General features: G+C 40.4%; 8 protein-coding genes and 1 non-coding gene across 15 annotated transcripts; 4 read left to right on the top strand and 5 right to left on the bottom strand.

The window, feature by feature from the left end:
* Positions 1–62630: 62630 nt before the first annotated feature.
* LOC148096920 (zinc finger BED domain-containing protein 4-like) lies at positions 62631–65761 on the bottom strand. Its single transcript, XM_087833546.1, has 3 exons — positions 65589–65761; positions 63192–64576; positions 62631–63049 (listed from the first exon to the last, which is right to left on the bottom strand). The coding sequence occupies exons 1-3, from the start codon at positions 65759–65761 to the stop codon at positions 62631–62633; spliced, it is 1977 nt and encodes a 658-aa protein (XP_087689672.1).
* Positions 65762–79274: 13513 nt separating this feature from the next.
* Positions 79275–152078, top strand: ctnnbl1 (catenin, beta like 1). Its single transcript, XM_087834123.1, has 16 exons — positions 79275–79442; positions 80372–80602; positions 82359–82465; positions 82641–82780; positions 83372–83469; positions 87431–87524; positions 95044–95135; positions 98537–98609; positions 99819–99877; positions 100125–100273; positions 111173–111354; positions 125877–125974; positions 127167–127247; positions 142116–142253; positions 142854–142926; positions 151474–152078. Exons 1-16 carry the CDS (start codon positions 79413–79415, stop codon positions 151560–151562), a joined length of 1734 nt encoding a protein of 577 aa, XP_087690249.1. The 5' UTR covers positions 79275–79412; the 3' UTR covers positions 151563–152078.
* A 4780-nt stretch (positions 152079–156858) lies between these two features.
* LOC102782703 (V-set and transmembrane domain-containing protein 2-like protein) lies at positions 156859–205562 on the top strand. The gene is made up of 4 exons (XM_006785286.2): positions 156859–157187; positions 197696–197865; positions 199659–199703; positions 203000–205562. The coding sequence occupies exons 1-4, from the start codon at positions 157070–157072 to the stop codon at positions 203465–203467; spliced, it is 801 nt and encodes a 266-aa protein (XP_006785349.2). The 5' UTR covers positions 156859–157069; the 3' UTR covers positions 203468–205562.
* A 5416-nt stretch (positions 205563–210978) lies between these two features.
* Positions 210979–219204, bottom strand: LOC148096919 (TELO2-interacting protein 1 homolog). The gene is made up of 4 exons (XM_087833542.1): positions 219195–219204; positions 219065–219120; positions 218241–218445; positions 210979–211440 (listed from the first exon to the last, which is right to left on the bottom strand). The coding sequence occupies exons 1-4, from the start codon at positions 219202–219204 to the stop codon at positions 211358–211360; spliced, it is 354 nt and encodes a 117-aa protein (XP_087689668.1). The 3' UTR covers positions 210979–211357.
* Positions 219119–220718, bottom strand: LOC148096918 (TELO2-interacting protein 1 homolog). The gene is made up of 3 exons (XM_087834027.1): positions 220311–220718; positions 220015–220174; positions 219119–219453 (listed from the first exon to the last, which is right to left on the bottom strand). The coding sequence occupies exons 1-3, from the start codon at positions 220503–220505 to the stop codon at positions 219269–219271; spliced, it is 540 nt and encodes a 179-aa protein (XP_087690153.1). The 5' UTR covers positions 220506–220718; the 3' UTR covers positions 219119–219268.
* A 9018-nt stretch (positions 220719–229736) lies between these two features.
* Positions 229737–230442, top strand: LOC102782985 (uncharacterized). Its single transcript, XR_015717046.1, has 3 exons — positions 229737–229759; positions 229985–230162; positions 230427–230442. It is a non-coding gene; the product is annotated as an uncharacterized LOC102782985 (transcript).
* A 3141-nt stretch (positions 230443–233583) lies between these two features.
* Positions 233584–237781, top strand: szrd1 (SUZ RNA binding domain containing 1). 2 transcript variants are annotated; one of them, XR_015717013.1, is made up of 5 exons: positions 233584–233695; positions 235505–235554; positions 235778–236041; positions 236749–237281; positions 237403–237781. XR_015717013.1 is itself a non-coding variant. In XM_006785291.3 (4 exons), exons 1-4 carry the CDS (start codon positions 233648–233650, stop codon positions 236858–236860), a joined length of 474 nt encoding a protein of 157 aa, XP_006785354.1. In that variant the 5' UTR covers positions 233584–233647; the 3' UTR covers positions 236861–237781. The 2 variants fall into 2 exon arrangements, 1 of the variants encoding a protein (XP_006785354.1); XM_006785291.3 differs by having other exon boundaries at positions 236749–237781.
* A 1048-nt stretch (positions 237782–238829) lies between these two features.
* atp13a2 (ATPase cation transporting 13A2) lies at positions 238830–254183 on the bottom strand. Of its 6 annotated transcripts, XM_087833396.1 has the most exons (30): positions 250623–250853; positions 250089–250176; positions 249859–249935; positions 249281–249448; positions 248537–248595; positions 248360–248426; positions 248203–248282; positions 247962–248039; positions 247814–247883; positions 247530–247664; positions 247370–247436; positions 246957–247088; positions 246028–246189; positions 245648–245758; positions 245506–245552; positions 245236–245424; positions 244933–245139; positions 244650–244754; positions 244147–244303; positions 243915–244026; positions 243676–243800; positions 243380–243558; positions 242828–242920; positions 242666–242745; positions 242368–242520; positions 242129–242225; positions 240684–240907; positions 240386–240537; positions 240042–240214; positions 238830–239111 (listed from the first exon to the last, which is right to left on the bottom strand). In XM_087833396.1, exons 3-30 carry the CDS (start codon positions 249859–249861, stop codon positions 238947–238949), a joined length of 3390 nt encoding a protein of 1129 aa, XP_087689522.1. In that variant the 5' UTR covers positions 249862–249935; positions 250089–250176; positions 250623–250853; the 3' UTR covers positions 238830–238946. The 6 variants fall into 6 exon arrangements, with proteins under 6 accessions (XP_087689522.1, XP_006785351.2, XP_035761491.2 ...); XM_006785288.3 differs by lacking the exons at positions 250089–250176; positions 250623–250853 and adding an exon at positions 254051–254183; XM_035905598.2 differs by lacking the exons at positions 250089–250176; positions 250623–250853 and adding an exon at positions 254051–254183 and having other exon boundaries at positions 248537–248590.
* A 2547-nt stretch (positions 254184–256730) lies between these two features.
* LOC102784215 (succinate dehydrogenase [ubiquinone] iron-sulfur subunit, mitochondrial-like) lies at positions 256731–259966 on the bottom strand. Its single transcript, XM_035905749.2, has 8 exons — positions 259832–259966; positions 258873–259006; positions 258678–258763; positions 258425–258561; positions 258199–258315; positions 257430–257531; positions 257202–257324; positions 256731–257120 (listed from the first exon to the last, which is right to left on the bottom strand). Exons 1-8 carry the CDS (start codon positions 259889–259891, stop codon positions 257040–257042), a joined length of 840 nt encoding a protein of 279 aa, XP_035761642.2. The 5' UTR covers positions 259892–259966; the 3' UTR covers positions 256731–257039.
* Between the last annotated feature and the right edge of the window lie 5085 nt (positions 259967–265051).

Raw genomic sequence — 265051 nt, 5'->3', positions numbered from 1 at the left:
TGGTTACAGCAGGGCTTGCCAGGATAAATCCAACTGTGATACAGCCAGATATGCACTTATAATTGTGGCAGATGCAGTATAGGTGACTATAAGCATGGTTGTCTGGAAACAGAAACAGGTAAAACTATAATTAGCAGGGTCAAATATAACTAAGCAACAATCAGAACACATCATCTACCCAAACACAGCAATATTTTACTATGACCACAAGGGGTCGCCGTAAGACCAGAAGTTGGCTAAATAGCACATATTTTCCCAGTTGCTAGTACTAAGGCAAGAATGTGGCAAGCTAACAACAGCTAAACTAAACAATAAACAACCGAAAAATCCTTTAACCGCGGGATATAGTCATTGGAGGAGATTCTGGCCACTGGTATTAACTTAGTGCTAATTAATTAAATAATTAAATAAACCTACTAACGTGATAGCAGTGTACTGAGGCATACCTTTAGCTTGAACATACACAAACAACTATAACTATTATCATACCAGTTAACCTGTCAAAGGTAATAACACTTACAGTCTCATTAACGCACACGGAATCACACAAACTGCGATACAACTGCCATGCTCTGCTGCTGCTTCGTCTCTCACTCTCCCTCTGCCTGATGCGCACATGATCACTGGTGCGCTTGATTCTTGCCTCTAGACATCCTGAGGCCGAGTCAGCAGGGAATTTGCACAGCCGCCCCCAAATTCACTAAGTGAATTTGCAGAACACAAATGTCCCTGCTGGATAATATACCCCTTCAGGTCTCTGGCATTTTGGGAAGAGTGATGAGTTTAGTCACGGGGCGAATGTATTTAACTCCTTTGATGTCAACCTCAGCTGTGCGTATCTTACCATCATCACTGGAGATTACTTTAGTTACCCGCCCTACTGGCCACAGGGCCCTTGGTAACTGTGGGTCAATCACCATGACCACTCGATCTACTGTGAGATCTGGGGTACTGATGCGCCACTTTTGACGAAGCTGAAGGTTCGGTAGGTAATTGCGAGTGAACTGAACCCAGAAATGGTCGGCAAGCACTTGGCTGTGTCTCCAGCGGCGGGGTCCCAGTAGGTCACTCTTGCTGTACACTGCTTGTGGTAGGGATGCGTCTCTCCGCCCCATAAGCAGAAGGTTAGGAGTAATGGGATCTGGGTCCGCAACGTCCGATGTTACATAACCAAGGGGTTTCGAGTTAAGAATACCCTCCACTTCTACAAGCATAGTCATCAGCACTTCTTCTGGGACAGCTTGGTCTTTCAGGACAACACGCAGGGAAGCTTTGACCGACTTGATTTCCCTCTCCCATGTGCCTCCAAAATGTGGAGCAAGTGGTGGATTGAATTTGAAATCAATACTCTGTTCAGCGAGCTGTTGCTTCAAAACTGGTTCCATGGCAGCAAAATCTTCTCTGAGTTCCCTCTCTCCTCCTCTGAAGTTGGTGCCACGATCACAGAGAATCTCAAAGGGTTTCCCTCTCCTTGCCACAAAGCGCCGAAGAGCAAGCAAGAATGAACCTGTGTTCATGCTGCACAAAAGGTCTAGATGTACGCACCTGGTGGTCAGACATTTAAAGATAATACCCCACCTTTTCTCATGCCTCCGTCCTATTTTTATGGTGTAAGGACCAAAGCAGTCGACTCCAGTGGACCAGTATGGTGGTTTAGTGATGCGTAATCGTGCAGCTGGTAGGTCTGCCATCTGGGGAGTGACTGGTTTGCTGCGCCATTTACAACATTCCACACAGCTGCGTTGATGTCTCTTGATGATCTGTCGACCGCGAAGTATCCAGTAGGTCCTCCTTATCTCTGCAAATATACGGTCGGGACCTGCATGTAACAGACGGTTATCATAGTCCTGCACTAACAGCGTTGTAACAGGGTGGTCTGGTGCAAGAACTATAGGATGGATGGTGTCCTCTTTCAGATTTTCAGCCCTCCGGAGCCGACCTCCAACTCTGATCAACCCTACAGTATGGTCTAATTCAGGTGAAAGCGACAGTAGGCGACTGTTCGGGGTGATCGGTTTACCTGACTGCAATGCAGCCAACTCTGCTGGGAAACTCTCACTTTGTGACCTTTTCAGTAGGGCAATCTCTGCCTCCCTTTGACTGGAGGCAGTCATGGGTGGAGCGGCCGCCCCGTGGAGGGCGTGATATGTGGCATGTACCAGCTCAGTCCAGGATTTGAACTGGGTCAGATCAGGTGTCAGCGGGCTGCTTGTGGAAATGTTGCCACAGAAGATGGTGTCGCGCATCTCTTCCTCCTGCATCGAGCTCACTATGGGGTGCATAGGCCAGCTAGCGGGAGGCTGATGGAGGAATGCTGGGCCATCTGTCCAGCGGTTTGGCTTAGTTAAATCCTTTAAGGATTTCCCACGTGTGATGTCATCAGCAGGATTCTCTTCAGAGGGAACATATCTCCAGCTCTCAGCTCCAACAAGCTCTTGAATCTCTGCTATTCGGGTTCCCACAAACACTTTATACTGCTGGGATTCAGACTGGATCCAGTGAAGGACAGTGGTCGAATCAGTCCACAGAGTAGTTGTCTGTAATGGCAGGGTTAACTCGGTCTGCAGAACTTTGGCTAACTGTGCTCCTGCTAGAGCAGCACAAAGTTCCAGGCGAGGTATTGAAAGCTGCCTTTTGGGTGCCACACGAGATCGGGCCATCACAAATGCCACTTTAACTTCATTGTTGTCAGCCTCTACTCTCAGGTATGCAACCGCACCATAGGCTCTCTCTGAGGCATCACAGAAGATGTGTAGGTTCATGGGGCTCCCAGCCGAGATGCCAGGAGTGTAACACCTTGGCAAGCTGAGGTTTGGCAGGTATGGCAGCTCACTTTCCCATGCTAACCACACGGACAGGAGCTCATCAGCAATCGGCTCATCCCAACCCCTCTCTTTCTTCCAGAGTGCCTGAACTAGAACCTTGGCTCGTGTTGTAAAGGGTATGATATAACCTAATGGGTCATATTGGCTTGCCAGTACTCTGTAAACATATCTCAGGGTTGGTGCAGTACGTGGAATGGCACGGTGCTTGTATCCCAATGTGTCAGAGCTGCAGCACCACAGGAGACCAAGGGAAGACTCTTCTGGATCAGTCTTGCTTGTGGTTAGCCATAAGTCACACTCAGTTGATTTGGCTTCAGTTGGTAGGTGAGAGATAACCTCAGGTGCGTTGCTAGCCCACTGCCTTATCTCAAATCCTCCGCTGGCAAGGAGGGCTCTCATTTTGTCTATCAGGCCTTTCGCCTGAGTCTGAGACTGTAGTGACTGTAAGCAGTTATCAACATAGAATGCATGGAGCACAGAGTGCAGTACTTCTTCATTGTCTTCGCTGTGATCCTTTACATGGCGCTGCAGGGCATATGTAGCACAGCATGGGCTACATGTGGTCCCGAAAGGAAGGACACGCCACTCGTACACGTCTGGGCTGCGCTCCCTCTCCCCATCTCGCCACAAGAAGCGTAGAAGTGGCTGGTCCTCAGGCAGAAGACGCACCTGATGGAACATGCCGCGAATATCTCCACTGATAGCTACAGCATACTCTCTAAATCTCAACAGCACGCCAAGCAGTGTTGACCCAAGAACCGGGCCCGGAAGCAGGTTCTTGTTAAGTGAAGCTTGCCTGTAGTTAAAGGAGCAGTTGAAGACAATTCTGGGCTTGTTGTTGTGGTACACCATGTGGTGCGGGATAAACCATGATTCCACGGAGCTGCTCACCTCATTCATGCTGATCTTTACTACATAACCAGCTTTCTCCAACTTGTGAATTTCCTCATTGTAGACAACAGCTTGATCTGGACTGTTACACAAACGTCGCTCTGTCGCTCTGAGGAGTGCCATCACAGCTGTGGGAGGTGCCCGAAGAACAGGTGCATTCTTCCTTCGCAGCAGTGGAGTAGCATAGCGAGCCACTCCGTCGACGGTGACCCGGACAGTCCCTTGCTCCAGTTGTTCTATGGCTGCTTTATCTTCGCCTGATCGCGTCACCTCCTTGTTGGTGTGGAAGGGTAGGGTGTCCAGCTGCCAGAGTCTCTGGACATGTTGATGCAGCTCATCTGAGGAGGAGGGAGTGGACAAATGCAGACAGCTTCTCTCGTCTGTTGATTGCTGCAAAAAGCTTGCTGGTCCCTGAATCGCCCACCCCAGCATTGTGCACACAGCCACTGGGCCACCAACTGGACCGGTACGCACAGGCTGGGTAGGTATTATCAGGTGAGGGTTATCGGAACCGATAAGTAGCAGGGGCTGGACTTTGTCAAAAGACTGCAGGGATAAGCCTCTCAAGTGTTTGTATCGTTGTGTCAGGAGGTCAGCTGCACGTGATTGCTCTGCCAGAGTTACTTCGGCTGCTGTAAAAGCCTGGTGAATGTCGTATTTCACTCTCCGGTTTGTCATACCTGACACCTGAAAGGACACAGTGGCTCCCTTCAGCTGTACAATTTCTTGTCGAATCGTCCTGAGGGACAGAATCTCTTCTGTTCCATCAAGGCCAAGGTGATGGACGGCAGCAGGTAGTATGATTGTTCTTTCAGAGCCATCATCCAGGACAGCATATGTGTCCAGTGTTTTCTCCCCGTTATGCAACTGCACGGGGACAACCTTTAGCATTACTCGCCCAGAATGGCTGACTTGGTCCAAGAAAACCATGTTGGAGGACGTATTTACAGTCAGGATGCTCTCTGCAGTAGCAACATCATGTAGTATGAGCAGATGTTGTTCTCCACATGTTGCACAGGGCTTCTTCAGAGTGCAGTTGACTGGGGGATGTCCTCTCCCACATTTCCAACATCGTTTTTTCTCTTTTATCCAGGTAGCTCTGGCAGTACTGGTGAGCGTGGCAAAGTCAGCACAGGCATTGAGGTAGTGCTCCTGGTTATTACAATAAGGACAGAAGGGCTTGAAACGGTCCCTCTTCTTCAGGTGTGGTACAGAGGCAGGGCTCGGAGAAAGATTAGCGGGCTTCGATCCCTGCTGACTCCCAAGCAGAATAGTTGCAGGTTTGACCCTCTGTTGTCTCCCTGATTTCCGGTCCTTGTACTCAGTATGTGCTGGTATAGCTGGGAAGGGGCTTGTGATTTGGCGAGACACCTGCAATGTCTGGGCCTTCCTTTCCAGCCACTCCGCTAGATCAGGGAGAGTGTATGTACGATCACTGCCACTTTGGATAATTCCTCGATTAAAGCAATGTTCAGCAAATGCATCTCGATAGTTAGTGGGGAGTTTGGTGAGTAGAGTGTCCACATGAGACCCACACTTCAACTCGGACGATGAGGGGCCCTCCATTGTACTGAGCATTCCCACCAGAGTTCCAACTGCGGTAGCAAAGTCGTCAAATGCTTGATAATCTCCAGCCCTGACTGGTGGGGAATTCAGAATGGCCTTCAGTTCCCCCTGCACTAGCTGCCTTGGCTGTCCGTACCTCTGTGTGAGCGCTTGCATAGCACTTGTGTATGGGGTCTGACTGTTGACATACCTCTTTGCCACTTGAAGTGCCGAGGGGAAGGTGAGATGGTCAAGCAGGATCTGATACTTGTAGTCTTCACTCAAATGCTTGTGCGGACCAAGTAAGCTGTCCAGACCCTTTTTGAGCATAAGAAAATCACTCTCTTTCCCTGAGCTGAATGCAGTCAGTTTGGGTTTAGGAATGCCAAATGATGAAGCAATCGCCATCTCCATCATACTCGGCTGATGTGAACTATCTACTGGGTGAGGTGTTGGATAATAGTGCTGACCACGGGGTCTTCTAGGATGATGCACAGGTGGATATGGCAGTGGAGCAGACTGCCAGGCCCTGGGAAGTGCATCATACTGCTGCTCTGGCGGGACATGCTCAGGCTGTAACGGTGTGATAGGGGACACTGGCTGAGGCATCATTAGAGAAGCAGGAGGTAGTGAGAAGGGCAATGCAGGCTGTGTTAGAGCAGGGAGTACAGACTGCGTTGGCGACGGCGGCGAGCAGGCTGAAGGAGCCGTGGATGCGGGGGCTGGTTCAGACATCGCTTCTGTAGCAGGTTGTGGGTTTGATGCAGCAGTGTCAACCCGCACTTGAGGAGCAGGCGCTTGTGTTGGAGCGTGCAGAACCTGGTGCTGAATGTTAGGAGCAGCTCTTGGACTGGGAGGCCGAACAGGGTAACCCAGTTCTAAATGGGGGAGGCTACTGTAGTGTGGCTGAAATGCTGCATAGTGGTATGAAGGGTGAGGCAGATGTGCACTCTGTGGATACGAAGTCAATCTGACCCTGTCCATTTCCACTTCAAGTTCTTTCATCTGCTGGCTTATCGTTTGCCAACGTGCTTCCAGCCCCTGCCATCTTTCCCCTGCACTTGCCGTACCATAATGACCAGCTGCAGGGTAGTTAGGGGAACTCTCAGGGCTGAGTGGTGCTGCGTAAGTTGATGTCAGTGGTGATGCTGGTCTTAATGTGGTACTATAAAGACGGTGAGCTGGGTAGGTGAGTTCGAAGTCCTCCAGATGTCCGGGAATGCGTCGCACCCTGCTGGGACGGGGACTCAGTGCAGGCTGGTTGTCACTGAACTCTCTGGGTGTAGCCATAGCGCAGCTTGTATAGATCCGGCTCGAAGGACCACTTGTAAAATATATTTATACTGGAAGTGCTGGGCATACAAGTCTGGCCTAAGTCTTCGGTCAGAAAGACTGCAGCAGTCCAGGAGTTTAGTTCACCGTCTTTAATGAAGCTTCACAGAACAACTGGTTACAGCAGGGCTTGCCAGGATAAATCCAACTGTGATACAGCCAGATATGCACTTATAATTGTGGCAGATGCAGTATAGGTGACTATAAGCATGGTTGTCTGGAAACAGAAACAGGTAAAACTATAATTAGCAGGGTCAAATATAACTAAGCAACAATCAGAACACATCATCTACCCAAACACAGCAATATTTTACTATGACCACAAGGGGTCGCCGTAAGACCAGAAGTTGGCTAAATAGCACATATTTTCCCAGTTGCTAGTACTAAGGCAAGAATGTGGCAAGCTAACAACAGCTAAACTAAACAATAAACAACCGAAAAATCCTTTAACCGCGGGATATAGTCATTGGAGGAGATTCTGGCCACTGGTATTAACTTAGTGCTAATTAATTAAATAATTAAATAAACCTACTAACGTGATAGCAGTGTACTGAGGCATACCTTTAGCTTGAACATACACAAACAACTATAACTATTATCATACCAGTTAACCTGTCAAAGGTAATAACACTTACAGTCTCATTAACGCACACGGAATCACACAAACTGCGATACAACTGCCATGCTCTGCTGCTGCTTCGTCTCTCACTCTCCCTCTGCCTGATGCGCGCATGATCACTGGTGCGCTTGATTCTTGCCTCTAGACATCCTGAGGCCGAGTCAGCAGGGAATTTGCACAATATTGTTTCTTTATTTCATTTATTTTTTTTCCATCACACCTTCCAATGTTTATATGGCATGCACACATATGAACACTGCAAGGTCAAAGTTCTGTTTTATGTTACGTTAATACATCTTTGTTTGAGTTACCTGGGGGTTGAAGTACTGCTGACATACCAATTGGATGAAATCACCTTCTTTATTGCCTGGGGGATGTTTCAAATTTGTTCAGTTGTTTTGTATTAGTTGGTTATATAGTAGCCATTTTTGAGTTTAGTTTGTTGAGTTGACCTCTTTTATTTGTCTGCCTGTTTAGGTTTTTGGGTTGTCAATTAATTTTTATGTTTTGGGTCAATAAAACCCCTTTTTTGAATTAAACACCTTTATGCCTTACTGCTTGGTCCCTGACACAGCAGCTCATGAATGTAGCATATTTCTTATACAACTGTATGTGTTGTCCTACAAAATGTGATTATTATACTGTACCTCCTTCTTCTATGACTAAATAAAGACCAGCTTTTCCCTCCAACTGCAAGCTATTCTTATTGAAATACCTTCCATAAATATATATAGATTATCAGTGCATGATATCTGCTTCAGGGAGACAATGAAATTTAAGGTTAAATTCCAAAAAACTGACGCTGGCACCGACTGCTCTTTCATGAAATAAGGCAAAGCTGCTGTCAGGGGAATCAAAGCGTGTGGTCAAATTGTTATCTTAATCTTGTTTTATCTGGTTGATTGTAGCCAAAGCAACATTTTCAACGTCCACTAAATCCACGGGCTTAGTGGGATTAATAAAATATAACATCAATTTGAGCTTTTTTGAACAAGAGTGTTTGAAGTAAGGAGATGATAGTGTTGCAAGTTTATGTAATACACACTGTACATTTTAAAAACTGAAATGATTATAAAAAAATTTAAATGGAGAGAGTTTGAACTAAAAATAATATTGTATTATGTAGTTTGTGAAGAGATTCATGATGAACATTAAGTTCATGTTACGTTTCTACCCATGCCACAGGTAAAATTCTTATATTTGTTTTTCTTTTTGAATCGAAAATGTAAACCAGACAGGCTCGGTTTTATCATTTTTTTGTCCTTGATACAGGCCAAAAACCCCTTCAGTATCATGCCTATTTCTCTTAATAAGGAATATGAACAACGCATGAGTACAGTCTTGACTCCCCTCTTTTTGTTTTTTTCTGAGGCTGGACTGAGCTGCATTGCTGTAACACAAACAGACCACCAGGCGGCAGCAGCGGCTTTCCCAGTTGTCTCTGTTTTTACTTTCTCCCTCATGCAGCTGTTTGTTTAATAAGAGGAAATGAAAGGTTGCCCCGTTTTAATGTCTTTAATGTTGCCTCTGAGGTTCTTTTCATCTTTTCCCCACCCTGGCTTTAGTTTAGCCCTTCCTCTCATGCAGATGTAAATAAGAGGCTGAAATTTAGGCTGCTAAACTTACTGTTGTCTTTGGCTTTGTGATCCCCCCTCCAAAAAAACAAACCCAGTAGATTTGTGGAGGTCAGAGGATATCATCAAAGACTCCTGATATAGGTGAATTTTAACATTTGACTTTAGGTTATTTTTCAGCTTCCTGCAAGACCCAGGAAGCTGAAAACTCATGGTAAGAGAGATGTGCATTTCTTATTCTGTTCGGAAACAGGCCCATCAGCCTGTAAAACTATACCTAGTGAGCTTGGATAAGAGCTTCTTTTTTCCCAGCACTACCTCCTCTGTTCCCTGTCAGTTTAATGGGCTTCTAAATGGAATAATATAGAAGATCTTGTCTGCGTTTGGGCATTTCATTTCAGGCACTTCTGGGAGATTAGAAGATGCTTTACACAGAGATACATTGTGTCTGCATGGGTGCAGCCTTTAGATGAGGAGTGTTTCAACCTAAAGGATTTCCGGCTGACGTGCGTACTGAACAGCTTGTGATCTCACCTCGGTGTCAGAGATGGAGGCAGAGGCGTTGGCAGACGGAGACGATAATCAGACTCCACACTCGCTGATTTCCAGACAAATTAAACGTCAGGGGAAAGCAGGGAGCGGGACCGCTGGGCTGCTTTGGAAAGTCGAGGCTATCATAAATTATTAATGGCTCCTCGTCACGGCCTCCCTCTTACTCATCAGCCCTCCCTTTTCAGCCACCCCCTTTCTTCATCCATCCCTCACATTTCCCCTCGTTAAAAAAAATCTTCATCTTTTTTTCTGGCTTCTTTTTTGCTTGTCACCTTATTCCATGCCTCCTTCCTTCCACCTTTTGTCAGTTCGTATCTGTCTTCCCTTACCCCTCCTCTCTGCCTTCTTCTTGACTTCACTGATTTTCATCCCTCCCATCCATCTGCTCTTCATTTCCATCTTCCCTGTTAATCTTGATCACTTTTTCCTCCTCTGAATATCCTCTTCGCATCCCCCCTTCCAGTTTACAATCTTGCTCTCCATCCTTCCCCTCTTTTCTCCTCTCCTTCCTTTTGATAACGTTTTGTGTTCTGGGAGTTTTTTTTTCTCCCTGCCATCCTCTCTTCTCTTCTAGCTTCTTCTGTCTTTTCACCTTTGACACGTGTAAAACAGACCCGCGTGATTTTGCAATATGAAATATTTTGGCACTATAACTAAAACAGAAAAGCCTCATTATACACAGCGCATACGCCTGGCGGGAGGTTTGCTCCTCTTCTCTCTCTCTCTCTCTCTTTTTTTTCAGAATGCTGAAAGATTCTCAAGAAAATGAGTTGACAATTTAGAGCTTATTTAAATTTGTTATTTTACTACACACTACATATTGCTTATCCTTGATTTATGTTGTAGTCAGTTTATTCTTAATTTTTAGCCACTAAAAAAAGCGAAAAATTTAAAGCGTGGAAACAGTAGGCGACATTGCAGAGGACACCACTTCCACTTTTTTAACGATGGCATCTTGAAGAAAATATTATTTGATGGAATACTAAATGCTCAGAAACTAATTTATATGCTTATTTGCGGTATTTAATTAAGAGTTTATTAAATCTGTTCAATCTGAATTCAGGGTTGGGGTTGCTAGGATGCGCCATGTGGATTTTTGATTGACTAATCACCCTCAAACAAAAACTTTCACCCTTAATAAACTTTATATAACCTAGGCTAGTATTCTAGGAGTATTTATACTGAACACTGCTGCACTTTACAGTTTCCATCCAGTGCAGTTACATTCTGTGCAAAGTAGGTGTAACAAGCTGAAAAGGGTGCAGGGTAGCCTAACCTACAGGCTGTGCAGGTTAGGTATATTGTGACACAAGAAATGATGCAAGTGATAACAAAAGAGACCAGGATTTGTTCCTTGTTCGTTGTTACCTGCATAGAAGAAATTTCCATGCACAGATATGTAGAAAATATCTGCTGTCAGAGACATGGTAAGTCCTGTGACCATTTTAACCTTGCACATTGTTGGAAGCCATTTGTGTTGAAATGTGCTTAGTAGTGCTGACTGTGTGTTTGTTGCCACTACTTCTTGTCCACCAGTATAAGCAGTGTGGCTAACTCAGAACCTGTTGCATACATTTCCATACATGCTGCAAAGAGGCAGGAGTCATTTTCCGTCCCATTTTGTTTTGGTTTAGGCAACCAAACCCCAGAATGGGCTTAAAAACATGATGTCATGGAGCATTTACTACATCTTAGAGAGCCTGCTTGACAGAAAGCATCGAAGGTAAATGTGTTGGGGCAAGAAACCAATAATTTGCTATACTGCCTGCAGATTTTGTCTGCTGTAACTTTGTCCTGATGGAAATTATCCCAACTTTGCTACAGTAGATTGTTAAAGGCACTAAAAAGGCTCTGCACCACACAACACTGTACTGATAGCAGCACTGTGAACCTGTAAGATTTACGAAGTGAATTCAAATTAACCCACCATCTTTATGTTGGCCACTTTATGGAAACTGAGACTTTTTTTTCTGCTAGAAAAGCAAAATTAATTACTAGTCTCCTAATTGTTCCATATTTATATTCTCAATTAGCAGGGTTGTCTGAAAAACAAGTTGATATCATGTTCAAATAATCTGCAGATGGAGTATGTCATCCATCTGCAGGTAACACAGTATTTAAACCAGGACTTCACTACTGCTCCTTTCCTGAATGCTAACTTGCTCATGTGGTAGCACTGTTTTGTTACTCACAATAAATGGGCTGGTACTGGTGCTTTTCTACTCTGATGAAACAATCTGATATCCGTCTCCACTTTGACATCTATTGGCCACTTTTGGTATTGTCACATCCCGACAAGGTTACACATTACAACAGACTATGCGGCTGCAACACGTTCTCACTCCCAAAGCGTAACATTTTAGGCTAGGTGACAAATCGTCAACATATTACGTTTTCGGCTACCCACCACGTTCCTAAATGACGATCTCGGAAAAATGAGGAAATATGAGAACCGTCAGGACTCAATCTACACATGTGCGCTCTTTTTCTTCAAATTGCTTAGAAACACGCTATTTAACGTCATTAAAGTCCTGGTTAAGGTCACAAATAAGGTTATGGTTAGGGCTAGGGATAAGGTTAGGTTTAGGGCTGGAATACAGGGCTGGAACGTCTATTACCACGGGAGCGTCATTGCACTGGATTTCAGCCATAACCCGCCGCGTACCATAAGAACGCCGAAGGTCTCCTTTTGCGTTCCACAGAAACGCAGCGGGACGTGACAAAACGTCGGCATGTTACGCCTCGGGACTATCAGTAACGATGATCAACACTTATTTTGGAGTAACCGTCTTTATTTGTAGTAAATTTGAATTTCTATTCAAAAGCTTTTCGGCTTTTTCCTTTATTCAGCTATTAGGTTGAGATGGTTCGAAGGGTAACACTTTGCTTCTGCCAATAAACTAGTGGATCATGTGGGCTTGAAACAAATGCATCATTGAGGTATCGTTTGACCTCTACAGTGCCATTAGCATAGGCACTGTACGTACTGTAGGCTTCACTAACTGTCAAAAAGTTGCCACTGTCTTTTGCTGTGGTTATTCCAGCCGCTCCGCTACTGTTGCTAACTCTTAAGCTTTCTGGGAGTTTGTAGTGTCATCAGGTATTACTGGGGTATAAAGACAACATGCTGTGGTCATGTGACAAGGATCTTTTGTAGCACACTTTGGAGGAGTGTTTCAAAACTGTTGGAGTCAAATTGTTAAATGTTGTCATTGTGTTACTTAAATTTGTAAGTCTTAGTTCAAGCAGCATGATCAAAGACATTCCTTTGTCTCTGACTCCCTCCCCAGCCTGTTGACTGGTGGGGGAGGCTGTAGTGTTTTATTATAGGCACATCCTATGTGAGGGTTCTGTTTTCTTGTTTAGTAAGCTTCCTGCTTTTATGACCCTTTGGTGAGCAGGAGGTCACACACGCATACACACACATGCTTACACGTGCACACACATACACACATAGTACCTTATCTTTTGTGACCATAGGGTTTTTTTTTACAATGGGTGGTGCTTGTGTATACTGTAACTGTTTTCAATAAAAGGCGGCAAGCGGAAGCTGGTTCTTCGAAGTGGTCTGACCGAGGGCAGACTGGCTCCTCTGAGATCCTTCCCTTGCTAGCAAGTAAAAACCGGTTAAAGCTGATTGTCTTGCTTCCTTGTCGTTAACGGGAATACGTTTCTAAACCAGCGGGGCCTGTGGAAGCGCAGACCCAACAAAAACTTTCATGCTTTTTGAACTAGTGACAAAACATCAGTATCGGGCGTCTCATCCCCAGTCAATTCTGCATTGTAGAATTCTCCTTTGCTTGGAGCTTCCTGACCAAGACCCGTCTGCTTACATGCCTTGCTCACTCTTGCCTCACTTGCTGCAAATACAACCTTCTTCACATGGCAAAGTACTGCCACCACTTATCCCATCAGGAGAAGGTGAGACAGTGAGTCAACATTGCATCTTGCCAAACCCATGCTGAAGTTGCTGTGTACCCAGGTCAGAGAATGATAACACATCTGCTTAAGTACCCGTTGATTACTTATCTGCTCTCAATACCTGAAACACACTTGTATTCTCTCTTCCTGCAATACACTTACTTACCCACGATCTGTACCTGGTAAATACTTACCTGCTAGAGTATCAGATGCATACCTATGTTTCCCTGTTCTCTCATTGCTCCATGAGTAATGAGTAAGTTCCCTGCCGTCGTGAAGCCTGAGAAGCGCAAGTTTGTAAACTTCCCTCTGCCGTTTGACAAGAGAGGGAGCAGCAAGAGGGACCGTTGATAGATGACCATTTGATAGATTCAAGTGAACAGATGGAACAGCTGCAAAGCATTGAAGTGGCCGTCCATTCTCAAATGTGTGCATCCTTGCACACAGTTCTGAGCTCGATGTTTGACTCTGTCATGTCAAAAAGAAAAAAAAAATAGAATATTCATTCAGGATTCAGTGGGGCTATAAATGGACTTGTCCAAATGTTTTTTGAAAGTACAGGCCTCCTCATTACAGCCTATAAAATATGAGAGAATTCTAGTCAAATTGCTCCAAGCTATTGCACAGCAATGAGATAATTTTTCACAGTATTGTAATGGTCTCTAACTACTTGTAATGCTCTCTGTCTTGTGCTTTCAGTCACACAGATGCAGGTTCGCACACAAGCGTGTATCTCGATCAACAACCCCTGCGAGCTGCAATAAAGGCGGTGCTGATAATTATGATAATGAATCTAGCTTCTGTCTGGCGTCTATTGTCACCTGGCAATGAGTTTGTCCCGGAGGTCACTGCTGTAATAGCTCATTAGCAACGTTGGCTATTGCTGCACGGTGATGTAGCCCACAATTGCTGGAGGTGCACTGGTCAGTGAGGCTATTTGTTTTCTGTAGTGGTTGAATTGCTGCTCGCCTGGACTGTCATTCAGTGTTGATCAGTGCAGCTTTGGTTAATCCTGTAGAAGAGTCTGATTGCAGTCTTTTTGCTATACTCACCCCCCCCCCCCCCCCCCCCAACCCACACACACACCAAATCTAATACAAAAGACACTAACAAAAGTAGTACTTTTATGAATTAGAATATGTTCCAAAATACCCATTGAAAGCTGTTAAATATATATTAAAGACCAGCCTACATGTTCTCTCACTCTTTATATATATATATATATATAAAACATATGCCCCACATGGTACTGCTTATGTCGAAACACATTACAGCTGCTGTTGCCATGCAATGTTTAGCTTTAAGCACATGGTTGGCATCTTTGTAAGTCATAATTAGATTATGTTTCTAAGCAGCCTGGAGCTGGAGGTGGGAGAACTTTAGTTGTAATGTAACCCTCCACTGTATTGATAAAATATGACATGACCCTCTCTATTGTATAGATATTTTCCATTAATGCCTTAACCACTTATGCGGCTTAGGGTTGAGGGAGCCTGTCCTGGTTGTCATAAAAGGAGAGGATGGGCACACCCAGGACAGGTCTGCAGTGTGTCAGCAGAGAGCGAGACATTTATTCAAGCTCACATTCAATTTAGAATCACCAATTAACTTGACTAGCCTGAGTATCAGGAGAGAACACCCATGTATGCACAGACAGAAATGCAAACTCTAATGTAATGCTTTACATTTAAAAGAAGAATAAAAACGTTATTTATTTCAAAAGTCTGGAAATTAATGTGTTACAGGAACACAAAGCAAAACAAAACAAAAGAAAAAAAGATAATAAGGATCTTAAAATAAATGCATCGTGGTATGAGATAATAATGTTTTTGCATCTGTTCTTGAGGTAGCAGAGTTGAAACATTTGTTAGAGAAAGTAGCACCACAGAGGGTCGGGATCCATTCATCACCTTTGGGAATGTCCAACCACCTCACATTCCCTATGATGATCATTGGTACAAGTCCAGCACTGAAACCATTCACCACAGTCATTTAAACGAACTCTTTCACAAATGGTAGAGGACTGAAACAGTGATTCAATCTGGATTCACACTGGAGCAACAATGATAAATTCCTTTAGTGAGTTATATGGATGCATTCCAGTAGTATCAGTTCAGTTTTTCTGTCCACCAGAAAAAAAACAAACCTGAAGCCAAGTTGGGTCACACTTTGGTCTGGGCGATGTGTATGTGGTCCGTCTTGCTACAATGCTGTTCAAAGCACATCAAACTATGTTCACTGTGTTCCACCTGAGTCTTAATGAACTCACCGAGCCTGTCTATATTACTGTCCGAACACCTCACATTCCCCAAGATGATCGTTTGAACAGCGCTGAAGGCCTTTCTCCACGACTGCCAGCTCCATCATCTGGTGAAGATCTATTACCAGGAGTGTAATGTGAAGAAAGATCATTAGTAGATTTGTGTAAATAATGCAGTTTCCCTGAGCTTGGGGCAGAAGGTCATGTTGGATCACTAGTTCCCAGAAGTATCCGTGAAGGAATGGTGCAGTTGCTCAGAACAATATCTTCTAACTAGCCACAAGAAATAAGGCTCACTTGTTGCACCAGGACTCTATTGAGTAGATGCAGGAGACTGAAAGGAAAGGAGGCACAGAAGTCCCTGGGACGTTGATGTCTAGCGAGCTGTCTCTCTGGAACCAAAGAAGATAGTAATGTCATTCCAAGATCTTGCTTTCTTGCTTGAGATTGAGAGTATAAGCGACATGTTATGCCATCCAACCTGCCAGTGGCTGATGATAAATGATCCCTGTCCACAGTTCTCAAGTGTGCCTGGGAGGCATCAGATTAGTCTTTTCTTGTCTGAGGGGCAGAGAAGAACATTTCTGCAATCGTGACTTCAGCGTTGGTAAAGATACTGACCAGGCACACTCATTGCTAAGGCCAACACATATCTGCTTGACTTTAAAATGATGGAAATCAAAGGCTTGAAGAGTCCATGCATATTTGGTTTTTATATAACTAGGGCTGACAGCCAGTGTGCAGCCACCACAGGTGTGCATCTCAAATAGTAGCCATTTCAAATGGGAATAGTTGGGGTCAGTCCCTGTGCACATGGAATATGCAGGGTGGAAAGCTAGTCTTAATCTTTGGGAGGTTAGTCTAATTGTTTAGCTGACAGCCTTCTCATTATGTCTACAATAAAAATAGCAGTTCATTTTCTTGCTGGATGTTTTCTTCCACATTAAGCATAATTACGGACCTGTGAGCTCAGTCTACAGCTTTTCTTATAAAAGAAAAAAAAAAAGAAACAGTGACTCTCAGCCCCATCCAGAAAGTTCCTATCCGGTCGTTAAGTCTGACGTCACTAGCCGTGTCTGAACCTAAACTCCGCTGCAGGTCCATATATCAAACGATCACTATGGCATTACTGAGAGTTGAAAAACTGTCTAAAGTCTTTCATCTTTAATAAAATGATCAGCGTTCTGCTCTACCAGGTCTAACAATTGAGTTTAACATCCAGGCATCCATGAAAACGGAATTTATGACATTTAACGGAGTTAGAAGTTAGCAGGAAGTTAGCTCGCTAGCTTCTATCTAAATACAATATAGCATGTCTTGACTGCGGGGTTTTGGAAACAAATTAAAACGTACAGCTCTGTTATCACTACCAACATAAATGAAGACAGAAAACTAAACAGCAGAGATGTTTGTAGGGTTACTGAAGTTTGGCTAGCTGGTATATAATGATGTGCTACGTGACCGCTAGCGACACAGCTATGTTAGCATAATATAAACAAGCTAACTTTTTTTCCACTCGATAAAAGTTAACGTGAGTGTTCGCGGTGGTCAGGAACAAATGTAATCGCATGGCAGGATGCTGTAAAAGGACCAAACTTCAGCCAGGAGAACAACTGAGATAATCCATCCACAATACGAGGTTAGTCATTCATATATTGCTGCATGGGCTGGGCTGTAGTTACATCCTAAGGTTTTAAAAACTGATCTTAAATAAATTATTAGCGGTAATAAAAGCCGAGGGAGGTCAACAGTGATCACTGACTGTTTTAGGAGCTTTTTGAGATTAAATAGAAGAAAATACAAAACATTAAACATGTTAACAACACAAAAGCCATATTAAACGCAGACTACTTTAGGCCCGGAAGTAGGATTTGTCATGTCATCACTTAACGACTGGATAATTTAAGAAAGTATTAGACCCTTGACAGGGTCTTAGGGTAAGACCCTAGTTGTCCATATATTTATAGACCCTAACCCTATTTGTTTTACATGAACTATCTAACAAAATATATTCAAGTTACAGTTATTTAATGATAAGGGGTTTAATTCTTCAAAAATTATGTTTGGGAAATCTTGTCCATTCCCACTCTATTACAGGCACAGCTGATTTCCTGTCATTGCAATTAAATAGCTTTTCACCAGCTAAATTGCATAACCACTGCTATAGCTGTTACACTGCCACCTTAACTTTACCAATCAGTGTTTATAAGGTACAGATACAAAAAGTTTTATATTGACCAAATTTCTATACACAAGCTTATTAATTTGAATACTGTGCCATTTAAGTTTCAGTCTGATTTTTACTCTTGGCAATTTTTACTCATTCTGTAATCTTCCGGCATACAGTGCATCCAAAAAGTATTCACAGCGCTTCACTTGTTCTACATTTTGTAAGGTTATGGCCTTATTCCAAAATGGATAAAATTCTTTTTTAACTTCAGAATTCTACACAGTATTCGAAGCCTTTCCACCTTTCTATCCTGTTTCCACTGATCGTATGTCACATGTTTGGACAGGAGTCCACCTGTGGTAAATTCAGTTGACTGGATATGATTTGGAAAGGCACACACGTGTCTATATAATGTCCCATAGTTGAGCCATGAGGTCCAAGGAATCGTCTGTAGACCTCAGAGACAGGATTGTATCGAGGCACAGATCTGGTGGAGGGGACAGAATAATTTCTGCAGCATTGAAGATGCCAATGAGAAAAGAGGCCTACATCATCCATAATTGGAATAAGTTTGAAACCACCAGGACTCTTCCTAGAGCTGGCTGCCTGGTCAATCTGAGTGATCTGGGTTAAATGGCCTTAGTCAGGGAGGTTACCATGAACCCAATGGTCACTCTGACAGAGCTCCAACATTGCTTTGTGGAGAAAGGAGAACTTTCTAGAAGGACAACAATTTCTGCTGCGCTCTACCAATCAGGCCTGTATGCTACAGTGGCCAACCTACATAACAGCCCACCTGAAGGACTTTCTAATCATGACAAACTGCCAAAAATCATATCTGAAGGAAACCAGGCAATGCTCATCACCTGGCTGGAACTGGAAGACTAGTCAGGGTCAAGGGAAAGATGAATGCAGTAATGCACAGAGACACCACTGCTCTGGACCTCGTGCTGGGGTGAAAGCTCATCTTCCAACAGGACAATGACCCTAAGCACACAGCCAAGACCACAAAAGTGGCTTCAGCACCACTTTTTGACTGTGCTTAAGTGGTGCAGCCAGATCCCAGACCTGAACCTTAGTGAACATCTCTGGAGAGATCTGAAAATGGCTGTGCACAGATATCTCACTATCCACCCTAATGGAGCTTGAGAGATTCAAAGAAACAAGACTGGAGAAACTGCAAAGCTTGTATCATCATACTCAAAAACTTGTTGCCAAACGTGCTCCAAAAAGTATTGACCAAAATCTTTGAATACTTACGTGCATGTTATATTTTTTCTCACTTTGTCATCACGGTGTGTTGTGTGTCCAATTCTGAGGTGAAGAATGAATTTAATCCATTTTGGAATAATGCTCTAACATGATAAAATGTGAGACAAAACAGCTGAATACTTTCCAGATGTACTGTATGTCTGATCTGCTAATTTTCAACAGTTTTAGACAGTGTTGTCTTTCCACAGCCAAATTGCTCATTATTGCATCTTTAATGAGAATTTGGCAGCTAGGGTTTCAGTTCTCTTTTCTAATGTACCCATATCAACACCTAATTATTTATATATCAGTGACTTATCACTCATCAATTACGTGATTGATGTAATATATTCTTGATTATGTAGCCCCATTAAAAGCCAGCTTAGCCCCAGTTACCAATCCTTTACTCTGGATCAACAATAATATTTGTCATTAGAGAAGCATGTATAGAAAGGCAGAATGGAGATGGTACAACAGAAACCTCCATATATATACTACCTTCACATGAAGAAATTGGATGCAGATGTAAGGTTTGGTGGTTTGTTTGTAAGCACAATCCAAGGTTTTTGTTGAAGACCAGTAACAGAATCCTTAATTCTGCTCAGTATGCTTTCCCTGCCATGTGCTCTGATGACTTCTACTTTTCTTTGTTGGAAAGATCAGTAGTATGTGACTTGAACAGGTCACAGTCACAGTTCAATACAAGATCCTATCAACCTGCCCAAGTGTATCATCCAGTGCTATTATCTGAGTTTAATCTCATTTCCAGGACACATCTCCTTGATAAAAATTTCTCAGATGTACACATCTTCCTGCCCAACTGACATTATATCCCTCCTAAATTTATTAAATGAGTTCTACCTGTCATCTCTCCCTGGCTTCTCTCTATTATTAATCAATCCCTTTCATCTGGGTGCATACAAGAAACAGCCAGCATTTTCACGTTACTTAAAAAAACCCTTCCTAGATCCAGCGTTGGATGCAACATGTTCCAAAGTTATGTATTACTGTAATCACATTACATTTTTCAGTAATACACGAATGCAATACATTACCGCACTAGATTAAGTAATTAACTACAGTTAGGCCAGCCTTAACTACAGGCCCAGTTATAAACTGCTGTTCATTTCAACAATTCTTGAGCAAGTTGTTGCTCATCAGCTCTGTCAGCTAGTTGATGGAAACTATCATTGATAAATTTTGATAAGTGATATTATTATGAACTTAGATCAAGATGAATATTGCATTTTAGTCCTGCTATTTTTATCTGCAGCCTTTGACATCGCTTTTTCTCAGCTTCATCTGCATGACTGGTTCCACACTATTTCTTACCATTGCTACGCTGACAATATACTGCTGTACTTTTCTGTTAAGCCAACCAACCTCAGCAGCCTCTCAGTGAAGGCTTTTACAGACATTAGTGTCTTAGTTTCCTTCATCTCAGTCCTGGCAAAACTAAGACTCTTACTGAGAACCTTAAAATAGATTTGTATAGGTTAGCTTTTCCTTTGTTTCTCCCATTATTTTTGTCCATAGTATAAAATCAAACATGTACCTGGAAATGTGTATGTTGGAATGAATGTAAGACCATATGTTTGGCAGCAAGCACACTTGTCTTTAAAACATGGTTTTATTCAAGTTTTGTAACTATGTTTTTTTATAATGTGATTTTTTTTTTATTCATAACTTTTTCCATTAGCACAACACTGAAGAAAATATATTTTTTAAAGTCCAATAATACCACAGATTCAGAATTGAATCAACATTTCATAGATTATTTTAGAAACTTCAGAAAGAAAAAAAAAAGAAAGGAGAAACTAACTCTTTGCTGCCTCATTAGCTCAGTGCAGATGGATTTCCCTGGCCGCTATATTTTCCTGCATTTTCCTGTAGACAAACTCTTGCCATGGGAGATGCTAATATAATGAATTGGTCCCAGTGGGTTCTTGCACAGACACTTGGCAGCCCACAGGTAGCACATTTCCTCTCCAATGCAGGCCTTATTTCTTAACCTGGGACCCGTATGACAAATTCATCCTCATTCTGGGACCAAGGCTTATGAAAATATATTGCTAATTTTGCCAGCGAAGAAGAGGTCATTTTGAGTTTTCTCATATTTTATTGATGGAGGACAGAAGGCAGGGAGTTCAACAAAATCTTGGACAGAGGGATATAATAATGGTGATATTACCTACATAATCCTGCCAGGTATAAAAATGATAGCTCTGGCTATAAAATGAATCACATTTCTTTTACAGTTGCTGGATTCCTGCTGAATAAATAAAATTTTAACTTAGTGACTTAGTTATATAAAGTCAGAACAGGAACATCCTCTTTTTAAAAAAAATCCTTAAAAATGTTCTTGAGACTTTAGCAAACAGATTAAACTTTTACGAACAGTAAATAATATTCAGACAGCCGTCACTAAGCTCAGCTTATTTAGCTTTAAGTTCAGAAGCCGTGACTGTGTGTGAGAGCTCACCTGTCTCAAATGAAAAAAGCACACAGCATCAGTGTGGGTCTCGACTTATCTGTGTCAGGAATGAATAATAGTTCTGAAAAATTAATGAAGTTGTTGCTATGCCACATGCAACTCTCTTCCTTTGGAAACACTCATTGATCGAACGTGTGGTTTCGCAGAAGATGCTGGACTCAACACTAAATCTGAATTAATGGGAAAAAGGACAATTTTTAGTGCCTATAAAAGACGGGGAAATTGGATTGCAGTCAGCCATTTTGCAACCAGAATATGTGTCATAGTTTAATGAGTCAGTCAGCCATTTTGGCTTCTGGAGACACGACTTAATCAGTCAATTAGAGCAGCACTTGATTAATATGGCTGGACTGGGAGCAACCTGCAGCCAAGAGAGAAAAGGGCCAGTGAATGAATAATCACCACCTGAGTGCTGGAGCACTGCTGCGTGAGTTATAATCATCAAAGATTAAAGGGGAAATAAACTCAAATTTTAAATATGGTCCTGGCTCTCAGCTTTGCATGATGATGAGCTGTAGCAATTTTTCTGAATGAGCGGCGAAGGAAAAAAAAAGTTCAAAGATGGTTATTTGGCAATTGAGCAATAATGATACCTCTGGGGGCTATAAGGAACAAAGTCATGAATAAAACAGGACTGGCTGTAATTCTTAACACTCTCCATGGCTTCCAAGAGGCCATGATTCAAGAAAATCGGACTATATGTTTCAATAATCAATATTTTATGAGCTACAGAGTCATTTTCATCTGCCTTCAGCTCCTTTTTGGTCATCTGCGAACCGGAATACATCATCGTTGAGCTGGTGCCGCGGAGGGTGCTATTAGACTATCAAAGCTGACCGATTGCTAAAGTTGCCTCAGAGGCAGCATTGCTGAAAATCCAATATGTAACAGCAGAAGTTTAGTTGGAACTTTTATGCCTTCAAAACAGTAAGTTACAGCTTGTAGAGCTGGAACTGCAATGCTTTTAAAGGCTAAAAGAATTACAGTCTGCTGTTTCATCTCTATTAACATCCTCTAGAAGAACCATAATGTTATTATTCTGCAGTCATACTGGTGCTATTTGTTCATACTCGCAGCAAGTAATACTCCGTGTTTTACTTGAAGAAAAAAGTGTGTGTATTCTGGGAATTCTTGTTAGAAAAAAAAAACTTAATTGAAGACAATTATGTGCTTTTGTATTTCTAGTATATAAAACAGCATATGGCAGGAAAAGGTAACTAAAGTAAAGCAGCCTTTTCATGTATGGCAAAGCCCCATATCACACAATATGTTTATGCTGGGTGGTGAAACTTTAGATTTCCAGTCAAAGGAGCTTGCAAAGAAAAGCGTCTGGACTTCTTTAAGTTACTTGAAGACGTTTCACCTCTTATCCGAGAGGCTTCTTCAGTTCTAAGGTCAAATGGTGGAGAGTCCCAGATATAACCCTAGTGGAAGTGTCCCCCCACAGAGGGACAAAAGGAACCCTGATGATCCTCTAATCGCCTGAGCCAAGGTGTGGAACTGGGTGTGGGTCCCAATCAGCCAGAGTTTCGGGTAAGTTCATTGTGAAACCTGGCCCCACCTTATCATGCGAATTCCTGAGGTCAGATGGCCCAGGGTGTGAGTGGGCGTTAAGGCGTCTGGGAAGGGATCTCAAAACTGGATTATAGATGGCAGAGAGTTGGTGTCGTAAACCACCGCCTCTGTTCAAAGATGGTCGCTCACAGTGGACATAGATGGCTTCTTTTACTCCTCTTTCAAACCATCTGTCCTCTCTGTCCAAAATGTGAACATTGGCATCCTCGAAAGAGTGTCCTTTATCCTTAAGATGCAGATGGACAGCTGAATCTTGTCCTGTGGAGGTCGCTCTTCTGTGTTGTGCCATGCGCTTGTGAAGTGGCTGTTTGGTCTCTCCAATGTAGAGGTCTGGGCATTCCTCGCTGCACTGTACGGCATACACCACATTGTTAAGTCTGTGTTTTGGCGTTTTGTCTTTCGGGTGAACCAGTTTTTGTCTGAGTGTGTTGCTGGGTCTGAAGTACACCGGGATGTCATGCTTGGAGAAAACCCTCCTGAGTTTCTCTGATACACCGGCTACATAGGGGATGACAATGTTGTTGCGCCTGTCCTTCTTATCCTCCCTCGCTGGTGTCTGATCTTCTTTTCTGTGCCTCTTTGCTGACTTTAAAAACGCCCATTTAGGATAACCGCACGTTTTGAGTGCTTCCTTTACATGTGTGTGTTCCTTCTTTTTCCCTTCAGGCTTAGAGGGAACATGTTCTGCCCGGTGGTGTAGGGACCTAATTACTCCAAGTTTGTGTTCCAGAGGGTGATGGGAGTCAAACAGGAGGTACTGGTCCGTGTGTGTGGGCTTCCGGTAAACTTCGATGTTGAGGTTGCCATTCTCTTCAATGTGCACAGCGCAGTCCAGGAAAGGCAAACAGTTGTCCTTTGTGTCTTCCCTGGTGAACTTGATGTTTTTATCCACAGCATTAATGTGCGCAGTGAAGGATTCCACTTCTTGTGTCTTGATTTTGACCCAGGTGTCGTCTACATATCTGTACCAGTGGCTGGGTACTCTTCCTTTGAAAGAGCCAAGAGCCTTCCTTTCCACTTCCTCCATGTAAAGGTTGGCTACAATAGGTGACACGGGGGAGCCCATGGCACAGCCATGTTTTTGTCTGTAATAGCCTTCGTTGTATTTGAAATATGTAGTGGTGAGGCAGAGGTCTAACAGTGTGCAAATCTGATCAGGTGTGAAGTTGGTCCTGTCCTCCAAAGAGCTGTCTTCTTGTAGTCGTTTTCTGACAGTCTCCACTGCCTCCGTGGTGGGTATGCAAGTGAAGAGAGAGACTACATCAAAGGACACTATGGTTTCATCTGGATTCAGGGTAAGTTTCTGGACCTTGTCAGTGAAGTCGGTGGAGTTCTTGATGTGGTGTGGGGTGTTCCCCACGAGAGGAGCAAGGATGGTCGCAAGGTGTTTTGCAATGTTATAAGTGGCTGAGTTTATGCTACTGACTATGGGTCTGAGTGGGACAGCTTCCTTGTGGATTTTTTGGAAGTCCGTAAATGCAGGGTATGGCATCCCCTGGGTAAAGGCGGTGATAAGTAAGGCGGTCAATGATTTTGTCCTTTTCCAAGTCTTGAAGGCAAGCTATAACTTTCTTTTTGTAGCTGCTTGTGGGGTCTCGCTTTAAGGCTTCGTAGGTATTGTTGTCACTGAGGAGAGTAGTGATCTTTGTATGGTAATCTGTAGTGTTTAGGACCACGGTGCATCTTCCCTTATCCGCTGGTAAAACAGTGATGTTGTGGTCTTTGCTCAGGGAAGCGACGGCCTTCTTTTCCTGTGTTGTGAGGTTGGACGGAGGGACTTTGGCACTGGAGAGGGTGGCTGAGACTTTCATCCTGATTTGCTCTGCTTCTGTCTGTGATAATTTATTAATCCGTATGGCAGATTCTGTGGCTGTGATGAGGTCCACTATGGGCAACTGTTGTGGAGAAATGGCAAAATTGAGACCTTTGGCTAATACTCTCTTTTCAGGTTCAGTGAGATTCCTGTCTGAAAAGTTCTTAACCCATTTCTCCTGACTGTCTTCAGGTGTGTTTTCTTCTATGGGTTGTGTAAGTTCAGATTCAGAATGAGGAGTGTGTGTTTTTGAAAGCAAGGTGTGAAATTTCCTGCGTTGTCTTTCTTTTCCTTTCGAGTGTTGGGCCCGCTGAGCCTTGTCCACAAACTTGTAAACCTCTTCTAAGATTGGAGAGGGTAGAAGTGTTTCCAGTTCCTGCAGAGTCTGGCTGATCTTGATCTGGAGGGCATCTATAGTGAAATGGACCTGTCTTATCCTTTCACTTAAAAGGTGATTTTGCGCTCTCTGTAGAATCAAGTCTGCTCTGTATCCCCTGACAGTGGATCCAAGGCGCAGGCTCTTGGGAACAACTCTGGTTTGTCTGCATCTTAGGTTGAAACGGAGATGGTTCCTATAATCCGCTAGTTTCCTTGATTCCCTTTCATACTCCCGCACCAGTTGAAGGGTGTTCCTCCCAAAATGTATGGCAATATGTCTGTGAAGGTTCTCAGTCATCCAGGTCATCGTAGTCAAAGGAGCTTGCAAAGAAAAGCGTCTGGACTTCTTTAAGTTACTTGAAGACGTTTCACCTCTTATCCGAGAGGCTTCTTCAGTTCTAAGGTCAAATGGTGGAGAGTCCCAGATATAACCCTAGTGGAAGTGTCCCCCCACAGAGGGACAAAAGGAACCCTGATGATCCTCTAATCGCCTGAGCCAAGGTGTGGAACTGGGTGTGGGTCCCAATCAGCCAGAGTTTCGGGTAAGTTCATTGTGAAACCTGGCCCCACCTTATCATGCGAATTCCTGAGGTCAGATGGCCCAGGGTGTGAGTGGGCGTTAAGGCGTCTGGGAAGGGATCTCAAAACTGGATTATAGATGGCAGAGAGTTGGTGTCGTAAACCACCGCCTCTGTTCAAAGATGGTCGCTCACAGTGGACATAGATGGCTTCTTTTACTCCTCTTTCAAACCATCTGTCCTCTCTGTCCAAAATGTGAACATTGGCATCCTCGAAAGAGTGTCCTTTATCCTTAAGATGCAGATGGACAGCTGAATCTTGTCCTGTGGAGGTCGCTCTTCTGTGTTGTGCCATGCGCTTGTGAAGTGGCTGTTTGGTCTCTCCAATGTAGAGGTCTGGGCATTCCTCGCTGCACTGTACGGCATACACCACATTGTTAAGTCTGTGTTTTGGCGTTTTGTCTTTCGGGTGAACCAGTTTTTGTCTGAGTGTGTTGCTGGGTCTGAAGTACACCGGGATGTCATGCTTGGAGAAAACCCTCCTGAGTTTCTCTGATACACTGGCTACATAGGGGATGACAATGTTGTTGCGCCTGTCCTTCTTATCCTCCCTCGCTGGTGTCTGATCTTCTTTTCTGTGCCTCTTTGCTGACTTTAAAAACGCCCATTTAGGATAACCGCACGTTTTGAGTGCTTCCTTTACATGTGTGTGTTCCTTCTTTTAGGTCCCTACACCACCGGGCAGAACATGTTCCCTCTAAGCCTGAAGGGAAAAAGAAGGAACACACACATGTAAAGGAAGCACTCAAAACGTGCGGTTATCCTAAATGGGCGTTTTTAAAGTCAGCAAAGAGGCACAGAAAAGAAGATCAGACACCAGCGAGGGAGGATAAGAAGGACAGGCGCAACAACATTGTCATCCCCTATGTAGCCGGTGTATCAGAGAAACTCAGGAGGGTTTTCTCCAAGCATGACATCCCGGTGTACTTCAGACCCAGCAACACACTCAGACAAAAACTGGTTCACCCGAAAGACAAAACGCCAAAACACAGACTTAACAATGTGGTGTATGCCGTACAGTGCAGCGAGGAATGCCCAGACCTCTACATTGGAGAGACCAAACAGCCACTTCACAAGCGCATGGCACAACACAGAAGAGCGACCTCCACAGGACAAGATTCAGCTGTCCATCTGCATCTTAAGGATAAAGGACACTCTTTCGAGGATGCCAATGTTCACATTTTGGACAGAGAGGACAGATGGTTTGAAAGAGGAGTAAAAGAAGCCATCTATGTCCACTGTGAGCGACCATCTTTGAACAGAGGCGGTGGTTTACGACACCAACTCTCTGCCATCTATAATCCAGTTTTGAGATCCCTTCCCAGACGCCTTAACGCCCACTCACACCCTGGGCCATCTGACCTCAGGAATTCGCATGATAAGGTGGGGCCAGGTTTCACAATGAACTTACCCGAAACTCTGGCTGATTGGGACCCACACCCAGTTCCACACCTTGGCTCAGGCGATTAGAGGATCATCAGGGTTCCTTTTGTCCCTCTGTGGGGGGACACTTCCACTAGGGTTATATCTGGGACTCTCCACCATTTGACCTTAGAACTGAAGAAGCCTCTCGGATAAGAGGTGAAACGTCTTCAAGTAACTTAAAGAAGTCCAGACGCTTTTCTTTGCAAGCTCCTTTGACTACGATGACCTGGATGACTGAGAACCTTCACAGACTTTAGATTTCCAGTTTTACTGACTTCTGGAAAGCTTTTGAATATGCACAAGTACACAGATCCATAGGTAATTGTAGCTGATTAATTGGTTTCTTTGTTTAGTTTAAATGCAAATTAGTTTCAATTAGACACCATAAACATGACTGTGGATTAACTACTATGTTACTAACAGCTGAGAGGCAGATGCTGTTTGGCTAAGTATAAAGAGAGCATGCATAATTAGCCCAGTGCACAAAGAGGTTACATCACTTCCTGCGTTCACCATGTGGAATCAGAGAGCACTCACTAATCACATGTATAAGATGTAAATTGGATAATGCTATCTGTTGCAACGACATGTGTTCACACCTAGATGTTTATCATGTATGAACAGACTGATGACGCACATTTTGGAGAAGATTCGATCATTTACATTTGACTCACAGTATTTTTTCTGAGTACCCATCCATCCATCCATTCACTTCCGCTTATCCTTCTTCAGGGTTGCGGGGAGCGCTGGAGCCTATCCCAGCTGTCTTAGGGCGAGAAGCAGGGTACATCCTGGACAGGTCGCCAGTCTGTCCAGTCAACCTATTTCCAATCAACCTATCCCCATTTATTTTCCCCACTAATTTAATGCTACATTCAAAGAGAAATAAAAAGTCAAAATTCTGTACATTTTGTGCATTTTCAGAAGCAGTCTTCATATCAGTAGGTTTGAAGAACCAAATATTGTAATTTAACTTATATTTAAGCCCTTAGTTCCCTCCAGTCCTTCGTCTTGTCATTGATGTTGTCATTCCCGTGAGTGCCGTATGCCCTAGGCATGCCGTATTTTTTTTCTGTTACATTTTCCTTTTATCAATAATTTATCACTGACCCGATGATGCCCATACAAAGAACATGGTCAGGCCTTGAAACCATATGCTCAAATCATAGCTTGTACTGGTCAGATCTAACACTTTACCTAAGAAAAACACAGATTCTTTAAGGCACTTGAGGACATGAAGAGAATTCATAAATGGCCATGAAAAACAGCACGCCCTGTTGAACATGGCAGCCACATTCCCAGAGGAAAGAGTCATGTATGCTGAACAATAATAGGCAGTGGATAATTCTACCATGAAGGAAAATAAGTGTAAAAGTGTTTTCATCACTGAGCCTTGGACCAAGTCCAACCTCATCAGGAGGGTGAATTTATTTCAGAGTCAGAAATGCATTGGCTTTAATTTCACGCTGCACGCATTTTGATACCAGCAAAAGGAGAGGGCAGAAAAGAGGGACAGAGAGAGAGAGAGAGAGAGACAAAGAAGTACAGACAGAAAATATGAAGTTTAATTTTCTGCCAAAAAGAATTAAAGTTGATACACTTACAAACAAAAGAGGGAAAATAAGATAAGGGGACAGGGGGAATGGAATAAACACTTTATATAAATTCGGAGGAGGTAATTGGAATTTTGTTTTGGAAATAATTGAATTCATTCAGAATTTAATGTTCGGCTTTGTATAACCCGTCTTCATGAATGCTGCAGTGCTTGTAAAATGTCTCCATTTTATTTCTGGATGTAGACTCAAAGGAAGACTATTAACAGAAGGAACTGGTACTTTAAGAAAAAAGAAATACTTTGTTGTGAGCCTGTATGTGTGTATTATACTTTTTAACTCTTATAATGGAGAGAAATGCTCAGTTTTAATCTCTTAGGATGTGCCATGCCTCTTGGTGCCTTACATTTGGCCACTTTTAGCATGGTGATACTTGCCAGGTAAGACTCTGCCTGCGCACTGAGCTGCTGGGTGTTTTACTTGTGGCCTTTGGTCTTTTTACATCGTGTCCAAAGCTTTTCTCCATTGTTTGCACGAGTATGACATGCAAAAGGAATTAGTGTAAAGGTGTATTGTGACTTTAATAAAAGGACTCCATCATGATTTTGTGTAGCCTGATAATATATACCAATCACTGACAGGTAAAGTGAATGACACTGACCATCTCTTCCTCATGCACCTGTTAGGTATTTTAGGGAACAAGTGAGTTAGAAGCAGGAAAAATAAAACTGAATAACTGAGATGGTGTATTAGCAAAGTCACTGTTTAACTGGTTTCTTATTTACTAATCTGCAAAGGCAGACTGTAACAAAGCAAAAATAGTTTGTTACTATACTTAAGTAGAATTTTCAGCTATCTGCACTTTATTTGAATATTTATTTTTCTGGCAACTTTTGCTATTATACATTCTAAAACAGATATCTGTCATTCCCATCCCTTGCATTTTCAAAAAGGGTTCGTTAGTTTAGGTTTAAGCCATTTCAGGGGAGTTATTTCCTCTCCCTGCATACCTTCAAACATCAAACCAATTTAAATTTAAATGGACAGAACAATAACACATAAACAACAGTGCTATTGGTGTATCCATAACCACTGCTTATCACACACAAAAAGATGCAAGACACAAAAGCATATAATTTATGTATCATTTATTGTACAAAGGCGTTAAAGTGGGTTGGAATGATCCAGAATTATGTTTCTTTGTACAGATGTAGATGAAGATGCAGTCACAGTACAGCTCCAGCATTCAGTTGGAGCTACAGAAGAGGAGCAATGTTTTTTTAAGGTAAGGTCATTTCAAATGCAACATTTCTAACAGCTCAACAAATACCAGCAAAAACACAAAGTGTTTCTGTGCAAACTGTGACACAGTGTGTCTGCTAGCTAAAGGTACAAATGTTGTATTACTCAGGGAGAGAAAATAATGTGAGATGAGAAAGAAGAGAGATTACATTAGAAGGTAAGGAGTGTGCAGTGACATTTGATGAACTGGAAATGTAAAGCTTACATCGAATGTCCTCATTTAGTTTAGTTTAGTTTTCTGCTTTTTCTGTCAGATAGAGGATCCATACATGACATGAGGTTGAAGTTAATTTTCTCAAATTGTGAGTGTCCTGAAAAAGAAACTGAAATATATTTACTTTTTGTTATTTAAAGGTTGCATGAAAACAAAGCAAAGTGCACAAGAGGTTGATTTTCAGCACTGGGGTGAAGTTTAGTATATAACAGTAATGCACTATGTTGTAAGGCAGCTGTGATGTTCATGGTTACTGGTAGGTTACATCAAAGCAGATATCATCATTTAAGTGGATAATGGAGATTAGATTAACTCTATATTTATACCATCTTTGTAATATCTAGGATGGGACCATGTGCCATAAAGTCTTTGACGAGAACTTCCTGCTCTAAGCCAGAATGCGTAATTCGTGTAATTTAACACTCAATAAGGAGCAGCGATGCTGTCCAGGTTCTGGCAAGTTATAGGAAGTTTGAGATCATTGACTGGGATCTGATAGGAGGGGAAGCAGTGATTTTGGATGTGTGCTGGTGGGTGGAAGAGGACAGTGATGGAGGAGAAATGACAATGGCTGATGGTTGCTGGGTGATTGAGCATTTACAGTCATGATAGCAGGCTTGATAGCACGTTGGGAGCTGTTCATATACTTGTTTGGGGGTTGCTTGAGCCTTCGATTGTCCAGTATGGTTCCTTTCCATTTTTTCGACTTGGTGCCAGAATGGCCATCTTTTAAATGTTTTTTCTTGATCTCTTATAAGCTTGCAGCAGTTTGCTCTAGCAGCACTGCCATATTGTGCTGTTTTGCATTTTTCACACATGCTGACAAACTTGATGATTTTTTGTAATATGCAGCCTGCGAGATAAAAGTGAACACACTTCACAGATTTTGTGCTTGACTCACGACCATCAGCTGTTCCAGTCTCATTGACGGGGTGGTATTTTTCTCTACTGTGTCCAAGATGTTTGCCAGAAGGCTACTGTCATCTTCCTGGTAGCTCCCAGACCTGATGGTGGTAAAGAGCTGCCCAAGAGATATCATTCTTAGTTCATATTGTAATTTCATTGGAGTTGGGACAGGATTTCAAAATGGTAAACAGAATGGTACGTATATGGCACTTTTCTACACTCAAAGGGCTTTCTACTACAAGCCTCATTCACCCAATGAACACATCTGTGTGTTGGGGGCAACTTGTGGTTCAGTATTGTACCTGTGGACACTTTGATATGGAGACTTGAAGAGCCAGTCAGACTACAACCTTCTCATTAGAAGATGTCTCACTTTACGTCCTGAGCCACAACAACCCAGAAAACCTTTTTAGATCTTTAGACCCCACACAGCTGAAAGTATTTACAAGGCAGTGATATGTTAAACATGGAGTTAACATAAGCGTCAGTACAGCACATGTATAAATACTTGTGTAACTGCAGCTGTGTGACCAGGTTCCCAGTGTGCATGTGCAATGCCACATTTGGTGTGATTACCATTTCATCTCTTTAGCAACATACCTAAAACTATGTTAACACAGTAGGTAACAGTAACTGTAAAGACAAATCCCATATTTTACAGTCAGAATATATTCTAATATCACAAAAATTAGAAAATTGCTTAACAAATCCAAAGATGCCACAAATGCTGTCGCTCTTATAAAGCAACTGCAGCCTTTTGCCTGGAGATGATGTCATCAGACAGTCTTCACTGGGTGTTTTGACCCTTAACTGTGACACCCACCATGTCACCAGTACATGTAATTTGTTGTGTGTGAGTGCTTTTAGAAGCTGATAGTAGCTCTTAAAAATGCACACAGCTTTTGGTATTGTTCACGTAAAGAACAAACAACAAAACGAACACCAATAAACTAACATTTAGTATTTTGAAAATAATTCCCCAGAGGACCTACTGAGTTGAGCATCCATTCAGCTATCCTTTTTTTGAAAACTTACCTAACATCCTAGTTAGTCACTGGGAAACTTTGTGTGGACCAATAGAAAATATGCTAACAATCCCCATCCCTTCGGCTCTCCCAGTCTCCAGCTGAATTGAAACTGGCCACTTGACAAACCAAAAATCCCTCAGAAAAAAGTACTTTAGGCTCTGTTAGAATTTTCTCTTTCTTAGTTTTCAGCAGTCTGCTCTCTGCTTTACAGTACCTGCCAAAAGCTGCTTCTATTTCTGGAGCAGAGAAACTGCTGCATATAAGCATATCAATACAATACAGGCACAGAGCGTCACTTCATTCACGTGATTATTGCACAGATGATAAAAAAGAAGTCTTAGACATTACATAAAAAAATCAGCTTGGTTTTTAAAAGATCCTCAAATCAGCCATTGACTCAATGTTTTGTTTTTTTCTAGACAGAGGCCTAGGGATGCTCTAAAAATGACAACTGCACGGGAAGCTTGTTGCTCAGCTGAGTCACCGCTCTGCTGCTTGTGTGTGGGAGATGTATATGCAGGACAAAGGTAAGCAGACTGCAGAGCAGGTACCTCCCATAAACACACACAACCTGGCAATGTGTCACAAAAAGTATGGCATATTTAGCAGTAGCTGATTGTCTGTACCCTGTGATAGACTGGAGACATGCCCAGGGTGTGCACTGTCTCTTGACCCATGTCAGCTGGGATAGACTTCAGTGCCCCCGCAGCACTGGGGGTAGTTGGATACGTGGTTAAGAAACTGAATGGATTCTTTCCTGATTTTCTAGGATGTAAGGATATTTATGCATTTATGCATGGTTAAATATTTCTTTGTTGTACTGATGCTTCATAGGTATGTTGGAAAGCCCGTTTATTTCCCCCTAATGGTGCCACATTTGTAAGGAAGATGCATTTGTGGGTTGAGCAGCAACGTTGAGTATGTGTGTTGCGCCAAAAAAAAACACTTGCCAGATCTTCTCTGCTGGTGCCAAACAGCTTATTCTGCTATTGACTCGTTTTTTGGAGCTCCTAGTTCCCCGTGTGCTGACACATATCACCTATAAATAATCACTGAAACACTATGTGCTATATCATATAACCTTTTTGATATTTTTTGCCTGGAGCATTGCATTTGGACCCAAAAACATTTTAGCTATAACAGCATTTGAAAATTATGAGAACAGTTGGGAAGTAATAGAACATTTGCTAAAATTTCCCTTTGGAGAGATTTGTGTCCTGTGAGGCACCAGAATTCTTTTAGACATCCTAAACCAATTAATTAGGAAATAAATGTGGTTTTAATTAAATTTGTTGGGTGTTAAAAATATTTTCCACACCTCATAGAAGCAAAAACACACTTTCTTAGAGTGGACAGGTTAATCTAGTACACACATTGGTGCGATAGTGGACTGGACGACACCTTATGTAATCTGGGCCATTTCTGCTTTATCAGTGATCAGAATGGATGATGCAGACATTCTGGCCTATTAGTATGGTACTACAGGCACTTAGGTAAAGTACCTGTAGTACAATTAATGGATTGATATCAGGGATAAGAGTCATTTAATGATCTGATAACCTTTGAAGCAGCTGTACACAGTTAACATATTAACACTATAGGTGTGTGAGGTGAAATCATTGTCCCATAAAACACAATGTGCTGCGAACATTGATTTTGACTATTGTCTGTGTCCAGCAAATCTGATAAACCTCTCTTCAGCAGTTAAATGTGCCACTGTGTTCAGAAATGAGCCATTATCCTTATCTGTATGAGGGTTGATCATCGTCACTAAGTTTAAGCAGATACTAAGAGTTAAATGAAAATGCCATAAAACCAAAATAGTGAAATAGACGGTGCTTTAGGTTTGCCACTACGCATGCATCCACATGCAAACCACATGCAGGTATTGGATACATTGTTAAAAAGAGAATGTTGGCTAAAGTAACCTTTAATCACTAATTTAAATATGATTTAATTAGACACGATCAAGATATGATCTTCTGCAAGGCTCTACTCTTCAGTGTTGGGGAGTAACGGAATGCATGTACCGCCGTTACGTATTTAAAATACAAAATATGAGTAACTGTATTCCGTTACAGTTACCGTTTAAAAAGGTGGTATTTAGAATACAGTTACTTTGTTGAAATAAATGGATTACACGGCGGTACTTCCCTGTTTCATATTGTGGCGGGTCAGGACTGTTTGGGTTTTGTTTGACAGCTACGTTCTGCTGTTCCAGGCGGCAGCGTTACGGTTGCCATGGTTACAGGGTGACGCTCTCTCTCTCTGTGTTTCCTGGGTGAGAGAGCGCCTGTTGTTGTTGTGCTAAGCTAATAGGCAGAATGCTACAGGCATAGCTCTAAAGAATGTAGCATCATAGGCAGTGTAGTCCGTGCTGCAGGGAGAATGGACTGCCATACTCGTTATGTGTCTGTGAGCGCGAGGAGGGAGAAAAAGGAAAAGTACGAGCTGTCATCGAGCAAAAACGGGAGCTGGAAGCATGTAAATATAATAATAACCACTGCAGCCAAGAAGAGTGCCTGACGAGCCCAGTTGTAAGTAAGCTATTAAGACTCGACTGTACACCGTGTTCGTGTTTTCCTCCAAAAACAATAAGTTCCATTGGAGCAGCCTTTCAACGCCTCTCTCTGTCTCTTGCTAGCAAAGTGACCCAGACAACAAAGTAAAGCTAGTTTTCGGCTACGAGCCCGACACGGAACCCACCGTATTAGTCAGAGGTCCCTTTACTACGGTTCGGAGCCGTGGACCTTCAGTAACAGTAATAAATCACAGCAATAGTACATTCACGTAGTTGTAAACAGCATGATAATATATTAAGTAATCCAAAGTATTCAGAATACGTTACTCTCATTGAGTAACGTAAAGAAATACGTTACAGAATACATTTCGGGGCATGTATTCTGTATTCTGTAATGGAATACATTTTAAAAGTAACCTTCCCAACACTGCTACTCTTCTTTACCAGTGGCCTTGGTAACCCACTGCTCATCGAGCATGTGACTCTGTTACAGAAAAGGCCTAAGTAAGTGTCATGTCTACATGTTGCTCTTTATTTGCAACTCAACATGCTGGATTCTTGAGATAAACTTAAAAACGTTTTGTATCAAGTTCTGTGATTATAATGAAATCATTCATTATTAAACTTTTAATCTAATTTAGGTAATTTGTAAGAAAATAGCAGAGCAAACGATTAGCCTGTTAACTTTGCAGCGAAGCAGAGAGGCCATCAAAGGGTGCCTGCAGCTTGTAGAGCAAGCAGCCCTTTGCTGAATGAGCACTCAGCAGTCACAAGCATGCATCCTGACACATAAAGGCAGACACTGAAACCATCACATCGTAATGTGCCTCTATCTTTACGACATGTTCATATTGAATTTGTGCTACAAACTATGTGGTGGCATGAGGACGATGATGGATGACTTACAAAAACGAGTCCGTCATGGAGATGCATGTTACATGCACAACTGAGAAAGCAATTACGGCAGATATAATTCTCACATATACACAAATGTCAACCCGCTAGTGTCGTTCCTCTTCATCCAACTTCCCCTGCCTGTCTGTGTCTCCTTCACTGCCACTTCCTTTTTCAAATATTTGAACAACTCAAGCAACACCGTGGGTATTTGATGTTTTTCATTCATTCAGCAGACTCAGAAAGACATGCAGCAGTGTATGAGAAGGATACATGGAGAGTGATTACACTTAAAGAAAGCCGTGCCCTTTATATTTGTAATGTAAGTTTCTTTGAGGGTAGACTAAATGGTTTAAAGAAATGTTTGTACACTGTGTGTAAAGCACTTTGTTCATTTGCCTTCGCACACATGAACTTGGGTGACGTCCCATTCTTAATCCATAGGGTTTAATACAATGTCAGACAATCCTTTGCAGCTATAACAGCTTCAGCTCTTCTGAGAAGGCTTTCCACAAAGGAGTATGTTTGACCATTCTTCCAGAAGCCAAACCCTGATGTTGGATGAAACGCCCTGAAATGCAGTCTCTGACCTTCCTTATCGAGCTTGTTCAACCGCGTCTTTATGGACCTAACTTAGTGCGCTGGTGGACAGTCATGGTGTAAGAGGAAGGGGCCATCCCCAAACTGTTCCCACAAAGAATTGTCTTGGTATGTTGAAGGAGTTCTTTTCACTGTAACTTAGGGACCAAGCCCAACTCCTGAAAAACCTCCCCACACCATAATCACCCCCAGCTGTTTGTAGAAGCAGTCTGCATGCCTACCTGCTTGATTTTATACAACTGAGGCCATGGAAGTGATTGGAACACCTGATTTGGATGTGGTGAGTGAATACTTTTGGCAATATAGTGAGGTTAGTGAGCACTTAAATTGCTTCACACCAGGAAAGGAATGTAAGAAGGTGTTGATTACACGAAAGGTGGCAGGCGCCATCAATTACTCAAACAATAATAATGATAATAATAATGTCGCAGCTTGCTCTTCTTCTAACAGAGAGAAGGAAAAAATCCCCCACTGCTGTGCCCCACCTTGCTACTTTTGACCAACTCCCCTCTTTTATTTTCTCAGTGCAGTATTCCTGAGTTCTAATACAGAATTAGGACACCCTCCCCCCAAAAACGATGTCTTGCATACACAAATCATCTACTGACTGGTTCTATATTCAATGAATAAAACACTAACTTGTCTTTACTGTGACATCTGTGAGATGTTAATTCATAAAGCAGCTCAATAAAAGGTCCAGGATTCAGGGAGCCTATAAACACACCAAAAAACAACCATATTTCTTTCTCCCGTCTTGGCTGTGCGCACACACACACACACACACACACACACAAACTTACACAAAAGCACACACACACACACACACACACACACACACACACACACACACACACACACACACACACACACACACACACACACAATTTGCTAAGGCAGACAGTTGTTGTTTTAACCCATGTAGGCATACACACACACAGGCTTATAGGATATTTACGCTCACACTCCTTATGAGACTTGAGATGACTGTGTTGCTATAGTAACATGAGTAGTGAGATACATGGAGCATCTTGTTTGGTCACTGCCCTTTTCAAAGAATCGTTCCCCGAGGCACTGAAATGAGAATGTAGCCTAAAGATGTGGACTATATAGGTCTGCAGCAGCTATAGAAAAGATCTGAACATGTTGAACTCTGTGTGTGTTTGTGTGTTCAAGTCTCTGGCCTCAGTGCATTAAATAAGTACTTGTTCAATGCGGCTTGGACACAATGTAACTCGTGGATTTGTAGACACAATTGACTGATTTTACTGTGCACTAAAACATCACATGCAGAAAATCATTAAATACCTGTTTTAAAAAGGGTAGTCTACAGAGGACTGAAAAGTTGCTCTATGGATACAGTGTGTGTGTAATTGTGCCCGCTCAAGACGAGACTATGGGGAAGAGACATATTGTGGCAGATTACAGGTTGCAGCTTTTGTCCCAAAAAAATATGAGCAAGTAACTGAAGTTATTTGATACAGGAGCCATTGACAAAAAAATTAATAAATGAACAATAACCCGTCAAACCATCAGAACCCTTCCAGCTCATTTTTCCTCACACTTTCAAAGGCCTGTTTGAGTGGAAAGACTTTGTTTTAGGATTTAGGTTAGACCTAGGTTCATGTTAGGGTTAGGATAAGTCTACTCTACTGAGCAATTATTCAACATGCCTATTTCACCCATTTATACTTTTTTCTGCATCTAATTGTTTTCTATCTAACGTTCTCAAAACATTAATATGGTGACGAATGCATTAGAGAGCAACTTGGGGTTCAGTATCAAGGATACATAGGTTTGCGTACTGGTGCAGCCAGGGATTGAACCACCAACCTTCCAATTATTCAATGACCTACTCTGCTTTATAAGCTGCAGCCACCCAGGCCCAAGGTTACGAGGCTTGGAGATGCTTGACTCTCAGTTTGTCATAGCAGAGCCGATATCAGTGAATTTTCCCAAAAAGGCTAAACAAGCATGTATGTATGAGCGGGCCCCTCAAGAGAGGTAGAAAATGTACAGACGGACATCCAGAAATTACTCAAATAATTAGCAAGATGTGTTCTTTAGACTGTAATTAGATGCAATTTTCATGCAATTCCTTCTTAGTCAAATCTATCTCACAGTATCAGTTGGTTAGCCTTGGTAAAAGTGCATTTTTGCATGCTGTTTTTGAGCATTTGAAAATATGTTGAAGAGATTGAGCAGCATATGAAACATCACATTTGATTGTTTATGTAGCGTTTCTGTCTCTAAAGATTCCTTGTGTTCCATTTGTAATGTGGAACTACCTCAGTGTTAAGTGGAAGCTGTTGCAGCAGCTTGTTTACACAGCACAAGTGGTGTGTCAAATAAAATAGGTACATCATTTTGGGGAAATTCATCATTTGCATCGGAGTCATGTTGCAGTGTACAATTAGTCCCCAGTTCAAAAGACACAGAGCATTATGTGACATACTCCGGTGATCTGTGAGCCACAATCAGTCACCTGTTCCAGATTAACTATCACTGTCTGAATCAGGGTGTGAATGCTTTCATTTTGCAACAACTTTCAAGCAAATGACATTAAATTACTTCTTTTCACTGAAAATCCCATAACACAATTAATGTGATACATTTACTGTGTATTTGCTGTACTTCACTATGCCCTTATAACACAGCAGTGGCATTTCAGTTCTGTCAACATGACTTTATCATTAATGGTGTGCGAGAATTGAATTTTGGAATCTGTAGACTGATTCATGATTGAGTGGTTCTGAGGCTGTAAATCAAGTCTGGCAGGATAACAAATAAATTGCATCAATATTCAATTGTTCACCTTGCAATTTAAGTCCTGTCTGAACTGTGGGATTATGTAAAGAGACAGATCATTAGGATGTGAAGGTCGTGGCAGTGCATGGTTGTAGTGAGTCATACTGTCATGCAGAAGCCAACATCCTGCAAATTAATGTTTGTATTCATCATAACCACCATCTTTCTCCTGCCTTAACAAATCTGGCCGTGTTAACCATGAGCACAGCAAGCTTTAGATATTTTAGCCTAAATTCTGTAGTTCTCGTGTGATTTGTAGTACATGCATCAGCTTTTTGCTTTATTGTCCAGTACTAGTTAACATTGTTTTGCAATAGCGATAACAGAAGCCCTTTCTTTATATCATATTCAACTTCTCTCATGTCCTGGGTCCAGAGGGGATTACTTCTAAACAAGACTGAGGTATGCTGACAAGTCTTGGTCTTCAATCTTAGAAATATGGCTCTCTATACTCTCTATACTATATTTATATCTGTCTAGGTCCTCAGTCATCTTGGTCATGATAGTCTTAAGAGCCTAAAAAGATGACGAGTGGACTTCTTTAGGTTTTTTGGAAGACGTTTCACCTGTCACCCAAAAAGTTTTGAATCAGAAAAGGTGGAGAGTCTCAGGTATTTAAACCTTACTAGGGGTTCTCCTTTAGGAGGTGGTTGTTGACCCATTATTAATCATATGCGTCATCACAGGAGCAAATGTGAGAAAAAAAAGGCATGGGTCATTACCACTAAAGGTTTTTAACCACCCATTACAGACCGGACCTACAAACCGGTTGGTTTCAGAACTGAAGAAGCCTCTTGGATGAAAGGTGAGACATCTTCAAAAAAAAAAAAAACCTAAAGAAGTTTAGCTGCCTTCTTTTCTAGCTCTTAAAATAACTATGTGTATTCGTGTTGAACAAATATAACACTCAAGAGCAGGTTATATTTAGAGTTTTGGTTTAAAATCAGCTTTAAAAAATACCACATGGATGTAAGATATTTTCTAGATGAGATTTTCCATGATCATTACGTTGAAACCAAGCACACCATTGTTTTTCTTGTGACATTACCAATAAGTTTGATGTGTCACATGGCCCTCTTCCTATTGAAAAAACAAAAGTTGTATCCAAGATGGCCGACTTCTAAATGGCCACCATGGTCACCACCCATCTTGAGGAGTTTGCCCCCTCACATATACTAAAGTGCCACAAACAGGACTTTAATATCACCAACCATTCCCATTTTATTACGGTGTATCCATATAAATGGCCCACCCTGTAGTTTGTCTTTGACTGTATATATTTTCTCTTTTCTCTTTTTCTTTGTTAAATAATTGTACCAGTCGTGAGTCGTTCTGGTGACAGACCTCATTGTTGTAGCCTTTCTAGAAGTCATAATAGCTCTGAATAAATTTTCTGTGATTACAACTGATAAAATGGCGTACACCACATGGCCAGTGGTCATGCCTGGCAGAAACACAATGGATTCAAAATTCACTGCAGTCAAACTAGAGACAAAAGGTTGCCCTGCAGAATCTTTATAACTTGTCAAATAAACACAAAGGTAACAATCTTAATAATGTTTAGCTTGGTCCTAAACTTCATTAAGCATTTTCCAGGGTGTAAATGTCTAGACAGTTCTTTTAAACGGACCGTCAGTCTGACAGGCAGAAATACAATTCAAGAGAAAATGCAAAGAAGGGTAGCAGTGAAATCACGAATTCTTCATAAGGTGTTACAGCTCAATATTAAGAAGGTGTTGTGGTGACACTGTGCACCCAGTGCATAGCTAGCAGGTTTATATGAATGCAGGCTGTGTGGGTGGTGATGCACTGTGGTCGATAGGATTCACACCGGGCCTTCAATATCACAGCATCACGCAGTCTCTTCAGCTCAAAGCTCCATCTTAACAGAGGTAATCATTTATCCTCTGTGGATCCACTGAAATGACTGTCTGTCTCCCACACACACACACACACACACACACACACACACACACACACATTAGTCAGTTCTCCCTCTCCCCTGTGACACCATCTCAGATAGAGTGATGAAATGATTTTCTCCTCCAGTGCTTTTCAATTCACATTAGGGGGAATATTGTGCACCCCCCCTTTTTAAATGGCTACAGGTAAATCAAACTATATTGGGTGCACCGAAAGCTAACCCTTGTTGCTTTATCCGTACGATCTACAAAGAGGCAGATACGTGATTGTATGTAAGTGCAATGGGAATGCAAAGCCTATATTTGAATTATTTTCTCTTGAATTTTAGAGGATGAAATATTTTAGAATATTGCTAAAACAGTGAAAGTGCATTTGCCGCATACATTTACATCATCTTAATGGATGCTGCATTTGAAGACAGCAATCAAGTCTGCTAGCAGCTATACCAATGTTCTTTTCTCGTTTCAAAGTTTGCTCGGATGGGGAGCTAGCACGGCTTCATTAGCAACAATTTATAGTGGCAACAACAAACCCACACGTACACACAAACTCAAAGAAGTCAGAGTTTCCTGTTAAAAATGCCTGCAGTGAAACCCTTGAACAAATAGCTCTCCAAACAAGAACAAAGCACTACAAAGCAAATCAACGCTTGATGCCAGCTTAATGACATCTGGGAATTAAATCACTTTCGAGAGCTGCAGTCAGGTAACTCAAAAAAAAAGAAAAAAAGAAATACAAACAAACTCTGCATTTCAAACTGACAGCACATACCAAACACATTTCTTCTCTTTCAGCTTCCACCTGCCACTGGATTGATGTCCTGACAGCTGTTTTTGTAGTCCTAAAAATAGTTGAGAATAGCTTTGTTTTGGCCCGATGATCAGCACAGAACTTTAAAAACTGCAGTCTGCAATTGACACAACATTTAATGCAGCTTTCTTGATTTCACTCACACATTTGTTTTCTAGGGATTGATCCTGAAGTAGGAGTAGTGGTTGCATGAAGCAGTGTCTTGGAATAAGTTGGGTTTTTGAATTTTGTTTTCAGCTTCACATGATAAAAGTTTGTCTTTAGTCCAGCAACTAAGTCTTCAACTCTGTAACTCTGGGTCCACATTATCCACACACTATGATATAGCCAAGATGGGAATTATAGTCTTACTAGAAATCTGCACAGGCTTCTATAAGACTTATATTTATATAATTGAACAGATTTGCTAAGAAGTCAAGCACAGCTGCAGTGCACATTTCCTGTGCGCCTGCAAGTCGCTTTGCAGCCCACCTCCACAACAGCTGCTCCTTTTGTTTTGGATCTGACTTAAAGAGTAGCAGATCTCTTGTCGCTTGTGCCTGCTCTGTTTGGTGTTGGGTCTTGCTGCGGCTTTCCCTATGTGCCGGTTTCCATGGATGCACATGGAAAGGCAGGCAGGAATGATTATTCTGTCTTATGCAGTCATGCACGTATAATATAAAATATAAGTTACTGCAGCTGGAACTAACAATCGTCCCTCAACTACAGTGGTGCTGACTGAACTGAATTCTCTAAGGCAAGTATAATGATCTCCAGGGTAAAAGTGACAACTAGTAATTGATCATCTCAGTACAATTTTCAAATATAGCTGACTAAGAATTAAAGATATGCCAATGACAAAAAGAATGAAGGCTTGTCAGTCCAACAAACTTCCTCCCCCATTGTTTCCCTAATGAGTTTTTCCTAAGCTACATAACAAGGATTTTGTTGTTGCTCAAGTCAGCCTTACAAATTACAGCATTGTGCTTGTACACATCCATGTGAGCATATATGCACTTGACTGTGGAGCATTCTGATTCTTAGTAAAAGTTTAGTGGATGTAACTTTTCTAACAACTGGTTTGTTGTGAATAGTGCTCATATTAAACTGATGTGTCTGTATACATTTACACACATTTTAACTTTAAACATGCAGGTATTATTCATTTATGTTTGGATGTATCTCCAGTTCACCTAAAGAACCTCCAAAGATTACAGCTTTCACTACCCTACACGCTTTAACTACTCTGGAACAGCTCTATGTGGGTGTCACGGTGTAGGAGGATGGAAGTGATATTGTTTGTCTGACCACAGAACAGTTTTCCACTTTGTCTCAGTCCACTTTAAATGAGCTTTAGCCCAGAGAAAACAGCAGTATTATTGGATCGTGTGCACATAGGGTTTCTTGTTTGCATGACAGAACTTTAATCTTCAATTGTAGATGTGACTGAAATAGATGCCAGAAATCACTGTCTGTGAACACGAATCACAGACAGTGATTTCTGGACGCGTTCCTGAGTCCATGCAGTGATTTCCAACACAGAATCATTCCTGTTTTTAATGCAGCGCCAAAGATCACAGGGATCCAGTACTCATTTCTCCAGATTCTCAGAATCTCCAACATTTTTGGAAATGGCTTTCTACGTTAAACGTTGCCAATAATGCAACAAATACTTTTATTTGAATGAATTTTCGAAAGCACTTGAAACTATGCATTTAACTATATTCAGCAGTTCATTTTGAAATTAAGGCATGGCGGGACCACAGATCTGTTTTGAGCCATCTTTATTCAACATTTGTCACACCACCACAACACCCATCAACCCCTGAGTCCCCGTGGGCGTGATTGCGGATGCCATGCGGGTGCATCCTCACGGCACCGCAGACCACACCCCACCACACAAACTTACATGTGTTGTTATATACAAGGTCCCTGGTTTTTCAAATGCAACGAACACAAACCCATCCTCAGGGAGGGTAGCAATATGTGGCACTGAAGATAGAATTTTATTGTTAACCTCACAGGAATATTGTAATTAGGTGAACATGAAAATTCAGGTAGCCAAAAATCTTGTCTAAACATGTAACTCTTAGGAAAGTCAACAGCAGTCAAACTTTGAGAAATATTGAAAATGGATTCAATCATGTTGCCTTGATATTTTGAGTTTTCCCAGCTTTTTCTTTTTAACAGTGCAGAACATGAGGCATTAACTCCAGCAGGAATGATACACATCAAATACAAACCATATTTAAAAATTCTGTGAATATTGTCACATCTTAATTATGAACTTTACCCCAGAAACTATAGCCGGTTTACATCTCACACAGAAAGCAGAAGATTGTCATTTAACGGGATCAAATCACAGCAAAATAATTATTTAGGTTGACATACCTCATAAAAGAAGACAACCAGCTGCCCCTGGGCCACTCTCTTTTCTCTGACCCACACTCACACAAACTCAATCACATGGGGGGGATAGGGATGATGGGAATTGTGAGTCCAGTGTAATTACCCATAGTTCTCTGTGTGACATCTGTTCATCTGATAAGCCTCGGGTTCATCGATCTCTCTTAAAAAATCAGTCAGCTCTGAGAAATTGGCGTGGATCTCTGGCATGAAATGACCGGGCTTGGCCCGTTGGCTGAGGCTTGTAAAAGTCTGTCTGTGTGTGCACAGGCTAAAGAGCTGAAGTGCAATTTAAACAGTGTTAGCTGCTACAAACTGTCACTGTGGGGTTCAGAGTTTGCTTTTTATTACAAAAAAGAGAGAGAGCAGCTTAAATATGAGCGATGCCACATTGTACCGCATCTTCAATATGATTTGAGGGTAGGAGTTAGTGCAACAGGACTGAATGAATGTCTGAATCTCTGTTTGTTTTGAATATAGGCACCCAGACAGTCCTCATCACAGGTCTTGTTCAAGGCACATCTGGCACTGCGGTTGCCTGTCTGAACATTTGCTGTGTGTACTCATCCACAAAATTTGGATTTTCTGGAAGTTATGCAAACAATTCACGTCCCTGTGAACACACAAACAGCAAAGAGAGCATTCAGAGGTGGAATCACAATTTTAGCTGATCATAACATGACTGATCTAGAAAAGTGAGAACAAGGGGAGTGCGAACACATTTTTATATATGTAAGAATTTGTTTTCACTCAAATCTAAAATACTATTTAGTCTAGTATAAACATAGCATGAAAGAGAAATAATGCATTGTATGGATATTGTGTAGCAGGAGTTTTCCCAGTATTCGCGCAGGACTTGCGTATTTAGATAAATCCTTCTGCATTTTGTTAAGCATTTCAAACCCTTTCACAATAATACATCTGATATACATCCAGAGCAGAGCTGTGAGGCATTAAAGTAGGGAGGAAGAAAAAACACTGCACAGGAAAGACAGGCAAGTTAAGAGAAAGAGAGATTGCCACCTTCAATTCTCTGCTGAGGGATAAAGAGATCGCTACCCTCCATTTCACAAGTCTGTCCCTGATGAGCTGGTTTAGTCGGTTCTGTTTAGTGATGGGCCAGCCACAATTACGGGCAATCCACTTAACTGGTGACAGCTTCCCTAAACGTGATAAATTACACTGGCGGGGCAGAAATAACATTCTAAACTTTGGTTTGATGAATTTGGTCTCGTTTGGTTCCAAAACTTTGCAAGTTAATGAGTGAAGTCCCACAGCTCCCGAGCTTTTAATTGGTGTATTTTGTTGTGAGTGGTTATTCCTAGGTGTGTTAAAGACACATCTATCTATCTATCTATCTATCTATCTATCTATCTATCTAGTAATGAAATGTTAAATTAATTAAAAGATAATTGCACAAAAATCAAAGACTAACACATTTAAATGCAAATTGATTAAATCATCCAAATAAAATTGAGTGAATTACAAAGTAAAAGATTATTAACCTCTTTAATATTTAAAAAAATGGATTTATTGAAATAAAAGAAAACAGTCAAAAGTGAGCCAAAGTACACCAATTAATAATAAATAATGGATTTTTTCTTCAATGAATCTGAAAATGCACTTTGAAAAGAGGCACGGATGTCTGAAACCACCAGAATTAAGAATACAGCGTTTGATCAGACATTTTAAAGGTCAGTCCAATTTCATCATTTGCTTTTTCTCATCCTTTAAGCTGTTTGATTTTCTTAGCCATTTAGCTGCACCTTCCAGTCTCCATTTTCCTCTCCGTGACACACGAATCAGAGAGGGCCACTCGCTAATTTACATTACTTTTTTTTCCTTTATGTCATTTTACCAAGGGCTTAAGTGTCAAAGAAAGGGACGATAACTACCAAACCTAACAACCCAAAAGGTGGGGTCCTATTATTTACCACAGATGCTATGTGATTATTCTTGGTAGAATTTAAACAAGAGGTAAATAGCTTAGTTATACTATTTTACTTTACTGTTTTGGACTAATCTGTTTTTCTACATTTATCTTCAGCTATGACCACACACCATATTTCATGTTAAGACATGACACAGCTGTCAGCATCTGTTTTCCAAAATGCTGATCTAATTCCTTACATGAGTGTGCTAAATGCTCTGCAAGACACTTTCAGATCCTGGCATCTGCCCTATGATAGGTCTGGCTGGCTGAATGGATGGATGGATAAAAGCACATTAAATAAAACAATATACTTTATGAAGACTGATCTATATGATTTATGTGGTAAAATATCTCTGTTCCTTTTTTTTATTTCTTTCTAAATGTATTTCTGTCTCTTGCGACTCACTCATTCAAACACACCGACACTTTCATTCTTCACTGTTATTCTTTCCCTCTCTTCCACCCTCCACTCTCGTGTCTCTCGTGTATATCTCCATTGTGACACACACACAGAATTGCTGACATTTCCACCCTTCTTTCTCTCTCTCTCACTCTACTCTTTACCTCTACCTCTACCTAGCCTCTCTCTACTTCCATTCCCCCCCTTTCTCATTCTAATGCATGGCTGTATATTTGGCCTTTGTCGAGACACCCTCACTCCTGGAGGATGCTCCTGGAATCAATTTGGGTGGCCTGTGCCAAGCCACTGATCAACAATTTACAGGCCATCAACTGCTGAGGCTGCTGGGAGGCTGTTTAACTGGTATATTATGTGTCTGACATGACAGAGTATTTACAGCAGGTTTAGTCCCAGCTTTAAACACAAAGAGGACTACCTCTGACATTAGCTTACATTGCTGTTTGTGCAATTCCATACTATTCACAACAGTTTTTTTAACCTGCAGTTGCTTTCCTGTTTGCTGGCACACTACCTTTTGGGACCTGAGTAGATTTAATCTATGATTAATTTTGTAACACAACTGTACTGGAGCAAAACTCTAAACCTGGACCCTGTGGCCGATCAGCTGAGGAGTTTGAATTTAATTTTTTTAAGAAAACATCAGAGAGACAGAAAAAAATAATAATCAATGCACCTACAGAGCAATGAACAAAGCACCAGCACACTTCATGCAGGGAATTTCATGCAACACATTTGACAGAGGTGAGATTGAAACCTGCATGAATAAATTTAGACCTGCAAATCCATTAGACAATCCTTGCATGCCTTTGTGATTTTTTTTTTTATTGTTCTTGTGAACTCCTAAATTGGGAGTGTACAACTTAAGAATTCTGTAGTGCTGTATCCATAGAGAATAATTAAATTCATCGGGGCTCTCGCATTCTCTCTTGACACTATTTGCGCGTGCAGAGAAAGGGAAAGTGAATGAGAGCAGAAAGAGAGAGAGCGAGCTTGAGAGACAATTGGGCAGTTCAAACGACAAACAGGCAGAAAGGAATGTAGTGGTTGCCATGCGACGGCCATATATAGTGGTGATGGCCTCGGTAATGCTACCTGGCGTTCTGTTCAGTGATTTAATCAGCTCTCCCAGCCAGCCATAAATCATCATCAGGGCGAGTTACAAAAGCTTAAAGGAGAAACACTGACAAACACCAGAATTCACAACACTGTTGCCGAAAAAATAAGCTTGTTTCTCTGACTTCTGTCCACTTCTACTCTTTTGTCCGGAACAATTACATGGTTCAGTGTATGGTCAGTGATTGTTTTAAAGATTAATGAGCAGAGCCAGGTTTGTAGCCCAATGGGGAGGACACTAAAGATGGTTGCGACATCAGTGTTGCCGAGTGAACAAAAAAAGACTTCACGATGCATTTATATTAAAATGTACCCATCAGTAAGTCTAACAGCCATGTGTGATCATTTTTACATGTCATGTTTTTTCAATAGGAGGATTTGCAATCAACAGCCAGAGCAACCTTCAGTTAACCAAGCTCATCTCTGCTGACATCTTGTGACATTCCTTTAAGGCATCTCTGAGCTCTGATGGTGTATACTTCAAACTACAAAGGCTATGAAAAAGCATTTCACTGTAGCACAAAGTTTCTGCAAATACGGGCAGTGCATTATCATCATTATAAAGTTATTTTTTATTGATATAATAATTATTTCATGTTAGGCAGATAAAAAAAAATGCACAAAATGCCAGCAGCCATACATGCCCATAAGATAACATTGACTTTACCACTTGGACAGATGATGTAGTATGTTTCAGCTGTTCCTCTCCTTATCAGTATTTTTCTCTTTCTATCAATCGTGTATAAGTTAATCTTTATAAACTCTCTGTACTTCCATTTATGAAGACATCTCTTGATTGTAGACTTTGAAAATGAAACGCCTACCTCCTCAAAAATTTTCTTGGCTTAGTTAGATGTTGTGAAGTTTCTGTTCTGAACCATGGAAATGTAAATTCATCACTTTGAATCAACTTTGGCTATTAGGTCTGTTCATTTGACATACAATAACAAGGGAATGGGCCTCACCTTGCCACGGAACTACTTGTCAGTTAATTGTTCATTAAATTTGAGGGACTATGTATAAAAATGGCTCGAATCCCTAAAAATTTAATTTAATCTCTTTGTCAAACCCCCTTGAATTAAAGCTGAAGATCTGCACTTGTTAAATTATTGATTGTTTGATTTTAAAATCCACTGTGGTGGCAAAAAACAGGCAAAACTACAAAAACTGTTACTTTATCCAGCAAATTATGGACCTAAGTAGATTTGACACTACTACTTGTACTACTCCTTGATTTTTCCATATTTAATATATTCTACAAGATGAACTGGCAAATTTAAATCCCATTAAATAACCTATGACCTATACCACACATTGGGGAAATACCAACATCAGCAAAACTTTTATTGTGTTTTATATCACCAATTAGTTGTTTCTGTGGTATTCCACTGAGTAATATTTGTAGATTTAGCACATAGGGCAGAGAGATCCTCATCTGTGTCATCTAAAGTTGCGCCCTCCAACTCCCCTTTAAATACAGGACAGATGGCTCCTGTGCAAAGAAAGCTGTCTGAAGTAAGAAGGAAGCACACACAAACACGTGCATCCACACAGACACAGCAGCAGGTAGACTTAACCATAGGTCTTATCAGGTTGCCCCAGCTGTGTTGCCAGACGCTAGCCTCTGCTCACCGTCTGTCTGCCATAGTTAAACTGGGGGTGTTTAAAATTAGATTTAACATCGATCATTTCCACGGCCTGAATAGGGCCTGGTGTCAGAGGGTGGCAGGGGCAATCCCTCACCCACCGTCTGTCTGTCTTGCCTTAACACAACATCAGTCAGTCTTGGGAGAGATGGAGAAAGGAAAACAAGTAAAGGAGGATAAAGCAGAGTTGTCCAACTGAAAAAGGGGAAAAGCAAAAAAGGAGGGAAGAATCGGTGGAACAGGTGACGAAAATAAAGATGAAAGGAAGAAGACAAGACTGTAGAATAGATTGTAGCACCTTATTTCTCTTTTATTCTTTAAGAACAGATAAGGTACATGAAGAGCAAATAGAGATTTGTTAAGTTAAGTTTGAAACAATTCTGTTAATTTATTGCATTATTACTGCTCTTCAAAAGAATAAGACTGCAGTGGTGGAGGCTGCAGGTTCCTGACAGTTGTGTCATTTACATGACTTATTTGCATGGTAATTGTATTTCATGCTACGTTTCCCTTTATGCAGTGTTACCACCAAGGTAGAGGAGGAAGCTGATCTGCATATTAACAAGCTACATGGTAAGTAATAGCAACACAATTTTGGATTATAGACTGAGTATATATTCTGTCCCTGGATGTTTTTACCATATTTTATCTGAATTACTTTCATTCTTACACTATGTGACACAATTCTTTTTATTATTTTTATTATTATTAGGACAAGATATTGAGATTAATTGTGCTTGGAATCTGCTGGAGCCATTCTTCCAGTTTTGGGGTAATAGCTTCTCATGTTCCTGTCACTCTGGACTTTACCTTCCCTATCTGCTCCAGTTATTCCTTCAGCCCCTGGTACTTCTCTGTTTTCCTATACTCTTGTTGCTGTGTGCTGGAATTCACACATATGTCACAATTATGGTCTTCTGCTCCTTTTCAGCCACCACTATGTCTGGTTGGTTGGCCACCAGGTGTTTGTCGGTCCAAACTCAAAGTCCCACAGGCCCTGTTGTTCTCAGCCACCCTTTGTTGTGTCTCCCATCGGGACTTGGGAACTTCTAGACCATATGCACAGATGTTCCTGCACACTATCCCAGGCATTTGGTTGTGCCTCTTAGAGTATGTGGTCCCAGCATTCATCTTACATCATGTGTTGGATAGTCTCCAGGGGACCTTTGCACAGTCTGCAATGTGGGTCTTATCTGCTGAGCTAGACTGTTGCCTCTATGGACCTGGTGCTTAGGGCCTGTTCTTATGCTGCCATGATTAGAACCTCTGTCCTTTAGGACGGTCTTTTGGCAGGATTTTTTTTAAGTCTGCCACTTCCTTTTTCTGTGGATGGTACATCCCATGCAGGGGCTCGGTCATCCATGAGAGTTTCTCTTTCGGTTCTGCATCACCATCTGTCTTCAGCTGCCTGAGGCATTCTTGGAGCAGCTTATCTCAGGAGGCCATCTTCCTGATGTGTTTGCAGATGGTGCCTGTTTCATCTTGGATTGTGCAACTGATGGTCACTAATTCTCACCCTCCCTCTTTCTTTTGATAAAAGAGCCTGGACTTCGGGTGACCTCTGTGCATTGCAAGACATTTTTGTGCCTTGACATCAATGGAATCTGTGTCCTCCTATCAGTCCATCATCTCAGTATATTCTACATTTAACTGTGACTTGTGGAATTGCCTTCGAGTTTCCACAGTCAGTCCGAATGAGTTCCTAATGAATGCTATCAGTCTACACTTAGCCTTGTACGGTGCCAAGCACTCCAGTATCCATTTGGAGAGCACTGAGTCGCAGGTGTTCTTGAAGTCAATCCAAGTGGTGCTCAGGTTTGTTTGCCTCATCTTAAAGTCATAAAATACTGCTCTGTCAACCAGGATCTGGTGCTTTGGCTCTTTGGTGTTATTTCCAATGCCTTTCTGAGCTTTCCTCATATGCTTACTCAGCTTGGTTATTAAGATGCTGTTCTAAAAGTCTGAAAGGACCTTCCATGTTGTGGAGGAGCAGATCATTTTAATAGTTACTAGTACTACCAACAATAGTTTGATGGTGTTGTACCCTTGTGGGAATCCATTGTGACTGGGATTGTTCTGCCTTGTGTTAGCCAGTTTGGATGACTGCCTGTTGGCAGCAGACCTCTTATTTGTGCTGCCAGACAATCATAGAATGCCTTAGCTTCTTCTGCCATGGATCATGTCATAGCCTGGTGCTGTGCAGCTCTCTTATTCTAGAGATTTTATTGTTGTATGTGTGTCTTTGTAAGATCGACTGGTTCTTGCTTGTTGTTGTCTGCTCTAATGTCCACCAGTCGCTTGGCATTGGTCTTGGACTTCTTTACCCCAGATGTTCCCCCAGTATTGCTCAGTCTCAGCTGAGCGTGGTCTGTCCTTGTGCTACTATTACCTTGTAGGTGAGAGCACACCCTGGATGGATATGTGTAGAACAGGCCATTTATTCTCTTGACCTTTGCTTCTCTGGTATCTCTTCAGCATTGTAGCTAGAGTTGTGGCCTTTGTTTGGCACTTTGTAGAGCCTCAGTATTGAAAAGCTTGTTGTATCTTATACGCAAGTGTTTCTAGGTGCTTCCATTATTTCTATATTGCTCACCACCATTACCACTGTGTTATAGCCTCTTTGATCCAACTTTGATGGTACCAGACTCCTGTTGACATTATAGCACTGAACAATTAGGTGCTTTTTGGTTAGTGGGGATGCTGGTTTTCTATTCATAGATAGTTCCCAGATGTTTTGCATATAACCTCTGTTACTAGGTCAGCTGGCACAGTAGCATGTTCCACTAATCTGCTCCTCATCAGCATGTCCTGGTTCTTCAACAGCTGATGTGGGTCTTGTTAAGCTGGACAACCTTTGAGCTGGCAAGCCTTCAATTATGTATCTTGCATTCATGTTTCTAGTAGTCAACTTCCAGATAGCCTTATTTTACCCACCCTTGGCTGACCACTAATCATCACCTTTTACCTTCTGGTGATTTTAATGTTTTTACAGTTTTATTGCCAATATTTTGGGTAACCTTCGATACATGTATTTTTTTGTGATAAATTATATAAATTATGATATTTTATTCACTCATTGGTTACCATACTTTTAAATGATTTCCATCTGATGTGAAAAGGAACAAATACCTTTTTCTTTCTTAAACAATTTTTTAAATGCTTATGATTCTTTTTTATTTACAGTTTTATACACAGTAAATTTATTTAAACTCTTTCTAAAAATTTCACATCACTAATAGATGATTTTCCTCTCAATGGAATTTTTAATTTCACATACTTAATGCTTGCAGTGCTTGTTCTTGGAACAGAAGCAAATGTGGAAATATTATATAAAATTCTACTTAACATAACATAGTGTTACTATGTACTACTATATCTATGTAGATAGATAGATAGATAGATAGATAGATAGATAGATAGATAGATAGATAGAAAGAAAGTGTCAAAGAAAGCTCAGTTTGGATTAGTCACTTCTATGCTGTGCCATACCCTTCGCCAGTCAAGCAGCACATCCTTTAATGAAATACACAATGAAGCCTTTCCAAGCATGACATTCTCTCAGTAATGCCATCCATCCACCACATCCTAGTTATGGCCTTGCAGCAGTAATGCCCACTCATTGGACTGTGCTAATACCATCAGCATCCTTGTTATGTTTGTGAGGCATGGCCTTGCCGAATGTGAGGAACATTGATTTTTATATCCCTGCTTCCAGCAAGGTTTGTAGTATCTTTAGTCTTGCACCTGGCCTTGCATCTTTATTGCATTTTTGAGTAAATGCAGTAATTAAACAGTCACTGTTTTTCTGATTGATTTGATCAACAGTGTGATAAATTCTGTCCTTTTCATAGAATAGATGCATAACTCAGTCGCAGTTCAGTTAATTCCTTAAGAGGCTTCCTCATTACTGTCTTAATGGCTGTTCAATTAGAGTTTCCATCACTATGAACTGAAAGTGAATTAGTCCAACACTGTAGACTATGAACTGTAGTTAACTATTTGTACAAAAGGGTCATTCGAGGCGTGGAAATGGGTTTTATTTCAGGGATGAACTCATACGGCTGTTACAGTAATGAGAGACTAGGTGTTTTGTCTGCATATGGACTTACAATAATACAATAATGTATATACAGTATGGAGTCCAAGGTCAGCTGAGGCTTTACATTGTCTAACATACAGGGATCTGTGTTTTATGACTAACTACATTATATGCTAATAATATTTCCATGATATTACAAATATTACTATATTGTTAGCATACCACATAGTGAACATTAAGCCTGCTATTTGACAGCACTGTCAGCATGAGCGACATGCAGAGCTGCTAGCAAGGCTTTGTTCTCTTACATAAACACTTCCAGTTCAGGTTTAAGATAATATATAATGTATATAATCCCCAGAAGTGTGTGTGTCAGAGTATACTTGTCTTGATGAGCTGACATGAGCTGTCTTTTGCCATATATGCCCTTTACTGCCAAACAAACATAGTTAATTTTTCTTTTTTTTCCCCAATAATGTCTTCTTCCGTCTTGAACCCTTTGCGATATCCATCAATCCTTAACTGTTGAGGGACACACTCATTTCACAGGTCAATTAATTTTAATCAGACTGTGTCAATTTAATCTGGGTTCAAACCGCTAGACGGACACTTTGTGAAAATCTCATTAACCTTCCCATTTCCAATCTGCTCACTTCATCAGTGGGGCACAGCAATGACTCAGACATTTTCAAACCCACGCATTTTCTGTCAGTAAACAAACTCGTGAATTTGGATAATGTCACAAGATAAAAGATGCCTAAGAGAGGAAACATGTGACCACCCCCCCGCACACTGACAACGACATTGACATTGACTTAGTGTCCTCAGGTAGGTGTTTTAATAGCAATAACGCTGGCGAGAAAATCAATGTGAACTCAAGATAAGGTTATGGTTAAATGATTGCTTTGAGGGTAAGGGCCGACTGCGGCAGCAAAAGAATGGTGATGGTTAATGCAGGATACGAGTGACGGCACTTAAACGCTTGTTAAACAAACATTGTCCCGATCAGGCCAAAAAGTTAATCTGTCAAACTGCGTTCACGCTGCTCAGACAAATGCATCGTGAACGCTGCATGCTACTGGGATATCTTTTCTTTCACCTGATTTTTTACTACGGTGTACTTTTCTGCATCATGAAGAATTTGTGCATTTTTATTTTATTTTATTTTTGCTGAAACTGAATAGAAATCTAAGAGATTAATAGGTGGCTATTAACACAAAAATAGGTTGGTTTGCATGGCTATGTTGTGTAACTTTCTGAAGCCTGTTAATTAATTCACACCAACATCATGATGAGTGTTTTCCTCTCTCTCTGTCTTGCCAGTTCTCATTCTGGCCACAACTATTTTTGGCTCTTTTCATGTTTACAAGTTAATGCAACACTCTCTATACTCCCCCAGCAACAGCTATAAATACATTGATTGCCAATATAGTCAGACAGCACATCTTAAGAATTATTTCAAGAGAGCATGAAACAGCATTTTAAGTTGTTTTTTGTGCTCAAGCAGACGAGACGGTCTAGTCAAGTATATTACATGGTGTTGTTTATTTCTTTTGGCCATTTCATCCAATTAAAATAGCATTACACGTGGATCATCACTGATAAGTAGATACCATGACGATGTCGGATCTTTGTGCTAAAATGCCGTCTAATTATTTTACCCCTGTCCCACCATGTGTTTTGATTTTAGTCAATGTGACAGATTTTTACCAACAGCTAAATCATTTTTAGTGCAGCGTAGGTTCTCTGAGATTAATGTCTCCATTAACCAGCTGTTTGTATGCTTTCTGTTGCAAATGTCCATTTTTATAATTTGCAAAATCGTGGAGAGAAAGTGTAAATGAGCTTTTGATTGCACAACACTCTCTTTAAGTAAATGAAACAATACATAATTACATTTTAAACACGTGCACGCAGTATTTTGAAATGTTATTATCCCTATTTTTGATATTGTAAATAAACAATTGTTCTCTATTTTATATAAAATCGTAAAATTGCAATCATGACTAAGCAGCTGTATGTATGCATTATGTGCAACTAATTTGATTTTACAGATGGAAAACCAACATACTTACACTGGCTACACTGTTGTTAGCTATTAACATGGTTATATTACAGCTTTTATTTAGTGCTCCATTAAAATTTACCAGACTTCAAAGCAAAACCCTGCGACACTACAGAAATACGCTGTTGTTATATGGTGAATCTTTAGGCACGACAATTATATCTTGTCAGCTGAGGTTACACACACTTCATTAAGCTTTACTCTCATTCCAACTAATGCTTAGTGGTTTTTATTTTAAAGGTTTCAGTGTGCTTGGCAGACCAAATCGAGTGCACCCAACCACTACGGCCAAGTACTCATTATTTGGACTTCAGTGTCGTGGAGAGCTGATAAGATGCAAACTCATTTGCATGAAAGGCCAAGACACCCTTCAGAAACCATAGAGCCGTGCAGGAAAGCCACTATACTCAACACTGGCCTTTCATCTCTATCTCTATCTCCTTTACTCTTCTATTCTCTTTCTTCCCTCTAACACACACTCTCAATGCCAGGCACAAAGAATAACATGCATGCACTGCAAAAAAAGAAAAAGAAAAAAGACAAGGTTGGCAAGAGATTTTATTTGGAATGAAAGCTTATCAGGTTAATTTTACAATAGCTACCATAGCTTGCAGACTTGTAGCAGTATGTTAACTCTTTCAGGACATTTGTTTTGTAAAAAAGAGAAACTGTCTCACTGAGGGGTTTTTTGTGTTTTTTTTTTTCTTTGGGGGGTTCATGATTATTCTCCAAAAAAGGTCATTTTGAAGAGTTAAAGAGCAGCTGCACAAAAATGCCCTGAAGTAAGGGTGATCATTCTTGGTACAAAATACAAGACATTACCTGGCTTGTCATTTTTATAGTGTAGGAATATGAAGACACACTCACATACACACAAACACACGCATGTATGGGTGCTCCTACTCCTGCTCTCACTTTCTCATAAAAGCACTCACTGGCCTTTTTAGTATTCTGATGGGGTTCGTGATTCTCTGTCAACATTTGACTTCACAGGCGGTGGGGATCAGACTCATACAGAGAGAGGCCAACCGCCTGTGGCTCACCACTGCAAAGGACTATTGATAGGGATTACACAGACAAAGGGACAGACTGACAAAATGCCATATAGACGGACACCTGGTCTCCTTACACTTGAAGTGAAAAGACATTTGACGTTAAATAACCTGGATTGGCAGGTACAAAATCAGAAACAGTAAGAATCAACTCCTCTTATTCTGTCATCATTTGAGCTACAGTGGCCCTTTATGGTCAAAAAACACAAGAAAGACGGATGATCAGAAAACAGACAAATAATCTTGCTAATTACAGCAAAGACCTTTTTTATGCCTTGAAGATATATATATGACAAGCAGTTTTTGCTGTGAGGGGCTTAACAGTAATTCATATATATATATATAGACCCTTTAACATTCATCTCACATCCAGTTTGCTTCTGGATATGATTCAGCTGGAGTACATTTATGGCTGACATTAAAATGCGACGGCAGTATACACAGTGAAATTGGATTTCTCTTCCCCTCGCCTAAATGCAGATTGTGTCCTTTACGTCCTTTGAAACTGACAGTAAACATCTCATCTTACTTGTTCATCCACAAGTACCCAATTTTTGACATGTATTTTACAATTCAAGCCATGTGTTGGCAGTTTGATGTGTTTTTATCTCTGTGTGTATTTTGTTTATGCACATTGCTGTTGCTTTGCATTGCCTTTCCAGGTGCATCCTGGGGCATCTGGGAAACAGAGATGGCATCCTGCACATGCGCTCTGCTTTGCTTAGAGAAATATGTAGTGGATTATGTACTGAACACGCTGGTGCAGTAATATCCTAATAGTAGTAAAGCTGCAGAGCTTGTGACTAAGTACTGAATATTTAATCTTTACTGATTTAAACTTCTAGTGCATCGTCCTTCCTCTGCATCTGCCACTGACGTGTCCTGGAGCAAGGCACATCTTATCTCTGTTGCAGTTATGCCTTCCAGGTGGACTTGAAATGATGAAACATTGTGCTTCTCTCACTCCAGAGCAAGCTCATTTCTTACTGTCATAATCACAGCTGCTAACTCAGTGCTCACGCTGACCTCTCACATCTGTTTTCATTACCCCAACCCCAGCCCCTGTTTACCTATAATAAGTAGAGAGTAATGGGTAAAAACAATAATTACCAGTGCTGGGTCAAATTCCCCATTTGCAAAAAAAAGAGGTCCCTGAAAGATTGGGGCAGTGGGTAAGTCATATAAAGCCTAACTTGTTTCTACTTTCATTTTCATCATCCTGTAGAAGGAATTTGGACAAGGGGTTTTCTTAACCAATACCTCAGTTTAAGAAACTACAACAGGTTTGATGATGAGCTGGCACTCTGTAAAATGAAATGAACTGTGTAAACTAGCAAAAGTGTAGCTTAAAAGGGTGTGCGAAAAAGTGGGATTAATCGGTTATTAAATGCTACAGTTTCACATAAATGACTCTTTTGTCCCGGCTTTACGTATACTAAACCCATGTATCTACTGTATGTTCAGAGTTTGGGTTTAAAATCAACTGGAAGTTCCATGTTTTTACAGATTCTTTTATTTAAAGCATGTTTTAAATGTAATAATTCACCTGGTGGGGACGTTTTAGATGTGCACCTTAAGCCATACCAATACTAATCTACTGCCCTCATCATCTGAATACAGTTCTCTCTGAAGAGCGAAGATTATTGCAGCTTTTGCTCTTCAATGAGATAAATTTAACACTCACGCCATCCATGACAGGTGTTATCCTTAGACACCTGGCTGGAGGATTTTGCAATGTGTTTCAACACAGAAACAGCCTTCAAAGAGTACTCCAAGTAGAGAACCGTTCAAAATGTGTGCTGCTAAGCTTGTTGTGTGCCAGACTGGTGACACAAGTTGTGATCTCTGACTGTAATTCTGGATCTAAATTAGGTTCAGCGAGGCAGAAAATCTCCTGGTAACATTGTCTCTGTGCTACATCCACTAGAAACGCAGATCCTGTTAGCCAGAAGAAAATGTTAGCTGGTCACCTGGTTGCACGATCAGCTGGGTTGTTGTTGGTAGACACATTTCCACTGGCTTGCTCTTGTGGGCTGTTTGATCTGTTGCACACAATTGTGAACATAAACGTAAAAGCGTCTTGACTCCTTTAAGTTTTAGCTACTACTACTCTGCTATGTGTCATGGTCTCCGTGCCTGCCCGGCCGGCCCCACAAGGCTACATGTGTTGTTTGGTTTTCTCTCTCTCTCTCTCCCTCTCTGCCTGGGTGGAGCTCACTGTGGGCTCCCGCCTTTGGCCCACACACCTGACAACAATCAGCTGTCATCACCTGGAGCACTATTTGAGGCTGGAACACAGATCCTCTCGTCGCTGGATGATTGTACTACAGACGTTAGTGATTCTCCCAGCTCCTGTGCTTTAGTATTCTTGTGATTCGTGAGTGACTTCCCTTTCCTCTGCTACAGACTTTCCTCCCCGGACCTGTGACCTCCCTGCCATGTGAGCGTGTGTGAGTTTGGGCAAGAAGACGTGAGCGAGTGTGAGAGAGCTTCCCCGTGATTCAGAATCAGAATACTTTATTGATTCCCTGGAGTTTGGACTTTCCCTTCACTGTATATATCGTGCACTGGTGCTGTAAATAAACTGTTTTTGGAGACGTCAAACCGCTCTGCTCTTGAGTTCCTACTACCAGTTTGTGACACTATGAGTAAAGAAGTGCACATCATCCAGTGTCTGTCATGGTCCGCGGCCTGGTGCCTGAGGAGCGAATGGGATGTGTGTGGCTGTCTCTCCACACCTGCATCCCATTCCTTTTTTTTTTTTTTTTTTTTTTTTTTTTTTTGCCTGTCCCATTTGGTTCTTTAGCCGTCAAAATTGTTGTCTGAAGACCAACAAGGATACCCAATGGATTTATTTTGCCAAATGGATCATCATGGCATTGCCGTATTGGTCCATTTGATCGACCTTTGTTTTTATTATTTATTTTATTTTATTTTCAGTTGTTACAGATGGGACAGACATGAGTGAGGGATAGGAAAGGGAGAAAGAAAGAGGAAGGAAAAGAAAAACAGAAGGGGAGAGGGACAGTGAGAAAGGGGGGGAAAAAAAATATCTCCGGGATCACCTGTTGAGAGAAAAAGAATAGAAAACAAGCAAAAAAAAAACAAAACAAAGCAACATACTATACACAACACCATCGCATTAATCTAGCTAAGTGTAAACAGCAGTAAATACTAAATATTGAATGTTGTTGTGCAGCACGCAGGACAGACAGCGCACAATGTGCTTTGAAGTAGCAGCCAAGAAAGGTGTGATTTAAGTCTACAAACAGTGAACACCTGTGTGCACACCTGTGTGGATCGGCGCGCTTGTATTCAAATGGTTTCCCCATGTAATGGTCTGCAAGAGGATGTAGAGAGCCATAGCCCCGTCCCCCAGGGTATGAAGCAGGCATGGAGGAGATCCAGGCCCCAGACATCTAGAGGCCCCAGAGTGCAAGAGCCCAAGGAGGACCACCGGAGGGGCATCCGTGCCACCTTCATGGGAAGGGCTGAGGATCCCCAGACGAGGGGTCACCCAGTAGCCACCGGGCAGAAACTAGAGGGGGCTGCACCGGCGTGCCCGCCGGCTCTGCCGGCAGCCAGCTGTGCCAGAGTGAACCGCATGAACTGCATCCCATTCCAAGCGATCATCAGGAGGACTATTTAACCCCGCACGGCCGGCTGCTCCACGTCAGTCCGTTAGTCACCATTCAGCAGTAACTTGACCCTCATGTGAAGGTGGATGTGGAATCTCTGGTTTCTTTTGAACTATGTTAATCCTTCTACTGTGTGCCCAGGTTATTGTTCAGCGTGTTTGAGCCTACACCTGCCCGTCCTCCTGCCCTCTCCCGCAGACCCTCACCCCTCCCTTTTGTGTAGCCACAGATTTGACTGTGCTAACATACAATGAGCTTTCTTCAGCACATCAATGGCCTCTGTTGCAGTATGGAATTCCTTGAGCCCATCATCAACATGATGAGCTCTCTTCATACTCTCTTCATACTCGTCCCTCCATGGTTGTCCATTTCAAACCTGTTGTTTGGCAGACACTGTCTTGGTGATCGAAATGGGAGAGGGGCCACCGTTGGATTAATCTTTGATGAATTCTTCATTCATAAAGCAAATAAATGCTTGTCTTCAAATGATGATGCCAGCTTATTATCCTCTATGGCAGCGGTGGGGAACTCCAGGCCTCAAGGTCCAGTGTCCTGCAGGTTTTAAATGTGTCCTTGATCCAACACAGCTGATTTAAATGGCTAAATTACCTGCTCTGTATGTCTTGAAATTCTCCAGCGGCCTGGTAATTAACTAATCATTTGATTCAGGTGTGCTGTACCAGGGTGATATCTAAAACTTGCAAGCTACTGGCCCTTGAGACCTGCAGTTCCCCACCCCTGCTCTATGTTTACTAAAGGTCTGCTTGCTAAGGTTATCTTAAACAGGAGGTCTACTGCAAACCTCTCTTTGACCTTGATGCTGTTTCCACATGGTCTGAAGGAACTGGGTCAACTGTTCTCCAGAATACTGGTCTTAAATGCGTTCACATTAGGTTTGTGGGCTCCCTTCAGGCACATGTCTCCAAATGTTACCCATTCTAAATCAAGGCATTGGGCTTTTTTTTTTTTTTTTCTATTGACCCATTAGAGTGACTGCACACCTGATGGACATGGATAATGTCCCTTCCAAGCTGTCACGGTCCTGGGTCTGTGACCCAGTGTTTTTTGTTTCTGTATTACTATTGAACTTTGATTTTGTCATTGTTTATCTTTTCTAGTCGTTTGGTGTTCCATGGTTGCTGTCTCACCTAGTCAGGTCCGCGTCTGTTGTGTTTCCTGTTTTACTTTGAAAGTCGGTGTCCTATGTCAATGTATTGAGTTTTGCTTCCCCTTGGTCTTGTCTGATTACTCCCAGCTGTGTTCCCGTTCTTTGTCTCATTCCCTCGTTATCCCTCTGTGTATTTAAGCCTTGCTTTTCCCTCTGTTAGTTGCTGGTTCGTCTGGTGTCTTCCCCTGTATTTCTGCCGTGTGTTCATCTATGTTCCACGTCTCAGGTTTTCATGTTTCAGGTTTCTCGTCACAGGTTTTTTTTGGGGGGGTGGGTTTTTTTTTTTGTTTTTTTTTCTTCCTTTCATTATTATTTTGTAGCTGTTTCCAGTTTAGGTTTTTGTTAGCGTAGTTCTCTGCGATGCTTTGGTTTGCATTTTGCCTTTCATTATTAATAAACTTTCTCACAGCTATGGTGTCGCCCGTGCTTGCGTTTGTGTCCAAATCTTTCTCCTGACGATTTGCCTCCCAGATCGTGACAGTACGAACCAGCCCATAGCTGCAGCCCAGTCAGCCGCCCGGCTTGCAGCCCAGTCAGCCGCCCGGCCTGCAGCCCAGTCAGCCGCTCCACCACCTCTTACACCTCACCACAATCATCTCCGCTCCCCGTAGGTAGACTTGTAGTCAAGACCGCCTAATCCGAGACCAAGACAAGACCAAGACCAGAGGGTATCGAGACCAAGACAAGACCAAGACCAAGTCGAGACGAGACCAAGACCGAGACCAAGTTGAGGCGAGACCGAGACCGGGACAAAAAAGACTAACGTTTTGCTTTTTGCGTGTGCTTTTGAGGGCTGACATGATGGTGACTGGCCCCAAAGTCATCTGACAAAACAGCGATCACCTCCAACAACTGTCTAAAGAATGGGAAATATGTAACTGGTTTCAGTTATACTTTATATATAGATAAAATTGTAACATCAAACTGAAGATTATAAACTTGAAATTGCATCATGTCCTATTGTAGTAGTACTAGTCAAATTACACTGTATGATATCAACTTCCCTAAAATGGATAATGCCTGTCAACACAAAGTGATATGCAGATGTTATTTAAAAGTCAATGGTCACATTTATTTAGTCAAACAACACCATTTTAAGTAAAATTCTGTAATCAAACAATATAAAGACATGTGCACACCTCACATGAATCAGATGCAAACTACAAATATTACATACCAATACAAATTGTGCATTAATAAGAATAAGAACAAGTGCTTAAAAGATTCTGGCATCTTGATGTCTTCAGTGGCATGAGATTACAACACTGCCAATTAAATCAAGCCTGTTGTTCAGTAGGGCAGGAACAATAGAACACAGACATTATGAACAAATAACAAATATCTTATGAACAAATATATAATGAACAAACAGCATATTTTCAGAGAGGAGGGAGAGAAAACAGTTCACATTTTAAAACAGTGATTGATTGCACTTCAAGAAAACTAAAGATTGCAACATCTTATAGCCTAGCCGTGCGCGGTGGGGTCTCATTAGAATGCCTCCTCTACTAAAAACCCTCTCAACTGGGGCAGAAGAGGCAGGGACAGAGAGGACCTTCAAGGCAACACTGTGTAGACTGGGGAAACGCTCTTTGTTTTTTGACCAAAAGGTGAGTGCATCACAGTCAGAGTCATTTATGCTGCCTAGGTACTTGCTTATTTGTGCATCAGTGCTCGAGTCCTGGTTTGTGCTGCGTTGCAACCTAAATGCCTTGTAGCGTGAAAGAAGACGTTGTTTTGGGGGTGGCGCTGAGTCACTATCTGATAATTCTGTGTCTTCTTCTGTTGGTGCTGCAGGTCTGTCTCTGTCTACCTCTGTGATCAAAAGGTCTGGAAAAGGGTGCACACACACACACACACACAAAGACAGGATTAGACAGGATGCTTCTAATGATGCTATAAAACCAAAGACAGTGATAATAAGTGGAACAACAAAAACAACAATAACAATAAATTATTATTATACAGTCACCTATTAATGACTTTTTAAGGTCATCTCTGAACCTCTTCAGTGCTGGTCCGGTTTCACCATTTTGGACATCCAAATCTACCCAGGTCAGTCCAAACTGGGGGTCGAGCATGGTGGCAAGGAAGTAGATCCGATGGCTAAACGGCTCTTCTGGATCCTTTTCGTCCATGCAAATCTGCCTGAAAATTCCAGAGAACCGTTTCTCTATGGATCTTTTCAGTGCTCTGACTATAGTTACGACCTGGGGCATTTGTACTTCCATCTTTATAAGATGATTCTTCAAGTCCAGAACAGTGGGGACCACCATGCTAATAGTCACCTGATGATCACCTTCTGTAAGGTCTGTTGCATCAGAAAAAGGCTCAAGCAAAGCACAAAGGTCTTTCAGCTGAGCCCACTCTCGGGTTGAAAACACTAAATTCTCTGTATCGCTGCACATTTCAGTGATGGCCCCGTGGTCAAGTGTGATCAGAGCCTTTAACTGTCTGTAGGTGCTATTCCAGCGGGTGTTGTTTCCTGCTGGGATGGACTTATTGGAGCCAAAGTGTGCCTCAAACAAGTCTTTGTGGTTACTACTGCTGTGCAGCAGGTTTGTAAACTTGCTGGCTTTGGCAATAGCTCTAGCTATTGCCTTTACCTCTTTCATCCCATCACTGATTACAAGTTGCAGCGAGTGGGAAAAGCAAGAAAGACGTTCACCCGTTGACCATGGATCAGAACCTTCTGCATCCTCCCACATTGTTTCATCATCGAGGTCATCACTGCTGTCACCTTCAGGGTGCTCTACTTCTGGCATCCTGACTTTAAAGGCCCGCTTCATATTGGATGCATTATCCGTCAGAATGTAGCTTATTTTATGGCCAATGCCATACTCCTCAACTATTCTGTCAAATGCTGAGGCGATTCGTTCGCCGCAGTGCTTCCCTGTGAAATGCCTACAGTCAAGCAAAAATGATTGTAAACTGTAAGAGTCCTTGTTCTTGCAGGCAACATGAGCAGTAACTCCCAGTAAAGTACGAAGCCTCCGGTCAGACCAGAGGTCTGTTGTTATTGCTACATTTGGCTGGACTTCCAGGGCTTTGATAATGTCACCCTTCACTTTAGTGACAAGGTGAGGTATCAGCTTCTCTGTCAAGGTGGTTCTAGACACAGGAGTGTATTTGCTATCCAAGACATTCAGGAAGTGTCTAAAATGTGGATTCTCAACGATAGACAGGGGGAGAGAGCATCCAACTATAAGGTCCTGGAGGATGGACTGGGTGATGGCCTGTTGCCTGGGTGAATTTGGGGAAAATAAGTGGATGCTTGAAGAAAACAATGATAATTGAGGCTGTGTGGGATTGACCGCTATCACTGATGTTGCAGATCCTGCTTTGTACTCCAAGTACCTACAAAACAGGGAAATAGGAATCTGTAAAACATCTGTTTCTATTCAACCACAAAAACTACTGTATCTTACAAGCACAGTAATTTTAAACCTATCAATGAGGGCAGACCTTTGCATACAAAATAACCTAATCTAATCCAGTGTGACACATATAGATCATTAGGCACAACTAGTAATAATGAAAATACTGGAGTGTTCAGGGTTGCAAGACCTTAAATAACAAGAACAGAAAAACAGTTGAATGGAATCTACAAAAGACAAAATATCTGTGCATTAACTTTGCATGTTTCATTAAGCCTCCTCCTGCCAGTCAGCTATCAGACACAGCTGTATTGACAAGAAATGAACTACTCAATAAAGTCTGAAGTTACACCAATACAAAATAACTGTGTCTAATAATGCTAAAATAGCCCCTACACACTGGACTGGTTTAGTAGGGCAACATAGTAGAAAACACCTAAGAAAGTCATAGTCAAAGGTCCTTAAGTTTGATTTAAGAACTTTGGGACTCAGTTTTGCGATCCGTGCTATCTGGACCAGAGCCATAGACCGCTCTGATCTGGGCTTCACTGTCGAGAACGCCGCTGTTAGCCGAGCAATGTTATAGGGACACTCTTGAAACGCCCGTCCTTACTTACGAGTCAGCAACCACATAAATATGCCCATTAAAGTCGACAAAAAACCACACCATACCAGCCCTTAAAGTGCTCACTGAAATGGTTTCGATATATTTCTGCTCAATGAATTCACCAAAATACCTAAAGTTAGTGAAAATTGTTTAAGTAGCTGATAGCCACTGCTAGCGCTAGCTACCTGTACATAGCATGTAACGTAACGTTAAGTTAAAGTTAAGTCTGCAGGGACGGTTGCAAAAAAACTGTCCCTACATAATTTATAACATTTGAAGAACACATTATAAATAACAATATTACATAAACATGACCTGGTCATCTGAGGTTGGAAAGGTAGTTAGAAGAGTTTGAAGATGGATAGATGGCTACTGGCTAGCTTACCTTTGAGGGTGTTTGCGCTCCAGGTGCCTGGTGAAGGTTGAGGTAGTCCCGGCTGTCTCGGTCAAGGAGACTTTGCAAAACCTGCACTTTGCCGAATGCTTCTTTTTTGCATTTACCAAAAACTCTTTGTGTTCTATGAACGCAAACTTTATGACAGACGAAGTCGCTGACATTTCTGTAACTTACTGACCGGGCATACTGCTCAATCTAACGGGATGCATTTGGTTGTGTTTGAAGGGCGCGAAAGGCGAAATAATAAAATGCCACAATGTGGAGGGATTTGAGCATGGCTGAGCCACTGTGTGTCGCTGTGTGACAGCTGAGCAGCGAAAGGAAATTAATTGAGGAGCCGGTGTTGTGCCAAAAAGTGATTGCCTGCCAAAAAGTGATTTCCAATGTTTCCGTGTATTTTTTATGTGTAATATCTTTATGTATGTTGGTAAATGCTCTCGCTCAATGGGAGTCGACTATTTTGATTCACTACAAAGCACTCTCTAAGCACGGCTCTTAGAGCTAAAGCTTTTGCGCATGATACATTATCGAACGTTACGCTGTGTGTCATGGATACTGTTGACTCCAAATCTCCCGACCACTATGTTGATCTGAGACAGCAAGACCGAGACAGCGAGACCAAGACAAGACCGAGACCAAAGTCCGTCGAGACCAAGACAAGACCAAGACAAAAGTACGTCGAGACCAAGACGAGACCAAGACCACGTAAAAGTGGTCTCGAGACCGGTCTCGAGACCAAGACCGGTCTCGAGACATCCAACTCTACCCGTAGGTCAGCCCTTAGCTTTGCTCTCTGTAGCTCAGTCTTCAGTTCTGTCAGCCACTCAGCCACCTCGTCAGCTACACACTCAGCCAGGGGTCTCAACGCCTTCTGGCCCTGCATCAGCTCCTGCTGGAGTCTCGACTGAGCCTATCCAACACTCTGCAGCTCCCAGGCCGTCATCTGCCTCCGCTGGGGGGTCCGAAGGGCCCTTTCAGCCGCCTGTCTCCACTGGAGGGTCTGAGGGGCCAGTCCAGCGTCTTCTGTTTTAGCTGGGGGTTCAGGAGAACCCAGCCAGCATCACGCCTCGTCAGCTGGAGGGTCTGACGAGTCTGTCCAGCATCAAGCCACGTCAGCTGGGGATTCGGGTGAGCCCGGCAAAGCATCACGCCACGTCAGCTGGGGGATTGGGAGAGCCCAACCAGCATCACGCCACGTCAGCTGGGTGTTCTGGTGAGCCCGGCCAGCATCTTCTCGTGTCTGCTGACGGCTCCAGTGAGTCTGTTCAGCCACCACCAGCAGCTTCCCCGCTGTCACCTGTAGCGTCACCACCTGCTTCGTTGCCTGCGGCTGCCATGCCGCCATTTGGTCCTGCCTCGTCTGGTCCTGCGGTTGCTACGCCGCCATCCGACCCACGTCCAGCACCTCAACATTGCCGGCCACTTTCCAGGCCACTGGCTGGACGTCATCGCCGTCGTGAACGATGTCGCCGCCGCTGGCTTCTGTGCGGCCGGTGTTCTGGGAATCCATCCTACCTGAAAAAACATCCTACCCAATGTTTCTGCGCAGACGCGGTGCATGCGCAAAACACCAATGCCGAATTAACTTCATCCGGAATACTTCTTAAGGTTATGGTTATGGTTACGGTTATGGTTAGGGGTAGGGTTAGGTTTAGTCGCAAGTCACCGTCAAATTATAATACGGGTAGGACGTTTTGTCAGAGTAGGATGGTTTCTCAGAACACCAGCCTCCCGACCTGCTCAGTCGCCGCTGCTACCTTCCACGCGGTTGGCCTGCTTAACTGACTTCTGGACTTTTGGAGCTGTCGACTTCCGGGTCGTTTTCACTTTGAGCTCCTGTGCTGCTGTCCTCCGGCACTCTGGATTATGTGTGGACTGTTGCTGGAGCATCAGCGCCATTGTAGACGCCCTTTTTGGACTCTTGTTCCCTGTTGTTGAACTTTTGCTCCTTGTTTTTCATTTGTTTCAGGTACGGGAATTTCTTCTCTATTATTGGGAGTTAAGTTTCACTCAATAAGTGTCAGTAATGCTAGGAGTACATCACCATCTAGAGCCAAGTCCATGGCCCTTCTTCCACTGTGTGTATTACCCTGGGACGTGTTTTCAAGGTGTAAGAAGAGCCGGCTTCCTGAATGCTGAATATGTCAAAGAAAGCAGACATGGCTAGTAACTTGACATCCTTTAGGATATACATTGATTAAACACATCTTTGAACATGTTCAGAGTTGGACTCTGAACAGTGAATAACAGCCTTGCAATCTCTAGCTTTATGGTTTGTAGACATGCAGCATTTGTAGCAAATGGAATGCTCTTTGAGAAAACTCTTCCCTTCCTCTCATCCAAAGTTTTCATTCTGAAACCCCTACATTTTTCCAGAGTAATTGTTTTCTTGTAAATCATACGATGCTTGTCTGGATCGATGCCAGGCATTTTGCCATCTGGAGATCTGAAGGCTTCAACCTCTGTCTTATTAGCAGAGATGGGAAACTTGGTCTTCCACTGATTATCTAAAATCCTCTCAGATTTCAAGGAGGCTGCACTGGAGCTCTGGAGGGAAAAGCTTTGGTCTGTTTTCATTACCGCATGATAGTTAACAAAGAATGAGAATGGTGGGTAATGAACAAAATAGTTTTGTTTGTATTTGGTGCCTTCAGTAACCCGTGACTCTTGAAGGTTTTGTGGGAGCTTTTCCAGAATTGAGTTGATTCCTCTTGCTGAATTGAGGATGCTCAAACCACATAGGTAGCCCTAATTTTTTGCTGCATCTACCTCAAGGAAAAGATCAGCAAGCTCTTGAAGATGTCAGTTATCTTTATTAGAGATCTTTGGGAAGTTCTCAAGACATTTGAAAAGCAAAGCTTTGATGACCTCTGGAGAACTTCCCGAAGTTCTTATCTAACCGTTGCCACAATCTGTCAAGATCAGCTGCTGGATTATTGACGTGGACTGCTCTCATTCTTAAAGCAGAAGTTATTCACCCCTCCAATCCATTTGGTAAGTAAGTCTAGTTCCTCGCTAGGTCTGAGATTTAAGCCTTTTTTTGGAGTTGCGAAAGGTTGACTTCCACGACAGAATTCTCTCACCAACTGTCAAATACCTTATAAAAATACTCTGCTGTAAGAAGATCATGATGAGCAAGAAAGACGGCAAAGTCCGAGACCTCTGTAAAAATCTGTTTAGGTCTGCCACTGATTCCATGAGGACCCCACTGTGAAATAAGAATGGGCAATAGGCTTTAAGGTTGGCGTGAATGATGGTTGCAGTGTCTTGAAATTGTTGGGGTGTGTGAGGAGAGAGAGAGAGGCTGCAACATAGGTTGGCTGGCATATGTAACACTTTTATACCAAGACTCTGAAGTATTCTTCTTTTCATCTGCTGATGAAAGAAGTGTGCATTGATGTATTCATCAGTGTGTTGTTGTGACACAGCTGGAGATAAAGGAGGGCCAGTGATGATAACATCACTTTTACCATCTTCATTGTCTGCAGCAGTTAATTCTTTATGTGCATTGCAGCAATGTAAGCTATCTTAATTTCTATGTCTATTTTATGTCTGGCAAATTCTGTTCTGCTTCTGCTTTAGCCTGCATTTCTGCTGTATTTCGGCTTGCATGTGATTTGCAAGAATGACGTGAAGACACTGACTTTGCTGATTAATCTTTACACTCTAACCTGACCTCCAGGTTTGAAGCTTCATTTGGATCTGGAGGATCTGACACGTCAGTACTTCACGAAGATGTAGTGTGCATCAAATCCACCATGACGTTCTTGATGTATGGTAAATCTTTTCATTCTACAGAACACCTAACACCACTGAACAAAGTCCAACTTTTAAGTTACAGCAGCGCAAACTGTGAATCACACTGTTATTATTCCGTTGATGATGGAGAAAATATAGAAATGTACTACTATTTGGTCCTCATGTTGCTTTCTCTATTTTACTCGACACGACACGAATTAAGGAATTGACTGGTTAGATTTGTATGTTATTTATCACCAACAATATGTATTAAATCAATAAAATTAGTTTCACTTTGATCTCCCCACAAACTAAAGTGTTTTCCACATCTATGTTATTAGGCTGTTAGTCAGTAACGTGTGGTTTTTTTTTTTTTTTTTTTGGGTTTTTTTTTTAAATCCTACAAGGGTAACAATTTTCAGCAGCATTATCCTGTTATTTACAACAGCCTTGGATGTTATTGATTTTATTGGTCATTTTCTCCTCATCTCTATCATCTGATAACATCTGTGCGTGAAGCAGACATCCCTCATAAGGATTATTCTGTGTGGAGGATGAGTGATAGGACATGCGAAAAGTCCTTTTTATAGAGCTTGAATCATAAAGCCTGGCTTAACAGAGAAAACTGATAACGTTAATGACACCTTTCAAGGACGCTTCCTTGTGGGTCACTGTCTTGTGTCTGGGAATATCCCAGTATTCCTGATATGTTGGAACAGTAAACAAATTTGCACTGAGCCAGGAGGGAACAAGAACTGTGTTGGCCAGATGAACTTGGAAATAAAGCAACTAGACTTGTTTAAGTTTCGTTAAGCCATTTCACCTCTCTTGGAGTCTTCATCAGTTCTAAAACCAAATTGTGGAGTTCCACGTATTTTAAAAAAAAAAAAAAAAAGACATGGGTCAGTATCGCTAGAGGTTTTAGGTGAAACCACTGTGAGACCTTGCCTCATCCTATCATGTGCCCTATTGACGTCAGCTGATGCAAGATGTGTGTGGGTGTTAAGGCACCTGGGAAGGGATCTCAAAACTGCATTGTAGGTGGCTGATAGTTAATGTTGCCTTTTCAGTCTGCTGTTTCCTGCCTCATTTAATGTCTTTTGTGACAAATGTTCTTTTCCAAATATAAAATCTACTGAAATCAAGTTGTGAGATTTTACACACTGCACCTTTAAGTCCATTCACTAAAAAGTTAATTGTTATGTTGCGCTTAACACATGTAAGAGTATACACTAAAAGTAAAGTAATAAATGTTTATGTTAATTCCATGTTCTTCCAAAGAATAAAAGCTGCGTTCCCTTTAGGATTTCAGTATATTTGTTTTTTACTCGCTTCTTTTTTCTGTGTAGAGCTTTCAGCTCATGCTAGTGCTGACAAGTTCGCTTGGTAGGTTCACATGTGATATTAAGTGGGTGTTTTTGGTCATTTGTGTGTTAGAATGTTTCTTGTTTCTTGCTTCTCACTTCAAAGCTTTCATTATTGTTTTTAATTAGCTAGGATTCAGGCATGAGAAGATCTCTGATACACTTAGTAATTATGCTGAGCAATAAAAACTGTGCTGCTTTTAGAAACACTGGGATTTGACTAATCTTTGCATAGTATGAACACAGTATGTGCACAGAATTGAGGTTTTTCACAACAGTTTAGATGTTTGCTAAAATATTTGACAGAAAGTCTGCTTTCTCTCCACCCACTAATTGGCAGAAATTAATCTTTGAAGCCAAAGCTTAGATGATGATGCACTGGTGTGCATTGTGAAATTTTCTGAACAGCTAATCCCACTATCAGATGTCTGCATTGTGGAAATGCGATTATACATGTGGAAACATTTGTGGGGAAACGATAAAGAAAATCTCAGTGGGCGCCACTACAACTTTCTGTGTCCACTCGTGTAATCGTGTATGCATGTGAATTTATGTGCATGCAAAATGTCATTCAAGACAAGCGAGGCTTCGGGGGACTTGGTGCCGTGTGTGCATGCTGAGGAGGCGTGATGCAGGGATTAATCCGTAGAGATTTCTGTAGTGCTGTGAATAATTCATTAAAAATCTGAGTTAATGACACATTTGATTTTCAAGCAGCACTTCTGACTTGAGCTCGAGAGTGGAGTTATGAGTGAATACGGGGATTTGAAAAAGATGTCCGTGTGTGACAAAGACCCAATTGTGTGTGTTGGAGTAATATTGGGATTTTTTTCTGTATGTCCATTATGAATTAATCCCCACTGCTTTGTATGTAGAGCGAGTGTATATGCAGATTGGACATACATTTATACAGAATGTATATACACATGTAATTTTTGCAATCCACTTATGTATACAAGGTAGTGGGGGGCAGGAGTGCAGGCATGGATAGACCTTAAATATGGCACCAGGCTATCAGAGCACATTGCTATAGAAGGACTATAACCATTCTGAAACAGAAGCTCCCTGTATTTTGTTGCTCTGTGACTTTAAATCAGTTCTTCCGTTGGTATACACAAGGGTGCACAGATTGATTAATCAAATTAATTTTCATGCCTTTAAGGAGCTGCTAATCAATCTAAAACACTTTCATCAGTATCTGTTTCATTGGAGTTTTTGTATCACATCTCGTTCTAAATTCTTTTTCACAGGCTTTTCCATCCAGCCAAGAACTGTGTGTGTGTGTGCACGCACAAAAGCCCCTCCGATTAAATACCGCTGGTTTGCTATTACCCAAAGGCGTGGGCCACCACCACAGCACACCACAGCCATCATATTCATAATGGAGATAAAATTAATTTGCTTTCCCCTCCTCTATCGCTTCCTGCCACTCTCCACCTCCTCTATCGCTTGTTCTCTCTCCCTACTCTCTCTCCTCCTACACCATTCCCTACATACATTTATCTCTATAGTGTGTGTCCTGCCATCTTCTGTGTCTCTTTGTTTCACTGCCATGTTACAGCAGGCCAGGCAGCAGCCTCCAGCCTCTATCGGTGTCAGGTTTGTGAACCGCAGAATGGAGAGAGGGGCTATTAGGTGCTTTCTGGCTCCTCTGAAAACGTTTGTAGCAAATAGGCCTGAGCTTGTTCTTGGGTTTTCTTATCAGGAAAACACCATGCTTCAGTGTGCATATCTATCCATTAGTTGTTCTTCTTTGTTGGTTAAAATGTATTAGCATAATTTTAAAAAAAGAAATTTTACTTATGCAACCCATGCAAATGAGCACCTGCTAATGAACTGCTGTTAACAGCCAAGAAAAAGCTGTATAAGAAAAAAAGGAAAATTTATCATAAACTTCTTTTTTCCAAGCGTGGGAATACTAGCCATATAGATCCTCTCAAATAGCTGTGAGAGGGACAGAATTCTGAGATTAAAGTCAGAAATGTCAAGTTTTAATCTGATGTTTTTCTCAGAATTCAGTGAAAAAAGAAATCCCCACTGTTTTTTTTCTAGTATACCTAATCCTCTTCCATAGACATGCACTTTGACTCCCACAAATAACTCTGAATTTACTGGGGTAGTCCGTTGTGAAATAATTTGCTGTTATTTGAACTCTACCCGTATAGATGATTTCCCTCACGATGCAGGGATTTTATTTTAAATAATTTAGATATGTGTGTTTTTTCTTTATATATCCCTTCCAAGATGCACTGGCATTCGCAGTACCTTTCTGAATACCTTGTCATGTGGAGTTGAGGAACGACTCACTAGGGGCAAGATCACTGAGGCAGTTAAACAACTTGGTGGCTGCGTCTCTAGGGTGGATGAGGTTTGCCTTGAGTTCCTAAAGGCTCCAGATGTAGTGCATGCTTTTACAATGTCATGTGGAGATCTGGGACGATGTCTGTGGACTGGTAGACTGGGGTGGTGGTCCCCATCTTTAAGAAGGGGGACCAGAGGATATGTAAGGATGTGTGGGAGTTTGCTCAACCTATCTAAATGGTCTTGGAGAAGACCTAGGCATAGCCAGGTTGGGGGAAGGCTTTCACTTTGGTGGCCTTAGATCCTATCCTACCTCTGGTTTTTGCAGATGATGTGGTTCTACTGGCTTCATCAGGTGGTTAAATGAGAATCAGCAGCTTCAAATCTGAGGCCATGGCTCTCAGCCACAAAAAGATTGAAGTGACCACTCAGGGTCAGAGACAAGTTGCTGCCCCAAGTGGACAGTTTAGGTGTATCGGGGTCTTGTTCACAAGGGATGAGACAGGGGAGCGTGAAATTGACAGATGGATGAGGTCGCGGCTGCAGTGATGTGGACTCTGCACTGGTTCATCGTGTTGAAGAAAGAACTGAACATAAAAGCAAGGCTATGAATTTACTGGTTGATCTACGACCCTACCCTCACATATGGTCACAAGCTCTAGGTAGTGACTGAAAAGAATGAGATTGCAGATGCAAGTGGCGGAAATGTGTTTCAAGGAGTGCCTGGGCTTTCCCTTAGAAATTGAGTGAGGATCTCAGCCATTGAAGAGAGGCCAGAGTAGAGCTGCTAACCCCGCAACCTGGCCCCAGATAAGCAGTAGAAGATGGATGGAAGAAAGAATAACATGTTGAGTATACTGTGAAGTACAACATACAAAGCTTTACCCAAAATAGAAGCAAAATTGATTTTAAAATAGATCAAAAATACTTGCCGTGGTTAAATCTGACAGCAGAAAATGCAGACACCTCCAGAAAAATGAAAAGAAAAAAGCCCAAACATTATCTAATGCAACGATATGCAGAAATCTCTCTGGTTAGGGTTATATAAAAGTATAATAGCAGTTTTTAACCCAAATAATAATAAAGCACCTTTTTACTTGTACAACAAGCAATTCTTGACATATTCTGCAGACTATAACACAATATACAACATTGTATTTTTACGGTTTCCTAACAATCAAAGGAATACGGTGCAATTTCTATTTAGTGAGACTTTTTGCTATGTTCAATTAAAATTAATTTATTATCAAATGTTCCTCCATCCAAGGAGGATAGCAAAGCTTATTTCTTGTTCATCCACAGAGAACTACTGTACATCATGACCAAACAACTTGCTAATTCTTTAGTTTTCTGGAAATCTAAGTAAGGTAAGTGCTTAATGTGCGTTGTTGGAGAATGGGGCTTTTAAGTACTCTGCTGATGTGATGCATAATTCAAATCATGTTTAAGAGGAGAGAAAATCATTTGATTGCACCACTTGACTTAGTGAGGGGGAAATGATAAGGCCAATCGGCTGTCATCATCATCTCTCGCTCTCTCTCCCTTTCTCTGTGTCTCTCTCGCTCCTTCTCTGAATGTTTTTTTTTTTTTTTTAATAGCATTGCCACTCTGAATTTTGAACACACTTATGCGTGTCTCCACAGCATGATACAATCACACTGACCTCATGTGATTTAATGTAATCAGCCTTCCCAGCTTGTGTGAAATTGTATTGTTCTGTTTCAAGGAAAATGCTGTGCGATTCTGTGTAAAGGGATCGCACAGCGTCGAACCAGAATAATTCTGTGGGGGAAACGATGAGGCAATGTCATTAGGCAGACGGTTGTGTGTGAAAAGCTTTTGGCTCCTTTAGGGATAGCAAAACGTGTTAATTATTGTGTGGAACAGAAAGTGTTTGTAATCATGCAAGCTTCAAGGAAGGCTTCATTCACAGTAAATACTCTAGTTGACATGTTTATATAAAAATATTACACTAGATACACAATATACACCTTTCTGACAATCCCATTAAATAGTTAATTAGTGCTTCAGCTGAACTCATTAGTAGATTTGCTGAAAAACAATAAATTATTTTTATTTGATTTTGGCATACAGTTTTTTTGTAACACAGTAAGAATGTTTGACAAAGAAATATTTAAAAAATACAACATAATACAATAAGGTCTAACATCTAAGATTAAAAAGACATGAACTTGTCTGTAGAGTTGTATCTTCTCTGTTGTTTAAATGTAAATTAGTTCCACCCTTCAGAAGCTTATTCAAGTAAGTCAAGTGGCAGCCATAATTTAAAACTTAAAAGCATATCTGTGTCTGAAGTTTCCAGGAGACCACGAGCTGCTGAGGAGCATTTTGAACGCAGGAAACATTCACAATGCTCTAAGTGAAATTCAATTTTATTTATATTGCACCAAATCACAGCAAAAGCCACCTCGGGATTCTTTATTATGTAAAAACCTTTCAATCGTTGAGCGAAAAGCCCAACAATCAAATGACCACCTATGACAAAACACTTAGTGACAGTAGGATGAACACGAGCTGCTGAAGAACATTTTAAACACAGGAAACATCCACAATGCTCTAAGTGAAAGTGTCAGAAATCAATTTCTTTGTGTTTGTAAGTAAGTGAGGTTTTCTATGCCTTAAATCGTGGCTATGGGTCTTAGGGCACTGTAAAAGAAAATTTAAAAAAGAAAGAAAAGTACACTATATTAACAAACGTGTTAGGAACTTGTGTGTCACTGCATTCTTAATCCAAAGAGTTTAATATGATGTTGGCCTACCCTTTGCACCCCCTTCTGGGAAGGCTTTTCATAACATTTAGGAGTGTGTTTATTGGGATTTTTGACCATTCTTCCAGAAGCACATTTGTGAGGTGAGACGCTGATCAACTAATATATATGCAGTACTGTGCATTACGGTCACTTTGACTCGACTTAGGTACCGGTGTTACAATATTTCTGTTCTATTAAACTATCTCAGTAAAGCATGACAGTTTCAATGTGACAGTGAGCCATCATGCACAATAACCTTCAACTGAAGCCAAATGGAAGTCTGCAATTAATCATTTTGTCTTATACACTGGTGGTTTTTCTACAGTGACTTGTGTGAAAAAGACCCTGTGATAAAAAAAAAAAAAAAGTTAATTTTAAGTGCCTTACACCGGAAATACTGTGTGTCTCTGCTTTGCTGGATCAAATCATATCATTTCCTGTGTCCCAGATGACTATACATTTAACTCATGGCTCAGATATCTGCTCTCTTGAACGACCTCCATAGTCACTATATTCTTCGTCTTTCACCATCCAGCTTTCGGTCATCAGAAGAACATGTGGCTCATTGTCATCGTTCACATGCATACTATACAACTGTCAGCAATATAAACATTAATAATGCACCTGGACGTTTACGTTATTGTATACTTGGTAAATAACCACAAACAGGCATTGGGATTGGGAGTATCAGTATAAATACTTTTTCATCATCTATTTTTTGTCTTTTTTTTTTAACCCAAATTCATTTGTCAAACTCATAAAAAGAGCCTTCTCCAGGTCCCTGATTCAAAGCTTTGTATTCATCTGAAACTGCCTCTCACCAGCCCTGGGATTTCCATATAAAGTCCTCTTTTCACCCTCATGCTCCTTTTTATTCTCTTTCCTCTCTTTTGCCTTTGATCAAGTGCATTTTCCCTCGTGTTTGGTGGGACGTCAAGCTTGACTGCCTGGCAGTGGCCTTCCTTTTAAATGTTGTTTCTATTGCTCTACTGTCACAGATCACTGGCCAGAGACTGGAGTGGCAAAGGAGGCATCTACACCATGCGGCACTCATACATTTCTCAATGACGCTCACTGAAAAGGTGATTTTCTGCTTGTGTGGAACAGTGGGACAGTTTGGCATATGAAGCATCTTCTGCTATGAATGCACCAAAATTGAGCCTATAAGACCAGGATTCAATTTTGTGAGGTCTGATGAGGTAACAGTCATGTGTAATTTAGTTGTATTATTAAGTGGGCTTATTTCAGCATTGGCAACAGAGCCCAAAGGATTTTGTTGGGAGGGGAAACATATTTTTGTCAAGATGTATTATCAGTGGTGGATGAAGAAGCTTATTAATAATGCGTCCATATGTACACATATTCTGCTAAACCAGAACAATGAGATAACCACAAAAATAAAAAAAAATGTAGGTTTAATGTTTTAAATGCATATTCTAGAATGTTGTATCCAACTTCAAATTAATTTTATTTATATTGCACTAAATTCCCCACCTCGGGATTCTTTATTATGTAAACCCTACAATCATTGAGAGAAACCCCCCAACAATCAAATGACCACCTATGAGCAAACACTTGGCGACAGTAGGATGGAAAAACTCCCTTTTAACAGGAAAAAACCTCTGGGAGAAACAGGCTCAGGGGGGAGGTACCCATCTGCTGCAACCACCTGGACGTGAGGGGAGGGAGGCAGGACAAAAGACACACTGTGTAGAAACAGCCAGAGATGAACAATAACTATGTAACTGAAATAAATATATAAACACATGGAGAGTAAAAAGAGATGAGTGAAGAAGTAACACTCAGCACATCATAAGAAGCCTCCAGCACCCTAGATCTATTGCGGTGTAACTAAGGGAGGGTACAGGGTTGCCTGGTCCAGCCTTAACTGTAAGCTTTATGGAAAAGGAAGGTTTTAAGCCAAATACAAAAACTAGAGAGGGTGTTTGTCTCTTGATTCCAAACTGGGAACTAGTTCCACAGAGGAGGGGCCTTAAAGCTTAAGACTCTGCCTCCCATTCTACCTTTAAATATCCTAGGAACCAAAAGTAAGCAGCCTGAGAATGAAATGTTCTATTGGTGTGAAATTGTATTATGAGGCCTTTAAGATAAGATAGGGCAAGACTCTTTAATCTTGCTGTAGCATTTAGGATCAACTGAAGCTTTCTAGTGACTTTTTAGGACACCCTGATAATAATTAATTCATTTATTGTATTGTGTTATAATACTACTTTGTGATAACATACAAGCAACGTGTTCCCGTTACTGCTTGTTTAGAGGATCTAACTTTCAAGCACTGCCATTGATTTGCAGAATTCTTTTTGGGCAGGGGGAGGGGCCCTAAAAGTAACCATACTTTTAACTTCTCCAAGTCTGATGGTATCAGACCCAAGTTTCTTCAGACCCGTGTCTGTTAACCTGAGTCAAATTTACAGCTCACGTATAAGGCAGCATATGATACTGGCGTTGCAGTAGAAGCCGACATTATCAGAGCTTGAGAACTGTTGACCACCACATGTGACTGGAGTGATTGGATGTATTAGTCATGGGCAGAAGGAGGAGGAGTATAGAGCACTAGTGAATGATTTTGTGGCATGGTCTTGGAGAAATAATCTGCTTCTGAACATGAGTAAGAAAGAGAGAGTGGGAGTGGATATTGCGGATGAATATAAGTACCTGGATGTCCAGATTAACCACAGACCTCGAAAACCCACACAGAGGCTGTATACAAGACAACAATGTCCTATGGACGCTGAGACCTTCCCGATAGAAAATGATGGAGATTTTTAATCAGCCAATTGTGGTGGTTGTGGTGTGCGCTGTTGGCTCGGTGACTGGCTGCAAACTGGACACATTTAAAAAGTGATCACTGAAAAAACTATTTTCAGTCATTCATAACCCTGATCAACTTCATCACCGCTTACAATTTCCGCTAACAGACTGATTCAGCTCCGCTGCCACAAGGACAGATACAGGAAATCTTTCATACAAGATGCAACAACATTTTATAATGCAATTCAGATATCTGACATACTGTGATCTGCTTTTTCATTTGAACATTTTATAGATATTTAAAGTGGTTTTTCCCTTTTATTACTGATTTAGAAATATTATGTATTTCTTTACCATTGCTTGGAATTTCAAAAATATGGGAAAAATAAAGTATTTCTTAATATTATTGTTGTCTATAATAGTGTTTGTCCGCTGTACTGTTAAGATAATTAAGTCATATTTGCAAGTTTGGTTAAATCACTTATGAGAAAATGAATAACATACAAAGGAATACAAATAATCCTAGTACAATTGTTCACTACAGGCACGGAGAGATATGGCAGTCCAGTCTACGGGAGAATTCCGCAACAGCAAGGATGGTGATGTAACGATGACAGTAACTTGATCAAAATCCCTGTCCAAATAATCGCTCCGACACGCTACGAAGATGGTTGAAAACCCTGCTCATGCAACGTCAACGTTTACGACAATTCGTTGCTACGGCAATGAGTGAAGACTGTTTTACGGCAGGCATGTGTATGCAGGGAGCTTGTAGTTAGCGGAATAGCTGTCTACTTAAATTGTGAGAGCGCTTTTTCAACTTTGAAATAAAATTATAAGAAAGCTGAGACTTGTATCCTGGACAAATGGACGTCGGAGAGCTCCTGAACTATCAGGTAGACGTTTCACTCCTGATAATGTGTGTGAGAGCTAACTAAGCTAGCAGTAACTTATCTCATTCATTTGGTTGTAAATAAACGCTAACAGTTTAATGAGTGTGAGCATGTAGACTTTTATTTAGCCTCCTTTGTTTGCGTCCTTGTTTAATGATCAGTAAATTAAAACTGAGTGACGCTTGCGCGAAAAGAAAGAACAACTTTGGATCTCAAGTCCGTGTTTATTAACGCTAGCAGTTAGCCCGTTTGCTAAAAGTCTGTTAGCTATCTCGCAGCAGCACATCAAGAGCGGGGAAACTCTGCGGGCTTCCCTGAGATGCATCTGTTTAAAACTAGTTATGCATAACAAAGCATTTTGAATTTTTGGCATTCTTTCGTCAATTCGATTCGGAGTTTTATTTGTTAATGTCGAAACAAATGTGTACCTGAACAGTTTTGTTTATCATACAAGGCATACGTACGAGAAATCGACTTCACCCAGTATTTGTATCAAATATGCAAATCGCCATTATATGTCCCATTTCATAAATCCGTATTTCAGTAAAATCTCGTCTTCTACTTAGGCTCACTGTTTTAGTTGCAACTTTTTTTAATGCCATCAGTTTTCTTAGATTAGTTGTTTGACATCTGCTGAAAACTCTGGCAGCTGCTTCGATTAACTTGATAAAATTATATGTGCTTCTTTTTTTAAAATTCATTTGAAAAGTCATGATTGAGTATTTCTATATTGACATTTCTATAGTTGCCAGATATGACCTAGTTAGGTGCTATAATGGTGTATTTCATTGATTGTTTTTAATCTCATTAAATGCCACCTTGCTGAAAACAAGCAACCACATAATTTTGGGCTCTCCCAACACTTTTTCATATATTCATCTTATAGAGTAAATCCCTGTACACACATTTAATGATCCCTTTTCTTGTTGCAGCCTGATAGGGGAGCAAAGCGTCCCAGGGGCGAAGAGGATGGAGGAGCAGGAGGAGATGAAGACTCCAGAGGAGGGAAGCAGCTGAAAGGGATGAGTGCTAGAGAGCTGGCCAGATACAGGGAGGTGGCAGGAGCAGAAGGAGGTGCTGAGATGAGGGAGACTGAGGAACTCATAGGGGACAAGAAGATAATCCTGGAAAAGCTGATGGACCAGGATGCAGAAGAACCTGAGGTGGGTTATTGTAATTGTTATGTTATTATTATAGAGTTGTTACTCTGATTTCTTTGGGTGATGAAAAATGAAGAAATGTGACAAAGATCATGAAAATTAAATATGTTCCTTTATTCTCGTATGTTTTGAGTTCATAGTTTGCATGGCAATCTTTAAACAGCTTTCACCATACTAGCATGCTTCATCAGGACATAAGCCATATTAACAAATTCAGATAGATTTACACAAACGCTGCTAAAACAAACACAAACATGCTATGATTAAAAATGTTTCAGCCAGATTTATACCGAGTCAGACTTATTAGATGTTATTTGTTGGTATACTTTGCATGCATTGTGTCTAAATGTAACTACCTGTGACATCTGTGTCGGTGGAGTAATTTGAAGAGATTAAGATTGACAACATTAAATAGACAAAAGTTCAGTTTCTTTAACACGTGGGAGCACATCTATTAAGTCAGACTTACTCGAGCGTGTTTGTTTCCTGTAAACAACACAAACAACAGACTTAAATGGATTGGCATTCTTCGTGAATGGTGCATTGATAATATAAAAGAGCAATTTAATTCAAATGGAATACAGTGTAAAATGACAAAGCTGACAAATTTATTTTAGGCAATCTCTGCTTTAGTCAGGAGGAAATAATTCACACTCCTTTGCTGAAGACAAATGTGAGATTTGATGGTGCTGTCACTAACCTAAATTCTCCTCTTCACTACTGCTGCATCCTGCCTTTGGGTCTGATTTAGAGATCCCTCTTTTTACATCATTTAAAGTCACGCCATTAAACGAGACTTGGCCACTGCGGTCATGTCTGTTTATTGTTCTGTGACCTGTTAAAGTTGGTTAATTAAAAAAACAAAAGTAAACGTCCATTTATAAAGTGTCTTTGTATTTTTTATTTTTGTTCCAAGCTGCTTAGTCTGCAGTACCAGCTTAGAATAATAAGCAATAAATGATATAAACTGTAAGATGATTATTGTAGTGGGCACACAAAGGTTTTTATAGCCACTTTTCACTTTCCTTTTTCATAGTTTTCTCTGATTCCCCACTGGTTTCCCTGCCCAAATTTCCCCTTCAGTTTCGTATTGTTCATTAATCTTTCTGGTTGATTTCTATCCAGGTTTCTGCTTTAAAAAAAGGAATTGCAAAATGGTTTATTCCTCAAAGCTCTTTGAGAGGTCCTCTTGCTCCACTGGGGTTAAAACTTCCCATACATCAATCCTCCAATCACAAAGTTGCCAGTCTTGCCAGTATTGCTGGTCCCATATTCAGTGACCACAGGGGGTGTGCAGTCAGTCTGCGGGGTCTAATGCTCTTGTGGCTTTGACAAACCAAACAAAACTAGATTACTATAACCAGGATCTGGTGTCCTGAATCACCCAGTTAATCTTGGATCTTTCAAGAAACTTGGAGAGAGTGAGACTTGAATTACTGAAACACCTAACATGGTGAAACAGCATAAAAATAAGTTCCAGGAAAGGTTGTTTTATTCTACATTGTTATCTGTCCAGTACTGCGGAGGTTTATAATCCATCAGAAGGTCAAACACATTCTCTTTTCACTCAAATGTATTCCTTCTGATTGAACAAAATGTTTGCACAATTTGCATCACTCACATGATTAAGGTGACCCTACAGTCTCTTTGTTGTTATTGCAGCAGTTGCTTTAATAATTTTATTTTTCCCTTTTTCTCCCCGTCTTCCCTTCTGCATCTTTTTGCTCCCTTTCCCCTGTCTCCTGTGCTAATCAAACAGGCAGAACTGGTCGATGAGAGCTCAGTGAAGAAAATGATCCTGACCTTTGAGAAGAGGTCATACAAAAACCAGGAACTAAGGATTAAGTTTCCAGACAATCCAGAAAAGTAAGCCTATTACAGACATAGTAATAAAGTCTTGTTTGACTTTATTCCAACAAACAAAACTATACGTGGACTTCAGTGGATCTAAAGAAAAAAGAGGGTCTCAGCATTTCTAAGAAACACTGTCATTATGATCAAACTTATAATGCAAAACTTCTGATTTGTGTTATTAAACTAGGTTCATGGAGTCGGAGCTTGATCTGAATGACATTATCCAGGAAATGCATGTGATTGCTACAATGCCAGATCTCTACCACCTGCTGGTGGAGCTGAACGCCGTCCACTCACTACTGGGCCTCCTCAGTCATGAAAATACTGATATCCTTTCACGTTGAGATTGATTCAGATCACCTCTCTCTATTGAATGTTTTGTTACATAACATTGGTCTTTAAACTTGTTCCCTGTATCCTAGAAGTTTACTGTTGTAAACGTAGCTAGTACAAAGAACCAAGGACAGGATAAGAACAATGAATATGAGCTAAGAGAGTAAAGATGTGTCAACTTTTTATTGAATTTGTTGCACACAAAGCTTGTTGCTTTTTTTTTTTTTTTTTTTACTATAAACTTGCTCTTACATTAAAACTGTAACAAAATACAATTTACTAAGTGAGTCATATTTCAGATTCAAAACCATATTGGAGTAAATGCATGAACCCTTAAAAAGACACAAAATAAATATTACTGCAGCCATTAAAATACCTTCAGTGAAGGCACTGGTACTCAAGATGCATCCCCCAACAACAAACCAAAAATATAGACCAAACTGGGCGATGAATTTGCATTGTGGGTAAAGTAGTCGCCTGGCTTTTAGAGGAAAAGAGAAAGCATTGACTTTACTTCTACACTATTATAGGATTGCAGAGTTAAATCGAGTATGGAGTATTGTTATTGGCCTGAGCCTGAGCCACATGTCGCCATAGCTGTGGTGGACCTGCTGCAGGAGCTGACAGATATTGACACACTGCATGAGAGCGAGGATGGTGCTGAGGTACTCATAGATGCTCTGGTGAGTACAAAAGTCTCATGAGTCTCTGATGATATTGATGAAGCAGCACTGTTTGGAGTTAGTACTTGGAGGAGAGAAATGGATTGCTTAGTCTTTGTTAATGAATCAAAAGCAAGGTTTCAGTTTAGTCTCACTTAGAAGCATTCATGATTTTTGGTTTTGTCTTCTTTGTGTGTGATTTGAAACACAAATTACATTAAATTAAAATAATTCTAATAAAAAGCGTTGTATTAAAATAACTTCAAAGGGGAACCAAATCCACAAACATTAGTTCTTAGTAAAGCTGCCAGTGTCATTTACAGGGGCACAAATGTCTGAAGTAACCTGTTGATTTATTTATTTAAAGTCTTTTAATTATCTCTCAGCGGTGAGCTGTGACAGTTAAAAAAAAACATGATGGGATTAGCAACATGACAAGAACTCAGTCAAGAGGAAAAAATGGATTTCAGTATGTAGTTTGATCAGCATAATTATAGCATAGACTCTCCCACTCTTTCTTTTTCCGTTCTGTTTTCTTTGTCACCCTCCGGCTGTGTGTGTTGGCATCACTTCACCGTCGATGATCTCTCCCTGTCTCTCCATCTCTGTATATTTAGCCCCCTCATTCCTTTTTTTTTTTCTTTTCTAGTTCAGCCTGTCGTGCTGCCGGGCTTTCATAAATATTAGAGTGTCGTGATTCTCGATAGCCCATTATGTTTTTTGACATTTAGATCGACACAGACAAAGGTCAAATTACAATAATATGCGGGTAAAGCCATGATGGAGAAAAGAAATACATGCCTGTGTTTCTTCACACCTGTCACTGTGACACTTCCCAGGGAATCAGTTGACTTTTTTTCTCTGCTACACTTGACAACTTTGGTTGGGAGTCTTGGGAGTTTTTGAGTAGTTTGATCCCAATATTTTACACATCTGCGTGGCATTTTGTACATACTGATAAATTAAGTGCAACTTCATGAGGATAGCACTGTTTCTGATGTGAACAAGATGCTAACACCAGACCTGTGTTGTTGTTGTTGTTTTTGTTGTTGTTGTTGTTTTTAAGTATCTATGTTAGCTAATTCAAGTTTATTCATTTACCTGGTATGGACTTAAAAAGTGACAGGAGAAGGAAGCAGGAGATTGACAGACGGATTGGTGCTGCGACTGCAGTGATGCGGAACGCTGTGCCAGTCTGTTGTGGTGAAGAGAGAGCTGAGTGTGAAAGCGAAGCTCTCAGTTTACTGGTTGATCTACGTCCCTACCCTCACCTATGGTCACGAGCTGTGGGTAGTGACCGAAAGAACAACATCGCGGATACAAGCGGCGGAAATGAGCTTCCTCTGAAGGGTGGCTGGCCTCTCCCTTAGAGATAGGGTGAGAAGTTCGGCCATCCGGAAGGGGTTCAGAGTAGAGCCGCTGCTCCTTCACATCGAAAGGAGCCAGCTGAGGTGGTTCAGGCATCTGACAAGGATGCCTCCTGGGCGCCTCCTGGGTGAGATGTTCCAGGCATGTCCCACTGGGAGGAGGCCCCGGGGCAGACTGAGGACACGCTGGAGAGATTATATCTCTCGGCTGGCCTGGGAACGCCTTGGTGTTCCCCCAGCCAAGCCGAAGGAGGTGGCTGGAGTGAGGGAAGTTTGGACTTCTCTGCTTGGGCTGCTGCCCCCACGACCTGGGGACCAGCCGAAAAGGATAGTTGGATGGATGGATGACCTCTGTGGATTTTTAGCACTTTCTATAGATGGTAGATTGGATTTTATAGGTGAAACCAGCACCATGGAACTTTGGTCGTGCTCTTTGAACAATTTCTGCAGTATAGTTGGTAGCATCATCCTGTTCTATTCAATGAGATCACTGCAGAACATTACTCATAATATTAAAGTACCTTCATTGGCTCAGCTCCTTCCTTTAATGCATGTTGCAAGCCCAGTAAACACAGTACCAGCAGCAGAATTTGGGGATATCACATAAGCCGGACCAGTGAAAATCCTCTTTCTATCTGTGTTTAACTGCACATTTAATCCCTGCGATATATAATTATATGAATGGAAGTGTATTTGTAACAGTACGTCTCTGTTTTTTAATATGATAAACAAATGTTGCTGTAGTAAATGAAGAAATCTGTCAGAAGAACTCTTTGGGCTCAAAATGTAAAAAATTGTGTAATTTCAGAAAAATGACAGATTAGGTTCTGGTAGCTCAGCTCAAACTGTCTTGTGATTATAAAACAGATGGTTTCTGTTAATTCACACACAATTTTCTTTCACTGTGATATATTTAAACAAAACAATTATACAGTAGATAGTGAAAAAAACAGGAACTTTTGCCATTTATTTGTTTATCTATTACTTAATTACTTTGGCATAGTATTAGTGGCCATGGTGGAGGTCTTTATCTGCACAAAAAACTTTAAAGCTAAAATTTTCCAAAGTCGTCTGAGTGGGTTGGATGGGAGTCTTTCCTGGACTGATTCTGGGACCCAGACCTCCTGATTGACATCCCTGAAAGAACCTGTTTCATTGGACCACACCTACTTGCTCTGTTTTCTGGTTCTCATGCTAACCTTCCTCTTTCCAGGCACATTAAGAGGTAGAAACGATTTTTTAGTGTGCAATGTCACCAGCAGGCACAGCTCTTTATGTAGCAAGCAACAATGAATGGTTTGCACATTTGTCAGTTGTGGCCCTCATTAAGGTTTTCAGCAGTTGTGTTATTGTGCTGTTGGTCTGTATACTAAGCCCTGGGCTTCTTGTTCTTCCTTAAGACATAATGGCGACTGCATACCACAATACCTCACAAGAACTGCCTTCCTTTGGCCTAACGCTGTCGTGTAGTTGTCAAATTCCTCAGCTCATCTCCCTACCTCTCCTTTATAGCATGTGCCACTGTAAATAATTAATGAAATGTAGTCATTTTATTGAATGGTTGGATGTATAGATGGTTTCTGTGGTGTTGCCCATGGGGCCTTTCTCTGAAATGGTCTTACAAACACAGAACAGAATATTAATGTTACTTTCTGTGTAAGTATAATATGTTGAAATACTGTTTGTGTTCTAAATAACTGACACAGTCAAGTTAAGAACACATATCTGAGGCCTCTATCTTAGTTATATTGGTGTGTGATAAGAAGAATTGTAGATGAAGCAGGATAAACATCAGAAATTGCTGACAAAAGCTGGCTTTTGTGTGTTTGTGAGCTGGCTTCTTATATGATAGTGGGTGAGATAGTGACTCGGGTAGCTGTGCAGCGCTCGCAGGATAAAGGAATTTTATAAATGCAGTCCATTTACCATGCAATGGAGCGCCCATAAACCTCACTCTTCTTTACAGCTACTTCCAAGGGAAACAGTTTCAGGGCAGCAAAGGTTGGTTGAATCCATTTGTCTGTCCTCTTTGCTGTAATGCCCTCAGCTCCTCTGTCCTTGCTGCCTGAAGGCCAGGTGGCATCCTTGGTAAGATAAATCAAAATGATCCACGGTGGTCTCCAGTGGCTCATAAATCTGTGTTGACTGTCTTCTTTCATCTATAAGAGTACATTTATCCAGCCCGCTGGCACCTTGCAAGCTTTGTGTGGTTATGAGTCTCCAATCTTGACTTGACTGATAACATTCAGACATCGTCAGAGAGGCTCCAACAGGAAGCAAGCGTCTTCTGCAAAGACAAGTCTTAAAAGTGAACCATCTCTCTGTTATCCCTGGATAGTCTATATACATCTTTTCTTTTCTTTTCTTGTTTTTGAGATGGAGACTATAATTTTGTTTTCAGACAGGGTAGACACAATCATCTGACAGACCTCCAACAAAGTGCAAGGGTGGGAGTGTTTCTAGAACATGAAAACATTGTCTTTGCTATGTTACCTTTCACCAAAACCTTTTAAAGATGAAAAATTGTTTCTCCAAAAGTCTGATAAAGTTGTATATGACCTTTGGCAAAATTGTTTTAGAACCGTGACTTGAATTTCATCTTTGTGTGTCTGTAGTTGGAGGGTCAGGTGGTTGCCCTGCTGGTGCAGAATATGGAGCGTCTGGACGAGCAGGTGAAGGAGGAGGCTGATGGAATCTATAACACCCTCGGTAAGGAGACATAATCCCAAATCTTAGCAATGAAACTCCAATTTCTAGTTGTCCTAAAGTAAACTGTCATCACACTTGGGAAGAAAAAACATAAACAAAACAAAACATAGATTTACAGTTAAACAAGGCTACATGTAATAATGTGTTTGTCAGCTAATTCTATATTTTATGCTTGAAAAAAGGTTTTGTCCACTTTGGCTAAAATGACATTGAGTAATGGTTTAAAGGACTATACACGGTGCTTTTTCAGCTGTGGAAATAACATGAATGTAACTTTGATTTCCTCAGTCAGGTAATGTCTGAAACTACAGCGCTACCACCTGAAATAGGACTGAAATATAGCTAAAGTCATGTTGTTCTCATCTGTCCAACATATATATAAAATAAATAAAGCAGTCAGTTGACGTTTTGGCATGAAGCAGTCAAACGTTCATCATGGATTGAGTGGAATAGTAGACAAGTAAAACTGCCCACACAAACCAGGTGGCAGGAATAAAAATTGGAATTGTTTATTTTTTTTAAACAGTCTGTTTCTGTCCTGTTGTTCAGTGGAGTGAATTCAAGTAATTCAAGTACTGCTCAGTAGTCTCATATGAGCTTTTTTTTATTTCTGTGTTGCTTGAATGCTTGAAGTTATCAGATTTTGGCACTTTGGTATTAACAACTACGAGGGCAATCCCAAAAGAAAGGTCTCCTGTTTTTTTAGAAATACAAACAACTGTTTATTTTCTGTAATATTTACATCATTTTAAAGGTTAAAGAATAATTTATTTTTCAACATAATCGCCTTTTCGGTGGATGCATTTTTGTAGACGCTGCGGCAGTTTTAGAAGGCCCGTGTCATACCAGCTCGCCGCCTGTCCTTCAGGAAGCGTTGAATCTGTCGCCTCTTCATCGGAGCAGAATCGTCTACGGGACAAATGTTCTTTCAACTTAGGGAACAGGTGGTAGTCACTAGACAACTTGTGAACGTTTTTGACATCCATGCACGGCTGTCCGTACACTTTCGTCAATTAGCGTTGAATTTCAACCGGTTTAATGCCTTTTGCGTTCAAAAGCGGAATAACTGCGCGAACCTCACACTTGGCGGTAGCGTTCAACGGGAGCTCCATTTTCAAGGGCTGCTAAGCCAAGATTGAGAATCCCAGCGAAGTCGTGCATGCTTGTTTCCGAGGGGAGAAAGCACCAACCACAACAGTGTGGCAAACAGCCGTACAAACAGTTTCCCCACTGCTTTGGAGATGTTACTTTTGGGATTGTACATATTTCGATGAGTCAGCAGGTTCTTATTTGTTATATTTATTATTTGTTTATAGATACATTTTTTCCACCCACCACATGTTTTATTCGTTCTGATTCTGTGGCTGTGACCCTTTGCAGAGTTGATGCTGCAGGATTCTTCTACTTTCTGATTTTATCAGAATAAAATAGAAAAAAAAAATTCTGATTATTTTCTAAAATACTAGTATTATACGGCAAACAACTCTTACTGTGCAACATGAGTATAAATATCTATAAATGTAACTGTGTGCTTTAACACTCAGAGATCCTGCCTAATAACTTTATTTGGTCTGCTCTTTAGTTGCAGTAACAACACTTACAGCTGCTTGTTGAATATCTAGGAGGGAAAAAATTTCACAAACTGACGTATTGTAGCGGTGGCATGCTGTCACAGACCCATGACCAGTGAGCTCTTTAGAATGACCCAATCTTTCACAAATGCTGTAAAGCCAGACTGAACAGCTAGGTGCTTGATTTTTTTTTTTTTTTAATGTATATATTTATTTTCTTATTATATAATCCTGAGGCAATGGGACTGAAAACACCTGAATTATGGCCCAACACCTTTGTCCATAATGCAAGTAGATATCTGGATTTTCAATAAATGGATGCACTAAAGCCTCCTCAGGCTAGCGGTCTTAAAACTAAAACTAAAGACATTCACTGTACATTTGTAGTTTGTAAGCAAATAAAATCTTAGTTCTCTCTCTCTCTCTCTCTCTCTCTCCCCCCCCCCCTTAAAATGTAGTTTTTATTATTTTTGTATTTCAGTGACCTATTTTTTTTCTACATTTAGTAACCTTAATTAATTTTTAGGGGGCATGTTATGATGAAGAAAAACCTTTTTTGTTTTTTCATTTTAATGTGTTTGCTGTAATGCTTGTGTTCAGTTTTTTCCCTGAACTTCAGAAATCAGTAAATATTTAAGTTGCTCATGTAACTCGTAATAAGGGCTACAATTTATACCAAGTTCCAAGTGAGTAGCATAAAGCAATAAACACTGGACACTAGGGCTGCTCAATTAGTCAAATTTTAATCTCGATTACGATCTGGGCTTTCAACGATCATTAAAAATGACTGAGCCGATTATTAGCCCCTCCCTCGTACTTAACTCTCGCGCTGCTCCGTGTGGCAAATCGAGCGCACCTCTCTGCATTTCGAACACGTGTCACAACAATTAAGAGCAGCGGTCCCCAACCTTTTTTGCGCCACGGACCGGTTTATGCCCGACAATATTTTCATGGACCGGCCTTTAAGGTGTCGCAGATAAATACAACAAAATAAAACTAGTACCGGTACCGGGAAAAAAAAAAGAAAATTTGTTCATAACACAGTGAAAAGACCCAGGAAAACCGAGTAAACGATAAAAACGATAACAAAATAATGCTGAAAACCGATAAAGACCCTGAAAACTATACATTTCACACCTGAGCCTCAACTCTCGCGGCCCGGTACCAAACGACTCACGGACCGGTACCGGTCCGAGGCCCGGGGGTTGGGGACCGCTGATTAAGACCCAGATAGCAAGGAAACATTGAAACAACCTTGAGTCAATATCAGGCGACGTCATTGAATCAACGTTGAAGTGTGACGTTGACCTAACGTCACTCTTGCACCCTTTTTTAATGTTGAAACAACGTCAGGTTTTGATGTTGAATCAATGTTGAAACCTGACATTGAAACAATGTCAGATTCTGATATTGAAACACTGTTGAGCTGTGGTGCTGATTTTCCACCTCTTTCGCACAGTTGCTTTTTATTAAAACAACAGTTAAATCATGACTGGAAATCTACCTTTCTTTATAGGTATTTTAACCAATACTAAACTACTGCATGTTTCCATCAATACTTAAACCACCTAAACACATAATTGTACTTATTCCTCAAATTGGACACCCTTTATAAAAAAAACAACAACAAATGTCTCACAATGTATCATGTCAACATTAATATCCTAAAATAAGAAAGCATTGCATGTGATGTAACAGAGAAAAAAAATAAACAAAAAAAGGTCAATAGGCATGTTTCGTTTGCTAAATACTTTATTAAAAGACAGTTTCCTATTTATATGTTTCACAGAAGTTTGTAATTTTTTACTCTGGGATGGGGATGCATGATGTGCGTCCTGCACCACCCATACCCATACGATCTGGGGCGTATCGGAGCCATTTCTGCACTGCTTGTGCAAAGACAAACTCGGACATAGAGTTTGCCCCTAACTGCTGCGTCAGGCCATCTAGGAAAAAAATACAGACACACAAACAAAAAAAGTGAATTAGAGCACAATAATAAGCTCTTGTTAACTGTCTTCAGCGGGGAGTAAGTATGTAAACTCCTAGGCTGATAAACATGAAAGTCACCAGGCGTAAATCTGCAAACTGCCGCATTTGATTCCCAAAGAGCTATGAGCGGAAAAAGTGATAAGTCTTAGCATGGTGTGCCGTGTATCCTTTAAAACAAAATAAACATGGGGTCCTCGGGCTGTACAACTACAACCCGAGGACTAAACAAGCCAAAGACCAAAGACTCCATCTCCAGATTAACCGGACATGAAAGTCTTGTTATTAAGAAAGACAAAGTAATATAGCAAAAAAACTGTAAAACTTACCACCATATATGCATTTGCAGAGCGCTGTATCTTTAAATGCCATTTTTTGCTTTGTCTGGTCCTTGGTTTTTTTCCCTGCCCAGTTGAGTACCGAGGCCAGCTCGTTTGTAATGGCATAAGCCATTACACGGCGGACTCGCACCTCCAGTGTGGTCCCTCCAATCAAGGCAAAGCGTCTCACCTATAGACACATTTTAAGAGATGGAATTAGCGTGTCTCATGTCTTAAATGTGTATGCAAGTGCTTGTGTGTTTAATCAACAGGCCGTTGTTATGTATTTAAATCACATCTGACAGCTATTACACTTTATAGTTACAAAGTGTACATAACCTTTATATACTTACCATTGCCTTATTTGACTCTTATGATTGAAGAGCTGCCTCTGCATTGTTTAGCTCCTCAATGTTGTGCAAGGGCAAATCCAGAGGCAATACCCCAGCATCTACCGATTCATTGCAGCAGGGATGGCGGATGGCTCTGACCTCCTCACGGAGTTCGTTAACAGCTGTCGTCAGGTCTGACTGCATAGCTAATATCTTTTGTGAGGTCGCATCTGTTTAAAAAAACAATTCCAGAAAGATTAATGGCTTAAGCAGTGAGAGGCGAAAAACTAATAAATAAATAATAAAACGCAGTTTACGTGTGGACAAAAGGTGCAAACGCAAGGTAGGTGAGCGTGCAACGTAAAGTTAGGTGAGCGTGCATCGTAAAGTTAGGTGAGCGTGCAACGTAAAGTTAGGTGAGCGTGCAACGTAAAGTTTGAATTGAGTGCGAATCGAAGCGGGTGCTCTCCAATCATTAAAAGTAACAAAGTCATTGAACACATTTATACAGTTACCTTTACGTTTATCAATCATATATCACAGATTTACATTTTTTTGTAGTACTATGCTAAAAAGCAACTACAGAGCGAAAGTCTGGGTCAAGCGCCGAGGCGACGGCAAGAACAAAGGAACCCTCGAACCGTTAAATCTAGCTTTGTAAGGGAATATAACGGAAAAGTATGAAACGAAAATGTTTTCTTTGTTGACTTTGTTCGCAGTGCAATTTATTTGTTGCCGGATTGTAAGATGAAAGTAGACACAATTTTGGGCTCCCACATTTTGTCCGAAACTTTACATTAACAAGTTTGTTTGTTTTTTACTGTTATTCAAATGCAACCGTGGAAATAACGAATAGAACAAAAGTCATTCATTCTTACCTTATACTAATCGTGGTGCAGGCCAGTGCAGTGCATGAACTGATGCCTTCTCCGGTCAATTCCGCTGAGAGTAAATCTAATGTCCCGCTCTACTGTACAAGACAATGGTTACCTGAAGGGATGTACCACTGTGAGAGGGGGGGCTATGGAATAGTCCAAGTGGTAGCAGCTTTAATTTCCGCTCAACCATAAATCAATGGTTTTTCAACGTGATTGTTGTCACCTTGTCAACTATAAATAGATCAACAATCAACGATGACAGAACAATAGTGAATCAATGTTATTTCAATGTCAGTGTCAGGTTTCATCAGTATTTCAATGTTGTTTCAACATTGGTTTTGTGTTGACATTTCAAGCCTGACGATTCTGATGGTTCAGATGGAAAATCAACATCTGTTCAATGTCTCCTCGCTATCTGGGGAGGACCCGAGGGAAGCTCGGAAAGCTAAACAGAAGTTATTTGGAGAGGAGAGTGACTGCTGTTGGTTGAAAAGAGAGGTAAAAAAACTTCAGTGGTGTGGAAACATTATGGGTTCGCGGAGTCAGACGTGGATCAAGTAGACATAGTGTGTAAACTTTGCAGTGTCGTAGCTGGTGCAGCTACGACACTGCACAGAGCAACACTGCAAAGTTCACTAAACATAGATGTTTGCATTTTTCATTTACTTTTTATATTGCAAACATTTGCACTGTTATCAGTATTTGCACACTATTTTATATAATTTTTTGACAATCTTTAAAGTCATTATTCAATACATTGTTATTGCTAAGTAAATATCGTCAAATAATCGAGATCTCAATTTCAGTGAAAATAATCGTGATTATCATTTTTGCCATAATCAAGCAGCCCTACTGGACACCACCCTAAATGCAGAGTTGTTCATATGCAAAACAAGGGAGACTCCTATTTGGTGTCCTATCTCAGGTGCTGCAGAGAGTCTGGTCCTAAATTCAACACTATAAAAACAGACTTGGTTAAAAATAGCACCTCAGTAAGATTTGAATATTTTGAGCAAGAATAATTGGCAAAGCGTGCCTTCTTTTTAGAACTGAAACTTGGCGTGTATGAGCCAGGGTTAAGTCTTTGGGCAGTGCGGTGACAGGAAGTCCTTGCAGACTTGGGTTATACATCATAGAAGCTATAGACTAACTTTATTTGTATTCTGTTAGCAGTGTGTCCCCCTGTTGCCAGCTGCCCTAGAAATTTTCAGTGACAGTGAAAGGAAGCTGTCAATGCACCAACTCTTTGGAGGTTTTATACCTTTTCAGAGCCTACCATAAAAGTCATAAGAGTTTCTGGGGAGTAATAATTGTATACACAAGGTCCTGGAGAGGGCATGGGCCAGCAGATAGTTTGAAAAGTCCTGGTCTCTGTATTTAGCCCCACATGAATCAGACTTTTCTGCCTCTCAGCTCTTTTTGTGTAGAATGAGTCTACTGAGACGATTTTTTTCCTCTTTGTTGCCAGATTGAGGCCGAGTGTCAAGAGGGCTGTTTAGGTGTGTGTATTTGGCTCTGTGTATGAGGGTTATATCGTGGGGGCAGTGCTTGTGCATCCTCTGCCCAAGTTTGTGTGTGCGAGTTATCAAGGGAGCTCTCCAAGCTTGAATAAGCCTTTTGTCTACCTTGGCTGCTCTCTACTCTGAGCCGGGTGTCCTCCAGGATGCTGTCTGTCTGCTCTGTTTGAATCACTGATAAAGGCTCATCTCTCCCTCAGCACCCTGTCACTTTATCCCCTGTTTCACTCTTTCAATCATTTCCCTGTCATCTGCAGCTGTTCTCTCCAGATGTTTTTGCTTTATTTTAGTTTTTATGCTCTTGCAAAACTCTCTTCCCTTTGTCATCTTGTTATCTCCTCATTCACTCTATTTTCCATCCTTCATCCCTGACACTGTCTTCCCGTCCCCTTTTCCCTCCCTTCTGCTTTTCCTCTGCCCTTCTTCCTGTTAATCTTCCTCTTTCCCCCTGGTGTCATGAACACCCCACAATGTCTTTTGCTCTCTTCGACCCCCTCTGCACTTAGTCTACTGTGATGGAGACATCAAGTTTTTCTGATGATAACATTAAAGAAGAAGCTGGGACAGAAAACAGATTAACCCTCTATAAAACTGCACCATGTTGTAAAGTCAGAGAATGATTTTTGACTAATAGTTGATTTTGATATTAGGCTTAGAAATAAAACAACATTGCACACAAAGGAACCCAGAGCAACACAAATTAAACATAAATGTTAAGACATGCTTCTATAATGAGGCAGAAAGTGGATTAGTCACATCCGGGCAATTCTTAATCCATTAAATAAGATTGATATCAAAACCAATGCCAATCTGGCAGATTTTGATGTCTATCAGAAATCCTTTTAGAAACTTACTTAGAATGAAGGGCTGATATTAACAGTAAAGGCTGAACTATGGTGTTGTGTGTTGCAGCCATCATTGAGAACATGGCAGAGTTCAGACCAGGCATGTGCACAGAGGCTGCCCAGCAGGGACTCATGCAGTGGCTGCTCAAGAGAATCAAGGTAAGAACGGGAATATTGTTTTAAGTTGCCCCAAGAAGGGTATGTGATTGGTTTGTCAGGTTGTTAGCAGGATTTGATTCATTTTCTTTTTTACATTTTTTCCACCAGAAGGCCAACTTAGAAGTTTGTAACGGTGGAATCAATCTGGATTAATACATTTCTTTTTAATGATTATTTGTTGTTGCAAGATATTGAGCCTTTACAAATACATATCACATTAAATATCATCATCATGTTCTTAAGCAAATATCAAAAACAGTTTTCAGCATCCTTCTCGATTTTTAGACCCAAGCTAAAACAAAATATTTTGAGGATAAAATATGTCGTGACTTCTGTGTTATGGAGTTTATTTACCAGTATTTTGATGTTGAGTTAGCATTTGCCTTTAGTTCCCTTCACTTTAAGACCTTCACGTAGTGTTAAGCTATCTTGCTCCTAAAGGTGTTTGAATTAATTCTCATAGAAATTGTTGCGGGTGTAGAGTGAGCTCATGTTAACAATCTGTTAAAATTAGGCTTAGATCCACCAAGGTCTTCGAGGTCAACTTAATTATTTGTTGGAGTGTGGTGTGTATTGTGAAGACACAGAAAGTACAGTATAAAATAATGTCACATATGACCTCTGACCTCTCCTTCAGGGTCAGTTGATTGATCTGAAGGTGAAACTGATAATAATCCAAAGTATAGAGCTATTTTAAAACTATATTTCTTCTATTGTTTGTTTTGATGACATATAGGGAATGATCTATGTCAGAGGTTCCCAAAGTGTGGGGCCCGCCCCCCAGGGGGGGTGCTGAGCCATTGCAGGGGGGGCACGGTATGAAAATAAAAATAAAACGAACGCTTGGACACTGCTAGCATAATGGACAGGTTTTTGACGGGGCTCCCACACAAACGCAAAGCAGGAGATGAAGCATCGCCAAATATGTTTCCAAACCAACTTCATTCTAAGCCAAATACTAGAAAATATGGTGAAGCATGTCTTCCCTTTGGCTTCACCTGCACAAGTGCCGAGGCAGGTCTCTGCGACAGAATTAGTTTCCCTTGCGTCGGGAGCACGTGCTGGGCTCTTCAAATCACAGACAAACAGAATCCCACATTCTTGATTTTTAGTTCACAAACACTTCTTTTAATGACTAACTACTCCTGACATTTTGGAGATGTTAGCTCTTTATACAGTAAAGTTACAGCAGGACACAAATAATATCAGGCTGATCCTGCCACGATTTGTTCCCCCGGTTCAAATCACAGACAAACAGTATCCCACAGTTGTTTATGTTTTTAAACCTAATTTGCACAGAGAGCCATTTTTTGAGAAATGTATTCATAGCAATGTTGAATATTATTACACAGGAAAAAAACAACTACACGTAAAATAATCACACCGCGACGCCTCTGCCTTTCTAAATGGAGGGACAGTAACTGCGCGTGTGTATGTAAGCGTGTAAAAACTGAAGATAGTCAGATTAACAGTATTTTGTCTCTGTCATTCTGCAATTCATCTCATGTAAAACAATAACGTGGCGCACAGCGTGACGTGAAAAAAGGCACATACGTTTGACGTTGCGTGACCAACTCTGTATTCCTCATCCACACGGAAACGCAAAAAACGGCGTTTTTAAAAAAACAAATCTCCGTTTTCGGTGATCCGAAACGGCGTTTACGTGTGGACGAAAGGTCCAAACGCATAGAAACAGCTGCGTTTTCAAAAATACCCGTTTAAGTGTGGACATAGTGTAAAAGAGTTTGGAGATTATTTTATTACTACCCCTAATTTATTGAAGGTTACTTGTATTTGCTTAATTGTTTACTAGGGGTGGGGGAAAAAATCGATACTGTGTAGTATCGTGATATTTTGTTTGCTAATAATGTATCGATACAGGGACAGCAGAAATCGATATTTTGTTACAAAAAAGGTTTTTGTGCTCTGACTTCAGAGCATGTTGATCCTTTTTCTGAGCAAGAATCCTGACATTCCTTCACTGTCCAAATGTGTTTAACTTGTTTTTGGCAGCAATAAACATGACAGTTTACTTATTTTAATTTAAGACATGTTTTATTTGAATTAAGTTTAAAACTTTTTTATTTAATGTAAAATTATATTTTGTTTTAATTTACTTTCAAATTCTTCAGTTGCTGAAGGGGCTGCATAGTTTTCATAAATTGCATAGTTCAGAATAGCTATAATTGTACCAGATGGTTGCATTCAGTCAAGTTGGACTAGACTGTAATACAAACCGTTCAGTTTGTCAACAATAAAACTGAAATGAGAGAAAGACTGAGTGTGAGACTTTGATATTAGATAAAATGAATATTTATAAAGTTTACCTTTATGTACAGAATATGAATATCGCAAAATATTTTTTAAAAATTGCAATAATATCATATCGTGCGTTAAGTATTGTGATAATATCGTATCGTGGGATGTATGGTGATTCCCACCTCTATTGTTTACTAAATGTTTGAGGTGTGAAATAAACCGCAATGGAGCAAAATATGGGTGTGTGTGGTTGGAGGTTTGTGCAGAGGGGAGGGGGGTTAGGTGGTCGGGGGGCGCAAACATTTTTCTTGTAAAACAAAGGGGGGCCCAGCAAAAAGAGTTTGGGAACCACTGATCTATGTTACTTTAGCTCTCTGATTTCTTCTTCAAGGTCAGATAAGGTCAAACCATAAAATGCCTTTAATCTTTAAAACTGTGCTTAAAGTCCTACTGACATTGTTTAGATTGGCAACATTTAGGAAATGATACTGGTATAGAGCGACTGTAAATATCACATCATAGTTGGCAAATATCAAGTCATGTTTTACCTCTGATGATACTTTTAGATTTCACATCTGCCTTTCTTTCAAGTTGTCCTCAAAATATGTCATATCTTTAAAGAGTGTGTTGTCAAGAGAAAGAGAATGAGCTCCATAGTTAGAAATGTACTGTAGGAAAATATTATATAATAAGATGAAGTTATTCATGTCCAGTTATTTACAAATCAATGCCTGTTATCGTTACCTACTCCTACAAAATGTTTGTGTAAAGCTAACATGTGTCATGCTACCCTTTTTACTACAAACTTCTTAAAGTAGGTTTAAAAAGAACAAAGAAAACAACATGAATATATACGAAATGTAATACAAATACTGCCCAGAGAGTGAGCTGCCTTGGTGGAGGTTTGTGTTCTCTGAGTGTTTTTTTTTTTTTGTTTGTTAATTTTTTGTATTTGGAGTTTCTGTAAACCAGAAAATACAAGCAAGAATTTCAGTTTAAAGAAAGAAAGAAACAACTTTGTTGTAAAATATGTTTTGATTTCCAAATTCTCATAAAAACCACAAGCCTCCACCCGAAAACTAAGCACAGCTTCTCAAGATGAGTAGTAATTAGATTTTGGTCTCTTTCCCTCTCCCTCTAAGGCAAAGATGCCTTTTGATGCTAACAAGCTTTACTGCAGTGAAATCCTGGCCATCTTGCTGCAGAACAATGACAGTAAGTGTATCTCACTAAATGGTTTGTGGATTCCAAATGATATTAGTTTATCTTTCATATTTTTGCCAACCTATTTCCATTCTTTTCATTCCTTTTTTCTGCGCGTTTAGGCTTAGTTATGGTCTGTCGCAGCCTTATCTTATTGTGCCCTTTCCGTGCTCGCGTTTCCCTCCCTACATATTTTTCCTTAGTGTTACCTTTTCTTTTCTCTCCCTTTCTTTTTCCTTCCACCACTTTATGACTTCATGTTACCTTTTAATGTTTCTCGTTCTCATTGTGCATTTGCCGTCTTTCCCGCTAACACTAAAAACCCAGTAGAGCCTCACATAGCCACAGAACTATCTGGTCCTTAAACAAGTAATCGTTAATGGTACAAGTTACATTGACATTCAGCTGGAGTTGTCTCATTTTAAGCTCACCACCCTTCTCATTCACTCGCGCTGCCTCCATCCTATTCCACTTACCTTTCGAACACAAAATATAATGTAAATCTAAAAAAAAAAATGTTATTTTACAAAAGAACATTTTTCTTTCTTTTGAGAAATGCTGCCAGAAATGATGTGCCTTATTTGAAGTAAGAGTACAGCAAATCATACAGCTGCTAAGAAAATGCCAGTTTGTAAAGCGCTTTGATGTGCTAATTTTAATGTTGAATTGGATTTAAAACTGGACTCTGAAAGAGTGCATTTTAAAATTCAGCATCCCATCCCAGTCCATAAATAGCATGAAAATTGATCATGTTCTCCAGCTCATTCAGCTGTTTATTGTAATGCGAGCAAAGAAAGGTAAAGGGGGAAAAAGTCATAGCACATAATATTATTAGTGTTGTGTGTGCCACTTTCTAATGTCAATTTATAGGACGTGTGAGTGTGTGTCAGTTGGGTCTGCTGAGAAGCAGAGGTGTGTTGTGTAATGCTCAGGTCTACATGGAATAACTTGTGAGGATGTGTATTTGTCAATGCCCTCATTTTTCCTCATTTGCTGACTCTCTGGAGGTCCCTCGTAGCAGTTGTGTTCCTCAGTATTTATCCCTCTGAAGAACTTCTGCCCCCCCCCCCCAAATTTCTCTTGTTTTCCTCTTTCTCTGTCCACTTAGACATTCTTTTTCCTGCTTTCTGTCCTCCCCGCTGCTCACTAAATGTCTTTTTTTGCCACCATCTCGACATGATCTCCCTGCTGTCTTTTCCTTTTTATTTTTCTCCTTCACAGATACCAGAGAACTACTGGGTGAGATGGATGGCATTGATGTGTTACTGCAGCAACTATCTGTAAGATTTTTGCTTTTTTTTCCCCTTCTATTTTTAGTTTCTTCTGTGCACTACCCTTCATATTTTCCCAACAGCCCTTTGAGAGGCATACACAGGTGAAGCTTTAGTATTTCTCTAATATGAGCTTCTCCAGATCTGTGGTAAATTGTTACAAATTTAAAAAATAATTAAAAAAAAAAAAAGAGAAATGTGCATACTATGTATCCTTTCAAAATGCTTCCTTTGTTCTCCTGCCTGCCTTCTCCAGGTGTTCAAGCGTCACAACCCGTCCACAGCTGAAGAGCAGGAGATGATGGAGAACCTGTTTGACGCTCTGTGTTCCTGCCTCATGCTGCCCTCCAATCGTGACCGCTTCCTCAGAGGTGAAGGGCTTCAGCTGATGAATCTCATGCTGAGGTGAGGCTGTGTAAGCTGTAGAAGTGGAACATTCCCTGATGGCTTCATGCTGTAGATGCTCAGTTTTCACCTGGTTGAGAGCCACCCAAAATGTCTGCATCTCACATTAATACACTTTTTTTTTCTTATGATACTCAGCTACTAGGGGTGCAACGATACACAAAATTCACGGTTCGGTTCGGTTTGATACTTTGGTGTCACGGTTCGATATTTTTTCGATACAAAAAAAATGTTCATGCCTTTTTAATTTGTCATTTATTAAAATTATAAATATATATTTTAACTCAAAAGTACAGTTTTTAAATTTAATGTTGCTGAAACAACAAAGTAATAAAAAAAAAAAAATCTATCTGATCGAGAAATCACTCATCTTTGGAAAAAAGAGTTTGTTACAGAGAAATGGCTCTTTCCAAAATAAAAGCTATACTATACGCTTCTTCTGGGGTATACTCTCAGCAGCATATTAAACATATCAGATCCCCATAAGGAGACTCATGTGCTAACGGCTGTCTAAATGACTCGGGTAAAGCTTGTAGCATGCCTGCTTGTTGTTTTTGTCTGCTTCCACTTGTCTTTGCACTAGGATGATGTCGGAGTAAATGTGCAGTCATATTCGTTGTGTTCCCACTAGTGCTGTCAGCGTTAATCTCGTTGAAATGACGTTAACGCCACAACACGGCAAATCTCCGTTAACGAGCTACCGCGGATCGCCCCGTGCGTGGGGCTGGACGGCCAACACGTTAACGAGCTAACTGCGCTAACGCACTAGTTCCCACCAATGTAATTGAGCATCGTGTGGCACATCCGACATACTGTTTTACTTTTGTCCATGACGCGCTTACCTTCAGGGTCATACGTCACATGAAAACCAAGATAGTTCCAAACGGCACATCTGAATGAGGGTGGGGGAGGTTCAATTTGCTATGTTGCAAGGAGAGCTTAACTTCTGTCTCGCTAGCTTGCCCTGCGCTCAGTGAATCTGCGTTCGACTACTTCGCCTAGGCTGCACTGTCGAGCGCAGATCCACTGAGCGCTCAACACAGACAGCATCGTCAGAAGGAAAGTTGATGTCGACTACGATGATTTACTTCCCAGTTTCTCTACAAATTGAGTGCTTGGTGGTGGGCCTCTTTGACAGTTCATTCATGTTATCTGTTGCTGTTCACAGCATCTGCCCAATTAGTGTTTTTGTTTGGCAAGGTAGTGCTATCATTTACTGCCGTGATAATAACTACTGCTTACAAAACATTTTTAATCTTACGGTGGAAACTGTGATGTTTCAGGAACTTGATATTGCCATACTAGTAGAGCAGGATGATATGGCCAAAAATATTTATCATGATATACATTTGAAAATTTGAGATAACGATATAACTGATGATATAATTGACACTAGACAAAATACTTTACAACTCCACAACTTTATTAGTGCAAAAGCCCCCAAAAACCATCAATGTATTTTCACTTAAACAAGCAGCTGTTTTTTATGTGCATTAAAGTTATATAAACATTTAACACTTCAAATGCAAATTCCTCGCTGACATTTTAACCAAAAGGCATTTCCAGTGGAAACTGGCCGACATATCCTCAGCATAACCATGTATAATATCCACAAAACTTAAAAAGAGGTTATACACACACAATACGGTAATATTATGTTGAAGCACAGTACGTATCACTCTGCAAGGCTCCTGCCTACGATAGCCGTAATGCTCCGACAATCCATTAGTGATGTGCGATACCACTGATTTCCTTTCCGATCCGATACCAAGTAAAATTCAAGGTGGTATCGATAATACTGATACGATACGATACTTTGTACAAAAACTTAATGTTTCATTGTATTTCATAATACAATATATAATTGTATTATGTAATTCTAATAATATAGCTTCGTAATGATTACAGGACATCAGACTACTTGTTCTTATTGCTTAATAATACAGAATTATCATATAGAAATAAAAAACCCGAAGTTGTGCGCTATTTGAGCACGTTGCCTGCCTGCAGCACTAAAGGACTCCGCGAGCGACGTCTCTCTCCCACTAGCAGCACCTGTCCATATTCATACATAAGGCACACGGGATTATAAGGGGCACTGTCGATTTTCAGAAAAATCAAAAGATTCTCTTTACAACATATGGATGCAACGTGTAAAAACTTGGTGCTTATTGTTTTGTCCATTATTCATTCAAACGTCTGTGAAGGTTCTCAGTCATCCAGGTCATCGTAGTCAAAGGAGCTTGCAAAGAAAAGCGTCTGGACTTCTTTAAGTTACTTGAAGACGTTTCACCTCTCATCCGAGAGGCTTCTTCAGTTCTAAGGTCAAATGGTGGAGAGTCCCAGATATAACCCTAGTGGGAGTGTCCCCCCACAGAGGGACAAAAGGACCCCCTGATGATCCTCTAATCGCCTGAGCCAAGGTGTGGAACTGGGTGTGGGTCCCAATCAGCCAGAGTTTCGGGTGAGTTCATTGTGAAACCTGGCCCCACCTTATCATGCGATTATAGATGGCAGAGTACTCTCTGCCATCTATAATCCAGTTTTGAGATCCCTTCCCAGACGCCTTAACGCCCACTCACACCCTGGGCCATCTGACCTCAGGAATTCGCATGATAAGGTGGGGCCAGGTTTCACAATGAACCCACCCGAAACTCTGGCTGATTGGGACCCACACCCAGTTCCACACCTTGGCTCAGGTGATTAGAGGATCATCAGGGGGTCCTTTTGTCCCTCTGTGGGGGGACACTCCCACTAGGGTTATATCTGGGACTCTCCACCATTTGACCTTAGAACTGAAGAAGCCTCTCGGATGAGAGGTGAAACGTCTTCAAGTAACTTAAAGAAGTCCAGACGCTTTTCTTTGCAAGCTCCTTTGACTATTCATTCAAACCTTTTAGAAAAGTCAAACTCCAAGGTAAAACAGAGTTCAGGCAATTTAAGGTTCAATTTATTAAATGTTGTCCTTGCCTGGCAACAGGGTATTATAACAGTAAACATCTACAACTATTGTTATCCTTATTATTATTATTATTATTATTATTATTATTATTATATTCTTCACATAGGATTAGCATAACAATGCAAATTTATGCGGTTTAGTTTTTTCTACCACAGTTTTGAGTAAATGATGTTAAGGTTTTTAGTAGTAGTAGTACTTGTAAACATGGTTATATTGAAAGGAAAGATGAAAACATTTGGAAGGCCATATCTTTTTTTTTTTTAATAAAAACTAGTGCAGAACTTATGGCTCGCACAGGGAGAAAAAATAAATTATTCAAGGAACAAGAAACTGTGTAAGAGAACTCCTTCATGTATTTGTGAGCTTTAGGAAACCTTGGACTTTAGAGCTCTACATTTTTGCTGCAAAATCTCAACATTTGTGCTATGACAGCTTTCAATTTTAGATTATATTTATGTAATCTACAGCTTATAGTTTCTTCTGTATCTTATGCTACAGTCTCACTAGGTAAAACGGTTGTTAGAGACTACAGCAAGATCCATGTGTAATGAACTTACAGTCTTCTCATGTTTTGAAAGAATTGCTTTGAAGACAGCAGTCTGGTTTGCGACCACTCGGCAGTCAGTTACTGTTCTGAAAGCAGCTTGGTGTTTCGAAATGGCAATGGAAAAGCAAAAAAGATGGAGTCAGTCTTCTGTCAGTGGTTATTAAATGCAGTGTCTTTATGATAATACAGCAATGAACTGTGATAAATCTGTGAAATTGCAAGGCTCTTGTTACATACACAGAAATTCAAACTGCTTACATTCAGAAACCAGTCGGAACCGCATAAATCTGCAACAGAAACACAAAATACTTATGTAGGTGCTGTAGGAACACAGTGTAACTGCAAAACGACAGACACAGCAGCATTGCTTTTATTATAGGAATATAACCAAACTCCAACCAAATGGCAATAGCTGAGTCGTTTCCCCTAATTCACATTGATAAATGTGGCTCACTCAGCTTTTGGGTAACCAGCTACTTCCAACTGGTTGCTGAATGTACAGATTTGATGGAACCCCCACCCCCGCAGTTGCAAGTAAGTCGCTGTCTTATTGTTGCTCTGGTGTGACTGAGGCATAAAGCAGAGTCATCAGTCCTTTGCAGTTGAAACAGGGCACTCATTTTAATAATTAGACTGGTTTAGTGCTCTGCCATAAAAATTGATATATGGGTGAATTACTGCAAATGCAGTAATTGCTACATGAGAACTAATTAAATGTGAATAGATAAAACTTAGTGACACTACTTGCCATATACCTGGCGACAGTTTAGTTTCATCTGCATCATAGATATCGTACATGAACATGTTTGTTGCAATATTGAGTACCAATGAACAGTATCACTTCCACAAATCCAGAAATATAACTTGGTGTATGAACTTCGTTCTCAGTGTAGTAACATACAGAAGTACTATAAGTGAAACTTTAAATGACTTCTTCATTGATATAAAAATAAACATTAAACGTCTTGATATAGAATGGGGCCCTTGTGGCACAGCTTTCCTTATGTGCCTCTATGCCTGCCGTTTCTGCCAGTCCAATCAATCAACAGCTGGTGGACTGCAGCACAGCAGAGATGTGACCTTAAAGACTCATAAAGACGCATTACACGCCTTTATGAAACCTTCACAGCTTCTGCATTATTGTGCTAATAATCACATCACTGGTCACGCAGATTTAATGCTTCGATCAATATCTCATTATTGGAATGCAGAACCCTTTTTCTGGTAAATCATCCACCAGGGGAAAGGAGAGAGAGTCAGAAAAGGAGGTGGCGGAGTAATTACAACAACATATGACGGAGCAGAATGTATAACTCTGGGAATGTTGTAAATGTCTTCTTTAGAAAGAAACAAGTTCTGTAATTTTTCACTTATGAGCACTTCATTGTGCAAGGATGACCTTTATTTGACGCTAAATTCGTACAGAGAAAACTTCCATTTTATCATATTAAATAATCCTGCTGCAGCCCTCAGTCTTCATGTATTCATTACCTCCCTAACAACGTGTCAACAATGTTCCCTCTAAGCTGCGTGTGTGTGCAATTGTGCACTGCGGTCTCTGCACACAGAAAATCTGCATTGCGTACAAAAAAAATCTAACCTGAATTGAAATTAAAATTAATACTTTAACAATTCTGTTTTGCAGTGTTAATCAGTAAGTGACTGGCTGCTCCCGTATGGGATTAGAACGATGCCACCTTATCCCATAGTCCAACCAATAATGCGATTCACATTCGTATATACGCAGCTAAATAACGTCGTTTACAGGCTATGACAGCGTCCTTATGTGCCGACACCGGTGTTTTAGCTAGCAAAGCGGCGTGGCTGATGGGGAGTGAAGCCACGTTAATCATAATGTGTACAACCATTGGAGATGTGAGCAGGACAGATGGAACAATTGACGGAAAAAGTGTGGGCTTTATACCAGTTTTTAAATTGTGTTGATAGGCCACGTAAAACCAGAGTTACGATAAAAATATATGCAATGTTTGGTTTTCTTCCTGATTACTATCGTTGTTTATAAAATTGCGTTTTATAAGGAAAACACTCGAAAGCACTCTCCACCTGTGAGCAAAAACAAAACCAAAAAACCCCCAGCCTTTCCTATTGGTGAAAAAATGTACCATGTCGACCAATCAAAAAATAATATGGTAATATGGCATTTAGTTGTTTAGGAATGGGGGAAAGTTTTAGGAGTGACGGCGGTGTTTTGAGATGTGAGAAATTTACGACGTTTAACGCAAATCTTGTGTAGTTAGTGTGTAGTGTAGTCAATAGTTTTGTTGTGTGCGTCAGAACAATGAGGCGACTACTGAATGTTACAGGTGTTACAACAGTGATACATCTCCTGTTGTCAAGCCTACAGGTATCAGGCTTGTGATGTTCTCCTTTATCTCATAGTGGACAGAAATTATTTTTTGGAGTGGCACAAATAATTTGTGTGGCATCAAATTTGATGCAGAACAGCTGATTGTTGTGTAAATAGTTTGAAATGTTTATTTTAAAAAAACGCCTTGGCTGCATTTTTAGGTAAACAGCTGCAAAAAACTTTGTTGTTTGCATAACTCAGTTACTTTTTTGAAGAAGTAACTACATAATTAATTGCCCAACATTGGTCATTATATACTGTATTTTGCAAACAGAGTTACAGGACTCTCTCCCAGACCACAGACTCATAATAAAAGTCAGAGCTTTAGAAATAAAAAAAAAAAAATGTTTTCAAAATTGGAGTTCAACTTATTTTTAACTGTGTAGGTCATGAACAAGATTTTTTTTTTCATTTTCATTGTAAGTGGGCTAAAGCACTTAATTAAAAGTAGTCTAACATAAATGTAAATGCTGTAATTTGATTATTTTAATAAACCATGTAACTTGGATGGCTTCGATGCTGGCGTGACCACAGTGCACATGTCTGCTGTTGCTCACAGTGGTCCAAGGGACCACTCAGGGAGTTTATGTTTGCTTAGACACATGAAAAATTAGAGGGAACATTGCATGTCAATATCATAGTCAAGCTATTAGCCTGCATTGGATATGTACCTCTCAAATATCACATTTATGTTCTTTTGGTCATTCATTCATTCATATCTATAGACATACAGACAGATAGATATAGAGACACACACACATCTGCAGCAGAGGGATGATGGAAACATTTGTCTCATCTGCTCCTTACTAATCGTGAACACATTGCTGTTCAGTGCTTCAATAATTTTAACTTAACTTCATTAACTTTTTCATTGTCTTGACTAGAGATGGCACGATACCACTTTTTTATGTTAGATACCGATACCGATATCATAAATTTGAATATCTGCCGATACCGATATGAATCCGATATAGTGTGTTTTTTAATCAATAAAACGTTTTTTTTTTAATATCTTGCTGCATTTTGTATAAGTTTATACTCAAGTTTAAATAAATAACAACACTAAAGCTATTCTGTTATACCTGTATGTAAAAAATACAACAAAATATTTCATAGTTCAGCAATACTGATCAATCTAATAAACGTAAACCTGCTCCATCCTCCCTATTCTGGTATTTTAAAGAGTACTTAGCAGAAATATCAAGCAACCTAACTAATAGGGTTGCAAACTCCCAGCAAAATAAAAAATAGGGAACCACCCCCCACCCTCCAGCTCATGATGCTTAATCGATGTAATCAAATTTAATTTGATGCAGGGGGAAAAATGCACAGAAAGAAATTATTTTTCAAGAATAATTAAATAGATTCAACATCTTTCTTCAACAGAATTGCAGACTGCACAGATGGTATCTTCCCAAAGGGAAAAGTAGTATAGCTTACTAGGGTATATTAGAATTAACAGTTACTATATACAGTAATGGACTTCTATATATTTTACATCAGATTAAAACTTTGGGTGTAAGAGTCAGATAATTATTTATTAAAAGCTAGATATTTTAAATGAGAACAAGAAAGAAAAGTATGTCTTTGTGCCCCCTTTTCCCTGTTCATGCCCTATCTGCCCCCCTGGCTAAACTTTGCTAGATCCGCCCCTGCACAGTTACCAGCCGTCAGCTACGTAGAAAACGATCCTGGTCTAGAAAGTAATATTAAATAAATTCTAACAACAGCTTATCAAGCTTAAATGTGCTGCTGTTGTTCAGCCGCTGGTTTCCTCTTTCTGGTGAGAAGTGGGCCAAAAACTAAGAAGAGAGACGGACTCTCGACAAAAAAGCCGATCAGCTGATCATTAAGCAGTTTCACGATTGAAGTAGCAGCAGGAGAGAGAGAGAGAGAGAGAGGCAGTCGCTCCATATATCTGTTGTTAAGTTTAAGGTGGGAATGCTTTACAAACATTCAGAGATGAACTTACACACTTGCTTTACTTCTCTCTGGGAAAACTTCCTCGGAGATGAAATGCTGGTTTGCTAGCAAGGCTACAAATACACACAGCGGCTCTATCACGTGACGCATACTGCTGCGACGTGCTACGGTTATGAGCCGAGTTACGCCGTGTAGCAAGCTTTGTGAGGTGCTTTTTTGATATTTAATGGATCGGATAACATTTTTTATTTCTCGCCGATATCCGATCCAGTAATTTGGGTCAGTATCGGACCGATACGTAATATCGGATCGGTCCATCTCTAGTCTTGACCAGAGGTTCCCAAAGTGTGGGGCCCTCACCCTGGGGGGGGCAGTTTTATTCCAAAACTACAAGTAGTGGGCAGTTTCTCCCATTCTACTTTTTTGGATGGATGGGGCACGTTGGAACATAGTCATTTTTAAATCTCTCCAGAGAGGTTTAATAGGCTTCAAATCTGGGATCTAATTAGGTCACTCAAGGACATTCAGAATGTCCCCTTTGTTATCATGGCTGTGTGCTTAGGTTAGTTGGAAGATTAACCAGAGTGCTCTGGAGAAGGTTATTACCAAGGATGTTTCTGTGTTTTTCCCTTGAAAATGACTCGTCTTGCAGTTCCTGCTGCCAGAAAAGATCCCCACAGCGTGATGCTGCCTCCACCATACTTCACTGTAGGGATGCTGTTGACCAGGTGATGAGTGGTGCCTGGTTTCCTCCAGGCATTACGCTTGGCATTGAGGCCAGCGAGTTTAGTCTTTGTTTCATCAGACCAGTGAATTTTGTTTATCATGGTCAGCGCGTCCTTTATGCCTTTTGCTGAACTCCAGCAGGGCTGTCATGTGCCTTATTTTGAAAAGTGATTAGTGGAGTGCTGCAGAAATGGTTGGCGTTCTGGAAGGTTTCCTCCGGAAGGCTTTGTTAGATTAGCCATCAGGCTTTGCACTAAGGTCCAGTATAATATGAATAAGGATAATTTTGAACTGTGAATCATAAAAAAAAAAGCTAGGTGTGGTTTAAAAGAGAGATGTAAATTATAATAAAGATTCACTTTAAACACCGGATCACTTATATTTTCCTTATTTATGGTAAACCGCCAACATGCCTAACAAAATAACCCCACATCATACAAAATGTAGTGTTTTTGATCTTTGAGTTACAAAGTAACCAAGATAAACAGAATAATAAAAAAATGAAAAGCTGCTCTACTCACTGTGACGCTTCGATCAAAAGCTCATTTCAGACCTCTTCAGCCTCATATAACATAAAAGATTTGAGACCTTGTGTCTTGATGAATTCCTGGCAGAGCGAAATATTTGTTAGACCCGCCACTGAAACAGTTTTATCAGAGCAGTTTTACAAACACACAGTAAGACTTTTAAATGCATCACCATTCATATAAGTTCTTATTAATGTAGTTCCCTGTCTTTTCCAGTGGGATGTAGCCATTTTCTGATCAATCCTCGTAACTGTCTTGCACAGGTTAATAAACTCTTTTCCAGGTTCTTTGACTTTGTTCGGGTTTAGTTTAATCTAGAATCTGACTGAAATCGAAAACATACTGCTGCTGTCATGCTTGTATCCACTAGATACAACCCACAATCCATTTTTTATGTGACAGCAGAGTAGTTCATGACACCAGGACTTTGAGTTAAGTCAGCTGTCTGCTAGCTGAATTGGCTTCCCTTCAGAAGGTTCCCTTCTGAAAGTACACTGCATATCGCTCCCCCTTGCCCTTCACTGCCGTCCATCATATATAATGTGTCTGTCTGCAGAACCAGACACAACTGCCTGAAATATGTGTCCCTCCTGTGAGATAAACACTGTCATCTGTCATTGGTGGGAATGGAGGAAGTGACACTTTGATAGACAGCTACATTTCCTACAAGAAGTGTGTAGAGCAGACGGGGTTGATGCAAAGAGAAGAGAACAGCGTATCCTCGTTATTACTACAATAAATTGATGATGAAAAACAGATGACAATTCATCTTGTCGTGTTTACTCGTTTTCTTTTATTAGTAAAAGCATATATGACTTTTCATGCATTACATTGGGCCGACAGCCTTTAGTGATATACAACTTAATAAATGATGTGAGTGGAGAATATAGGCAACATTTCATTGTTGCTTGGCAAGCTTGCACGTTCCTGAACGTCTCAAATCTCTCATGCTTAATACTGTGAGTGTTGTTTTACAACTTGTACAAATCAGCTCTTTAAAACTGCACTTATTTGTTGTGAATCAAATATAAAGCAGCTGTGTGTTTGTAAGATATGATTTTTAGTCTGTAAAATGCTATGAAATGCTAAGAGTTGTTTAGACCAAGCCCTGGCTTTGAAGAGAGATACTCGAGGGATGTGACAGTCATATAGATACTGAAAGATAATATTATATGTTTATGCACTGCTAAACTGTCAACAACACCTACAGCTACCATAAAGAAAGTTTGTTTTAACAGTGCTGCAAGGATTGTCAGGCAGCTGTTTGAGGAATTTTCTGAACCACTACAGAAGTTTAAAGTTGCCATGCAAAAACGCCAAGTATTTGTCAGTAAATTCACAAACCTCACGCTGAGGAGAACAGCGAAAAAAGTATTCTTTTATTTTAGATCAGGATCACTTGTATGTTTTGTTTGCAGATAAGAGAACATTCCAAAAGCCAGAAGCAAATGCTGAAATCCCTTTTACATGGTGCTCGATAACAAAAGTGTTTGCACAAGTAATTCGTCATGCACTCCACTGATTATTTTAAGTGCTTAAAATTTCCAGCAGCATAATTGTCAAATACCTTGTTTTTTTTGTATCTGTTAATTCTAGTGATAATGTAAAGCTATGGTCCAATTTAATCCATGTTGTTTGACTCAGTCACTGCAGGAATAAATATATATTGTTTTTCTGTTAGAAATAAGAACATGCACCTCAAGGCTGAAATTTCATGTAGATATAAATGCATTAAAAAATGGCATGTCTGTTATCGGTGTCTCAATACCGTTAGCTAGACTTTTCCAGGACAAAATAAAAAAGCCTGCATTTAAGATTTATTCAGTGTTTCTTCTCTATCCTGCAGAGAAAAGAAGATGTCCCGAACCAGTGCTCTGAAGGTCTTGGACCATGGAATGATTGGACCAGAGGGAACAGATAACTGCCATAAATTTGTGGACATCTTGGGGTTGCGAACAATCTTCCCGCTTTTCATGAAAACTCCTAAGAAGATGAGAAAAACTGGTGTTTCAGAGCGGGAGCATGAAGGTCAGTTACTAATTACAGCAGGTCAGCGAGGCTGTGTTCAGCTGTAATCTTGTTACCTTGTTTTGATCTCTTGGAGTAGAGTGACACATTGGTTCAAGCAATGAAAAAGAAATTATTGCAGCATTTCTAAACTGCGTAAAATCTAGGGGGACAAAATATTGATGGGATTGGACTGTTTTTTGGTTTTATTTTCTCAGAGACATTATCAATACACTGGTGCCAATGTATTGACTTTTCCACTTTGTGTCAGTACTTCATGACTCCTCGTGGTGGCACTTTTCAAATGTCTACAAAGCACAGTGTTTGAGAGCAGGGAAAAGGCAAAAACCTGAAGAGATGCATTAAATTGATCCAGCCTTGAAATTGGTTAATGTTAGTCGCATAAAATTTTTTGCATTTTTTTTCTTCTTTGAGTTAAACAGATATTGTGATGTGTTAAAGATAATTGTTTTGAATAATGTTGAACATCACAGTGTTGCTGTATTGCAATTCTAGATTTTTAAATAGGCACTGGGACTAAATGATAAAAAAAATTGTAGCTTTAATGAACTCGGCTGCTCACAGAACTAAACAAACTGTGGTTCATTTTTAATTGTGACCATACCAGAAAAGACACGTCCCTCTTTAAACCTTTGTATGAGGGCAGCAACTCTCTTTTTAAAGTTATGGTGACTCTTCAGAATCAGAATCAGAATACTTTATTAATCCCTAGGGAAATTATGTGGGTTACAGTTGCTCCAGTACAGTAGCATCAACAAAAACAAACTAGACTATTTATCAACACAATATGTTAAGATATGAGGAATAGCACAATATATACAAGTCACCGAGTAATAAATATTCAGGGTTTGTAGATGTGATTCTAAACAAATATCAAGAAATTGACAGCAACATTACAGAATAAAGGCTGACAGTGCCCATTTACACAAGTGCAAAAAGTCATTTGCAAGGCAGAAATGCAGAAAACTTGTTGGTTTAGATTCATATTTAGGTGTAGAGCTACATAGCTTGTACTTGTTTTGCATTACAATCTAAATTTGTTCAAGATCGTCTGCATGATGATCAAAAGTATTGGGGCTACTTTGCCTAACAGTCTTCATAATTTTGGTTATTTGTCAAATTAAAAAAAATAAATAAATTTTGCTGACCATGCTAATTGAAGTGATTATATTAATCAAGCTATGGTCACTTGTTTCTGCTCCTGTTTTCTAGTTTTCTGCAATGTCTAGTCACACTCATTTCCTGCAGGCGCACTCAGTCCTAATCTGCTCATGTATCATGGTTTGCTACCTCTTTGGCCTGTCAGTTTACACTATCAATCCAATCTTGATTGATTTTCCTGCCTGTGCTCTCGAACCTCTCTTGTCTCTGAGTGAGAGATAGGAAGCGCAAACGAGAGACGGCGAGAGAGACGTAGGTTCGTGTCATACACGACAAGTGAGTAAAATGGAGAGGAGACTGAAGGAAGAGGAGGTAGACAGCTTGTCCATCTCTCTCCCCTTTGTTTGATTATCAACGACCGAGACGTAAAATCCTTCCTCTCCTTCTGTTCGTATTAATTAGGTTTCATATGTCAGCTGGGGCTTGCTTGCTCTGCAGAGAAGAACAAATTGTCTTCCATTGTATCCCATTTTCACCCAGGGACTCAATAAATTAACCTTTGACCCACTTGAAGAGCAGGACCAAGATAATAAAGGCCCCCCTCAGTGTGTTGAAGCCTCTGGCAGGGCAGACATACTCTTAAAAGACTAATGTGGAAATCCATCCCCGAGGTTCTCCCAGCCCTTGAATTTTGACAAATGTGGTCTTCGTGGGTTTGTATTTGACAACATAAGCTGTGTTTGGAGATCAACAGTGTGTTATGCAGTAATGATTAAAGAGGTCAAGATCAGAATCAGAAAATGATGTTTTTAGGCCAAATCAAACCATGCTCAGTTGGGCTGTTTTGTGGTCTTCAAGGGAAAAACTGGGGAATTACTACTGGTCCTTTTTATAGGCATCATTACATGACATTATTATTAATTTTTGGAGCATAAATGCAGAACAGTTCCTACTGAAGGTGGAAGTAGGCAGGTGGAATTTATTACATATGCACTAAATGCATTTCTCTTAAATGTCAAGATTTGTCAATGTCAAGATCAACTTCTCTTGTAAACTGCAAACTATAAAAATGTTCAAAAATATTACATTTTTGGATTTGGAGAGCTAAAATATTTTCCCTCCTATGGAATGTGAGGTCTTTTAATTAAATGGGTGGCTGTGTCTCTGGAGGTGTCGCAAGCCATCCACTAATGCGAACGTGAGTGGTTTGATCCCTGGCTCCTTCAGTTTCGAAAGCATCGCTTGGAGTGGTAGCTATAGAGTGCTTAAACACATACATCAAAGTGCTGTATTAAATGTGTGTATGAATCAGTGAATGTTGCTTCTAGTAAAGAACATTTCAAAGCTCAGCGTGGAAAAGCACTATAGAAGCACCAGTTAATCTAACTTAATCTTCCATGTTTTTATCCAAAGCTACAAAGAGGATGGTTCACTCGAACAAATTTCTACATTTCTCTTAATAGTTCAAGATATCTATTAATAATAAAGAGGAAAAGGTTATACCAGCAAGACCAAAATACTGCACATATTTCCTGTCAGATATAAGCAACAGGCATACAATCAATTCAAAATTGTCTTTTAAGTGTTTTGTTTATTCTATTTTTTTATGCAGCATTACATCAACTAGTAAATTACATACTTTTTATTGAAGTGTGTGTGTGTGTGTGTATGTGTGTGTGTGTGTGTGTGTGTGTGTGGCACACCAGTTGCTTTAGCTACCTTTTTACTTTACTTATATTTACTTTGTTGAACTTGTGTGGACAGCTGTTTGCCTCCACCACTGTGCATGAAGTAGACTAATTCTGATTTTGTGCATCTCTACTATTTTCTATTTTATTATTTTTATTTTATTTTATTTTCTTCAAATACAAACATAATCATTGGGGGGGAGGGGGACTCAAAATAACTTCATAGAATCAATATAGTGCTCCTAGTTTGATATTTGGCACATGATTACTGTTATTATTCTCTGTGGTTACAAATGGGACCTGCGTAACTTTCCCAATCACGTCTGTATTGATTCGTCAAACAGCAATAGATGTAATGAGTTGCCTGTCACAATATAAGAGTGAACCCTCCTTCTCCGTAAGACTTCTAATTGAATATGGTGTGACTCAAGTGGTTCTCTGGAATAACATAATAACAGTGTAGATTAATTAACTATCATGCGCTTCAAACAGAAGTAATTAGAAAGTATGCACCTCGCTGTCCTATCCACAGTCCCCTTGGTTACATTCACTCTATTAGTCTCTCTATCATAAACCTTTTTGTGAAGACTGATCCCTGTGAAATCCTTTTTGAAATTAGCACAGCCCAAATGACCAGGGATTGCCAGACCAAGTTAGCACACAGAATGGCATAATTAATAGAGAAATTGTAAGTGGCGAGAAAACACTGAAAAGACGCGAAAAAAAGAAAAACCCAAACAACAAATTACATTTCTGTGCTCATAAGTATTCTTGTCTCGACACCGCCATTCACCTTGTTTTAGGGTATCAGTTTATTGGTGTATGTACTCTGTCATTACCAGTGAAATGAGATTGTATGATGGAAATTGGTGGCAGCCGGTTGTTATATTTAGGTGGCTAATGATGTGAGTGAGTGCGGGAGGGAACAGAAGTAAACAACTAATTTACATGGTGAGGCACAATAGTCCTAGCTCTTTCTCCAGCTCCAACTCAGAAAAGTGTTTTTTTTTTTTTTTGTGTGTGTGCACTTGTGTGCATGTGCGTGTTTGTTTGGTGGTGAGAGAGGGAACAGAGGCCTTTGTGCATGATACATTTTGAATGCCACGCAAACACCTTCCAGTGCTGCGAACAGCCGTATCGCGACCCTTATTTTCTAATGACTGCACTACTATAGGTAATGAGTGAGACATGCTGCCAGAAAGAGACCAGAAGCACCATCATGTTTTATGGCTCTGCAGGTCTGCAAGATATACACGTTGTGGGTATAAAAGATGGAATAGACCATTTGATGGAAACGGCATCCCTTTATGAAAGCAACTCCACTCCTCCTCTTCGTCCTCAATAAGAGATATCATTACAAAGAAGAAACATCAAACTCTATCATCTTATTACTTTATCACAAGCATCTCTTCTCTGATATTAACAAATGAGATTTTTTTTTTCCTTAAAGCATGAATAGTAAAAATATATGACATTAGATAAGTGACTATAATGGAAAAACTTGGTTATCTAGATATTAAGATGAAACTTGTATATTTCTGGAAAAAATCAAATAGAAATCTCCTTTATCCATCCTTCTCCCAGCACAGACGTTTTAGGCATAGATTGGTATCAGTAACATTTTACAAGTATGATTGCAAACTGTGTTGTCGTAGTCGTGCTGTGTTAATCCTATTATTAGTGTATTTCAGAGGGAGAGATATGCTGTTTGAGCCTTGTGTAAAGACATATCTAATTAACATCTTCTTTATATTTGGTCTTCCCTCTATAGGGGGATCATGTTTTATCTCTGTAAACTTTAATGAAATGTGCTGGGGTATATTAACTTGTACTGTATATAAACGGTTTATTTCAACAGACTGATCAGAAAGGGACTTGGACAACATTTAGGCGAAATGTATTACTTAGTAGTAGGGCTGGGCCATATTATACCGTTCACGATAATACCGGTACAATGTTAGGCAACGATAAGAAAATGAAATATCGCGATAGAATATGGGTAAAACGAGCATGCGCAGTGCCTTTGTTTTCATACACACATGGCCGAAAAAGCATGGCGGCAACGGAGAATGAGAAGGGAGAAAGCGGATCGTTGAACCAGATTTGGTTTGTAAAAATGGTGCCACTTCAGTGATGTGGAACTGGTTTGGTGTTTGTCTGTCAGATACCCACTAAAGCACATTTCTTTTTGTAGAACATGCAAGCGGGCCGTTGTTATTGCCGAATTTGTCGGACTAAGGTGCTCGTAAATCTGGGAGTAATCTGTGTCCTAAACTCCCAACTCCCAAGGTCCCAAAGTCAAACGAACACTGCAGCATCACTAAATTCTTTCATCTTTAATAAAGTGATCAGCATTGCTGCTTTACCAGGTTTAACTATGAAGTTTAACATCCAGGCATCCATGAAAACAGAATTTATTACATTTAACGGAGTTAGAAGTTACCAGGAAGTTAGCGGAAGTTAGCTCGCTATTTTCGCTAGTTACCTATGCATGATATAGCATGTTCTGACTGAGAGATTTGTGAAAAAATTCAAACGTACAGCTCTGCTATCACTTCCAACATAAATGAAGACAGGAAACTAAACAGCAGTGACGTTTGTAGGGTTACTGAAGTTGGGCTAGGTGGTATATAATGATGTGCTACATGATCGATAGCGACACAGCTATGTTAGCATAACATAAACAGTGAAGCTGGAGGATGAACGCTAACACTTTTCCACTCGATAAAAGTTAACGTGAGGGTTCCTGATGGTTAGAGACAAATGCAATCGCATGGCAGGATGCTGTAAACGGACCAAACTTCAGTCCGTTTAAAAAATCCATCCACAATAATAATGGATTCGATTTATATAGCACTTTTCAAGGCACCCAAAGCGCTTTACAATACTACTATTCATTCACTCTCGCATTCACACACTGGTGGAGGCAAGCTACTGTTGTAACCACAGCTGCAACCATACTGCAACAACATGGGAATAGAGCAGCTGTGATAGAATACAGCATTAATGAATCAATGGTACAGAAGTGGAGGAAGCAAGAAAAATGAGTTGAATAAAGTTTGATTTATCTGACTGCTTTGTTTTGCTTAATGTGCCTTATAATCCGGTGCACCTTATGGTCCGAAAAATACGTATTTGACTTTTTTATTTGGCACACTGCAGTTTAATGTTGCAAAGCACCTCTTTTTTAACTTCAGTGGATATTATACATGGTTATGCTCAGGATATGTCAGCCCATTTCTACTGGAAATGCCTTTTGGTTAAACTGTCAGCAAGGAATTTGCATTTGCACCGTTAAATCTTTATATCGCTTTAATGCATATAAAAAACAGCTGCTTGTTTAAGTGAAAATAAATGGATGGGGGTTTTTTTTGTGCTGGTAAAGTTGTGGAGTTGTATTTTGTCTCGCATCAATTATATCGTCAGTTATATCGTTATCGCAAATTTTCAAATATATATCGTGATAAATATTTTTGGCCATATCGCTCTGCTCTACTTAGTAGTAGTAGCAAGTAATAAACGTTTCCAATGCACGGGTTGTTTGGTGCAACAAGGTGGAACAAATATAAAATATACTAATAATATACCGTACAAAAAGCTTTTTTTTGTTTTGTTTGCAAGACCTATTGTAGTGTTTAGAAAATGATTGCTCTGCAGTCATATACTGTCTGTCAGAAATGGATTAATAGCATGGGTTAAAGTGGGATTTGGCAGGTAGCTGTGAACCCTGTTCTCTGGTGTAACAATGCAGCAAGGGAAAAAAATCACTTAGAAATAAGACACATAAATTGTATCGTGAGCTCTAGGATGTTTATTTTCTTTGCATACAGGTTGTGACCAGCTGACCCATGCTGCCGTTGCTGCTTTAGGTTTTATTGCACTTTGTAAATTAGATAGTTTAACAAGATTTAAATTAATGTCTGCTACTGATATAATCTGACATTTACCAAGAACACCAGAGCATCGGTCCATTATTGCAGTCTTCATCAGAATACTGCGCAATAACCAGTTTAGCCTGCACGAAAATGTATTTTGATGCAACAAAACTGCTGTACTTCATTTTGTTTTTATGTTTTTCACTATATGAAAAAAAATACATAAATTCAGCAACAGATTATCAATAAATCCTGGAGCTATTGTAAAAAAATCTCTAAATTTAGAACTTGACCCAACCTTTAGATTGTTAGTGTTTCAGATTTCACTGAGCAGTCCTTACCTCTGAAAATAATCTCACAGCTTCTTCTACGGTCCTCTCTTTTTAACACCTTTCTCTGTCTCTGAAAATGAATTATCAAACATGAACATTTTTCCTTCCCTTCTGATCTTCTGTAGTTTTAGCCAGTCAACTTTATTGATATCTGGAGCATGAATACGTCACAGTGATTACAAGAAGAAAGGATGTGTTGAAGACATAAGTTGACTGTGGGATGACATTACTTTCTAAGTACTGAACAAGCATCTTCATCCCATCAACTGTGAGCAACACACAAGTTGCAACACAGAGGTAAATAATTTTCTTGATAGTTTTCTTTAGGAAACTGCCTATCAGATTAGACTACTAATTAACTGGAATTCCCATTCTGGACCGTTCCGTTCCGCTTTAACACCTGTTTAGAAGCAATAAAAGTGCAACCTTAAAATTCTCTTATATTACCTGGTGGAGCTGTCTGCGTGTGTCCAGCACAGTCAGATATTGATTTAACCCAACAGCTGCTTTTTTTTTTTTTCGTTGGAAAAAATGGTCTGAAAAATGCATGCTGAGCAGACGTCAAGTGTCCTGCCACAAATTCCAACCTGGCAGCGTCCTTGTTTAATTCCATTAGTAAAGGAACTCTTCCAAGTCTTCAAAGTCTGAAAATCTTACTGAGAAACATAATGAATGAATCCGAAGATGTGGCCTTTGGTCTCTTTCTCCAGACCTTATCCTCCGGAGGAACTTCTAAAGGCCTTTTACTCACCAAGTCCATTGCAAAAAAGTGATGCTAAATTCTGAATTTTTTGGATATGAACTTGCATTTTAGTGGAAAAAGAAAAGTCGAAATTTAGTGATGACAAGCTGGACCTGGTCTTTCTGCACAGAAAACGGAAGAAATAGAGATTCTGGGTTCATCCAATTCTCAAGACAAGCAAGCACCAGGGGGAATTTCATGGTTTCATCCAAGAAGCTCTATCATGGCCGCTTTCGTACATATTTCAGGATCTCAGCTGGGCAGTTTGAGCTTTTGCTTTTAGAGTTGGGACCACATTTGAGACAGAAAAACAATTTTAGAGAGCCAATTGAGCCGAAGCAGCATCTATCTGTGTCTGAGGTAAAATAGTATTATTTTACTATTTGTATATCCAGTACCTGTGTGCATTTTAGGCTGCAAGCACAGTGGTCTGATTGGTCAGATCTGTTTATTTGCATCTGAAAATTCAAGCTTGGTTAAAAGAAAAACAAATGCCACAAATTCTTCTATGGAAATTATGCGGTTGGTGTGTACAGCTGTATTAAGAAGAAGAATTTTAACTCACAAAATATTCAAACAGATTCTACATGTCATGTGTGTTAAGTCATCAGCATGGCCTGCATTTTGTCAACAGGAGCATAAATGAACCTTAATTTTTGTCATTTCTGCCCACAAATCCGTCTCTGCTTCTAAGAACATACTCTCAGATACCTGTTTATGTACTCATCTGAGGAACCGTGAAGATGCTAATTAAACAGATGACTGCTTCAATTATGACAAAAATAGGACAGAAACATTAGTTTACTGTGGCAGCTGAAAACATCCAGGACTGCAAATTTCCACCCAAGTTCCCAAATTATCAGACTGTGTACCCACCAACAGGTATTGGAACAAGATGTATTATGCATTTCCCAGGGGCAATATGTAGATTAAGTTTTTAAACTTAGCCAAGCTAATGATAGCAAATTGATAGCAATGAAATGAATCAAACAAACAAAACCACAATTCATTCATGCTCCTTCAGGTACCTCCTGACAGTCTATCCTGTGGTGCTGAGAGGCTGATTGCTCTCCCTAGGGTGCTCTTAGTCCAGACTCAATCCGTCTATCATTTAGCTACCACCTATCTGTTCTTCTGTCATTCAGAACTACACCATGCTTCCCTTAACTGTCAATCAATAAATGAATCCAGGCCCCTCAGGGTTATTTGCATGTTAACTTAGTGCTATGGATCCCCTGGGGCAAAGCAAATGCAAATGATGAATGATTGATGGAGGATGAGTGAATATTTGCAATTGGAATATTATGCATTGGGTAATGTGAGTACAAATATTTCTAGGAATATTTGACAGGGACCTTGTTCACTGTTGTGAAGTAGTTTAAGTTTACTCAAGGGTTTCGTGCATTACTTTTTGGAAGTGCAAACACTAACAGCAGTCTCGCTTTGTCTTATTGTCAGCAATGATGCAACTCTAACACGGTGAGGTAGGCTTTTCAGACGACATTGTTGCTTGACATTTATAACGGCAATATCCATTGATCTAGTGTTGTCTTCTTTTGTGACTTTTTGAAGGACTTTGTTGTGGATTGCTCCCCCCCCTCCCCCCAGTTGTTACACTCATTATTCAAAAGTAAAGCACAGTGTTTGGTTACTTGTATAACCTCTGTTCTCTGAAAACCAATTGTGGTATCTCACTATGGGAGATGTAGCCTACTCCCAGATTGCTAATGATCGGACAGGACAAAGTGAGTTAAGCCACCTCTGGCTCTCAGCAGCAAATGGCGGAGGAAAAGCTGATAGATCCTGGGGCAGCTATAGGTAGACTCCCTAACCTTAGGCATGAAGGCAGGGGCGCAGAGCCACCTTATATAATTATTATAAGGATGGGGGACAAACTGCAGACAGGAACAGGACATAGATAAGTCATTCATAGCATGCAAATCACTCATTGTTTTTGCTGATGCCAAAGCCAGCAATAGGATGGGTACATCCTTGCTTAATGGCGTGCCCTTGTTTCTTAACGAAAAGAACAGAGGACATTGTGCATTTTTGCGTGATGCGAACAGATCTGTCTGAACCTCTCCCACAGCTGTTGCACCATTTCTGAATTAGATCTAAACTCCCGGTAGAGTTGATTCCCTCTGGAGAGCAGATCTGCCATGGTGTTCAACACACTGGGAATGTGCGTCGTGCGTAATGACAGGAGGTGTTTGCTGCTGCACGTAGTCAGGCTGTGTGTCAGTCTGTGCAAAGTTACAGAGCGAGTTCCTCATGACTGTTTATATACACCACTGCTGTTATGTCTGTTTTAACTAAGACATGACAACTTTTCAGATGTGGCAAAAAACACTTCAGCGTTGGAAAAACTGCTGCCAGCTCCAGGTAATTTTCAGCGAGGTGTCATTTACGGCGGACCCCTCGGAAATATACCCCCATCCTGTTAATGTAGCATCCATTGTCAGTTTTCCTCATAATAATGGTATTCAAAGGGTCACCAACAGTGAACAGTTTGGGGTCCCTCCAGTGACCGAGAGCCAGTAGACATTCGGGGAGAAATTTTGGCCATATGACTGAGATGACGTCTCACATCCAGCTGCAGCAAGGACAGCCCCTGGGGGAATCACCGAAACAATCAGCCCAGTTAAACGCAAGCAAGCTGTTAATGAGACCAGCTTTCTGTTGCGAAACAGAGTTATTTGTAGGCTATGCCCTGGAACGCAAACCTAAAGAATTAGCATTTATCCAGCAGTGGAAATGAGTGTCTTGTAGATCTATCGATGTGAATAGATCTAAACAACACATTTTGTGTCAACATTCTGAATTTGTATTTTCTGAGGTGAGAACTGAGGGAGGGTTAATTTCAGAATGGGACCAAATGATCCCCCACCTTTTCGGAATTTGGAAATGTCTGGAATAAAAGCCTAGATACCGCTCCTTAGATTAAGAGAGAGGATATTTTGCTCTCTAAAGCCTTTTTGGCTTGCTCTGTAGCCATTGAACCCACCACGCCATTGTAAATGGTTGGTTTTGTTGCAAACTGTAGCCTGTAGCCCCTGGCAACAGTTGTTAACACTCATGAATAGACGGCTCGTGCTTGCCATTCCTCCACCCTGGCAGCTAATTAGCCCGGGGGACGAAAGTTCAGAAACAAGGTCCAGTCACACTGCTCTCTTGGCTTTATGTCTGGCTTCATAAAAAAATAAAACATGTCCGTACATACTAGGGGTGCAACAATACTCGTATCGATATTGAACCGTTCGATACAGTGCTTTCGGTTCGGTACGCATATGTATCGAACAATACAAAATTTTTTTTATTTATTTTATCAACTTTTCTTCTAACGATGCTGTCTGTGTTGAGCGCTCAGTGAATCTGCATTCGACTACTCCGCCTAGGCTGCACTGTCGAGTGCAGATCCACTGAGCGCAGCGCAAGCTAGCAAGACAGAAGCTAAGCTCGAAATTGAACCTCCCCCACCCTCATTCAGATCTGGCGTTTGGAACTATCTTGGTTTTCATGTGAAGCATGACCCTGATGGTAAGCGCGTCATGGACAAAAGTAAAACAGTATGTCGGATGTGCCACGCAATGCTCAATTGGTGGGAACTAGTGCGTTAGCGCAGTTAGCTTGTTAACGTGGATCACCCCGTCCAGCACCACGCACGGGGCGATCCACGTTAACTCGTTAACGGAGATTTGCTGCGTTATGGCGTTAATGTAATTTTAAAGAGATTAACGGTGACAGCACTAGTGGGAACACAACGAATATCACTGCACATTTACACCGACATCATCCTAGTGCAAAGACAAGTGGAAGCAGACAAAAACAACAAGCAGGCATGCTACAAACTTTACCCGAGTCGTTTAGACAGCCGTTAGAACATGATTCTCCTTATGGGGACCTGATATGTTTAATATGCTGCTGAGAATATAGCCCAGAAGAAGCATATAGTATAGTTTTTATTTTGGAAAGAGCCATTTCTCTGTAATAAACTCTCTTTTCCAAAGATGAGTGATTTCTCGATCAGATAGATTTATTTATTTTTTTATTTTGTTGTTTCAGCAACATTACATTTAAAAACCATACTTTTGAGTTAAAATATGTATTTATAATTTTAATAAATGACAAATTAAAAAGGCATGATCATTTTCTTGTATATATCGAACCGTGACACCAGAGTATTGAACCGAACCGTGAATTTTGTGTATCGTTGTCCCCCCTAGTACATACCCACAATTCTACCAAAGGCACAGGATGTATCTGGATGCCACCAAACTAGTTTTCTAACACGCGGATAGCAGTAACGCGACAACTGCTATTATTTCCTCAATGAAAATACATAGCTACAGCATAATAGATGTTCCCGAAAACTAAAAAAAAAACCCAACACGTTCTTGAACTACCTTAACGGCTGCGTCAATGAACAGATTAAATTAATTATCCTGGTTCAGGACCACTGAGGAGCTCTTATAATCTTTACAGGGAAGAAAGTGAGAATGCCTAGTGTGGGGGCCAGGGGTTGGGGGGGCCCTTGTCCTTGAAGTAATTGGTCTGTCTTGAACAGGCGTGGTGGTAGTGGCGCTTCCGTGATTGGTCACGCCAGAGGGCGCTTCCCATAGTGAAATACCGAAGGAGGTTTGAAAGAAAACATTTAAATGAGGTATTGATTGCACACTTTTCTAAAGACAGATGAGGAAGCTTATTTTTACTCAGCTTTGCCCTTTATCTGGTAGCCACAATGTAATCCCGCTCCCACCTCCTTCACAAATCTCAAAGGAGCAGTCTCTGCTTAGTTTTAAACTCTTTGGAAAGAACATTCTGCAGCCAGCGATCAATAGCCTCCCCGGCAGGGCGTGGAGGTGGTGACATCAATTACCACTTGGATCAAGTTGATAAAGTAGTGTCCTTTTGGAAATGGCATTTAGCCTCCTTGTCTTTGTGTACAGGAAATAAGGCTGTCTACATTAAAATAAGGGATCTTTGGACTGAACCGTCCTGATGTGCAGCCTGAGCAGATACTTGTGATACCTCTGAACCAGTCAGAAATAGTTCATTTATTTTTTCCTTTCTTTTGATGTGTCATGATGATATAAATGATTTTAATAGAAGTGCTGAGGTGATTTTAGTGTGTCAAAATTTGAAGTATGGTTAATTAATCCTTAATTTACTCCTGTAAGCAAACAAATCACAGCAGTATAAATCAAAAATTGGTCTACTTTAGACATGGGCATTCTTGCAGTGACTGTTGAGATATGGATAATGTGAGTTCAGAATGCCTTGAAAGTTTCACGTATTGAATTCTCAAATTTTAATGAATCAGAGTTTAATAATATTTGAATCAAAATATAACTGTGGTGTTGTTATTTTGCCATCACCATATGTCACACCTGATTAAGTCATGCCCATATAGGGCTTATCACCAACATTACCTTTTCTCTGTGTCAACAAATAACTAAAAGCTGTTTTTTATTCAAGAATATTTGGTTGCTTAGAGGCATAATTAAAGCACAAAGCTACAGTTTCAGGGACTTTAATTACATCAGAAATATTGAGTAAATTATTAGAAGTTTGATGTAAAACATTGGAGGGATTTAGTTTGATAGAAGAGCAATAGATGCGAACAGAAGTGTTAAAATAACCAAATATTTGGCTTGCAGATTTAGCAGGAATACACATTTATTGTTTAATTTTTAGCTTTTGTTACATTTTACATTTCCACTGAATTGCCATCCTGAAACACTGCAACTCCAGTTTATTTTGCATTGTATGCTGGTTCATTTTCACACGTTTTTCTTTTTCCTTCGCCTTTGATGGATATTTCTATATTCTGAAAAGGCTACATCTGGCAGGTGTTAGAGCCTTAAGTGTTCCCAGCCTTCACTTCTTGTGGGTAGAGAGCCTGCGGGTCATAGGGGATTGCACAAAGGGAGCTGACAGCAAATACGACCCCTTTTAAAAAGTAGAAATGGGATTGATTCCTGCACTCTTGTTGCTTAGCAACTGCAAAGCCTCGTTGAGAGAGAATATTGACCTCTTGTTGATAAAGTCCAATTACATTTTTTCCCCCTCCACTCTGTATATCCAGAGATTTTACAATGACATATTCTCTTCCCCCCTTGTGTGTACACTGTATTTCCCATTCAATATCATGGAGCAATATTATGCTATGATTGCTGCCTTTTGGTGCCGCTTTGTGACTAAGAAGGTCTTTGAATGAGATAACACGTCTTACATAGCATGAATTTGGCTAACAAGGGCACTCAATGTGACTAACTGGTGTTTGTTGCTAATTCAGTCAATTAACATGTTTCTAGACCTCCTGCTTGCTAAATGGCCCCAGAGCTGCCACAGACAAATTTCTATCACCCCAATAAATGTAATTCAGCCACAGCCAAAACCATTTAGCATGTTCCAGCATGCCCTAAAATGAAAATTGATTTCTAAATTTCATTAACATTTTTCCCTCCTCTCATTCTGTGCACTCTCTGTAAGAGTATCCACGCTTAGCCGGCTGCGTGCTCTAATTGCAAATTATCAAGTGCTAATCGATTTGTCCTTTCTGTGGATGTGGGTGAGAATGAGCTTTGCGGTAATCGGTTCTTTTTTTCTTAAGAGTTTGAGACTGTTTGCTTTAACTGTAACTGTGGTGAAAGATCATGCACCTGTTGGGTTTTAAGCTTACTGTAAACCCCTGTGAGGTCTTCAGTGAAGCGATGCCGTGCTTGAGATATTTGAGAGATATTTTGTGTCGTTGATGAGCTTTTCTCACTTTACTCTTTCTCAGAACACGTCTGCTCCATCATCGCCTCCATGCTGAGAAATCTCAAGTCCCAGCAGAGAAGCAGGCTCCTCAGCAAGTTCACGGAGAACGACTGTGAGAAGGTTTGTATCATTGTCATCTTGCTGGTTTCTTCATTCTTCTTCTTGCCTTGCAACCCCGTTTTGTTTTGCATCTCATGTTTTTGAGTGCTTCATCAGACTGTGTTTTTGTCTTCATTACCAGTTGTTGTTTTTTTCATTCAGAGCAGGTGTACTGTATTTCCTAAATTTAAATGACTTAAAAATATATTTTCTAAAATTGCTTTGTACTGTGTGCAATAGAAATGCACTGATCAATATTAGGAGTAGATAATGGTCCAATCCTGACTCAAATGTGTCAGGACTGGGTATCGGTGAGAGAAGGCTGTGAATACTACTACAGCATGACTGAGCTTAAGTAGCCTTACAGCAAGGGTTATTCTGCACTTTGTCATATGATTGCAACAGGTTTTTACCCAAATACTAGAATGAAACTTACAGGCAACGAAGCTTTCCATATTGGATTCTCTTTCTGTCATTCATCCACACTTGCTAATATTTGATCTTATATAATGTTTAGCCCCTAGATGAGAGCAGCATGCAGTGACCCTACTCTAAGCTGAAATGAGACTAGTGAAAAAATATTGGATGAAAAGCATAATCAAATTTTTTTTTAATCTTTTATTTTCTTTATCCTGGTACGGTATACCTGTGTATACCGTCTCCCATATGTTGCAGAATGTGAGAAAGTAATTATGATGTCAAACCTGACAGCTCGACACACTGCACACTCTCCCACCACCCACCTCAACTCCCACGATCCTACTCACATGTGCCCAAATGTGTGATATTCAGCCTGTGGCTCAAGGCCATTTTAATAGGATGCATGACTTTTTTTTTGAAAATGCCTGTGGTACAAATCAAATGTCGATAGCTTTCTCACTACTGAGGCAACCTAGAGTCTCATTTTAATCAGCTTTTAAGGTTTGTATCCAGCGTCTGGCGATATATTAAGGCAATAAGGGAAGCTTGTGTTTTCTTCGCTTTGTTTGCCACTCCATAGGTTCCTCCCTGCAAAAGGTCTGTAGCCAAATGAATGAGGGGATGATCAGTAGCATACTAACATATAAAAAGAAATATGAAATTGGAAATGTATTTTTCTATTGTTACTTCATTTTAAGAAGGTGGAATTTGTTTGTCCCTGTTAGAATTTTTCCATATATGCTTTGTAGTGTCCTCTTTTTTTCTACTTCGCTCTATTTCATTTTCTCTCCAGGTTGATCGACTGATGGAGTTGCATTTTAAGTACCTCGAGGCTGTTCAACAGGCTGACAAAAGGATTGAAGGAGAGAAACATGTAAGCATCTCTTCTTTTATTCCTTTTCCCATCCCTCCCTCTTACCTTCTCAGTCTGTCAGTGAAGCTTTTTGATTTGATGATGAATTTACATTATGCATTCATGTTTCCTGGATTTCATTATTGACCACAAACAAACTGCTGTAAAACTTGAATAGATCTTTCACCACTGATGGTACATTTACAGCTGTGCAAGCTGCCAGTTCCATAAGAACCAATGTACCTCCATACCATATGAGATGCAGACCTTGGCATTGAGGACTGATGACAAATTGGATGATCCTTCTCCTCTTTAGGATACAGCGTCCATGTTTTCTAAGCAGAAATGTAAATTCATTGGACCGCAGAACAGAGAAGATGGCACTATTTCTGGACCTTGTTCAAATATGGCTTCTTCTTTGCATGATTAAGCTGTGTCCTGCGTTTGTGGACGGCACAGTGAATAGTCTGTACCAAATGCACCCAGATAAGTTGCCCAGAACTTACCATTCCTGCATTCCCTTTCCAGGCCTGGAAGATTTTGTGTGTGTGTGTGTGTGTGTATTAAAGGCTATAGATAGAGAAACCTTTGGGGCCATTTACTCAAGATTTATGGCCCTTTTTATAAGTGATGAACAGCCTAATTTAGTTTAATGTTTTATAAAAGTCTGTCCATCCATTCCTTCATTTTCTTAACCACTTGTCCAATTCAGGGTCATGCTAGTCATATGGCACGAGGCGGGGTACCCCCCTGGTCAGGTGGCCTATTCAGTGCCAGAAAATGGGAAGAGGGAAATGTATTGTCAGTAAGAGCTCATTTATCAGGTGGTTTATCTGTGGTGTTGCGTCGACACTCTTTTAAAGGACACGTACAGAAGCATTGCCAGGTTGAATACATTTAGAGAGAGAGGAAGAGAAGGAAGTTAAGAGACAGGTCTGTGAGTTACTTGAGCAGTCTGCAGCAGGTCATCGTAACAGCACAAGATAAACTCTGAGATGGAATTGTCCACGGACGGGGGAAAAAATGTGGACTGCAGCGCAATATCAGACAGACATGGTTTTGTATTGTCCACCAGCTAAATCACACTGCAATATAGATGTTCAGATTTCAGCTGCATTTCCTGTTTGAAAGGATTGGTGTTTGCGATCAAAAATACAGTCCTTTTTGTGTTTTTTGGATGGCGGGGGGGGGGGGGGGGGGGGGGGTTAGATAAGATGTGCAGTTCCACACAGTGTCACATCCAAAGCCATGAGGAAAGAGACCTAAAATACAATCACAGTCCTGCTGATAACAATATGACAGTTTACAGAAGAATGGAAAGTTTGATAGCTGTGTGAAAGCGGCCTATTGAGCTGTCTGCGTGTGTATATGTCAGCGCATTGAGCTGTGGGCTAGACGCAACGATAGAGGGTTAGAGATAAAAGATAAGTGACCGAGCAGGGGATAATGGCTTGAATGGAGAGAGAAAGAGCCTCAAAAAGGTTGGAAGATAAGAAAAGACATAGTTATACTTTAAATATCTCAACAGATATATAGTCAAAATAAGAGGAGATGGTGTCATAAATGCAAGGAGAAAGAGGGAGGTTTGAGTGAAAGCGAGAATGACAAGGGGAACGGGGGTTTGGCTGGAGACAGATAAGTGTGAGATTCCTATCTAAAGATGACAGAAGATTAATTTCTCAGACAGGCATCTTTGGTGGGATTGCCAAGAAAAGGCCAGACAGTTTGACATTTTCTCTCCATCTCTCTTTCTCCTTTTCTCCTCTCTCTCCCTGCCTCCCTCTATCGTTCTCTCGCCTCTTCTTCCGGGATGGTGGAAGTATGACTGCGATAACATGGTGATAAGAAACATGTCTACGTGTGCAGCTATCTTTGAAGCCACATGGTTTTGCTTCAGCCAGTTCAGACTTCATACTGTGAGCCAGTTTGTCGCACAGCAACAGTATTCTCTTCATTTTACACTGAAAAAGAGAATAATTAAAATATCTAGGATCTGACTGGAAGTTTTTTCAACTAGTAGTCATGAGCTCAAGTAAATCACATTGATAAGATGCATTTCTTTATTTGAGTGCACATTTTTTAGGTTGAATCAGAGCATTGTTTTAGTTTCCGTGTTGGTGAGCATTATTCACCTTTTATTTTTGCTTGCAAAGGAGCACTTGTACCATTTGTAGACTTAGAGTTATATGAATATAAGTGTTTAATGGTGTAGAGCAGGGGTGTCCAACTCCAGGCTTCAAGGGCTGGTGACCTGCAGGTTTTAGATGTGTCCTTGATCCAACACAGCTGATTTAAATGGCCAAATTACTTCCTCAACATGTCTTGAAGTTCTCCAGAGGCCTGGTAATGAACTTATCATTTGATTCAGGTGTGTTGACCCAGGGTGATATCTAAAAACTGCAGGACACCAGCCCTCGAGGCCTGGAGTGGGGTATTCCTGGTGTAGAACTATATATTGGCATGCATATTGTAGCCTGAAGCCTCTAGCATGTAGCAGGGATATGAAGTACTTTACAGTGGGGTGGTGCTGTCTGTGGACCCAAAGACATTTATAGACTGAAGTGCTTTTTGTCACATTTGGAGTGGTAACACTCATAAAAGGTTAAAGTGAAAATAAGGGCATATACACTCAGGTAGGATGGGTGTTTAATTTAGAGATGGACCGATCCGATATTACGTATCGGTATCAGTCCGATACTGACGTAAATTACTGGATCGGATATCGGAGAGAAATAAAAAATGTAATCCGATCCATTAAATATCAAAAAAGCACCTCACAAAACTTGCGACACGGCGTAACTTGGCTCATAACCGTAGCACGTCAGAGCAGTGTGCGTCACGTAATAGAGCGGCTGTGGCCTGCAGATCTGTTGTCTGGTTCAGCATTTGTAGCCTCGCTATCAAACCAGCATTTCATCTCCGATGACGTTATCCCAGAGAGAAGTAAAGCAAGAGTGTAAGTTCATCTCTGAATGTTTGTAAAGCATTCCCACATTAAACTTAACAACCGATATATGGAGCGACTGCCTCTTTTCTCTCTCTCCCTCTACTGCTGCTACTTCAATCGTGAAACTGATTAATGATCAACTGATCGGCTATTCTGTCGCAAGTCCGTCTCTCTCGTTTGTTTTTGGCCCACTTCGTGCCAGAAAGAGGAAACCAGTGGCTGAACAACAGCAGCACATTTAAGCTTGATAAGCTGTTGTTAGAATTTATTTAATATTACTTTCTACACCAGAATCTTTTTCTACGTAGCTGATGGCTGGTAACTGTGCAGGAGCGGATCTAGCAAAGTTTAGCCAGGGGGGCCGATAGGGCATGAACAGGGAAAAGGGGGCACAAAGACATACTTTTCTTTCTTATTCTCATTTAAAATGTCTAGTTTTTAATAAATAATTATCTGAATCTTACACCCAAAGTTTTAATCTTATGTAAAATGTATAGAAGTCCATTACTCTATATAGTAACTGTTAAGTCTAATATACCCTAGTAAGCTATACTACTTTTTCCTTTGGGAAGATACCATCTGTGCAGTCTGCAATTCTGTTGAAGAAAGATGTTGAATCTATTTAATTATTCTTGAAAAATAATTTATTCCTGTGCATTTTTTTCCACACTGCATCAAATTAAAGTTAATTGCATCGATTAAGCATCATGAGGTGGAGGGTGGGGGGGGTGGTTCCCTATTTTTTTTGCTGGGAGTTTACAACCCTATTAGTTAGGTTGCTTAATATTTGTGCTAAGTACTCTTTCAAATACAAGAATAGGGAGGATGGAGTAGGTTTAGGTTTATTAGATTGATCAGTATTGCTGAACTATGAAATATTTTGGGTGCAGTGTATTTTTTACATACAGGTATAACAGAATAGCTTTAGTGTTGTTGTTTATTTAAACTTGAGTATGAACTTATACAAAATGCAGCAATATATTAAAAAACAGTTTTATTGATTAAAAAGCACACTATATCGGATTCATATCAGTATCGGCAGATATCCAAATTTATGGTATCGGTATCTGACATAAAAAAGTGGTATCGTGCCATCTCTAGTTTAAATGATGTACGGTTGGTGCTAAGGGGCCAAAAGTGTGCAAAGAAATGATCCCCCACAGCATTACATCATACATTACATCCATTGATACTGTATAGATTTATGTTTTCATCTTGTTTACACCTTAATTCTTCTAGCAGTCTAGCTGTTCTCCTCTGACATCAGCGAGGAAGTTTTGCTGTGTGTAACTTATGGCCTCACGTGTACCCATGAGGCCATGATTGTTCTCTCCAGCTCCTTTTGACATGTCATTTTAATTCACAAACCATAGAAATTCCATTAGTGTTTTCTGATTTGATCACTTCTTCTCCTTAATGTTGGACAATAAATGATACTGCGGTTGCAGTGGTTTCCTTCCCGCTGGTCCGACATCCAGTCCTGAAAACACCCGAGTGATATTTTAAGTCTGTGTGAATCCAAATGCCACGTTACTTTAAATAAGGCGATAAAGACGCCAACCCAGTTCTGTCCAGCGCCTTGTCAGAATCGACTGCTGTCAGCAGCAGCAGCGTTTTATCTCTCTCCGCCGTGCTTTTTGGTTTCCCCTAGTTAAGCCTGTTTTTAAGGGGCGGTAAGCAAAATGTTTTTCCTCTGCAACATATTATCCACAGATTTCTCAGGAGGATAGCAGAGGAAAAGCTGCTGCTGCCTTTTCTCTGCATCTCCAGCCCAGTCCCTTTCTAATAAGCTGCTTATTTTCTTTCCACCTTGGTATCTCTTTCTCTTTTCTTTCTATCCCACTGATTCTCTCCTCCTTTTTCTTAACACTGTTTTTCATCCTATCATATTTCCAATTTTCCTTTTTCTGCATTAAATTGTGTTTTTACCTACCTCTAATATTATTATTCTACTTAATTTCCATACCCCCTTTTTCTTCTACCTCTCCTTCTTCCTTTACTTCCTTGTGAGCAGCTTATGTATAAAATGTATTTCTTGTTGTGCATCTTTTCTCCTTCATCCTCAGTTTCTGTTGCTATATCACACCACCTCACTCCTCACACATCTTTCTTATTTCCCTCAGTTCTCCTTTCCTCCTCTCCCTAATGCCGCTGCTTTCAGTTCTCTTCCTTTCCAAACCTTCCCTTTGCTCTCAGCTTGTTGGTAACAGCTCTTTGAGATTGATGAAGCTCAGCAAAACATGGCTGAGGCCGACCTCAATACTGTAAAATGCCTGAGTGCACTTTCCAAGCTCCTAAGAACTCAGTTGCTGGCGGTGTTGTGTGTGTGCATGTGTGAGAGAGAGCGAGTGTGGGTTTCCTTTACTGGTCTGTAGCAAGTACAGCAGAAATGAGCTAGTTTAGCTTTGCTGACAGTAGACATTTTCAAAGAAAGTCTGTGTTAAGTTGGAATTGGTTTTGCACCTGGATGTGATATATTTAGTTTTCTTAAACGTCCTCCAAGAATAAATGTTTTCCCTCACTCGCTCTCCCTCTATCTGTTTCCTGATTCATACACGATTCTTCAGTGAAATTTTGTTTGTGTCACAGCTTGTTTATCTTCCTGTCATCATTTCTCTTTCTCCTCTCAGCTTTTTTTTTTTATCCTCATCTGTTATTCTTTCCCTTTAAAAGTCACCCTCCATTCATATATTTCACTGTTTAGTCCTCAGGGATTTAGGACTAAAAATTACCTTTAACCAGAGTGTGCCCAGCTCCAGTTTGGACTGAATTATTTAATGTTAACGGGTATTAACTTTTCAGTCTTAATTCAAAAAGACATGTCTCTCATTTCTTCATCTACTGTGTTCATATAAAAATAATTTCTAAAGACTAATACATTTTAAAGGGGAAAAAATGCTGTTGTATTTACAGGTAATGTTGCACTTCACAGATGGAAGTATTGTGGTATTATTTTACCAAGGTGTAAACTTAGAGTCAAGTGTCAGATACACAGAGACCAATTTTTTGCATCTCCTTGTTAAAATCACTTTCTTTTACCCAGTGATCCAATTTATTTTAACCAACACATTTATGTGGTATAGAAGTGTCACAATCACTGATTTTCACTACATGATTATTGTAGACAATAGACCATAATAGCTAAAAAAAAAAAATTCCCCAGATGTAAATATTTAAAATATGATGTGGTTAAACTGGTAGCAAGAAATGTGAAGCAGGTGAAAATACAATAAAAAAAACTGCAGTGGCTAAATCAGGCCATCCAAAAACACCTCTGAGTCAAGGACATGGTGATGGAGTGAACAGGTCAGTGATAGAAAGGAAACAGGGATTAAGAAGTAGCAGAAAGAGCAGACAGCAAACTAGTAATTAAATAAATAATTAGCTAAAGCAAATCTACACCTATGTGAGTGACTCAGTCAAAATGAGCAAGTTTGTTGTGGGAAGTTTCAGTCAGTATGTGAGAGGTGAATGCCGATAGCTATAGTCACCTTATTTCAATCAGCCATGAGGCGAGTGGGTAAGTTCAGGCATCAGTGCAGAGCCGTGCTAAATTGGTGAGTAAGTCAAACCATAACTGTTCTGTTCATGTGTGCTTTTTAAAGAAAACATTATGATGTGATGCCCATGTTTAATTGTTTTAATATATAGTGGGTACTGCCAATACTGGTGTATCATGATGAACTTAATTAGGTTTAGCACTGAATATGGCCTAATGCAGCAATAAAAGCTTCTTTTATTAAAGATATACACTCAGTGGCCACTTAACTATTTACTCCTTGCTTGCACACGGTTAGATTTTTTTCTGCCTTCAGAAGTGCCTTATTTGTTCTCTCCGATGACACATTGAAACATGAAATATTTCTCTAAGATTTTAGTCTTTATTGATATCATAGCATCATGCAGTTGTAGCAGATTTTCAGCTGCACAGCCATAATCCAAATTTCCCATTCCACCACATCCCAAAGGTGCTCTGTTTGATTGAGATCTGGTGACTGGGGAGATTAGCTGAGTACACTGAATCATTGTCATGTTAAGGAAAACAGTTTAAGATGACTTGAGCTTTGTGATGTACTATTGGGGCGATCGTGGCTCAAGAGTTGGGTGTTCGCCTTGTAATCGGAAGGTTGCTGGTTCAAGCCCCGGCTCGGACAGTCTCGGTCGTTGTGTCCTTGGGCAAGACACTTCACCTACCGCCTACTGGTGTTGGCCAGAAGGGCCGATGGCGCGATATGGCAGCCTCGCTTCTGTCAGTCTGCCCCAGGGCAGCTGTGGCTACAACTGTAGCTGCCTCCACCAGTGTGTGAATGGGTGGATGACTGGGTATGTAAAGACTGGGTATGTTTGGGGTCCCTAGGGGGGACTAGTAAAAGTGCTATACAAATACAGGCCATTTACCATTTACCATTACTATATTATTACTATAATATTACTATATTACTATATTAAAAGCAGACACCCAGAGATGGATGCGCTGCGGTCATACAGGCATGGACACGGTCAGCAACAGTACTCGGACAGGCTGTGGCATGTAAACAATGCTCAGTTGTTACTAATGGGCCCCAAGAAAGTATCCACCATACCATTAGCTTGATTCTTACAAAGACAGAAACATTCTGACCTAACCACCAGAATGTTGCAAAAGACACTCCTATCAGGCCAGCCAGTGTTTTTCCAAACATCTATTGTTCAACTTGACACCCAGTGTGGTATTCTGCTTCCTTATCCTTTCTGTCTTCAAGGTTCGACAAAGTTGTGCATTCAGAGTTGCTCTTCTGCATACCCTGGCTGTAATAAGTGTTTGCTTGAGTTACTCCTGCCTTCCTGGATCAGTCTAGCTATTCTATTCTGACGTCTAGTATCAAGAAGGCATTTTGGCCACTCATTGGGCATTTTCTCTTTTTCAGACCATTCCCCTTAAACCATAGATATGGTGATCATCTGCTATGGACAATCCCAGTAGATCAGCAGTTTCTGGAAAACTCAAACGAGCCTGTGTGGTGCAAACAACCATGTCAAATTCAGAGTCACTTAAATCATCTTTCTTCCTCATGTTCACGGTTGGTTTGATCTTCAGCAGATCATCTTGACCATATCCACATGCCTGAATCAATGAGTTTGCTGTCATGTGATTAACGGCGAGAATGTATCATCTAAGCTGAAAATACTACCAAACTGTAATATTCTAATGATGCCTAAATAATACCTATTGCAGTAAACAACCTAATATTGGAAATAGTTGCGTTACCGAGTGTGAATACTCTTGATATATTGTAACCATCAGTTGTTTGTGTCTGTTTTCGAGACAAAAATAAGTGTAGGTAAAAGTCCAATTGGACCAGTCTCATACACTGCAAGGCAGTCCCTGAAGGACCCATAAGTAGGTTAGGGAAGTGCCTGTGTGAAGGCATTACGTAGCTTTAAAGTGGAAAACACAGATAATCTCATTACAGTGCACTTTTCAGCTGAGAAACCTCGGATCCTGACATTCAAGTGGATGTGACATACAGCACCCAACTAAACATTGTTCGAGACTAAGCTACTCCCCCCGCTACACTGTGAAAACTCATCAGTATTGGATTGAAGAACATGACAAAGAGCCTGAGGTGTTGACCTGGCCTGCAAACTCCCCAGATCCCAGTCCAATCAAGCATCCATAGATGCTCTGAACCAAGGCTGATCCACAGAGACCCTCCCTGCAACTATCAGGACCAAAAGGATCTGCTGCCAACATTCCAGTGCCAGATTTCCACAGCGTACCTCAGGAGGTCTGTGTTCATGCCCTGATGGGTCCAAGCTGTTTTGGAGGTCTGATGTATCAGGTGCTATAGCCTTCCCAAGGACTCTGTTGGACACTTTTTTTGGGCTTATTTGGGAGTTTGGGCTAATATGTTAAAATTTTTTCTCTATTTTCAGCATCACGACAAACAATGGTAATATGTTTGGTTCTAGAAGAAAATGGTAGCCTTAGAAAAACGCCTTTTGTTGGTTTTTCTTTTACTCTTTTGTTACCGTCTTTGTTACGATGTTTGCTTTACTTCCCCAACTCTAGCTAAAAGCAGTGCGCCGCTGCTTTCCTGAGTCTTTGATTGAGTCATCCAGTCAGGGCTAACTCTGATATCACAACTTAAAAGATAAATTACAGGAGAAGTGTAGTCCTGTTCATAAGAGAAACATTGAAGGAAGCTGTCAAAGATCGAGAACACAAAGCTGCTTGAGACTGAACACAGACAAACTGTGTTTTACCGTCAACCATTTCAACATTTGATCAGAGCTCAGCACACACCGAATGTGTTGTTTTTGCTTGCAAATAGCCCCCACCCCATCTTCCTGTAACACTGCTGTTTTGCGTTTCCCCACTTTGTAAGCAAACGATAACTGATACAAGCCCAGAAGCAGATGACTGTTCTTTGGCTCTCTCCATCACAACTAGAAATCAGCATGTCGTTGTGTGTTCTCACAAAGCAGTGTTTGGTTCAGATTTTTCCTTATGAACCTCTGCATCTCTGTTTCATAATGGGGCTATCTAACCCCTCCTTCTGGAGTTTGCTTAAGCTTCATCAAAAACCATTAGTTCCTACACACACAGCCACAGTGGGTTTTTGTAAATTGCTGACAAAGAAATCACTTTAATTCTGCATCGAAGTATGCCAGCAAAAAAGAGAGCACCGGAATAACAAGCAGACACACATCTATACACAAACACACACACACACTCTCATTAAGGAGCACGCTAGATAAAGGCTCTTGTTCAGAGATATGTACGCTTATGAACATGTCAAACAAAGACGCAAACAAACCTATGTGGTTTCCAAAAGTATACAGACTGTTCCATAAATCATACACATGCCATCACACAAACACAAGCACAATGCAGCTGAAAATCACTGCTTATTACTTTGTCTGTACTGTAGCCTAGCTGCCAGGCTCCCCTGAGGTTGCAGTAATTGACTTGTCCAGTCCCTCCTTTCAACACGTTTTTCTTCCTCCGCTTCTTCTGTCCGGTGTTTGCCAGAGGGACCGAGCTGACACACAAAAGATATTGGCCACATTGTCAAAACTTACGAGTGAACAAAACTCTCTCGCTGTAATGAATCCTGCCACAGTGCCTACGCCGGTTCAGCTTTTAATATCCCAAATGTCCACTTCCACTGCTCTCTATAATAAATTGTAAATGCACGTCATGCTTCAAAAAGAACTTCCACTCTCTCACACGTTCATAGGACTTTCTTGATCTGTCGAGCTTTTCTTGCTGTCACTGTAAAGTGTTGCAGGGGACTTTTGCAAAATTTTTATTACTTTTTCTTGTTGATGAGGCCCGTTGTTGCTGAAGTGTAACTAAATGGATTGTGGATCATGGGTTATGGAAAATGCCTTTAGAAGTAAACGTCACACATTAATTATGCTAGGTGAGTTACAGGGGGGTATCATATGGATAAATGAAAAACTTTCAGTGTTAATTCACCTAGATTTGTATGTTCTGCAACTTAGATTGGAAGCTGGTTCCTCTGGTTTTCAAAGCAGTGTTTTCACACAGCTCGTTATCAGGCATCAGCTTCTGGAGCTGAGAAATGTGCCAAAAAATTCAGTTCTCTATTGGACACTTGAGGCTGGCTCTGAAAGCGTTGCAACCCCCTTAAACGTTCACGTTAAAATGACATTTAAAAAAAAAATAAAAAAATAAAAAAAAAAATCAGTTCCTTGTAAATGGTTCTTATATTGTGCTTTTCAACTCTTAATACTCAAAGTGCTGTATACAGCTTGCCTTATTCACCCATTCATACATGCACTTTTTCTATGCTTTTTCTACCTAAAGGCTTTTCTATTTACATTCACACACCTTTATACTCAGATGAATGCATCAGAGAGCGATTTTGGATTAATATCAAGGATATTTGTCGTGCAGACTGGAGAAACCAGGGTTTGAACCACCAACCCTCCAATTAGTAGAAGACCTGCTCTACCTGAGCTACAGCTTACCAAAAGTGTAAAGCTCCTGGTATTCCCAGGTGGTCTCTCATCCAAGTACTAACCAGGCGCAACTCATTTAATTGAATTATCTGACAAATAACATTGCTTTAAGTGTCATAGAGCCCATCCGTGAAGGTTGTTCTTCAGTTTTGATGAGTGAAATTATTCTTAGTCATATGTGTTTTGATAGAATAACATACCAGAGTGCTGATCTTAGCTGTCTTATGTCAGCAAAGAAAACCTTGCACACATTTTTCTGTGACAACATGAGCCTAACTGTAATTTTTTTTCTGTCATCCTCCATTGGTGACATCATGACTTCTCCTGCCTTGACAGGCCATATGTACACTCTAAAATTATACACTAAATGTGTTTTGAGTCTGGGCAGATGCTTTTTCTATTAGAGGTTGAGGTGATAAAGTTCTCAAAATTAATATTAGTAGCTGCCAGGATCATACTGAGGAGGAGTTTTCTGAGCATTTCCCTCTTCCTCCTCTTCTGTCATTTTGAAAAACACGTCTCTCTCCTTGGCACGGTTTCTCAGCACTAAATAAATTAAACTGAGCCTCTGACTGTGGAATCAAATAAAAATGATGCAAGTCTGATACTTCACTGACATTAAAAAAAAAACATTTTGCACAAGTATGATATTAAAGTGTCAGGGACATTAGCTGACAGTAGTTTAGCTGAGATTTTTTACACTGAATATAAAAGACATCAGGTCTTTCACTTGGGTATTTTTTCCCCCTATTCTTGTAATTAATGAAGCCTAAACCAGGGGAAACCATGTGTAACCTGTTAGTTTCTTTTGGATTCACTAATTAAGTCAGTCATGCACCATACAACACTTGTAAACTGAACTTAATAACCAGTTTGCAGCATACATGGCAGCACTCCAAAGCAAGAATTTTTTAATCAGCATCACCTGTCATGTTTCAGTTCTGCTCTCTGAATCATTCCAGGTAGGTGTGCTTTATAGTACAAGTAGAATAGTTTTACTTTTTTTTTTGTTACTTTGTTACTAGTAGCTGGCTGCAAATGTTGCAAAACATATTATGTGTTCCCATTTCTTTAGCTGGATTAAAAAGAAATGTCAATGCTAACACAGTTTGGGAGGCATAAAATAATATTTTTGGGCCAACAAGGTGATTACTAAGAAGAATCAAAAACGTGGTGTATCTGAGCATGCTATGTAGTTTGTCTTAATTGGTCAAGTGGAGGACAAAAGACAAAGTGGGCAAACCTAAAAATCCAATAAAGACCTGACAGAGGACCTGTGAGATGCATCTGGACCTCTAGCTGATTTATCTGCTGTTCATCTGCTCCTTATCAGAAGTGATGTCAGTGGAAGGATGGCCATCAAGAAGCCATTCTTCAAGAAGGGAAATGGGGAGAAGAGGCTGAGGTATGCCAGATTACACAAGAAAATCAGTGACAACAAGGCTTATGAAGAGAGGTACACCCATTTGTAAAACACAGTTCATGGTGATGAAAAGAAAGAAAAGTATGATCATAAAAAACTAAGAAAAACAGAAAATGGAATGCTGTTGATCATGGACAGGCCTGCTCAGAGCCCGGACGTCATCATTATTGAAGCAGCGTGGGATCTTAACAGAAAACAGAACAAAAATCTGCCAACATCCAAAGAAGAGCTTCGACTGTCCTTTAAGAAGCCTGGAGAAATATTCCTGAAGACCACTTTTAAAAGCTTGCCTAAGAAACTTCAGGCTGTTTTGCAGAATAAAGTAGACATACCAAACACTGACCTTGAAGCTTGTTAGACTTGTACAAACTCTGAAGGAAAGAAAGAAATGAAGGTTGACGCAAGATTTTTTCCATAGTACTCTAAAGCCAACTAAACAACAAATACTCATCAAAACATTTCCCTGATTCACCACGTCTTACTCAAACTGAACACATATGGGACTTTTTAAATCCTCTTGACAGACGGCACTCTCCGCAAACATCATCAAAACGCCAACTAAGAGATTATGTGTTGGAACAATGGCATTCCGTCTCTCCAGCAGACTTCCAAAGGCTTTGGAGAATCCGTCTCACAGTTCATCAAAGCTCTTCTGGTCCATCAACAATTCAATAAAAATTTATTTTTGTATAATTATTTCAAATGTACTCTAGTGATTACTAATATGAGATCTAGACTAGGTCACTACGTAAATATTTTATGCAGTCTCAGGGTTAATGCACAGGGTTTATAGTGTGCGGTCAGCTTGTTGGTTAGGACTTAATGTGTTACTAGTCTCAATAGCAATAAATGCCCTAATATTCAGCATCTCATTCCTTTAAATTCATTTTCTATCTAAATGCAAATATGCTTGTATTTAAAACAAAAACAAAAACTCAGTTACAAAGAAGTACTCCCTGAGCAGGGATACCTCTAGTTGAGAATCACTGATGGAGACGTGGATTATAGTTTTGAAGTCTGCATAATAATATCTTTACCACTGTTTTTCTTGGTGCTTGAGGCTTACCTTGTCTCAGAATTAGTTTTGTGTCTTTGATGAAGTTGGATTGCGAGATTTACTGTATCCCCTCCTAATAATGAGCCGAGTTGGAAACTGAGATGACCCCCCCCCCTCCTACAGGAGGGAAAGGCAACGCAGTTTAAATTCAAATAACTTTGTTTCAACTTTTGTGCATCTTTAGTAGGTATGGTTGACAGCAACAAGACTGAGCTCTGGGGCTCTATTTTACAATGCGATAACACTCCTCTTTGTAATAAAACAGAATACTAGGCCACGGTTTTACTCAGAAGACAAAAAATGCCCTACATTTAATGGCTTTATTAACGGTTCTTGTTTTAATTATCTGCATTGTCTTGCATGTTTAACAAGCTGCATTATATACCAGGGCTTTGTTGTAAATGTGCACTGGGCTGTCTTCTCTTAGGAATGAAATCGATAAAGCGGGGCTCCATCCTGCTGTTAAATCACAAAGTCTCTTACACTGACATGCTATTTTGTTTCCCAGCTTTGCAGCATGGTTTAAAAGGGCTTCCACAAAATAGTCTTGTAATGTAGTCCTCAGAAGAGGCAGCTTTTCAATGTGATTGATCTTAAAGGAGAAGTCCTTAGAGATTAAATCATTTGGGTCTGAAGGTCATGGGGATACCCATTAGCTTGATGCTTAAAAATCCATGTTTTGTTTTGTTTTACCAATATACTTTGTCAACCCTGAAATTATTTTTAAATAATAGAGGCTAGGCAATAAGTGTCCCTTTTCCGTCATTCTGTCTGGCAGCAAGAATCAGATTTTTAGCTGCTTGTTAAAAGTGAAATTTGGCTGCCTCATTGAAAAGTTAGTATTACCATTTATATGCTTCAATATGAAGGTTAAAAAATGGTTACATTTGCATTATCGGTAGCTTAATAAAGCATGTTTCCTGTGAATGTCACCAAAGACACTCAGTTTGTCATTCTGCAAATACATGAATATTTCAGTGTTTTTATTACAAGGCCAGTTGCATCATTCACAATAAATAGTGACTTTACTGATGACGTTTAGATGTAAATCTTAGAGGCTGCAATGCGCTATACACACTGTTTGTATTTCTGTGCCACTCTAGTGGCTTACGCTTCAGATTCCCCTCTCCCCTCAGGTCTGCTTCTTGATCTCTAATGATGATTAATGTAGGCTGTGTGCTTATTGGCACCACTGTGTTATTGGCATACTGACAGGACCGTTAAGATGGATAACTATGCAAGTGTGTGTACGTATGTGTAAGTGTGTGAGAGCCAGCAGTAGAGCTGTGAAATCGATTGATTTGTTTGTCTGGTCAATAAGAAAATTGATTTGTGGAAGAGGCTGAAAAACAACACCTAAATTAAACTTGGGCTCTGATTTTTTTCTGTTTGTTGAATCTTTTATAACTGTGCCACAAACAACAGAAAACTCTGCTTTGTGCTTGAAAACATTTCTCTTTTTTTTTTTCCTATCTGTTTGTGTGTGTGCAGGAGATGGTCCGTCGTGGGGAGATCTTGGACGACAGCATGGAGGATGAGTTTTACCTTCGTCGTCTGGACGCCGGGCTATTTGTTCTTCAGTTGATCTGCTACATTATGGTGGAGATCAGCAACTCAGGAATCCCACAGGTACACACACATATGCGCGCATGCGCACGCACGAGGTCAAATAGCTTTTAATGGGTGCAGTTTGTTAAAGTGTTACAGTTATGTAAAGTGCTACAGTTGCAGGCAAAACAATACTACTTAGGCATTTGACTTGCATTATGTCACAGTCTATAACGCTGTGTCACTACTGTTACACTGTAATACTGCTGCTGAAACCTTTTGACAGGGTTAAATTCTAAGGCTAAATTCTACTGCCTGCAAGGTGCAACCACTGCATTGTTTTCTATATTGTAAAAAATATGAATGAAATATTGTGATAAAGATTTGAGGCAATATTTCCCAGCACTAGTGTTTAAAAGGCCTAGTATAACATAAAAGCCACTATAGTAGAGTCCAAGAATAAACATATGGAGCAAACAATTAGCTTAAAGTTGAACATTTTAAGCTAAGCAAACTAGCATTAACTCAAAGTGGAAACTGTCTTTTTACCTACAATGTTACCTTTAGTTCTTGTTTAGCACTAAAATACAGACGAAGTAAAAAGACACATCAAAACAAACAACAATATACAGCCTTAGATAATAGGATTTCTATTTTCTTTTCTTTTTTGTCTGCATGTAGCTTCAACAGAGGGTCCATCAAATTCTTAACCTAAGAGGAGGTTCTGTCAAAGTAGTGCGCCACATCATGAGAGGTGAGTAACTTTATCATCTCAATATTTCCTTAGTATCTCTGCTACTCTGCTGCACATAAACATACAGACACTGTTTTATGTGAAAACATATGGGGAGCGCATTAACATATAAATGTGTTTGATCAATACACAAAAAGTTATTAGTATTTTTTTAAGCGCTGTTAACGTGAGTAAAGCATTTTTAACATAGCTTTTTATTTTGGATGTTTATGTTATTTTACTTTGCAAACAGGCAAAGTTATTTTATAAAAACCCAAAACAGCCAGGGTTAAAATTAATCAGTTCCTTTTTGCTGGATAACAACCTGCACGCCTTCTCCCCAGGCCATTCTTCTTTGGCAAATCTCTCAAGCTTCTACAAATTTGACAGAGATAGTTCTTTACAAGGAGCTACGCATGTTTTGAGTTGTGTTTATGTTGGAGGACAAAATGACGACCCAGATCCAGTTTGGCTTCTGACTGTTAAAATCTTCAGATATCTTTCATTTTCTCAAGTCCAAACTGAGTTCTGTTGTCTTTTGGCATGATGGTTTCACAGGTGACTGCTCAAACTCTCGCTGAAGTTTTTATATTGTGGAAGAAAATCCTCAGTTTTAGCTTGATTTTACAAACTTTGAGTATTACAGTACATAAAGTTGAAACACATCATTGCACAGCGGTGGTTTGATAAAAAGGTTAGTTTTTCAGAAGACAAATAGTACTGCTTTTGCTTTTTCTGAAGTAATTATGTTATTGTATGCTTAGAAATGCTATGTTATAAATTTTTTGCTCCGTTAAAAAAAGCAGTTGGAAGAATTCTGACAAAAACTTCCATTCTGATAGTCCTCATCTATCAAATTGAAAGTGTGAAATAATTTTCTCCTTATCTTCATACTCTGCTAATGGGAGAATAATCTGTAGTGACACATTTCTTAGCACAGGCCTTTCCCGTGACTTTATACCAAATCTACAGGTTGATCTGGGACCTTGCCCAAAAGCATAGATCCTTCACTTTAGAGTGAATGAGGATAAAAGTAGAAAAACTGCGTATTTTGAAAGGGCAAAGTGGTGCCTTCAAAAGCTGCTCTTACACCCACAGAGATTTATATTACTTTCAGAAGTGCATTTTATTGACACATTTTGTAAAATCCTGTTTCCAAGTGCTTCTCAGCCTGGCAAGGAAACAGCATTTCAGGGGAAAATGTTGGTATAATCGCTGTTCTTTGGCTCTGGTTATTGTTTGATAGCAAGCCTGTGCTGTTCGCCTGCCAAAGTGGTTAGGTTGGAATATAATAAAATACCACAAATAATGTCATATGCTCCTGTTCTCTTGAACAAAGAAGTAGGCCTGGGGAGACCCTGTCACTCTGACCTTTGTTTAGTACATTCTTCCTTTGCATTTGCACTAGCAGAGGTCACACTTGGGACCTTGTATGAGAGGGGTGTTTTTAATATTTAGACTGTCCTGAAGATTACGATATAGAAAATTCAGATGGAAAAATAAACACGATAAAATCGAGCATCTAAAATATCCAGGCAGATGTGATCGTTTGTTTTGTTTTTGTTAATTGTATTACCTTCCTGCAGATGGTAAAACAATATGATGAAATTGAGCCTGGCTTGCAAATCTGAACCGATCATATTGTCACTGAGTAGAGCAGAGACAGTCTGTCTGTCCTTTATTCACTTTTTTCACTTAGCCAGAGATTTCTCCTCGTGCTATATTTGTTTTCTGCCGTCAAAGACCTAGCAGGTTGTGTTATTTCCTTCGCAGCGCGACATCCATCCTTCCCGTATCATTGTCGGATAAAGCTCGAGGACGTGGCTCCGTTCACACACCCTCTGGCTCTCTGTGGCATGTAACACTGTAGATAGAGCCATCCGTCACACATGGCACTGCCAGCAAGCGTGGCATTTCTCCAGTCCTCCCCGTGTGCGTGTGTGCAGGAATTTGTATCCTAAATGTGGCTGTGTGACTCTTTGTTTTCATCTGCATATTTGCATACACACACATCGTGCTTGTCCACACTATGTTTTTGCTTACTTACAGAGTTTTTGTGTGTGTGTGTGATTGCCATTAGCATGTCTCCATATTTATTTGTACGCACATGTCCTTGCTTGCTTTTATTTGCATATTTTTTAGATATTAACAAACCTTTGAGAGGAAATCCTTGCAGATGTTTACTTCATTTCTGATTCAGTTTGCATTCTGTACCCGTGCCTGCCCTTGAATGTTTTCTACATATTAATGTGCATGTTAGGTTTCCTTGCATGATCTTGATGTGACTTATTTTTCATAAACTATATTGTGTTTATGTGTTCTGCAAATAACTGTGCGTCCGCATACATAATAGCTTAGAGCCATTGCATATGTCTATCATAATTCATCTGCGCGCGTGTGGTTTAGTGACCTCACCCTTTCTACTACCTCCCATTTCAAGTGCCCCACCCGGTCAATGTTAAACCACAGGAAAAGGTTAAGCACATGCAGTGTGTGTCGCCTGCTCTGCTATCTTGACCTTAACGGCTTTAGCTTACTGAAGGAAAAAAAACTGCTCCGCAGGAACAATTTTGCTTGTGTTGTGAAGTTTTTGGTTTTGAATTCTGAGGTTATGATTCTCCTTTTTTTAAATGTTTCAGTTGTGATAACTTTATATAATAATACTTGGATTTTTACCCAAGTATTGAAGCTAATTACACTTAAAGTTATGATACTAGTAGTTTTGAGCCTACAGTGGACAAAAATGAATGCAATTCTTAAATATTCAGTGTAATACCTTCAAATAAAACTGAAAGTCTGCACTTCACATTATTTTAACACAATGAAAACCAGCCTTTGTGCTATTGAACTGTACCATTGACTAAAACGGTACTTAAGCGACTGTGTCGATTAAGAAGTTGGGTTCTTTCCTGCAGCACATTCTTGTGGCGTGAATCTGAATAGTTTTGGGGGTTTTAAATCAGAGACCACCCTGACTAACTGCTGATGGAAACTCTGTTATTTTGTTCTATAAGAAGTTCAAAAAAGAGCTTCAAGGTTTACGCCTAGTAGGCCTTCAAGAGGTAAAGAAAGAAAAAGGTGCAAAAGAAGTCTTTACGCTGTATTTAAGCTAAAGGTGGAAGTTGACCAAAATATTGAAACCCTTGCTCACCCTCCCATCACAAAAAAGAACAGTTAAGTAATGTCAAGCCCTTATTCCAGGGATTAGAAATTATGGCTCCGATGGTATCGTGTGGGGTAAGAACATGTACTAAAGAAAGAACTTGCAAGACTTAAAAATACAAACTATTGCATTTAGTGTAAGTAGCAAAGTCCATCTTACACAGACCTTCTCTGAAAATATCAAAAATATAGACATAGATAAAAATTAATTTGCGTTTGTTAGATGTGCTGATGAAACTGGTTTATGAGAAGAAAAAAAAAAACTGATTTCTTTTTTTTGAAGCTTATGTCTTGCTAAATGTTGTCATGGTATCCAGATTTTAGCTTTTTAGCTTTTGCAGTATCTTTTTTTCCCACTCTCTTTGTTTGTTTGTTAAAAGGCAAACTGCATGATGATTATAGACGGTAGGTTACCCCACTGTGGGCATATTCTGTACCAGCTGTCCTTTGTTCGGTGGGATCACAGTGGCTTGAGACTGGTTTAGCAGTGTTTTAAATGACTTATGGTGCTCCAGCTGCAGCTGTAATCACGCTGAAAGTCCTATAGCGTGTCCCTATCCTTGGCTGCCGTTGCAGAGGCTGCTCCTGGAAATGATTCTCCTTGTATTCATGGCAGATCCGTCCCAGTCACTGACCTGAGTAATGGCGATGCTCACTACTGTATTGTCCTCTGCCGTGTTGCCGTGGTGACAGAAGGAGAGGGTACCAGCATGCCAAAGAAAAGGTTCTGCAGAGAGTTGAAGAGTCACGGAATCTCTGACCTCTCTGTCTGTGTGGCTGACTGCAACACCATTTATAGACATGGAGACACTGGCACTCGGTCACAATGACAGGCTGGCAGTAATAGAGGCCATAGATTATCATGTTTTTGTTGAGTTGCTTTCTCTGAGTTGCCCCTCACCTGCTTTTCTCAGTCACCCTTAAAATTGTGCCTTTTTAAGTAAGTCTCATTCGCATCCAAACCTCTGCGGATCAAATTAAAATCCCTGATTCTGACATTCAAGGCTTTTGTATTTGCACTGTGGACGAATCTGCATCCTCATATCTGCAGATGCTGGTCTAACTTTACACTTTCTTAACTTTATGCCTAGTGCTGTGGCCTGCTATAACCTAGCTCTCCCCTGAATACTCAATGATGGAGTAACCTGAGCGGATTACTGTCATCCTGAGCGTCTTCTGACCTGAGCTCAGTGTTTGTACTTCTAGAAGCACTTCTTGTAGCGTGCTATGCTGCCTTTACTTCTAACTTCTTTCTAATGTTGCTCAAACTTAAATACATGTCTGCAGTCTCACTTCAGTTATTTTTTTGTGGTAAAGTAAGGTCTGCTCCTGTCTGCATGCCAAATATCCTTGGGGAAAGTACTAACCCCAAGTTGCGAATGTGTGGATGTTAGATAGGAGCACTTGTATAGAAAGAGTATCGAAAAAAGTGCTTGTGTGAATGGATGAATGAGCAAAGTTGTGTAAAGTACCACTACATAAAACCACTACATAAGGTCCATTTACCATAAAAATATGAAAATCTCTTTTTGCGTCTCCGGTAATCTCACTGTAGCATTCATCTCTACTCAACATTTAAATAAATATACTCTTCTTATCAGGTAAGAAAAGGCAAGAATTAAGCTTGGAAGAAGTGTGGGTTTAGGTATTTAAGCTCATTGTCATCTTAGTGCTTTAAAGAGACATTTTTTTCTTTTTCTTAAATAGTTTTAATAGTTTTAGCTATTAGGTATTATCATTATCTCTCTACAAGTTTCACTGTACAGAACAGTCAAAGAATTATGCATTTTTCAAAAACTCTCTGTGTTAGCTCAAGCTGTTTAGAAGAGAAAATCAAAACTTGGCATGAATTTCTTGCATAAAGCTGACAATAAATGTCAGACTCAACTGTACGCACAGCTTGGCATTTTCCATTTATTTACTCTCAGATTTACCTCAGACTTCATCTTAGTGAAGTAAGCAGTGACCTAAAAAAATGAAACTAACATGGAAGTGGCCAAACTTGGCTAATTACTCTGTTCATTACAACTTTGCAGGGACTTGAAATTCTGCTTTTACTGACTACAGTCTACTCATCTATACTTTTGCTGTACTGTGGGCTTTAAAGCATGATAAATGCTATCTCCAACTGAAGCATGGTGTTAAAATCATGTGAAATATTTTTCTTCTTTTAGAATTTCTGAATGCAAATTTTATACATACATATTTTGATCTACAAAGGTTGACATTACTTTCCATGAGTGGCATTACAAAGTTAAAATTCCTAATGAAAAAGAATGCATCATGCTGCATTTAGGTGTTATTTGTTGTGGTGAGGAAACATAGAAAGTGTTATTGTTAATAACTTTCCTATTGAATAAGAGTTAGAGAAAGACATTTATTAATCACTGTTAGGGCTGTTCGATATAACGATATATATCTGATGACGATATAAAAACGTCTATCGTTTAATTTTACGCTATCGTTTGTTTCGTGGTGTCCCAAAATAAACTGTTTACAGCAATATTTTTTCATAGTTTTGATGGTTACTGTAGTGGTTATATTAATTTCTTAAAGTTCTCTTTTTCTCTTATATTTTATATAACCACACTACGGACGGACAAGCGCCTGTTTTTATGCGTTGTCTTTAGCAACAACGACGGTAAAACCATCGCTCACGTGTCCGCTTGTTTATTTTCCACATAAACCTTTCACATCACGCGAAAGAGTATGCAGAGTATTTTCGGATGAGAAGCAAAAAAGACTGTCAGGTGCTAAAAAATAAACCTTAGACTTAGACGTTAGAACAGGCTTTTCCCTGCAGCACGCCGTGTAATAAATACTCACAAAGAAAACGGCGGCCATTACAACTTATGTCTAAAAATGTATCATTTCATGCATCAGTTAAAACACTCGACTCCACGTACACGACGCCCAGCTGGAAACACTTCACGCACTTCACGCAAGACGAGCGGCCTGAGATTCACAGAATTTACAAAAAAATGTTAAATTTTTGTGATTTATATCGTTTCAGACGATAGATGGCTTATATCGGGATATGAGATTTTGTGTCATATCGCACAGCCCTAATCACTGTAAACAAGGACAACTTTATGCACTTGGTCAGCTAAGGAGTTTAAAAGTGCTACTGGTTTTAAATAATGAGTTAAAACCAATTACCATGCCATTTAAGAACCATGAAATAGCTATTAATGCTCTCCCATACTACTCTGATAGATACAGATTTGTAGGATGTAGCCGTACAGTGGCCAGAAGGTGTGCTAGGCATGTCTGCATGTTAGCCCATTCTTCTTTGGAGAATCTCTCAAGCTTTTTAACATTAGATGGTCGTCTGGGATGGACCTTGATCTTCAGTTCACCCCACAGATTTTCAGTAGAATTCAGATCAGGGCTTTGTGCTTTGGTTCTTGTTGTTCTGGAAGATAAAAACGATGACCCAGACCAAGTTTACCTGCTGACTGCTTGAGGTTTATTTTTCAAAGTAATCCTATATCCTTTTTTCATGATTCCTTCCACCTTGACGAGATTCACAGTTCCAGATACACCGTGATCTTTGGGTTGTACACCTCTCCCTTCTTTCTCCAAAGAAGTCTACATAATCTTTCTCCAGGTTATCATTAGCGTGCTTCAGTCTGGCTTGAATGTGTCTCTTTTCTTGGTCTGCAACCTCACGGTCCATTCCTGTGCAGGGTTCTAGTGATTATCTTCTTTGGGACTACATTTCCCAACATGGCTAAGTTCACTCGTGTCTCTGCATTTGGTCTGGGGTCTCAAGAAATATCTCTCACTTGTTTTCTTTCCAGTGTCCTTGAAATAGTTCCCTTCCTACCTCTGCCAGGCTTGTTCTGTGCTGCGTGGGTCTCTTTGAATTTATAGTTGATACTTCTCACTCCAGTTCTTGACACATGGAAACACATTTTTTTTTGTATATCCATATCCTGCTTTTTGAGCATCAATGCATTTTTTTTAAATTCTAAACTGATTTCTTTTGTTTTTGTCAGAACGATGAAAAATTAAGAAACAGGTCCTTATAAAACCAGAATTAACATAATAAATAATTTTGCCTGTTCCTCTAGAACATCTGTAGACAAGTAGTATTCTTTTACAGTATCTCTTGAGGTTCATCCTCAGCCCTATTACATCTGTCACTATCCTTTATGTACAATCTAATAACATAAAAACATCCTTCTACCCTCAAAAGCAAAATCTTCTCTGTGTCTTTGGCAGCCATTCTTTATCCTCCTAAACCCTGCGGGCTCTTGTGAGGAAAGCCCCCCTTCATTCTCGTCTCTCTGAAGTGTCTCCCAGAGAAAAATAGTCTTTTTTTTTTATTATTTATTTATTTATTTTTTATTCCATCTTTCTGTCTCGACATCCCTGGGTTTAATGTGTAATCCCTGCCTCAGAGGCTGGGTGAGAGAGACGCCGGATGCACGGACTCCGCCGGGGCTGCGGCAGCTGCAACTTTCTGCACATTAGACTCACAAATCGACCGTCGCGCTGTCTCAGAGGGCTCGTGCAAGAGGCAGACAATAAAGAAAACAGTCAAATGTAGAGCAGTCCACACTTAAGTACAAGCACTGCACAATACACCTGGACCGGTTACTGAGGAAACAGGGTAGATTTCAGTGCAGCCACTGCTGCAGGGCGTCTTATTATAGAAAAGCCCTTTTCTTTTCTTTCTTTCTTTCCACAGGAAACATCCTATAATTTGACTTTTTGTTGAAAAGTGATGTACAGACTGAAGAATGTCTAGACTAGAGTGAAAGGCTATTTAATAACAAAATCCTTTTAATGCATAGTTCCCTTTCGCTTAGTCCTTTTAATATACAGAGAATAGCTTTCACTCTTCCTCCTGAAGTTACAGCGTCTCTGCTCTGCCTCTTTCTAATTATTCAGCATTTTAAGTGCAGGAAGCAGGCGTCATTGCCAGTAATTTCTAACTGAACTGCAGACTTGCCCCAGGGCCCTTGATGGTCAGTTTCTCAAATCAGCTTGCATGCATAATTCAAATTATATTTGTATTCAGTCAGTTTTAAATTAATCAGCACAAAGTAAAGCTGAAGTGAGGTGGTGTTTCAGGACCAGAGCACTGGTTAGTTTTTGGTGACTTTGACAAAAACCCATCTCATAAATTTTTGTTTTTCTGTGAATATCTTTGCATTTTTGTGTCTGTTTTATTGAACAAATGAATTATTGAACCTGCATTACTCTAATTAAACTTCTTCCTAAACCTGAAGTGTACGTTGTTTTTCTTAGCTCATTCGCCTCCTGTTCAGTGCCGGAGGAGGACCAATTCTGTCAATTTCTGGCTCCAAGCATGTTCTGTTTAACCGCAAAATTTAGAAGGCCCACGGCTGTGCTGTCAAGCCAACTAATCCTCTGATTTTTCTTTATGTATTGCAGAGTACGCCGAGAGCATCGGAGATGGAAAGAGTGATGAGTTCAAAGAGGCCGAGCGGAAGAGGATCATGGACCTCGCAGACAACTTCTAAGCTCACTTTTTCTCTTGCAGACGCTCATGCTTTCCCACCCTCAAACACGAAGAACCCCGGTGATCATCAAACCCAGAAAATTAATGATTAAATGAACAGAAACAGCTAAAAGCATTCAGTGGAGGGAGATTTGGTTTCATGTGAGAAAGAATTTAAAATTACAGCCCTAAGTTAATAATTTCCTTTTTGTCTACTTGTCTAAGTCTTGTGTCAGAGAATTGGTTCAGTTCCAAATAAGATGTTTACTGCAGACACAGTGGGAGTTGAGTTTGGAAGGCAGAAAATTGTATCTTGACTGAAACACCCAGCCAGCAAGACTACTCTCAGCAACAGTGCTGTTTATTTACTGAACTCTGGTGTTGGACACTGCAGGATAATCATGGACACAGATTTTAAACTCAGAAATTCCCCCCTCAAAGCTTTTTACCTGGCGAGTTTTTGTTTGGTCTGTTTTGTTTCTGTTTTTGTTTTTTATGGATTTAGGTGTAAAATATTTTCTAATAAAAACATTTGGTGATGGAATTCTGATGGCCATTTTGATTTTGATTAAATGTCGTGTTTTACAGCGTGGGATTGGCACAGCAAGCTGATAACAGTCTGTGCACATGAATTTCATTATGCCCCCACTTGGTTACTGTTGCACGGACGCGCAGATGGAGACAGCAAGCCTATATCTGCAGCCCCGTTCGCAATATTAGAATCCTTGCGGAAAGGCAGACCTGCTTCTTCTTTACTTGTCTAAACCCACCCACGGATGGATCGCAGCAGCCTCCCAGAGCTCTCAGCCCACTGCTGTTTTTCGTTGACGCTGATGCTGTTCACGCACATCAGTGAGGAGGTGGATTACAGTACAGCTGTGTACACAAACAGACCTACTGCATTATTGTCTCTGTCTTGTCCGCCAGGCTGCATCTTTGTTTGGGAGGGAAAAAAAACGTTATGAATTACATGTTAGCTGAGAGAATATCAGCCTAGTATCATCATTATCTGATAAGAGTAATTTCTATATAAAGACTGAATTTACGCTTTGGCGACAGTGGGAAGGAAAAACTAAATTTTAACAGGAAGAAACCTCCAGCAGAGCCATACTCCGGGATAGGCATCCCGGAGCTTGGGGGTGACCGTAGCTCAGGGGATTGGGAAGCGAATCTGTAACCGGAAGGTTCGTTGGTTCGATCCCCGGGCTCTCTGTCCTGGTCGTTGTGTCCTTGGGCAAGACACTTTACCTTACCGCCTACTGGTGTTGGCCAGAGGGGCCGATGGCGCGATATGGCAGCCTCGCTTCTGTCAGTCTGCCCCAGGGCAGCTGTGGCTACAACTGTAGCTGCCTCCACCAGTGTGTGAATGTGAGAGTGAATGAATAATGGCATTGTAAAGCGCTTTGAGTGCCTTGAAAAGCGCTATATAAATCCAATCCATTATTATTATTATTATCCATCAGCCGGCCACTGGTTGGGGATGAGGGGAAGGAGACAGGACAAAAGACACACTGTGGAATAAAGTCAGAGATTGGAATAATTAATGATTTAATGCAGAGTTGTGTATAAACACATGGGAATCTCCCAGAAACCTAGACCTATTGCAGCATCCCTAAGGGAGGATACAGGGTCACCCTAATTATTATTAAGTTTCATCAAAAAGGAAAGTTTTTAGCTTATCTTAAAAGCAGAAAGGGTGTCTGTCTTCTGAATCCAAACTGGGAGCTGGTTTCACAGAAGAGTGGCCTGAAAGCTCCCCCTCTTTCTTCTTTGTAATACATGAGGAACCACAAGTAAGGCACGAGTCTGAGAGTGAAGTGCTTCATTGGGCTGATTGAAAATAAAATTAAATACAATCATTTTGTGTTATTGACTGCAAATACTGGACAGGTTTTTTTTTTCTTCATAGGTGCAGAGGCAGAAGTTTAAGTGATGAACTGTGTTAGACTTGTGCAGGACACTTGTGTCGATTATGGTCATTGCTAAGTCAGGCCACACACCAATTTTAGATTTTAGCTGAGGATTCTTAAATCTAAAATATCCACCTTCATACTAGCTTTATACTTGATAGATGTTGGGAAGCAGGTGTTATGTCTAATTATATCTTGTTGAATTAAGTTGGTTAAATCTACAAAGAGCAATAAACCTCAGAGCCATATTTATTTAGAACATTGATACAGTTGCATATGGTTGTGCCCAAGTCCATCTGAGCCTATTAATAGATTTATATGAAGCAGTTATGTCAGGTTTCTGTCAAAACACTCAGACAGGGCTCAAAGATCAGAGCCTGTTCTTATCACAGGTAAAGATTTCTGTGCATCTGAACCATAGATGATGACGATTAAATATTAAGATTATTTGCAGATCCTGAATCTAAACTATTTGACTGTGGAGCACGGAAAGTGCTTTTCTACCTTGAAAGGTTCAGCCTCGGTTAGATTTTTTTTACATTGATGGCTTCTGGTTTTTATTACACTATATCCCAACTTTTGTTAGAAACGGGCTTACATTATCAATCACCCATTTAAGTACACCATGTCCTCTCCAGATCCTTGACCATGACTGCTGACAGGAGGCAGCAGTGGTGGGAGGGACTGGGTGGGATACTCACTGACAGCTGCCACATCTGCTGCATTTCCTAAGTGCCTTTACAAAGTCTAATATCACTCAGTAACAAGATGGGTAGAGCGGCGGGGCGTCGTTTGCATACCGTATTGGCAGAGGAGGCCCAGCCCCATGCATCTCCTATCAGTGATTATGACTGCAGCGTGTTTAACAGCGGTTGTACAGCAATTTCACAGCCGAGGGGAGGGAGAATAATTGTATTTTCCGAATGACTGAGTGCAAACACTGTGCACCACTGTGGTTTTGAGCTTTTCTCTTTTTAGTAGGGAAGAAGAAGGTATTCTGATATTGAGAGTGAGCAGAGGGATTGGTAAAGTTTGCAAAACAGACACCTAAATGCTTTGATATATATATATATAGATAGATAGATAGATAGATCTGCACACACATCAGATTAAATCTGTAAAGCTAACATGTAAGGCTAAATATAGCTCTGTAGCTAAGTCTTATTTGTATTAGCACTAATAATATTTAGGTTTGAAATGTTGGCATAATAAAAGCTGTGTATTTTGACCCTCAGTAAACATGGCAAGAAATAACAAGAGCAGGCTGAAAGCAGTGTGATGAGGGGGGAAGGATGGCAACAATCTATGTATACTGCCAGGCAAAATCACTGTATGCGACTTTCGCTAAACACATCTAGCAGGCCGGGAGTTGACATATTCAGTCATGAGCTCGCCCATGTAGACAGCAGACACTGAGTAAGCATACCGGTGGTGACAGGGAAAGAGGCAGGCTGGCTGTTTAACACCCTCTACCTATATTAATGGCTGTCTAAGGTAAAGGAAGAGACAGCAGAAAACCTGAAGCAGACAGGTGAGATTTGGTCTAATGACAACCGTCTCTTATTGGTTTTGAATTCAGTCTGCTGGCAGCATGGTGCCTTAACTGCCCCGACTGGTCGATCGATATTGGTGGGGTACATGTGGCCGTGAGTTTACACCACTGAAACGGATTTTTCCTTAAGCTCCCAGCATCATCAACTTTGCCTCATTAGCAGTTCGCATACATAAAGCTAACAGCACTAAAACTCGCAGGCTCGAAAAAAGTTAATTGCTCCTGTAGTCCAAATGCCGCTCTGCGCCAGAACTCAGCATAGGGGCTGAACTTATTGCTGCATAAGATGTTTCCACCAGAGTATCCACTCTCGCTCCCTACTGTGAAAATAGTTTTTCAGTGAGACCTGGCAAAATATTACTAGCACACATACAACTGTAAGTGTGCCCTAATGGCACCCCTGCAAAGTGACTATCAGGTATTACAACCAGAATGACAAGCAAAACAACAACAGTGTCCTCCTAGTGAGTTATGCTCTTGCTCAAGTTCTGTTCAATGTCCTACAAGCACCTATGATTGAGGGAAAAACAGGAAAAACTGAAAGAATGGTGTTAGTGGACAGGAGGAAAAAAATACTATGAAAAATTGTTTCCTGCCTCCAAAACAAAGAATGCATAGCTTTCACAAGGTTATTGGAACAAAACACTGGACAAATTATGTTGAACGGGCAATATTTGATAGAGAGTGCAATGCTACTGCATACTGACCTAAGACTAGAGGGGCAGCTGCCCCTTTAGCGACTTGATTTAATATTTCAACTGTGCCTTGTGTGAAACAGACCCACCACTGGAAAATAACACAAATACATATCTTAAGCTAAGTAATTCAAAGTTGTGAGCTAGACAGAAACATTAAACAAAATATAATAAAACATATAAGTTACATATGTGTATTCAAAGTAAAGTTTTAATTTATTTTTTGCACAATTTTTAAGACAAAAAAAATCCAGTTAGCAGAGCTGATAAGAAAAAAAAACACCATCCAGAGTTTTATGTTATTTTGGTTAACAAGGTGGACAAAAATGATGCTCTTGGCTGGGCTGCACTATATTGAGAAATCTGATCTCTATACTGCTCATGCGAACAGCAGTGAGGCTACATTTCAGCACCACGGACAGCTACACAATACGCAGGCAGCGTGCCCCTGACTTCAGTCTCTAAGGCAAACAAACCACACACCAAATCAGCGATGAAGCTCATTACTGTGGCTCTGCTAGTCTAAACAATGCAATGAATCAGTGAGCAGACTGTCAGCTACATCAAAAGAAACAATTATTTCCCACCACTCCTATTGGTAGTGAGTGGTTCACATTGGACGCAAGAGGTGAGCTATGACACCCCAAAACAGCGCCAATGTATGTGGGTGCACAGGAAACACTGGCGTGGACAGGAAAAAAAGCAGTTAGCCATATGTGGTTGCGATGCCCACTGTGGGCTCAGTTATTTCAGAGTTTAGCAGTGTGTGTGTACAGTGATAAAACGAGCCACTGGCTCTCACTATATGTAGTGAGAGCAACACTTTGTTTACCCAATCCTAATTTTTGATACCTCCCTTGCACGCTTGTCTGGTGAAAAAACACATCCGCGACGACATTAACTCATATTATGAAAACATTATAATACTAAAATACTAATTAGTTTGAATACTAGCTTAATAAGGGTTTTCAGCTTTTATTGGCCTCGCGCCGCTTCATAAAAGCGGATTTCGTTAATGACAAATTCAGCGTCATTAAGTTTGCTGAATGCTTGTAATATCACTCCTCTCATAATTGATATTCCCCACTGCAAGCCGCGGCACTTTCTAATGGGGGAAAAGTCTCCCTCCGCCGCATGTAGGACCGAGTGAGCGGAAGCAGAGCCACATTCACTCAGTCAGTCAGTCAGCTGGCACAGGAGGAGGCTGCGGCGACTTCCTCGTTATTTCTCGCAGGTATCCCACTCCCTTCGTCGCCAGAACAATCCTTCCGGATTAAACAACAACAAAAGAAAGAAAGAAAAGAGAAAAATTTTGTTTTCGACGTGCACTCCACTCGATGTGAAAAAGAGCGCGAGACAAAACATAAGCGAAATGGGAGCGTTCAGGGTGCTGTTGGGGAGTTTACATTACATGGGACTCTACATGCAACTTAGTGTCTCCACGAGGCAAGCTGGACACGGCGAGATAGAGAACCACATCTCTGGGAACGGTAGGTGTGAGCTCCGCTTCGGACTTCTTTTCTTTCATGGAAAAGGAGGCTGTGGAGAGGGTGGCACAGGTGATGCCATCTGCTCATATGCAGAGGTGGAATTAAACAAAAGAGCATCGCACGGGCTTGAGGCTGGTGCCGATGATGATGCCAACTAGTGCAAATGTGTGTTTTCTTTGTGTGTGTTTAGGTCACTAAAAGTGCTTCTGTTTGTTGTTGTTGTTGTTGTTTTTGTTTTTGTTTTGCGTTCATGCATAAAATTGGAAATACAAAAAGTGTTCATCAACCAGTCAGACAGCAAGCTTTATCATTTAAATTTAGACCATTTCCAGTAAAATCTGATTCATGTGATCACCATTTTAATGAGTTGTGATCTTGTGATGCATGGCGAGCCAGCCAGCCCTCATGACTGGCATGATTTTGTTTTCTCTGAGTGCTGCGGCTTTCCACCAGTTCTGCTCATCCTCCTGCCTCCTGATCGGTGTGTGATTCATCCCGCCAGAGGAGAGGTGATGCCAGCTGACAGGTGGATGTTAATATTCTCTTGTCATATCCGAGTAAAATCTTTACTGAGGAACCTTTGATCTGGCTCGGATCAGCCCCCCTTCTTTCTCAGCAGGAGCTTTCCTAAATGACCTCCAGGGTTTACACTCGGCTATGTCATAAAGTCAAACACACAGTGAATGCCACAGCTCCCCAGTTTGTCCTGGCAACTTTGGCTGAGCCTGCCAATCTCCACAGGTGTCATTTTGCCAGCTTGGCAGATGTGCTTGGCAGGGTTGTGTTTGTCTGGGTCGAAAAAAGAAGAAGTACACTTTTCTTTCAGTGGTAAATGTGCACTCAGACTCTAAGGCACGCCATTCGTAATGTAAAAATGCACCTTAAAACATGATTACATCAAAAATGAGATGCAAGGTCTCTCAAACAAATGCATAAATATAAAATAATGGAGAAGTGGCTGAAACCAGAGCTGTGAAAATGTTGATATTTTTGACAAAACAAAAAAACAAGAACAGAAAATAATCCTAAATATCTACAATACTCCTACAAATTTCACATTTGAAAGGTGTAATATGTAGGATTATTAGTTTAAAACGTTAAAAAGGAAGTGCCAGTTTCAACTAAATGTAAAAAAAGTCAAAACAATCAAAGACTTATTGTGAAAAGGATTTTATACTTCCTGTGTCTAGGGTCCAATTGGGTCCCTGTGGCATAAACATCATCACCGAACAGTATGTGCGAGGAACTAGTCTGCAGAGAATTCACATTACGGTGCACCAAATACGCATTTGCTCAGGTAGTGGACTTCAAAGAAGTATAACAGGAATGACTATTCAGCCTTCAGGTCTCTAGCTGTCCGTGCGCGCAACCGATCCAGGCTTCAGTCTGTAAGCACGCTAACTAGCTAGTGCTGGTCCGTTTTATAATGCTGCTGCGAACATAGCATAATCTAATTCTTCTGTCCAACATGAGAAGAAATAAGCAGCAGAGATCACATTCTTTTCCTTTACAGAGTCAATAATTCTGGCTACTTGTCAATCATATTGAAGGGCAGATCAATGATGAATGAAGTAGAAAAGCAGCAGATGCTGTATCTTCTGGTGAGGAGCCACTGGAGAGATTTTTTTTAACCTAGCACTAATGGCTGCAGGTATGCCTCCTTACACTCTGCTTACAGCACTTGCCACCCCTCACTGACACCCCGGCCATCAGCATCAGTCCGTGCAGAAGTCTGGAGGCTTACTTCCAGTAGCAAAAATAATTTGTGTAGCTCCACCAGCAGATCACCGTGCAGGTTTACTGTTGGATGATTTGTTGCTAGACATGAACATTGGTTGCAGATGTCCACGTCCAGTAGAGATTAAACTAAGTTGGGCTAAGACATAAAAGTTGCACTTCTTTGGGTCTGGAACCGCCACTGCATGCTTTTTTTTTTTTTTTTTTTTTTTTTGAAGCAACAGCACCCCCTTCTAGATTAACGTGTTCCACATACTGCACCTTTAAAAGTCAGCAAATTCACATTTTTTTAAATTGAATTTGATGAATGTGGTTCTGTAACAAGCTGAGCTGAACTCCTTAATGTGGTTTTATATATAGATCGTAGTCACATGTTAACAGGTGCTCATTTATGGAGGAAAAACCTTTGACCCCTCAACAGTTAACCATGTCACATGTTTTTGTTTAACGTTTACAGATGGATGAGGCTGTCCGTATCCACATATCATTAAGACGTTTGTCTGGGATCATCACTATCTCACTATATATTTGTTAAGGGGCTGCCTTAAGGTTGTACCTGCAGGGATCCAAATATATTGGATGCTCTGTGGTCACCACAGGGACTCCCTCTGGCAACATGATTTAGCAGCATCCAACCTGGTGTAAAGTCTGAGCTGGATTCTCATTATATACACCATTCATTAGATCCCGCACCCCCTTTGTAGTCACATCCTAGCGAAACACTAGCGTTTCAGCTTAAAATATTTATCCTTTTGTTCCATATGGACCAACATGAAAAATATTTCATGACAGGTCGCGGTGCATCTGTAAAATAAGGACTCTGACTCCTTACTTCAAGCTGAATAACGTGCTTGTGGGAAGACATATTTTAGGACAGTGGATGTGCAGGATTTTTATGGAAATGAATGTGTGCAGATACACTTGTTTTTGTTTTGTCCTGGGGGTAAAAATGAGAGAAAAGAGGAGGGCAACAAGAGATTTAAAACTCCTGCAGAACCAAGTGCATTACCAGATTCATGTAGTCTAGTTCCTAATTGAAATACTAAATGGCCTTGCAATGTAATAATTAGTAAAGCACGGTGCATAATACTGTGGTATGGAGTTAAGTCTAATAGGATTTTCAAATGGATTGTTTTTCATAATGAGTGAGGAGGGTAGGAGCGATGAAGGTTCAGCGATTTTGATGGGGATAAACCCACCTGTACTCAGTTAACACCTTTGTATTTGCAGAAGACAATTTTGCCATGACATCCATAGTTATGAGGTGAACTCACAGCATGAGCTGCACCACCGTGAGTCATGTTCAACAAATGGCACGACAGGGTCAACTGAGGGAAATCAAGAGACTTTCATTTTCTTTCCCATTTGGATCGTATTGGTGGTTTCTGAGCCTCTGGGGGTCATAATTCATCCTCGCTTTTACTTTCCTGCATGAGCTGTATACAAAAGAGTGGGAACGAAGAGAAGCAAATAAAAGTATCGAAAGAAAAACAGCCTTGAACTTTATGAAAATCGAGCAAGGATTTCCTGAGTACATCTGCCCAGACGCTGTTTTAGTCTTTGATGCTTTTCAATTAACTCCTAATTAGGAGGATGTGAAGCCATTATTCCAACCAATCAATTGGCTTCCAATCAGTGAGGGTAAATGAGCCATTGGGGGAAAATAACAATGTAAAACAAAAAAAAAAAGAAGAAAGAAAGTAATAAGAAAACAGAGCTCAAGTTTGAATAATATTACCAGAGCTGTCTATGTCTCATCTTTAACCCCTTTTATTCAGCATAAAACCTTTTTCTGAGGTAAAACAGGTCATGTTAAAGAATAGATGTTTATGAGCCTTCACTTAACACCATTCATTTATCTTCACAAAAGTTGACCTTTGCCACCAGAGAAACCAGCACACCTTTCCCATTAATAGATTGGATTAACTATTTTTCTCTGTTCAACAAGTGAATTACGCTCAATCATGTTTTATGGCTGCTGCACTGTCTTAAAAGGCTTCAGGCATGGCTGCCCCTCCACAAAGTGACAGTTATTTGAGAAGAATATAGTAAATGGGCGCACGAGCATATCCCCCCCGCCCCAAACAATCTGGCGCACATGCAGCCACAGACTGTGATGGTTACACCTCCTTTACAACTGTTCTTACCGACTGAAACGCCCTTTTTGAGGATTTGTTGCATTATAAATATAGGAGGTGCAGATGGGACTTTCAGTGAAGGCAAACTGGAGCACCAATTAATGACATCACAATACTGTTAGACTATTAAAAATTTAACAGCAGCCAACACAGTATCACTGGCAAACACTGCGCAGCAGCTTGCAGGGTTTACTCCTGTCTTCTATGGAATCGCACACCAAATGTCGATGTGTGCTCATCGCCGCACTCGCGGTTCGCATGTGATGGTGGTGACTCAGTACATGATACTGGGGCTCCATACATCATCTCTGCAGTGACTACAAAGAAGAATGGCTGTCGTAAAAAAAAAAAAAAAAAAATCCAGTCAGGTGCACTGAATTACTGTTACATATATAGAAGACTGAACTGGGTCAGCTAATATGGGCACAAATCCCAGTAGCACTGAGTAAACAATGCGTCGTATTTGCTTTTTCGGGAATAATTACCAAAACAGCTGCTTCATCTCAGAGAGATTTTGTAACAATATTCAGTTAAATAAAAGGTAATGAAGAAAATGAGAGCAGTGTTTCAGTTTTCACATCTGCTCCTCAGTCTGTTAGTGAGTCATACTTCAACTTTGGCCTCGTGACCGTGGGCCATGCATTTACTAGCCTTTCCAAGAGAACACAGGATAAATTCCTTAGACGCAAAATAAATGCACTGCACGTGTTACTGTTAAGTGCTAAATTTTACGGCTTATTAAGCCAGCCCCATGATTATAATAACATACTTTAATGGGAAAGCATTGATAAAGCATTTGGAAACTTAATGTGATTCTCGACATCATCCCCTGAATTAGCCATATCCTTCCTTTGAGTGGGTGGAGAATAGATCAGTAGCTGAGCACATTGAATCCTGTTTCCAGTCAATCAGCCAGAGCTTTGTAGCTGGGATTAGGAACACCGGTAAGATGTAGCCACCACAACTAACTGCCATGAGGAAATGGCAACATGCACGTCATCTTACAGAAATAACCACTCTTAACAGAGCTAAGCAACAAACTTCAGGTGATTACATCAATGTTGTTGTTGTTTTATGTCTCAGGCTGCTTTGTTAACACCGGGGAGAAGATGGTTTCCTGGGTTAATACATAGAAGGTGAATATTGGCTTCAAGAGCAAGGCATATCTTAATTTTTACAATATTCAACAAAAACTGTGATCTACAGTTTAAAGATCTGTTAAAGTTTTGTGTAACGAGTTAAAGAGGATAATAAATAGGATTCAGGACACAGGGTGTAGTGCGCTGTACACCCAACCCAACACTGCATATGGGGGTTTACAACACTGTTAATCAATGTGATTGATTTAGCAATTAACAGATGAATTGAGTGCAGGTTTAATAAGCATTTGTTTGAATTATTTATTTAAAAAATACTAAGCATTTGAGGTTGCTGGCTTTTTCTCTTTGGTGCCATCATAAATAAGATATGTTTTTTTTTTGCTAGTGTTGATGGGGAAAAAACAATAGCTTTTGAAAAACTGTAAAAATTTCAGTTTTCTCATAGACAACAATTAATCACTGAAAATCGAATTATTTGGAAATGAAACTATCAGCATTCCTTTGATGCACCACCATATACAAGCCTCTGTTTATTCTGCCTCTCAAATGATTAGACTGTGTCAATAAGATGGCTAATTTGACAATATGTGTTGGGTTGTTGTTTTTCTTCCTTATAGGTTTTGTAGCCTGAATTTCTCTGAATACTCTCGCTGTCTCTCTGCTACTGTCAGTGAATGTGCTGCACAGAAAGGGATTCAAAAATAGAAAAAGAAGGCCTGTGTCAGAACAAACAGGAAGGACGGGTGAGGGAGAGGGACAGGCTGACAGTTTTAAAGCTTGTTGGTGCTCAGCAGTAGGTAGAGCCAATGCATTTAGGTCCTGACCTCAGTATATACTCCTCACTGAGGAGACAAGTGCTGGAGGGCAGCCTAGGATAAACTACACAAAGGAGAGAACTTACCACTGTAGCGGCAGCTTCCCTCTGCAAAATACACAGCTTAGTTTTCTCAGGAGTTAAAAATCAATCTTTTTCATGTCTTCCCGACTTTGCCTGCACATCTTTTCGTGAGCAAAGTGTACTCAGAAAGGTAATTCGTGATATTTTCACATTAAGAGGCGCTGGTTCTTCCTGCTCCTCACCATTCGCTGATAGCTACGTCTTCATGATAGCTGTTTAATTTCAAGCACTGCCACATAGTAGTGGAAACTCGAGATTATTATTTATTATTTTGAAGTAATAAAATAAAATGTGAAATCTCTTAGTCGTAGTCATAGACGTAATCAGTTTGATGGGTCATGCTTCTTCCTAGGGGTGGCATAATTAACCCAAAGGCTCCTTCAGTTACCAAAAGCAAATAAACACCTAGGCACTGCTGAGAGTGAAAATATTTAGCATTTCTGAAAACCAACTCTCAAAACCTTGAGAGCTGCTTTAATTAACACAATTAAAGACTAGCTGAAAGTAGTGTTTTGGAGGGTCAGGTTGGTAATGATCAGCAACTTGGTGAGTAGCTACTTTGGTATTGTTAGTCTCAGCACATCACGACTGCTCAAGTTTTTGATTTGTTTCATCGTCAGATTTAAATTGCTTTCCTTAAAGTATCCTGAGCTTAAACCAAGCCAGCAAAGAGTCTTAGATGGGACCATCCATAATAATGTTACTTCAATATAGTTTTGGAAACTAATGCGATTTTTGTTACTTTAGCTGTTTATCTAAGCATAGTCAAGTTATAGCTACATGATGACTGTGCGGTGATTTAGATTTTATTTATGCTCAATTCAGTTCAGAACTGAAGAAGCTTCTCGGATGAGAGGTGAAATGTCTTCAAGAGACGCTTTTATTCTCAAGCTCCTTAGACTACGATGACCTGGATGACTGAGAACCTTCACAGACAACAGAACAGATCCATACGCTTCTGCCTCTCAGATGTCTGCAGCTGGTAAAAGTAGTCCCTGTTCTTTGTAGCTTTGGTGTGCATAGTGAACATGAACCAGTTCTTCATCTACTACAGGTTGCTCGCTAAGAGAAACAGAGCCAAACAAAAGCTACAGCCACCAGCGGCAGTGCAAGACAATGGGGTAAAGACTGCTTTTATGCTCACCGCTTACTCCCTGTCGCACAGTGGCATGCGCCAAAAATGATGTCACATCCGTTGGCATTCACTGTCGTTTCACAGCAACGCTGATAGCGACGCGCATATACAGAGGGATGTGTTGGAGCAGTCTGAAAACTAGAACCTCTTTGGAAAAAACACTGCAATGTCATTGCTTCCAGTTTTGACCCTTCCTTTATCAGAGCTGATGTGAGTGTATTGTCTTAGTGGTGACGCCTGTTCTTCAGGAGAATACTGCAGTGGACTTAACAGCAAGCATAAATGGAAATGATTCTGTGAGGATATTGCGGTGGCGTGTGAAGCGACCAGGATGACTGGCCAGAGCACTCTCTTAACCTGAGTAGCCAGCCACAATTTATAGAGCCAATGTATGGCGAACAGAGGTGGGCTGTGATAGTATTGTAATTATTTAACAGTGTCTTAGAAACTCATATGATTAGTCACAGACATTGTCACTTATTTCCTGACAGTAACAGCTGCATGAGCACCGCAGGCGGTCTTTGTGTGGTGAAAATTAAATGCTCATAGTGTTTTTGAATACATTTTTCAGTGAGTTGCTCTTTAAGGATTTTATCAGTTATCAATTAACTCTAACAAAATTGCAGTTAATGAAATTATAACACAGTCTGGCTTATGCAGTCTTGCCACTGTCATAGGCCATTACTGTACTTGGACTGATGTGAATAAGCACGAGGTTAACCCTGCAGGTTTTGAAGTGAAACTGCTGTTCTGTGGCTCCACCCAGTTTGTTTTATATTCATGTAGAAAGTGAATTAAATGAATAATGGATTTTAAGAAAAAATGACCAGTTAAAAGAAAAATTAATAATAGAAAATGCCCAGAACATTTAAATGTCACTCCTGCTATTTTATAGTTGTTCTGCGACCAGAAAATATATTATTTGACAAAACAACACGGAGTCACTGAAGACGATCAACGTGGCTAACCTGTATGGAAGCATGGCACCGGTTCAGGTGTTTTGCTCGTTGCTAGACAACGTGGTCTTAGACCTTCTGTGTCCTCCATCACCTCTTCCTCCCTTTCCTCGGCTGTCACTGCTCGCCGTGTTGTGTGTACTACACTACGAGACCTCCCCTCTCCCTCGATCGGAACTCTCTTCAAAATCGGCACAAACAAGCTGCGGGGGTCACCCGGCAGTCAAGGACTCTCACTCTGTCTTTCTGTGCAAGTACCTTCTGCCGCGCTCTCTTACAAAGACTTTATGGTTTTGTGTGTGCGTGGGTGGAGGTGGGGGTAGACACTTTGGGAGGGGAAATGATTGCAGACACCTACCAAAACTACACTTTCTCTGAGGTGTCCCTCTATGACAGAAACTCATCTCCGGGAACTCATCATCTGACCCGTGGATGTGTGCTGCGCGTGCATGCGTGCGAAGCCCTGTGGACGTTGTGTGAGAAATGATAAAGGCAGCTTTGACAGAGATGATCCAAACCCTCTGTGTTCTGTGTCTCAGTGTGTGCGCTTTGCATGGATGTACACTACTGAATTGTGTGTGTGTTTGTGTGTGTGTGTGTATACGTGCCAAGTGATGGAGAGGGGGGATAGAGTATTCCCTCTATTCCCTCTCAGCATGATGATGTTGAGCGAAGTGCTAGGCTGTGAAGTCTTGTCTGAGAGAGTGTTGCTTATCTTCCATTAGACACATTACTGCCAACGTTGCCATCAAAGTAGAGACATACACACATAAACAAAGACTCTCAGACTCAGAGAGAGTGACACACAAACACACACACACTTCTCCTGGGGAGGCACTTGGCAGGATTCATCTGTTGGCAGTCTCACTGAAGCAGGAAGAGGAGGAGGAGGAAGGAGGCAGGCGAAGAGGGGAACGTTATGTATCCATGGTCCAGGATCAGTCATTTGCAGCCTGAAAGAGCTCCTCAGCCTTCAGCGGGGTGCCACATAAATTAGTGAAGTACCATTGTTCTCTGAAGAGTCCCTCTGATTTCTGCTGCTTCTTTTCCCAGAGTAGGCAGCTGTATTACAAGTTAGCTCAATGTTGATTCCTTATGACTCATTTCGGAAAACTGAACTGATTTTATTTTTTTAGGCCAAGCTGTACATTATGCACCGAAAAAGAAAGAATAAAATCCTGGTGCTGTATGGCACTGTGGCATCACACAAAGCTTTATGTGCAAAGAAGAAAAGAAAATAATTGTGAAGGAATAAATAAAATTAAAAGCTGGGTTTTTTATTTTTGTTGAGCTTGGAATGAATCAACCACACCACCTATGGGTGTGGTTGCAAGGCTGTCGCGTCACTCGTTTGCAGTGAACTCATCATTTAGCGCAACGGTTTAGACTTATGAAAACAATCATCCAAGTCCATTGAGCTACCATGTAATATTCCTTATATGAGCTGCTCTGAAGAGGCTGCTCGTGATGTCCTCAGTGTCAGCAGGTATGTGCAGTAGATACATATTCTAACTCTGCAGCTTTGGCTGCTACAACAAGAAGCACAATGTCAGTCACATTGACAACCTGTCTGACTTCTGCAATAACAAAATGACTTCATGCAAATAATTTTTTGATGAATAATTCAACTAAGATGCATCAATATGCTGTATCATGGGATTTATTATCCTACAGTCCCGAGGAGCTCACATAAAGGTCCAGTCTTTGTGAATTTTACAGACCTTTCAGTCACATGCCACAGACCTTTGTAAGGGGAAGTATCACATCCATATTAAATTCCCATTTAAGTTGGCTTTTTTGGAGGAGTCTCTTTTAGAAAACCAATCAGCTGGATATGTAAAAACACTTGGTGTAGCTGATAAAAACCTGTCAGCAGCAGTCAGCTTTGGTCTCCTTGCTTATGCAGGCTGCAGTTATCCTTCTGCATGTGAGCTTCATTAGCTCCTACTTCTCAAATGCAAGTTACTTTGATTGTTTCACACACCCATTCCTCACCATGGCAACTGCCTCTTAAGGACTTGGGGCTCTCAAGAAAGTACAGTGACTCCTGCTGTTCTATATGCTGTGATGTTATGGGGCCCCGTGTCAGTCCTTTGAAATCAACCCATCACATAATCAGCAGGCAGCTTCCCATGACTTCAATCATATAGGGGGGAGCTGACTTTGAATATTGCTTTAATGTGTTTGCTTCTTTCATGTGGCTGATATCAAAACAAGCATTTACAGTACATTTTGATGATTTTCTGAATCACTGTTTCAATAGCGGCATGGAAAGGTTACATTATTCAGTCAGCATTGCCTTTAATATTAAACCCTTTCAGGCCCAACAATGAGCTTTGCCCTGCCCTGCTGAGGTGTCAGAGGTAATTTGGGAAATTGGATAATTGCACGATGAAGAAGTCACCAAATGCTTCTGCTTGATTTAAGAGTGCAGTCATTAAAATCATTGCTGGGTTTAAATACTGTATGTTGCTCTTGATATAAGCATCCTGTAGCTTCTGTGAAAGTAACTACTACCTAGTTGCTAGTGAAAGTTTGTCCATTGGCTAATAGTCAGAAATTAGTTGGTTTTCACAGGAATCTTTGCAGTTCTGCGGTTCCAGGTCTTGCTACTTAGCAGCTTCCTAGTCATCTCAGACTCTACAGACCAAAGTTAGCAAGTTCAAGTTCAATTAAAGAACTGAACTGAAGACTGAAACAGTGGGGCTGTTTTGGAAGGGTTGCCAGGAGAAACCCTCTTCTCAGTGAAAAGAACATGAAAGCATAGATTAGGTTTGCACAGTTGCATCTGAACAAACCGCAAGACTTCTGGAACAATGTCCCAACAGATGAGACCAAAGTGTAGATCTTTGGCTATAAAGCACAGAGCCATGTTTGGCAAAATCCAAAGTATTCTAGAATCAAATGCCAGACCATCTGTCCGACAGCTAAAGCTTGGCAAAAATTGGGTCATGCAACATGACAAAAATCCCAGTCATACTGGAAAATTTACGGCCGGGGAAAAAAAGGAAAAAAGTCAAGAATCAAGGTGCTGCAATGGCCCAGTCAAAGTCCAGATCTCAACTTGAGTGAAATGTTGTAGCAGGAACTTAATAGAGCTGTGCACTAACGAATGCCCAAAAAATAATGAACTGAAGCAGCGCTGTAAATAAGAGTGTACCAAAATCCCTCAACTGTGATATAAGAAACTGATGAAGTCATAACTGTTACTGTTTCTTCTAGTTATTGCTGGTAAAGGGGGTTCTGGAAGCTACCAAATGATGGGATGCAATTTTCATGGAGTCCCGTTAAAAACTTCCTTATAGACTGTAGCTGTGTAAAGCAGACAGCTCAATGGCATCAACTAAAGTTCCTCAAGTCTTGCTACTTAGCGCACATCCTGGTTACACCTCTGAATGAGTTTTTAGGAAGCCACAAATGAACAAAGGAAAAGGAAGAAAGCATACCTTTAATTTCAGAGGTCAACTCCCGCATATCAAATCTAGTAACACTCGCCCCGACCCCCTACCCCCACTCAGTTGAGAGAAAAAACAATGAAAGCATCACTGGCTTCCCCCACCAGATCTCTTCTCAGATCCTTGAGTATCTGTGTGATCGCAAAGACACAGTGCTTTGAAATCCACGTTCATTAGGTGCTACTGCACACATAATCAAGAAAGCTGAAACAAAACAAAGCAAGCAGCAAGAATTGCCCTTTTTGTAGCCCTCCCTTTGTGAATTACACACACACACACACACACACAAGCCAGCACATATACACACCATGCTCAATTACGTGTGCTGCCCCTGGCCATTCTCAAGCAGGGGTATCCATTAAAATGTTTCTGCAGTTACCAGGCCTAATTACACTGCTGTAGAGAGCCTCTCCCTTACACAGCAGGTGTGAATGTATACGGACACAGACCAAGTGTGGACATTTGTGTGTGACTGCTGCCTGTGAATGAATCTACTGCCAGTGGTTGGTTTTGCAATTACCAAAACTCGAGCTAAATTAACCGGAGCACGTGCGTAGTTGTTTGAAATATTGTTCTGGGTTTACACACACACACACACACTGACAGTGACATTCTTGTTGAATCCAATCATGCTCTTTCCCTCCTTTAGCCGACTGCCAGTGATTCACAAATTCTGTCTTTCATGTCCAACTAATAAGCTCTTGGCCATGTCCGAGGCCCTGCATGGTATTTACAAAGGGCTGCTGAGTTGGACAGCTTGATACCTGTGGGCAGTGTAGAATGAGATGTGAAAAAGCACACGTACACAAACACACTAATAGCATTTCACTCAGCTTGGTGTGGAAGAAGTGCACAAGAGAAAATGTATTTTCTCAGTGTGGTTCGTAATGGCTGGTTGCATGGCAGATAACAGCTCTAGACCAGCCTGCAGTTTGCTTTTCTTTTTTTAAAATCTTTTTTTTACTGTTAGAGTTACAGTTAAAACGTTTCTGTTTAATTAATTAACAAGTAATCAGTTCATGCTATTTAATATAATACCTATTATCCTAGCCTTAAATGAAGTCTTTTGTCTGACCGTTTCTCCAAATCCAAAGGAAATTTAATTTATGATTTTAAGTGATATGAAAGAGTAATGGAATAAATTTAGTATTTGGCATTAAAGCATCACTAGCCTTTGCTAAGAAGAATAAAGGAGAAGTTGTTATTTGGTCACTGAAGTGTGAATTGTTAACTTTCCTGGCAAACTCTAATGCATGTTCATGTTTTTATCTTTAATATGTGTGTATATACCAAAGCATTTTATGTATTGAAACTCTGTATAGAACGATTCAGCCTTCTTGATGAGAGTAAAATGAACAGAACTATAATTAGTGGAAGCAGATTATGGTTAGTCCAGGTCACCTACCAAGAGAAATGGGCTCTCTCCAACTATAGCAAAAATCAAGAAAAAATAATTATTAGCTTACGAGGAGCTTGTTTAAACCTTTGTTTGTTTATTTAATAGCCAAGCTGTTTTCTCCTGCTCCTAATGTTTTTGCTAAATTAAGCAAACTCCTATTCTCCTAAGAGTCTCAGCAAGAAAGCCAGCACTATATGAAAATAAAGTCAACAGGCATCTACTAGAACGAGGGGCAAAGCACCTCAACAGTGAAAGAATTTTGAGTGTTTTCCAGCCGAGACATGCTGAGAATATTCTGCCACAACACAAAGGCTGTGGATGAGGCCGCTCAGAGCTGTGCTTAACCGTCCCCTGGGTGGATTTCTGTCAGCATCCGGCTGTGCAGCTCAGAAATGAACAGTTTGGCTAGAGAGGATGCTGCTCAATACTGGAGCTACATTGCCCTAAACATGACACGCTAGCATGATGAGATCATGCTGCATATCCAGCTGAATTGCTACTAGAGGGATGCTTTAGCCATGAAACTGCTCGCTGCTGAAGCTCAAACTGCAGACAAGGGATTAGTGATGAGAATATGTTGCATATCATATCACCTTTTGACTGGAGGGATGCTTTGGCCAGAGATGATGGTTCTTAGCAGTACATTTGGAAATGTCCCTGTTTCCTCTGTTAGAATTCTTTCAGTGCAGTTCTGTGGCCATTTTATTCTTTGTTCCAGTACATTTCTGGGTAAATGTCTTCGGGATTTAAAAATGGTGTGGGTGTGCATGCTTTAAAGTAAATGGCACCAACGTCACAGTGGCCAGAAAACCTGATTTGGTCTCTAGCAGACAGAAATGTTGTATATTATTTTACAGTGCTTTGGTTTATAATATCTAAATGTAATATCAAAGTAATTTAATATGCAATAATATATAAATATAAATATAAATATATATAAATGTATCCTTTATTTCCCAATGTGTAGAAAATCTGTTTGTGCCAGAACATTTAGTAAATCACAAGTGCAACGTGTAATATATAATTGATTTAACAAGCTTTAATTAGCACCGTTTCTATAAACAGTGGACCTTTTTTCTGTGTTGCACTGATAGATCAGCTTATGTGACTCATAAAATAGCCTAAATGTGTTCATGGAGGTGTGAACATGCTAAACGCTGATTTCTCCGTTTGTGGCAATCATTTGGATTGTTGGATCGTTTAGACTTTTGACCCAGGGTGGTAATTATCACAAACTAAACACTCAGAAACAGGGTTGTTCTTTAAATATGACAGGGGAGACTACGCAGAGTGTACAAAATTACAACGGAAGTTACAATGTACCCAATTCTTCTATTTTGTGCTTTGTGAAAATACAACTTTGAGGTGTAAACAATAGTTTTTGTATTTTATAATGTGGGTCTTCATACTTTTGGCCATTATCACAGCCTCTACAGTGGCAGAGATGCTGTGCTGTTATCAGTTGTAATTGTTGTCGTTTTTATTGATGGTTTATTTGGCATTTTCAGGGACGTGTCTATTCAATGTTATTGCCTACGTAGACTAATGTTTTGCCTTCATATAAAAGTAGAAAAAAAAACCCAGTTTAGCCATGTGTTAAAATAGCTTTAGCATAGCATGTTTTAGCGGTTTTGTAATTGGTAATAAAGAAATGCACTGTAATCATTTCATACCTTGTAGGCCACATACATCCAACTGGCTGTTAAGAGGACTGTACCAATAAAACTACTGCCTAATGATCTGTTAATGTATCTATTATCTGATATTAAACACTCTGAGATATCATGGGGAAACTGAACCTTTATTATATAGAAATGCTCCTGTAGTAAATTGAGGAAACCTGTGAAGAAATAAAATTAAAGAAAAAGCACTGGCACCTCATTACTGAGACTTTGTCCTGTGATAAAAGACCACAATTTTGTTAGTCCATAGAAAATGTTCTGCATTTTTGTTTGTTTTACAGTAGCTCCACTAAAAAACAAACAAACAAAACTCTAATGCAAATGGTAAAAAGCCTCAGTTATCCAGTCAATTTACCATGGTTGACACCTGCTTTCTTACATAAATGGTGAGGTTGCATAACGGTAGATGCTTAACACAAACAACGCTTTTGTTCATTCATTGTCCCTCCAAATAATCCAAATGTCAGTACAAAGGTGATGTCAGAAATCAGGGTGATTAAGAAACACATGTCAGGTTTAAAATAAACCACCAGAATAACCAAAATAATTGTTAACAAGTAAAAATATTACCTCAAGTCCTCTCCTTGAGGCGTCTAAGTGTCATCCTAGTCAGATACCTAAGCCACCTAAATTGGCTCCTTTTGATGCAGACGCAGCAGCTGTACTCCTAGTCTCCCTTAAATGACCCAAGCTCCTCACCCTCTAAGAGAGAGCCCAAACACTCTTTGACGGAAAATTATTTTCACTGCTTGTATTCATGATCTCATTCTTTCAGTCACAACCCAGAGCTTGTGACCGTAGGTGAGGTTAGGGACATAGATTGACCAGTAAATGCAACGTAAATTGCAAAAACTTATCCTAAATAGTACTCTCCGCCTCTCCCATATTTCCAAGGAGTTGCCATGCATTTGGACCTACATATTTGATTTCATTTTACACCATATACCCTTTCTGACACAACCATCCCATTAATTCAGGCTTCAAGTGGCACAAGGAATACAGTAACCTGTGATCACCTGAGACTGGATTCGTCCCCTTCCAGTCTCAAACTGGGGGTCTTTTGCATGCAAGCAATAACTTCTGTTATCATTGTCAGTTCCAAGTCCACTTTCAGTTTTTCTGCCATGTTGCCTTAAAAAGACATGTGCATCTAGAACATCTTGTTCACAAATACTGAATATTTAACAGTTTTCTTATGAGGATGGGGAAATAGAACTCAAGGAATCAAAACCAGTGACTAAAGTGGACACTGAGTTGAGTCTTTTGTTCAAGTTGAAACTGGATCCATTGCTTTTATAAGTTAGAGTGAAACAGCTTCCTAGTATAAATCAATTTGCTGATGTAGAATGAAGAGAAAGACTGAACCAGGAAGTGTATGTGAGAATAGCTTTTGTTCATTATGAAAGATGTGATATGATTTTAATAAGAGAATTAACAGTCAGCGGAGATATCATTTCTGCCTATTATGACTAATTCTTGAGTTCCAAAGATCCTAAATGGACAGAACAGAAACATATTTTTTATTGGAAGTTCTACGGCCAAATGCAGATGAGGTCTATATTACCCATATCAAATTACTATAACGTCTTCCCGTATTTCAAACATGGATAAAGAGCTGATCAAATAACTAATTCACAACTTTTTGGATTAAACGTTATTGTGCCTGTAACAGTGAGCCCCTGATAGGCTGTGATGTCTTGCTTTTGTCCTGAGATGTGCGATACATCAAACTCATTAGCTCAATCAAATTGTAGTTTCAGGAAGACAAACACTGCAAATGAAATCTGCTCCAAATGAAGCTCAGCGTCGCTGCTGCAAATAGATTACAACTGAGGAGTTGTATTCCCAACGTCGCCTCTGATTAGCACCGCAACGCCGCCGCTCGTTCTGTTTTTAGAGAGAGTTGTTCCTGTGTGACAGCTCGGCGTCTCGGAGGAGGCCTGATGTGTCGTGTCCCTATTAGATGTGACACTTTTCACGCCTGTTATTCTTCTTTAATCTGCTGTGTCAAAGTCATGCTCTCTCTTTTGTTTTTTTTGTCTTTCTTTCAATCTTTTTTGGCTGTGTCTCACACTCGTCTCACCCCCACTTTTTCTCTCTTCCTTTTCTCCCTTTCTGCACGTTAATGTGGCGGAGGTGTCACTAATGTGGCAGCTGCAGAGAAGATGAAAAGATCCGATCCTGATGCAGGCAGGGCAGGCACTCGCCTATCACAGGCGGTGTGTTTTTTCACCTCTGATTAATCAAATGTGATTTTCTTTAAAATTCTAGGGAACTTTCGAAAAGTAGGCCAAGTACCTATTTCCTACCCTCAGCTTCTTGAGCTGCTGTCTTGAATCCTGAGGCACTCTTTTATGTTTTTTTTTAATGTAATGAGCAACATTGAAGTGAGACTGCACATCCTTCCGTCCATATGCTCAGACCTCCTTCTCCACAGCCACCTCCTCCAGCTCATCCAGGGGGACAGCAAGGTATTCCCCAAGTCATCTGACAGACAAGATCTCTTCATGTCCTGGGTCTTCCCGAAGCCAGGAGCAACAAAAATACTGCACAGGTTCAGATCAGGCAGCGAATTCTTCCCAGTCACACCCCTCCAGGTCACACTGTCATTGCCCGCTTGTGTATAGATTGTCCGAGCAGGACAATGTGGTCCCCAACAGGGCCACCCTCAAGCACCAAGGAACTCTTGGGTACACTGACCTGTCGTTTTGCACATAAGAACAGCCAGGGCACATTCCCCGACGTAAAGCTGCAGGAAAGCAAACCTCTCATCCACAGGGAAAACCCCATCATACAGACACCCCCAAGGGCACAAGTATACCCACCCCTGTCCGTTTTCTCTCACTAGGGGCAACTTCACATTGGTTCCAGAGCCCAAGCTGTGTCTTGAGGCAACCCCAGCTATATCTAGCCATTTCTTCTTGACCTCAGGGTCTTTTACCACCAGAGAAACTGCAAAGTTATTAGAAAATTTTTGGTTCGTGCAACTTGTTTGTCTCAAAAATGTGGTTTTAACAAAAGATTGTTAAACAAAATGTATTGCTTGGTATTTATAGTTAATCAGAGACCCAACAGTTCAGCTGTTTCACATAGGCGTGAAGTGGAGTATTATTCATGTTCAACTTTGCTATCAGGACACTGCAATAAATTGAAGGCCTGCCAGGCTCTAACAATCCTCATATTGCATTCACACCGCCGCTGTCTGTCCTCTGTCCAACCTCTTCAGTATATCACCTTGATTTTTTTGTGAGACTGCCTAACATTGGGAGCAAGCAGCTTCCTTACCTTTTGCTGAAGAACAAATACACATACAGCGTAATCCCAAATGATGTGTAAATATGAATCCAGTCTTCTATTTTCCAAGTGTAATAAACCAGAGTACAGACAGGCAAAAGCACTATGGTAAATAAAACTGCAGCTGATCCATCCATTTGAATAAGCCCACAATTTTTCTGCAAAGTAGAACAGTAAATAGGGTTTTCTCCTGTTTACCTGGCAGTTTTGGTAGCAGTCAAATAATTGTTGCAGTGCCATTTTTCTAGATTTGTAAAGTGCCTCATAACATTTCTTTTTAAGTTTTTATAATGTGAAATGTTTGGGCATTCAATAAGCCCATAAACTTAGAAATCTATGACTGAATGATAGATATTACATTATGGAAGTGGTGTGAAATGGTTTTGAGGAAAACACTGAGAAACAACAGTGTTGATGTCATGTCACTTGCTGTTAGGTTGGTTAGCCTGGACTCTTTATAAAATGTGAGCATAGTCACTGTGATGTCAGCCGCTGGTTTCAGGCGTCCACATTTTTGAATGTTGTTGAATGCTATTCCATAGAATTTATTTATTTGTTTGTTTTTTGTTTTTGTTTTTTTTTTGTTTTTTGGATACAAAAATGACCATATTTAGATGAGACTTTGGGGCGGTAAATTATCATCTCATGCTTGTGAGACTGGATCCATGAACTGTACAGGTGCAAAACACAGACACACACAGGCTGAAAAACCAAAATAAACCTTCACTTGTGTCGACTTATCTTTTGGGTTAGTTAAAAGCTATTAAATGTTCAATTTTTTAAGCTTAATTTTTCCTGGAATAATGAGGGAACAGGTCTCACCCGGACATGAAACTACTTGTTAATCAACTGAGTGTTAACTTTTGAGCCTCTGAAAATGTCTATATAAAAATGGGTGTAATTCCCAAGCAGTTAATGCAATACTTTTGTTAAACACATTTGATTTAAACATCGTAACTGGCTGATATTGGGTTTTTAACATATTAACAACCATACTCGCATGAAGAAAAAAAAAACCATATAAAACATTTTCTTCAAATAAAAATACAAAAATCTTTTCTTCTGCATCTCTTTAGAACACATATGGCATTTCTTGTTTACTGGATGCTATAGTGTGGAGAAAGAGCGGAAAGACGGGACAGAAGGATGAGGATGGCATTTAGCAAAATGCTGATTTGCAGCCAGCGTATAATGAGCACATGATGCAGGACTGTATAACTCAGTATGAGTCCAAATTAGTCTTAGCTTCTGTTTGGACAACCATAATGAGCTTAAGTTAAAGAACCACAGACTCTTTGCAGACTTGTGGTCTCATTATGTCTATGGTGTTTCTTCCACAGAGCAAAAATGGTCAGTGTTATCGCATCATTCAAGAGGGTCTAAATATAGTTTAGTGGCGATACAGAGGAAAAGAAAAATCTGTTAGAGGGATGATTCAGTTTTATGTGTACATAAGATTGTTGGGAGGTTTTATTTTAAGTGAAAAATAAGTTCCTATGACATTAAAATACCAAAAAAGGGTAAAAGCTGCAGTGCAAGTAAATTAATCTCAGCACTATCAGAATTTGTTTGAGCAAGATAAGTCTGAACTGCAGTATCTCTCTCCAGCCTTTTATCTTAAAGTTGACAGCTTCAGACTGCAGCCTTTTTTTTATATTGTTCCATTCTATCGAAACAATAAAACCTTATCCGCTGCTGTAGTTTCTTTTGTCAGATTCAACAATGCAAGAAGTATTTTTACACAGCGTAGGTCAGTAATCTTAGTGAGCTTTCTGACATTGCAGCTTTTTTTTTTAGCTGAGACATCCATTTAAATGAACTCCGAAAACAGCAGTTTCATGTCATTGTGTTGATCCAGACAAATCCCACCCCATTTGTTGTCTTCCCTTGATGTCAATTTCGGAGTTGTTTGGAAATCATTCATTCTAATCTCTGTTTATTGGAATAGTCAACATGCTAATCCGCGCATTATGTTTTACCTCAGTTGTTAAAGCCTCTTTTGTTTATAGACAAACAAAAGTATCACTGCGTGGTTCCTCTGCTATCGTTGGATAGCGGTGTGCAGAGACAGAAGTGATGTTGTAATTATGAGTATTGAATATTGTTAATAATGCAGTTTGACACCATGAGGGGTGGAAAAAATATATATATAAAAAAAATATATATACACATACACACACTACCGGTCAAAAGCTTGAGAATGCCCCAATTTCCAGTTATTTATTCAAATTCAGGTCGCTCGAGTCCAATGAATGAATAGCTTGAAATGGTACAAAGGTAAATGGTGAACTGCCAGAGGTTAAAAAAATATGTATGTATATGTATATTTCAGAATTATATAAAAAGGCCTTTTTGAGGGAACACAAAATTAACAATTTAGCCTGTAAAGCCGGTGCTACTAATTCCTACAGGTGTTCCAACTGTTCAGGATTACTTGCAATCCTCTCTGTCTGCATAAAAGCAGTGTTGGAACACACTGTGGTAACATACCCTCAAAAGCATCAGTTGAACAGTATTGTACTGCAGAAAGTAGTGTGTTGCTACAGAAATGGCAAGAAAAAGGCAATTACAATGGAAGAGAGACAGACCATCATAACAATTAAAAATGTAGGTCTTTCCTACAGAGAAATTGCAAAGAAAGTCAAGGTGTCAGTGAGTACAGTTTCCTTCACCATCAAAATTCACTCGGGAAAGGGAAGAGGTCTGGCAAAGCCACAACTGAATCAGAGGACAGGTTTCTGAGAGTAAACAGCTTGCGTGATAGGCGGCTCACAGGACAACAGCTTCAAGCACAGCTTAATAGTGGTCGTAGTAAGCAAGTCTCAGTTTGAACTGTGAAGAGAAGACTTCGAGCTGCAGACGTCAGAATAAGACAAAGACTCTTTGCCTGGGCCATGAAACACCGCCATTGGACTACTGAAAATTTGAAGACGTTATTATGGACTGACGAATCAAAATTTGAAATCTTTCGTTCATCACGCAGGATCTTTGTAAGTCGTCGTGTAGGCAGAAGGATGATTCCACAGTGTGTGGCATCAACTGTCAAACATGGAGGAGCAAGTGTGATGATCTGGGGCTGTTTTTACTCCAGGGTCGGTGACTTGTAGAGCGTGAGAGGCACCCTGAACCAAAACGGCATCTATCTGTCTATCTGTCTTTCGGTCGCTTGATTTTCATCAACTTCACACTGAGTGTGGGAGTAGCTAATCAGCACATTATTCAAGGCAGTGTAAGAGCAATCACATTTGATTAATTGTTATCAAAACTGCTGGTTGTGACAGAAAACTCTCTGTTGAAGAGAAGGAGTTGTCAAGCAGCGCAGGCTCATGAAAGCTTCAGTTTTTCATTTCGGGATAGACTTGACCTTATTTTAGTCGTGAATTCCTAAATCACGTTGGCCTCCATCTCCGAGATACTCCTAGAAGTTGTAGGTAGGCACTGATGTAATAAAACACGTAAAATCTGGAACAACTTTGTGCCACTCTTTAAACTTCCAGTCCAGCTAGGGTGATGAACATGCATCTTTGAATGAACATTGTTTTTTAAAAATGTAACAAAGTAAACCCCTTCTTCCTCGAGCACATTCACAATTGTCTGTTGTGTTACCTCTCCCGCCTCCATCTTGCAGGGTGTAAAGTTCCCCCGATACTCTCTGTGTTTGATTACATTCATTCTCTGATGAAGCAAGCTGCAGTCTGTCCTGTAATCTCTGTCATTCATCAATGTCAGCCTTAATAGAGGCAAAGAGGAAAAGGAAGGGAGCCCTGGCTGTTGGTAAACCTCCTGTGACTGGCTATACATCTGCTGATGTGTGTTTGTGTGTGTCTGAGAGAGAGAGAGAGAGAGAGAAACTGTGTGTGTTTGTTAAATCGAGCCTCCTTTGACTATTTGCGTCCTCTCAAAAAGCTCATTTTATGTTATATGTCCGCAGGATTATCTGCTTTCACTTAATGAGTGTTGGAAAGCTAGTGTAAGAGTGTACCTCTCAGTTTGGAAAGGTGTGTGCACATCCAATAAGCCTGTTCACTTATTTATCCGTGCTGTCAGCGTGCCCCATGAGAGCCTTACTCGCACAACAGTAACCTGCAGAGAGGAGAGGGTGAGTGAGGAGGAAAAGCACAAGGAAGCAGGGAAGGAGGGGAAGAAGGAGGTGTGAATTGAGTGGAAGGGAATTTCACCACTCCCTGCCAGACACTGAGGCTCAGTTCCAGCTGTCCTGTCTACCAACACCCCACCTCCAACCCCCCCCCTCTCCCTGTTGGTGCCTGTATGCCTCGAGCAGTGGACTCAAAGGCTTTCTCAGCTCTGGCTTTTAGCAGAGTGGAGATAATGGGAGGCACTTTTGGCTCTTTGCAGCAGCTCCATATAACCAATAGTGCGCTTTCAGTCCAATTAAAGAAAGCTTCTTCATGTGTGAGGGAGACATAGAGGTCCATCTGTGACACACATCCACTTCATACTCAACAAATGCAGTTTACTGAATATAGATTCAAACTGTAAGTCTATTTATGAAATGCTATTTTAACTGCAGCTAAACATTTCATACAGTTCCACCTGTGGCAAAACACAAAGGTATTATAGAGATATTATCACAGGGACTTCTTTATGTTACATTATGTTGAAATGCTCTCCTTGCCTTAGGCTTTGCTTATATGTGAAGGAGAGTCCTACTTTGACTAAATTGGTCTCCCAGTGAAGTAAAGTTGACTTTGATGACACGTGGAAGGAAGTTATTCTGGTGTACACTGGTTTTATTGCCACTGCATATTGGCTGTGGGAAAGAAGTAAAGTGTGAGTGATTTAATCGTCTTAAGTTCTGAACTGGACTGTAGTCAGGCTATGAACACGTTTCTATCCAGCAGCTACAACACATTACAGAACTGTTCAGTAATGCCATTAAGCCTCTGTCGTATTTTGTGTCCAGTGAACAAATGTTGCTGTGCTACATTGCTAATTTAAAATGGTAAACATGATAAAAGTAGCAGCTAATAATGTACATATTGTCCTTGGGATCATTTTAATATACAGTGGGGAAATAATTATTTGCTAAATTTATACATTTGCTAACTTACAAAGAAATGAACACTGGTGGTTTAATTTTAATTAACAGAATATCGACAAAACACCTAGAAAAACACATTACATAAAAGTTATATATTGATTTACATGTAATTGAGTGAAGTACATATTTGATCTCCTACACCCAGCCAGAATTTTGGCAACTAATGATGTCCATCCGGTGTCCAAGTAGCACACAGATTACAATTAGTCAATCAACTACTGAATTATTTTCGTCCATTTCACCGTAGGTAACACCAAAGAGCTGTCAAAGGACAACTGCAACAAGACTGTAGACATGTTAAGGCTGGAATAGGGTATAAGACAGTCAGCAAGATGCATGGTGAAAAGGTGATGGCTTATTTGGAAACTGAAGAAATATTAAATAACCATCAATCGCCCATGGTCTGGAGCTCCATGCAAGTTTGTTAATGATCTGAAGGCAGTTAGGGCCATGGTCACCAAGAACACCATTAGTGGCGCACTACACCGTATTGGGTTAAAATCTTGCAGCACCCACGAAGTTCCTCTGCTCAATAAGGCACATGTACAGGCCCATCTTAAGTTTGTCAGGGAACATGTTGCACTCATCTCCAAGAAACTAAATGGGAAGACTTGGGTGCTGTGGTCAAATAAAGCCAAAATCTGGCTCTTTTGGCATCAACTCGACCCACCAACTGCAAGTGTACCATCCCCACAGTCAAGCATGGAGGTGGAAGTGTTATGATTTGGGGCTGTATTCTGCTAATTCACAGCACCATGGGATGGGTTTTACAGCTTGACAGTGGCCCAGAACATACTGCAGGGCAATAAAGAAGTGGCTAAAGGTCATGAAGTGGCCTAGTCAGTCTCCAGACTTAAGTCCTATAGAAAATCTGTGAAGAAAGCTGAAGCTTTGGGCTGTAAAGCTCTAGCCAAGAAACCTAAACAATTAGGAGGGTTTCTATAAAAATGAGTGGGCCAAAGATGCCTCCTGAGATGTGAGCAAACCTGGTGTCTTACTGCTGTGCTTGCTAACAAGAGTGTCTCCATGAAGTAGTAGTAGTAGTCATCTTTTGCTTTTGGATCAAATGCGTATTTCAGTCAATGAATTGCAAATCAGTGCATAAAATTTATGTAAAATGTTTTTTTTCCCTGATTTTTATTAATATTCTGTGTAGATGTACATCCTCACAAAGCCACTACCATGGCTAATGAAACACTTATTTACTCTAAATGCCAAGAAAATGCATTTGTAATGCTTCCTTCATAGCTCTTCTTCCTATTAACTTTGTTTTTTTACTGTCTTAGACTCACTTAACATTGTTTTATTTTTGGAAACGTATTCTTTCTGTAAGGTAGTAACTGACCATACATTTAATAACACGTTTGCCTGTATGGAATTTCTGCACTTTTGCAGGTTCAGCATACATTTTCACTTTACTGTTAGACTACGGGTTTTTATACACCATCACAGTAAGTTTAAGAACATTTTCAAAGTACTGTGTTGGAATATTAAGTTTTATTATCATCATTGGCTTAACCTTTGGAGAAATGAGTCCAATCATATCAATCGAATATTTCATCAAGTGACAGAGAGCCAAATGTAGTAGCAGTTCTGCATTTCTTCCAGGTTTGGTTGCATGCTGTAATTTAGAAAATGTCTCATCTGCCACTGTCCCTCCTACACACTTGTCACTGTAGGTGTTTGCTTGTTTTCACAGAGGCAGTAGAGGCCAATAAAGGCTGATACCACTGTGCAGTGTTGGTACTGCTGTAATTGTGGTTTTCAAAGTGATTTTTTCAAAACGCATTTATTTTCAAATGTAGGAATCAGCCTGTGGGAGATGGGCAAAATCTCACTTTTAGCTTTGTGAAATGATTCTTCAGTGGGACTTGCAATGAAAATCGACATGGTTTAAAAAAAACGCTGCTGCAAGCAAAAACAAGCATTATCTGTTTACTAGTGACACGTTCCTTCAGAGATTTCTGAAAGATTTGCAAACTAAACTGTAAGCAAAAATGTCTTAATTTCATCCTGCTGGCAGAATTCCGCTGTCGTTTTGAAGAAATACGGTATGAAGTGTTTATTTGTGTAAATGTCTTGTTGATGTGGACTATTTTTGTTACAGAATTAGAAGCCCTTAGGATTGAAATGATTGATAAGCCTTTTTTGGGGCCTTTTCGAGAATCCTTCCTCCACACACAGCCCCCCCACCCCCCATATCTGCTCTGAGTCAGGCCCAACACGGATAGCGTACGTTTTGCTGTAAAACTTGGGTGCCGCATTTTAGCTCGTGCAGCTGTCGACTTCTATCTTTTTGCCCATATTGGTGCTGGAGAGGATACTCGAGGGTGCATTAGAGAGGGTAGGGAGATTAGATATAGAGTGCTGATATCTCTCCTGTTTCTCTCCCGCTATGTCTCCTCTTCGCTGCCACTGCCTGGCCCAGGAGAATAGACTGGTAGAAGCAGCTTTTGTAGAAGCAGAGAAAGAAGGATGCACCCTGTTGTGATTTCAGCAGGCCTGTTTCTTTCATTTCGCCTTTTCTCCTCCCTCTGACTTCATCAGTTGTTTTTCTGCCTTCTTCTTTGAAACTTAGTCCATACCTGCAGTGCTGCAGAAAGCACTATGCATAACAAAATAAAAGACACAGTTATCCTTCACGTTATGGGAGAGAAAAAAAGGGTGTTTCTTGGCTGCTTGTTAGTCTGAGCACTGAGTGTTTTGTTGGATTGTTGAAATCATGGCTTTATCTCCACACCTCGTGCACACAGTTTTCTATTGGGAACTGTTATAGATTCACCTTGGAGATGACTTTATTTATTGTTCTGTCTTTCAGGCTGAGAAACACATACATCAGATTCAATGACTGATTGATTGGGGAGGCACTTTTAATTGCTGTGTTTTTATACACTGTACTAATGGAAACAGGGGAACTGAGGCTTTCAGCAAAAGCATGCATGCTTTTGGACTGGGCGAGGAAACGGTACCCACTCGAACACAGAGAGAACATGTAAACTCCACAACAAAAGGTCTTTGATTTGAACCCAAGTCCTTCTTCCTGTGAGGCAACAGTGCTAATCACCACGGCATACTGCTCGCTTTAGTTTATTTGTATTGATTTTTGATTTGTTGATCCAAATATTTCAGTGCAGCTGCAGAATAGCATCATATGAATAGTGTAGTCATTCCCGCCCTCCCAGGGAATAAATTGCAACTGAATATGATACATTCAAAGTTTTCATGTCGGTGATATCTTTGTGGATTTTCATGAATGCTATGAAATCTGGTGCAAATATTCCCGGTACAGCATGAATCATATCAGGGTGCATCTGACCCAGTGGTGGTTCCTGTGTTGTAGCTAATCTTGCGCATCCATCTGTTGTGTTTGGTGAATAAATAAAGCTGTGCAGTGAATGGCTGGATAGTGTTGTAGCTTGAAAATGTGTATTTTTAAAACATTTTTTGGGGGGGATCTCTAATGCAAACAAGATACGTTAAACACTTGTGTTGCACACACAGTAATGGTAAATGGTAATTTATTATCAAATGAATTATTTAAAGTTGAATCTTAGATGACATCCTGCACTTGTTGCGAAATGACTGGTGTGAAATTCAAGACTGGGATGCCAAATCCATCCCGTTAGAAAAAGGTTTAACACCACGAGAAGCTGTTCAGAATTATGCTTTATTCAAACTGCATTTTAAACGTCATTGTTCTAAATTATTGCAGATCACACTATAACAAAGCAAAAGCTTGCAACATGTATAGATATAAAGTATGCACATACCCCAGTATACCCAAAATATATATACATTTCTATACCTCAAGTTTCTGTAGCATTAGACTCTGTATGGAGACCGTTGTAAACACCAAGCGACGGCTCATAAACACAGTGGCATTTACTCATCGCTGCTTAAACCTTCTTATCATCCATCACTGTTTTATGGCTAGTTAGCTCAGCTCCTGCTGCAACTGACCACACACAAGCCAAGAGGCATTTTCATCGAGGCTTGTAAAAATCATTACACACCTGACTGTGATGTGTCCTTTGAAATAACTCACATAAGCCGAAATAGTGATGCTACTTGGTGTGAACACTTACATTTTATGTTTTTACAGCTGTATTCTCTTTCCAGTGTGAACAGGAAGTGATATGTGCTAATTGATGATAGCTGATTAGTATTGAAGGTTGCAGACTTGACAAATAGCATGATGGGTAGGACTGAGTGCCTTTCCATGAGTATTCAAAACGCTGGAAAAGTTTGCTTCTTTTCAAAAATAGTCTGTTTTTAATAAAACTTCACCTCTCAATTCCCCTAGCCCCAAACTATTCCACATTCATTATGCTGAGGAAACACTTTATTTCATTCTGTTGTTTGGACTGCTGATGAAAGTTGTGAAGCATTGTAGACTTATGAATAGGCAATAGGCACAGCAAATTTAAAATGTGCCTTTCTGCAGTGAATTCATTTGTGGTTTCTCATTAGTGAATCTTCAAAAAAAAGAGACACAGAGAGAGGGAAAAAAAAACCTCTAACATCTTCCAAAGAGACAAAACAATCTCGTGGATTCTGCTTGCTCAGGCTGGCTGGTTTGTCTTCGGCTATGCTCAAGCTTAAAGCTTCCGGCAGGTTCTCTGTGTAACTGATGGCAGCTGTTTACCACCGAACTGTTTAGAAGCTCATTATTAGAGCGTGAAGCTTGTTATGAGGCCATGTGAGAGACTCGTTACTCGCTAATTATTTCTGAGGAGCTGCCTGGCAAGCTGTGATGGAAGTAAAAAGAGAGAGAAGCAGAGAGACAGTGTTGCAGAGGGGTCAAATGAGTGAGGCTTTCTTACAGTTTGTTTTAATCCACTGGGAATTTCAGTTCACTGGAGTGTACATGAATTTAAGCTTAATCTGTATGTTTGCCATGTGCTTGTTTTACTTGGTAGATTTAATTTTAAAAGGGTGAATGGGATCATTTTGAGGGGTCGAAAAGATGTAGAAAGGAATAAAAAACAAAGATAATATGGGCTCTTTTCATTTCTAGCTTCTCAGAGTTTCAGTTTTCGTCAAATTTTCAACACTTCTGACTTTGCAGTACCCTTGTGTAAGTTGCACGATCTGATATCGTCGTGTTGGTGTTGTTCCCAGATCAACATAGTAAATGTTGTTCCAGGATCAACATTGCAAGTGACCAATCAGAATGTTGTGACGTCATACTTTTGCGACTTCGGGAAAAACCGCCGTAAAACAAAAAACTGTACTTAAGCTGCGAGAAACCGCCTCTGTCCGCCGACCAACGGACCCTGACCCTTTAATAAACGCTAAGCAGAATTGATATTGTCCTTGCAACATTGGAATTTCATAAATGCACAAATGGCTTGGCGCGCCAAAGAATAACGTCACAACAATGTGATTGGTCACTTGCAATGTTGATCCTGGAACAACATTTACTATGTTGTTCCAAGAACAACACCAACACGACGATATCAGATCATTCGTGTAAGTTGGGGTGAGTCAGTCTAACATACTCTTGATTGAACCATTTATAGCAAGGGTGTCCAACTCCAGGCCAGGTCCTACAGATTTTAGATGTGTCTTTGATCCAACACAGCTGATTCAAATGGCTAAATGACCTTTTCAACATGTCTTGAAGTTCTCCAGAGGCCTGGTAATGAACTAATCATTTGATTAGTTCTAAAACCTGCAGAACACCGGCTTTCGAGGCCTGGAGTCCCCTACCCCTGATTCATAGTAATGTGATGATGACATTGCCGTAGACAAAGTTTTAAAATTACATGTGCAATTTTGAGCATCACCTGGCCCATCAAAACAAATGTTTCCCTCTTCCTTTGTGCATTTTAAAGGGTTTTAGAAGTAAACTTCTTGTTTGCTCTCTCTGACTCTTTTTCTTGCATGTCCCCTTCTCTCAGACTATCTATCTACGTCCCTGTTGTCAACCTCACATTCATTTGTGCATATTCCTACTGTATACACACCAGTGTTGGTCAAGTTACTTGAAAAAAGTAATTAGTAACTAATTACTGATTACTTTTTCCAAAAAGTGTTCCCATTACTTTGCTGATTTCTTATTTTCAAAAATAATTAGTTACTTAGTTACTTTTTTTTCAAGTAGATGCAAGTAAAACACAGCAGAAAATAAATAAAATCAAAGACTCAGCAGCACTGAGTCCTGTCGCTCTTAAATCTATTTTCACCTGTTTAGCAGAAGTGGAGCAGTCGGTGGTTTGCCCGGTGCTGCAGCGGTCATGTCAGTGGGGGGATACGGGAGTTTCTCTGTGAATTTCACATTCCCGTGGCAGTGTGCTAGGTACTTGCTCAGAAGTTTAGATAGTTTTTTTGCTGTAAAAATACATTTTCTTCCCACTCAGTGCACAGCGGACTCTAATGTTTTTGTCATTTTTTACGGTATCAAACTCAAAGTAAGGTCAGTACTTCCACGTTTTAAACGCTGCACGCTCGTCCTCTTTCCCGCACTCTATATATTATCCATTGTTGATCTGCACATGTTTGTTACCACGAACGTCGCTCGCGCTTACGTCATTGTCATGAGACACTCTCACAAAGAAAATCGCGGTTTAGTAACGCAGTAATCTTTTCTGCAATAGTAATCCCTTACATTACTCATTACTTGAAAAAGTCTTAATGATTTTTGTATTTTTTTTAAATAACAAACAAATAAAGATGTGACTGAAGTGTTGCATTACCTGGGATTAAAACAGATTAACGCCATTTTTGCATTGTTCTGTGAATCCCAGTTTTGCAGGGGTGGTTGAATCAGAGTATAGATCTGCAGAATTCATCCTTCTACTTCTATGAGCACATTATCAATAAACACAAGTAATCTGATTCCACTGGCAGAACTGCTGAACTGACCACTCCTAAAAATGTTTGTTGTTTCTCTGATTGGTTTAACTTTTCAACCTATTGCTGCTGGCCTCTTTCATTTGCAGTCAAAATGTGCATTTGAAGTATTTTCTATTTCTTAAATTTGTTATGGAATAACAAGGGAACAGGCCTCACCTGCCCAGAAAGCTGCATGAATAAAATGATTGTAATACTTAATAAGTTTATGATTTAAATTAAAGCTGAAAGTCTGCCATTCAAACACATATTGATTCATGTCAAATCCACTGTGATGGTATATGCAAGCAGAATTACGAAAATTGTGCTGAAGTACTTAGGGACCTAACTGTTAAGTAACACTTCTCTATTATACACTTTACTGGAATACTGTAAGAAATGTATTAGATGACGTCCCACAAATTGTTGCTTGTAGGATTTTCCTGTAGATAACAGTTGGTAAACTGTAAAATAACAGTTTCATGCTGGAAAATACTCCGCTTACAGTGTAAGCAGTGGATAGATTGTTTTGCAAGAATGGATATAAATAAACCCAGTGGGGATTTAAGTTGTCACAGCGGCAGAAAATATAGTGGAGATAAAAATACAACAAATAGACATACAGATAAAGATACAGATAAAGAGGTAAATAGGGCAACTTTATCTTTATGGGATGTGTATGCAACCACGATCAATTATAATAGATATTTTTACCTCATTAGTCTCCATCTTCACTGGGTCCATGAGACAGTCATTTATAACTGACTTGAAGCTGGTTGTGCCTCTCAGGGTTCCCAATGAAGAGAAGAGAAATCATACAGCACCTTACAGGCTGCATGTTTTTATGGATAGCAGAGAAGACAGAAATAGCTCCAGCTCAAGTCCTGAATTTCTTATTGTTCCAAACGGAGACGCTGAGCAAGACAAGCGATGCAGTCCAGAGCAAAATAAGCCATCGTCGGGATGAGGAACCTGATTCCTGTGGCTGTTTTATTGTCGTTATTATTAATGGAGATAAAACAAGGAAGCTGGATAGTTGATTTTTCTATAAATTCTGCAGAAAGAAAGGTTGCTTCTAAATCTGGTGTATCTGGTACATGTTATGTGAAAAGAAGATTGAGGTGACATCAGAATGACTGGATTAAATCAAGCCGTTCTAGATAGTAAATGCCACAGCTAGCTGATCCCGTTACCAATGACAATACAGGGCATTTCAGTATATTGTTATGTTTCTCGTACTCCATCGAAGTGAGCCTCTTCACTCGCCTGCTGTTGCTCTCAGACATGCGGTGAAACAAGAGATGCTTTAAGCGCATTCATCTCATACTGCTTTGTAATACAAGGGCTTAGTTGTTATTCTGTACTCTCTGCTCTCATTGTGTTTTTGTGAAGAAATAATCGCTCAGTGATGATGTGGTAATAATTTCTTGTGCCGAGGTGCCACCTTTTGTTGTGTTGAATTACAGGAAAAAGATGACTTGTCCTTGGTGTTCTGGCTGAACCCTCTGGCTCAGGAAGCCATGTTCTCCTTTTAACCTTTTTCATTTGATTAAGAGGGAAAACAGTGTTTGACCTGCGCTGTGGGGAGGCGGGCCGGCAGCTGGGATTTAGGCCAAAACAGCAGGAAACTGATCTCAAATGGAGGAGCTGGCAAAGCCAAGGGTGGTGAAGGTCCACACACACATAGACAATACACATGTGTGCATTGTGTGCCACTGCGGTTGTGCAGTGTTGCTGTACATAGAATACAGACACAATAGATTTTGGACATAAGAGCATACAACACAAAATTCCATATGCACGCACTGGTGTGTATTACAGATCGTTTCATTTTAACCTCTTTTAGCTCATTGTTTTGGTTTATGTTGACACAGTTCTTAGTGTAAGCTAATGACAGAAAGTCAAATACTTTCTGCTAATATGGGCTGTTGGAAACCAAGCTAGAGCCAAAAGCAGAATGTATATAACTGTATATTTATCATTTCTTCCACCTTGTCTAGCCTCTGGTCATTTAATTTTTTTTTTACCTTGCTACAGTAATGTGTAAGGTGTGTACAGGTAAAGGGTAAACTTCCAAACAAAATAGGAAACACATAGATTGGAACCCCATTTAATCATTTTTAATCATTTTTGTTTAATGGAAATTTTGACTTACTGGAGGCACCTTGTAACAGGCATTACAACCTTATCCTTCACATCAAAAGAAAAACATATGCAAAATATGAAGCCTGTTTTACTGTACTATTTGCTAAAGTCAGATAAGCATGTGGACACGTGAAGGTAAAGCTGTTTGTGTGCTTCCAGTAACAGAAATGAAAATGAAAATGAATGGATAACATAGTGTTACAGCAGCAGGTCTTAGGAAAAGACACATTTTAAGTTTATGGCAGCAGATCTGACATCGTCTGTCTTTTCACAAAAAAAAAGATTAACTCCAACCAGCTCTCGCTGAACCCGTGATCCTCTTGAGAAGAGGAGAAGAAAAGGTCTCCTCTATAACATATTTTTCAAAACTTTTATGCTCTTCAGTTCTTGAAATTCTCCCCATCATTCATATCATCGCAGAGACATCTGATTTATTTAAGTTCACTTCCCAACATGATAGCAACACCAGGCATACAGCCCCACAGAGCAATAAAAATAACTATATTTAACCACCAGAAGGCCAAGCCACTGTCATCTGGCTGTAGGGGTATCTTTCAGTCTACAGCTAAGCATAAAGCATCCACTACGCAAAAATGAATAGCACTGTGATGTTTAATTTCATCCATTTAACCAGCAGATTAAAGCACCACTAAAACTAGCAACTACAAATAGATTCACATTTGGATGTGTATGCATCCATTGGGGATTATTAACTAAGTTACCGTTGTAATGAAAATGTAATTCTATTTTTGCAGAAATGTAGCTGGGCAACACGGCAATGTAACCCTTCTTTTTCTGTGTGTAACGGAAGATGCGCATACATCAGTTTAATTACCGTTCTAATAGGCTGTGAGCCACATTACATTGTAACCACTTGCTTAACTGTTATGAAGCCATTTCAAGATGCTGAAAAGCTCTTGAGAGCACTGTACGCGGCACGATGCACCACCAGCCATCTCGCACACTGAGCAGCATTGACATTCAGAGGCTGATGCCGCCAGCTGCCCGATCATGATGGATTCAGATCGTGAGCAGAAAAGGCACAGAGAGGCTCAGTGTTGCCAAAGCCCTTATGTATTAGAAAAAAAACTCGACTGTTGCACCAATGCGTTGTGGAAGCTATGAGGAGTGAGAGAGGGTTACACAAGGCTGCGGGCGAAATGCACAGAAGCAAATGCATGACGGGTCTCTCAATATCCTTGTTAGGCAGCTGTGAAATAACATATGAGCCCTTGGAAAGTGATTTTTTTTTTCTTTTTTCTTTTTGAGGCGTGGAGAAGAGGAGAAGTGAACAGCAAAAAGTTTTACCCGTGTACTCTGCTTGGATTTAAATATGACTGCTCTTGAATTCACAGTCACTCCAGGTGTAGTCCTCAGAGCTTGTCAGAGTTGTGGTTTGGCCTCTGTTTTGAGACAAAGATCATAAATAAATAAATTAAAGAATGATTACATTTTAGTTCTTCACTATCTCTTTAAAGTGCGTTACTGTGCTGTAAATTGTGATATTTTTTTTTTGCTGTGGTTATTCGATTTATGCCTGCTGTGGTCTGTTTACCCTCCAAATCTCCAACTATAATTGGAGCAAAGAATATGTGCAGCTACACGGTTCCCCATTGGCAAGCCTTAGACACAGAGCTTTTAGAAAGGTTAGGAATTTATGTATACAAACAGTAACAAATGATAAAAAATAACCATTTTCTAGAACTAACATCCACTGCTAGAATCAGGAGTCACTTTTTAAACTGCACTGTAGGTCAGGATCTGAGTCTGTGCAGTTGTGGAGCCTATACCTGCTGCTGGATGGTTGTTAAAGCCTCCCAAATGTATGCGCTGTCAGCTTATCTCGTTTTCTATTTCTGTAGGTTTACTAGAAAAGATGTGAATGCATTAATGAGTTTTGTAGAGTACCAGCAACAGAGCTAAACTTAGTATCAAAAGTCAAGCAGCAAATTATACAACTGACTGGATCGGACTTTTTTTGCCCACAAAAGTTCTTTAATTCTTCATGGCATAAATTTAACATTCCTTAGAGATTTTAATCCATATTGATACAGCTGCTGCAAATTTGTCAGCTGTACATCTATGAAGCAAATCATCCCAAAGGTGCTCTGCTGAATTGAAATCTGTGTACATTAAACTCATTGTCATCTTAAAATTTTTTTTAGGATGACTTGAGTTGTGTGACATAGGGCAGTGGTCCCCAACCTTTTTTGCGCCACGGACCGGTTTATGATCGACAATATTTTCATGGACCGGCCTTTAAGGTGTCGCGGATAAATACAACAAAATAAAACTAGTACCGGTACCGAAAAAAAGAAGATTTATTCATAACACACGTGAAAAGACCCAGGAAAACCGAGTTAATGATAAAAACGATAACAAAATAACGCTGAAAACCGATAAAAACCATGAAAACCATACATTTCACACCTGAGCCTCAACTCTCGTGGCCCAGTACCAAACAACTCGTGGACCGGTACCGGTCCGAGGCCCGGGGGTTGGGGACCGCTGACATAGGGCACATTATTCTGATGGAGGCATCAGTTGGTACTGAGAGACCCAAAGTATGCCAAGAAAGTATCTTCCACGCCATTGCACCACCTCGCCAGCAAAGGCATAGTAGATCCATGTTGTTGGGGATGCCAAGATCATGTTAGACCCTAACATGTCAATGTCGCAGCAGAAATCAAGACTAATCGGGCCCTCCAACATTCTTTCAGACTTTTGTTGATTAGTTTTGGTGAACTGGTGGGAATGGTAGTCTTAGTTTTCTGTTCTTAGCTGACAGGAGTGGCACTTGGTTTGGTCTTCTGCTGCTGTAGCCCATCTGCTCCAACGTGCTGTGCGTTCAGAGCAGTCTGGCCATTCTCCCGTGACATCTGGCACCAACAAGGCCATTTTCTTCCAGAGAACTGCCACATTGGACATTTTATCTAACATTATCTGCCTCCTGTTTGGTGCTGGGCAGGTAGTATTGGTGAACATATTGGAGCTGAAAACAACTAGCTGCCACCAATCACTGAGAAAATCAGCATTTCCAAAGCAAAAACCACCATCTTCCAACGCAGTACCAGTGTCTTTGCTCTTGACTGATTTTCTTCCTTCTTCATTTCCACAGTAAAAACATAAGGAGATACTGTGAACTCTTATAATGACTTTATTGACATTGCGCCTGCAGGCTATGATTATATCTCTTCTGAATGCTATACATAAGACAAGCCATAAACCAAATTTACTAAAAGAATTCTGTCCAGAGAGGAAGTAAATAATCAGAAAATGTCATTTGTTTTGCAATAACTCATCTTAGAACCTCCTGTATCTCTTCTCCTTGAATTTACATCCTTCTTGTGGAAAGCAATGGACAGAGCACAAGAGAGGTGAAGAAGTACGTGCAGGCAGGGTGGAGATGAGTGTGATCTATAACAGAAGGGTAGCAGCAAGTGTGAAAGGTAGTTTCTGGACTTAAGAAATTTTATATTTATGGTTCTTTCAACAAAACAGAAAACAATTTCCTTCCTTTTTCTCGAAAATTTCACTATTTTGAAAAGTGTCATCTAGGCGGATCTCATCTGTGTAAACAAGCTTATAAGGAGTGTAAGATAGACGTTAGGTTGGCCGGAGTAAGTACGCTACAAAGGAACATTTCCTGTTCCCCTCTTATCACCACTGTAATTACCACATTCCACTTCTCAAAGAAATAAACAATAGCAGGCGCCTCTGCAGCTTTCTCCACTCCAAGCTATCTGCTGCCTCACACACTGTCCTCCACCTTCCTCCTCCTCCTCTCCCGTCCCTCTCCCTCTGTCTCACACACAGCGCATCTCATATTAATTCTTCCCATATACAAACACACAGAGCCACACTCTCACAAACATCACTCGTTAATTTGATCTCTGCTGATGATTTATTTTCTCGATGACTGCGCAAACACACGCAGCCTTTTCTTCTCAGCCCCCTTTAATTTGTCTGTCCATCTCTTCCTCTTCCTGTGGTAACAGGGCTGACACGGAGTGTGACTTGTCAGCCGTACTGTAGCTTTTAAGCACCGACTTGCAGCAGTCGCCCGAGAGCCTTCCGTCGTTTATCTCGCGGATAATAATAATGCTTAGGGGTGAGCAGACCTAACTCATCACTGCCTTTTATGGCTTCAACAATGCAGTGATTATAAATGGCTATTAATAAGAGATACAGCATTAGAGAGCCACAAGTTTGAATCATCATTACAGGAGAATTGTTCAGATTTGCAGAGTAGCAGAAGATAATTTAATTCTGCGCGACAATATGTGAGATTTTCCTCCGATTTGTTACATTTTAAAAGCTGCTTTTAAAGTCTTAAACAGGTGCGGGAAATATTGTAATTAAGAAAAGAGACATTTTACTGGATGAGGCAGACTGAGAAACAGCACATCGTTCTATCAAATTAGCATCTGCTGTGTGGGTTTTGTAAATTGCTGGGTGAGAATTATCTCTCTTACATTATAATAAACTGCTGATGACTATCACATTTTCATGTGGTTTTATAATTTGGGAAGCATTAAAGCCCCCTCCACCCCAAAAAATGCCCAAGGATTTTGCATTGTAGGCTTCACAGCTAAGTGGGAAAAGATAGATTATCGTTGCTAAAAGCAAATTCAAAGGCTCTATCTTCCACCGTTCTTTATGTCCCAGCTTTGAATATTATCTACAAGAGAAGGGCCACGGGCATTGTTGCTGACTCCGGCTGTGTAATGTCAAATCGATACCTGGTGTGTTTCGGGTTTCACAAATGAAAAATACAAGCAGATTTGATCAATGTACAAGAGGGATGTATGACTCGAGGCTTGTACCGCTCTCGTAATACAAGACGGATCCATAGCGCAGCCCCACTGGTTGAACGGGCGAAATTAATCTATGAACCGAGATGAAAATCGGCACTTAGTTGGCACTGATTTCACTCAGTCTTACTGAGTGAATAAGCTGGACAAATCTTGGTAGGGGCAATTTCAAAGGTGGAGATTTTTTAAAGTTTACTGAAGTTTACAGTTTGAAGGAAAACTCCTAATTCCTGCATGATAAATGAAAGGTTTTGTAGACAATGCTGAAAATACGGCAGTGATGTAGACGCAAGCAGCGAATTCAGTGTTGCGTTTCTTTCATAGTAGTAGACATCTCTGGTGTGATTGATCGCTGCCTGTTGAGTTTTGTTTTGATTTTTTTGGTGGGAGTATGTGAAAGGAAAGGGATGAAGAATAAAAATGATGTAAGATTCTTGTTTTCTTGTGTTCATGTGTGAATGTTTTCCCTTGTTTTAATGTTTAAACGGTGTGAAATATATTTTTAATGACTCCCGAGCTTTCAGCCGGGCTTTGAATTGGCCATTTCCATAACCCTCTTTTTTGAGCCATTCCTTGGCAAATTTACTATGCTTAGCATCATTTTCATGGTGATCAATTCAATTCCAGTTTAGCTTGAACCTTTGGACAGACGGCCTCATATTGTCTTCAACGACTCTTTCATATGATGCATGGCACATTATTTAAAACAATGGGCTGTCTTTGCTTCTGTTTATTGGCAGAATTAATTTTTTCTCTATGGTTACTCTTGGATAGCAAAGACTTTTTCCTGGCACAGCTCTTGCACATTTAAAATTAGGGCCATTTCTAAATTACCCTTTGTTAAATAATTCAAAGATTAAAATCTATTGACAGACTGACAGGCATACACATACAACACACTTTGATTTTTAGACCAAAGACACGCACTTTTCCATCAGTCTAAGGAAGCTTAACTGTGAATTAATCCTTTATATTCAGTCATCCATCTGTGGATCATGCTAACCTAGTTTAATAACTCTTGCATGATTTTCACGGTGAACAGTAGCTAGCACACTGCTTCACAGCAAATCCACTGGCCAGTTGGGTCTTTTAGATTGGAGTTTGCTGTCATGATTCGGCTGTGTGCAGGCAGGAAGAGGACCCAAAATACAAAACTCAACACACGGGAATAACTCAAAATGCAGCTTTATTGCTGACACACAGAAATAATACAGGCCTAAACCAAACTGGAAAATATAAACTAAACTTCACCAAGAGGCAGACAAGGAAACACACAGCATGCGGGATGACATGACACTGACACAGAGAAACACAGGGCTTAAAAACATTGGGGAATAACGAGGGGAATGCAACACAGGAGGAGAGCACAGCTGAGAGAACTCAGACATGACGAGACAAGGAAGCAAAGCAGAATACACTTACTTGAGACACAGACCTTCAAAGTAAAACAGGAAGTACACAGAGACAGCCTGGAGGGAGATAGAGAACATGGAGGAGCACATGACAGTATGAGGAAACACAGAACACAAGGAGTGGGAACAAAGCACAATACTCAAATCACAATATCCACTTAGACACACAGAGGGAGACACAGGGGTCAGCTACACAGAGGGAAACTGATTAAATACACAGGAAACTAAACAGAGAATACAGGAAACCTAAGAACACTGGACACTATGGAATAAACTAAGATACAAAGAGAACCTTAAACATCAAACATAATACAAGAGACACAAGGAACTCAAAACGCTGGGTCGAGAGACCCAGGATCCTGACATTTGCATGTTCTCTCTGTGCCTGCATGGGTTCTCTCTGAGTACCCTGGCAAGTGCAGGGATATACACTTAGTGGCGATAGGTTAATTGGGGATTCAAAATTGCCCCTAGATATGAATGGTTATCTTTCTCCTTTTGTCAACCTTGTGATAGACTGTTGATCTGTCCAGGGTGTACCCCACCTCTTGCTCTATGACAGCTGGGATAGGGTCTAACTCCTCTCTGATCCTATATAGGGTAAGCTATAGGGAAATGGATGGGTGGGCATACATTTTCTCCTGTTTATTCTTATAATGTGTTGGAAACTCTTACATATTCAGTTCAGGTCATTTGTGTTTTATTTGCACCCTTTATTGTTGGATTGAAAACCCCAATAATCAGATTATGAGCTTGGCGATGGTGGGAAGTAAAAACTCCGTTTTAAAATGGTAAATGGCCTGTATTTGTATAGTGCTTTTACTAGTCCCCCCTAGGGACCCCAAAGCGCTTTACACACCCAGTCATCCACACACAGGTGGAGGCAAGCTACAGTTGTAGCCACAGCTGCCCTGGGGCAGACTGACAGAAGCGAGGCTGCCATATCGCACCATCGGCCCTTCTGGCCAACACCAGTAGGTGGAAGGTGAAGTGTCTTGCCCAAGGACACAACGACTGAGACTGTCCAAGCCGGGGCTCGAACCTTCCGATTACAAGGCAAACTCCCAACTCTTGAGCCACGATCGCCCCTTAATAGAAAGAAACCTTCGGTTCAGTGAGGCGTAGCCATTTGCTGCAACCGGTTGGGGGTCCTGAGCCTCTCCCTGAGCCTGGTTCTGCAGGAGATTCTGGGACACCAGATCCAGCCCTAACGAGAAGTTTGAAGCCTAATCCTAAAGTTATCAAGGATGATTTTTAGAAATTTTAGGAACCACACTGTCTTCAGTCTTTACTGAGATATTCCTCTCTCTGGCTTGGGAATTCCTAAAAAATAAACAAATTCTTCTTAAAATCAACTTGCAAAACAAGTCTTTGACCTTAAATTTTCAGGAACAACATCTATTTCTGACTTGCCTCTAAACCTACCTCATCCTTCACATGTACCACGTAAGTCACACTCAGCAGATACTTTCTTCCAGTTAAACACCGTATTCGATCATATGATGATACTGCTGTAAAGTGGCCCACTGGATCACTGTTACGGGTTGGACCGCACCCATCGTCAGACTCACCCTTTCGTGTAATCTCAGCTACAAAGCTATAAAGTTTCATGACCGCTTCATATACTGTTGTGATTTTAAAGGTTTAAGCGATCACAGCTACACTCTTTTAAGTTTTAAAAAAGCTTTTTTTTCTCAATAGGTTTCATAAACGCCAACACATTGAACATTTTTTATGTGTAGTTTTCAAATATAACTTACACTTACACTCCTCACTCTTGGGGTCTTTCTTCAGTACACACCCACTCATTCTGCCTGTTCGCGTTCATCAGTCTCACCTTCACACACACACTTATCATTTAGCTGTAGCAGCTTGAAAATGGAACAAAGAAAGCACTCACCTCGTTTCCGCCATGATTTATGCTAGGGCTGCTGTATTATTGGTTCAGTTAATATGCAGACTCATTACACTCATCCCAGTCTCAGATTTATCAACTGTTTTGCTGAAGCAATTTAAGGGTTTTCCTGAAAATTGATTTAAGTGTTTCAGAATATATTTCTGAGCACTTATCACTAACAACTTCCTCCTTCAATTTCCCTCTACCTCAATTTTAATTTGACAGAAAAGGGTCTCAAGCTCTAACTTTCTCTCTTCTCTGAAAGATTGTTGGATTTGTGATGTATAAATCAAACCTCACTGTGTGTCTGAATGTGGGATCAGAACATTTTCTACCCTTACAAGAGTAAAACCGAGCAGAAAAAAATGAATACATAGTGATTAAGTGCCCTTTTACCAGGCTCAAGTCAAAAAAATTGTCATCCACTTGTAAAAAGCTCATTACGGTTTTGGTGCAAGCTCCAAAGGGCATCCACTTCAGGCTTGCTGGTCTGTCTGAACTGAAAGCTAGCTACTAGAACCATTTGTTAACCATGTCTGTGTCTGTCCAGCCATGTTCACAGAGGTGCCTCACGATATGACTGCCCAAAGAGGTCAGGATGTGGAGATGGCCTGCTCATTCAGAGGAGCGGGAACCCCTTCCTATGCACTGGAAATCCAGTGGTGGTACATCAGGAACCATCTTGACTGGACCCACAGGCAGCCCTGGACAACTAATGAAGTAAGTTCACAACAGAAATTCTGGCTCCTTTTTTTGGTTTTATTTAAAGGATATGTTCACCCTTAGTGATGTTGTTTACAGGTGGTCATCCGTCCTGGGATAGTTAACACAGCCACCTGGAAAATCTAAATGCTCAGTTGAATCACTATTGCCTGACTGCTTGTTTCTACAATGTTACCAAAATGATCAAAAAGATGAAAAATTAAAATAAAAGATCAACTCCAGATGAATTATAGATGATCTTGCAATGGGATCCCACCAGCCCAGTGATGCTGATGTACACACTAGAGTTGGCACTGTAGTAAATGTGTTTGTAACATGTAAATGAACAGATTAGAAATCAAAGAAGGGGCTATAAGTATGCAAAGGAAAACAGACTAATGTGGGTGCAGGTTTGTAAGGTGGGAACAGGTTTTGAGCCCCTTGCCTCGATTTCTTCCAGTGTCCTTTACCCAGTACTGATCTTGGAACTCAGCCTTCATTTTGACCTCAGCTACACACTTGTCAAGTTTCACGACTGTGTGATCACATTGCTAAAATATGCCCACAGAGACACATTTCAACACCTGCCAAAGTGCTCAAAACAACCTTTATGGCAGTTGCCACAGCAGGTGTTTTTAAGCCCACGGACTCATAAGGTGAAATAAGTATTTACGCTCTCTGTCTCTGAGTTGCCTTCAGAAATTGTCTTTTTTGAGTATATGGGAGAGTAAGGTAATATGAGCCCTTTTTCTTTTTTAACTTGACTTGAACTATAGTTAGAGAATTACAACCTCAAGTCCAAAGAAAGTGGCGTTATGGATCAGCTTGCCACATGCAGACTGTAAGCTTTGGTCCCATTTTGCCCCACAGTCACTTTTGCATGTTTTATTTTTATTATTTGTTTTGATGTATTTATTAGCATTTCATCAATATGCGATCTATAACTATAATAATAGTTTTTGACCTGAAATCGATGATACCTGTTATGTCAAAAGCTTTTTTTCTTTAAAAATATCTGTTGTTTACTTCATCCATAAGATTCTTCATTTACAGCGAGCTGAAAAAGTTACTTTCTATTTCAAATGAGAGTAAAAGGACTTGCATGTGGTATGGTTGCTCATATTCAGGCGATGCATTAACTTACACACTTTCTCATCTTAACCACAACACGTGTATATCCCTTATGATTTCACATTAACTCGTATTAAAGTCTTTAAAACAACTTTAATTATTCTATTAGCCACATGGGGGCGAAAATTAATAAAACGATGCAGAAGAACATGAAGCCAATACAATCACATAATTAGGTGTTAACCAGCTGCTCTCACATCTACTAGACTTCGAGTAACATTAGCACTCATTTAGACTCAGATTCCATATCACATTTATATTCAATATTAAATATGTTTTGTTTTTTAGATGTCTGACTATGTTAAGCAGTTGGTTTGTTTTTCTTGATGCATGTAGGAATTGATAAGACAGAGTCAGACTGAGCTAAATACAGTAACTGTGTATAAAACAGATCAAGAAGGAGCCAAAAATCTGCACAAAACTGCATATTATGATGGTATTTGCCCCACGACAGCTGAAGTTTTCCTCCAAAAAAACTTGAAAAAACCCTTGCTAATTTTATGTTGATTTGTGTGTTTGTGAAATATTGACTGTAGTATGTGGGCTTCAGTATCTAACTGGCACACTAAGAACAACAAGAAACATAATCAGTTCTGTATTCTGGTACATGTGTTTCACTTTTAGTTTTAGAAAGCCAATCAAACTGAGATCCTTCTGCTAATGTTTGTCACTTTTCCTAGGTGGCTCCTGAGGAGGAGATGGCAAAGGATGCTACAAAGATAAGTGTGAGTTGTGAACAATATCTGCAGTTATTTTCACCAGAAAGCCGTTATGTTTGCCTTGGTGTTAGAAGACTCAAAATGCTTATGATTACATTTAAATTTCTTGTTCTGCATGATCCACAGATGTTGTGCTTATGCTGTATTGCACACAGCGATGTGATTTTCAGTCGTTGCAGCTCGCATGGTGGGTGAACGCTCCAGACGGTGCATTAACACGTTCACTAAAAACCTCGATGGCTCTGCAGAAGCACAGCATCAGGCAAAGAGCAGGCAGCGCTGCTGCTCGTGGGTGGTTAAGTGTCCTCCCCATGGGGGAGTGGCCCCTGAGGGCATCATCTGCAAATTTTAATAAACACTACTGAAACTTTGTGGCTGCAGCACCAGATCTCAGTAAAGCACAGAGGAAAAGGAAGGGTGGGAAGTCAGCAGATCTTTTTATATCTCCTCTGGTACTCCCCCTGGCAAACGGAAAAATAGGTGAGCCTTTTATTGAAAGAAGCAGGACAGTATAGAGTAACTCAACATTTTGACTTTTTTCTAATTACCTGCAGAAGTGAGCAGACTGCAGGACCGACTGCATGTTATCTCTACATAAACTTATTCCCCTAGCCTTATCTCTTTCCACTGACTTTATAATTACAAAAATGAACCAAAAAATGTTCTACTTTCTGGGGTTTTAAAGCTGTGTGTGTGTGTGTGTGTGTGTGTGTGTGTGTGCGTGTGCGTGTGCGTGTGTGTGCAGAAGTTGAAGATGCATAAAGCTGCATTAAACATGCAGAAACATGTACACACAAAAACCTTTCGGCTTTCTCCCAAAAGGCTAGCTGCTGCTGAATCACTGATGCTGTGTTTTTGTGACTGTGTGTGTGTGTCTGTGTGCTTTTGTGTGTCTGTGTGCATGTTTGTGTGGGTGGAGCAAAACACTGCAGGCTACACAGCTGCAAAATCATTATGAGCTCTCTCTATATAATGGATCCTGGCACACATCCATACAGTCAAACAAAAAACACCATGAGATGCTCACATATGCAGCCGCAAACGGCACGCATTAAGCTCACGCTTACAGCCAAACGCGCAAATGTCACTGCCACACACGACGCACACATCCCAACATCTACTGGCGTCACGAGGAGGAAGGTGGGTGATAAATGAAGTTGTATTTATATCTTGGTGCGTCGCATCTCAAGATGTCCCCAGACTCTCATCATCTTAACTCCTGCTCTGCAAACTTGCAAAGCATTTGACATCTTCTCTTCGTTCCTTCACAGATTTTATTGTTTGTCTGAGTGATTGGCTTGGCGGAGGCGTGGCCTTAGAGTGCATCCGGGCCACACCACACATTTATTCTATTCTTCTTATGATCTTTCTTTTGTACCTCCAGGACTTCACGCATCTTAACTATCTTCAAAATACACTCAGCTCATTTTCTCAACACAGACGAGTGTATGATAGGCAGCCGCAAGCCTTAAGTGGCTTGACTGAATTTGCATGCAAGAAGGATGCTTATACAATCAAAGTAATAATTTGGCATTTTGAAACGATGCACTGATTTGCATTCTCGCTGATTGTTAGATGAGAAGATAAATGCCACGTCTGTGATGTCGTTTTGTCTTGATTTTCTATGTGTTGTGTTCTTCTTCTGAGGAAAACCGGCTCAGGACTGCAAAGGGGGAAAAAAACTTTTTGTGAAATCTGATACATTTGGATGAGCCATCCATCTATCATCATCTTAACCACTTAACCGATTCAGAGAGAAAAAAGAAAAGATTATAGGTGTTTCCAAAAAATTGCACAGGTTTACAAGAAAATGATAAATTTCATAACATTTTAGAAGTTTGCAGTCAACAAATGAGATTAAAGTTACAAATTTATGAGAAATGTTGCAGAAACTGTCTTTTTGTAAATGAGCCGCATCACTTCATTTTGCAAGTGGGATCACCATCACGCGACAGAGGCTACGAGTAAACAAGGAGCGCTGCCAATTTCATTCAGACCAGTGTGTTATTTTCTTCTAAACAGGCACAATTCAGGGTCGTGTCCAGATGCTTATGATAATATAAGGATTCACTAAAATACTGAGTTTATCCTTACTGCCGAGTCAGATTTTGAAGTGTAATTTGCGTGGCCAGGCATAAAAGTGGCAAGTGGGCCACATGTGTGATGTAATGAGGTTGTTCCCACTTTACAAAGGGTAGCCATGAGGTTCACTAAAAATGATGACTTTAATCTCACAGACCATGCAGTACTCTGCAAGTCTTGAGCTGCCTCTTATTTCTTCACTCATTTCTTTGTATGCTGCTACAAAGACAACGAGAAATAGGTGCAGCGATTTATTGAAATGTGCAAACATATTCAGAAATTATGTTGCCTGGCAAAAAACACAAAAAACCCTTTGAACAGGGTCAGCTACAAGGACTGGACTGAAAATAACTAAAAAGAAGAGCTAAAGAGAAACTCTAAAAGACCTGCAGAAAGCCTGTGAACTCAAAACTATCTTAAATATGACAACAAGTTTGACTCCTTTGAAGGTAAATGTATAAAAATGAAGGACTTTTGCACAGCCCTGTATATGTTGACCCAGCTCAAACTTCTACTATTTTACCTACAATGGCATTAATACGCTGCTGTAGCTGCCCCGTGTGAATAGTAAAACTTCATAGCTGAAGCCAAGAAACAGCACACCATACTTAGTTGAAGTGAGAAGGTGAGTGCACATTTTGTAAGAACGTAACTCACCTCGGGGTCTGTGAGATAGCAAAAGTCCTTTTTGGGGGTTTTGTGCACTTTTCCTGTGGTTTTTTTTTTATTTTTTTTGGAAGGCTCATCTTCAGCTGTATATACAGAAAAAGAACAAAGCCAAACAAAGCTGATCTGACAGCACAGATAGCTACAGTATTGGAGCTGCTTTTTGCTGAAATATTAGTTGAATCATTTTCAGCGTTTTCAAATTGCTCTTTTTCATTTTTTGAAAGAGTAAATTACATTTTCTTTCTATTCCAGTTAAAGGGACTCATGAAAATTGCAACATTAATTAATTCAGTACTCTCAATAGATGGCAGGTTTTTCTTGGTCTGATATGAACAGGAGCTATAGTGACTGTTAGTTCATTCATTCATTCATCAAACTAATAGCTTTTACTTCACTACATTTATTGTTGGGTTGCCATTATCTAAAAACAGCCACTCATTGGTAAAATATCTTCTGATTGGAAGTTATATTGGATATATTTGTAACAGTCCAACCACATTATATGTTTTTTTATTTGTTTGTTTGTTTTTTTGTCTGTCTACCTTCATCAGGTTGTGAAGGTTGTAGGAAGCAACATCTCCCACAAACTCCGCCTCTCCCGAGTCAAGCCGTCTGACGAGGGCACGTACGAGTGCCGCGTCATTGACTTCAGCGACATCGAGGGCGCGCGTCACCACCGCGTCAGAGCCTACCTGCAGGTGGTGCCGGAGAGCGACGTAATCAGCCGCAACCCCAGCAACAACTTTGAGACCATGGACGACACCAAGAGAGGAGTGGGATTCTCTGACGGGGACGACGGGGAGTCTCTCGGTGGCACCAAAGAGCACGCTCACAGCCATCACCAGAATCACGGGCACCACCAGGAGCACGGCAAGCGTTCTTCTTCACCTGCCCACCACAGCCACGGCAGCAGCAGCAGTCAGCAACACAAGGCGGGCAGAGAGCTGAGGAAGAGGGACGTGGACAGTAACCACAGTAGCCACAATGACTGCACCAACGAACCGAGCTGTGCGCTGTAGATGGCATTACACAAGGATTGCATAATATGATGTGTGTCACAGCATAAAAAAGCTATTCTTCCCACACAGTGCAGGCCTGTGCACAAATCCAGAATCTCTAGAAAATGTCCAGTATGGCTTATTCTAAGCACAGGGCTGCAAACTGTGCAGGGAATGTAGCTTTTTCTCGCTGTGCATGGGTCTGGGTTGGACTGCTCACCTGTCTGTAAAGCCTGGCTTCACAGCATTCAGCAAAAGGGTGGGAAGGGGGAGGGGGGTGCTGATGTGTAGATCTAGGCAGCTCCACAGGTTCTGGTCTCAGCACCAATTATAAAAAAAGAAAAGAAAAAAGAGACTTCTGTCTTACTATTAACCCGTGCTCTGTTCCACTCTTGTACTTTAGATACTGTAAAAGACACACTCTGCTTTCATGCTCATACTTCTTCCACTGCCTTACTCTGTCATTTGATACACCCTCAGAAAAGAAAGGCTGATATTGTACATTTTATAACTGGGTCTGTCCCCAGTAGAAAAAAATCCTCCCTTTTATTCTGAGAGTATTCTGAATGAAACTCAGCCTACTTCTTTCCCTGAAAATCTTTTTCAGCTTCATTACATCTTTTTTTTTTCCTCTTCTGTGTGTATTCAATAAGTATACAGCCACACATCGACAAGTGTTCTCCCTGTGTTCCCAGAGCAGCAGTGCTTATCCAGCACAGACACAAGTCTTAAATCACAAATACATCGATAGTTTGAAAAGGGAGAGATTTTAAATCAAACCAACAACAACACGGGCTGTATCCTCCCCGCAGAGCTCTTTTGAGTTTATGATGCCTCTCTGAAAATTTGCCTTCTCGCTCGTGCTGCAGGTTTGATCCACTCATGGCTGTTAACGCTGAGAGAAATCAATCAATCAAATCGCTCCATGCAGACCCCACCCTATTGGAAAGCCATGAAACAGTCAAATCCCAATGCCTCTAAATGAAACAGATTTGGTGTGCCTCTGAATCCTGACTATAAATACGTAGAAGGAACAGATCGTGATCTTCGTGGAACAAACTTCCCCCTTTTATGGAGGAGCTGGGCTGTATTCCTCTCCCAGCTTAGTTCTTTTATTCCAGTGCTCTGGCCCAGTTCTTATCAGTCATTTTAAAAGAAAAAAGCCTCAACCCTGTCCACTACAAGCCTCTAAACCCACCCTGTGTATATGACTGTAAAATATGAATTAAAGCTAGTGCATGTTTAGTGATTTTCTTAAAAAAAAAGACTTTTGCAGCCAACCAATAAAAACAGTGTTACCTGAGTTTACTTATATTGTAAAAAAAAAAAAAAATCATTCTGAATCCATATTTTACTTTTAAAGTCCTTTCAATTAGATCTTTTAGTTTTTAAGCAGTTTTCTGTTGCTTTCCTGCTTTCCAAAAGTGCTGTACAGACAGATGAATGACACATTCTCTCCATAGCTGCTCAGAAAGGGGGGCTCCCCTAATGTATCTTAGTACTTCAGCAGTGTTTCTTAAACTACTGTATTTGCAGGGCAGCAAACATGAGTGTAATCACATAATAATGAGCCTGAACATGTGTGTCTGAAAAGGTCTGAGGGGCTGTTTTACTTCTGCCATTTTCAAGAATAATCTCTTTGCTTAGATGCTTGTACGAAACCTCATCTGTAAAGGTGAAGGGGAGGCTTTCTGGGCTGTAGGTTACTCTGAAGGGATCAATTGGGACAGTGTGGACGTGGGTAACACTTTGGATAAAGCCTTCGGCGGTGAGGGGGTAAAGTAAGAGGAAATGTTAGTGAAACACTGAAATCCTCTGCCTCAAAATATATTCTTGGGTTTCAAAGGCCATGAATGGTTCCACTTCTTTGGTGTATTACTCTCCAGAGGGACAACAGTGCTTCTGTTACTATGAGCAGACTTCAGGAGGCTTGTTTAATGGTTTAAAGGGGTGATCAGCAGAATTATTTTTCAACCAGTAATTTGATTTGATGTTTTGTAAAGAAGAGATTACTGTTGGGGTGAAAAAAAGAGGGAAATGTACATTTCTTCTAGAATGTTTGGTCTCTCACTAAGTGTATGCCTTTATCAAATGAAATAAATTGTATATGAAACAATGGAGTTTGAGTACTCACTACACATTTCTACCTAAGTGGGTGTTTTTTGCTGTTCTTCACCAGTTGCAGTTTACCTTTACGGCCCCTTGCTCTGTGTGTGCCTGTCCATGTGCATCAAGGAGCAGCGATGTTCGGCAGTTGCCTGCGTGTAATAGGTGCTGCCAGATTCCCCTCATCCTATTGCTGCTGATGACTAATGGTGCTATTGTCAGTACTGGCAGCAGGATAAATAGCAACAGCACCGGATGAGATAAAGAGGCGCTGTGCCGTGCTCGCTAACATTAAGCCAGGCCAGCTAAATACAAAACATGTGGCGATCTTGTTTCCCCACACTAGACGCGTCATACATCCATTATGGAGCGGTGAGGTGGGAAGGTCCCGGGCTCTCCCATCAGTGAGGAGATAATGGAAGAGACATTCTGCTTCCTTCATTTACACATCTCTTGAACCCTGCAGGGCTCTGACTGATAACAATGATAGATCGGCCAGCATCCTTGTCACTATGTCAAGCAACCTCTGCCTTAATAGGGCACAGCCTGTTCTAACCAGAGCTAGATTTGCCATAGAGTTTCCAAAGGATCTTGAAGCACTTCCTTTACTTTTAATTTTTCTAATTGCTGAAAATCTCATTGAAAAAAAAAACAAAAAACAAAATTAAAACTTTGTCCGTGTTGTCTTACTACAACCATCAAAAGGTAGGACACAAATGTACAGCTTAAAAAGAAAAGAAAAATCAATCAATCAACAGCTGTACACACCCACACACACACACACACACACACACACACACACACACACACACACATATATATATATATATGACATCCACCCTCAAGGCTTCCAAAGCTAGTATACTCGTACTGCTGGTCCCAAGCCTGGATAAATAAGAGGATTACATCAAGAAGGTCATAAGATGTAAAATGTGTGTGAATTCATCTGCTGAGATTCCCTCCTCTGGAAAATAAGGGAAGAGCCAAAAAATGTCCAATACTGTAGTCTTTGTTTTCTCTTTTTGATCAAACATAACTCAGTAGCGCTCCATTTTCACCTAATGTTAATGTACAGTAAGTACTAATTGTGGGCTAGCAGAAGCTAGGAGGTTAGATAATCAAGGTAATGACTAAGGGACATTTTCTAAATGACAGAGTAGCTCTTAATGACACAGAGCTGGGTGATTAGAAAGAAGAGAATCTGGAAATAAAACTGCTATCATAATGAAATTGGCTGACAAATATTTTTTAAAAAATTGCTTTAAAAACAGAAAGAATTTCAGTCAGTTTTATGACATAGCTGCTGTCATATCAGGACTTTTTTAAGGTCAATGTTAAAATTATATTTGTAACATACTATACGATGTGTTTCCTGTGACGTGCATAGTAATGAATAGTTTACCGGATGGGCAGTATTTTAGAAAATAAAGTACTTCACTGTTATGAATATATCAGTGAAGTAGCCACACTGACCCAGTGCCTGACATCACAGATACATCCAGCACTGTGAGTGTGTCTCACTGATGAGCCGGACTTTAAAGCTTTTAGGTTTTGGTTGAAAAACGAATATTTATGAAGATGATGCACTCACCTGTTAGTTTTGGTCTTTCACATGTTTTATTTGAAGCTTTTTTGGGTAGAAACCTTTAAAAAAATGCTGCCAGTCTAAATATTATAGACTAACATTTAATAGAAGATATAAGCTGTAGAATTTAAATTATTATTTTTAGCAGGTAATTTGGTTAAAAAGAGACTTCACTTTTTCATCTGCATACACTTTTTTTGGAGTGGGGGTAAATTATGTTATCGAGGATACTGTTTCCTATCTGGACAAACACTTGAAGCCAGCCTTTCAACCCTCTGAGCTACAGACACATTTTAAGTGCACACAGCACTATGAGCGACATTCACAATCCCTCTTCTCAAGTGCAGCTTTCACATCAGCAGAATGAAAACCTTTTGAGTTGGGTGATCTTTGGTGATTATCTTTCAAGTTCACGAATTTTTTTTAAAAAATTAGGGTCGGCAAAAGCAAAATTGCTTCAAAATGCTCAAACTTGACGAGTGAAAAGAAATAGAAAATCTAACATTTGTATTTCCTTAACATGCCTGTGAAACACAAAAACCGATCAAACAGAATCAGCAGCTCTTTCTTTAATACCTTGCTGTTTATCAGAGCTGTGCACACCATGAAGTTTATCACAAACATATCTGACGGCTGCTTTTTTTGGCACAGCTGACAGACTTTCTTTCAGCTAAATGACCTGTTGGAGTCGTGGTTCAATAAGTTGTCCGTTTGTGAGAAGAGTCAATTTCATCAAGCAGCAGCTCATTAGCTGACTGGCTGGTTAACTGTCTCAGTAATGGAGCCAATCTCCTCCTTGAGCAGTTTGAACATGTTGTCCGAGAACTCGTCTCTCGGCCTGCCCGTGCCGTTCAGCTGCACCGGCAGGAAGTCGGGGTGGTGTGGGATGTAAGAGGACGGGCAGTGCAGCTCATTTAGAGTAAACCAGAAGGTGTCCGGATCCACCTGGATTAAGTGTCGGAACACACTGTGCAGGAAAGGGAAAGAAACATGGGAACAGGATTAGCTCTGAGCTGTGTGTTGCTTTTTACATAATATCTATTGTATGGAAAACACCTTCCTATAATCCAAAGTGACAGACTGAACCAGTTTTGCTGGCTTTAACATGCGGACCAACAGTTTAACTATAAGCTCATTAACTCAACACTGCCTTTCTCTTCAGGTTTGTTTTTTAAATCACCTCCAAGCAGGAAAACACTTAAGTATATTAAAGCATGTATTTTTACTTGTGGCTGCTATGTTGCTACCCAAACACTTAGATCAATAATTCAGAATGATGTGAGTTATAAAAGGCTGCTTGCATACTGCATTTTTGCCAGTGTGATGGTAAAACGAGTTCCCTTTCAGATTCGTACACACAGTATTGGGAGATCACAGCCCTACATGTCCTGAAGACACTTCTATTCACGCCTGTAAGACAACTGGCCTGTGATGATATGCCACATATAAACTCGTCATCACAGTCGTTCCTCACTGTTTATGCTCTTTACCTGGCTAGGAACACTTTTGCCAAGTTTGCTAGCTATTGCTAGTTAGCTCTGTTGTGTGCCAACCTGAAGTTAGCTTAACTGTTCCTGTTGGTTTTAGCCACCACCGCTGAACTACATCTGCGTATTTCTGGGAGTTACCTTCTCAAGGGACAAAATTAGTGAGGGTGATATTTAAATAAAGCCCAAAAACTGATTTACTAAAGATTGCAGCAAAGGGTTAAAAGTCTTGTATTACAGGTAATATACTTTAAAGTCATGAATACTGGTGTCTGCAATATTTATAAACTCAGCAGCCACTTGGTTCGACATTAAATACAATTATCTAATCATCCAATTACAGGCAGTATTTCAGTATGTATGTTCAAACTAAGCATCAGAATGGGGAAGAAATGTGGTTTTAGTGACTTGAATGTTGTATGATTGTATTTCATAAAATGCTGATCTACAGGGATTCTTCCAACAGAACCATCCTTAAGGTTTATATAGATGGTCTAATAAAGAGAAAATACCCTGTGTGCTGCAGTTCTCTTGATGAAAATGTCTTGTTGATGCCAGAAGTTAGACGTCTTTACGGACCTTCTCCACTGTATAGTGACTGATTCTGCAGAAAGTTGGCAACCTGCACACTATGTGCCCAGCATCCATTGACCCCACGTTGTGATTTTACATGGCTTACCACTTCGTGGCTGAGATGCTGTTGTCTGCATGTCTAAATTCTTGATTTTAAGCCTGTGGCCATTGAAGTGATTGGAACTCCTGAACTCTGCTGAAATATTTGAATATTAGAGCCAGAATTCGGAATTCAATGTCTACTTGTGTACCTAACTTTGGTGTACCGCTGCAATATAAAGTCAGATGGTGTTAACTTATTGCCTTCCTAAAAAAACAACAATAGTTTGATTTGCTAGCCCTACAATGTATGGCCTTTATATTAAACATTTGCTATTAGCAGTAATACAGTTGTTGTCAAATCAACTAAGACTGAAAACTCTGAGATCTGCACTTTAAATATTCATGTATAATTAACTAGCATTCAAAGTATCAGGAAGAAAACACTATTAGTTATTACTGATTAATAGGTAAACACTCCAAATGTGCTTCATCAGAGCTGTGTGTTGTGGTTTGATTAGAAACAGACTGAAGATTCATTTGCAGGGCCATGTGAGCGCAGATTTGAAAAAAAAACAAAACAAGAAAAAAAAAACAACAACTTGTCTTTTGTAAAAATATCAGACCATACTAAATTATTATCAGGCAGGACATGCTAGAATTTCAATACCCAAAGAAAAGTACCGCCTTGCACATAGTACAAATTCAGGCTTCACAAACATCGAGGTCTGCTTCAGCTGAGAAAACCAAACACAGGACATTTTTACTATATTTTATTCATATACAAATCTGATATTTTTTATCCAGAAATCACAACAGAAATCAACTTGTAAAAGAAAAAAAAAGAAGAAAATGCAACAAAGCCAAGTTAATTTCACGGATTAATCTCAGCAGCAGAATACAGTTTGAGCTCAGTGTCTGGTCTTCGGGTGGATCGCTCCCTGCAAATATGTTACTCATAAAACTCCAGGAGCACACAGGTGGATGCTGGGGTGGTGGATGGGCTGAAACAGCAGGCAGTGGTGCAGCAGGATGTGAGGAAAGTGGGGCACGTTACATGTGCAGCTCCAGGCTTCACTACATACGTGGTTACTGTTGTGAGTGCTTCTTTTATGATTACGTCCAGTGCGTGCACATAATGACGCTTTTATATCCAAAAGAACAAAACCTTTAAAGATATGATCCTGGTTCCAAATATATGGTAAAGATAAGAAGGGAGGAGGGAAAGAAGAGGAACTAGGAAAAAGATGAAAGAGTATAAAAAGTAGACCAAGCCTGGACTTTACCTCTGCTAACTCCTAATGAGCTCAGTAAAACTGCTGAGGTGGTTCAGGTGGAGAATTTCACAGCAGGCTGTTTGCACATCCCTGGATTTCAGAGATCCACTCTTCCTGACATTAAGGAGTGGATGTATGTGGGAAAAGGGGGCGCCTCTTTTTCCTCTACACTTCCCTCCACCTTTATGTCTTGAGTCTATTGGTGGCCCAACTCCCCGTGTTCTCCTTTCCTCCCATTCACCTGGTGCGCCTTTCATAACCTTGCCAGCTCCTGCTCCCTCCATCCACTCTTTCATCTTCCTCCTCCTATCTCACTCACACTCTGTATCTCTCTCTTTCACCATCCTTCCCAGCAGACATTTAGCAACTCCCTGAGCTGCAAACTGGGCTGCCTTTCAAGCCTCATTTCAAAACATGTCTCTCTCCCTCTCTGCTTACTCTATTTGCCAATTCAACCCACACTCGGCTTCAACCAGGCCTGCTCGCTGTGTGTCAAGAATAAAAGCAGCAGTGCACATTTCAGAGTTAAATGGGATTATTTAGCAGCTGCTTTTATCCCCTTTCTTCCTCCCTTTCTGGGGCTACACTCTTGGCCTGTAGTCTTTTGTGGAATCAAGGTGTTCGGATGGAAGGAGAGGAATGAGAAATACTAAAGAGGAAAGGGCCTGGTGCTGGTAAATTTTGCGGTAAATGAGTAACAGGGTGGAATTGGAGCTGAAGCTGGAGCTGAAACATATTATTTGTTTCAGTCAATGTGTGTTTCTGTCTTTCTCTCTCTGTGACTAAGGCTTGGTAATTGGCTTGCTGCAGGCGTCCCAGAGGTAAGCTGTAGCCAAATCGGTATTCACATGAGTGAGGCTGCAGCCGCTGACTGTTTCTCTGTTGCTCCTTCGTATTCCTTCCATCTCCCAACACCAAATCTCTCCCCTGTCAGATAGAAAGGAGGACAGCGTCAAGTGCCAGCAACGAAAATCAAGCACAGGATTGATAAAGGAAAAAAATAGTCTCCTTCTTTGATGGGAAAAATAAGACCTTTTCTTTTTAGCATGGGTACATCTTAATAATAAAGCAACATGGGCATCATGGCTTAGCGGTCAGCACTGTTGCCTCGCAGGAAGATGCCCTGGGTATAAAACAAGAACAGGTCCTGACTTTGTGGCGTTTATGTGCTCTCCGCGTGATTCTGTGTGTCCAGGAGTTCTGGTTTGTCCAGCCATCAAATAGTGTGCTAGGCTAATGTTGACCATTTTGGCAAAAAATTCAAAAGGAAAACTCAAATTTCTAAATCTCAAGAGATTAATTTCCTCATAAAAAACAAGGTTTAAAAAGACAGGAGAGGTTACGCTTCCACTGCTTTACCCCTCTGAGAGAGGTTGCCTGAGATAGTACTAACCAGTAATGGAGTACAAGATAAGCAGAAAATCCTTCAGTGACCTTTAAAGCTTTTGTTTTTTTAAGGCCATACAATGTATTGACACAGACAGGAAGCATGTAAATATAGATAGAGACTGTATTTATTGATCCCACTGGGAATTTTTAAGCATAATCTATAACAGCTTGTGCCCAGTGTTCTGTTAGTGGTTGTGTGTAGAAACTCCAGGACTAAAGACCTTGAATCTAACCGAGGTTAGAAGTCTGCCCATGGCTGAGACTCAAGAAAAAGAGCCTGACTTCAGCTATGACATGTGAGAGCTGAGCCCGGCGTCATGCTTCTTCACAGCAGACAGAGCCTTGCTTTGGCAACCAAATGAGCTGAAATGCTCACCGGCCAATTTATTAGATAACGCCGCAACTGCTCATTAGTGCAAATATCTGCTCAACCGATCATGTGACAGCAACATTTGCAACGCAGCTAGAAACTGTCAACAGAAAAACAAGGCCAGTGGCAAACTCTAAATATTAAATTGAAAATTGTGGGAAAACTATTCCAGCTAGCCTAACAGATCTCTATTCCTCCTCCTGCAATAGAAGGTAGGGTCAGGAAAACAGTGAATCCATGGATTAGTTGTGCCATCTAAGAGGCTAGCAGTGTTGCTGTGATGGTGGGAGATATTTTCCATGACTTTATGTCCCTTATAACTAATTCAGCATTCTTTAAATTCTATTGCTGGCCATGATCATTCACTTAAGAGCACAACCAACACATCTTCTTTATGATTCTTTATGATGTTCCTTTGAACATATTTGAAATAATCTCCAAGTCTTCTCGAGCTGGTTCCACTAAAAACATGTTAATGACCATTCACTGTACTCGAGCAGCCTTAACACTTATCAGATGTCAAGCCTGTAGATTAATAACATGAACGGTCATCTGACAATCTGCAGCTTTAGCGTGATGCCAACACAGACCAGCACCTTCTTAAAATTGTTCCTAGGAGTAACTGGGACACAATTACCCTCAGATCTCAAGCTGTGAGACATTTTCGGACTGTCTTCCACACACAGCATGCTTAAGATCTCACCAGAGAGTTTCAATTATCAGGTCAAGAGGCTATGAGAGCCAATCCAAAAGCTTTAAAGTAGTTCAAGGTATTTTTTTTTATTTATTTATTTATTTTACCACAGAACACCCCAAGAAGTCCCATGTCCTGATATGTAAGAGCTGTTTTGGAGACAATGACGAGCCCTGCAGCTAGCATGGCTAAAATCCAATCAGGCTCATTTTGTTTCCATCTCACACTTAAACTTTATAATTTCAGCTAATAATACTGTCCAGTACAAATGACAACATGAATGATGTCCTGCAGTGTCTTTCAAAATGTTGTGCACTCTTCCAACTTTAAGAAAAATAAACATTATGAATTTACATCAATTGGATTAATTCAAATGCCACACGTGCATAAAGAAATTATTTTATTTAGTGTTGAACATATCCACACTACAGTCTAACCAAAACTTACACTATCTTGACTGTTGCCCAAATGCATTTTGGCTCCTTTGTTAGGTGTAGTCTTACTGTGTTTAAATACAGAAGCATCAGATAGTATATGCAAACACTGCTCACAGTTTTTACACTAAAACCATCAGACAACTGTGAGCAGTAATTATCATTTCATCGTAATAGTTTTCACTATCAAGCACAGGAACAGTGATTAAGTATGCCTGAAAGAACGACGATGAATTATGTGTTTAGTAAAAATTATGGTATTGCATTGACAGTGTGTTTGGGATCACTGTCATGCTTAAAAATGATGCCATGTGAATCAGACGTTTTCCAGATTGCATTGGATAGTGGATCAAAATCTGACTGCACTTTTATGGGTTGATAATTCCATCAGTTTTGACAAGATCTCCACTGCTGAAACAGAGCACCAAGCCATGACAGAGCCTCCACCGTGTTTTACAGACAGCTTTAGACCCTCACAGCCATCACTACACTACATTCCAACCTGTGCCAAATTTTTTTGGCTAATAGCAGAATTTTGCATAGTACTGCATATGAGATCTGATGACGACGAGATAATAAAGATCAAAGAGAAGGAATTACCCATAGGGCCCAGAACATAAAAGTACATATACTGACTTCTAAGCAAGTTAGTTCATGAGAAGCAAATTACCTTTGTGACAGAGGATAAAGTGAATGCTGCCAAAATTATCTCGGGTCTATTAGAGTTCTCAGTTAATACACAATAATAATTTGTCTTAATGTGACTCAACCACCCATCCGATTAACCCATTTAATAGAGATGATTGGACCTTTTTTTCAAATTACGGTCTACTGTTATATACATTTGGCAGCTCTGCCAAGGCAGAAGGAGACAGCAGGAGGTAATCACAGTAACAGAGCTTTGCCTTCTAACTGAGAGACCAATATAGTTTATTCTCTGCAAGTCAATGTAAGAAACCGCCGCCTTTCAGGTAAAGCTAACAAATCCTCATCACAATGTTAACACTGTATTTGAGTTCAGGTATGTATACTTTAATGACATTTTTAATCTGTGAAATTATTCTTCACTTTACAGGTGTGTATACCAAAACCATTAAACCTACAGAAACTTGCAGTTATTCTTTTTCCTCTCAGAGAAACAGCTTAGATTTGCAGTCAGCACAGTCTGTACTCTGATTTTGTTTGAAATACAGTGTTAATGTCAAACCGAGAGGCCAGTGAGGCATTTCAAACCAAACTGTCAGCTAATTCCAGTGATAGTGGTGTAACTGTGGTTGTAAAACTATATTTATATGGATTTTATTTATTAGGAAATTAGCAATCAGATTTTTTTTCTCCTGATACCCGCTCCCTCATTGTTCCACGACAAAATAAGCAGATAAATGAGCTGGAGTTTTTCCATTATTACATGACAACTTATAAGAGTTGAACTTCCATTTCAGAGAAGACTCAAAATGCAGTCCGAAGAGTTAATGATCCAAGTGAGAGAGAAAGAGATAGCAGAGTGTTTATGGACTTAACAAATTAACAATTTAATGCATCCTTTAAATACACTTATGCAAAACAAGATGAGCAACACTAAAAGGACTGGGAAATTCTGGAGGGTGACTAAAGTGGATACTCACAGAAATCTTTTCTTGGTGAAGAAAAACCTTACAAAAAACGTACAAGTCAAGAAGTCACTAGAGGGGATAGACATATTGATGTGACAGCCGAATTGTTGTTTTCCCTCTGTACTGCGAAGTACAGATGGCTGACTCAGTCACCCAAACTAAACCCAGCTAAGCAGGTTTGTCGCCCTATGAAGACAAAACTGAAGGCTAAGTATCCACAGCGAGCAGCAGTAAATGATGTCAGAGCATCTTTAGTGAGGAACCTAAGTTTGGTGATCCTTGATGGCTACAAGCTTCAGGTAACCACTGATTAAAAAGCATTAAAAATAATCTTACAAGGTTTAAAATTATTTTAGCTTGTACAGTTTGGAGCCTGTAGGGAGGCTATGTAAGAAATATTTATGGGCCTGACTATGTGCAGCGCTTCAGCTGCTGAACTGCACAGTTTAATTGCAATTCTCTTTGAGGTTATGTGTCACAAGAAAGACCCCGTTCTTATCAAATATTCCACATGATCTGTTTTTAATATTAAATGAGGATCACTCGCTGTGGCTTTAACAGCTTCACGTGTGGTATTTTAAAGACAATCTGAGAAAATATCTGTAGATCATGTTGCTAAGTTACAAGTTCTCAATATAGAATTAGAACAATGTTTTCACGTCTTTTAAGTTGCTAAAATAATATACCAGTGACATGATAAGTGCTCTGACGCCCGCTGATCAAACAGTGTACGTCCTAATCACCTTCTCTGTTACTGCAGACGGGTACAGATGGCCTCTCTGCCGGTTTACTTAATGACTTTTCTCACCTTTTAATTGCAGCTCATTTAAAAGTAGAAAGAGTAAAAGCACAGACTCTGATTGAAGAGCCCTGTATGGTGAGAGGTTCGAATGTTAAAGCTTATTAACAATAATTCTGCCTGTCCAGGCATTTATTCTCAAAGTTGCCCACTCCCACTCAATACCACGTTGTCACAGTCTGGCTGAGGCAGACTGTATGTGTTTGCAAGAGAGGACTCAAACGCAGACCAAAAACTGAACGTGACGCGGATTTAACAAAAAACATGCCGTTTATTGAGGCTAGGAAACAAGGTACAAGCAAAGGGCATAGGTGAAACTAAACAATAACCTAAACTGGGTGAACTAAAACTAAACATGAAAAAACCTTAAACATGGTGAACTGACATGGATACCTGAAGTCGTGACGTGGATGAGCAGACGACCTGACAAGGAATGACTGAAGACACACGGACTAAAAACGGAAACACATGGGGAAACAGCTGACACACATGAACATAACGACGTCACAAGAGGAGAGTAAAACTAAAAACATTGAACATAGGAACACACGACCCCTTCAAAATAAAACAGGAAACATAATGAGACACAGACATGACAACATGAACTTGACAACATGAGACTCACAGACATGAAACACATGAAGGGCAAGGGAGAGTTCACTGGGGTTGAAAACACAAGGGGGAACTAATAAGCAAATGAACATAGGAAACCTAATGAGCTTAAACATACTATAAACATCAAAATGAACTGAAACTCAAAACACTGGATCATAGGACCCAGGATTGTGACACACGTCTCCCTCACCACTGCTGGTTAATCTCCTTTTTAAAACCATCTTTACACTGCAGTCCTTGTCACTGTTAGATGCAACGCTGGCTCTGGAAAGGCTGCAGACAGCTCTGTCACCTTTGTGACATGTGGTGTCACCAGCTGCTAACTTTTCATCTGTCAGCGATGAACCTCAGTGGGAGGATGTGACATTCGTGATGTTCACTCTGTCACTCAGTTCACCTCCACACTGCGCAGGTGACCAGCCTGGGGCCACCACTATTGAAAATCAAATCCCAGTTTTGTAGAATGAAACTTATTTTTATAATGCTTAAAAAAAAAATAAAATGAGCATTTCATTTCCAGTTTAAGTATACAGACCACCCTGTCACTTGGACCCCATCAGCCAACTGTAGATTAGAAAAACAAGAAAAAAAACCCAAACTTCAAAATTCACATCCCTCCATCTTACTTAACTGTGCATCCAGTTTAGGGTCATGCAGCGTTGAAGGCTCTTCCCAGATGTCACAGGGTGAAAAGCAGGGCATACCCTGGACAGATCACCAGCCTCTCACAGGGCTAACATGTAGAGACACACACTCACATTCACACCGACCAGTTAAACCTCCACACTGAAAGGCACCACCTGGCCGGCAGGTTCCAACCAGGAGTCTTCTCTGTTAGGTGACGGATTGTAACATGTCACATTAGGAGTGAGATCATCTCAGTATTCCTCGGACACACAAATGACAGCATGAATACTAAAGGGCACGCACACACACACACACACACACACACACACACACACACACACACACACACTGAACAGCTTTGGAAAATTAGAGCAATCCGCAGCCATTATGTTGTGACAGGGACATCAGTGCCTAATGAACTTAATGACTGATGAAAAATCACACAAGCAGCTCATAATTGCATAATTGGTAATGTAATGGCAGAAGCCTGCAGGCCGCTTGAATATTTTCAACATGCTAATGAAAGTATGTTGAGCACAAAGTAAACAAAAATAACAACAACTTCTCTGATCTTATCAATTAAATGGCTTCGCATTTGCTGATTGAACAATCACGTTTCTCAGTTGGGTATAAGAAGAGCTGCTTGCAGTCGTAGCTGTGTGTGCAGTTTGGACCTGAGCAGTATCCTGCTGGCACAGCTGGCTGTGGTCCGTATCATCAAAGTCAAGTCAAGTCAAAATATGGTGAATGACAGAGCTGCCACAGTGAAGAGGCATTTTTAGTAATAACATCACCGTCATGCGTTTAGGATGTCAAACTGTTTCACAGTTTAAGGTTTGTATAATAAAGCAGAGATGCCCTGATTTATGCTGGGACACCAATGGTTGATTTTCATTGTTATACGAGACTGCCACCTGGTGGTGAAGGAGCTTCAGCTTCAGTTAAATATTACAGCTGGAAAGAGGTAATCTATCTTCACTGTGGTTTTACATAAATGGGCTTCACGTTGCACCAATCTCCATAAAGTGAGGCATCATACTAAGAATAGTTGTCTTGCTCTGATTTGTCCGTGTTGTGGCTGCTTTGATCATTGCCAGATCCCAAGTACAGTTCTACAGGATGATGCACTATGTTGTGTCTTGGTGAAACTGTGCTGTTTGTGAGCACTGTGTCTCTATTCTCTTACCCAGATCCAGTCTCTGGCACAGTGAGCCCAGCCCCTGCAATACAGCCAGCTGCAGTTTGTAGGCCAGAGTGTGTGTGTAGAAAGGCCCAGCCTTGGCGCTGATCGGAGCCTGCTGTGCCAGAGAGGCGCTCAGCTTGGGCAGAACCTCTTTAGAAACCCTCCTCCTCAGAAAGTCCCCACATGTTTCACCCAGCACGCACAGCACCTGGCATGAAATGTACAAAAACGTAATGTACAAAAGCAGCAAGCTGTCAAAATTCAATAAAACCTTCCCGTTGTATACTCATGGATGAATTATAGTATTTACAAAACTTGGATATATCCAAAAGCTGCATGTAGCTGATGAAACAATTTCCCAGCAGCAGCTCTGAGTGAATAAATGACTGTTTACAGACTTAACGTGTCTGTACTTGTCAGCTCATCAATGAAAATATAAATAACAAATTTAAAAATATTCCAGCTGATGACAGGAGCTGACAAGTAGTCTAACTTACACCGACAAGTTGAATCAGCTGACACTTGCACCAAAGATCACAAAAAACTAACACCTTTATTTATCACAAAGTCCCACTTTGTGATTCTCTGAGACATTTTGAAAAGCAGCCTCTAAGAAGGCATCCACACAGTGATTTTTCTGTGCTGATAGAAGAAATGTTAGTAGAGTATTCACATTACAACCCAAAAAAGAAAATAATAGAATTATTTCTGAATGAAATAAGCCTGTTGTTGGGCAGCATCTTTGATTCGTTCAATATTACAAGTTACTAAACACGACTTGAATAATTTTGACTCACATAATGAAAAGAGAGATTTGTTTTATTTACCCTGAAGGCTCTGAGGACTGCTAATGGGTCATCGGCTGTGAGTCTCTGCAGGAGTGCTGGCCAGCAGCGATGAAATGCTGGTTACCGCCAGTTTTGCAGTGAGGTTCAGATTTCTATGAATCTAAATTACAATGATCCATCTCCTCTACACTCTGAATCTAATATCACCACCACTACAACCTATAGCTTATATTCCACTGGCCCTTAGACAGACCTATTACCTCGGTCTTCTGTCTCATCATCCTCTATTCCAATGCCCTCTGCCAGTTCTTTCTGTTTGCAGTAATTCAGCAGGAATTGGCGAATGCTGAGGTCTTCCTGGTCACTGGAGCGTTGCCTGGAGCTGGCAGATGTACTGGTCCTGCTACAATTTGAAGGAAACCACCTCGCTAAAGGAAAAACAAGACAACAATATGAACATAGGTTTGGTTACAATAAAATAAGTCAGCTGATCAAATCAGTGTGACACAAACACTGATGTTTTTTAGAAAGAGCCCATTAGGGAGATTTAATTTATAAATTTTTACTGTGAGGGCTTGCAAAATTGCAAACACCTATAGTGCCACTGTATAAATATTATAATGAATATTAATTCTACAGCAGAAAACAACTCGGCATTTAAACCATCATGATGTATTAAATGTTTCCAAAGATACTGATAATTTGATAACAAGCAAAGTTATTTATCCTGAAGTGTACTCATTGATAGAAACTTTGAAAGGCTCTGCAGAAAACATAAAGTTCCATCCATCCATCCATTCGCTTCCGCTTCTCCTTTTCAGGGTCGCGGGGGGCGCTGGAGCCTATCCCAGCTGTCATAGGGCGAGAGGCGGGGTAAAGCAACATAAAAAAAATGTGGCAGAGCATGCCACGAGTTACATTTTCTTCCTTGTCCTCTTTGACTCCCAGTATACGTGAGACTCAAGCTGACATCACTGTTGAAATCTTACCCATTGCCTTCATGAGCGCGTGCAGCGCGGAGCAGAAAAGAGCAGCTGTGCGCTCGTAGCTGAGATCCAGAGCCGTCAGCACATCCTGAACGATGTCCCCGACCAGCGGCAGCAGGCTGCAGTCAGAGTGAGTCAACATAACTGTCAACACCCGTGGAGCCTGGGCAACAAGACAGGATTATAATGAAATACAGTACAAGCTCTGGGCAGCACAGGCTTAAGCAGACAAAGGAGGAAATCAGGTAAACCCTCCAGCAGTCATTTCTGTGTCCATTTTGGGTTAAAAACATAACTACCTGTGGATGCTGGCTGAGCCTCTGAAGGTTGAATGAAATGTCATTAAGCAGGTAGTCAGAGTTCTCATTGATCAGTTCCTTGAAGGAAGCATATCCACAGACCTTACTGATGTCCCACATGGAGCTCAGTGCCGCCTGGCTGACCAGCAGCGTCTCCTCACCAGCTTTCTCCAGCACAGGATACAGCGAGGTCATCAACAAGGGACGGAAATCGCGGCCCAACGCCTGAGCACAGCAGGCGATGCCCTCGAGTTTGATGCACAGCTGCCAGATGTTGCTGTTGAGCTGGTGGATCGTGGATGTTAATGATGAAGGAACCACTTGGAGAGAGCTTGTATCTGAGTTGCCGGCATCACTGTTAGATATGGAGAGGAGTCTGGATGGACTGAGCAGCTACGCAAGGAGACAAAACACATGTTAATGCACTGCTTTCTAACCACTTTTACACATGTACTGCAGACCTGAGGTTTTCTAGATATTATCCATGCACGTGAGAACGCAAATGTCTGACACAGTTAGATCAGACGTTAAACAGCTTTTAGCCTTCCCACAAAAACAAAAACCACACAGGCTGTTATAAAATGCTCATCCTAACCACTCATATGTAAAGTGTTAAAATCAATGTGTGGCCCACCTGACACTAAGAGACAAACTTGAATACAAGAGCAGTAATAATAATAATAATAATAATAATAATAATAATAATAATAATAATAATAATAATAATGACTGAATTTTAAAAAGTTCAAATTTGTTCAGTAGCCCATTGAACGGCAGAAATTAGGTTTTCTTTTTGGCGTTGATTTAATACCCCCCCCCCCCCCCCCCCCCCACCACCACCACCACCACCACCACCACCACCAATCTTTACCGAGTACCATACATTGGGTCAAATCACAGTTCTTGTGTTTCCTTTTCAAAAATGTTGTTGTGCTCAGAGAAATCAAATATATCAAATTTGCATGGCTCTCTTCGGCCTGCCAGGTGGCGCAGAGAACCCTGACCAGCCCCTGGCATCCTGAACCACAGACGGGCACCGGTTTGGTTCTCACTCAGTCGCTCATGCTGTAGGTTCTCCCTGATAGGGGGATTTCTGGGTTGCGTTCCCCCTAAGGAATCCCGATTTTTTTTTTCTTTTCTTTTTTTGGGTGCTGGGGCCCTGTGTTTATGAAGCTGGGATTCGTGGGACATCTTTGTTGTCATGGCTACAAAGAAAAACGTCAGCTTGGGGGAGAGCGTAGCGCTGATAAGCACACACTCATTCATGGATCATCACATTGCCATTAGCAGTCCACACACCAGTGAAGATGAAGAAGAAAACACTACTTAGGTGTCTTTTCATTTCATTGTTCACTCTGAAAACTACACTGTTACTCTAGAATTGCACAAAACTGCTTGATGCACCAAACCAAAGTTTTCAGCCACAGCTTATGATCCAACATCTGTGTTCTCAAATGTATTTCCTCAGATTGAAGCTGGCTGGGTGAAAGAAAGCAACTTGCCCTATCTCTTTCTTCTTTTCTTTTGTTTTTTTTTATAATCCCCACATTATCGCTCGCTCATTTTCTTCTGCTTAACCAAAGCAAGTGGCAGCAACCTAAGCAGGGTATTCCAGTCAAATTCTCCCCCCTTACTTTACGTAATCTTTAGCTGATACAGGAAATACAAAGCAGTTGAGTCAACTGGCATTTCCAAAAGTACACATGCCCACTTCAAAGCTATAATTTTCGACATTGCTGCATAATCTGTCCATTATACTAGAGCTGCTATTCCTACAGTTTTATTTCATGATCGCAGATGTTAAAAGTCAAGATCATAAGTATTCTCACCAAGTTCATCATGAAGATTATTAAGTGAATTACTGGGCACATGCATACTTCATGGACACTGAACAAACCCCAGTATTTTTCATAAAGCTCCACTCCAGTAAAAATAACAGGCAACAAGATTTACTTTTTACATACTGTCAGATTTGTTCTGGCACTAAATTTAGTTTTCAGGATCCATAAAGATTCACCTTAGTTATCTATTTCTTTCTTTGGGATTATAGTGATATTTTCAATAGAGAAGTATGCCATCTTAGCTATTAACTGTAGATCACAACTGAAAACAGCAGCGAGGATTGATGTAAATAAAATTTGAAGTCCTTTATGCTCTCCTGTCTTTACATTGTTACTTCAGAGTTAAACTGAGTACACAAAGCATTCAGATATTAATCAGAATATTGTATTCAACAAAATAAAATGCTTTATATGTATACTTATAACTTATACCAACTACTTATAACAACATATGCAACATATGTACTTGATTCCATATGTTTAACTGTGCTGTACATGTTTCTGTCTTTAAAATAATGCCACTTGCTGTTTGTTTGATTTACTAGAGAAATGAAAGACAGTAAATGAATATCAAGTTATTACAATTTGGGGTAATATATATTTTATTCTTTTAACTTCCTAGGACCTGGCGTCCACATATGTGGACATCACATTTTGGGTTATTTAGACCAAAATACTTAATTTTGCTCTACAAGGGCCTGATATCCACTTACGAGTACATTATACTGCTGCTGTTCTATCAAAACTTTAAACGAATATCCTCATATGTGGCTCTCAATTTTCTTAGAAACAAAAATCAGGTAAAAAAAAAAAATCTGGTTGTTTTTACATTCATCAGGTCCCAATCAGCCTAAATATCAAAGAGAAATTAAAAAAGCATACCGTTGAAGAGTTCGGGTCTTAGGAGGTTAAGATGACCCTCGTCCAGGTCACACTGCTTATAGGCATTTTCATAACCATAACCAGATAGAGCTGGAGTCATTTAACCTCTATAGAACCATGCTGTTGTTCAGGAAGCATGTTTCATTTCAGCTGTCTTGTTGGGATTAGTCGGTGGTGTGAAGCATAATAACCGAGTTTTCATATATATATTTCTGAACCAGGAGAGCAGCAACAAGTGTCTATAAGGTATAATTCTGTAATGGGAAGGCTTTAGGACCCAGGGGACCCAAAGGAGGAGGGTATAAAAGAGGAAATAGCAGCAGGTGCTCTTCTTCGGGGAATTTAATCTAGTAGGGCACAGGTAAGGGAACTGGTGGGGTTTCTGAAGGATATACGTGTTTATGAAAGAGTGTAGGGTCCTTTTTTTTTTTTTTTTGTATTGTTTTTTGGATACAGCTTGTAAGCTCACTGTCTGATCCATACTAAGGAGGTGGTAATGCTTCTTTACGTTGGTTGCCAACTGCCGTTAAATATAAAGAAGAAGAAGAAGAGGGCGCTCTTCTTCACTCTCTTGCACTGACAAGCTGCTGTGTAGGTGAAGAGCCTGAGATGGAGCTTGAGAAGTTCCCCTCAAATACAAAACATAACAAAAAGTGTCTTTTAATTTCTCCCAGTCAAAGCGCATGCCTGCTTGCTTGATGACTCATTTGGAAAACTCCAAAACACAAACTTAACAATGTGGTGTAAGCTGTACAGTGTAGCGAGGAATGCCCAGACCTCTACATTGGAGAGACCAAACAGCCACTTCACAAGGGCATGGCACAACACAGAAGAGCCACCTCCACGGGACAAGACTCAGCTGTCCATCTGCATCTAAAGGACAAAGGTCACTCTTTCGAGGATGCCAGTGTTCACATTTTGGACAGAGAGGACAGATGGTTTGAAAGAGGAGTGAAAGAAGCCATTTACAGTGGGGCAAAAAAGTATTTAGTCAGCCACCGATTGTGCAAGTTCCCCCACTTAAAATGATGACAGAGGTCAGTAATTTGCACCAGAGGTACACTTCAACTGTGAGAGACAGAATGTGAAAAAAAAATCCATGAATTCACATGGTCGGATTTGTAAAGAATTTATTCCTAAATCAGGGTGGAAAATAAGTATTTGGTCACCTCAAACAAGGAAAATCCCTGGCTCTCACAGACCTGTAACGTCTTCTGTAAGAAGCTTTTCATTCCCCCACTTGTTACCTGTATGAATGGCACCTGTTTGACCTCATCATCTGTATAAAAGACACCTGTCCACAGCCTCAACCAGTCAGACTCCAAACTCCGCCATGGCCAAGACCAAAGAGCTTTCGAAGGACACCAGGAAAAGAATTGTAGACCTGCACCAGACTGGGAAGAGTGAATCTACAATAGGCAAGCAGCTTGGTGTGAAAAAATCAACTGTGGGAGCAATCATCAGAAAATGGAAGACATACAAGACCACTGATAATCTCCCTCGATCTGGGGCTCCACGCAAGATCTCATCCCGTGGGGTCAAAATGATCATGAGAACGGTGAGCAAAGATCCCAGAACCACACGGGGGGACCTGGTGAATGACCTGCAGAGAGCTGGGACCAAAGTAACAAAGGTCACCATCAGTAACACACTACAACGGCAGGGAATCAAATCCCGCAGTGCCAGACGTGTTCCGCTGCTGAAGCCAGTGCATGTCCAGGCCCGTCTGAAGTTTGCCAGAGAGCACATGGATGATACAGCAGAGGATTGGGAGAATGTCATGTGGTCAGATGAAACCAAAGTAGAACTTTTTGGTATAAACTCAACTCGTCGTGTTTGGAGGAAGAAGAATACTGAGTTGCATCCCAAGAACACCATACCTACTGTGAAGCATGGGGGTGGAAACATCATGCTATGGGGCTGTTTTTCTGCCAAGGGGACAGGACGACTGATCCGTGTTAAGGACAGAATGAATGGGGCCAAGTATCGTGAGATTTTGAGCCAAAACCTCCTTCCATCAGTGAGAACTTTGAAGATGAAACGAGGCTGGGTCTTCCAACATGACAATGATCCAAAACACACCGCCCGGGCAACAAAGGAGTGACTCCGTAAGAAGCATTTGAAAGTCCTGGAGTGGCCTAGCCAGTCTCCAGACCTCAACCCCATAGAAAATCTGTGGCGGGAGTTGAAAGTCCGTGTTGCTCGGCGACAGCCCCAAAACATCACTGCTCTTGAGAAGATCTGCATGGAGGAATGGGCCAAAATACCAGCTACTGTGTGTGCAAACCTGGTAAAGAACTATAGTAAACGTTTGACCTCTGTTATTGCCAACAAAGGTTATGTTACAAAGTATTGAGTTGTATTTTTGTTATTGACCAAATACTTATTTTCCACCCTGATTTACGAATAAATTCTTTACAAATCCTACCATGTGAATTCATGGATTTTTTTTTCACATTCTGTCTCTCACAGTTGAAGTGTACCTCTGGTGCAAATTACTGACCTCTGTCATCATTTTAAGTGGGGGAACTTGCACAATCGGTGGCTGACTAAATACTTTTTTGCCCCACTGTATGTCCACTGTGAGCGACCATCTTTGAACAGAGGCGGTGGCTTAAGACACCAACTGTCTGCCATCTATAATCCAGTTTTGAGATCCCTTCCCAGACGCCTTAACGCCCACTCACATCCTGGGCCATCTGACCTCAGGAAATCACATGATAGGGTGGGGCAAGGTTTCACAATGAGCTCACCCGAAACCCTGGCTGATTGTGACCCACACCCGTTTTCACACCTTGGCTCATGTGATTAGGTAGAGGATCATCACGGGGTCCTTTTGTCCCTCCTTTGGGGGGATACTCCCCCCACTGTTCCCCGCTTGAAGTATGCACACATTAAACACACACAGAAAGCGAGCGAGCAAGAGAGAACCCGAGCGTGCACTTTAAATATAGGAATTTTTTATTGCTTCTACTAGCCCGTCATGTAGCGCAAGGTAATAACAGGCGGGCTCTTAGCAGCTCTTAGCATTTCATAGGTTTGATCCCTCTGCGTGCCTATATCTTTAACTTCTCTGCTAAGGGGGTCCTGGGTGCGCTAAACTTCCGGGAACCCGACCATTTAACAAATAAAGTAAATATTGCAAAAAAGGTAATTAGATTACTGTTACTTTCCCGTAAGCATGCTGCGTTACTGTGTTGCTAAACCATGATTTTGTTTGCGAGCGTGTCTCATGACAATGACCTAAACGAGTGCAACGTTCATGGCAACAGCTGTGTGCAGATCAACAATGGATAATATATCGAGTGCGGGAGAGAGTATGGCAGCGTTTAAAGTGTGGAAGTACTGACCTTAGTTTTTAAAAAGTAACTAAGTAACTAATTACTTTTGAAAATAAGTAATCAGTAAAGTAACGCAATTACTTTTGGGGGGAAGTAATCAGTAATTAGTTACTGATTGAGTAATTAGTTACTGATCAAGTAACCTGACCAACACTGGTCACGTTAGCACGTTACCTTCAACAGGTGGGGCTGAATAAAGAGGCACACACTCGTTTCACTGCAGGGTCCCTTCATTCGTCACATAATCCATGTCGGGCAAAGTGTAAATCCCGAGGCTAAAATCACTTTTTTTAAATTGCAATTTAAAAAATGGGTTTTGAAATGAGGTTTTTCAAAAACATTTTGAAAATCACTTTTTTAAAAATTGGAATTCAAAACTGAATTTACAAACGCAGAATTTATTCTACAATTTATTACTTTATTACAGAATTCTTTATTTCGATGCGTGTGGCTCTTGTGGTCCTCCATAAAGGTAGGGGAAATATTTTCACTATAATTTTTATTATATAATTATTAGCTTAAAAAAATCCAGACTTTACAAAGGGAAATAAGGTCCAGCTAAGTAGAATTCAGTATTCTTGGCTATGTGGTATGAATTCTAACCAATCAGACTTCCTGTGCTATATTTTAACTGGAAACCCTGTCACGATCCAGGGCAGACTCTTAGCGGAATTTACGCAGAGGCACAGAAATAACGTGGTTCACAAGACTTTATTTCAATAAAGCACAGAATTGTCAAAAAAACAAAAAGTGTCCTCTCTAAACTAAGGTTTTCGCAATAAAACGACGAAACAAGGACGATAACCGAGAACTTTTGTAGAGTTATGAAACAACAATAATCTGCTACAAAGGCTAGAAAAGAAAAGCTGAGATTTAAGAAAAATGCTCCCTTAATCTCATTTTTAAAATATTAGGAAACACTGTAGAGAACACTCCTTCCTTGTTGGCTACAATCATCACTTCATTTAAAAATAAAAAGCTATACAGTGAAAAAGTTTGCTTAATCAAAAAATGACTGGATAGACTTGTAGTCAGTCATTTGACAAAGTTTTGCAACCTCAAAAAAAACTACTGTAGGTTGTTCCCTGTCACAGCAGGTAGTTCTGCATGTTTGATTTGGAAGAGTTTTACACTCAGTGTCCTTCTGACATAGCCCCAAAGTTATCTGCTGCTGGAATCCAACTAGCAATTCTTTGTTTATTAAGCAGACACGTTAACCACTATATCTCTGGAGGCATACAACAAAGCTGGGAAGATTTAGTGAGTTTCATTCACTATTGTGTGTAACAGTGAACCCAGAAGAATCTCTCTGCTGGGCTGAAAGCTCGTAGAGCCATCTCAAATCAGCAAAGGCCTTTAGTGTGACCATGTCTGATTTTCATAAGAATTTTAAGTTTTGTAAATTGGTTAAGTTTGGACATATATGATTGCTGTGAAATTTAAGCTTAATGTATAAAATACTTTTAAAGATTTAAAAAACAAATTCTCCATCAACCCACTTAAATCAAAGGTAAAAGCCTGAAAAAGAAAATAAATTCTTAGTTACAACATTTGGTATGTTGTTATTCCACTGTTTTAAATTTAAAAAAAAAAACATTTTAAATGAGTTGCAATTGAAATCTCATGTTATTGACATTTTATTGACATTGGCCAAGCTTTTTTTTTTTGTGGTTTTGGGTGACAAAATGTGTGTTATATTTGAGTTCTTTATCCATTCATTCATTCCTGTCATTATTATCAGTTTTCCACGTTATTTTTTTAGCGCATTTACTGCACAAAGGCCTAATTCACATCTGAGATAAATCATTTCAAATTACTGAAGTTGAGAGGAATGCACTACAAAAGCAACTGATCTTTCAACCATGCTTCTGTCTCTCATAGAGATGCAAAGAAAACATGTGAGTAAGCGAAGTAAGGAGACCTGTTAGTAGTGATGCCCGCTCAAAGCTGACATTCCGTCTTGTGCGTCCAAAAAAAAACAACACACTGCATTCAAGGGTTTATAAGGAAATGAATCATTCGTGGGGTTTGATCATTCCACTGATCATTTTATTGAGAGATATGGAGCCGGCGAGGAAGGGAGGAGGTGGTTGATTTTAGTCATTCGAGTGGGTTTGCTAGGTTTCTGTTCTTGTTGTTTGTTTGTTTTTTGTGTGGGTTTCTTTTATCTGTAAATGTGAAAATGTAAACTGTTTTAACAAACCAAAAATCTGCTTTTCATAGTACAAATATCATTTAAAAACTTTAGAAAGCCTTCCATTTGACTCTTTAAATTTTAATAAAATTAAAATATATATTTTATTTTAAAAAAATCTTAAAATGTTATTCTACAAAATGTGCAGCAACTTAATGTGTTTAGTCTTTTTAGGTGATAGCCTGTGGGACCCAGGTAGACCGTATACCTGCACCTCTACCGACTTGCATTGCAGTTTATCTGCACTCCAGCTGTTTTAAATGAATAAAACCAAACAGGATAACCCTAAATGCATCATGTTTTACTTTACAAGTTCATAAGCATTTTCCCTTTCCAGTTTCATACCCCTGGTCAAAAATATGTATAAGAAAATTGGCCTAATATAATCTTATTTATAAACATACCTGTCTCGTAATTAATTGTATAAGTACATGGAGGCAGGACCTCACAGCAGAACCCTATTCCATAATGTGCTGTACAGTATCATATGTATCTTATATGTCTCTTTCATCTATTGTATTTACCAACATCAAGTAGTCACAAGCAAAGAAAGACCACACCATGACACATGTTTAAATAAGAAAAGTTTATAGTTTAAATTTATTAATTAAACAAATAGACATATTTTTCCCCCATGTTCAAAGCAACACAAGCGCGGCCCATTATCAGACAGAATTGGGAACTCCAGTGGTCAGTCATAATGAAGCCGTTTAATTTTTAGATTCAAGCTGCTCGTCATATTTTGCTTCGTTTGGCCCTGATGCTACAAACACCAGAGGGTGCTGTTATTCCAACCCCATCAAACTGGATCACTAACGCTCTCTGCAGTGCAGCTAAGGAAAAGGCAACAAAAGACAACAAATCGAGTTTTCTCTGGCACAGGGGAGTATCATGACCATCACCATTAACATTTTTATTTCATCTGTAGTCTACTATCTGCACAGGATGTGCAGGATGAAACCGGAGACTGTAATGAACCACACCAGGTTTTATAACTGAGAAAGAGTCATATAATGAGGTGAAAAAAGAAGAGCAAGATTACAGCCAAAGCATTTATGACAGACTGACATGTACTATGGCCAAGGTCTCATACCAAGCAGGAGGCAGGGCTTTTGATCTCAGGCTTGGATTTAAAAGCGCCTGAGAGCAGAGATTCCTAAGCAAGGAGGTGACTGTTTGAGACTCCTACAGGTGAGCAAGATCTTTATATAAACATTAGCATATGAAGTGAAAACTGATTTTTGAACATTTGGCAATCTCCTGTGTAGAATATTACATCAGTTAGTGGTAATAATCAAACAGATTTACACACAAATCTCAAAATTATGCTCAAGATTATGACCTAAAAGTATTTTATGGACACTTGATATTGTGTTATATACACCAAGACAACTCTCTCTGAACGCGCTGTTTCAGAGCGCAGTGAACCTGTACAGGGAAGCAGTGAGTGAGTAGTGATTCCAGTAGATCAGTCTCTGAAAGGAAGGAGAAGTTTTCACATGGAGTCCAACGGTACCCCCAGCGTGCAATACGACCGCTGGAATGAGGAAAATATCAATATGAACGTGGAGGCTTCACAGCCTGTTCTGCGAAGGTGAGACTTGAAATGATGCATGACATTAAAGTTGCATATTTCCCAGTGGTATAGAGAAGCAAAGCTACAATGCACTGAATAGAAACAGAACTACACAGATGAGATAAAACATAAAAATATAATGTATAGGTTTGATGGGGGGCATTGCAAATTCAGTTTCAAATTCAGCATTATACGAAAAATATACCCACAAGTATTATTTTAACCTTTTAAGCCTGAACCACTAAATAATTGATTCTTCCTCCCTTTCTCTGCCATTCACAGGATCTACAACAGAATGTGCACCGGCAACATTGGAATAGCAGTGAAGGTTGCAGGAGCTGTAGCTGCACTGGTGACTGTTTACATTATAGGATACGTGACTGGATACCACATCCATCGATGCCCGTAGAATGAAGGAAGCCATCACAAGATGAACGTGCATGGACAAACCATGAATTTATACAATGCTACGTTAACAGTAAAATTAAAATCAACTCATATTTCAATTTTTATGGAAAAAAAACACAAATCTGTGGCCTTGTGTGGGATTCAGTGCCTCTGATAAATCTCATATCCACCTTCTTAATAAAAAGAAGCTGAAAGCTGTATTGCAGTCCTGGTGGATAGCTGTTGCTACTGTAAAACTACAGTATCACTGGGCACTCAGTTGTATTTTAAAATGCAATTGTATCTGAATGTTTCTTGCCAAATTCATTCATTCAAAGGAAATTCACTCTTAACTGACATCAAGCACTGCACTGACAGCATTTTCTGAACTCTAGACAGCCTTTTCCTTTTTTGCTGCACACTGATTTCATTATGCTTTTCACCCTGTAATTAGTTCTCCAGCATTATGTAACAAAGACATACTGATTTGTACATTCAATGGTATTTGCAGCTCCTAGATGAGTGTTCCACTTTTCAGAAATGCATCTAAACACAATCATCAGTTAAACTGTGCAGGACTGGCTGATTACACAGCTTCTTAAAAAGGAGTGACTGCAGCAGTTGACTTGTTATAGTTTGTGAAACACCCTCCACAAACATTCACCAGCAACTACACAGGAGTTTAATGTCCCAGTTATTAGCGCATTACAATTATCTTTAAAAAAATTATCAGAAAAAGCAGCAATGATGAATTATCCTTATTTTGGAGACTTTTAACACTCATGTAGCACATAAAATTCTGCTTTTAAAAAGAGAAATTAAGTTAATCAAAACTAACTGTGGCATTCTTGACTGATGCTTAGGTTAGAAATACAACAGCATCTAATGTAGTATTTCTGAATGAATCTGAATAATGCCTAACTAAACTCACAGTTTGCTGGTTGTTTCACTGCAGCTCCTTTGTAATCATTCCTTCTTCTAATGCTCTGCTTTGAGAACTCACTTTTTGTTTCAAATAAATCCAACTTTTACTTTCATACAGTGTCTGTTGTTTATTTCATGCATTCGATTACCCTCTGGAAAACCTGCTCCAGATATTTACCATAGTCATATATTTGTGTTTATTACACCTGAAATATTAAAGTATAAAGGCATCGAATCTTTCACTGACATTTTGACATTAACCCCTTTGTAACATGAGAACAAAGTGGACAGGCTGTTTGGAATAGGAAATGACATGAAAGATTTGAAAGTGCACATTTAACGCTCTACATTTTTATTCTTTCACTCTGCCCTATCTATAGGGTAGCTTTTGTATGATTCACTTTTCCATACATTCATCCGTTTCTACCATTTATACAGTAGAAAAACTGATGGATGGATGATTTAAAATAATCTTTATGTATCCTATAATTGCCCTCAGTGAGCTCCCAAACAACATCCACTGTTTTAGCTCCTGTCCCTTTAAGGCCATCTTTTCTTAAAGGCAGCTATTCTCTGATTGGCTGTCATAAACAGAAGGCGGCCGTGCTCACAGCCACAGTTGTGTGCCAATCATTCCTCAAAGATCCCAGGTAAACGAAAAAACAAACAAACACTTGACTTTTAGTTCTGTGTTTATTTCAAAGTGTTAAACTCAGATCGCCTTCATGTCTTTATTCAGAATACTAATATCCTACAAGTATTGAATCTACAAAAAATGTCTCCATTGAAATGAGATGTAAGATAAGATAAGATAAGATAACCTTTATTAGTCCCACACGTGGGAAATTTGTTTTGTCACAGCAGGAAGTGGACAGTGCAAAAGTTATGAAGCAAAAATTAGAATACAATAAGAATAAATACAGTACACAACTGTACAGAATAGAATAAATAAAATACTATATACAGTAGAATAAAATAGAATAAAATATACAATAAGAAAAAAAATAGAATACAAATGCTATATACAACTGAGTAAAAAATACAAGGACATATTCTACCTAATATGTACAGTATAATCTGCTGTTTACAAAAATAAATGATTAAAATGTAAAAAAAAAAAACAGCAGCACATTTCTGTTGCAATGTAAAACAGATATATATCTGGCTGCAATGGGGCACATAGTGCCACTATAACTGACATGCATATCAGTGAGTTTATTGAGTTCATGTTCTTTTTATCCAGGTTAGCTCCAGTGGATCCGGTGTAAATCACTTTAATAGCAATTTGAAAGTCTTTCTTAACTATGAACAAAACTGTGATAATGAGGAAGGAAATGTAACTCCGGTAGCAATAAAGATCTCTGGATAACAAGTATAGTACAATAATTTAACAGCTTGCTGTGTTATCAATCAGTCTGACTTTCTACTACAAATTACAGTGGGTCTTCTTTATTTTATGCAATTAAAGAAGCGATCATCACTGAGAAAATATATGCTTATATATAAATATATAAGATCTGATTATAAACATGAGCTCTAATCCAGCAAATATTGCCTCCATATATGACAAAAAGGACTCCAAGCTGAGGAAATTATTCTCTCAATTCAAGAACACTAATGACTTTTTCTTAGACATCTTCTTAGCACGGAAAGGGAATACAGATGGAAAAATAATGAATGAATTCATGATTTCTGAGGCTCACTAAATAGCGAGCCATATTATTTCTGCAGCCACGTGGACGTTTTTACCTCGCTTTCTAATGTAAAATTTAAACCACAGATGTTAATGCAAGGGCATAAAAAGTATGTGTAATTTATGACAAAGATGTCATGTAGCACAACTGCTTAAAAATTTCTGACATCTGTATATGGGGTTTGGCTAAGAAATCTCACTAGAATACGCAAATGTCTTCTGAGTTCTGTGCGCCTTTTGTTATCATAAAGCTGTACGTGAGAATTGTTAACAATGAAGAAGTCACTGTTTTGTTGAACATAGTTCACATAACTTTACGCATAATATAAATGCTCTGTATACCGAGACTCTACTGAAATGTAGTGTGGCCTTAAAAAAAATCAGCGTCAAACTCTGGGGAAATCCGTGATCGTGACGTCACTGTGTGAAGGCAGCCGGGAGGCGGACCTGAAGGAGGACGGTTCACCTAACTCTACAGCGTGTCTGAGCAAAATGTAACATGGATGAGGAGATCGCTGAAAGTTGGGAAGAAGCTGCTGATAGTGGGGTAAATAACAAATGTCTCAATGTAGCTTCGGTTAAAGACGCATGTGCTTCTAGGCGATTCTTTTTAACGACGGGTTAGCTTTAAGAAGTTCCCATAACGCTGTTTAACGTTAACGGGTCTTACGGGCCAACAATGTGGCTAAAGCTAATGTTAGCTGTAAGAAACTTGGCGAACAAGTACCAATAGCTCGATACTGAACCAGGCTTAACTTGACTTTGCCAAGCAAACGACTGAAGCTGTTTGGAATAATTTCGCGTTGAATGTCGTTAATGTGCTAGATTTTTAGCTAACGTTGGCGAGCTAAGCACTATGGCTTCTGACGCGAGCTAAACCCCGGAATTCCAATTGAAATGCTAAGGTTCAAGTTGGCTAATGTAATGCTAAGCTAGCCATTTATTGCTCAGTAGAAAATGTGTCAAAATAAAGTCAGTTTATTTGTCGGCAGGTATAGGCACTTCGCACAAGAGCACCAGAGCCCATCTTCCTATCTAAATTTGCCTCATATTCATTTCGGCATATTTTTTTAAAGCTTAAAACATATCTTGGAAAAAATGACATCCCCGCGTTAACCTCACAGCCAAAGCAGCTCGTGGATGGCGACAAGCAGCGTTGTCAATTTAAGAAGGAGGAAATTTGTCAGAAAGTAAATATAAGCTTCTTTAAATAGGCACCGCTACGTTGTCGTTCATTTTCATGGGGCCTGATTGAAAGTGGTTGTATTGTTCAGCGTGTTCTTCCCCTCGCCTTCACAAGGCCAGGCTGTTGCGCGACTATTTCGGCCATGTTGTCAACTAGTTCCCGGTTTGATATCTAGTTATGTCACCAAACTGGTCAGTTGGTATCACTCAGCTAACATTAGGTAGCTGTCGTCACGGTAGTTTGGCAAACGCTCGTTAGCTGGTGACATCACGAACGTGGCTCTTGGTTGGGGCTGGCCGGAACTTCAGAAGCTCCTCAGCTTGAACTTGCGGGTTGATTTAACGTATCTTGCTGGGGGTTCGCCGGTGTTGTGCCAAAAAGTGATTGTCTGCCAAAAAGTGATTTCCGGTATTTGCCAAAAACTGATTGCTCGTATTTAAACTGCTATAAGTAACTTGTTGGGCTATAATGTGTGAAACATATGTTAAATGCATCCCTCATAGATGACATAAAGTCATATTGAGCCACAAACAACATTCGTGTAACAAGGTAGAAGCCGCAATCAGTTTTTGGCAGTGACTTTTATATAACCTTTATTTATGCAGTTAAAAAAATCTCATTAACATTAAAAATGTATTTTGTCAGAGTAAGCTGGCCAAGAGGACAGCAGAAATGGCAGCAAATATGACAATAGTTCTGTAAAAATATTTTAAACGAGGATAAAGGACCGGATTGGTTATAATGTAAGTACAATAACACAGAGCTGTAAAGATACTTGAAAAAACAGAGAATTTTTTAATTCTATATATAACCCCTTTGTAAACGCTGTTCATCGAAGTCTATTTACCAACTTACATAAAGATATTACACATAAAAAATACACGGAAACATTGGAAATCAGTTTTTGGCAGGCAATCACTTTTTGGCACAACACCGGTACCTCTGCTAACATCTACATTTAGTTTTCGTTGGCAACATCAGGCGGCTAATGTTAGCAGGCGGAACACTCACTCTGTTATGACTTGGCAGCTGTTGTGCACATGTATAAATAGCTTGTAACTGAATCCCAACTTCAATCCACTTTCCCACTTATTGCCTGCTGAACTTCTTCCTATCTTGAACGTTTCATTTGTTTATATGTAACCTCATGCATGCTGGTTTTCCACACAGGAAATGGAAAAACGGTTGGAAGAGAAGCTAAGGATCAGCCAGAAAGAAAAGTAAGGATTTTAAAGGTTGAAGAAAAATGTTTTGTGTTCTTATGCTTCTTGCTGTTCCCACTATACTTGTACCATTTATAGCAATACCTGCTTTTGTTAATACAACTTTTTTTAAAGACTTTAATTCTATCCTCTAAACCTATTAGCACTCATTTGTAGCGGCCTCTTCCCATCTGTCATGTAAGTAAATTTACATGGACGGCCTCTGTTGTTTTGCTTCCAGGGATTCCAGCAATTCTTCAAGATCTCTGAAGAAAACCATGGTAATACAGGACGACTCCTTACCAGCTGCACCTCCACCCCAGATACGCATTTTGAAGCGGCCTGCGAGTAACGGTTCTCTGACCTCGGGCCTGAATCAGAACAGGCCTACACCGCAGGTCAAATCCCTGGCCCAGAGAGAAGCAGAGTATGCCGAGGCCAGGAAGAGAATACTGGGCAGCGCTTGCCCAGAGGAGACGCCTCAGGATAAGCCCAACATAGACAGGTAATACTCATCAAATATAACTGAGGAGTTTTAATCACAGCCTAACAAAATGCTTGCTTACTTTAGGGAGCTTAGCAGTCATTTGACAGAACAGCAACCTATGCACAGGCACAAGTATGAAGTTTGTGTTTCAGTCTAAAATGCAAGGCAGTCTCTTATCACAATTTCAAAACAGGGTTGTTTTTATTTGACAGTAATCTATACTCTTGGATAAACAGGAGCTTTGAGGACACGATTACTAGGATGGGTGGACTTTATGTCCTCCTGCTCTGAAGATTACGGCTAATTAATATATCTTTTGGTTTTGGTTGAAACTTACTGATCACAGAAAGCTTCCTAATCCTTTGCATTACTTAATGTGACATTATTTGAATAAAAAATAGTAAGTTCAATTCATTTGATTTGAGTTTTGCCACAATCAGTGTTAATGCAACCAAAGTGCAGTAGTGTAAAAGTTGAAAGTTTGATTTGCATAAGATTGTTTTTTAAAGACAAAACTGTAAAATCGTGTGCAGGTACTTGTCTCTCGTGACACGACAGGAATCCTTTAAGTAGGATAGTTCTGGAGTAGGACATCCATTCGAAACAAAAACTATGACTGAACATTGCCAACTGGCAGTGAGTTGTGTGCAGTTTGTGTCAAGCTGTTGGCATATGGAAAAGACTGCTGTCTCTAATTTATTCCTGTTTCTTTTTTTTCATGCCAGACCAGGGCACAATAACTCTACACTGCCTTCAGAGGACACCAGATCAAACAGTCACACTGTCCGGCAGCCAGCCGGCCCAGACGGCACCCAAGGGTTCCGACAGCACAGATAAGTGCACCTAGAGGGCCCCCCAGCCCCTGAGGGAGAGAGATAAAGGGTCTTTTGAGAGCAAATGCAGTACTGTATTCTTAAAAACGTCTTCCTTCAGTTCCCACGTACACGGGGATCTATAAGTAAAGCATCCTTGCTGTCGGCCTCTTTCACAGCCGTCTAGGACCGACAGGGAGCGAGGAACTCCAGGAAGAAGTCCAATGAAAACGTGCTCTCATCTCTCCCCAGTTCAATCTGTTTGGCACTGTGATTATGGACATATTCTGGACTCACTGTGATGTTCCCCTTTAAGAAAAGCCCCTCACCTCCATCTGTCTCCCCTCCGGTTCTAAGTGGCTTCGTCAGAGGATGCCAAAAGGACAAACAGAAAGACTTAAACAGAGGAGGAAAAATGAGGGGCCATGTTAAAATGAGATGAGCTGGTACTTGTGCAGCAGCTTTCTCCCAGCAATAAGACGTCACCTTTTTGTGTTTTTAATTTTCAGATGTTGGCTCACTAAATTTTAATCTCATCTTTCTCTCGCCTGTCTTTATCAAATCTAGGGTTGTTCTGATATCTAACAGGTAAAAGTATGTCTCTCTCACACACACACACACCGCAAGAATCTGTTTAGAGCAGCTTTTTATATTGAGTTTGTTTTTTAAAATAAACATAGCATTTGCTGTTTTTAAGAAATAGGAGATATGTTTTCCACCTTTATTTGGTGGCAAAATCTGACAATATTACATGTTGGGTTCTTTGTATGGTTTAAACACCTGGAACTGCAGCTGGTGTCTAAAATGCACACACTGCTAATGAGTACTTGACTGAGATTTTAGATATATCAGGACACCACCTAATATGTAAATTGCCATTTGTTTCTTAAAACAGGGGTTAGGATTTATGTGTGAAGTTGTATATCTGACAAGGTATGTTTACGTTTTTTTTTGTTTTGTTTTTTTTTAAAGGTTTCTGGCTGTCTTCCTTAGACTGTCATTTCATTTCTATTTAAAAGTAAAGGCAAAAAAGATGAGATGTTGGATTGAAGTCCATTTTAAGTAGCTTTCCTGCAGTTTTTTCTTTAAGAAGAGGGCAGCAATGTCAGAGCAGTATTTTTTAACTAAAAAAGAACCAAAAGCCCTTTTTTTTAAAAACAAAAACTAATAAAACAACAACCTAAAAATCATTATTTGAAGGTGATGTTGGCAGCAATTTAAAGAAGGGTCAGATGGTGAATTTACTGCTGTACCTCTCGAGCCTCACTGTCTTAACTCCACCTTGTTGGCGGCGTGCTTCTTTTCTTCACACACCCCACTGAAGTACAGCATGTAGGAACTCAGGTCAAGTGAATGAGGCTGAATGAATGAATAAGATTGTATTTTTCCAGCAAGGTTGATTGCTCATACAGCTAATGTCCGTATTTAAGCTTGGGTTGGCACTTAGAAACTGTGCTCTATAAATTGCAATGTAACTGAAATGATGTCTATGCCCCAAGGTGTATGAATGTTGGATGTGTTTTGTTTTTTTTCCACAGTCAGCATTTTAGTCACAAGAATGGTGAGTGATGGTCCACTGCTTAAATGGAGCAGCTAGATGCGATCCACAGAGCAGTTGCCTTTGTGGCTTTCAAAGACCATTGTGTTCAATAGTTTTTTTTGGGGAAACAGAGGAGATTTCAAAGCCATATTAAATGGTGTGACATAAACACAAAGTTCTTACAGTGGTTGAATTCAGCTTGTGCCTCCTGTATCACATCTTTACTTCCTGATTATTTTTTTTGGGTTGTGTTACTGTATTTCAAGAAACTGAGGGTGAGTTCACAGTACTGGTAAGCGATTTTTGTTCAGGAATTCTAACGACAGAGCAGGAGACGGGTTTAGCCAAGTGCGAACACAAACTGCCTGTAAATACTTTAATAAAATGATTTGGGAAAAAAAAAGTTTACGTTCAGTGCTTTGCATTGGAAATAACCTGTTAAAAAACACGCAGCTTAAATAAAAATAGTTTATTATTGAAGACTTTGCATTGTTGGTCAAGTTGGGGATGTAGTTTGGACATCTGTGGCATAGTTTGGCTCAGATTACAGTCACGGAAGGCCAAGCAGATGCTAGCTACAGCACACAACTGTGTCTGTGGGGGTCAGAGTTTGATTGAGAGGCGGCCATGATGTAGAGTCTGACAGAAGAGAGTCCAGCTGTTTATACTGTTTCTTAGACGGACGCTTCCTTCGCAGCAGTCGAAGGCAGTTCAAAAGACCCAGGTCTATCAGCACCTGGGAGGAAAAAAACATGGAAGTGGTAGAATTCAGGGAATCTGTCAATATACAGTACTGCACAACAGTACTGAGGCACCCCTATCCTTTATATTTTGCTCAGAAAATGACAAATTATTACTGTCTCAGCTCTTGGCTGGATTTGTTTATTTTATGTTCATCTAATATAAGTTACTTTTTAGACCCAGCGCTTCTTTTATAAAGAAATTAAAAAAAAAAAAAGCAAGTCAGTGTCCAAAGAAAATTTTGAAAGAACTTCAGAGTCTTGAACTATTGCTCAAGACCTACTTTGCAAAACAAGCCTGGCTCCTTGAAAGCAAAGTATAAGGAAATGAAGTGTGAAGACTTTTGCACAGTACCGTATCTCACTTAAAGCAATGAAAGCATCATTATTACTATTACCCCATTTAATTTGATCCCTCTGTTCCACTGCAGCCTCCGTTTAACAGTCTATAAGATGTCAAGGTTTGTGATACCGTGTAACCTCTTGCTTCTTATTGTTCCCTCACTGTTAACTTTTTTTTTTTTTTAGATGCTTCTCTATTATATTTAACAAATGTGGCCACAGTTGTTAAATAATGTTCTATCAGTTACATCAATTCGCTAAAGAAAAATCCCATCTTCTTTATTCAGGCCTTCAACACCTCTAGAGTGGACTGTGTGGTTAGTCCAAAATGCTGCTGTGCATCTTTTAACAGGTATCAGAAAGCATGGTCACATCACTCCTTTGGTCAGCACTGCTGCTTTTAAAATGTGCTATAATAATAAAAAAAATGAAAGTCTACAGTAGGGCCTTATTCTAGCAAACATGTTCACTTTAGAATATTACGAGCTTTCTATCACAGCCACTGTAAAGATGTCTGATTTCGTTGATTTTGCTGCGTAGTTTAACAGACAGGGAATCTGGGAAGCTCCGTACAAATCACTCACCTCCACAACAAAACAAATGAGGAAGTTGAGAGCAGCCAGACTAACGAGCAGCAATTTAAAATTCATGTCAGAGATGTTGTACAGTTGAAGTAACCGGCTAAAGACAGCCCCAGGATACAACACCAGCCAGGTCGTCACACCAAACTGGACGAACAGCAGGATAAGGAAAACCACTGGGAAAAGGAGAGAAAAACACTTGTGACTCAACTGTCACTGTCAGTGATAAGTTTCACTAATAATGTTGAACTCAGTACGACTTTCATGAATAGTTCTAAATTTGTCCAAATACATCGCCCTCCCAAACTGAAATCATCCTCCTTTGGCATTTGAACATGTTGACTCACTGTTGTGGTAGAGGGGTTTCTTGTGGGGGTAGCTCTTGGTGACCACCACTGACATGATGATGTACTGGAAACCTGATATGTCAAACACACAGGTGTTTTCGAAGTTTGGCAGATTGGCTGTTCCGACCTCAGTCGCATTGAGAGGAATATACCTAAAAATGAAGGAGGAGACAAATAAGAGTTAAGTGCAGAACACGTGGGATGCTCTTTTTCTAAATCTGCATCTGAACACACAGAAGTCAATGTAAACAGTTTTCTTGAGGGCAGTCTGATGAGAAATAAAAGCTATTTTGCTGACCACTCCTCTGAGGTTGTGATGAAGAGCGCAGCCAGCTGGCCCAGAGCGATCATGCAGGTGTGGATGAAGAGGCTGCCCAGTACAGGCAGGGCCAACAGACTAGCCGTGGGTCTGGAAGGGTGCAGCTCTTCACTAGGGCCTCCTCTTCCCATCACAATGGCCAGCAGAGTCACCAGAAGAATGTCACAATACAGGAACTGCTGGTCTGCTAAGCTCGTCTTCACCTGGATACACACCAAGAATGATTATTTAGGGGAGAGAAAAACAAAACAAACCTGTGTGATTTAGGACTTTGTTTTGTTTTCATGCAGATCAAGTCAACCGAACTGTGGTTCTGTTTGGCATTTGGTGTTAAGAGACTGCACAGGTCACATCTTATGGGCTACCAAAGTGTTCAATATTAAGTGAAAGAACATTTTCCAAATTTTAAAGTTTGAGCGCCACATACACATAGTCATTTCCATTTCATTTCTAAGAATAACAGTTAAAACTGCTTTTTTTGAGGAGAGCTGAACAGAATGCAGTGTGCTTTCGCTCATGCCGTTTTATTAAAATTTTTGGCCACATTCGTTTCTCACTACCTGTAGACCAGGTTGTACCGTTTTGTTTTGTTTTTTTTTGGGGGGGGGGGGGGGGGTTTCCACCCTTGGCAACGAGAAGTCCAATCAAGCATTTGTGATAACTTGCAATGAATGTTTCACATCGCTGTGGAGAAACTTTGCTCAACTTTTCTTCGGAGAACTGCTTTCACTCAGCCAAAGCGGAGGGTTTTCCAGCATGAGTGACCTGGATGACCTTCAATGAGCTCTTGGAGTATTTTTGGTAGGCTTGCCACTGTAGGTCCACCACTTTTCTGAGTTTTCTCCATTTGTGGATCATGTCTCTCTCTGGATCACTGGAGTCCCAAACCATCAGATATTTAACCCTTTCCAGACTGATAGATGTTGATTAATTTGTTTTTAAGCTGCTTTTTGAGATCTTTTTGCCTGTTTCGCTTTGTCAAATAGGTCACGTGATTTCTTCATCCAACAGGTCTGCTAGTAATCAGGCCTGGGTGTGAAACTGAACTCATCGTTCAAAAAAAAAAAAAAAAAAAATGCAGCTAATCACATTAATTCATAATTAATATAGAGGGTGGGATGAAGAGGGGGCAATAACCATTTCCCACAGGGCCAGGTACCAAAATGTAGGTATCATTACACCTACATTTTGTGTTGTCTTTGTCTTTGCTTATCTGAAACACGTGTAACGTTTATTATGAGTTATTTATACACATATTTTCATAAATTTTCAGTTTATTTCAGTCATTTTATCCATAAAATGTATGTTTTGGTTTATTTCTACAATGTATGAAAAGCTGGCAATAAATTGCAGCTTCATGTTTAAGGTGATCTACGGGGACAAAGCAGAGAAAGATGAGGGAGTTGTGATCTGCTGATACTCACCGTGTAGAGGATGATGACGGAGCAGAACTGAATGAGGCTGTAGAGGGCCATGTATCTAAAGAGACTGAAGGAGGTGACCAGAGAACATCGTCCCTCTCTGAATGGAAAAAGAGGAGGAGGGGGGAAAAAAAGGACAGATTTTTTTCTTTTTGCAGACACAAATGAGAAGTTTGGTTGGTTTTCAAAAAGACTTCCCCCATCTGCTTTGTGTTTTCTAGGCTTTTAATCTCAGTCTTTACCTGATAAGCAGGGGCACACAGCTGATGTTTTCAGTTTTGGAAGTAAAAGGTGAAGCAACTGAAGCCTCAGCTTCGGAAAGAGAAACCCCGACATCAGCAGCTCTTAGTGCCCCGCAGTCATTGGCCCCGTCTCCACACATCCCCACTCGGTAGCTTCAGAAACAGTAGCAGTATTTCACAGTTAATGTTATAAAAATGACTCTCTTTCAGTATATTTCTACTCTGTTTTATTTTCCATTTGTTCTCCTTATGTGTCAACTCCTTTCTAGTTTGTGTACACTACAGAAACTGCACTCACTTCAGTTTTTGCAGCTCCTTCACTAGCTGGGTTTTCTGGTCAGGGGCCATGCGTGCAAATATCGTGGCTCTCATCAAAACCTGCAGTGACAGCAGGTTAAAGTCATTAGTGTGCAAGTGCGGTGCACTGTCAAAGTATTCCTGTTTACACAGTTTCCATTACCTTCGGCAGATACTCAGGGAAGTGGTCACAGAGGACAGCAAAGGACTTGCCATTGATAGCCAAGTGATAGACAAAACCACCCTGATACAAACCCTGAGAGAGGAGGAGAGACATCAGTAACAGTAACTCGAATGAATCCTGCCGGTTAAAAAAAAAGTAGGCCATAGCTGGACTTGTTATGCATACAACTGTCATAGAAACAGAAAGCATTCAAGCTGTTAAGAAATGTGTTGATATGAGAGAGAGATGAAGATCATACCATTTCATTTGCCTTCAAAGCTGCACAAATTTGCTTCCATTAAAAATGAACTATAACCAGGCAACAATATGAGTCCTCGACTTTACTTGAGCACTGAGGTCATTTACTTCCATGTTTGCAGGCCACAGGCACAAACACAGAAACCAGGCATGACATCAGTGAGCAACACTTCAACAGGAACTCTTTCACAACGTAGCCGTTTCATAATTTCATAGCTGCTAGTGTGACTGTAACAAACATTTTAGCAACAGAGTACAATCCAGAGTGGAGTGTCCCATTTAAGCAAGACCAACCTGAGTGATGACCTCTACTGAACTTTGGCCAGAAAGAGCCGCGTCCTCCTCCAGGCTGAACCTCAGGGTGGGCATGGACTGGGCAGTGTGGGGGGTTGCAGTGATGAATATCACCTTCTCGTCAGATCCCACCATCCCACAGGTTTTTGCTACATTAACTGCTGTTAGAACATTGTCCCCTAGGGTTAAAAAGACCTTTAAAAAACCCATCTTTGTTGATTCCTGCAACTTTCTATCTTATAACAAGAAATATTATAAGTTGCACGGTCAGTGGTGAATACAAAAATATTCCTCACCAGTGACCATAATGCTGCGAACGTTCGCCTTTCTCAGGATGTTGATAACTTTGGCACTCTCAGGCTTTACTAAGTTCTTCATCATCAGCAAACCCAGGAAGTGCATGTCTTTCTCTACTTCCCCTCTGTGGACAAACAGCTTGATCAGCAAACATATTAAACTATTATAGATCGTTTTTTTAAAAAATGGATACGTTTTTGTGCCACAATTAAGCCAGAAATATAGACTATGTTCTTACCGCTCAATGGTGCTTAAGTTAGAGTTCACATCTAATGGCTTGTAGGCGACTGCGAGAACCCTGAGGCCTTCACTGGAGAAGCTGTGCAGTTTGCTGGAGAACTGTGCTGGAACTGGAAATGCAAACATTCCATTTTGGACAAATGTCATAAAATAGGAAAACGTACTGCAAAAAAACAAAACGTGAGTGAATGTCACTAAAGCTGTAGTTATGATTCGTGTCAATTTTGAACCTGTTTGAGTCTGGCAGAGGCTCGCCACCATCTCTGGAGATCCTTTGATGAAAGCAAGAGCTGAGCGCCCTCCGTGGGTCACTGTCACCACACTCATCCTCTGCAGGGCTGAGGAGAAGGGAAACCTTTGTACAATGGCCATCGCCTCATCCGTGGACTGAGAGCAAAATGAAAGAATAAATGAAGACTTTCGGCAAGTTCTTGATCTTTCCAAATGGCAGAAAAAAAAAAAAAAAGAAAAGAAAAAAAAAATCACACTGCTTAAGCTTACGCATTTTCATTTATCCACCTGCCCTGGCTATATCTGCTTTCCAACTGTCTTTCATTAGAAAAGAGGCACAAACCAAGTACATCTTTCATTATCAGCAGCCAAAACACAGAAGCAACTATTTGAAAAAAACATAAAAAATACCGCTGCCCATATAACAACTTTACAGTCAGTAAGCATTCGCTTTAATAAATCCTACTGATCAACCTGTATCAGTGATAACAGGGATACTCACTGCTCCATAAGCTTGTTGATGTGGTGGTCTCATTACTGCCAAAACTTTGTGGCCTCCAAACTCTGCATTTAGCACACTGCCATCTCCATCTGGCTCTTGAAGAGTCTGCAAAATCAGAAAAAACTGAACTCCAATTCCCATTAATGTTTTCAGATTGTGAAACTGAAAGAGCCTCCAAGCATACATTTTCATCAATTATTTAAAAAAAAAAAAAACAATCCAAATTTTTAAATGAGATGCATGCGAGCTCAAGCACTTTGAAATAAGTAACACGGTAACATACCCAACCAGTGGACTCGACCATCTTAAGCTCCAAAGGGTCTCCGAGGAGCTGGCCATGCAGCAGCGCAACAGTGTGACAGCAAGCCAAGCCGGACCTCAGGTGCCCCGGAGGCAAAAGCCTGGGCTCAGGCACCAGCTCTGAAAAACCGGCAGGCCCCGCCTCCATCACTCCCCACACATCCAGACCCTCCTCTGTCAATGTTCCTGTCTGAGAAAACATATGTACAAAGCACCAGCAACATGTAAAGTAGCTGTGGTTCATCTATGTACACAGCACACTTCTAGCAACACTCTCCCTCCTCACCTTGTCAAAGCAGAAGAGTGAGACCTTGCCACAGATGTTGATGCGCGGTGGACTGATGCAGAAGATGCCACGTTGCTTCAACCTTCGCTGAGCGTAGATTGTGCCAGTAGTGATGGCAGCAGGCAGAGCGGGAGGCACCGCAATGGTCACAATATCTAGACTCCTAATAACCAGCTCTGCCCAGGTCACCTGGATACACATCCAACCACATGTCAGTGATAGCATTTTACTATGCGAGCAAAACATGCAGTCACTAGAGATGCCACTTACATTTGATCTATAGAGGACCACAAAAATGTAAATGGTTCCAATGAGAGCTGCAGCAGTGAGATGGGGAATATTGGAAAAACTTGTTATTGGGTCAAAAGGCTTCATGTCTCAATGATAACCAGGTTGCTGTTAAAGCTCTTACCAACTGAAGCCAGGATGAGCAGGAACTTTACAGCATCTCGGTAAAAGGGGAAGTCGATTGGCTGAGGATATAAAATGGAGCTGACCAGGTCACCTTTGGCTGTGAAAAACCCTGCGGATAATCCACATACAAACAGAAGTGGTTTCACTTGGTGTATAAACAGTTTAAGTGCCAAAATATATTTAATGTATAATTATTCGCAACTGTAAACCCTTTTTATATTTTCTTTATACTCATGTTTATTAATCACTTCAGGAAAGTCTGATCCGTCTTGCCTCAGTGAAAAATATTTCCGCACGGAGTCAAAGCATCACAGGGTCCCTTCAACTTGCAAAATACACTCTAAAAGAACGAGTCACATCATCGGTTTCTCTACTCACCGGTGCTTGTAACAACAGCAACAGCCCCACCTCCTCCTGGTCTTCCTCCCTTTGCCTGAATGAGCTGCGTACCGGAGAACAGGGTGTGTCTGCGCTCAGTGTCTGAGCTGTACTTCCTATCACTAGCCTGCAGTGGAGTCTTGAGCACGGGGACACTTTCGCCTGGACACAGATGACAAGAGCAGATTACTGCACACATTCCTCCAAAGTCAGGCTGTAATAAGAATTAGTAACACACCTTTATGACCAAGCGCCACGACCATTAGTTGGTCAAATAATAAAAATGTGTCTGAAGCAAGTTATGTACCCTCTTTTGGACAGACTCATATACTAAACATTCATTGAATAACTAGCACTGACATGTAAAGTAGTTTGGAAGTGAAGAAAATCCCTTCTGATGGCCAATTTGTTGCTTCAGTCACACTCAAGGTTGTGAAATGTGACTTGACTCTAGCCTTGATAACACTTTTAAATTAGTCTTGTGGGCACGACGAGCAAATAACATGACCACTGAGTAGCACGGCCAATCAATTTTGTTTTTCTACACATTAACTCCAGATGCGGAGAATCGGGTCAGGACCTGGTTATGATAGTTACATAGGGACATTGTTAGAAACTGTCGTCTCTCACAAAGCAGGAAATTGTCTGCCTCACATTTATTCTCACTACTGGAACGACTCAGTTTTTGTTTATCCCAGGGTGCTACCTGGTTAGAACACACTGAAGGCACGATGCAGGATCTACGAATTCATCAGACTATTACCTGTTCTAAAACATCATATGGGCCACAGAGCTATCATACATTACACAGACTGGCAAATAAAATGTCCAAACATTTGCTCTCACGTGCACCTCTGCAGGATGTCTTAGAAAAGTTCGAAATGGCTGTTTGGAAATGTCTTTAGGTGCTGTTAAGGTCAATTAATTACCTGTGAGCATGCTCTCATTGACAAGACACTCCCCAGCCAGCAGGGCAGCATCGCAGGGCAGCAGCATACCTTCCTGAGGGATGATCAAACAGTCGCCGGGGACCAATTCCACTGAACTCACACACTCCTCCTCTGAGAAAACACACAGTCCAGTACAGATGTCTATGCGAAGGCTTCTGGAGTGACAAGTCAGAATCAAAAACCTACTAGAACATGATAATTTCACACTTCCTTTGCAAATGTTTGTCCTCGTGACCAGTCCTGCACTAATGTGCTTAATGTAGTACTTTTCTCTGTTTCTGCATGTGTAACCTTATAGGCAATGTGGAACCAAATTATATTTTCTCAAAAAAATAAATTCATATTAGAAAACATCTGCTTAAAACAAACAAACCAACAAAAATACCCCTCACCTCCCGCCCTTCTGCGAATAGTGACGGTTGTGATTAGCTGGGCCATGTTGCGAAGCGTGATGCTTTGCTAGTCACAAAAACACAAATACCATTATTCTCTCGTTTCAGTGCTTAAACACAGTCAGTTACAATTCCAGTGTGTTTCTGATAACAGGCTCACCTTCCGGGTCTCATAAAGTGAGATACTGATGGAGATGACAGAGATAATAAATATACATATGGCATAAATATAATACTGATCAACCATCCAGAGGATGATGCTGAACATCTGGAACACATAGAATGGGTTGAGGATCTACAGAAACAAAAAAAGAGTGAAAAAATATGTTAAAAAATATATATATAACTGGATGCATCATGTGAGCTTTTTAAATAAATTATTACATCCAATATTTAAAAGCCAAATGAAAAAGAAATCGGTATGAAGGTAATCATGTATCCCACCTCCTCAAACAGCAGTTTTGGGTAAGGCTTCACAGGCACATCAATAAGATTTGTTCCATATATGGTTCTCCTGAAAGAAATCGTGCATTTGATTATTCAGCATGGTCCTGTGAGATTAGGGAATGTGTTGTGTCCATGTGTTTCCTACCTAAAGCTCTGCTCCAGGGGACTCAGTCCCTTTTGGGAGCCATGCAGGTTATTGCAGGTCCAGTCCTCATTGAGGACACTATAAAAACAAATAAATCCACTTTTTTTTCCCCACAACACAACGAGTGCATTAGACTATTAAAAGAGTGAGTTTTGGGGGTATGTTCTTCTTTTTATTTAAGACACACAAACTCATGAGTCTAGTTTAGTTGAATCCCACTGCATTATAGTTTTTTCCGTACCTAACACGACAGAATGCGCCTTTCCTATCCACCCAGATGTAACGCAGTCCTTCAAACAGGTAGTACCGCAGCAGTGTTTTCTGCAACACAATAAAGCTGTCAGATCTTGGAGAAGTACCGTTCAGGACAAAAGGTTCTGCTGAAACATCTGCTTTACCTCCTCTTTGTACAGCTGAACTGTATCTCTGCATTCGGTATCCTCTGACTGTCCAAGCAACTCCAAACTGGAAAGAAACAACCAAGTTAGATTAGTTTTGTTTAACAGTTCTCTTAGATACATGTACACAGTTGAAAGGCTTAGGGTGTTGTGTGAATATATAGACAAGTAGTTCACCTTCCCTCCTCCATCTCCTCTGTAAGGACCTCCACCACATGCTGCTGGCCAAACCTGTCCTGAAGGAAAAGGTTACACAAATTCACCAGTTAGAGTTGGAAACTGGACACTTTCTTAAAGCAAGACAGGAAGTATCCAACAGAAAACTGCCATTCAATCTGGGTGATCAGAACATCACAAAATAAAGTAAAGTAATAACTGTTCAGGTTAGTGTAAGCAGGAGTATTTCACTAAAAAGTTCCAGTACCTCAGTGATTCACCCACCTGCTGTTCAAACCTTCTGTTTACATTTGGCAGCCAATCTGAAGACAGTTGGCGTAAAAGGAAGCTGGTCTTAATGAGAGAGGAACTAAAAAAGCTTGTTTCAAACTGTGAATGCAGGACACCAGGAATACAAAGCTGGAGATGACGCCCTATTTAAAACTTTGGAATGGAACTATCATTGCATATATTAGCAAGCATATATTTTTAAAAAGTTACGTCAAGTTACGCTAGTATGCTGGATGCCCTTCCTGACGCAACCCCAAAGGGATTTTTGTTTCTTCCTGGAATCTTTTGTTGGAAAATGTGTAAACAACTATACATAATACATATACTGAAACTCTATGACCAAGCCAGTTTTTGCAATAAGAAGCCTAGATTAAGTCCTGCAAGGACAATGTGGAACAAAGTGATAGGCAGTGATAATAATGCCAGCCATCAGGTTGAGTTTACTTCAGCATAGGAACTGTTTGATTATCTCACTCTGAGAAGCAGAATATCCGCCAAAGCCGGAGGGCAGGACTTGCAGCGGGCAAAGACACCAAACCGTGGGCGCCAGTGAAACACAAGCAGGAGGAGCCCCAAGGACAGCAGGGCAGCCAGTCGACACAACCACACCCGCCAGCGCACCCACTTATACCCCTGAACATCCTGGTTGGAGAGAGAACCAAACAGGATTTCAGGTTCAAAATCAGACTCATTTTCACATCCACACAGCGGTTCATTTCCATAAATCTAGTCAACTTATCATTGCTGGCATTGCATGTTAAACAGCCACTGTAGGAAGCCAGATTGTGTCAGGTATTGTCTTTGGAAGTGATACTAAAAACCACAAATGAGATAAGTTATTTATAACAAGGCCACAGAGATTAACGCGAGTTCTGCATCTACAGGTGACAGGTGCTGGGCACAACATCAAGTCATCAGTTTCTGCACTTTCACTTATACAGCATTTGATTTTCCCAGTGTAACCTTTTCTTTTCTATATCTATCTAACTCACAGCTAGATAACAAACAACACACACCACAACAGGAATCAGAAACACTGAGTAGGTTCTTACCATGTGTGTGTCAGGACTCAGCAGGGGGTGTCGAGGACTGGGTGAGGGGAGTCCGCTCTGCGGCTCCACCACACTACCTACAGAACAGGATATGCAGGGTGAATAGTGCCTCTGTTAAAACATTAACATGAACCGAGCAGCATAACACACACACACACACACACACACACACACACACACACACACACACACACACACACACACACACACACACACACACACACACACACCTTCAAAGTCAATATTGACAAAACGCAGTGCAAAGCTTGTGTCCGGTCCATGCCGCAAACTTGAAGACTTTCTTTAATGTGAGACATCCTGAGCAGGAATTCAGATACAAATATTAAAAAATGTTTTGCCTCTGCAATGTAGTCTAAACTGAACAGGGAGAGCTCTCCAGTCCAGGAGAGTGCGGGTAAAAACATGTCACAGTTGTTCATCTGTGTACTTCTAAATAAGTAAGATCACAATGTATATAATTTTTAGGAGATTCAAGAGTCACCATAAACTCTAATGAAGTCAATCCACGCATCTCATTAAGCTGGAAACACTGAGGTTTTACGAAAACATTAACTTTACAGCGCGAGAGAGGTGAAAAGCTCGCTATAAACTCCGATACCGATAACAGCGAAAATCAAAACAAAAGCACAATAAACGAAGCTATTTTCAGAACAGACTTCCGCTTCCAAACAGCTGGCTCGTATCGAAAAGAAAACCACATTCCTTTACTTTGAAAACACAATTAAGGAATAGACTGACCTTACCGTCAAAGCGCGATTAAAATTAAGCCTTTTCCCTAAAGTTACGGATCAGACCACCTTGCAGTGGTGCTTCGGCTCCTTGTAACCTGCACTGATCCGGGCTCTTCATACCTACGAGTCTAACCGGCTTCTGAAACAAACCCGTCACACGAAACGTCACCCGGAAAACTGCAGACAGGACGTTCATTTTTATTTATTTTGATCTAGTTTTTGCATCATATCTGAGACTACGCATGCGGACAAATAGACAGGACAGTTACATTAAAAAAATGTACTGGGTAAAGGGGAATATTATCTTATTATTATAAAGGTAGCTAACAGCCAGAGTGCAGCCCGCCCACCGCCCCGGGTAAGGTAACCATGGGAACGGCACAGTAATTAAACCCCACCTGCGCACAGTATGCGGGGTATTCAATACCTCACAGCTGTTTTCTAGCACAGACATTACACTGCTGCTTTCCCTCGTTTGAAAACTAAAAGAACGAGTTAATCTGGTTCATACGCGCGCGCGCACACACACAGCAACAGTTAGAGACAACAACACAATTAAGTTTCTGTGCTTGTTTGCGCCACCAGCTATCTTAAAATACACTGGATGTTGCTGCAACACTGTGGACAGTGCTAGCTGAGAAACAGTGATTGCTCTCTGCCTTTCTTATCGTTAGCTTTGCTAAGATAAAATACAAAGTGGAGATAGCAGAGGGCTAATCTGCACCTTTACCAGATCACCTACCCCCATCTAGTTTATGTCCCAGTACACCTTAACTACATTTCCACAGATAACAAAAGAGAGAAACTCTACAGAGGTAAGAATCTACATTTTTAAGGGGAAAAATGCCTTTTACAGCCAAATGTTTTAACTGGTTTATATCAAACTTCTGTCTTTCTATTAAAATTATAATTAAACTGAAGACGGTGCTTTGTCAAAATAATTTTCAACATGACTCCTGACTACCAGGGTTTGCTTCTAGAAAGACTTACATTTGCCTACCTCATTTCACTTCAAGACCAAGATGATATTGATTGGAAAAACAAGAAACACACACACACACACGCACGTATCAAGTTATTATTAAGACAATGTATTGTGCATGATAAGTGATTGTATTGGGTGTTACCATAACTGCTGCATGTTCATAATAAGAATATGACGTACGACACACGCACGTACACACACACGCTACCCTGACCACAAGAAACAACCGAGTCATCTGTTCTGCCATGCCTGTGCTGCAGTCATGTGGAGGATTATCCAAGTTGGGCAATTTGACCAAATCACATGCTCACTTTGGTCGAACTAGGCCATACTCAACCAAAAGAAGCCTGTAAAGTATCAGCTATTCATTCACCACAGTGGGCCTTGATTTTGAAGTCATTCACCACGGTTTTCTGTGTACCTAACTATTTGGAATGGCTCATTTAACGACATGTTGCTACTCACCAGCTTCTACCAATTTTCTTTGTAAAAATCAGTGCTTGATTTCATCCGGTTAAGAGTCACCAACTAATTCAAATATGTCACCCATGTAAGGTGTCATCTCTTTACAAAATGTAGAGCACATTGTGCACAAACTTAAGAAAGCCCAGACTTTCAATTTCACGATAAAATAGAACTTACACAGAGTAAAATTTCTGCAGCGTCTCGAAAGGGAAATGCCCTGTGTGCAAAAAAAAAAAGACTAGACAGACACAAGACAGTCATCTGAGCTGAGGATGCAAAAACAAATCCTTGAAATTAAATAACCCAATACTGGGCTTTTCTGCCAGGACCAAGAGCCCGTACACCCAAAGGATAACCTTACCATCCTGATATGGCCAGTAAATTCCTTTGTTACATCTTAGCAAGTTAGAAACAGTTTTAGCAACAACAGCAGTGAAATTTACTGACTCGGAGCCCAAACAATACTTTATGAAAGTGCAAAAGGGCACACAAACTTATTAACACGCAGCACAAGTGCTAGTATTTGTAGCTGCAGCAGATACAACAGCAATACCATAAGTAACAGTAAATTGAGGAAACAGTAGTTTCTGTAGTGCTTTTGTAAGTAACAAAAGTAGGGCAATGGTGAAGTCTTTAGATTGCCAAGGCCTAAAGGGATAAGCATTAATTCATCTCCAGGGTATTATGTTATTGGCTGAAATTTCACAAGAACTTGACTGAAAAATCAGTGGCAGCAGGTCTTATAGAGTGACTGTTGTCAGTAAGTATGGAGGAGGTGAGAAGAGAGGTAAACAATGAATGTCTACAGGGTGGGGCTTCTGTTATGGTTGGGTCTGCATTTCATCTAGTGGTGTTGGGATCTTGTCAAAACTGATAAAATTATGAATGGAGCAAAGTACCATCAGATTTTGACCCGCCATACAATGCATGGAATTGATGAAATGTCTGATTGGCAGTAGGCAGCACAGTGGCACGGTGGTTAGCACTGTTGCCGCACAGCAAGAAGGTCCTGAGTTCAATTCCAACATCAGGCTGGGGTCTTTCTGTGTGGAGTTTGCATGTTCTCCCTGTGTTTGCGTGGGTTCCGGGCACTCTGGCTTCCTCCCACTGTCCAAAGACACGCAGCTTGTGGGGATAGGTTAATTGGATAATCCAAATTGTCACTAGGTGTGAATGTGCGAATGAATGTGAGTGCGAATGGTTGTCTGTCCCTGTGTGTTGGCCCTGCGACAGACTGGCGACATGTCCAGGGTGTACCACGCCTCTCGCCCTATGACAGCTGGGATAGGCTCCAGCTCCGCGACCCTGAAAAGGATAAGCGGAAGCGAATGGATGGATGGATGGATGATTGGCAGTGGGTTTATGGCAATGGCCAGTGCAGTAAAAGCACACATTTATAGAAAAGTAAAACACTATCAGTCATGAATTGGACTGAGCCCAGACCTGAACATTATCGAAATGTAGGATCATCTAAACAGAAAACAGAACAAAAGCAGCCAACATCCAAAGAAGAGCTTTGAATGTTCTTCAAGAAGCCTGGAGAACTATTCTTGAAGACTACTTAAAGACTGTGCTGAAGAATAAAGGTTACTTCCTAGCTTGCTAGAACTGTAAAAACTAGGTTGCTGCCTTATATACTGTATTTTCATTTACGTTTGCACATTTTTCGATAAATCGCTGCACCTTTTCCCCATTTTCCTGCAAAAATATAAAGAAATTAAAGCTGGCTCGCTTCACATTAGAGTAGAATTTCCAGTAAAGTTTGTCCTTTGTTGACACTATACTGACATAGTACACAGTCGATCAAATGAAAAAATAAGAAAGTGGGACCTTAGTACGCAAGCTGACAGAAGATGACCGTTAGTTTTTGCCATCAATGGCCAACATTTATCCGTATCTAGCCGGCGAGATAACAGAGTTGTGGCTAACAGTTAGCAAACACAGTGTATATGTTTGCAGGAAACGTTCCCTTTAAAGCATCCGCACTTACCGCGCCTGTTCATCTCGTCGTCAGATCCCGCATACCTCTCATACCATCATAATGTTAATGACAAACAGTTTCCTCCTCCCGGTCATAAAAGCTTCTTTCAAACCATGCACGACCCAAACTACAATGACACATGTCTACGGATACCCTCCTCGTCCAAAATTGTGACGACGCAGAAATAGCATTACGTTAAAGAGCGTGGTACGCGAAACGGTGATGTTTACTGCTGGTTTGGTAAGGACCATAAATATCTGCTCATTTATTTCACGTGGCGCGTTTTCCCAAATAAAGCCGTCGTGATATGCGTGAACAGTTATTGTTTTAGGTGCAGTTCATGTGGATCACGCATATTATGACAAAAACAACATGTCATGTTTACATGTCCCTAGAAAGAAAATTGGCATCCAACAAATTAACTTTGGCCTTACACAAAAGAAAGGTTTACATTTTTATTAAATGGCCAAAAATAACAAATAAAATGCTATGACTTAATATTGGAAAACCCGTTTAATTAAATTTAAATACCAACCAATCGTATTCAGCCATCGCCAAGAATAGAGGCGGGTGCAAGGGCGTAGATTTGGTTTTGGCATTGGTGGGGACGGATGATTCAACCACCGAACCACCTTTTTGTCTTTGCTTCTTGATAAAAAGGGAGAAATATACTTGCCTACATATGCTATTCTACATGCTTTTAAACCATTTAAAATTACAATTCATAGTTTTATATGTGAATTATATAATGTTAAATTACTATTAAATGTATTTTAGACTTTAGTTTACTTCAGCCATATTCCATATAAATCAGGTATCATACAAAAATAAAAATACAAATACAGTCATGACAATAAAAGAAAATGACTTTAAGGACTTAACAACATTACTTCAGTTATATTACACCAACATCTCTTATATACATTAGCACTAAGGGAACACTGAATGACCTGGTGGGTTTTGTCCATAAAACTACTCATCTAAGATTACCACAAAGTAAAAGATTTCTCAGCAAAATTATGCAATATTTTAGGCACACTATACAAACATTACTGATGAGTCACTCATCAGTAATGTTTGTAGGGTGAGTGCATTTTTAAAACAATTTCTGCAAACTGCACTACAAGGTGGAATATTTGCAAAATCATGGCTACCTCATGATATATTGTCTCAAAATTACCCCTATGAATATGTTAGTACCATTAGGATGAAATTTTAACGTTAGACGTATAATTTTAACAGCCTCTGTAAACTAATATCCTGGCTTGCTCGAGGCTGCCGTTTTCTCTGACAGTTTAAATCAAAATTAGAAATGCTGCTCTGTGAGACTGAGATAACTAATAGTGCTGCCTGCTGTGCAGTTAGTTTCCAAAACACGTTATTCATGGTTACAATTTTAGACTGATGTGGGCCAAAGCCTAGCATAGCCTGTAACGTTGTTATGACGGACACATTTTATGAGTGAGCTTGACTTTAAGTGACTTACAGGTTTCTTTGAAAAATACTTTCTTATATCCAGGTTCTTCCTTTGCGCTGCTATCCTCCTCTCCTCCTTGCAGGTCCTTGCAGCGCAGGCTTGGCGCTGCTAAAACTAAACAGAGCTCCCTGAAAGGCACAGCCAATCACATTGGCCATATTTGTCACATGAGGTAGGACTCCAGTAGAGAACGTAATTTAACTCTTTCTGCACCGACCGAATGAGACGCTGACAGATCGTTATTTCTTTCTATCGGGTTTGTTTTTCTTTACTCGAAGAGATCAAATTATTGGTGGGGAAAATTCAATAATTGCTGGATACTTTGTTTCTATCCAAGTTCACCACGCAGTTAAATAAATTAATAATAAATTAATAAATGTGTTAAATAAATTATTTACTTCCCAATTAAATCATATACTCGAAACATGAGCTACTAAAAATGTTTGAATCTTTTTGCATTGACTGTCACCTCTATTTTATTTATAGCCTACAACACATTAAAACAAGAGAAGCCGACCTAAAGTTGGTTAAAGACAACATACATGCAAAACTGAAAGGTGTGAATTACTGTATTAACTAATTATTGTGGGAGGTAAAAAATAATCTGTTTTAGTGGTCATTAGAATGTGTCTAAAATCTGAAAACTCATGACACACTGCTCTTTCTGGCATAGCTGGTATTTATACCAATAAGAGCGTCGGTACCTTTAAAGATTAAAAGTATTGGTACTGGTATCGACAATATTGGTCCTGTATTTACTTAGTGTTGGATCAATACCAGAATGTGCAGTATGACAGAGCACTACCACAAAGGCTGGTATGGAGACAGTGTGTAAATGGCTTTAGCATAACACGGGTGTAATATTACCTGGTTACATTTTACCACTACTCATTCTGCTAAGAATATTTATGGTCCAAAAAAATGTTCTCGTTTACACAGTGAAATCGGCTTACTACAGACCAATAACACATGCAGCCCCGTAGCTGTTGGGCAGCTTGTAGGTGTAGGACATCAAAATTTAGAATTCAGGTAGCGCTTGTTGTCATTATGACAACAGGTGCAGAATTTTCACCATAGGTTATTTCTTCCTCTTTGCCATGAGCAGAAAATTATGTCACTGTGACAAAACATTTGATATGTTTTCATGTCATTATCCTTCAGTATTGGAATGCAAGTTGCGAAGGTGATCAACATATGAGCATGGCCTCCATATCAAGCTTTACTCGAGTTTAATGATTATGCATATAAATATTACCAATCTGATACAATTTCAAGCAAATGTAGTACAGCATGCAAAAAGGAGAACTGTAGTCCAACATGTCACAACACTTGTACGTCATTTCTAGCGTCCTTTTCTCAGAATTTCCATTTTCCTGTTCACTTAAACACACTTGGACTCATTCAAACACATAAGACACTCATCAAGAGCACAAAATGTACAGTTCTAAGCAAGGTTTACAGCTGGCCTCCTAAGTTTGAGGTATTCTCAGTGGATCTTAAACCAGTTTCATATTCACACGCTCATGAAGCTGCTGCTTTCTTCTCTTTGTAAGTCGCCATCATTTTCTTGATCTCCGCGATGGCCTTTCCCGGGTTGAGTCCCTGTAGAGAAGTGAGTCAGACAGAGTGAGAAACTGAAAGTCTTAACTGTGAGGAAGTGTGTGTTTGGTCACATCGGAGCACCTTGGGACAAGTCTTAGTGCAGTTCATGATAGTGTGGCAGCGGTACAGCGAGAAGGGGTCCTGAAGTTTAGACAGGCGCTCCTCTGTGAATTCATCACGGGAGTCAATCATCCACCGGTATGCCTGTTGGATAAAGACACCAAATTCAGTATCAATGGCATCTCCACCAGCAGTTAAAAAAAGAGCTATCTCCCTAACATTATAATAATAATATAATATATTACGTACCTGCATGAGGACAGCAGGTCCAAGATATTTGTCTCCATTCCACCAGTAGCTGGGACAGCTGGTGCTGCAGCAGGCACAGAGGATGCACTCGTACAGGCCATCCTGTTATGTTAGACAGTCAAATTCCAGCTTATTCTGCCTGTTTACTCAAATTAACAACAGCTCCTAAAACGTTGCTACCAAATTAATTATTTATTTTAATGGTTAAACCAGAGGTGTCAAGCATGACGCCTGGGGGCCAGAATCGGCCCAGTGTGAAGAAAGACAGAAATTTGGACTTTTAACTGCATTTCTCAAGTTTTATAGCTTCTCCTAATGACAAAAAGTTCCCCCATGGCATCTCACAATACAGCAAGTAATTACATTATAGATTTCTGTGATTTTACACATTTACTTCTTACAATTTAAGCCAAAAGAGTCAGGCTGACAGATTTCTTCCAATTTACTACAGCAGCATTTCTTTATTATGTAGAAAAACCGAGGCACACTGTTGAAATGAAGCTTCTTCATCTTATAATAAGATATCCCATTGATTAAATCTGTAGTTAAACTTCTGAAGACTGACAGAAAGTGGAGTTTCACTGGTCTGGCCTACGTAATATAAAAGTTGGCTGTATGTGGTCAGCAATGTAAAATAAGTTTGACATCTCTGGGTTACGCGATCAGTTCTCAGCGTGTTATACAGTACTGACACATGGCTTCAATGTTGCTTGTGTTAACCATGTGAATCACATAGAGAAAAAAAGAATAAGTTTTTTTCTTTTTCTACCAGCTTCTGTCTGTCCTCCACTGACTGGAAATACTGCTCCTTCCCCTCCTGAGATTCATCTTTCTTTTTCAGGTAGGGCTCGATGGATTTGTACTGCGCGTAGAAGTTGCTCATATCCTGGTGGTAATAAGGAGAGACACATGATGAATGTAATAAACTGTAATATACTTTCTTCCACGTCACTTGTTTTTAAACTAGATGGGTTCTCTCGACTTGCAGTACTTACAGGCACCAGATCTTTGACGACATACATGTGTGGAAGCGGGTAGATTTTGGTGGGTTTGCTAGTGTTGGCGTCGATCTTGTTGAGGCACGCCAGCGTGTTTCCTCCATTTATATTCATGGCACATGAGCCGCAGATACCTGAAGATATTTGAGATATTCACAGACAGTCAGTCTGAAACCAAGTCACTGATTTCTTTCATTCAGAAATTGTTCACATTATTATGTGCAAACAGAATCCAAATGGCCTCTCTTACCCTCACGGCAGGAACGTCTGAATGTGAGCGTGGGGTCTATTTCATTCTTGATCTTAATGAGGGCATCCAGAACCATCGGCCCACAGCTATAATAATGAGGAGACGTCAGTAGATTAGACAATGGCATAAAACGTGCAGTAAAAAGTAAACATACTGCTCAGCAGCCTTCTGTTCAATGACCAGTTTGTGACTTACGTGTTGAGATCGATTTCATACGTCTGCATTCGTGGTTTGTCGCCGGACTTGTCGGGGTCCCAGCGGTAAACCTGGAACTTTTTGATCCTGGGTTCAGGAGCCGGAGCAGCTGCAGTCTGAGCATGACGCACCATCTGTACCACAGATAGTAAACAAACAATCCCAAATGAACTGAAGTGAACATTCCCAAGGTATCTGAATAAGAACAGTACAACAGCACAGTCCAATTAAAAACATTAGATATGTACAAAGGGACGCCTCATGATGTGACATTCCTGTTGGAGGTGTCATATAAAACTAATCTGGGAGTATCCTGGAATACAAGAGTCTAGTACGAGTGCTAATGCATTCCCTCATATGAACAACAGCAACAAGGGCATTTAATTTACAGTTATAATGACAGACAGTACACTTAGATGCCCTCAGATCAGTCTTTGTCGTGTTGTGTATTTACACAACACAGTTACTTACTGTACGCTCCTTTTGTGTAAGATAGTATGGAGTCTCCCCCTAGTGGAGGCCTGAAAGAACTGAACTGAAAGCGTTACATCACCTTGCGGACTTTGGTTATCTAACTGACTCTTCCAGGACAATAAAAGATTATTTTAATGCATTAATAACTGATATATTTATTAGAAGTTATGAAGTGTATTAAGTTATGAAGTGTATAACCTATGTGCACTACCACTCAACAAAGAGGTCTTTACGAGGAGAAAAAGTTATCCGACAGTTTCCGCTTGACAGCTGACTCTGTCAAGTACTGTCAGATTTACACATAGGCATAGGATATAAAAAGGCATATGCTACACATAGGCATAAACACTTTGTGATAATATCCTGTAGCCTAGCAAAAAAGTAAACGGTGCACGAACCAACAAAAACAGGCATTAATAGTTACGTCAGTGAAGCCTTCAAATACCGAATTAGATGTTTTTTGTTGGGTTTTTTTTTCTACTTACCACCATCACACTAGAATTCCTAAAAGCCAAAACATTTCTACTCAGACACGCCACCGACATGTTTTTGCCTGGATATTTCTGACAGCCACAATAGTCTCGGTCACTTTATGTGAACTACTGCTGTTGTCTGTGCTTCTGATGTAAGCCGAGACAACGCCCCCTACGTGCTTGACGCAGGGAACGTCTTTTTTGTTGCCTTCACGTCCCCTCTCGAAATTCTTTAAAGTCGTCAAGCATATTAGTCTGCTCTGACTAAAGCTCGTGCAGAATTACGTGAAGCATAAAACGAGAACATTTTAACATTTTAACAATCATGTATGAAACTCTGCTTAATCACTTAGCTGGGCCGTAGGGGTAGATTTAATCATTAGTCATCCATATTTTTTCCGACAGCACCTGAAAGTAGCATACGTATGAGACTCTTTCACAACTCTCATTGCTGGGTCAGTTCCGTACTTGAAAATGCAAGGTTGTTGTTTGGAGTAATTTATCTTAGGTTATGATTGTAATCAGTTCTCTTTGTCCCAAAACCCTAATCATTGCTATATGAGGAAATTAATACTATTTATCTATCTATAAAGACACCATATTTTAAGATATTTTCAAAATTTAAGTTAATCCGAAATGTTTTACGTTCTTTTACATGGTTTATTTTCGTAATACAGAGCAGAGTCACCAGAACGTCACTCCAACATGCTGGTTGCAGTTTCATGAAACATCTCAAGGAACACCCTGCCTGTCTGCCAGTGTTGGTCAAGTTACTTGAAAAAAGTAATCAGTAACTAATTACCGATTACTTCCCCCCAAAAGTAATCCTGTTACTTTACTGATTACTTATTTTCAAAAGTAATTAATTACTTAGTCATAGTTACTTTTTAAAAACACAATTTACAACCTGAATAGGTGATAAAGCAATAGATCTTTCAGCCCAATTCTACTTTTTCTGCATAATCCATCATACAAAATGTAATCAAATGGAAAAGTCTCGTTTTAAAACTTGTTTTATTAGTTTTAATCTTTTAACTGTATGCATCAAACAAAAATTTAATTAAATGCAACATTCACTGACTGGAAGAAATAAACCTATTTTCTGCACATTCCAGCACATAAAATAAAATATTTTTTCTGTGTTTACACTCACTCTTTCAAATAGATGCAAGTAGAACACAGCAGAAAATCAATAAAATCACAGACTAGCGGTCCTGTTGCTCTATTTTCACCTGTAAAGCAGGTGAGTTAGGCGGAGGTTTACCCTGGTGCAGGTGTGTCGCAGCGGTCAGTTGAAGAATCCGCGAGTTTCTCTGTGAATTTCCCATTATGTCATAGAGCACTCGGTGCTTGCTTGGAAGTTTTGGGGGGGGGGGTTTGCTGTAAAAAGAAGTTTTCTTCCCACGCACAACTGACGCTAATGTTTTTGTCACTTTTTATGGAATCAAACTCAAAGTAAGGTCAGTACTTCCACGCTTTAAACGCTGCACGCTCATACTCTCTCCCGCACTCCATATATTATCCATTGTTTATCTGCACACAGCTGTTGTCACAAACGTCGCACTCGGTTATGTCACTGTCATGAGACATTCTCGCAAAAAATCTCGGTTTTAGTAACGCAGTAGCGCAGCGTTCCTACGGGAAAGTAACAGTAATCTAATGACCGTTTTTGCAATACTAATCCCTTACTTTACAAGTAATGTGTTACTGCCAATCTCTGCTGTCCGCACACTGACAGGGGTCAAGATGACAGCATCTTCTTTTCAAACCCCTAATTCTGAAATTGCTGGGATGCTGTGTAAAATGTAAATAAAAACAGAGTGCAATGATTCATAAATCTCATAAACCCATATTTTATTTACAGTAAAACTGAGAAAACAGAGAAGATGTACAATTTTAGCTCATCCTAAATGTGATAGCAGCAACAGATTTAAAGTTAGGACAGGAGGGCCATGTTTACCACTGTGTATTATCTCCTTTCCTTATAGTTTGTAAATGTTTGGGAATGGGGGAGACCAGTTGAATTGCTGGAATTCTAGGAGAGGAATGTTGTCTCATTCTTGTCTTATGTAGGATTTAACCAGGCCCAGCACCCAGACTCTTATACTATGAACACACACACTGTGTGGTTTGGCTTGTTGAAATATGCAAGGCCTTCCCTGTGGATGGGAGTAAATTTTGGCCTAAAGCCTTTCAGCACTGATGGCACCTTTCCAGATGTGCCCATGAGAATAGAACAGTTTTCCACTTTACCTTAAACCATATTAAATGGGTCTTAATTCAGAGAACACAGCTGCATTTCTATATCACATATAGCTTCTTCTTTGCATGATTGCAGCTTTAACCTGCACTTGTTGATGAAGTGAACTGTATCTATGCAGGGATTTGCATGAAATAGTCACGACTGTGCTGCCGCAGTGCTGCCTGAAGACGTTCAAAGATCACAGTCATCTAATATTGATTTTCACACTTGTCCCTTGTTCAGAGTGTCATGAATCGCTGTGTGCAGGCAAGAGATTGGACCCAAAATACAAGACTCGCAACACGGGAATCAACTCAAAAAGGCAGTTTATTGTAGACTCAGGAAAATGATACAACTAATGATGAACTAAACTAGACTGGGAAAATATAACCTAAAGTTTCACAGAGAGGCACACAAAGGATCACACAGCATGAGGGACAACACGACACGGAACAGAGGGGGAACGCTGCCATAAATACACAGAAGGTAACGAGGGAAGTGGAAGCACACGGAGAACACAGCTGAGGACACACATGACAGAGTGGGGAGGACACAAACTGAAAATGCTGATGCCAAGACGCGGACCTTAAACATAACACAGAAAGTACACAGAGATAGCCAAGAGAGGCAGAGAGAGAGAACACACAAGGTGTGGAAGCAAAGTGCAACAACTCAAATCACTATATCCACAGTCACACAGAGGGAGACACAGAGGACAACACAGGGGGGAAATCTAATAAACAATATTGAACAGAAAACCTAGGGATCTTAAGAATACAAATGAACTTAATACAGAATGTCAAAACTCAAAACATCAGGTCAGAAGTCCTGGGGCCATGACTCACAGAGAGTTCTCCAGATTATAGAAGATAAGATCTTTTGATGATACCATGTACTGTAGAAGACGAGATACTCACCATTTCCACAATTTTACATTGAGGAACATTATTCTGAAATTTTTCCACAATTTATAGACCCAGTTTTTCTGCTGACTAATGAACTTCTGCCCATCTTCAATCCTCAGAAACTCTGCAGCTCTAATATGCTCTTTACACCCAATGGTGTTACTGATCTGTTGGCAATTAACCTACTTAGTTGCAAAACTGAACTTCAGATGTTTCTTTTTAGTGCTTCTTACTTTTCCAGCCTTTTGTTGTCCCTGTACCAATATTAAAGAGAAACTGTACTTCTGTTGCTGAGCTGAGCTGATATTTTTAATAAACCAAAGTAACACGTCTCTGTTTAAACATTTGATGTGTTTTCTGTGTGCTGTTTTTACCCCTGTGCTAAAACCAGAGCAGTGTTTGGGTGCAACTTCAAGTGCATGAAAAATTTACGATGTTAAATTCGGGAGGAATCCATAAGTGTCTCCAGCTTGCAACAAAAGAGATTGTTCGTGCAAGTACGCTAAGCATGAACTATTTATTTACAAAAAGATAAAAACTGTAAACTCAGTAAATCAGTGGTGTGGTATGTACACTTGAATGAGCAAGCAAACTACCTCTGGCCATCAGCCCAGAAGCCTGTCTGCCATGTGGAGGAGAAGAGAAAAAAGAGAAATGGTGGCCAGGGTAGTTCCCTGTATACTCTAGGCCACAATCAGCCCTTGATGACAGATCCAACCCTGAATCACATGACCCGAAAAACTGAGGAGGGTCATCATAGTGAACCTATAGTGGCCAACCTCACCCTGAAAATCTATTTGTACATGCAGCTCATGGGGGCCATGAAAAAAAATCGAATAAACCCCAAGGATAACATTGGAGACATTTACCAGTATTAAAGACTGACATGATGCTGGTATGGATAAAGCTGAAGAACCTGACCAAGATGAAACAGATGGAGACAAAGATCCTACAGAGCTAAAAGGACAGCTTGAAAAAACAAACAATGACTCACAGAGATAGCTCAATAAAAAAGTAAAATGTCGCACTCAAAGTGACAAAAAGAGTGCCAAGACGAGAAGAATAAAAAAGGAAGCAAAGGAAATCTCAATCAGGTTGATGAAGGACAACAGAGGAAGAGAAAATAAGGAGAAAATGGAAAATGGAAGAAGAAAGAAGAAGAGAGAACGTGAGCAAGCAAGAATTTGACTGCCTTTCTATCCATCGCTTTGGCCTTTTATACCAGGTTCAGCCAAAAGTAATGCATGTGACTGTAAATGGTTACATTATGTTCCACCTCTAGAGGGCACAACTTGGTAGTCTGTGTGGCTGAGCTCAGGCAACAGTTTTCCCTTTAAATGGACACCAGTAATAAATATCAGCTAAATGGGGCAGTCCTCATTAGTTATAACACTGCAGTGAAGTCTATGATAAAAGAAAAACAATGCTGATGTTTCAGCTAACTTGCTACTGGGATCACCAAACCTCAATTATGTTGCTTTTGGCAGCAGGAGGTGTTTTTTAGGAGAGACCTGACACCATTTCCAACACCACGACCACATTTTCTAACTAGCTGGTGAAACATGGCAGAGCACTGAGCAGTGCCATGTGTTTTCTTCAAGTTGTTACTGTACACCGCGTCAGAGGTTACATACAGCAGGTGGGCTCCCATTAAATATCACACAAACAGGGAACTGTTTGCGCTCCTTTGCACCATCATTATTTAATAAGAAAATAATATGTTGTGTTTACAGGTTATTCAACTGCCCCCAAGTGGCAAAACAACAAAACCAATTATTTATTTATTCAGAGAGAGCCTGGCTATACGCACTTGTTTACAGCGACCACAACAAGATATTCATGGAAGACAACAAGAGATGCTCGATGAGGAACAGCCTTAATAAAAGCAGCCACAAAAATTACCCCCAAACCAGAGCAACTGTTTCCACTGAAATACTTTCCATGCTAAATTATACTATAATTATATAAAAACGCCTTCTACCAAGCACTTGGTGACAATGGGAAGAAAAAACTCCCCTTTAATACAAAGAAACCTGTGGCAGAACCAGGTTCAGGGAGTATCAGCCATCTGCCACAACTGGTTTG

Source organism: Neolamprologus brichardi, chromosome 20, assembly GCF_056152115.1.
Source record: "Neolamprologus brichardi isolate AB-2024 chromosome 20, ASM5615211v1, whole genome shotgun sequence".
NCBI lineage: Eukaryota > Metazoa > Chordata > Actinopteri > Cichliformes > Cichlidae > Neolamprologus > Neolamprologus brichardi.
This window is presented reverse-complemented; position numbering and strand designations above follow the sequence as displayed.

Coding starts and splice junctions, on each gene's coding strand:
- ctnnbl1 (XM_087834123.1), top strand. CDS start 79,413: ATGGACGTCGGAGAGCTCCTGAACTATCAG. Junction 82,781..83,371: donor CCTCAGTCATGAAAATACTG/ATATCCTTTCAC, acceptor AGCCTGAGCCAC/ATGTCGCCATAGCTGTGGTG. Junction 95,136..98,536: donor GGCTGCTCAAGAGAATCAAG/GTAAGAACGGGA, acceptor TCTCCCTCTAAG/GCAAAGATGCCTTTTGATGC.
- szrd1 (XM_006785291.3), top strand. CDS start 233,648: ATGGATGAGGAGATCGCTGAAAGTTGGGAAGAAGCTGCTGATAGTGGG. Junction 233,696..235,504: donor AAGAAGCTGCTGATAGTGGG/GTAAATAACAAA, acceptor TTTTCCACACAG/GAAATGGAAAAACGGTTGGA. Junction 236,042..236,748: donor GATAAGCCCAACATAGACAG/GTAATACTCATC, acceptor TTTTCATGCCAG/ACCAGGGCACAATAACTCTA.
- LOC148096919 (XM_087833542.1), bottom strand. Junction 218,446..219,064: donor CAGTCCTCAGAGCCTTCAGG/GTAAATAAAACA, acceptor ATTTCATGCCAG/GTGCTGTGCGTGCTGGGTGA. Junction 211,441..218,240: donor GTGCCAGAGACTGGATCTGG/GTAAGAGAATAG, acceptor TCTATCTGACAG/GGGAGAGATTTGGTGTTGGG.
- LOC102784215 (XM_035905749.2), bottom strand. CDS start 259,891: ATGTCGGTGGCGTGTCTGAGTAGAAATGTTTTGGCTTTTAGGAATTCT. Junction 258,316..258,424: donor TCGTCAAAGATCTGGTGCCT/GTAAGTACTGCA, acceptor TATTACCACCAG/GATATGAGCAACTTCTACGC. Junction 257,532..258,198: donor TGGAGGACAGACAGAAGCTG/GTAGAAAAAGAA, acceptor CTAACATAACAG/GATGGCCTGTACGAGTGCAT.
- LOC148096918 (XM_087834027.1), bottom strand. CDS start 220,505: ATGACCTCGCTGTATCCTGTGCTGGAGAAAGCTGGTGAGGAGACGCTG. Junction 220,175..220,310: donor GGCTCAGCCAGCATCCACAG/GTAGTTATGTTT, acceptor CTTGTTGCCCAG/GCTCCACGGGTGTTGACAGT. Junction 219,454..220,014: donor CGCGCTCATGAAGGCAATGG/GTAAGATTTCAA, acceptor TTTTTCCTTTAG/CGAGGTGGTTTCCTTCAAAT.
- LOC148096920 (XM_087833546.1), bottom strand. CDS start 65,761: ATGTCAGCGACTTCGTCTGTCATAAAGTTTGCGTTCATAGAACACAAA. Junction 64,577..65,588: donor GAGCGCAAACACCCTCAAAG/GTAAGCTAGCCA, acceptor CCTGTTTTGTAG/GTACTTGGAGTACAAAGCAG. Junction 63,050..63,191: donor CCTTAAAAAGTCATTAATAG/GTGACTGTATAA, acceptor ACCCTTTTCCAG/ACCTTTTGATCACAGAGGTA.
- LOC102782703 (XM_006785286.2), top strand. CDS start 157,070: ATGGGAGCGTTCAGGGTGCTGTTGGGGAGTTTACATTACATGGGACTC. Junction 157,188..197,695: donor GAACCACATCTCTGGGAACG/GTAGGTGTGAGC, acceptor GTGTCTGTCCAG/CCATGTTCACAGAGGTGCCT. Junction 197,866..199,658: donor AGCCCTGGACAACTAATGAA/GTAAGTTCACAA, acceptor CACTTTTCCTAG/GTGGCTCCTGAGGAGGAGAT.
- atp13a2 (XM_006785288.3), bottom strand. Junction 244,755..244,932: donor TGGTCGAGTCCACTGGTTGG/GTATGTTACCGT, acceptor CTGATTTTGCAG/ACTCTTCAAGAGCCAGATGG. Junction 240,215..240,385: donor GAAACCCCTCTACCACAACA/GTGAGTCAACAT, acceptor TCCTTTTCCCAG/TGGTTTTCCTTATCCTGCTG.